Source organism: Symphalangus syndactylus, chromosome 2, assembly GCF_028878055.3.
Source record: "Symphalangus syndactylus isolate Jambi chromosome 2, NHGRI_mSymSyn1-v2.1_pri, whole genome shotgun sequence".
Lineage (NCBI taxonomy): Eukaryota > Metazoa > Chordata > Mammalia > Primates > Hylobatidae > Symphalangus > Symphalangus syndactylus.
In genome coordinates this window covers 93,499,403-93,787,760 of record NC_072424.2, presented here as the reverse complement: position 1 = coordinate 93,787,760, position 288,358 = coordinate 93,499,403, and positions in this window count along the sequence as shown.

Sequence of the window (288,358 nt, the reverse complement as noted above, 5' to 3'; positions counted from 1 at the left end):
ACTGAGAACACGTAAGTTTGAGAATTGACTCCCTCTTCTCACCTTTGCCATGCTGATTAAATAACAGCAAGGTAGAGTGGTGTTTTAACCGGGGTGTGTGTGTGTGTGTGTGTGTAATTGTCCATCAAAATTTTATTTTCTTTACTCAGTGGCCCCTCAGCTAACATGACTGTTGAATTTAACTATGAGAAACATATTTAAGGAAATTAAATTCATTCATTTAGTGTATATTTGTTGAGCCATTGTTATGTGAAAATCCTACTTAAGAGCCATGGGGAGTAGAAGAATATGATATGCTTTTTTTCCCTAATGGAACTTTAGAACTTTGTTTTCCACCAGAGGGCAAAATGAAGCTTGTATAAGTTTACCTGGGAGGTTACTGGTGAGTACTGGAAGGAAGTATTAGAGGATCCCAGGCATCTAGGTGGGTAGAAACCACTTGTTAATTTATTCAGTACTTGGATTTCACTACTTTTGTAATGGAATTTGAATTTCTTTCTTTTTAGCCCAAAGTTGCTCTCTGGCTCAGCACTTAATCTTCAGTTATGCCTCTTAGCATTAAGGAACAGTCAATATTTGTCTGAAATTAATGATTGAGAAATCAATGTTTTTAAAAGTACATAGTAACCAGTGTCCTTGGGTATTTACTCACTTTCAGAATCACTTCTATTCCAATAAATGCAAAAACTGTAGAATTTATTGTTCTGCCTCAAGATCAAGCCCTCTTTCCCCAACACTACATGTTCCTGTGTCTGCATAATTCAGTCTAGAATAATGCCACAGGAGTTCCAGTAAGACAGTCTGTGATGTCCTTTTGCCACTCTCTGCATCTCAGGGTAGCCAAGGTATAGGAAGAAGGGATCTTGGTATTTCAGATCCCTTAAAACTCATTAAGGTGGCTATGTGCACTTCGATTTCAGTTCTCCTTGAAGGACTCCCCATTATATAAGTTGTGTATATGTCTCTTCGTTTTTCTCATTGTCTCAAAGATAATAACTATAGGAACACACACACATTTACACATGCACAAACCTCTCAAAGACCAACATCAACTGTAATTAACAATACAGCTTCAACTGGGAGATGCCGGATTCAGATGTGTGCAGAGGCCAGTCAAGAAACTCAAGTGAGTGCAGGGCACAGTATCATAGAGTGGGGTGGGGACGGTGGCAACCTCTACTTTCTCTGCCTTTTGGTTACTACATAGCAATGAGTCTCCCTTGCTGTAATATTTCAATTATGTCAAGAGGATCCAGAAATCCATATTTTAAAAATGAAAATAAATGAATTTTAAAAGCCTTAATGGTTAATTTCATGTGTCAACTTAACTGGGCCATGGAGTGCCCAGACATTTGGTCGAATATTATTCTGGGTGTGTCTTTGAGGGTATTTTTGGATGAGATTAGCATTTAAGTCAATAGATTGAGAAAAGCAGATCATCCACCTAATGTGGGTGGGCCTCATCCAATCAATTGAAGACTTGAACAAATAGGCTGAGTAAAAGGGAACTCCTCCTGCCTGACTACTTGAGCTGGAACATTAATCTTCTTTTATTATATATATGTATGTAATAAAAAATATATACAAGTATATATAGTTTTAATGTTCTTTGTTTTGGAACATTAATCTTTTTCTGCCTTTGAAATTAAAAAAAAATCCACTTTTGGGTTTTGAGCCTACTGGTTTTCAGACTGGAACTTATACCATCAGCTATTCTGACTCTCAGGCCTTCAGACCCATACTGAAACTATACCATTGGCTTTCCAGGGTCTCCTTCTTGCTGACTGCAGATGTTGGGACTTTTTAACCTTCATAATTGAGCAAGGAAATTCCTTATAATAAGTATATGGTTCATTACTAGATCATATGCTTGTCAGTGACTGCTCTCCTCACAACATGAAGGCTTACTGGAGCTAGTAAATTCTTAGACCAGGGGCCTCTTCCTCCCTGGCCCCCATTGAAGGTGGTATTGAGGAAATGGAATGGTGGGGATGGTAGTCTCATTATTCCAGTTAGGTAAGTAAAGAGACTCTATTTTTAAACAAACCAAATCAAATACATTCAAAGGGATGTTCACTTTTAAGGTAGTCTCCTTAAAAAAACTATACTTATTTTAATAAACATGCTGACATTATTCAGATAATATTTTTAATTTCTTTTTGCAGAATTGCCTTAAAACAGTTTCACAGGAAAATTAATCTACACTGCAAATTGCTCTCTGTTTTTTACTAAAAACATTAGTCAAATTAAACTTTTACTTTTTCAAATAACTTTTGGCTTAAATGTGAATTTAAATATACTCTTTAGTGAAAACATATTTTCTACCACTAAGATTACATAAAAGGATGCATTAGAGACAGATTTTTAAAATATTTTGAGCAATGGCCATACTCTGGAATAAATGCATATTATGCAAAGACAGTTGCTTTGAAGGGGTCATGTGGAGGTGGTTTTGGAGAATTTGTTTGGAACTCGGTCTTGTTTACCTTAAAGCAGGGGTCACAAAATCAAAAGCTCTCATTGAATGTATTGGTTTGGGAGGAAGGCAGCAGGAAGTATGCTAAGTCTTTCAAGATCAGGCATCCACTACTTAGCAACTATCAGAGGTTGTCTGCGAGGCATCTGGGCCTTGTGTTTCAAAATTGTTGATGTTTCAACATCCGTGGAGGAGCAGGGGAGACTTGTGAGTTGAGGGTGATTGGTACCATTGGTGGTCATGTGGTATCCAGAACAGGAGGGAAGGAAGTGGAAACCTTGAGTACAGACCTGCATTTGAGAAATTTTCCTGTGAAAGAAAGAAAATAAATTAAGAAGTTAGCAGAGTCCAGTGAAATTTAAGGTGGATGTAAAAGGAAAGGGAAGTATTCTGAGCATAGCATATGAGTGAAATGAATAGAGAGGGAAAGTGGAGGTATTGTGGAAAGCAGGACTAACTGAGGGAACATGCAACCAACAAACTTTGAAGGGATGAAATCAAGGGTATAAGAAGAAGGATCTCCTCCTCTGGGAAAGAGATTTATTCTGGCAGAAAAAGAAGATCAATTATTAGGATAAAAATGGAAAACATACTTATCAAATTTGTATATGCCACCAATCTGTGAGGAGCAGCTAATATGATTGATAATAGAGTCAAGATTCAAGAAGTCATGTTAGAATGTGAGAATGATGAATTGAAACAAACAAAAATGAAGTTTAGTGGTGATACGTGCAAAATTTCTCCTTTATACCAAAATCAATCATTTAAAGTAAAGAATGGAGGAGAAATAAATTCATACTATTTCATGTGGAAAAGAGTAGCATTTTCTTATAAAAGCTTGCATATTGATGCCAGCAGGGTAACACGATTGTTTTAAAGCTAATGCAACCCTACGTTTAATTGGGAGACTATAGGGCTGCAGCAATAGCCGGAAATTGGGATACTAATTTAATAAACTATGATACAACCTTATAATGAAATAACCTGCTGTTATTAAAAAATGAATGAGAAAGCTCTTTATGTACTAATTGGGAAAGATTTTCAAGCTATATTGTTAAGCACACAAAAAATGAAGGTGCACAATAGTATATACAGAAAGTTACTTTTCATTTATTTAAAATGGGGGAAATAAAATATATACATTTGTTAATTATTTGCATAAAGAAATCCCAAAATAATAAAAATGAGTTTAAAATATTAGGTTACCCATAGCAGACAGAGTGGAAATAATGTAGACAGGGCCAGGGAATGGAATAAGTTTTCTCAGTACATCCTGTTTAATTTTATTTTGACTATTTGAATGTATTATCAAATGTAATAAATATTTGTTTAAATGGGATGGATGAGGTGAGGGGTTGGAATTTATAAGTGAGAAGGGAAAACCGAGGAAAACTATCCAAAACTATAAAATTTTCAATGGCAAGGTTTATTCTTTTCTATAGTATCTACAATTACACTTTTCATTTAGGAGACTATTAATCAAATATTTGCTGATCAAATGACAAATGAATGAATTACTACATGAGATATTTGTCCTCAAATGCATGAATGACTTGCCAAAGAGGAAGAGCCTTGGTTTTAGTTCTATGCGATCAAAGTTGTACCAATGAATGATAGTTACAGGTGGAAAAAAATGAGTTTGTTCTTTCAGCAAGCGTTTTTGAGGGACTGTTTTGTAGCAGGCACTGCGAATGTCAAGTGGAATAAGACATGGCTTACGCTTTCAAGAAGGTTACAGTTTAGAATCGGGGTGTCAGGTGCATAGATGATCACAACAAACTGAAATGGGAGAGTAAAACACTAGGGATAGGCACAGAAAGTTTGGGGAGTGCTGAGCAAACCTTAGATAAGGGTGTAGGAGTGGGTTTGGGGTGATGGGTTTGCTGGCTAATCTTTGATTAGGCTTCTGAACCTTCACCTATGCTTACCTGTGGACTTCCTTGTAAAATGCAGGTTTGGCAAGGAACTCTGCTAAAGTAGTTTAGCAAGAACCTCCAACCCTTAATATCTGATCACCATCCATATCTGATTGAGTTCCTCATCTACCATCCACCAGGTGATGTCTGAGCACCCTGTCTTAGTTTTAGAATGTGGTTAAGTTGGTTTAGCCAGAATCCCCCTTACCCTTGGTGTTTCCTCTTAGTAATTTTCTATTACTGACCCCTATCCTGTTCCTTGGCTATGAATTCCCACTTACCCATGCTGTATTCGAAGTTGAGCCCAATCGCTCCCTCACTGCAAGACCCCTTTGCAGTGGTCTCTATACCTATAGCAGCGGCCCTGAGTAAAATCTTCCTTACTGTACTTTAACAAATACTATTGAACAATTTTTTTTGGGGTGGTCATGGTTGGCTTCCTGGAGAGTCCCATGCCTGAGATCAATCTTAAAATAAGCAAGGAAGGAAAGGGGAGACAGGAGGGATAAGCCAGAGGGAGGGACAGCAAGAGCACAGTCTTGGGGAGAAAAGAGGAGAGTGGGTTGTGAGGGGCATCGGGAAATTTGTCTTGGTGGAGCATTAGCAGGATATGTGACAAGAAAGGCACAAAACTAACCTTGAGCTCAGTATAAGGAAGAGGTTTGTAGCTGTCTGCCTGAGCTAAAGAGGGAATGGTGCTTAGTAGAAGTTTGCATGTTCAAGCCCAGGCGGGCTACATGACCACTTGTTAGTGGAAAAGAGAGCATGCCCTCAGAATTTTAAACAGAAACTGTCTTTTATAAGAACCATATTGTCGAAAAGAGAGCATGCCCTCAGAATTTTAAACAGAAACTGTCTTTTATAAGAACCATATTGCAGGAAGAAAGGAGGATGAGACCCTTACACCAGAGTTGTCTGACAGATGGAAATTGCAGGTTTTCTCTCTTGCAAGTGCTACTTGAGATGACCTCCCCCATTGCCTAGTGGTTGGCAGGGGAGGAGAGGCATTGTGACATTCAGGGAAAGGACAGGAGACCTCATGGTACTGAGCAGTGGTGGAAGCACTGAAGTGAATAAACTTGAAAAAGACTATTTGAAAAGGGTGCTGATAACATATATTTGAAAAGGGCCTTGTAACCAGTAATGCATTAAGCAGTAATCCTTTTGTGGAAGCTTGAAGTTTCTCTAAGGATGGTCATTTTGAGCTATCTTACTATAGAGGGGTTGATATTTTTTTCCTTTGGTAAGGGCAGTAAAGAGAAGGAACCTAAACAGTATAAAGAATTGCACCAGATGGTCATTTATGATACTCTGTAGCCCTACACTTAGTAATTGTGAAAGATTGTTGTCAAAACCTGCCTTAGGACTGTATAGTTTCATATCATCCCTAGAGAAAGAATTTCTTTGGGAAGAAGAAAGTTTTTTGTTTACCTTTTCTCCCTAGGATTAATACAGGGGCTTACTATCTAGTAGGCACATTCAATAAGTTCTTTTTATGAATGAATGTGGCAGAGGAGCACTCAGCTCTCCGGTGTCTGATCTGTGCACTCAGAGTTCTATGATTCAAGTACCTTCTATGAATCTTAATACACAACACACACACACACACACACACACACACACACACACACTTTTACAAATGCAAAAGCAGAGGAACAGCAAAGTTAGGTAACTTGCCTGAGATCACAGAGCTAGTCAGTGGTGAAACACACAAGTGTTTCTAACTCACAAATTCATGGTTTTAGACTACTGCATTGAGAGATTTGTATGGCTTGTTTTATTATTTGGTCTCTTTCTATATAAAATATAAAGAGATATAAATGAATTTAAAAATTTTCGTATGTCTATATTATATATATGTGTATATATAACATAGATATATATATACATATATATATATTCATATATATATGAATTTAAAAATTTCCAAAAGCTACCCAGAGAAAATAAGGTGGCATTTGTTTCTCTCCTTAAATTTAGCCACTAGGTCCTGATGCTTGTTAAGAAGAAATTTCAGGGTAGCAGCCTACATTTCCCATGGGAAGCCCATGTCTGCTTTAGAGATTTGTTCTATAATTTGGAGAACCGGTAGAGGCTGACAGTGTAGCGAGAAGGGTACAATCAGCTTCCTGACATGGGAAGAAAGCCCGTGAAGGGGTCATCTCCCTGGAGGCCCTGGGAGCCAACTATGACACAGAGCTAACAACTTCCGGAGGGAGTTGGGCCAGCCTTTCTTCTCCAGATGGCTCATTGCAGGATGGAAGGCCCCACAGTGGGGGGCCTGTGGAAGGGGCTGTCCTGGAGGCAGGAACAAGCGATAACAATGAGGAAGTCTTCTGATACCAACTGGGGCACGCTATCCCTGAAAAAGAAGGATCCAAACTACTGTCGCCTCACCATAGGGAGCTGCCTCTCACACTGCTCAGCTGGGCTCACCCTGGCACTCCTTTTGATGTGAATAATTATAAACACACTATGTACGATCTTGCATATGTTCCATTCTTTGGCAAAAACTATTATACTAATTACCAGCATTTTGAGGGTGTGTCAAACACTTGAAGTGAATTTTTTTTTTTTTTTATCTCATAAGACAAGCTGCAACACTGTACATATGGTTCTGTATTAATGAGTTACCAAGAATATAATTTAAAGTTTTTGGCTGTTTTCCTCTTATGTATGATATTTCCTCCCTACTTACCTGAGCATTTATGCTTGCAAATTCTGCAGTAAATGTAACCTTGTACCCATGATTTCTTGAACTTCTCTTGCAGACAAGCAAAAGCAAACATAAGAACCACAAAGTCGATTTGCCATCACATAGCTATGATTTTCTTTTAAAATAATTATTTATCTATTTCAAATCAGTGTACTTGGGATATCCATCACCTTATATATTTGTCTTTATGCTAGAAACATTTGAACTACTCTCTTCTAGCTATTTTGAGATACACAATAAATTATTGTGAACTATGGTCACCCTATTGGTCTTCAAACACTAGGTCTTATTTTTTCTATCAAACTGTATATTTGTACCCATTAATCAACCTTTCCACACAATTTTCTGTTTTTCTCTTATGTATCTTCCTTATACCAAGAAAACGTACGAGAACATTACTTTTCAAGAACAATTATTGTAGTTTTTCTAAAATTGTGATATGACTGCATTCAGGTTTGTGTGTGTGTGTATGCCACTAACCTCAAAGGCCGTATGCAATTGCTAAGGCATTGAAGTTAACCACATTTGGAAACCGCTATTTGACTCATCATTTCATTATTGCTAATTTGTTAAATTGCTATAACATTGCATACTTTTGAAACAGCTTTTAACACAGAAGTTATTTGTTCATTAAAATAATTAGTCCCCTTTTATAGCTAAATTTTACTTGAGGAGGTTAAGTGACTTGCAAGTGGGCAGGTGGTGGGTTAAGGATTATTAGCTGGCCTCTGATGTTTAGTCTAGGGTTTTGGCCGTTGTGTTAATTTGCCTTTCTAAAGGAAAAAAAAATTATCTCAGTTACTAGGAATCCCAACACAAGCCACCTTCCTCTCTCTCTACAGCTGCTTCATGTACTGCTGTTTAAAACAGCCAGCAGAAGAGCAATAGGGACATCCAGTGGGGAGGAGGGGTACATGGGTTCCTGGAGAGGTCAGTCCTTGACCGATATCGTTGCCCCCTAGTATTTGGTCACTGCTGTTCAGTTGGAAGCATAATTTCCTTCAAATATTGTTCATTTGGTTATTGTAGAAGAAGTGACAAGGATAAAGGGAAGCTGAAAGTTCAAACAACCTACCTCCTAGATGAATTGGGGATGTGTCAAGACAAGTTTACTCAACTGTTCCGGAATTTTCTGGGCCTCATATACCATCTTCTCTTTTACAATCTCTGCCTCCTCTCCACATTCTCTTCTCTTTTTCTCTTTCCCTTTAGTTCTCTCCTTCACCTGTTCAGTTCTCTCCTTCACCTGTTTCCCTTTAGTTCTCTCCTTCACCTGTTCAGTGAGTCTCACTTTTTCCCTTTCTTTCCAGTCCTTCTGTGGTACTCAAGGTATATGTCATTTGTTCTTGGTAGAACAAAGAATCTGGGTCCTTGTTTAAAATGTAGTGAAGTAGCCAAGAGCTTAGTGGCCACAATATGTCATATCATATTTGTCTGTGTCAAATCACGATGGCCATTAGTACCTCTTCCTTTTACCAACAGCCTGTTTAACTAGACTGGGCAATGTAGTCAACACTTATCTTATCTCTGTCTGCACTGGCCTCTCCACTTCTATTTCTGTATCTTCATCTCTGTGTCCGTATACCCATGTTTCTCTCTTTTTTTCTCCTTCAAAATGGAAAAGATAAAATTATCAGTTATATTTTGATTATACACATCCAAATAAAAGTTATTTTCTTAATTCTCCTAAGAGCTTGTAAAATAAGAGTCACACATAATGACACCAATAAGCAATATGTAAAAATTCAAAACATAATTTTAATAAGAAAATTGGAAACTGTTACAGCCAGGCTGGGGAGGCTGAGAGATGTCTGATTGCCATTAAAGAAAATTCATCTCAGTAGATCCTAATTACAAATGTCCAGATACCTGGTAGTCACTGAACTGGAAATTTTGCCCCCTTTTAACAAATTTCCTGTTCAAGTTTCTAGAAATTTTTCATAAAATATAAGTGATACTTGTTATTAAAATCAGTTATAAATTCTATAGATAGTAATATGACTTTTTTCTTTTTTCCTGTAGCACTGCTATGAACTAAATGTTTGTGTCCCCCCAAATTCATATGTAGAAGTTTAATCCCCAATGTGATGGTCCCACCTCCCATTAAGAGGTAATTAGGTCATGATGGTGGAGCATAAGTGGATTGAGTAAGGACTTGAAAAGTGCAGCTAAAGTGTGAGAGAGTTGGATGGCAAGGAGAACCTTGAAAAAATTAGAGTTGCTTAGTTTTGTCAGCCAAGCTGGAGGAGAAATAGTTAAAGGAAACATAAAGGAAAGAAATAAGTGTCATTCATGAAATTCCAATCCCAAGTACAAGGGACTGTCTATTTTAACCTGTTAGAGGTAAGTTTCATGTAAATGTAAGGATGTAATATAAAGATGTCAGTGGTATCTGTTTAGAACTTATTGCCCCAACAAGCACATGGGTGCTAACACCAAATCTGAGAAGTCTAGGACTGAACAGAGGAATCCTCTTGGCACAGCATTAGGGTGGTGTTCAGCAGGAGCTACGAGGTGAAATTATGTTATAGATGAATGAGTCTCGTATTACTTCAAGGAGCTACTGGCAGAGGCAATACAGAAAGAATTATGAGAACTAAGGTTGAGAAACAAGACTGTAGCGCCAAGACAGAACTGGGAAGGAGTGAGGGGAAAAATGGAGAGACAGGGAGGCAAGGAAAGGATGCTGGGAGGCCTATCCCAGGACCTTGGGCCTAAGCCAGTTACTTAACTGCTGCTAGAATATGATGTAAGAATAAAAGAGAGGATTGGCTGTCAATTCAAATATTGGTTTAATAGATGATCATATTATTCCTGCACTGGAGTCAAATTATTCTTAAGGCTTGGACAAGGCTGAACACATAGGTATGCAGTATATGGCCCCAACTCTAGTTCTTGGAGTGCCATTGTGTCATGGAAATGACATAGAAAACTGACTCCAGCGTGAAACACATAGCCTATCTGCATCTATAATTTGTGAACACTTCGGGTTACTTATGCTTATTAAAGCAGTGAGAAGATATGAAATATAAATAACTCCACAGAAAGTCTAAATAAGTCATTTTTTGAACCATAATAAGTAATTTAAGGAAGCTTAGGCTATTTGAAGTATATCAGTTACATTTTTTTAGTTGATTTCTATGGAAAATCACATCTCCCATGAACCAATCTTGGTGTCACTCTCAGAAAAAGGTACAAAAATGGAGGAACCATGAATCTAATCTAGTTTATCAATTTTAGTTACACGCGCTTATAAAAATTACAAGAAAAAATTTCACCGTAGGGTGTTAGCATTTAGAATCATAATAGTTTCTAACCTACTTATTTGTAATTTGACTTTCTCCTTTGGCTTACTTTTTATATAAGGAGAATTTGAAGAACCGCATTGCCCTGCTGCCAATTTTTATACCAATGTGGCAGAACATTTGTCTACAAAATTATCTCACCACATTTTGATGTTTATTTCTATGAATGCCCTGATTTTGCAAATTTTGTAGACAATATTCTAAAGAAAGATATTTTGACATTAATAAAACTTTTCTTTGAGAAAGTATGACAAGGCTGAGCTATATTTTAAAAATCCCAAATGCTGTGTATATATGTATAGATTGTTCGTATAGAAATGGGCCTAGGGGCCAATGGATTCACACTCAGAGCATTATGGTACGTTTACTGCAACAAATGTGTTCTCATTAAAGATGGGGACTTCTTGGAACTTCGGTGCCTACATCCAAAAAATGATTCCGGTTTCTGAATCTGGTGATTATTTGGTGGAGGACACATTCTGTGGCAGGTGGTCTTTTGTCAATATCTTTCATGATGGTCTACATGAAATTAAGGCTGGCCCTGCCTATAAACCAGTACTGAGAGAATTTTTTTTTTTTTGCTAGCTAAGGAAACTAACACTTTTTATCCTGTATCCTCTCTAGTCACAATGAATAAACACATTAATTCATTGTGTGCAAAGGACATGCAGCTCAATTATTTTCTAGGGGCATAAATTAAATGCTGAGCACAGTTTAGGTGGCGGGGTATCTTTCTTGAAAGAATATAGTGGAGAAAAGCCGTGGATGCTTCTAATCCTGCTTGTTCATAGTATAGTGAACAAATCAAGTTTAAACCATTTCAGTGTTGGGCTTTAAATTTTCATGTTTTCTTCCTGTTTTTCAGTGGAATCTGGCATGCAGACCAGCCATAGTGCTTGTTTGTTTTTATCTGAACAAATGTCTCCATTCTCACCAAAGGGCTTGTATATTTTTTACCCTTTCTTTTCCGAACGACCTGTCAAAACTCAGAAATGTCATGTTAATGTTTTATGGACAGGCCATCCCAGCTGCTTCAGGAAACGGCAGCACCACTTCAATAATTTACATTACATTTCTGCTTCACTTTTTCTGGTATCTGTAAAGTTTCAGCAGTGAGAAACCAAACAGCAATAGGGTTTCTAGGCAGCGTATCTGTCTCTAGAGCTTTGTCCACTGCTAATCCTGTTCCCTGCCCTCCTCCTTAAATGAAAGAGTCAAACAATTTCCATCTTCCAGTGCTAGTGGGACCATCAATCTATTCTCACACGGGACCTGTGTTTCATGTTGTGGTTGAACTTTCACATTTGTTTTTACCTGTTGTATTTATTGACTGTACTCCATAATTAGCAATCTATTTTATATTTACTTGTTCACTAAGAATTCTGTTTATAAATGTCTTGGCTTCTTACCTCAATGAAAATATTCTGGCTAAGAATTGAATTCATACTTCTTTTGTGTCACTTTGATATATGAAATCTGGCATAGACTTTATAAAATCTGACAAGACTCTTAAGTTCTTGTCAAGTTTTAAAAATGTTATAATGAACAAAGTTTGCCTTTTGTTTAATATATGGTGTGGCGGAAAGAGAGGCTTGGCAGTCAGAAGGCCTAGAATTGAGGCTCAGTTTTCCCTCAGCCTTTTTTTGGAATTATAGTCAAGGAATTCTTTTTTCTCATCTTGAGGCAGGATTTCTAGTACTTGTCTAGTACTTTATCTCACAGGGCCATTGTGAAGACAAAATGAGATATTGTATGCAGATGTTTCATCAATAGACAATCTTTAGCCTGATCCTCTCAGTCTTTTAAATGACTTCAACACATTTTGTTTGAGTTTTAACACATTTCATCTGTACATCAACGTTTTGAGGCTTTCGTGCTCTGAATCAGCAAAGGTCCAAGTGGCAGTGCCTACTCGAAGCAACCTCTTGTCTTCTGGAAGTGTTAAACAAAGGTGTTCAGCCAGGAAAAGTGCAGATTGGTACAATCCTATGTCAGAGAATGTGAAAGGGGTTTGTGTAACAGAAAATCATTTCTGGGCCGGGCACAGTGGCTCACGCATATAATCCTAGCAGATTGGGAGGCCAAGGCGGGTGGATTGCCTGAGCTCAAGAGTTCGAGACCACCCTGGGCAACTTGGTGAAACCCCATCTCTACTAAAATACGAAAGATTAGCTGGGCGTGGCAGTGTGTGCATGTAGTCCCAGCTACTCTGAGACGAATCACACCACTGCACTCCAGCCTGGGTAACAGAGTGAGACTCCATCTCAAAAAAAAAAAAAAAGATTATTTCTGTACTTCGGTTGGTTCTCATCTAATAAAAAGATGCCCTAAACAAAGGCCTGGTGTTTTTCTAAACTCTCATTGTGAGAATGTAAAATATACATAATTTATCAAAGAATCTTAAGCTTACAGATATTTTCATAAAAATGTTTTAAATAAAAGAGCATGTACTTCCTTTAGGGATCAATTTCTAGGACAAGTCCACTTTATGCATAATCTAGCACCTTGGAATTTATAAAACAATTATCCAGCACTCATCAAGAGGGGTATATTTTTCACCTTGAAAGTGGATATTTAGAATGTATGTGTAAATTATTTTTAGATACTGTACTAAGTCCCTGTAATGGAAATTGTTGAAGAATTTGAATACAATATAATATCTTGAGTCATGTTTAATTGACCTGAATCTAAATGGCTTGTATATGATAGAATCTCAGAGATTTCCCAAATTTATACCCCATATTCTATTGTTTCCTTTATCAGATGGGTTATTGCCTTGATATAAGAATGCTAAGTAGTGAGTTTTAACTTACATACATCTTGGGTTTATTGTCTGCCTTATATTATAGTTGTTTCCAGGCTTATCTCTCTTTTGATGCAAGGGACTCAATCATGTTTTCATAAGCCACATAATTACTTGAACATACTAGTTGCTCAAGAGATGCTAATAGAAGGAGTGAATAAGTATATTATATATTGTCTTGAGAGAACAATTTTTCCCAAATGATTTCATAAAGTTTTCATTTCAGCGATTGACTGTGACATAACTTAATGATCCAAACTCTTTGGCCTGTTCAGTGTGACTTCATGGAGCAACTGATGTTATGTCTGTGGGCATCAGTTTATCACCTGTGGAAAGTGAAGATGCTGACATGAACAACTCCCAAATTATCATAAGCTGATCTTTGTCCTTCTCATCACTCAACTCAATCCAAGCTCTCTGATTCTATATGCTTTTATTCCCACCTGGAATTTCTCATGTGCATCATCACACACACGCAATCATATGAAATTAATGACATTCTTATTCTGTGTCTAATTTCCCTAGAATTTCCTCTCTCTTTTGAAGCAGAAATTAGGTGGAAGCAAGTGTGTGTGTGTGTGTGTGTGTGTGTGTGTAAGTAGAAATGGAAAAAACATTTGTAAAAGTAGACATTCTTTATCTGTATGTGGACTGATTTCTTCTTCTTTAACCAGAGAAAAGGAAATTTAGTATATAGAACCAGAAATGGATGATTTGCAGAGCTCAGGAGAATTCTCCTACTGTTTGCAAATTGGGACATTGGGAGAGGGAGACTCAAAGCATCTGAGAGAAGAGAATAGAAGGGAAACTATATACAATTTCGGGGAGGATATTCTTAAATACCACATTCTTTATTCCAAGAAAATGACTTTTATCAGCCTAACCTAAATAATGTTAGTAAGTAGAAGCAAGTGCCTTGACTTGACTTAACATGTTTGTGTGGAAACTGTAATTATATATGAAGTTTATTATTTTTCACTGATGGTTATTCTTTACCCATATAGCCATGGTGATGTTTTACAGCACCACCCTCCTTCCCACATTATGGTGGAGAGGGACGCATCCCTGGCAGGCAACACAAGGATGTTTACCCTACAGTGTGTGGGTGCCAAGCCTCTTGTGCTGCAGAGTTCCAACTGTTCACTATCAATTTTGATCTTGGCTTAAAGAAGGACCACCCTCCGTCTGCTACTTGCAGACAAAAATGAACCGCTTACCACTGCTGCACGTCATCAGCCAGCAGATGCTAACACTCTCTGTAACAGGATAACAGGAATGCATCATCAAAATAATTTAATGTATTAAGTAGCTTTGGAAAATAGCCGATTATTTGATTTTCTATATTGTAATTTATTAAAGAAACAAGCAAACAAGACAATTCTCCTTTCCAGAGGGAAGTAAAATGGATAGTTACCACATTGAGTATCTGTTATACTTAAAAAAATCAAATCTGAAAGAATAATATTAAAGGTCACAATTACATACAGTTGGACATAAATCTTAGGTATTGAGGGCTTCTTGAATGCTAAAATATGTGGTATGACATCCCTCTTTTGGAGGAAGCTGGGCACTAAGAAATGTGCTATGTTTTTGGCAGGAAGTCACTGGCTCCATCAATGAGTGGTTCTTTGGTCCCAGCTGCAGGTTGATTGATGGCATCACATCGAAGAACACTCTGGGGGGAGCTGTTTATCCCCATCTTCCATCTGGAGCTGCTGGGATATAGTTCACTGTGATGATGGCTACTGAATGAGCTGCACTGGCAGGACCTCTGTGACAAGGAAGGATGTGGCTAGGGAGCCAGGCCCGAATCAAAGGATGTCAAGGAAATGAATGGAGCTAAGCAGAAAACAGCCAACTCTTCTCAAACATGATGGGGCAGCAATTCAAAAAGAAAGATGGTGCAGAGCTTTTAAAAGTACAAAATGGGAGAATATTATGTTCCTTTGTTCTTTCACTTACAGAGGTTACTTTATAGATATGTGTTTCAGATCAAATAAACATGCTACTAACAACTGAAGTATAGTGACTCTGTTGGCTGCTATGTATGGTTTAAAATATGTTTAACCACATTAGATTATAAGCCTCTTTTAGGGAAGGTATCCAATATTTATCTGGGCACATCAATAACCAGTACCAGAGAAGCATTGTTGATCCACAGGTCCTCTAGGAATCTGCAGTTACTATGTGTTTAGAAAGTGGCAGAACAGAAAAGTCACGCATACACGTGCAGACACACACACACACACACACACACACACACTCCCTTTTAATGGGGGATAGTACAGAAAAGTCCATAAACATAACACAGAAAAGCACCTGCAAAGAATGGACAAATGTAAGCACGCATCCCACCAACCACAGACATAGCTGGAATAAGTGCCAAGTACTGCAGGGGTGGGAGGCTTCAAGAGAAGTGAGGGCATGTCTGGGAACACAGCCAGTGAGAGAGTGTCTAGAAAACCTCTGTGGAAGAGGGCCGTAGGCAGATCTTGAAGGGAGACATGTAATTTTCTGGGATTTTTTTTTTTTTTTTTTTTTTTGGTTTTTACTCTGCTGCTTATGGTGACGAATTACCTCTTTGGCAGTGTAGTTTTGTGCAATGTTATTGTAAAGCTTTTATTCTTTATAATAAAATCCATTTCAAAAACTATGCTAATAGTTACAGAGCATGAGATGCAAAATATCCCAGAGATACAAATGGAAGAGTTCTAAGAAGGGTGACTACTCAGGCTAGTTTCTGAGTTGGGTTAGAACTGAGGCCGTTCTGGCTGGTGGGTTAAAATTTGTGAGCATTATTTGTAATTTGACAGAAAGGATAACTGCAGTGATGAGATAAAAGGACCATTGAGGAAGGTGAAATTAGCTGTTTTATTGCTTCAGGAGGTTTGACGGAGGGAAAAGTGAAATAGAACACACATCAGGCATCTACACACCTTGTTTCTAACATAAGCAAGGAAAAGACCAACCTGAGAGAATATATTCATTAGTCAACATAATTCTTTCATGAACGTCTTGTTTATTTTGCTATATGGAGTTCACAGATTGATTCTGTGACTCACTTTTCTGGTTATGGGTAGGTATTATTACTACGCTACCCTGTTTTTACACATAGTTAATGTAATGTTTTTATTTTTCGCAATTAAATCTATTTATTCAACTATGCTGACTAGATTAAAAAGGTGCTTTTTGGAATCAGAATTGCATTGTATATTCTTTTGCTTTATAGACAATATTTATTTAAGGTCTGAGCTGATAGACACTGAGATTCTTATTAACTGAGGCAAGTACAAAAAGGCTTGGAATGATTAACACTTGGATTCGGGAGAAAGCACTAACTAGGCACCTAATTTGTGCCCATTGCTTTATATTTGCTTTTTCTTTAATGTCCCCACAACAATAGGGATTAAAATGATATAAGGATCTAGGGACTAAAATAGATTAAACAACTTGCTCAAAGTTATATAGTTAATGAAAGAATGAACGGGGACTTGAACTCAGCTCTAAGTGGGATCCCACTGTCTTAGTTCATTTAGCATTGCTATAAAGAAATATCTGAGGCTGAGTAATTTATAAAGAAAAGTGGTTTATGTGACTCACGGTTCTGCAGGCTATACGTGAAGCATGGTGCTGACATCTGCTCAGCTTCCGGTGAGGGCCTCAGGCTTCTTCTCCTCATTGGGGAAAGCAAAGGGTGTGTGAAGATCACATGGCAAAAGAGGAAGCAAGAGAGAGAGGTGAGGTGCCAGGCTTTTTTTTCACCAACTAGCTCTTGCAGCAACTAGTAGAATGAAAGTCACTCTCCTGCCACACCCAGGGAGGACATTAATCTATTAATGAAGGATCTGCTTCCATGACCCAAACACCACCCACTAGGCCCCACCTCCAACATTAGGGATCCAATTTCAACATGAGATTTTGAAGGGACAAACACCGAAACAGTATCACCCATTCTTTTTTCATTACTCAGTTTTGCTTGGATTTTCACGGAGCTTGATTATCTAGATGTCAAGTTGCTCAATTTTTTGACGTCCTATCAGCTTTGTGGTAGCAACCCATCCCAGGGAAAATAAAAAAAATGTGAAGTATAAAATTTATCAATCTTGTTACTTAGTATAGCTCTTATAAAAAGTTTTGCTGAAGGGGAAATTGAATCAAATGCCAAAAATTAGAAGTCTCATTAATAACTATGATTTTAATTTTTAAAATTCTCTTGATGTAGAGCATTGTGACTCAAAAGCAGGTGTCATTGTGTAAAACCTATGCATCAAAAGTCAACATATTAAGGGAATGGCATTTTAAAAATTATTTCTTATGCCACTGTAAACTGTGATTGGCACAGTTTTATAAACTACTTATATTAATTTATTAAACATTCTAAAGTAGTTCACGTTACAATGTTTTTTTAAAAAGAAATTTTCTTTATTAAATGAGCTGCTGTCTCAGTTAACGATTAACTTCTGGGAAGTATTTTAAAATATAATTTTAAGTTGAGAAGACCACCGCCATTAATGGATAAGTTTAATTTGGGGTCTGTGTAGTCTTCTGGGGGTCAGGTATTTTGGGCTGAATTGTCACACCTCAAAATACATGTTCATGTTCTCAGCCCTGGCACCTGCTCATGCCTTTATTTGGAAATAGGGTTTCTACACATGTAATCAAATTAAGATGAGGCCACACTGGATTAGGGTGGGCCTTAATCTAATGACTGATGTTCTTATCAGGAAAGGGTAATTTGGACAAAGACACATGTAGAGGAGAATGCCATATGAAGATGATGACAGAAATTAGACGATGGGTCTACAGGCCAAGGGATGTCAAGAATTGACAGCAACCACCAGAAGCTATAAGAGAAGCATGGAACAGATTCTTCCTGAAAGCTTCAAGTAGAAACCAATCCTGTTGACATCATGATTTAAGACTTCTAGCCCCAGAAGTGTGAGAGAATACATTTCTGTTATTTCATGCCACCTAGCATGTGGTACTTTGTTCTGGCAGCCCCAGGAAGCAAATACCGATACAAAAAATAATCAACCACAGAAAGCGCATCTTTCTCTTCTAGTGGGAATTTCTTTTCTTCCAGGTTACAAGTTTTCCCTGTGGATACTGATAGACTCCTAATAGACAACAACTGAACAATATATGTATATTCCTTAAAAAATTTTTTTTTGAAGATAAAACATTTTCAAGTATAAAGTCACATCTAATTTCATGGTTCTGAGTCTAACTGGAATACATTTTTATTTAGTAATGGCAAAGAAAGATTTCTGGTTCAAGATCAAAGGATTTGAACAATTCCTATAGATTCTTGGGCTTCCAATGACATCTTCACAATAATATGCAGCAGATGTGCTGCTGTTATGAACCAATGTGTCATCATCCTATCTCTGAAAAAAAAAAAAAAAAAGAAAAACCACAGGACTGTGTTTGGGAAAGGGGGGATGGGCAAGGACTAGCAAGGAGACACACTCATTTTGAAAAGTTTCTGGGTGCCTGCACTAAACTAGCTTCATTCTCATTTTGTCACTAATAACTGGGAAAAAAAACCCTTTCACTTTAATATTTGTTAAAGAAAAAACTACTCGATAAAACTCAAGATACCTATTAAAAAGGAGAAACTCATCAAACATTAAAAAAATACTAATTGGGTACTATATACTTGGCACTTTTGCATAAGTAAGTGATCTTGTAAATCCTTTAGTACACTGAGGCATAACAATCATGGATTATTTCCCCTATATTTTTCAGCCAAGGAAACAGCATCAGGGATGATTTTTTTTACTCCATCAAGGCCCCACAACTTGTCATTTGCGGAGTTACGATCCAAACCTCTAAATCAAGTCTGACTCAAGAGGAATAACCAGTTGCCTCTCATGCTAAACTGTACTAACAGAACCTCTGCCCACTAATCTGGAATATGAAATATATTATGAAACACATCCAGGTTAAAATAAAACTCAGTAAAAGAGATGCAAAAATTGTTTCTTTCTTGGGAAACAGAAAATTGATACTGAAGAGTCAAATCCGGTTTTTGTAATTCAGACATCTATTTGTATTAAGTTGACCAATTTACAAAAAAAGTTTTTGAAAGCCTGAATCTATATTCGCTAAGAAAAGTAGAAATGATAACAGACATTTAAAATGAACAGACATGCAGTGGGTTTTGATATTAATCTGCAGTTTTTACTTGAGAAGGGGTTGCCGATAATGCTTCATTCATGCTGACAGCTTTGTCTGTAGCTGGTCCTGTGGGATCCTGCGCAGTGTGCCCCAGAGAAATCTCGTTCTGAGAGTGTGGTCTGCGCTGCTCCAGAATGCTTTGCTAAATCTCTGCGTTAAGTTTTTCAATGGCCCCGACTGTAGACAATTAAGTTCTGGGTCTTAACCCATTGACTCCCACAATGGTGGCATAATATTGGACTTGCTCATGGATCATGTCCCAAATTGTGTAGGAACATGTTCACAAATGGCCTTCAATCCTCTATCTGAGATAGAACTATTTATAGACCCTTATTTCTTTTTAGCTTGTTGGTGCATTCTCTAATCTACTGACCAAAGAAAACTCATCTGGAATTTTTGCTGCAGCAAAGATGTATTGACAAAGGAGAGATATCTTCCTTTTATTCTTTCTCTTTCTTATGCAGCCTTTTTGATTTAGTGGTGTTTATAACAAACTTTTCCTTGCTTTTACTTTAAATGTGTCTCTGCAGGAGGGATCCTTCTGGTCACGGCAGTCAAGTTGTATTGTCAAAACCATCTCTGGGGACTCTCAGTGGGTCATTAACAGCTGAGGAGGAGTCTTCTTTTGCCATTCTGAGGTCAGTTTGCTTTTGTATACTTTTTATGATTGTAAGTTCATCTTAGATACTCAATTTCTGTTTTTTAATTCAGTCTTCATTGAGAACATATTAACCATTAAGTCATGTTTTTCTTATGAAATGTGCAAATTCTCAAAATGCCATATATTATAACTGAGGATAAAGCGGAAACTAAGAGCAATTTTTTCCTCCTCAAAATTACAGCATGGAGACTACCCACTAGAGGGTGTCATTGAGCTATTATGGTATGAAATGACCTGCTCCCACAGAGGGTTTGTTTCCTGGCAATTTTGCATCTTGAGTGGATGATGCGGATTGTCTAGTGGGTAAGGAAGAAAGCAGTGATGCTTCACAGATTCCTAAGGTTCTATGTGTCCAAGTGGATAAAAAGAAAGAATATATATGTATATAAATTTGATAAACACAACATAAATCATTTCTCACAATCAGGCACACGCAAGTACACCTTAAAACAAAACTCCATAATGACCTAAAGATTACTACCTTTAGTAGAAATATTATTTTTTTCCAGCATTCAATAAACTGAAGACCTATAGTGCTGCTTTTGGTCACACAGATTAATGTGTTTTTTTAACCGGAAGATTAATGGGACAAAACATTTCCCTTAGCTTTACTGGGTTTTACTTGCCATTACCCCTGAATATGAGATTGGGCTAAACATTCCAATCTAGATGAACCACAGTGTAAAATCGGATCAATACCCACAGGACTCCAAGATACCTACAAGCATTACCATTTGCTCTTTAAATGTTCACATTTAAGTTGCTGGTTTGTTATTCTTTTGATCTCTGGGGGTTGTTAACTTTATAATATTTCAGCATGTCAATACAATTTTGTAGTTGCTAGCCTGAGCCCTTTAAAATATTTTAGCATGCTTCCTTTCATTAGGTTTTCAAATAAAATCAAATCAGTGGTGTCCTTCTTAATGTTGAAAGACTGTCATTAAAAAATAATCCAAGTTCTTTTACCTTTGTTTATAAAGGTTATTTTCAAATTCTTTATCAGTTAAATTTTCTAATGTTCCATTTCCATATTGTCCATTTCTCGGCTTGAGTTGTCATAGCAAATTAATTAATACCACAGTCTTTCTGATTGGTTATTGTACATTTTATTTAAGAAACTCAGAAGTATTTAATTGGCCTGGAATGTGGCCATTTGGATCAAGCTGTTCAGGTGCATGCCTTTGCTTGTTCCTACTTTGACCATGAAGAGACACCTATTAAATACCAAGTTTGACCTTAGAGAAAATAGTGAAATTGATGTCCCTCAATTATCCCTTCAGTTAGTTTCAAGTGTTTAGAATTTTCCTATCTTCCCTGGCTTTCAAGGAACTCTCTTTTATAATTCCTTTCTCTTAAATCCTCTTAACTATTACCACTCACAGGTTAGTAATAGTTTTAATTGTCTTCTTATTGAAGATTACTTAAAATAATGTTATCTCTTATTTATGGCTTTAGTTACCATATGTATTCTGATTAGTCTTATATATACCAGTTCGATATACCAGTTCAGTGGTTCTCAAATATTTTTTTCTTAGTAACTCTTTACACTTCTAGAAACTATTGAGAACACATCAAGAGTTTTTAATTATGTGGTCATATCTATTGATACTTATTGCATTAAATATAGAAAGGTTCTAGAACATTTACTAATTAATTTAAAAGATCCACTACTTCTCCATTAAAGTAATAGATCCATTACTTACCAATGTAAAAGTATTAATATTACCTACTAACATAAGTAATATATTTTTAATGAAAAATAACTATGTTCTCAAACTAAAAAAATTAGTGACAAAAATGACACTGCTTTGCATTTTTGCAACTCTCTTATGCCTGGCTTTATAGAAGACAGCTAGATTTTCATCTGCCTCTGCATTCAATCTGTTGTGATATTCTGTTTTGGTTGAAGTATGTAAAGACAATTTGGCCTCACATAGATATATAGCTGGTAAAAGAGATGTATTAGTCTTTTCATGTGACTATGAATGTTCTTCTTTGATACTATACCAAATATCAATGAGGTAGTTTCAAAAAAAGCAATTGCAAGGTAGAATCCAAAACTGTAGTAAATAACTTCTCATACTTTATTGCATTAAAATCCACTGGTCTACCTTGCACTTTGAATGGATCTTTTGCCCAGGCATGATATTACAACATCATGTATTTGTTATTTGGAAAAATATTGATTTCTTGGGTTACACATTTTCCAAATGTTGACGGCTTTTATTATACAACATCAAAATAAACCGACCAATCACATTTGAAACATCATTGCCTATCTTCTCAGAAAAGCTGCCAGGCTCCCAGTAGTAGATGCTACTGCCTATACGTGTGCTAAGGCACCAGTATTATTATCCACCATTGTTTTCACATTATCAGTGCAAATACCAACACAAGGAAAAAGGCAATATATGTTCACATTTTAGTGATGTTATTTAAGTAGTTTTGACCTCATGAGTTTCTCAAAAGGGTATCAGGGAATATCCCCGGTCTGTGCACCACACTTTAAAAAGTCCTGTACTAAAAACCTTTCTTGAACCCGAGATCAATATATTCAGTGGTCTACTAGGTGTGCTGTAGGCACTGTCAACTCAAGAATCTTGACTGGATAATAGTCACATTTCTTCCCTTCCTCCAAGCTGTTTCTCTTTCGTATTTCATCTCAGACACCTTCATTTTCTAAGCCACTCAAGTCAGAAACCTGTGAGTCACTCTTGAGTTTTATTTACCCTTGATCTCTTTTGACTAATTACTCACTAAGTTCAATCTCTTAAATACACTTCTTCCTGCCCAGCTTTGTCAAGATTGAGTTCAAGTTCAGTATCTCCAACAACTGCCTGTAACTAGTCTTCCCCATCACTCCCTTGCCCAAATCTCTCTCTTTTATTCACAATGCACATGCCTTCTAGATTTAGTTTATAAAGAGCAATTCTAGATAATGCAAAAGTAGAATTAGAGTCTCTATGTCATACAGCCCTGGCCTCATTTCCTTCCTCTGTCACTTCTCCAGCTGAGTGATCTTGGCAAGTCGCTCAGGCTGTCTGTGCTAGAGTATCTTCATTGTAAAATAATTTTTAATTAAAAAATATTTACTGCATTTGGCTGTAAATATAGATGGATCATGCAGCCTGGCATTTAGCAAGTTCTTAATATATGTTTATCATTGTTTTTGGTCAATTATCTCCCTGCAAACCCTCACCATTTTATTATAAGCATTAGCTGATGTGTTAGAATTATTGTCTTTAACTTATTCCTCATTTTATTCTCAGGGCATAGCACAATATCTGAAACATAGTTGATACTTAATGAAACATAGTTGAATACAGAAAAGATATAAATTATCTATAAATGCAGACTTTCTTAGTTTTATTACTGTTCACATTTCTAAGTCATGTGTCTTAATTCTTGAAGATTCTACTAATTATCAGGCAAAACTATGCTATAATAGTTTAACATATATTACCTTAAAAGAATTAGTTTGTGAACATGTTGCCCTCAGTTGGCAAAATATCTGACATTAGAAAAAAACACGTTTCTTCTGACGTCCTAAAAGAGCAGCACTTTTAACTTGCCTATGGGTAACATGAACAGTGAGGAAATTCCCCAAAATTCCTAAAAGTATTCACAATATTCTGTGAATGTCACCTATGAATTTTTTTGGTGGTGGGCTTATGGAGAGGATCTATTTCTCTTATCAGATTCTCAAAAGAGGTCTGTGACCCAGACAGGCAATAACCACCGTTATAGAAGATGTCAGTGAACATAGGACAAGGTTCCAGATTGCCTAGGGAACATAGTACCATAATACCAGATTGTCAGGTTCCATGACAGACTCAGTCAGATGTATTTTCCAGTGGGGAAGATTTTTAGAACATGCCAAATCACACAATGAAGGCAATTGTCCCAGACTTCGGATTGAACTTTCAAAATAAATTATCTAAAGTCCATGACCTTAAACCCAAGTATCTGACCCCTGCACAAAAGCCAATAAATAACATCATTAACTCACAGTGCTGACTATATTCCTGTTTCTTCCATGTCCCTTGGGCTTGTTGCCTGCACTGCTGTGGCTTACACAGAGCCCGTGATGATCACAGCTCTGGGTTTAGTTTCTTTGGTGTAAATCTCTTGAATTTTTCTTTCATTTTTTACATGTTCTCAATGTGGTGTCTTTTATTTTTTATTTTTAGAATAGAAATCCAAATAGCTCTAAAAAGAGAACATCGTGGCTTCTCCTTTATACAAAGCCCGAGCAGAGAAAAAAGCCATTCTTTGACCTTATGACATCTTTTGAAAACATGTTTGTTACTAGAATTTTTTATCATGCTCCCTTTGAACTTTAAATTGACTATACGGAGATTTTAACTAGAACTCAGTAAAATATTGGAAGATTCACTTGGATGAAATATAGTGTCTAAATATAAGATCATAGCCAGACAGTACAGGAATAGGTAAAGGAACAGGTAAAGAAAGGAAGTGAGGGGAATGCCAGACCTATCCAGAACAGAAGTTTTAACTGGCTTTTTTTGATCTGAAATTCTGCATGTTATTTTTGTAAGTACGAGACAATGTTAGGGTCTGGGATCCAGTCCCCTCTTTACAGGCCACCATACATCCCCAACTGTCCAGGAAAATCTCATTTTACACCCATTGCCCAAGAATCTTACTAGTTCCTCTTTCATTCTCAGAAGTATCTCAGTTTGGGCAACAAATTATATGGACCTGCTCTTTGCCACTAACAATGTTATACGTTGAGTCCATTAATGCCTCTAGAATTAGGTAAATACGCAGTACTGATTAAAATCAAAGAAGCAAAGTGAGATATTCAGATGGCCAGGCATTATGCTCTTTTTTATAGAAGGATAAACTCATAGCCTATGGGAAAAGGCCACATACTGTGTTGCCGGAAAGATTCAATATTGTATCCACAACATGAAGCATGCCTGTGTGGAATAATCTGACCTCACCATTCAGTGTATTCTTAGTGGACAGCCCTTAGCTCAGTGGTCTGTGCAAAGGATAATGATCAAGATCTTATCGGTAGAATATGGAGAAATGCCTCAAAGGATACTATGGTCGTTTTTTCACCCTGTGGTATTTTTTTATTACTGCATGTGTGCAAGTTTGCCTAATTAACCCACAAGGGCTGAACCTGTGATAAGTGCGTGGGACCACAGATGACACCTGATGCTTGGGGCCATCTGATTGATAAGAAATGTGTTTTAATCTGAATTCCTGACTAACTATTTTTTCCATTTTTAGCTTTTGCAATAAAAAGTAGACCTCTCTTTTTAAATATATCAAAATGGAAGTATAGCCAAACACTTTAAAGACAATATGCCTTTGAATAATGCTGTGAGAGAGGTTAATGAAAACAGCAGTCTTTGTATAGTTTGATACCTTCTCTCCAACCCTTACTGGTCCTTAATGAATTCTGGTCCTCTCCCTCTTCTCCATTTACGGTTTCAGAGAGACACATGTTGGGCTTTTCTCTCTCTCAATTGCTTACTTACTAAAATCTTCTGGTGTATGCGTGACCTATATTTGTGAATGTCCTTAGATCATGTCTCACTCTGATGACACTCATCCTTCAGCCACATGAGTCAGGCATATGGGTGAGTAAGAAGGTTGTAGTTACTGCTTTGCTGGAAACACTGTCTTAGACTCACTTTATTTTTTGCCATGAAACTAGAAACAAAATTGATACTTCATTTCAAAGAAACTCTACCTACCTCTCAGAAGTTTCACTGCAAGTTTTGTTTCTTTCTTCCTTTTTTGAAGAGAGAAATATCTTCCCACTCTTTATGTTTTCTTTTTTTCCTTCACTGTCTGTCGCTGGAGTTCACGTACATTGAAATTTAAGTTCTTTGCAATAATCTTAGTCACTGACTGTTTTCAGAAACAAACTGCTTTTTGACACAGAGCTTCTGGTTATAGGAACAAGATTTTTAAAATAAATAACTTTAAAAATTGCTTGACCTAAATGTGTGTTTTAAATAGATTTCATACTGTTTTCATGATAGATACTTTGTTTTCTTGAGTTATTCTGTCCATACTTCACATCTATGAATAGCTAGAATATATTCCTTTCCTTTCTTCTGCTTTTGTTCCACTTATTCATCTTAGTCCATAATGGCTATAAAACCTGTGATTTAGCATTTTTCACGTATCCAAAAGTGTTTCAGGAATAGAAGGAGTAGAAGAAAAGAATAAATAAACGTGGGAAATATGGAGTGATACTAATTAACATGTGTTGCTTTAATGAAGGGCTGGTTAATGCACACTGAGAAACTCTAAGAAGTGGGGATTATTGCACAGTATTCTCTAGTATATTTGCTCGTGGGAATAGTATCCATTGGACATTTCTTTGGCTTTAAATATTTCATGGGAGCAGTGGCCCATGGAACAGATTTGGGGAAGTGCTATTCTTGTCCTATTGAATGAAGACAGGTGTGGTTGCACATGTATGAATACCTCTGCAAGTATCAATATGTAGCAATGTGTATCCATGAATGTGTATGTCTATCTGCAATTAAGGCCTGCCTGCAGGAGGCACTATTCTATCAACACTCTATCTGTATGTATGGATTGATGCCTGCATGGGGGATGTGCTGTGTCCGGAATTGATGGGTTCTTGGTCTCACTGACTTCAAGAATGAAGCCGCGGACCCTCGCAGTGAGTGTTACAGTTCTTAAAGGCGACGTGTCCGGAGTTTGTTCCTTTTGATGCTCCGATGTGTTGGGAGTTTCTTCCTTCTGGTGGGTTCATGGTCTCGCTGGCTCAGGAGTGAAGCTCCAGAGCTTCGCGGTGAGTGTTACAGCTCTTAAGGCGGTGCGTCTGGAGTTGTTTCTTCCTCCCTGTGGGTTCGTGGTCTCGCTGGCTTCAGGAGTGAAGCTGCAGACCTTCGCGGTGAGTGTTACTGAGAGGTGACAGCGTGCTGGCAGTCCTCACAGCCCTCGCTTGCTCTCTGTGCCTTCTCTGCCTGGGCTCCCACTTTGGTGGCACTTGAGGAGCCCTTCAGCCCACCGCTGCACTGTGGGAGCCCCTTTCTGGGCTGGCCAAGGCGGGAGCTGGCTCCCTCAGCTTGCAGGGAGGTATGGAGGGAGAGGTGCCAGTGGGAACCGGGCTGTGCCTGGCGCTTGCGGGCCAGCTGGAGTTCCGGGTGGGCGTGGGCTTGGTAGGCCCTGCACTCGGAGCAGCCGGCTGGCCCTGCCGGCCTGGGGCAATGAGGGACTTAGCACCTGGGCCAGCAGTTGCAGAGGGTACACTGGGTCCCCCAGCAGTGCCAGCCCACTGGTGCTGTGCTCAATTTCTCACTGGACCTTACCTGCCTTCCCGAGGGGCAGGGCTCGGGACCTGCAGCCCACCATGCCTGAGCCTCCCACCCCCTCCATGGGCTCCCGTGTGGCCCGAGCCTCCCAGACGAGCGCCACCCCCTGCTCCACGGCACCCAGTCCCATCGACCACCCAAGGGCTGAGGAGTGCGAGCACACGGCGCGGGATTGGCAGGCAGCTCCACCTGCAGCCCCGGTGCAGGATCCACTGGGTGAAGCCAGCTGGGCTCCTGAGTCTGGTGGAGATGTGGAGAACCTTTATGTCTAGCTCAGGGATTGTAAACACACCAATTGGCACTCTGTATCTAGCTCAAGGTTTGTAAACACACCAGTCAGCACCCTGTGTCTAGCTCGAGGTTTGTGAATGCACCAATTGACACTCTGTATCTAGCTGCTCTGGTGGGGCCTTGGAGAACCTTTATGTCCATACTCTGTATCTAACTGATCTGATGGGGACATGGAGAACCTTTATGTCTAGCTCAGGGATTCTAAACGCACCAATCAGCGCCCTGTCAAAACAGACCACTCAGCTCTACCAATCAGCAGGACGTGGGTGGGGCCAGATAAGAGAATAAAAGGCTGCCCCAGCCAGCAGTGGCAACCCGCTCGGGTCCCCTTCCACACTGTGGAAGCTTTGTTCTTTTTTTTTTTTTTTTTTGAGACGGAGTCTCGCTCTGTCGCCCAGGCTGGAGTGCAGTGGCGCAATCTCGGCTCACTGCAAGCTCCGCCTCCCGGGTTCACGCCATTCTCCTGCCTCAGCCTCTCCGAGTAGCTGGGACTACAGGCGCCCGCCACCACGCCCGGCTAATTTTTTGTATTTTTAGTAGAGACGGGGTCTCACTGTGGTCTCGATCTCCTGACCTCGTGATCCGCCTGCCTCGGCCTCCCAAAGTGCTGGGATTACAAGCGTGAGCCACCGCGCCCGGCCGCTTTGTTCTTTTGCTCTTTGCAATAAATCTTGCTACTGCTCACTCTTTGGGTCCATGCGGCTTTTATGAGCTGTAACACTCACCGTGAAGGTCTGCAGCTTCACTCCTGAAACCAGAGAGACCACGAGCCCACCAGGAGGAACGAACAACTCCAGGTGCACTGCCTTAAGAGCTGTAACACTCACCGCGAAGGTCTGCAGCTTCACTCCTGAGCCAGCGAGACCACGAACCCACCAGAAGGAAGAAACTCTGAACACATCTGAACATCAGAAGGAACGAACAACTCCAGATGCGCCACCTTAAGAGCTGTAACACTCACCACGAGGGTCCGTGGCTTCATTCTTGAAGTTAGTGAGACCAAGAACCCACCAATTCCAGACACATTTCAGCTCATAAAGGCAGTGTGGACCCAAAGAGTGACCAGCAGCAAGATTTATTGCAAAGAGTGAAAGAACGAAGCTCCCACAGCGTGGAAGGGGAGGGGAGCAGGTTGCCACTGCTGGCTGGGGCAGCCTGCTTTTATTTTCTTATCTGGCGCACCCACATTCTGCTGATTGGTCCATTTTACAGAGAGCCGAGTGGTCTGTTTTGACAGGGTGCTGATTGGTGCATTTACAATCCCTGAGCTAAACACAAAAGTTCTTCACCTCCCCACTAGATTAGCTAGACGAAAAGAGTGTGGACACAAAGGTTCTCCAAGTCCTCACCAGAGTAGCTAGATACAGAGTGTCCATTGGTGCATTCATAAACCCTGAGCTAGACACAGGGTGCTGATTGGTGTGTTTACAAACCTTGAGCTAGATACAGAGTGCAGATTGGTGTATTTACAATCCCCTAGCTAGACATAAAGGTTCTCCAAGTTCCCACCAGAGTCAGGAACCCAGCTGGCTTCACCCAGTGGATCCCACACTGGGGCGGCAGGTGGAGCTGCCTGCCAGTCCGGCGCCGTGTGCCCGCAATCCTCAGCCCTTGGGTGGTCGATGGGACTGGGAGCAGAGGGCAGCGCTAGTTGGGGAGGCTCCGGCCACACAGGAGCCCACCCGGGGGAGGCTCAGGCATGGTGGGCTGCAGGTCTGGAGCCCTGCCCTGCGGGAAGGCAGCTAAGGCCCAGCGAGAAATTAAGCACAGCAGCTGCTGGCCCAGGTGCTAAGCCCCTCACTGCCCGGGCAGCAGGGCCTGCAGGCCGCTCGGAGTGCGGGCTGACCAAGCCCACGCCAACCCGGAACTCCAGCTGGCCCGCAAGCTCTGCGCACAGCCCCGGTTCCCAGTCGTGCCTCTCCCTCCACACCTCCCTGCAAGCTGAGGGAGCCAGCTCCGGCCTTGGCCAGCCCAGAAAGGGGCTACCACAGTGCAGCGGTGGGCTGAAGGGCTCCTCAAGTGCCGCCAAAGTGGGAGCCCAGGCAGAGGAGGTGCCGAGAGCGAGTGAGGGCTGTGAGGACGGCCAGCACGCTGTCACCTCTCAGGGCCACTCCATGGGTGAGTGTGCGGGTAGGTGTATATGAATATACTTTATGTGAGTAGTTCCTGTGTAAGACAAGGTGAGAATCAGTTTTCAGCATGATTGGTTTCAGGCCAGCACAAGATAGTGATTGGCTTTAAGCCAAGATTACTATATCCTTACCAAATTACATACATAGATCTGCTGGTATAAAGAACTTACATTTTAAAAATTGTGAAAAAGTTAACTGTGAGCTTGAAGTAAAAATTGGAGCTGCTGATGAACGAACCATGAGTAATTGAGGTGCCAGGGGCTCCAGTATCATGGGTAATTGTAGCTTCATTGCTTAATGTATGTGAAATTTGTGTAGAGTAGGGCAGAATTATTTCTGTTTGTGTATTCTCTTTTGCTTGTATTGGGCAATGACACACCAATTATCATCTTTCAAATCACTTAGTGCTCCAATTACCATTTACTCCAAAGTGTGTGCTTTTGATTTCAGCACCTAAGATCAGAGGGGATAACTCTGAAAATTGTGTTTGGCTAATGGCTAAGAGCTCCCCTACTCTCTTTTGATAACAATGCCGCCCTCATGGTATGCTTTTGTCCATGAATAAAAATACGGAATTTCTTCTAATAGAGAAGCAAGGAAGTTATTTGACATAAGGGCTTCCAATGCCTTATCCCTGGTGAAATCTCAGTGTCCGCCTGTATTTATAACTCCTTCGGGTCTGTGACAGATTATATAATCACAACTGAATCTCAAGAGGACTGCTTCTTAGATTATCACCATTTTAAAAGCAGATTCGTGTCACAAAGGAAGCAGAGTTAAAGTGACCTGAGTGGAAGCTGACAGGTCGTGAAGGTGAATTAGCCACTCCGGTGTCAGTGGGTGCAAATCACTGCAGGGGGCGGTGACCGTTGGCAGGAAAGGTCTCTTCTGGGTTAGCTCCTGGGCCAATTAGATATTAATGGCGGCAGAGAACTATTCTTTTGGTGGCCTAAGAGGCCCGCTGAGAACAGTGTCAGTAGAACTGCAAAGATGAGCATTTTGTCATGATATGGAAACAATAGTTACTTTATAAGCTTCTCCTTATACAGTACACTACAAAAGCACACATAAGCTAGCCCATTAGTGAAAGTTTTAGTTTCCTAAAGACTTTTGCCTTCATTAAATACAAAATGTTTCAGCTTTTTGTTGTATCTTTGTTTTCCTTCTTTTACCATTAGTGTATTCTGTAACATGCAATTCAGATATGCCCGTGAAAGAATGGCTTTATGGTAAGATTCTGGTTTTGAACTATATTTGTCCACTGAGCCACTCAGAAAATTGAAAATGCCTTCTTCTAGAAAATGAAGTGTGCTCAAATCATAAAGAAATAATGTAAATGTGATTAAAATGTACCTAATCCACTTAAAAATCATACATTTTAAAGGGAATAGCAATTATTTTATTTTAGTAAATTAATGTCTTATAGTATTATCCAAATAAAATAATAATTATGATAGCATAAACAAATTCCACAACAAAATACTATATTTAAATTAAAACTTGTGATATTTGCCATTCAGTAACATCAGTTAGAAACCCTTGGAAGTTTATTTGCAGGGACAGCAAGGGAATAAATATTTTGATCTCTGATTTCTGTTGAGTATCTTTTACTTTTGCATCATCTTGGCACTAAGTGTCCCACAAAAGGAATATGACAAGCACATTAATCTGACAAGGAGTAAGTAGATCAGTGTATAAAACTGAGATTATTTTGAACGTTAAATGGAACCAAAAAGAGGACGATGCTTAGGCCAGGGGAATGAATCAACACAAACACTATTGGGTAAATATATTCAATCTTTTTAGTAAGCTTTGGATATATTGTTTAAAAGGCATCTCTAAATCTTTGAAATTAACTATCCATCAATATAGGCACTCTTTTCTAATACAACTCAATTGTAGTAGTCCCAGGAAAGCTCAAGTTATTAAAAACTGCATTATAAAAAATAATTATTTCAATGAGAAAAAGAGGAAAAAGGCTGAGTTCTATAACGTGATAATATGAAGGTATTGTTTTCTGTTAGAAATGTCAATAAATTTCTGAAGTGTCTTTAAATAGTTGTAAGTGCAAAGCTTTGAGACTTAAACATCAAGGAGCAAATCCAGCTTTTGATCACATCAATTTCTGCTCAAGAGTTATAGTAACTGCTATTCATTTTTAGTACCTGTATCACTCATTGATGGGAGAAACAAAACATGTCAACTTAAATTCAGCAGCCCCATTGCAGGAGAACAATTTTTTAACTAGCCCCATTCTTAGTGGAATTGCATTCTAATATGTTGTGATTAGTATAATGCAAAACATCCCTAACTAATATCTTCTGTTATAGTCAGTTCTTGTTAAGAAAATTTAAGCTGACAGAGACATTATTATTATTTTTTTTTTTTTGAGGGAGAAGCATTCATGATAGACAACATGTGGTAAGTCAGATCATTCCAGAAGGTACATCAGGACTTGGCAAAGGCCATCAAAGAAATTCCCAGTTTGGGCTCAGAAAACTGAAAACTTATGTGTCCTGGAAGTGGGGTCACTATTTGTGTAAATTATACGATTATACTTCCTTTCACCTAGAAGCAGGAAAGGGAACAACAAAACTCCTTTTGTGTCTTCTAGAAAATGTTCTCATTGTGTTTTGTGCACTCATCTTATTCATTTCTGCTCTGGTTTGGTCTTTACCTTTGAGGGGAGGGCATGTGAAAGTCTACAGCTTGGTAAGAGGCATCCACAGACCATGAAGAGAAACATGAAAGCAAATACAGGAGAACTAAGACATTGAGAAGAGAAATAGAGAAGAATAGGTCTGGAAAGAGAGAAAACAAAAACAAAACATAACCAAGTTGTCATTTCCTTTACATATTGTGGTGAAGAAACTGGGGAACTCTTGTGTTGAATTCATTACTTGCTATGTATGAGTAACTATTCCTTTTTTTGTATGTTTGTCAATTTTATCCTGATCTTTCTGACTTACTTGTTGCTGGAGGCTGCCCAGCTCACTCTGTGCTGGTCAGCACACAGCCTGCTGCTGCTGTCACTTGCTTGTCATCTTCATACACAGTGCCATGAGCATTCACATCTTGTCAGTCATGTCATTACTCTATACCTGTCAGCATTAAAGGTGTCACCTTCTTGATAGACACTTTTAGAAATTGGTTAACATTTCACTTTTGCTTTAAACCAAATAAAAGCATCCCTTTGGACCAAGTAGAAAAAAATTAGTTAAGAGGAAACTGGGAAAATGAAGATGGCTGGAAACAAAATTTTGCTATTACATGTTGAGAGTTATTGAAACCAAACTGGATAGATAAAAAGTGACTCCAACATAATGGACCCAAATTAAGTCTCTGAAAAGTATTCAAATATATTTCCATAAAAATTACCATCTTGTGTATCTATATTCTACTCCATACAATCAGGTCATATGTTCCCTTAAAAAGCATTTATATTTTTTATTTATCCAGAATAAAAAGAATTAAGTATTAACAACCATTGCCTCGGGTTTGTAAAATTATGGGTAATTTTGTTGTTACTTTTATTTTCTTAAGTTTCTAATTTTCTACTCTATAAGCATTAAAAGAGTACTGTTCTATGATTATAGAAATAATCTTTGTAGTCATAGGAAATTTTACTAAGAAATGAAAGTGACATAGCAGCATATATACAGTCCACTGTCAGTGTCACATTCTTGTCATCCGCACATGCAGTACCATGGGCATTCATGTCTCCTCAGCAATGTCACTATCACTACTCTATGCTTTTGGCTGGGGTAGAGGGTGGCAGCAGTAAACTGTTTTGCAAATGGCTTGAATCTCTTGAATCTTTTTGTGAAAGATCGTGCATTATCCATCTCCATGATATTTGTAGAAGACTATCAGTTTTTCCACCTACATAATTTGCTATTCACTGGACTGTGATCTTCAGGCAATAATTATTTTATTTATCTTTACTTTCAATACCCTCAGCATCTAAGATATATGGAAAAATAGTTGTTAAATTATTGAGTGAATGAGTTTAACGTGCTTGAATTACTTTGTACTTACAGTATAGGATTTTGGCAGTCTGGTGTACTTTTACAGAAAGAATCTGTACTCTTGAACTAATAGAATTCACAGATTTTATAATATTGCCACAAAATTTATCACCACCTGGATATTATATGTTTTTCTTACGTATTATCTGTCTCTTTCTCTTCAACCCTCACTAGAAGTCAACTTCTAAGAAGGCAGAAACATAATCTGTTTATGTGATAATTCTGTAGTTCCTATGCCTCAAATGACACCTAGCCCAGCGTAGGTACTTACTCACTATATATATATATATATATATATATATATATTTTTTTTTTTTTTTTTTTCGAGACAGTCTTTCTCTGTCACCCAGGCTGGAGTGCAGTGGCGCGATCCTGGCTCACTGCAACCTCCGCCTCCTGGGCCCCAGCAATTTTCATGCCTCAGCCTCCTGAGTAGCTGGGAGTACAGGTGCACGCTACCATGCCCAGCTAATTTTTTTTATATTGTAGTAGAGATGGGGTTTCACCGTGTTGCCCAGGCTGGTCGTGAACTCCTGAGCTCAGACAATCCGCCTGCCTCAGCCTCCCAAAGTGCTGGGATTACAGGCATGAGCCTAAATAATTGTTAGATGAATGAATACAATATCTTTTTATAAATTTATAAATGTAAGGAATGTTTATGTGAAAATAATTAGCATATACAAATCACCTACAATTATTCAGAGATAATCATTGTTAAACAATTTATTATATTTTCTTCCAAGATGTTTCTATGCGTGCAATACAAAAATGCAATTATATGTATTTTAATGTAAGCTGATTTTCCCCATTTTTGGTGTGAGAAGAACATCATCAGTAGTAATGGCTTCTTAATATTTTTCTATTTTTTTTTTCAAAATTTGTGACATAAGCTTGTACTTTGTGGAAAGAGCAGAGACTTTGGAATCAGCCTAGGTTTGAATTCTGGCTCTTCTATTTATCACCTGTGTAATCTTGGATATGTCCCCAATATGTCTGTGCTTTTGAAGCAGTGTAGGAGAAGAAATGAGAAAAGAATAGCAAAGAAACCAAGAAGGGAAAGAAGACAGAGTCCTAAAAAGGAGGCGGAAGGAACCCGCATGCCACCCGCTGGGTTCTGATGCTACACTCAGCTCTCTCAGTGCAGAATGTCTTCCTCCTTTGAATTGAGCTGCCAAAGGTACCACACCATCACAAGGGAGATGGGAATGTTTTATCCTGTCTCAAAACCTTTTCTGCCCCCAGCTCTCATGGCCAATAATAAACACATCACAGATAAAAATTTAAACACAATAATCTTTCTTGATGGAGTGGTGTGTGCAGAGGCTTCGGCATCAATATCTCACTACACGAGCCTCGTGCTGAGATGAAGAAGTGTCAGTGTCAGCCAAGAGTGATTTACAGTATCCGCCAAAATGCCATTTCATTTTATACCAGTTCGTTTTTTGTCTTAATTATTTAGGTTTTTAAAGTACTTTATAAGGTTATTATAAGTTATTTCATTTATCAAGGGCTTAATCGCTTCCTACATATCTTCTCTTTTTCTCCTTTCTTTTATCATTTAGGACCCCATATGTTTTTAGAATCTATTTTTCTGGGGCATTTTTAGTAGGTCATTTATTAAGAAACTTGTGCAAACTTCCTAGTAGGCATAGTTATAGTGGTGACCTTCATGGTGAAATTTTTCTTTTTTTAGAAGTTCAACCCTTCACCCCTGCCCAATTCCCAAAATATCATTCTCCTACCTTTGCCATTCTGATTGATAGTCCTCTCTGAATTTTCATTCTTTGGGATAAACATTTTATTAATCAAATAAATATTTGCTATTACCTACTTGGTGCCAGTATATATTTTAAGGCTAATATGTGCATGATTCATCAGGAAACAGGTTATTAAAGTGGGGCCTCACTGAGGTTCTTTTGTGATTAAGGTGTTAGCTGATGACAGGTTCTCAAAATATTTTGTACAGAGGATCTTAGAGTAGAATCTCACTTGCCAATGTTTCGGAGAGATTCAAAGTTTTTTCCTTGAGAGAACCCTGGCTTTTCCCGGAGAGGCCAGCTGCTTAGGCCCAAAGAGATCACTATTTTATTTGAGAGAAAAAAGATCCAACTCTCAGACTTTCACAATGGAAACTTTCTCTCTCAGCCTCTTTGTTTTGGTTTTATTCTCAGGAAGGAAAGCTTCTTCCCAAGAGATGGCCAAATGGCAAATGGCCACCAGTAGCTCCTGGTTTATATCCTACCAGCTTGGTAATCTCAGTGGAAAGAAGACTTTTTCTCCAAAAGCTCTGAAAACAGTTTTGAACTTGAGTCCTTTTGGTCCAGCCTGAGTTACATTTCTATGGCATGAGTGGTGTGATACACACATATACACGTGCATATGCACACTCCTTACACACACACACACACACACACACAGAGAGATTTTCCCTGGTCAAAGAGAAGGCTCATGACTCAAACTGGGCCAACCAGTTTCTTTCCTGGGAATTTATATCTTCTGTGGGGACACACAACACAAATGTGCAAAATGATTGGGGATGATTCATTCTGGATAACGGTACCCTAAAAATGGCCCTTTTGTTTCTGTGCTGCTAAGAGCCAAGGGCTGCTTGGTTACAGCCTTCTGCTATCCTCTGTGCAATTATACTAAGAGAAAACAGAGCATTTTCGTATTTAGATACCTGGCAGCCTTCCTTCACAACAAAATAATTTGGAAAAATCAAACCATAGTACTTAAAGTGAGAGAGAAAAAGAGCTTCCTAAATTTCAGTAGACATGCTGACAGAATTTTTTCAAGCCTGATCGCTTTTAGGACTTCGGACCTAGACAGGATGGCCAGTATTACGTTTCAGGGTTGGATTTAGAACATTTATATCAAATTCAAACCAATATTTATTTGATTAAAAATTATGTAATTATTAAGAATTGTGAGAAAAAGCCCTATATTGATAAATTTAAAACATTTTCTCTGAAACTGAATTAAACCAATTATGTAAAAATAATGTGATAATGGGATATAGTATAATTCATTGCAATATAATTGTATTTCTGAATCTCTCATTTCAAACCGACTGATATGGAAGATAAATACCAACTCAGTTTGCTATCATAATATTAACGTACAACCAAACCCATCTGAGAGGTTTCTACAAAAAAGATGATGCATAAGAGAAAAATAGCCCTGAATGAGAGGTTGTTATATTCCTTGTTGCAGAAGAACAGTATGACACAAAATACAAAGTAAAGTCAAGACCACCAGTTCTCTTGCAAAGGAAATACCAAATTATTCTATGGCATTTCTAAATTTATTTTTCAGTTTGATTGCTTCTTTCTGGGTTATTCATGAACCATCAAACAGAGCACAGAAATCACTACATATACTAATTCAGGTATCTTATATTCTATTGTCAGCTAAGGAAGAGGGTTTGATATGCTTTCTCCAATGGCACTGGAAAAGGTGAAGCCAATACCATGATCTTTTTGTAGTCTCCTATGTTTGACACAGACAGATCTATTCAAACACTTTTATAAATTATTTCAATAACATAGCAAAAGTTACACATATAATAATATATTTATTATTCTGCATATAAAGCAGGACTGTGTTTTATTTTTAGTTTAGTTTAACATTATTTGAGCATCTGCTATGGGCTAGGCATTGTGCTAAAAGCTGGGATGGCAAGATATAGATGTCCCTGTATTTTGGTTCATAGTCTGGCAAGGAAGATAGACAAAGTAGGAGATAAATCTGGTGTAGTGGGATGAGGGTGGTAATGATAGTGGCAAAGTTTTTGAGTGCCTAGTGCCACAAAGCTGGTAGGTAATATGGCCAGGAGTCAAACGCAGTGTGACCAATTCTGCGGTCCATTCTCTGAGCTACTGTGATAATCAAGCAGGGAAGGTGCTATGGATATGTATGGGAGAACAGAGGAGTGGCACCTACCCAGCCTATGGGGTCAGGGAAGACTTTTTTGTACAGTTCCCCAAACTCAGGATAATTAGGAATTAGCCAAGCACAAGTGAGAGAAGGGCTTTTTAAGGCAGGTGAAAGAGCCTAAGGAGATAAAAAATATATGATGTGTCTGGTGTGAAGCACCAGCAAAAATTTAGTAAATTAGAAACCTAATATGTAATGGCCCTAATTTCTGCAAAAACAGAAAGCAGTGCCCCCAAAACAAACCAAAGCCAAAACTTAAAATTTGTGGGAAACACTGTTATAGGTTAAGAGGAGTATTGATAGTTTTAGAGCAAGGGGGTAATGCTTTCAGATGCCTATTTTAGAAGGTGTAGTGAGACAAATGGGTTTGAGGTAAATTTGAGGCAAATAAACCATTTAGAAAATGCCTGCAGTAGTCTAGATAGGAAGTGACGGTATAAAAATGTTGATGAGGGAATGGAAGAAGGAATCAAGAGATATTTCAGAGTTAGAACTGATAAGCTTTATAAAGGTGTCATATAATAGAGTCAGACAGACCAGGTTTAAAACTGATTCTGCCACCTGTTAGTAGGTGACCTTGGTCCAGTTGCTTAACCTCCCTGGTTTTCAGTATCTTAATCTGTCAAATGGGTGTAATAACAGACCCTACCTCATTGGGTTGCTGTGAGGATTAAATGCAAATGTGTGGAAAATATTTAGAAGAATGTCTGCCATGTATTATTATTTCTGATTAGATGTGAGTGATAGAGAGGTACTCATTGGAGATTTGGTGTATGGTGCTACAACTATTTGAGATAGAGAATACAGAAAAAGGAGCTGGCTGGGGAGGAAAATTTATGATTTTAGTATTATATTTATTGGACTTGATGCGCTTGACTTGCATTCTCAGGTTAAGATGTGTAGTAGGCAGTTGCAGGTATTGGTCGAGAACTCAGAAGTGGCTTGTGAGAAGCAGATGCAGATCTGGGAGTGGTTAGTATTTCTACATAGATGCCACTGGAAGCCATAGATATTGATGAGATTGTCCACAGAGAGCACTGAAGTCAGAAGAAAGGAGAACGAAGAGAAAGACCTAAGAAAATCAGCAATTAAACTGTAGGAAGAAAAGCTGGTGGAAGAATGGAGGCAGGGCCAGGAGAGATTGGTGTCTTCGTGTAGAACTAGAGACACCTGATGACCCTTAGATCACCTAAATCTCACTTTTCCTCTAGAGGGAACGAGGGGAAAAAAGCGTATCTCTGAGCAGATGTGGCTGATAGGACAGAAACGTTTCATTTTCAGCAAGTTCGACAGACATGAGGGTGAGCAAAATTCCCATTTTTTTCATCTACCCCATGATTTAACCCCACTTTCTGTTTGCCATTCTCTGCCTTGCTTCTCTTCTTTCTGGTAGTTAGTCTCTAGTTTCACTATGTACTTTTTTCATAGCGGCATTAAGAACTAACAAAACTGTTTAGATATAGATGAATCGCAGCTTTGTGTGAATAAAGATAATATTTTCTGTTTATTTCCAATGTTCAAGACTTTGTCAACCTCATTTAATGCAAAGACACATGGTCATTCTGATTCTGTAAGAATCTAGCTTTCTGCAGTGACTCGTGATTCCTTTACTAGGTGGTAAAAAAGCTCCCAACTCTTTATTTTATATGCCGTTTGCAGCATAGATAAAAAGCGAAAACAACAAACTTCTCCACTGCCTCTCAGGATAAATTCTTTCTCTTGCAGATCTTCCCTCCATGGTTTAGGATTGCAAACTTTCTTATCTATCTGAAAAGTTAGAACAATGACCAGTTTATCTCATCTTGATTTTTCATGTCTTGTGGATTACTTAGATAAAAGAACAAATGAAAGTGGTTTGCTCATGTACTCACAATTATACATAAAACATATAATGGAATGGGACATATTCCTATTAGTAAATACTCTCTCTTCAATAGAGTTTGAGTTCATTGTTTTATTTGTGTCACTAAACTGAATCTTTTGACTTCAACTCAAAAACGTTTGATTTAGTTTTCATATTGATTGAAATGCTATGAAAGCTGTCTGCAATCTCTGTGAAAAGAGCATTTTAATATAAGGTAAATGTCGTCTTTGAGTCTAAACTGTTTTTCTTCTTTGTGCGGTTTTATTTTTGAAAAGGAATAAGCCATAAAACAAGAAAATATCTGGGAAAAACTGTAACAGCACTTTCAGAAAAAGGATTCTTTTCACAATATAAAAACATTTTTCTTTTGTGAGAACTATTGAATCCCTGTGCTTTTCTCTTGATTATATATGCTTTCAACCTGTGATGTAAACTTCAAACTATAAGATTGTCAGATGATCTTTCTTGTTTACCATCACTGAGCAACTACCACAAATACTGCTTGTCATCTTTGAGAGACTAGTGTGTGTACTTACACTATAATTACTAAGAATTTGGCTCCTGCAGTTTTTCTAAAATGATGGTTTGTTTTTCCACAGTGAGAAAAATGAGCCCATAACAAAAGATTAAAGACTGAGCAATATTAAAAGTAGCTTCAACTTGTAAAATGCTGAAGTTGTCTATAACTTCAGATTCCTAAATGTTATGAAAAATCCATTATCTCAGATATATCTATTTTTACTTTATTTCTTTCACTTAATATAGTTCAATTATATGCTTTATTTGATATTATAAATAAATGTTTAAAAATATAAATAAGAGCTTTTTCCCCGTAGCTTTTTAAAATTCAGAGTTTAGATTTTTTGGAGCTTATTTGGATAATTTCTTTCTTCGACGAAACAAATTTTTTGAGTTAGATAAATAATTATAATACTGCTAAAGAAACCAGTTGGTAATCATGGTATCATTATAGTCAAATTATCGATAAAAAAGAACCATTTATATGTTCACATATAAATAGAGAAAATTATTAAAAATTACATGCTTATTTCTAGTTCAGTGGTAAACGCAGGCAGGGAGAGTGGAATACGTTTTCTTCAAGGACAATAAATATCTTGCTACATCTTCTTTACATAAAGGAGAAGACAAGAGCAGCTTATTAACCAAGTGCTAATTTAATTCTTTTGATAAATAAGATTCTTAAAATTTTTTGAGAAACAAAGTTTCTAAAAAAGAACGTTTTGTGGTCTGTTGGGTTTAAAGTAACTGGTGATACTTGTAAGTACAGTGAGTGCAAAAGGGCAAATGAAAGAGTTTCTGTCATTTTAAATCTTATTCTATCTGAATATGCTGTTTATTGCAAAGAAAGAGTTTTGGTACTGCCATGTTTCGCCTGTAACAGTGAGTAAATAGATCATGCTGTAAATAAATTACCCATAGGACCCTTGGTCCAGGAACTAATCAAGATGCTAAAATATTGTGAAAGCTAGGCACGCAGAAGACTTTGGCTGCCTTAACAACAATCAAAGGCACCAACAATTCCAAACATTAGTTCAATCGTATTATGCAAGTCTCATTAACAGCAACTGTAGTCCGATATTTCATCCAGGTTTCATCCTCAAGTGTACTACTATTAACTGTGGCATATTTCACTTTAGTATTACCATTACCTACTCTCACTATAGATGAAAAGTTATTCTTTCTTGAACATTCATTTAATACTATGATTTACCAGTTTTACTATTCTCAATCCATTTTTAAATGGTTATTTCACAAATATTTCTGTTGATTAAGGTCACTTTCCCCATGGATACATACTATACATCATAACTTGATAAGATCTGTATTATGAAGTTCCCTCCACTTAACAGCTCTTCAAATTTACTGGCTAAATGTAATGACCATTTTTAGGGCTATAAAGTAATTTCAATTTAATGTTCCCCATCTTTGTGCACTATTTTTAGGGTTAGATATTATGGAGTTGCTCAGGAAAGAGCACAAGTTTAGAAGATGTAAAAGAAATATATTTACCAATTCCTTCATCTGAATAGCTTGGCATTAAGATTTTTCCAAGATCTCACTGGTAACAGCTCAATAATCATCACTGATGAATTGGGCAGTAATTCCACCCCAGGATCTAGTCTCATCAGCTGTCATAGGTTAAACAGAATGGAACTGGCCACAGTCAATAAGGCCGGCAAACACCCTCAAGGTCCTAACTAAAATGCTGTTATTGATTCTGTAGGTGGCTCATCTTTCTACAGTTCAATATCTTTAACTAGCATTCCAGTCTAATAGTTTAAGATAACACATCTTTTCTTGGCTATTTTACTCAAGGTAAAAAGACAACCTATTAACATTATAATTTAATATGGCTGCATTGGTACAATCCTGAAACAATTAGATGTAAAAGGAAATATCCTAACGGTTTGAGTATGTGCCGGTATGCTTGTTTGATTCCCTTCTTCTTTTTTATTCCTTTATAGTGTGACTATAACTGGCATGATTATTTTCTTTTTGTTGACTTGACCATTTGATGGGATTCTCCTTCTCTTTGAATTTTGGCTGTACTTATGATTTCTAACATAAGTGGAATTCTAGAGAAGGTAGGAAATTTTTAGTTCACTTAGTCTGCAACTCCACACCCTAAGCAAGAATTCCCTCTATAACATTTTGGAAAATGTTATTTAGACTCTATTTAATCCTTTCAGTAAGGTGGTCTTCATTTCTTCACAGGGCAGCCAATTTTGTATGTATGCATCCTTTCTTATTATGAGCCAAGTTCCTCTCCTGTATTCTCCCCCTCTCCTACTGCCAACCCATTGCTCCTTGTTTGGTGCTCTACCACACATGCGAAATGTGTTTACTTCTTCTCCCATGTGACAGCTGTTTCAGTGATTTGGGATTAGCTTTATTGAAGACTCTTTTATAATCAAGACATCAACAAATCTTTTAACCATTCTTCTCACCTTCTGGTTATCAGTATTTAAGAATCCAGGTTATTTTCAAAATGACTACAGGGTAGCTCTCATACTTATTAATCTTGTTCATAAATAGTTTAAAAACACTCTACTTTTTAGTAAAGTTCTCAAGGGCAGTCTCCATGTCTTGTCTTTCTTGAAATTCGCCTGAGGGTCTAGCACAGTTTATCTTTTACACAGAAGTAAGTTCAAAATAAATAATTTTTTTTAAAAAATGATGTAAACAATATTACTAAAATAGAACTGATAACTTTTAAAATCAATGAGTTGTCTAAAGCAGGGGTCCACACCTCCCAGGCCATGGACCAGTTAAGAACCAGGCTGCACCAGCAGAAGGTGAGCAGCAGTCAAGAGAGCAAAGCTTCATCTGTATTTACAGCTACTCCCCATCACTCACCTTACAGCCTGAGTTCCACCTCCTGTCAGATTAGCGACAGCATTAGATTCTCACTGGAGTACACACCCTATTGTGAACTGTGCATGCAAGGGATCTAGGTTGCATGCTTCTTATGAGAATCTAATGCCTGATCATCTTTCACTGTTTCCCATCACCCCAGATGGGACCATCTAGTTGCAGGAAAACAAGGTCAGGGCTCCCACTGATTCTACATTGTGGTGAGTTGTATAATAATTTCATTACATGTTACAATGTAATAATATTAGAAATAAAGTGCACAATAAATGTAATACACTTGAATCATCCCAAAACCACCACCACCACCCCAAGGAAAAATTGTCTTTCACGAAATCAGTCCCTGATGCTAGAAAGGATGGGGATGGCTGGTCTAAAGCAACTGGTTGTTTTGACATCTACTCTGATGTATCCTCACAGTATATTCATAGGCTTAGAGAGTTGGAAGAGAACTTGGAAATGTATCTAGTCCAGGTCTGTTATAACTGGAACCTGACATTCACTGGAAGCCTTGTTTTCATAGAGGACCATTGAATCCCTATGGATTTAAGTGGATCTTTCTCTTTGCCCTTCTTCACTGGGTTTATAATTTTAGAAGAACAAGGATCGAACTGCATTGAAGTTGTTATGATTCTGTATCTTCTTACTGTTATTTTTATAGCTTGAAGTAATTTGTTTATATTATCGTGCCTTATCCTCCTTTTCTGATGCAGAAACTGAGGCACATGCAGGGTTACACTAAGTACCTAAGTTCAAACAACTATTAAGGGGCAAAGATGGGTCGCTCAGGATTTATTATCTTTGCATTCCTAGCATGACATAGCACTTGTTTTTCAATATATGTTTGTTATCTCATAAGGTAGTCTCCCAATAATTGAAGAAAAAATATATTTGTTTGTTTTTAAAATGAATTAAAGTTGTAGTTATATTACAGTTATTTATGTACTGAGCTTAAAGGCCAAATAGTTCTATAAAATATATAATGTAAAAGTAGTTTCTCACCTGTTCTTCTGTATCCTTAATCTATAATTTACAAGGACAACATGCTTATTTTGTTATATTTGAATTTTTGGTTTGACTTCTTATGGAAGATAAGGATTTAGCTTTCTCACTTTCTTTTCACCACATATGTGTATTCACTTCCCCTACCTCATCTCCCTTGTATAGGTGTATCTCAACTTTTATTAAGTCATACTCAGTGGAATTACATAATAAATTCATTACTGTATTGTGGCAATGTAAACTTTTTTTTTTTTTTTTTTTTTTTTTTTTTTTTTACAATTGAGCCACATATTACCCTAGGGTTATATTTACTAATTTACTATCCTACACAACATTTTTGTTTTTCCGGAAGTCGGTAATTGCCTTCCACATAAAAAATGCTCAGCTTGGTTTTCTGTGTACCACCATTTCATCCTCAAACTCTATGGTAGAACTGAAGGTCCCTACAAATACCACCAATTATCCAGATGATCATTTCTTTTTTTTCTAAGAAATATTCTATCAGAGTCTTGTTTACTCTTGTTCCAGTTTGGACTGGTTTCTGTCGAGGCTTGCAGCACAGATGCCATGTAGCAATGTCCGTCTGTCATCATGTGGGACTCTCATATCTTCTCTCTTGTGTTGAAACTCCTGATTCTTGCATCCCATGTTTTTTTTTTTTTTTTTTATTAGTTTACTCTTTCTTTTTGTTGGAGCAGTTCTTCCAGTAGATTCCTTAGAAAGGATGCATGGGAAGTACATTTTTCAAATTGATTATTTGAAAATTTTGTTCTCCCCTTTTCTACTTGATTATAGGTTATATATTACATTTTAAATTGGAAGAAATTTTAGAAATTAGATTTTTGAAGGTATTCCTCTATTGCTTATTAGCTTCTACAGTTGTCATTGAGAAACAGTATCCTTGTCTTGTAAACTCATTTCCTTCTCTCTGGAAATATTTAGAAGCTTCTTTTTGTCCCCATTGCTATGAAATTTTATGAAAATGTATTTTAGTGTTATCCCATTTCATCCATTATACTGGGAATTTGATAGGCATAGTACTCAATTCAGTAAAGTTAATTATTTGGATAATTTTCTTTATTAAGTTTTCTTTCATCTTTGTTTCTTGAACTCCTATTAATTGCGTGTTTGATTTCTTAACTTAATTCTCCAGTTTCTTATTTTTGTTCTTTCTTCTTTCTGTGAGATTTCCTTATCTTTAATTTATATAATTCATTTTAAAAAAATTGTTGTATTTTTAATTTTTAAGAGTTCTTTTGTGTCCTTTGAATGTTTATCTTTGATATACTTATGTTTTTGTTTTATGAATGAAATATTTTCTATTATCTCTCTGAGGATATTCTTATAGTTTTAAAAATAGTTTTATTTTCTTCCTTGGAATTTCTCCTATTTCTTTGAAATTTTTTCCTATTTTATTTATTTATTTTTTGAGATGGAGTCTTTCTCTTGTTGCCCGTGCTCTGGAGTGCAATGGCATGATCTCATGATCACCGCAACCTCTGCCTCCCGCGTTCAAGCTATTCTCCTGCCTCAGCCTCCAGAATAGCTGGGATTACAGGCATGCGCCACCACAGCCGGCTAATTCTGTACTTTTAGTAGAGAGGGGGTTTCTCCATGTTGGTCAGGCTGGTCTCGAACTCTCGACCTCAGGTGATCCACCCAACTTGGCCTCCCAAAGTGCTGGGATTACAGGCATGAGCCACCACACTCGGCCCTTATGTGTTTTTTTTTTTAAAACTTGTTCAACCTTAAGTTTCCCCAAATTGCTGATGATCTTGGCTATCGCTTTATTTTTAAGATTATAGTGCTGAGAAGCTGATTTGTACAATTATGTGGGTAGGGCTGCCCATTGGTAGACTTTCCTGTAAGATGAGTGATCCAAATGAGACTTTTTTGTGTGGTTTCCTAGAGGATCAGAATTTGTGTGACTTTTCTCCTGGGTTTGTTCTTTTCCTTAGAGAGAAATCCTCCATTCATCTGACAGGGTGTATGAGGCTTCTCACTGTTTGATGTCTCACTTTCCTTAATCCACCTGTGTTTAGTATAATATCTTCAGTATAGCTGAGGATGGTACCTTTAACACAAAAATCTCTCTCCAGAGAGAAAATGCAAATCATCAGGAAGGGTAGAAAGAGAGGCAGTCACATAAACATGAAAAGTGGAGGATTCTTGTGGTCTAATTGCTTCTTATTGTCGACTTCCAGTCAATTTGGTCTAGAACCCATTTTACAACCACTGTCTGAGGTAACTGCTGCTTTTCACTTTATCCGTTCTGGAGTTCTATGGTGTGAATCAAGTGGCCAGGTCACAATGCTTTGAGTGAGGAAAAATGGGGAGGAGTCTGTCTGAAGAATGTTCTAGGCCCAGAGAATTGCTTCTGTAATACAACGTCAAATATTCTTTTTATATATTTTATTGGCCTCATAATCTTCTCTATTATATAATTTAAGCAGATACTTGCTATTGAGTATTTACTTGGCTTCAAGTTTTTCTTCATTATAAACAGTTCTGTAATAAACATCTTTTTACATATAACTTTGAGCATTGTTTGATGGTTTTTTGAGCATAAGTTCCTAGAAGTGGAAAATCTAGGTTAATGGCTACAAAACATTTTAAAACCTGTGGTAATGAAATTAATGGGATGAAGTGAGTTTTTCTTCCTTCTAGGTGCCCTTTCACTTCTTATCTTGAACAGGGATCTGAGTTGTTCAGAGAGGAGAGAGAAAGTGAAGTAGGTAAAATTATATTCATAAATATTTTAAAGGGGACTTTTGGAAAATGGGAGTCTTCTTGCTGCGTCATTTCTTATGTTCCTCTAGAGAAGCTTTCAGGTGAGGCAAGAGTGAATTCTACTGAGGAATTTTGATACAACTAATGGTATCCTATTTTTTAATTGAAGTCTTTATTTGGAATTAGAAGCTCTGATAAATTTCTTTCAAATAACACAGATGAACCAGCACCAAAGTTTTTATTTCTTTAAAATTACTTGCTGATTTCAACTGAAAGTAGTGATAATTGTTGTTTATTGCCACAATTGGTATTCTCAACTAAACTGACTTTTATGAAGTGAAATGTTATTTGAACAAGTTTAGTTTTAAAAACTATATGGAAAAATTTTCCCTAATTTAAAAGTATTTTTTAGGTATAAGTACCTGGACAATAACTGTACCTGGCCAAGTAGTCTTGGGTACTGTTTGTGGAGGTATGTTCGACTGATCAAGTCTTTGATATACAGCATACCTGGAGCTTCTGCCTAGATTCAGAAATCACTTACTTTCATGAAGGAATATTTTAAAAATTCCCTAGGGTCAAAGGGCTTAGATTTAAACTTGTGGTGAAAAAGAAAAAAAAAATGAGTAGTTGCTGAGTTGGTAGAGATGGAGGTGTTTCATGTACATGAAAATATCATAACTGACTTCCTTGGTGAGGTTGAATTCTTGGAGACCTCTGGAAATATACACCAAAAAAGATAACATGTGATAAAAAATACAATTAAATAAAACAATAAATGTGGATTTAGTGTGCGTTGTATCATATCATGAAGTAATGCTGCAACTTAAGCAAAGTGACTGTAGCAGCATCGTTTACTTAGAATAAACTTGTTTAAAAGTGCATGTAGAGAATATGCTGGCATTTGTGATGCATAAATAGAATGCTCCCTACAACATCATAATATCACATATAAAAATGTTCTTTATCAGATGGCCTTCACTATTATAGAGTTTGCCTGTATTTTTCCCCCTTTTTATTCTAAATTAGTTTTGACATTCTGCCTCTCAGGGACAACTCTGGGTAGCTGTCAAAGTAGACAATTCCTTCTATGATAACCAAATCTAAATAGAGACAAAAACAAACCCTTCAATATCCTGATGGATTAATGCTTCTTGGAGATGGTTCCTTCAATAATTGATTATTTGCTACAGTTTGACCATATGTGTTGGGGACAGCATGTCTGTTGCCATAACAAACTAATTGAGCAATTCAGTTGACGTGGCTTCTGGTTCCTGCAGCGTGGTGAACTTCAGGCATGTCAGCTGAGCACAACTGTCCTCTTAGAACAATACGTCTGGGAATTTTGAGACTTTTCCAATTCCCTTCACCTGTGACCCACTTTATGGATTTTAGATGTGGGTGAATCTAATCCCAGAAGGGACAGCTCACTTCAGTACCCTGTCCCGTAGGCAAAGGGAATAGACCATCAATTACCCTCTCCTTCTCATTCTTAGGTTAATGACTACATTAAATATTAAACGGGTTTCCGTCTCCAGAGTGCCCATGTAAGTGATTTTACATTAGCTCATCCACTTTTGGCACTGTCCTTTCTTTGATTTCTGATAAAGCATGTTGCTTCTGTGTAACATAACTCAGAGGAAATCATGATTGATTTGACAACCATTAATGTGATGCTTAATATTAACCTTCATCTTTAGAAATGGAGTAGGATGGTGAAGGAGGAGCAGAGGGAAAAGAAAGAAGAGTCAGGGAGGAAAATGTGTCTTAGACGTTTTTAAGGTGACAGGGACCAAATTATCTCAATGACCTACTATAAAAAATTTAACACTTTTCCTCTCTTTTTTTCCCTTTTATTTTCTTTGAATCATCTCAGGATTTCTGATTGCTTAGATACTGGTTCTAACCTCCGTACCACAGCTCACAGAGCTGCACTGAGAGGGAAAGTTTCATTTCGAAGCAAAAATATCTTGGGAATAAAATCTGCTACAACTTTTCAAAAAGGGTTAGAGTTTCACCTTTAACTAGTTTATAGTTTAACATTTAAGGAGAACAGGTAATGTAGTGGAGGCTGCAAGAAGAGCAGAATTTAGATATAATCTCTAGCTATTGAGATTGTTACCAGAGTAGACAAACAGACAAGACCCACAGAAGGCAGGGAGCGGAGGTGGAGGAAGCATCAAGGAAGGTGGTTCCCAATGCGACTATAGCTGACGGAGTTTGAGGCATCTGTCAGCAGCTGTTTTCAGAGGCTTCAGCCAGTAAAAGAAAGGTTTCTCTGAGACTTTTATTCCAAGAGAAAGCTAATCTTAAAAAAAAAATCTAGCTTCTTTTTTATATGTATGCAAGCATAGTCATCCATACTTCTTTTGGCTATTCTTTTACGAATAGGACTAGATTTATATATATTTTTTGTTTCCTCTGGTGGACAGAGAAGAAATCCCTGGGTAACTGCAGAAGTCTGTGTTTTTTTTGCAGCTCATTCTCTGCAATGAGGCAGAAGTCCATTCTCACTCTAAGTTGTTAAAAAGAGAGTAACAGTGATTTGGTTCTTTATGACAAATTTATCCTTTCTCATTTCTCAGAGACCGTCTGATACATCTTTTAACAGGGTTGGGAAGATGCAGCAGGGGTCCAACAACATTCCATGCTATCTTTCTCTTTATTAGGGCTTGATTATTCAATGAACTAGGTGTGGATATAAACTTTTCTTGCATTTGTATAAATATTACTCCCTAAAGAGAGAATATATTAAAAATGTTACTTAAGTATTGTATATATATATATATATATATGTAATATATATATGTGATATATCCATATATAGTATATATGTAATATACATATACATGTGATATATACATATACATGTGATATATACATATATGTATAGTACATAGCTTTTAACTAACTCAACTTCCCCCATTTAGCCCATGAGGAAAGTGATATCTTTATTGGTAAAGTGATCATCAAAGGCTTCCCAGCTGGTAGTAGACAATTGAGGAGGATCCAACCTCAAGACCCCAGTTATTGCAACACAGTCCTGGAGATGAACACAGGTGATTTAACATAGCAGGGAAGAGAAAATGCAGTCAAGGGCCAGCTAGTCAACTTCCAGCTTGTTAAGGAAAATGTTATAGATATTCTAGTAGAACATATAGAACCAGACTGCATTTTGTAAAAAACTATGTTATGAAAAATCTAGCATTTGGTGCACAGGCTGGGAAAATCAAGCAATAGGATTTAAAAAGAAAACATTTAACACACAGATCCCTAGCTGAAAATTCAAGGTATCTAATTTACTTCCTTCTCTTCCCAGGAGTTTTAATTGTTTGCATATCAACAAATAAGTCTGTAGTGAAACTCAAGTTTATCTGAATGAATTAATTAGAATCGTGTACAGAAATTAATGACTATGGGCAAGACCTTAACAATGTGATCACCATCAACAGCTTTAAATCTTAAGAAATCTTTCTGTGACCTGTAGTAGTTCAAAAGCTACAGAAAGCATCCAGCAGTGTGAAAATGTTGGGTTTTATATCATTAGATCAGTTTCTCCAAAACAGTATTATTGACACTCTGGGCTGGATAATTCTTTTTTTGTAGGAGGACTATCTTATTCATTTGTAGGGTGTTTAGCAGCAACCCTGGCCTCTACTCACTAGATGCCAGTAACACCTCCGTCCCTCTTGTAACAATAAAAAATATCCCCACATATTGCCCCTAGAAGCAGGAGTGAGAAAAAATATTCCCCAGTTGAGAACAAACACATTGGATAATAAGTTCATTTCAGAATCAAACCACATGATCTATTTATTCTAGACCATAGAAATCTGAGTCTGTTTCTTTCAAACGGGAGATAGCACCTGAAGTGAATGAGTATGTACGTATGCATGAAATAAGGCAAGCTAATCAGGCACTTTCTAAATCAATCAAATGAAAGACAAGAAGATAAAGGGATAAAGAAGATCACTGGGCCAGTCAGGATCTGATTAGGAAATTAGAAACCACAGAGGAATAAGTGCAGTGAATTGCTACACTGGTGATGTGTTAAGCTGAGTTATATAAGAAACTTCAAGTAATCCCAGAAATTAGCAACAACTGTTACTTATGCTGAGTGACAAAGGAGGGGACATTATTACCTGGTATCCCAAGGCCAAGATCACTCCAAAAGAGGCTGGGAGTAGGATGGACCTCTCTGGTGGGAATTAGAACCATGTAGGAGGCATAAACATGCCCCAGGCAGAAGGAAGGGAAGAAATACCCTCGCTTTTCCCTTCAATTTGTTGCAGCATCTCTCCATTTCAAAAGCTAGTCTTCTACTTCCATGCCCCATGTTACATAGAGTTCTGCAAAGAAATCTGGAAACGGATCTATGTGCAAACAGTCCTAGGACTGGTAGTAGATGTGTTCTAACCTGTTCAGAAGAGTGTCCTATTTCCTAGAGAACTAGAACCTGGGGGCATAAAGTTATCTGGCTTTATGTCTAAAATGTGACACATTTTCTAGTTCTTCAATGATTTTCTCCTGTACACTCACAGTAAATGAAGCACAAATGCCTCAAGTGTCAGCTGGGTGACGGTGCTTATCTTAGGGCAATACCTAAGGACTTTTATACTGATACTGATTTAAGATCAAAAACCACAGTAGTGAATTGCTTACCACTCTGGAGCCCTTATCATGTGCCAGATTCTATGTTAATGTGTTAAAGCATAATTTAATTGTAACATTTCAAATAGTTTTATGATGCAAGCACCATTATTATCTCTATTATAGAGACAAGAAAACCAAAGTGGAGAAAAGTTAAGCAAACTGCTTAAGGTCATGTAACTAGTAAGTGGAGGAGCATGATTTGAATTCAGGTCTCTCAAAATCTTGGCCCTGTGCTACACTGCCATTTTTTGGGAAGAAGAATAAGAAGAAAAAGATGATGATGATAAATGATAATGACTATATCTACCCTTTGTTAGAAATCTACAGCGTGCCTAGATATGTTTTTAGTGCCTTTACGTTTATTACTGTTAACTCATTGAATTCATTCAATGGCCCATTTTACAGATAAGGAAACACAGGCACAGAGGTTCAGTAGTCCAGGATCACAGAGCTGTTAGGTGATAGAGCTGGGTTTTGAACGTAAGAAGTTTTGGCTTTAGTCCTGTGCTTTTAACCACCAAATGATACGTGGTATTGTGTGCACATGATTTATGTATCCATTATTCCATTTCGATCAGCCCCATTCAATGCCAGGCACTTTCCTAGGCCTTGAACCATGAAGATGACAATGACACAAGTGGGAAACTTATCATTCAGTGGAACTTATGATTTAGTGGAATGCTTACAAATGCATAAACAACTGATGATGATTTCATGTGACAGGTACTGTAAGATAAGGTCACCCTTGAAAAAAATGAAGACAGAAAGGAAGATTGGGAATTTTTCTCTGCATGAGATGGAAAATGGCAGCTCCATAAGAAAGCCAACTCATAAGATATATTTTCACTGCAGAAACTGTACAGTTGTAAAGTAGGAGACAAGAAAGAAAGTGGAAATGGAAAGAATATTCATTGGCTAGAGGATGGGGGTCTAGCATACAGAGGAAGGAGGGCAGAATAGACAAGATCCAGATCAAGAAAGGTCTTACATGATCTGGTAGGGAGCTGGGAGACTTTCCTTTTATAGTGCCTTTAAAATTCTTTAGGGAATGTGCTGATTTATTCTACGTTCCCATCTTCTACCAGCTATTAAATTACATTCTCTGAAGTCTTTAAGTGCACTGCACATTGTTGGAGAAAATAAGTGAAGTCTTTCTCTGACCATACTTTGTTGTAGCTGTTTTGGAAGTGACATGTGAAAGCTCAGAGCACAGTCCAGCTGGCACTTAGGAGGCTCTGGTGACCTGAATTTGGAGCAGGCCTGACCTACGGCAGTAAAAGCCCTTATGGAGAGATTGCTGCGAGTGAGCTGCTGAAATGTCACTCTAGCCTCACTCCCTACTTCATCGCTGTCCAGTTATTTCCCAAATGGCTTTCTTCGGTGATTGGTTTCAGATTGAATATTCAGGCCCAATAGACAAAGTGGAACCCTAAAATTTGTGATTGAAATGCATTGTTGGAATTTTAGCCTGAAGATGTCACAGTTTTCATTTTTAGAATATGCATAACATAGAAAGGTAATTAAATTCCCCCATCAGGAATGCTGCGCTTGGCTCAGCATTTGAGGAGGAGCTGCCCTGGGCAATGTAGCCTCTGCTTTGTCCACTGGGCATTTGTGTGACTTCTCTAGCTTTCCAAGCCCTGTGGGGACTTGGATAGATGGGAAAGTGGGGGAGGCAACCTCTGCTTGAATGAGATTTTAACTGGATGTCATTGGCTTATTTTTGACAAGTAGAACAATCTAATGAGCACTATTACTTCTTTTGCAAACTGTAATCCTTTTGTTCCTTGGTGACTGGTAACAATATCATGAATTAGAGGGAAATATTATTATTAAAACAGTAGAGAGTACCAGTGGAAGTCAGTCAGAATAACATGGATTTGAGTGTCTCAGCTCTCCTGCTTTTCTGTTATATTACCACTGGAAAATCATTTAATCTGTAATATCTGTAAATTTTAGTTTTCTAATCTGTACAATAATTCCTGTTTCTTGCCATTGGTTTGAGGAGTAAATGATTTTATGCATATGACAATGATTTGTGAACTATGAAACATGTATTTCTATTAACAAATTGGCAAGATCAATAGTCCATTAGCAGTATTTTCATCACATTGTGACTTGTAAGCATAATATTTTGAAAGTAGCAAATGCATTCATTAGCAGTGGGTCCTTTTTCGTAAGAAAAATTTTTCTATTAGCCTGCCCTTTGTTCTTTTGTTTGTAACCATGGTCCAGAGTTGGCCAAATCACAGAGAGTATAGAAACTGTTATTGAACTCCATTAATCTCACCCTGTCAGACAAATGATGTGGGAGTACCTTGTAAGACTCTGCATCTGAAAAAGGATAATATCTACTGCAGGGTAGTTTTCAAAATTAAGGAAATTAGTTCTTGCAAAACCTTTAGCATAATATATGAAACAAAATATTCAATGAATGTTAGCATCTATTTTTATTATCATTATTACAATGCCCACAATCTGCAGGCTAATATAAGAAATGTTTAATTTCTTCCTGGGCATAGTGGTAAACCACTAAGGGATTTTAAGGCACTTTTGAGTCAGTAGTTTGTATCTTGAAAAATCACCTTTATTTTGCGCAGCACGGGGTACAATTACTATCTGAACACCATGTCTCAAAAAACTGCTATACTTCATTTTTTGTAGAAAATAATGTGACTTTGTAAATCTAGTGTAAAAAATAACTTCATGAAGATAATTCATATGTTAAATAACGAATAGAAGCTGACAATTTATAAAAGTCCTATGAGCAATTTTTAGAAGCTGTTCATAAATTTTTTGATAAATAATCTTCTGCCAACTTATTTGAGCATGTTGAGCTTTTTATTGCAAAATCAATCCATATTTAATATAGAAAGATTAGAAAGAAAAATTAGCAAAGAGAAGGAAATTTAAAATCTCTATCTCACCACTCAGAGACAATCATTGCTGACATTTCAGCGAATAAAATTTTTTGGTTCAAATTTTCAAAATTGCACTTACATGAATTGGGCATATGTCCTTAGCATTTAACTATGAGAAGATAAAAGGCATGCCATGAGAACTTTATTTCAATATCAAAAGAAATATGATTAGAATTTTAAAAATCTGAATTGAATCCAGAATTCCTTTTGTAGCCCTATTTAAGTATGTAATTCAGATAAGAATGTTAGAAATCTTTTTTGGATTGCTTTTCAAACCTGGAATAACAACTTTTCTGTTTTACCTTCTTTGCATCATAAGCAATAAATCTCAAATTGCCACCTCTGTATATAGGGCTTTCTAAATTATCCTGAAGGGAGAGCTATTCAAAGAGTGATTTAAAAGAGGAGAGTGTATACGAGTTAAATACATTTCATAAAGTGATCCACAGAACACGTATTTGGGAATTCTTGAATATTATTTTGAATATATTTTGTCTCTATCTTGTTTGTTGGTTTTGTACCTGAACTCTTCCAAATTGCTGAGCATTAGTATTAACATGCCTGGTCTCATAACTTACTCTTTACTCTTTGTTTGATACTATAGACATTGGAAGAAAATGGGCTAGAGTATCTTAATGTAATGGTTGGGGAAATACATTTTAGGAATTATGGAAAGTCACACAACTATGCTGTCTTGTAAATTAATGGTGCCATTCTCTTCCCCTAAACTGTAAAACCCAGTTAAAAGTAAATCAAACATGCTTTCATCAAGCACCCAGATACAATCAATTATTACGGCATTAGTGTAAGAAAGAGATAGTTATATTTATATACAGATTCTATGAAAAATTAGAGGAGAGAAGTGGAATACAACTAATTCCTTCAGCACAAATTACCATTAGTATTTTTGAAACTATTTTTTCAATTGAATTTAATCCCCAGAAACAATAAGGTAGGAATCCTTTTTTTCCCACTTATCCTTTGCATATGGTCATAGGATCATAGGATCATAGAGGGGATGAACATTAACAACCTGTCATTCCAGTTTAACTCTTATCAAAGGATAATAGAGGGTGACACATTAAAACTCTTCTCACTTAACTCGGCAGCAGCAGAGCACTGGCTTGCTCAGCTTGTCATGTCAGAGAAAAATTGCACTGGACAAGTGAAACAAGCATGGAGGGCTTTGTTTAAGACTATTACAATAGGGTTCAAGACTTTCAAGAGGAAAGAGATTGAACTGAACTCCACTGAAACAAAAGTTCTGAGAGTTTCTAAGTGCTGGGGTGAGCCAGTGAAAAAGCACTGGAGGATACTACCAGAGAGGTTGGTCCATGTATTAGGCCATCTGTTTGCTAACTGGTGCTTATTGAAGTTAGGTTTCTACCCTTTTATCGAGATTAGGAGATAGGAATACTATGTTTCTTGATGATTACATTTCAAAGGATAGGCTGCCCGGTCCTTGAGAAAGACCTTTCTGGGTTGTAAACTGGCAAGAGGCTGGGAGATTTCATCTCAAAGGAGCAGAAAAATAATTTACAATAGCAAGTTTTCTCAAGTACATGCTCTAAAAGGGAGGTCAGGGACATGCAGTTAGGAAGAAACCTGTATAAAGTTTAGTCAAGCTGAGGGAAAAATTTTAAGACCCCCTTGGCCATCATCAGAGCCACATATTCAGGAAGGTTGCCTAGCAGTCACGTAATGTTCTTCCCATGCTCCTAGCTCTTGTTGGATTTCATTGATAAGTATGACATGAGGTGGGTGTGGGTTTTCCAGAGGCGATGACTTACGTGTCTTGGATCTGTATACATATACATATATGTTAATATGTATTATATATATAAATAAATATACATATAGATTTTGTGCTTGTATATGTGTGTCTCTATTTCTGTCTTTGTCTGTAAGGGGTATGCCTGGACTAAAAGTCTGTCTTAGGAGGAGGGCTTCCTGCCCTGGTATAAGAGCAACTCTGTGTAAATTAAATGCTAATTCTTATCTGAAACATTTAGTGTTGAAACATTTAATTTTCTGTTTTATTATAATTATTGCACAGTCTACTTTTTAAAACTTTTAGGATGATAAATGATCTTACTCACAATAAATTTATTTTAAAAGTAATGTTATTGAACACAAGACTTAACTGGAAAGAAGCTGGTGGTATAGCATGTAGACATTTTAAATTTTATTTATCAAGTAATGTAATACAAGGCCTGAAACATACATTTGAGAAGAGAAAGTGACAAAGCATTAGGAGCACACAGAAGGAGGAATGCTTAATTCTGATTGTGGTTGAAGAGAAAAGCATTAAGGAGTTGAAGAGGAGGGATGGCGTAGTGTTTGGGGTAGAAGGTCTTGAAGAATGACAAGATTTTAAGAGTGTGAAAAAGAAAAAATGGCCATCCAGGTAGAACTTGCTTATAGGCAAAAGTAAATGGAATGAATTTGAGTAATAGGGTATTCAAGGGATGGATTAAAACTGAGTTTGGCAGTGATACTTTTCAAGGCCTATTATAGACTGAATATTTTTGTCTCCCAAAATTCATATGGGGAAACCTAGTCTCTGATGTAATGGTATTTGTATGGGGAGCTTTTGTGAGGGGGAGGTTATTAGGTCATGAGGACAGAGTTCTCATGAATGGGATTAGTATCTGTCCGTTATCATGCTGCTATAAAGAACTGCCTGAGACTGAGTAATTTATAAAGGAAAGAGGTTTAATTGACTCACAGTTCAGCGTGGCTGGGGAGGACTCAGGAAACTTACAATCATGGCAGAAGTCAAAGGAGAAGCAGGCACCTCATTCACAGGGTGGCAGGCTGGAGTAAGTAAAAGCAGGGGAAATGCCAGACACTTACAAAACCATCAGATCTGGTGAGACTCACTCAGTATCACGAGGACAGCTTGGGGGAAACTGCCCCTATGATCTGATTACCTCCACCTGGTCCCTCCCTTGAAAATGGGGATTATGGGGATCACAATTCAAGATGAGATTTTGGGTGGGAACACAGCCAAGCCATATCAGAATCTTTGTAAAAGAGGCTCCAAAGAGGCCCCTTTCTCCTTCCACCATATGAGTCCACAGCTAGAAAACACCATCTATGAATTAGGAAACAGGCTCTCACCAGACACTGAATCAGCTGGCAACTTGATGTTGGATTTTCCAGCCTGTAGGACATTGAGAAATAAATTTATGTTGCTTATAAGCCAGGTAACTTATGGTATTCTGTTATAGGAGCTTAAATACAATAAGACAGGGTCAGATCAGAAATAGCCTTCTACGCTATGTTAAGTAATTCTAATTTCATCTCTTTAAAGAATAAGAAATAATTAAATTTTTTTGAGACAGTTTTGCTCTTGTCCAGGCTGGAGTGCAATGGTGCAATCTTGGCTCACTGCAACCGCTGCCTCCCGGTTTCAAGTGATTCTCCTGCCTCAGCTGCCTGAATAGCTGGGCTTACAGGCATGTGCCACGACACGCGGCTAATTTTGTATTTTTAGTAGAGATGGGGTATTTTCATGTTGGTCAGGCTGGTCTCAAAATACCGACCTCAGGTGATCCACCCGCCTCAGCCTCCCAAAGTGCTGGGATTACAGACTTGAGCCACTGTACCTGGCTTAAATTTTTTAAAAACTGAAAGTAACAGCAGTCCATTTTCAAAAAGTGATGGCTGGACTTGTGGATTCCTGGAAAGTGAGTGGAGAGTTTTGACAGTGGGGGCAATGAGGAAACTATGAGTGTATTCACTGTAAGAGGTGTGGTCTAACCTAGGGAAAAGGACAGCACAGATCTTGGAAGATCTAGACATGATAATCAACAAGTATTGACCTAATGCAGGAATGCAAGAAAAATTAAATTGGGTATAGGAAATTAATAAAACAGACAAGTGAGAAAAAAATAGCTCAGGTGTGTTTTGCCAGAACTACTGAGATGATGGTGATATAATCATTACACAAATTTAACCAACAGTTTGTAACATGCTATGGAACCTTGGAGGAAGTAGCAACTCCCTCTGCCTGAGGGAATCAAGGAGGATTCAGTATGGAAGAGGGCCCATGTGGCCAAGGCAAGTGAAGGAGTGGGCACAAAGGTAATAAAGCAGAATGAGAAGACAGGTGATAGGAGTACCGGGTTTGTTGTCAGAAGTGGTCAAAGATAGCCTGGAGCAGAGCTGTATTTCCATGCAAAAGAGCTTTGTTTTAATTCTTTAACAAGTTGTTATTATTATTTACTATTTGCTTAACTGAATTAAGCCTATTAATTTACTAAATGTCCTTAATAAAATCTCATAGTGAGGGAGAAATTCTCCAAATGGCTATGTTAGCACATAATAATCAACATTGCTACCTACTCCGCTACCCTATAACTCTAGTTGACAAGAAAGTAATTGACTTTTTTTCTTTTTTTTTAAAATTATACTTTAAGTTCTGGGATACACATGCAGAACGTGCATGTTTGTTACATAGGTATACACGTGCCATGGTGGTTTGCTGCACCCATCAAGCCATCATCTACATCAGGTATTTCTGCTAATGCTATTCCTACTCTAGCCTCCCACCTACCAACAAGCCCTGATGTGTGATGTTCCCCTCTGGGTGTCCATGTGTTCTCATTGTTCAACCCCTACTTGTGGTTTTCTGTTCCTGTGTTAGTTTGCTGAGAATGATGGTTTCCAGCTTCATCCAAATCCGTGCAAAGGACATGAACTCATCATTTTTCATGGCTGCATAGTATTCCATCGTGTATATGTGCCACATTTTCTTTATCCAGTCTATCATTGATGGGCATTTGGGTTGGTTCCAAGTGTTTGCTATTGTGAACGGAGGCGCAATAAACATACATGTGCATGTACCTTTATAGCAGAATGATTTCTGATCCTTTGGGTATATACCCAATAATGGGATTGCTGGGTCAAATGGTATTTCTGGTTCTAGATCCTTGAGGAATTACCACCCTGTCTTCCATGGTGGGTGAACTAATTTACACTTCCATCAATGTGTAAAAGCATTCCTATTTCTTCACATCCTCTCCAGCACCTGTTGTTTCCTGACTTTTTAATGATCGCCGTTCTAACTGGTGTGAGATGGTATCTCATTGTGGTTTTGATTTGCATTTCTCTAATGACCAGTGATGATGAGCTTTTTTTCATATGTTTTTTGGCTGCATAAATGTCTTCTTTTGCGAAGTGTCTGTTCATATACTTCACCCACTTTTCGATGGGGTTGTTTGTTTTTTTTCTTGTAAATTTGTTTAAGTCCTTTGTTGATTCTGGATATTAGTCCTTTGTCAGATGGATAGATTGCAAAAATTTTCTCCCGTTCTTTAGGTTGCCTGTTCACTCAGATGATAGTTTCTTTTGCTGTGCAGAAGTTCTTTAGTTTAATTAGTTCCCATTTGTCAATCTTGGCTTTTGTTGCAATTGCTTTTGGTGTTTTAGTCATGAAGTCTTTGCCCATGCCTATGTCCTGAATGGTATTGCCTAGGTTTTCTTCTAGGGTTTTTATGGTTTTAGGTCTTATGTTTAAATCTTTAATCCATCTTAAGTTAATATTTGTAGAAGGTGTAAGGAAGGCGTCCAGTTTCAGTTTTCTGCATATGGCTAGCCAGTTTTTCCAACACCATTTATTAAATAGGGAATCCTTTTCCCATTGCTTGCTTGTGTCAGGTTTGTCAAAGATCAGATGGCTGTAGATGTGTGGCATTATTTCTGAGGCCTCTGTTCTGTTCCATTGATCTATATATCTGTTTTGTTACCAGTACCATGCTATTTTGGTTACTGAAGCCTTGTAGTATAGTTTGAAGTCAGGTAGCATGATGCCTCCAGCTTTGTTCTTTTTGCTTAGGGTTGTCTTGGCTGTATGGGCTCTTTTTTGGTTCCATATGAAATTTAAAGTAGTTTTTTCTGATTCTGTGAAGAAAGTCAATGGTAGCTTAATGGGGATAGCATTGAATCTATAAATTACTTTGGGCAGTATGGCCATTTTCACGATATTGATTCTTCCTATCCATGAGCATGGAATGTTTTTCCATTTGTTTGTGTCCTCTCTTATTTCCTTGAGCAGTGGTTTATAGTTCTCCTTGAAGACATCCTTCACATCCCTTGTAGGGTGTATTCCCAGGCATTTTATTTTCTTTGTAGCAATTGTGAATGGGAGTTCACTCATTATTTGGCTCTCTATTTGTCTCTTATTGTTGTATAGGAATGCTTGTGAGGTTTGCCCATTGATTTTTTATCCTGAGACTTTGCTGAAGTGGCTTATCAGATAAGGAGATTTTGGGTTGGGATGATGGGGTTTCCTGAGTATACAATCATGTCATCTGCAAACAGAGACAATTTGACTTCCTCTCTTCCTATTTGAATACGCTTTATTTCTTTTTGTTGCCTGGTTGCCCTGGCAGGAACTTCCAATACTATGTTGAATAGGAGTGGTGAGAGAGGTCATCTTTTTCTCGTGCCAGTTTTCAAAGGGAATGCTTCCAGCTTTTGCCCATTCAGTATGATTTTGGCTGTGGGTTTGTCATAAATAGCTCTTATTATTTTGAGATACATTCTATCAATACCTAGTTTGAGCAGCATGAAGGGGTATTGAATTGTATCGAAGGCCTTTTCAGCATCTACTGAGATAATCATGTGGTTTTTGTCATTGGTTCTGTTTATGTGAAGGATTATGTTTATTGATTTGCATATGTTGAACCAGCCTTGCATACCAGGGATGAAGCCAACTTGATCATGGTGGATAAGCTTTTTGATACGCTGCTGGACTCGGTTTGGCAGTATTTTACTGAGGATTTTTGCTTCGGTGTTCATCAGGGATATGGGCTTGAAATTTTCTTTTCTTGTTGTGTCTTTGCCAGGTTTTGGTCTCAGGATGATGCTGGCCTCATAAAATGAGTTAGGGGGGAGTCCCTCTTTTTCTATGTTTGGAATAGTTTCAGATAGAATGGTACCAGCTCCTCTTTCTACATCTGGTAGAATTCAGCTGTGAATGTGTCTGGTGCTAGGCTTTTGTTTGGATTGGTAGGCTATTAATTACTGTCTCAATTTCAGAACTTGTTATTGGTCTATTCTCAGGGATTTGACTTCTTCCTGATTTCGTCTTGGTGTGTATGTATCCAGGGATTTGTCCATTTCTTCTAGATTTCCTAGTTTATTTGCATAGAGGTGTTTGTAGTATTCTCTGATGGTAGTTCATATTTCTGTGGGATCAGTTGTGATATCCCCCTTATCATTTTTTACTGTGTCTATTTGATTCTTCTCTCTTTTCTTCTTTATTAGTCTGGCTAGCGGTCTATTTTGTTAATCTTTTCAAAAAACCAGCTCCTGGTTTCATTGATATTTTGAAGGGTTTTTTTGTTTCTCTATCTCCTTCAGTTATGCTCTGATCTTAGTTATTTCTTATCTTCTGCTAGCTTTTGAATTTGTTTGCTCTTAGTCCTCTAGTTCTTTTAATTGTGATGTTAGGGTGTTGATTTTAGATCTTTCCTGCTTTCTCCTGTGGGCATTCAGTTGTATAAATTTCCTTCTAAACACTGTTTTAGCTGTGTCCCAGAGATTCTGGTACACTGTGTCTTTGTTCTCATTGGATTCAAAGAACTTATTTATTTCTGCCTTCATTTCGTTATTTACCCAGTTGTCATTCAGGAGCAGGTTGTTCAGTTTCCATGTAGTGGTGTGGTTTTGAGTGAGTTTCTTAATCCTGTGTTCTAATTTGATTACACTGTGGTCTGAGAGACTGTTTGTTATGATTTCTGTTCTTTTGCATTTGCTGAGGAGTGTTTTACTTCCAATTATGTGGTCACTTATAGAATAAGTGTTATGAGGTGCTGAGAAGAATGTACATTCTGTTGATTTGGTGTGGAGAGTTCTGTAGATGTCTATTAGTGTGTCTGAAATTGGTGGGTTCTTGGTCTCACTGACTTCAAGAATGAAGCCGTGGACCCTTGTGGTGAGTGTTACAGGTCTTAAAGATGGTGTGTCCAGAGTTGGTTCCTTCTGCTGTTTGGACATGTTTGGAGTTTCTTCCTTCTGGTGGGTTCATGGTCTCGCTGGCTTTAGGAGTGAAGCTGTAGACCTTCGCAGTGAGTGTTACAGCTCCTAAGGCAGTGCATCTGGAGTTGTTCGTTCCTCCCATCTGGAGTTGTTCGTTCCTCCCATCTGGAGTTGTTCATTCCTGTCAGTGCGTTTGTGGTCTTGCTGGCCTCACGAGTAAAGCTGCAGCCCTTGGCAGTGAGTGTTACAGCTCATAAAGGTGGTGCAGACCCAAAGAGTGAGTAGCAGCAAGATTTATTGCAAAGAGCAAAAGAACAAAACTTCCACAGTGTGGAAGGGGACCTGAGTGGGCTGCTGCTGCTGGCTCGGGCAGCCTGCTTTTATTCTCTTATCTGACCCCACCCACATCCTGCTGATTGGTCCATTTTAGAGAGAGCTGATTGGTCCGTTTTACAGGGAGCTGATTGGTCTGTTTTGACAGGGTGCTGATTTGTGCGTTTACAAACCTTGAGCTAGACACAGGGTGCTGATTGGTGCATTTACAATCCTTTAGCTAGACACAAAATTCTTCAAGTCCCCACTAGTTAGCTAGACACAGAGCAGTGATTGGTGTATTTACAAACCTTGAGCTAGACACAGGGTGCTGATTGGTGCATTTACAATCCTCCAGCTAGACATAAAAGTTCTCCACGTCCCCACTAGATTAGCTAGACACAGAGCACTGATTGGTGCATTTACAAATCTTGAGCTAGACACAGGGTGCTGATTGGTGCATTTACAATCCTTTTGCGACATACAAGTTCTCCAAGTCCCCACCCAATTCTGGAGCCCGGCTGGCTTCACCTAGCAGATCCCGCACCGGAGCCACAGGTGGAGCTGCCCGCCAGTCCTGCGCCCGCATTCCTCAGTCCTTGGGAGGTCAATGGGACCGGGCACCGCAGAGCAGTGGGCGGTGCCAGTCAGGGAGGTTCGGGCCACGTAGGAGCCCACGGCAGGGGTGAGGGGGAGGCTCAGGCACGGTGGGCTGCAGGTCCTGAGCCCTGCCCCACAGGGAGGCAGCTAAGGTCTGGCAAGAATTCGAGCACGGTGCCGGCGGGTCGGCACTGCTGGGGGACCTGGCGCACCCTCTGCAGCTGCTGGCCCAGGTGATAAGCCCCTCACTGCCCAGGGTGGCAGCGCCGGCTGGTCGCTCCGACGGCAGGGCCCACCAAGCCTGTGCCCACCCAGAACTTGCGCTGGCCCGTGAACCTGCACACAGCCTGGGTTCCTGCCTGCGCCTCTCCCTCCACACCTCCCCACAAGCAGAGGGAGCCGGCTCCAGCCTCGCCAGCCCAGAGAGGGGCTCCTGCAGTGCAGCGGTAGGCTGAAGGGCTACTCAAGTGCAGCCAGAGTGGACGCCGAGGCCAAGGAGGTGCCAAGAGTGAGAGAGGGCTGCTAGCACATTGTCACCTCTCATTACGTCTACTTGGTCCACAGCTGAGTTCAAGTCCTGAGTATCCTTGTAAATTTTCTTTGTCATTGATCTGTCTAATGTTGACAGTGGGGTGTTAAAATCCCCTGCTATTATTATGTGAGAGTCTAAGTCCCTTTGTAGTCTCTATGCATGACAGTAGGGTGTTAAAGTCTCCCACTATTATTGTGTGGGAGTCTAAGTCTCTTTGTAGTCTCTATGCACTTGCTTTATGAATCTTGGTGCTCCTGTATTGGGTACACATATATTTAGGATAGTTAGCTCTTCTTGTTGCATTGATCCCTTTACCATTACATAATTCCCTTCTTTGTTTTTTTGATCTTTGTTGATTTAAAGTCTGTTTTATCAGAGACTAGGATTGCAGCCATTGCTTTTATTTGCTTTCCATTTGCTTGGTAAATATTCCTCCATCCCTTTATTTTGAACCTATGTGTGTCTTTGCAAGTGAGATGGTCTCTTGAATAGAGCACACTGATGGGTCTTGACTCTTTATCCAATTTATCAGTCTGTGACTTTTAATTAGGGTATTTAGCCTGTTTACATTTAAGGTTAATGTTATGTGTGAATTTGATCCTGTTATTATGATGCTAGCTGGTTATTCTGCCCATTAGTTGATGCAGTTTCTTCATAGTGTCAATGGTCTTTACAAGTTGGTGTGCTTTTGCAGTGACTGGTACCCTTTATTCCTTTCCATATTTAGTGCTTCCTTCAGGAGCTTTTATTAGGCAGGTCTGGTCGTGACAAAATCTCTCAGCATTTGCTTGTCTGTAAAGGATTTTATTTCTCCTTTGCTTATGAATCTTAGTTTGGCTGGAGATGAAATTCTGGGTTGAAAATTCTTTTCTTTAAGAATGTTGAATATTGGACCTCACTCTCTTCTGGCTTTTACGGTTCCTGCAGAGAGAGCCACTGTTAGTCTGATGGGCTTCTCTTTGTGGGTAACCCAACCTCTCTCTGGCTGCCCTTAACATTTTTTCCTTCATTTCAACCTTTGTGACTCTGACAATTATGTGTCTTGAGGTTGCTCTTCTTTAGGAGTATCTTTCTGGTGTTCTCTGTATTTCCTGAATTTGAATGCTGGCCTGTCTTCCTAGGTTGGGGAAGTTCTCTTGGATAAACACTCTGAAGAGTGTTTTCCAATATGGTTCCATTCTCCTCATCACTTTCAGGTTCACCAATCAAATGTAGGTTTTGTCTTTTCACATAGTCCCATATTTCTTGGAGGCTTTGTTCCTTCCTTTTCATCCTTTTTTCTCTAATCTTGTCTTCATGCTATATTTCATTAAGTTGATCTTTAGTCTCTGATAGCCTTTCTTCCCATTGACTGATTCAGCTATTGATAATTGTGTGTGCTTCATGAAGTTCTCATGCTGTGTTTTTCAGCTCCATCAGGTCATTTATGTGCTTCTCTATACTGGTTATTCTAGTTAGCAATTCCTCTAACCTTTTTACAAGGTTCTTAGCTTCCTTGCATCGGGTTAGAACATGCTCCTTTAGCTCAAAGGAGTTTGTTATTACCCACCTTCTGAAGCCTATGTCTGTCAATTCGTCAAACTCATTTTTCTTCCAGTTTTGTTTCCTTGTTGGTGAAGAGTTGTGATCCTTTGGAGGAGAAGAGGTGTTCTGGTTTTTGGAATTTTTGGCCTTTTTGTGCTGGTTTTTCCTCATCTATGTAGATTTATCCACCTTGGTCTTTGGTCTTTGATGTTGGTGACCTTCAGATGGAGTTTCTGTGTTGACGACCTTTGTGTTGATGCTGATGCTATTCCTTTTTGTTTGTTAGTTTTCCTTCTAACTGTCATGGCCCTCTGCTGCAGGTCTGCTGGAGTTTGCTGAAGGTCCACTCCAGACCTCATTGCCTAGGTATCACCAGCAGAAACTGCAGAACAGCAAAGACTACTGCCTGTTCCTTCCTCTGGAAGCTTCGTCCCAGAGGAGCACCCACCAGATGCCAGCTGAAGCTCTCCTGTATGAGGTGTCTGTCAACCCCTGCTGGGAGGTGTCTACCAGTCAGGAGGCACAGGGGTCAGGGACCCACTTGAGGAGGCAGTTTGTCCCTTACCAGAGCTCGAGCGCTGTCCTGGGAGATCTGCTGCTCTCTTCAGGGCCTGCAGGCAGGAACGTTTAAGTCTGCCGAAGCTGTGCCCACAGCTGCCCCTTCCCCCAGGTGCTCTGTCCCAGGGAGATGGGAGTTTTATCTATAAGCCCCTGACTGGGGCTGCTGCCTTTCTTTCAGAGATACCCTGCCCAGAGAGGAGGAATCTAGAGAGGCAGTCTGGCTACAGTGGTTCTGTGGATCTGTGGCGGGTTCCACCCAGTCTGAACTTCCTGGAGGCTTTGTTTACATTGTGAGGGGAAAACTGCCTACTTGAGCCTCAGTAATGGTGGACGCCCCTCCCCAAGCTAAGCTTGAGCATCCCAGGTCGACTTCAGACTCCTTTGCTGGCAGCGAGAATTTCAAGCCAGTGAATCTTAGCTCGCTGGGCTCCATGGGGGTGGGATCCATTGAGCTAGACCACTTGGCTCCCTCACTTCAGCCCCCTTTCCAGGGGAGTGAATGGTTCTGTCTCGCTGGAATTCCAGATGCCACTGGGGTATTAAAAAAAAGTCTTGCAGGTAGCTTGGTGTCTCCCCAAATGGCTTCCCAGTTTTGTGCTTGAAACCCAGGGCCCTGGTGGTTTAGGGATCTGAGGGAATCCCCTGTTCTGCAGGTTGTGAAGACCATGGGAAAAGCGTAGTATCTGGGACAGAAGGCACAGTCATTCCTGGCAAGGTCCTTCAAGGCTTCCCTTGGCTGGGGGGACGTTTCCTGACCTTTTGTGCTTCCCTGTTGAGGCAACGCCTCACCCTGCTTTGGCTCACCCCCTGTGGGCTGCACCTAATTTCTAACCAGTCCCAGTGAGATGCGCTGTGTACCTCAGTTGGAAATGCAGAAATCACCTGCCTTCTGCATTGATCTCTCTGGGAGCTACAGACCAGAGTTGTTCCTGTTTGGCTATCTTGCCAGCCTCTGTTGAAACTTTCTGACTTCTTCTTCTTCTTCTTTTTTTTTTTTTTTTTTAAGGCATCATTGTGCATAGTTTTCATTGTAGAGTTATTGGTCTCTCAATCATTTGTGAACCTTATGATGCTGTCTCATTTGACATATGAATAATAACACTTTTTACTACTTTGGTTTCTCTAAACCACTTTCTTCTACCTTCTTTCTAGAAACAAATGTCATGACTCTGAAGACAGCTTTGCAAAATTACTATACTGATACTCTTACCCTATTTCTAGTATTACTTATGCAAGAAATGAGCACACTGAACTTCTCAATCTCCATAGAATCTTTTGGCATTGGCCAAATATCTCACATTATGAATTTAGAAGAAACAGGTGGGAACTTTTACTCAAAAAGTGCTCTTCCAGATTGATTTTTTGGGGTGTGTGAATGAACAGTTACTTTTGTTCAGGTAAAACTTCTTAAAGGGCCGCATGGTAGGGGATTCACCACGAGGCTGTTAAAAGTATTTTATGTTAGCCTGCCTCTAGAATAAAACTAATCAAATTGATTTACATTGCTCTACTAATTCAAAACTTGACTGTATTTGTTTTTGGGTGTTCTCCTCTCCTTAGTCATTTGTTTCTCAAGAAAAATAGAAAAAATGTCTAAAGTTTAAATTATGCCCAACATGTTATTTTGGATGGAGGTAAATGTAAAAAGGCAGACCACATGAACCACAGGGAATCCTTATGGTTGCAGGGTTGGTATCCCATCTGGACATACCCTGGCTCCTTGGCAGGAGTCTCTTGAGTATGTGGACTCTGAAGGGGAAGCCCTCCTATAGTTGTATGAACACCTTCCTAAGGAAGAATAAGAGGCTTTCACATGCGGTTAACATCTGCAAGTTAATTTTAACATGACTTCTTGCAACTTCAGGGCATCTTCACTAACCAATATTATTAAATAATCTGTTTCTAAATCTAATGTTCAATCCAGGACTTACACCTTTGAAAACACTGAGACATTTCTGCCACTGCAACTGCTTGATACTGCTGTGTACCATCTAGCTTTTCAGTGTTACTGCTTCCTCATCCCTCCTCCAATTACCTACGCTCTTCCCTCTTCTCTGATGTTCCAGACCTTCAAGATGATCTTGATAATCTTCACCCCATCTAGTCTTATTCTCTACAGCCACTAGTTCTTGTGATTCTTTGTCATGGACTGATTCCTCATGTAATCCATTCTTTCATCAGATAGCCTGATATAGAAATCCCGTATGTTCTTTAAGAAGAACTTGTTTAGATAAATTACTTTTGTTCAACAATGATAGTATTGAAAGCCAGCAATTATGAAATGATTTAACCTGGAGTCCTTGAAATCATATGATTGTATTTAACTGGATGCTGAGAATATTCTGGGACATACCTCCTAATGACTAATTCTTTTTCTTGGATGAGGGATTTAAAATCACCCATTTGCTATAGCTCTGACTTTTAAAAAAGAAATTTTGTTACTTCCAAAACTTCTAATTACTTCCGATTCTTAGGAAAATTTAGTCTCACAAGAAACAAACGTGGATATGCTTTTCTGATTGCAGATAATATCGGAGAAATAAGTTCTAAACTATACATCATATGTGATAAAATGTTTTTCTCCTGATCTTAATCTTGCTTCATAATTAATTCACACACACAGATGGAGAAATGTCTAGATATCTACTTTCATGACACACATATGGACACATTTTTTTCTTCTTAAACTCTTATTTTAAGTTCAGGGATACCTGTGCAGGATGTGGAAGTTTGTTACATAGGTAAATGTGTGCCATGGTGGTTTGCTGCGCAGATCATCCCATCACCTAGGTATTAAGCCCAGAATCCATTAGCTATTCTTCCTGACACTCTCCCTCCCCCTGCCCCACCCCACAATAGGACCCGGTGTGTGCTGTTTCCTCCAGTGGGTCCGTGTGTTCTCATAATTCGGCTCTTAGTTATAAATGAGAACATGCAATGTTTAGCTTTCTGTTTCTGTATTAGTTTGCTGAGGATAATATCTTCCAGCTTCATTCATGTCCCTGCAAAGACATGACCTCATTCCTTTTGGACACTTGTAAAGTAGCTTAGTTGAATTTTTTCTGTAATTTCTATATGAGATGTTCTATGGTTTTTCTGGACACTCAGACTTTGCAGACTTCTATTGAAATAAAAGATTTAATATTAATTCACCTTTATTTGGCAATATCTTCTTAGTAACCTGTCTTCTATTGCTTTAGGTACAGTCATTGAAAATGGTTTATGCTAGTTTACATAGTTAAATGGTTTCAGAGTATGTAGACAAGCGCTTATTCTCTGGGAATACATGCAAATACTCTATGCAAAGCAGCATTATTATCTAGTGTCAAAATTATGGCTTCATGAATTTTTAAGACTTTTAAACATCTTTTCACTATCCTATGTTTGTTCTTTTTTATTTTGTTCCATTAGTTTCCTTGAAGCAATTATTAATAACTCCTAGAAAGAGAATATGTGTTCTTAGAACACAAGAAGGAAAAACAGGCTTGGAAGACAGTCTCCCTCTTCCCAGGTAGTCTATGAATGGGACAAAAAGAACTCTGAAACTCTGACAGTGGATTTGGTGTGCATAGCTTTAAAAGGTGCAAAGAAGCAGCTTGGGCTCATAACTGTGTCTTTCCACAGTGGCTGAACTAATTGACATTCCCACCACCAACAAGTGTCCCCTTTTCTCTGCAAATTCATCAGCATCTGTTATTTTTTGACTTTTTTTTTTTCTTTTGATGGCGTCTCGCTCTGTCACCCAGGCTGGAGTGCAGTGGCACGATCTTGGCTGCAACCTTTGCCTCCCGGGTTCACACCATTCCCCTGCCTCAGCCTCCCGAGTAGCTGGGACTACAGGTACCTGCCACCATGCCCAGCTAATTTCTTTCCTTTTTTTTTGTATTTTTTAGTAAAGACTGGATTTCACCGTGTTGCCCAGGCTGGTCTTGAACTCCCAACATCAGGTGATCCACCCACCTTGGCCTCCCAAAGTGCTGGGATTACAGGCATGAGCCACCGCGCGTGGCTTTTTTTTTTTTTTTTTTTTTTAACTTTTTAATAGTAGCCATTCTGACTGGTGTGAGATGGTATCTTCATTGTGGTTTTGATTTGCATTTTCCCAATGATTAATTATATTGAGCATTTTTTTGTGTGCTTATTGACTGCATGTATGTCTTCTTTTGAGAAGTGTCTGATCATGTACTTTGCCCACTTTGGGTGTTGTTCGTTTTTTGCTTGTTGATTTATTTATGTTCCTTATAGATGCTGGATATTAGACCTTTGTCTGATGGATAGATTGCAAACATTTTTCCCCTTTCTGTCGGTTGTGTCTTCACCCTGATGAAAGTTTCTTTTGCTGTACGGAAGTTGTTTAGTTTAATTAGGTCTCACTTGTCAATTTCTGGGTTTGTTGCAATTGCTTTTAGAGTCTTTGTTATGAAGTCTTTGCCAGAATGGTATTTCCTAGGATATGTATGCACGTCCAGAATGGTATTTCCTAGGCTTTCCTTTAGGGTTTTTATAGTTTTATATTTTACATTTCAGTCCTTAATTAATCTTGAGCTGATTTTTGTATGTGGTGAAAATTAGGGGTCACATTTCAGTCTTCTGCATATGGCTAGCCAGTCTTCCCAGCACCATTTATTGAATAGGGAGTCCTTTCCTCACTGCTTGTTATTGTTACTTTAGACACCATTTTTTGTGTGTGTGCATCAGAGAGACCCACAGGTAGCAAATAGAATATCATCCAAACATGAAACAGTACAAAACATGAGTCTCCATGCAAATGGGAACTAAACATCTACCCAGGCCAGTAGAGATGTCCATGTGCAGGTGTCAGGTATTAGCAGACTCTAGAGCAGAATTTGGATAGAAAAGACTGAGGAAGGCAGCACCATTACAAACACATTTAAATCTTCTTAAGATACAAGGAAGGTTACTATTACAAGTTTAGAGGCACAAAGGATGAAATATGGTTTAAATCCCTAAATTTGGCTTATGATGGTTCACTTCTCAGAGTTAGGGAGAAGGTGCAGTTAATCTGTGAGGGTTATCAGAGCAGAACGAAAGTAGCTCTAGGTGGAACTGAAAGTGAATTTTAGATCTTTTCACATTCTCACACAAAGTGGTATTTCTTAGTTGCAAAATCTTAAGTTTTCCTAGGAGCCAAGAATGAATGTAAACTTGAAATTAGGGAAACATAATTTATTTTGATGAACATATGAGTCATTTCTTCAGACATAATAGATGTTGGTTTTTTCTCATTACACCTATAAACCTCTAATTCCTTATAAGGTTTTCCACTTTGGAGTGTCTTGTCCACCTCCTCCCAGCTCTCTGCCTTCGTTAGGCTGACTCAGAGGCAGGTCCTCCTCTGTTTTTCTCCTCTCTGCTCTCATGAAATTTTCTGCTTTATGGGACTTTTTAATGCTATTTGACCACTTTCTAAAGTATACTTGCTGAAGCTGTATATTAATAGGTGCTATACAAAGAACATTTTTCATCAAATACATTTGGGGATTTGTAGGTTAATGATAGTTCCTTGCTGCATATTGTTTCAGAAACTTTAATTTGCTATTGTCATTGTGAATCTCTAAGATACAGTATTGATCATTTTCAACTTTCATTCTCAGGATGGGATCACATTTTGTGAGCGGGAGTATCTGAAACACTGGTGTTCTCTAGAACAAACATTAAAAATTGTTCCATATTGCAAGCATCTGTTATTTCCCTTAGTAGTTCATGTGAGTTATTTTGAAGATGAAGAGCATCTCTTACTCATTTTTTTCCCCAAACTGAATACAACTACTTAATTATAGAACAACTTAGTATTTTTTGATTGAATTATTGAAAATTAATTCACAGTGAAAGAGGATACCTGAGAGGAACTTTGGGGATGAAAAATATTAATACTTTAATTTGAAAAATAAATATTTATACATATGGTATAGTTACCTTCACTTCACTTTCTTTATTTATGGACTCAGTGAACATTCATTAAGCCCTTCATAAGTTCCATGTATCTAGATCAACCCTGACTTTTAAAGATAAATAAGATAAAACATCTGTTTCTGAGGAATAGTTGCAAAAAATAGCTTATTACTTTTCTAGAAAGGATATTTTCTTGCCAAAAGTTAATGACAAAAATTTTATTATTTGTTTAGAGTTTTTTTTTTAGTTTGCAAAAATGAGTCTCTCAATCTCATATCTTTCATGAAGAGTAAGAAAGTTTTAAGTACATCAGTTCTCCTGTTGATCATTGTTATATCACTTTATCGTTCTGTGAAGTCAATTAAAATCAAAGGAAGACTTTTTCTCCATTGATCTGATATGTACTGCTGATTCCACAGAAAGTATCTATGCTCTAAATCCTATACTCTTGTATGGAATAATGTATAAATTTATTTCAACTCCTGTTCTCAATTATTGATAGAATCTGTATGGATGGGAATAGTCTTCAATTTTAAGTGCAGCAAATGATTACTTTATTCCAGTTTGTTACGTTTTAAACACATATATAAATGACTTGGTTGCATTTTAGATGAATTGGATCCATGCCCTTCTGCTAGGGAAAGTTGAAGAAAATAAGTTTGTTTTATAATGATGATATTATTTATGTGTTTATTTTACAAGTGTTTATTTTTTATTTTTATTTTTTTGAAATCAGTCTCACTCTGGAGAGTCCATTTATTGTTATTGCACTTTACTACTCTACTTGCTTTCTCTACTCTGATATCCCACAAATAACTCCATATGATGATGTGACAATTGAACCATCCCCAAAACTGAATTATTCCCAAAATGTACTTCTCTAGTATTTTTAGCAGAACGTATGAAAATTCTGAAAATTATACAAAATTTTCCATCTCCCTCTCCTTCCCCAAACAGTAAGTCCTAGCAATCCCCTACTCTGCCTATCTATCTCGTGCTCCATCACTGTTCTCCTACTACCATTTTTTTTTCTTTTTTTAAATTATTATTATTATACTTTAGGTTTTAGGGTACATGTGCACAATGTGCAGGTTTGTTACATATGTATACATGTGTCATGTTGGTGTGCTGCACCCATTAACTCGTCATTTAGCATTAGGTATATCTCCTAATGCTGTCCCTCCCCGCTCCCCCCACCCCACAACAGTCCCTGGAGTGTGATGTTCCCCTTCCTGTGTCCATGAGTTCTCATTGTTCAATTCCCACCTATGAGTGAGAACATGTGGTGTTTGGTTTTTTGTCCTTGCGATAGTTTACTGAGAATGATGGTTTCCAGTTTCATCTATGTCCCTACAAAGGACATGAACTCATCATTTTTTATGGCTGCATAGTATTCTATGGTTTATATGTGCCACCTTTTCTTAATCCAGTCTATCGTTGTTGGACATTTGGGTTGTTTCCAAGTCTTTGCTATTGTGAACAGTGCCTCAATAAACATACGTGTGCATGTGTCTTTATAGCAGCATGATTTATAGTCCTTTGGGTATATACCCAGTAATGGGATGGCTGGGTCAAATGGTATTTCTGGTTCAAGATCCCTGAGGAATCGCCACACTGACTTCCACAATGGTTGAACTAGTTTACAGTCCCACCAACAGTGTAAAAGTGTTCCTATTTCTCCACATCCTCTCCAGCACCTATTGTCTCCTGACTTTTTAATGATGGCCATTCTAACTGGTGTGAGATGGTATCTCATTGTGGTTTTGATTTGCATTTCTCTGATGGCCAGTGATGATGAGCATAAACTATCATCAGAGTCAACAGGCAACCTACAAAATTGGAGAAAATTTTCACAACCTACTCATCTGACAAAGGGCTAATATCCAGAATCTAGAATGAACTCAAACAAACTTACAAGAAAAAACAAACAACCCCATCAAAAAGTGGGTGAAGGACATGAACAGACACTTCTCAAAAGAAGACATTTATGCAGCCAAAAAACACATGAAAAAATACAAGTGTTTATTGAGTAAGTAATATTACAAGGTACTGCAGAAAAATTCATGGTTAAAAAATATATAACTTTCAAGCACCTCACATTTTATTGGGAGATAGCAATCAGTAAAATAAAATGACGTTACTTTGAAATACAAAGCAATAAAGGAGGTGTGGGCAGAGTGTGGTGAAAACACAAAGGAGGAGTAATGAAGACTTTGTAAGGAAAAGAAGACTTCATAGAGTTGTTAGCTTTTAGTATTTTTAAAGATATGAAAACTTACTACATGGCCTATGGTGGTCTTGAACTCCTGGCCTTATGTAATCCTCTTGCCTCAGCCTTTAGAATTGTTGGGATTTCAGGTGTGAGCCACTGTGCCAGCTTAGGTTTTAAACTAAAAGTAGAAATTTTCAGTGACAACGAAGTGTATGAAAAGGTGCTCAACCTTACTGAGCATCAGAAAGATGCAAATTAAAACTACAACGAGATATCATCTTACCCTAGTTAAAGTGGCTTTTATCTGAAAATACAGGCAATAACAAATGCTAGTGAGAATGTGGAGAGAACGGAACCCTTGTAAACTGTTGGTGGGAATGTAAATGAGTACAACCCTACTATGGAGAACGGTTTCCTTAAAAAACTAAAAATAGTACTAACGTGATCCAGCAATCCCACTGCAAGGTATTTGCACAAAGAAAGGAAATCAGTATATTGGAGAGATATTTGCACTCCCATGTATACTGCAGCAGTATTCACAATAGCCAAGGATTTTTCTTTTATTATTATACTTTAAGTTTTAGGGTATATGTGCCCAAAGTGCAGGTTTGTTAGATATGTATACATGTACCATGTTGGTGTGCTGTACCCATTAACTCATCATTTAGCATTAGGTATATCTCCTAATGCTCTCCTTTCCCCCCCGCCCCACCCCACAACAGTCCCCGGTGTGTGATGTTCCACTTTCTGTGTCCATGTGTTCTCATTGTTCAATTCCCACCTATGAGTGAGAACATGCAGTGTTTGTTTTTTTTGTCCTTGTGATAGTGTGCTGAGAATGATGGTTTCCAGTCTCATCCGTGTCCCGACAAAGGACATGAACTCATCATTTTTTATGGCTGCATAGTATTCCATGGTGTATATGTGCCACATTTTCTTAATCCAGTCTATCGTTGTTGGACATTTAGGTTGGTTCCAAGTCTTTGCTATTGTGAATAGTGCTGCTGTAAACATATGTGTTCATGTGTCTTTATAGGAGCATGATTTATAATCCTTTGGGTATATACCCAGTAATGGGATGGCTGGGTCAAATGGTATTTCTAGTTCTAGATCCCTGAGGAATCGCCACACTGACTTCCACAATGATTGAACTAGTTTACAGTCCCACCAACAGTGTAAAAGTGTTCCTATTTCTCCACATCCTCTCCAGCACCTGTTATTTCCTGACTTTTTAATGATGGCCATTCTAACTGGTGTGAGATGGTATCTCATTGTGGTTTTGATTTGCATTTCTCTGATGGCCAGTGATGATGAGCTTTTTTTTCATATGTTTTTTGGCTGCGTAAATGTCTTCTTTTGAGAAGTGTCTGTTCATATCCTTTGCCCACTTTTTGATGGGGTTGTTTTTTTCTTGTAAGTTTGTTTGAGTTCATTGTAGATTCTGGATATTAGCCCTTTGTCAGATGAGTAGGTTGCAAAAATTTTCTCCCATTCTGTAGGTTGCCTGTTCACTCTGATGGTAGTTTCTTTTGCTGTGCAGAAGCTCTTTAGTTTATTTAGATCCCATTTGTCCATTTTGGCTTTTGTTGCCATTGCTTTTGGTGTTTTAGACATGAAGTCCTTGCCCACGCCTATGTCCTGAATGGTATTGCCTAGGTTTTCTTCTAGGGTTTTTATGGTTTTAGGTCTAACATGTAAGTCTTTAATCCATCTTGCATTAATTTTTGTATAAGGTGTAAGGAAGGGATCCAGTTTCAGCTTTCTACATATGGTTAGCCAGTTTTCCCAGCACCATTTATTAAATAGGGAATCCTTTCCCCATTTCTTGTTTTTGTCAGGTTTGTCAAAGATCAGATAGTTGTAGATATGCGGCATTATTTCTGAGGGCTCTGTTCTGATCCATTGATCTATGTATCTGTTGTGGTACCAGTACCATGCTGTTTTGGTTACTGTAGCCTTGTAGTATAGTTTGAAGTCAGGTAGCATGATGCCTCCGGCTTTGTTCTTTTTGCTTAGCATTGACTTGGCGATGCAGGCTCTTTTTTGGTTCCATATGAACTTTAAAGTATTTTTTTCCAATTCTGTGAAGAAAGTCATTGGTAGCTTGATGGGGATGGCATTGAATCTATAAATTACCTTGGGCAGTATGGCCATTTTCACGATATTGATTCTTCCAACCCATGAGCATGGAATGTTCTTCCATTTGTTTGTATCCTCTTTTATTTCATTGAGCAGTGGTTTGTAGTTCTCCTTGAAGAGGTCCTTCACATCCCTTGTAAGTTGGATTCCTAGGTATTTTATTCTCTTTGAAGCAATTGTGAATGGGAGTTCACTCATGATTTGGCTCTCTGTTTGTCTGTGATTGGTGTACAAGAATGCTTGTCATTTTTGTACATTGATTTTGTATCCTGAGACTTTGCTGAAGTTGCTTATCAGCTTAAGGAGATTTTGGGCTGAGACAATGGGGTTTTCTAGATATACAATCATGTCATCTGCAAACAGGGACAATTTGACTTCCTCTTTTCCTAATTGAATACCCTTTATTTCCTTCTCCTCCCTGATTGCCCTGGCCAAAACTTCCAACACTATGTTGAATAGGAGTGGTGAGAGAGGGCATCCCTGTCTTGTGCCAGTTTTCAAAGGGAATGCTTCCAGTTTTTGCCCATTCAGTGTGATATTGGCTGTGGGTTTGTCATAGATAGCTCTTATTATTTTGAGATACGTCCCATCAATACCTAATTTATTGAGAGTTTTTAGCATGAAGGGTTGTTGAATTTTGTCAAAGGCCTTTTCTGCATCTATTGAGATAATCATGTGGTTTTTGTCTTTGGTTCTGTTTATATGCTGGATTACAGTTATTGATTTGTGTATGTTGAACCAGCTTTGCATCCCAGGGATGAAGCCCACCTGATCATGGTGGATAAGCCTTTTGGTGTGCTGCCGGGTTCGGTTTGCCTGTATTTTATTGAGGATTTTTGCATCGATGTTCATCAAGGATATTAGTCTAAAATTCTCTTTTTTGGTTGTGTCTCTCCCAGGCTTTGGTATCAGGATGATGCTGGCCTCATAAAATGAGTTAGGGAGGATTCCCTCTTTTTCTGTTGATTGGAATAGTTTCAGAAGGAATGGTACCAGTTCCTCCTTGTACCTCTGGTAGAATTCGGCTGTGAATCCATCTGGTCCTGGACTCTTTTTGGTTGGTAAGCTATTGATTATTGCCTCAATTTCAGAATCTATTACTGGTCTATTCAGAGATTCAACTTCTTCCTGGTTTAGTCTTGGGAGGATGTATGTGTCGAGGAATTTATCCATTTCTTCTAGATTTTCTAGTTTATTTGCGTAGAGGTGTTTGTAGTATTCTCTGATGGTAGTTTGTATTTCTGTGGGATTGGTGGTGATATCCCCTTTATCATTTTTTATTGCATCTATTTGATTCTTCTCTCTTTTCTTCTTTATTAGTCTTGCTAGTGTTCTACTAATTTTGTTGATCTTTTCAAAAAACCAGCTCCTGGATTCATTAATTTTTTGAAGGGTTTTTTGTGTCTCTATTTCCTTAAGTTCCGCTCTGATCTTAGGTATTTCTTGCCTTCTGCTAGCTTTTGAATGTGTTTGCTCTTGCTTTTCTAGTACTTTTAATTGTGATGTTAGGGTGTCAATTTTGGATCTTTTCTGCTTTCTCTTGTGGGCATTTAGTGCTATAAATTTCCCTCTACACACTGCTTTGAATGTGTCCCAGAGATTCTGGTATGTTGTGTCTTTGTTCTCAGTGGTTTCAAAGAACATCTTTATTTCTGCCTTCATTTCATTATTTACCCAGTAGTCATTCAGGAGCAGGTTGTTCAGTTTCCATGTAGTTGAGTGGTTCTGAATTTCTTAATCCTGAGTTCTAGTTTGATTGCACTGTGGTCTGAGAGACAGTTTGTTACAATTTCTGTTCTTTTGCAAAGGAGTGCTTTCCTTCCAACTATGTGGTCAATTTTGGAGTAGGTGTGGTGTGGTGCTGAAAGGAATGTATATTCTGTTGATTTGGGGTGGAGAGTTATGTAGATGTCTTTTAGGTCTGCTTGATGCAGAGCTGAGTTCAATTCCTGGGTATCCTTGTTAACTTTCTGTCTCATTGATCTGTGTAATGTTGACAGTGGGGTGTTAAAGTCTCCCATTATTATTGTGTGGGAGTCTGTCTCTTTGTAGGTCACTAAGGACTTGCTTTATGAATCTGGGTGCTCCTGTATTGGGTGCATATATATTTAGGATAGTTAGCTCTTCTTGTTGAATTGATCCCTTTAGCATTATGTAATGGCCTTCTTTGTCTCTTTTGATCTCTGTTGGTTTAAAGTCTGTTTTATCAGAGACTAGGATTGCAACCCCTGCCTTTTTTTGTTTTCCATTTGCTTGGTAGATCTTCCTCCATCCCTTTATTTTGAGCCTATGTGTGTCTCTGCATGTGAGATGGGTCTCCTGAATACAGCACACTGATGGGTCTTGACTCTTTATCCAATTTGCCAGTCTGTGTCTTTTAATTGGAGCATTTAGTCCATTTACATTTAAAGTTAATATTGTTATGTGTGAATTTGATCTTGTCATTATGATGTTAGCTGGTTATTTTGCTCGTTAGATGATGCAGTTTCTTCCTAGCATCGATAGTCTTTACAATTTGGCATGTTTCTGCAGGGGCTGGTACCGGTTGTTCCTTTCCGTGTTTAGTGCTTCCTTCAGGAGCTCTTGTAGGGCAGGCTTGGTGGTGACAATATCTCTCAGCATTTGCTTGTCTGTAAAGGATTTTATTTCTCCTTCACTTATGAAGCTTAGTTTGGCTGGATATGAAATTCTGGGTTGAAAATTCTTTTCTTTAAGAATGTTGAATATTGGTCCCCACTCTCTTCTGGCTTGTAGAGTTTCTGCCAAGAGATCAGCTGTTAGTCTGATGGGCTTCCCTTTGTGGGTAACCTGACTTTTCTCTCTGGCTGCCCTTAACATTTTTTCCTTCATTTCAACTTTGGTGAATCTGACAATTATGTGTCTTGGAGTTGCTCTTCTTGAGGAGTATCTTTGTGGCATTCTCTGTATTTCCTGAATTTGAATGTTGGCCTGCCTTGCTAGTTTGGGGTAGTTCTCCTGGACAATATCCTGCAGAGTGTTTTCCAACTTGGTTCCATTCTCCCTGTCACTTTCAGTTACACCAGTCAGACGTAGATCTTGTCTTTTCACATAGTCCCATATTTCTTGGAGGCTTTGTTTGTTTCTTTTTATTCTTTTTTCTGCAAACTTCTCTTCTTGCTTCATTTCATTCATTTCATCTTCCATCACTGATACCCTGTCTTCCAGTTGATCGCATCAGCTACCGAGGCTTCTGCATTCATCATGTAGCTCTCGTGCCTTGGTTTTCAGCTCCATCAGGTCCTTTAAGGACTTCCCTGCATTTGTTATTCTAGTTATCCATTCGTCTAATTTTTTTTCAAAGCTTTTAACTTCTTTGCCATTAGTTTGAATTTCCTTCTGAAGCTCGGAGTAGTTTGATTGTCTGAAGCCTTCTTCTCTCAACTCATCAAAGTCATTCTCTGTCTAGCTTTGTTCCCTTGCTGGTGAGGAGCTGCGTTCCTTTAGAGGAGGAGAGGCGCTCTGATTTTTAGAGTTTCTAGTTTTTCTGCTCTGTTTTTTTCCCATCTTTGTGGTTTTATCTACCTTTGGTCTTTGATGATGGTGACGTACAGATGGGTTTTTGGTGTGGATGTCCTTTCTGTTTGTTAGTTTTCCTTCTAACAGACAGGACCCTCAGCTGCAGGTCTGTTGGAGTTTGCTAGAGGTCCACTCCAGACCCTGTTTGCCTGGGTTTCAGCAGCGGTGGCTGCAGAAGAGCGTATATTGGTGAACTGCAAATGCTGCTGACTGATTGTTCCTCTGTAAGTTTTGTCTCAGAGGAGTACCCAGCCGTGTGAGGTGTCAGTCCACCCTTACTTGGGGGTGCCTCCCAGTTAGGCTACTTGGGGGTCAGGGACCCACTTGAGGAGGCAGTCTGCCTGTTCTCAGATCTCAAGCTGCGTGCTGGGAGAACCACTACTCTCTTCAAAGCTCAGTTGGAAATGCAGAAATCACCCGTCTTCTGCGTCGCTCACATTGGGAGCTGTAGACTGGAGCTGTTCCTATTCGGCCATCTTGGCTCCTCTAGCCAAGGATTTTAACCAATCTCACTGTCCATCAACAAATACATGGATAAAGAAAATGTGGCAAATATACACAATGGAGTATCATTCAGCCATAAAAAAGAATGAGATCCTTTCATTTGCAACAATATGTATGGAACTAGGGGTCATTATGTTAAGTGAACTAAGCCTGGAACAGAAGTACAAACTTCACATGTTCTCTCTCTTTCTTTTTTTTTCTTTGAGCCATAGTGTCACTCTGTCACCTAGGCTGGAGTACAGTGGTGCTATCTCGGCTCACTGCAAGCTCGGCCTCCTGGGTTCACACCATTCTCCTGCCTCAGCCTCCTGAGTAGCTGGGACTACAGATGCCCACCACCACTCCCAGCTAATTTTTTGTATTTTTAGTAGAGACGGGGTTTCATCGTGTTAGCCAGGATGGTCTCAATCTCCTGACCTCGTGATCTGCCAGCCTCGGCCTCCCAAAATGCTGGGATTACAGGCGTGAGCCACCATGTCTGGCCCACATGTTTTCATTTATTTATGGGAGCTAAAAAATTAAAACAGTTGAGCTCATGGATATAGAGACTAGAATGATGATTATCAGAAGCTGAGATGGGTAGGTGGGGTGAACTGGTGGGGCAAAATGGGGATGATTAATGGATACAAAAATAGAATGAATAATATCTAGTATTTGATAGCACAACAGGGTGACTACAGCCAACAATAATTTATTCTATATTTAAAAATAACTAAAAGAGTATATATAATTGGATTGTTTGTAACCTAAAGATAAATGCTTCAGGTGATGGATACCCCACTTACCCTTATGTGATTGTTGTGTATTGCATACCTGTATCAAAATATCTCATGTACCTTATAAATATATACACTTACTATGCACCCACAAAAATTTTTAATAAAAAGTAGAAATTTTCCTACAAAGGAAAGAAAAGGAAAGACATTTGAAATAGAGGGACTGGAATATGACCAAAACCTGAGTTATATGGCAGGGAAAACTGTGCTATGAGATTGAAGAGGCATGTCAAAAACTGATTGTGAAAACCCATATGTAGCATGATAATGCATTTTGGACAGAGTAAAAAGAAGTCAAAGGAGGATGATATGCAGGAAATTAACAAGATCATATTTATATTTAGAAAGATCTTCTGATGGTTGAGTCGCAGTATTGTTACCACAGTAAGAGATAGTAGAGATCTGAGTCAAGGCAATGAAAGTGAAAAGGAAAGAATAAGAAATTTTGAGATAGGATCTAAAGGTTGATTGAGTGTGATGGTTGTGGAAAGGTAAGAATAAAAGAAAACTAATGCATTTCCACTTTGGGCAAAGGTGATAACATTAACCCACATTGTAAATGCAGAAATGAGAAGAAGGAACAGAGATTTTTTTTCTTTGTGTATTCATTAATTGGTTTTGAAGGTGGGTGGAATGAATAAACTTGATGTTGGTCAAGTGTATGAGATAACTGGAATGATCATGTAAATTAAAAGCAAAGCAACAAAGTGTGGAAAACTGATGGTCAGAGTTTAAGACATGTGCAGAGAAATAGGAATCAAAGAAGGAACTGAAACATGAATATTTGTGGAAATAGGAAAAAGAAGACAATAGTATTCCAGAAGCTGAAAAAGGGAGAAAGTTTCAAAGATGACAGGAAGATGTAGTAGCAGATGTTGAATAGTGTGAAGTCTGAAAATACGTCATTGTAGTTTTTAGTCAAGTGATCACTGGGGATATTTGTGGGGCAATTTCAGTGAATTGAAGGAAATGAAAGATAAAATGGGATGGGTCATAAATGGAATTGAGAAGGTAGACACACTGAAGTAGCCTACTTCTTCAAGAGGGGTTTTAGTAAATAAAAGGGAAAGAAATAAAAATAAAAACAGGGTTCTCAACTGATGCTGATTTTGCCCAATAAGGGAAATTTGGCAATGTCTGGAGACAGTTCCACTTGTCACACCTTGAGTAGGAGGCTGCTCCTGGTATCAAGTTGGTAGAGGATAGGGATACTGCTAAATACACACGGGACAGCCTCTTTCACCCTGCTCCAAACAATGAATTATTAGGCCCAAAATGTCAATAGTGCTGAATTGATCATCGGTATTGTTCTTCTAGGTTCTGTAACTTTTTTTCTTGTATCAAGTTAGATTATGATAAAGTACTTACTCTAAGTAAGCTTAGCCATTAATGAGTTTTTAAAAATTAGTATACTTTTTTAGGTTTACAGAAAAATTGAGTGGAAAGTACAGAGATTCTCATATCTCTCCTCAGTTCCCTCTACCTCTCACCCCCAACTAATTTCCCCTACGATCAACATTTGGCATTACTGTGGTCTATTTGTTACAATTGATGAACTACAAACAATACACTATTATTAACTAAAGTCTATAGTTTATATTATAGTTCACTTTTTGTGTTGTACATTGTATTGGTTTTGACAAATGTATAATGACTTGTATTCACTATTAGGGTATCATACACAATAGTTTCACTGGCTTTAAAATCCCCTGTGCTCTACCTATTTATTCCTCCTCTCTCCCACTCCCCTTGTGAAACCCTGATCTTTTTATTGTTTCCATAATTTTGCTTTTCACAGAAGTCATGTAGTTGAAACCATAAACTAGCTTTTTAAGATGGGCTTCCTTCACTTTATACTATACATATAAGGTTCTTTGGTGTCTTTTTGTGGCTTGATAGCTATTTTATTTTTATTGATAAACAATATTCCTTTATATGAATGCACTACAGTTTATTCATTCAAACAGGTGTATTGAAGGACATTTTGGTTGCTTCTAAGTCTTGGCAGTCATAAATAAAGCTGTTACAGATATTTGTGTTCATGCTCTTGTGTGGAAGTTCTCAGCTTATTTGGGTAAATATCAAAGAACATGATTGCTGGATCATACGGTAATAGTATGTTTAGTTTTGTAAGAAACTACCAAACTGTTTTCCAAAGTGGGCATACCATTTTGCATTCCCACCAGCAATGAATGAGAGTTCCTATTGCTTTCCATCCTAATCAGCATTTGGTGATATCAGTGTTTTGAATTTTAGCCATTCTAACAGATGTGTAGTGGTATCACATTATTTTAATTTGCAGTTTCCTGGTGTCATATGATGTTGAGTATCTTTTGAAATGCTTATTTCCTTTCCTATCCTGTCCTATCCTATCCTACGTTATTTCCTATATCTTCTTTGATGAGCTGTCTATTCAGATCTTTTGCCTATTTTAAAAACTGAGTTGTTCATTTCCTTATTCAGTTTTAAGAGTTCTTTCTATATTTTAGATCCTAGGGTTTTTTTTTTTTATAAATTAGTTGGTGTTTTGGAAATATTTTCTCTTCAGTGTGTGGCTTGTTTTTTCATTCTTTTAATAGAAGTTTGTAATTTTAATGAAGTCAAACTTTTTTTTCTTTCCTGGGCAGAGCAGAAGTTTGTAATTTTTTTCTTTCATGGATAGAGCAGAAGTTTGTAATTTTAATGAAGTCAAACATGTTTTTATTTCATGGGTTGTGCTTTTGGTTTTTACCTAAGAAGTCATTGCAAAACCTGAGGTTTTTAATCTAGTGGATTTTGTTGTCTTTTGTCAAAAGCCAATACATAGAATTACTGTTTGAAATATGTTTCTTCAACTTCTGCAAGCCAGGTGTTGAAACAATGTCTTAATATTTTATTCATTTTTAAAAATAAGAAATCACCCTGTAGATTCCTCTTATAATTTGATTCTGGGGAAATATTTGCTTCTCAGGTGTCTGTTTAGGCTTTCCTTTATTTATTAATATAATTTAGGTTATTCGTTACTGAGAAATTCTAAATCTATAACTTTTTGTTTTGACTTCCCAATGACAGTAATTATTTCATTCTTATTTTCATATACAACCTTTTCTTCATTTCTCTATATTTACTCTTGGCTCCTTTTTTTCATTGTTTTAATGTCGCCATCTATAAGAAATGTTTTTAAGTTATTTAAATTATTTCTGGAAGAATGGGAGCATAATATTACTTACACATAAATAGAATAGTATTAATAGCATAGCATCCCCAAATATAAAACTTACTATTTTTCTCTAACTGTATGATACCCTGGAAATGACTGCATAAGTCAGTTTAATTGTTTTAACCAGAATACCCAATTTTAGTTCAGAAAAAATGGTTGAACAATAGATTTTAAAACAGTGTAGCTCTATTTTAATCAATAGCTTACTGCAAATGCCTGACTGGAGACCTAGGTCATATTTGCCTGTCAGAATGTGTGATAGATGAGTGCTGTTGTGATGGATCTGAAGCTGAGAAATCCTACCCTGTGATGAAGGGATTTGAGACTCCTTTTGAGGACTCACTAAAGGAAGCAATTTATGTTATTCATCTGTTATATACGCTACAAATAGAAAGTATTCTCTAAGAGCTTCAAACTATGTATGTTTTTGGTTGAATATACTTATTTCTTTCCCTTGCTCGGACAGCTCTGAATGGGGAAGATAGTGTCAGACAGAAAATAGGTAAGGAATTTTAACCAATATCCTAAGTTCTGTAATAGGGCTAAGCAAGGGTGCTAGCACACCTTTTGCTAGAAGCTTGAGATGTAAGAAAAGATCTATGAAAAGATCTAATTCCTATACAGAACTAACAATCTGCTAAGGAGATGGAAAATTATAATAAAATGTGAAGATTACTATTATGTAAGAAAAAGAGAGAACAGGAAATGCTGAAAACCATAAAATAAAAGAGTACATGTGATTTCATAACAATGTACTGAAAAGGAAGCATCAAGGCTTTAGGTTAAAGGCAAAAGAAAATTTCCTGAGACTGAAAGCTGTTAACATTTCACGTGCATGGAGGGAATTTGTTAAAGCATCCTGGCTGTAAAGTCTTCTAAAATCAGAAGGATTGTCACATGTCTGAGAGGGTAAGTGTAGACCTGCCTGCAAGCTGAGGGATGGATTGCATGACCTCTTAAGAGCCCTACAGGGCCGAGAGTCTCTGATTCTATTAGAGAATTTAAAAGTGGAAGATTCATCTTGTGTATTAGAAGTTACATTAAAAATGTTAAATCTGCCACCGAGCGATAATCAGTGAAATATTTCATGCTCTATGAGGCAAGAGCAACCTTGAGGCTCTTTGTGAGCCTGAAGACATGGAATGATAGCTTACTCAAGAGTCGGATGCACAGCTCCGGGGTCGTTCAGACTAGTTAGAGAGATAATAGTTTCTGCCTTGGAAGCTGAAAATTTGACATTCAAATGGCAATTTGCTATTTGTGCTGTTCTGGGTCATTCATCAACATCAGTGGCATTGATATTTCTGCATAATAGCCTTACGTGATATAGCATCACTTTGTCTTCCATGATGATTTTTTTGTTTGGATCGTAGCTCATGAGTTCCACATGGTATTTTGATCTGGAGGCTAACTTAACAATGTACTGGATATGTGGCCTTTCACTTATTTAGGTGTTTCTGCCCTGGACAGTATGAATACTTAAATAGCAAAAAAGGTGTTAAAGTACTTTCATATAACGTCACCCCATTATGGAATATAGGCAACATTGGATAGGCAGGGTTATTTACCAGGGGCAAGGCAGGAACTTGGACAGTCAAGAAAGGCCTGCCAGGAACTCCGTTTGAAGAACCAGAAGTTATATCCTGAAGAATGATCAGTACTGGAATGTGGTGGCCACTACAGGCTCACATAGGTAGGTTTATTCTGAGGAAACCAGTCAAGGCAGGAGAGGTTGCAGGCAGATGTAGAGTGGTTGTCTGGGAGAGTTCAGGCACAGGAAGGTAGCTGCCAGGGGATAAGTCACAGAACAGCAAACTTTGAGGCAGAAAAAGGGCCACTTTCTCTCTCCTTGGCTGAGGCAGCCCAGAGTTTAAACTTAGTGATAGGCCGATGGGGGCCAGAGCCTACAGGTAATTGAAGGAATATATGCTCTCAGGGTCAGGCTGTGATAACGAGTGACCACTGGGAGCAGCAAACTTGGGCAAAAAGCCAGCTCTGTTGTTTGCTACCTATGTGACCTCAGCCAAATAAACTGACCTCTTAGACTTACAGTTTTCACGTCTGCAAAGTAGGGAGAATACAACTCACTTCATTTGGTTGCTGTGATAAAACAAAAGTATAGCGCATATCATATTTTAATTGCTCAACGAGTGGTAACTGTACATATACACACAGACACATATACACACATTTAATAACATACTACATCAGTAAAAGCATAAAATGTAAAGTCAATGAGTTATAGTTTGAGACCAATGTATGGCATATCTTGTCCTGGCAGGTTACTTTAGAATCTGAATTTCAGCTCTGTTTTATGTTAGATAAGATAATTTAAATTGCAGAGTTGGCATAAGGTTTGGGCCAATATGAGTAAAGGGACTGGTATAGTGCCTGATAAGTAGTAGGTGCTCAATAAAAGACACTGTTGCTTCTGGTGTTATTGTTATTATTGTTAAGTGACCGTGAGAGGAACTGTTAGACTCTGTCCATTGGAATCATGGAGTTGACTGAGTGCCAGAGTTACCATTTTTGAATATGCAGTATTGTAGCAAAGCAATGCTAAACTACAGACCTGATGAATTTGGTCAGAAAGAGTTTGTCCTGTGAGGCCACAGAAGCTTCATTTGTTTTATCACCACTTAGGAAAAGCAGGACACTTATGCCCAAAGTGGCTTTATAGCAAAGCCCCCTCATAGTGTGCAACTATGGCAAATTGCACTGGTCTTTCTAGGCTTCTTCTAAGAGTTTTAATGAAAATGTTTTTTCTGGTGACATATATATTTTTATATATATATATTTCTAGTGACATATACATATATACATATTTATATATATATGTAGTATGCTTGATAAAAAGCATAGAGAAATCATACATAATCTCCAGTCATCCCACACCAACAAAAAATTATCACCATTTAGATTCATGTATCCTTACAATTTTTCTAATCATATATACCAGAAATATCATAAAGTTCTATATTCTACATGAATTTTCAATTTCTAATAAATCATGAATATTTTCCATTTTAACAAATAATCTTTTATAATTTTTAATAATTGTGCAATATTTCATTGTATGCTTATAATAGAATTTACTTAAATTCTTCATGTTTGGAATATTAGTATTTTCTAATTGTTCACACTTTTCACTTGTAGATGTATCCTTTTTTCAAATCTGTTATCAGTACTGTAAAATGCAAAATTATTCTGAGGTGAAATTCTATTTAATCACATGCAGATAATCACCAGTAAAATATTTTTACTCTCTTTATTCACACACACGCACACTCACACACTGAAAAATATTGCAAGAAACGAGCTTAGAAAAGCTCTGTAAGCAGAATGCCATTTGTTTGATGGTCCCTGAATTCCATGCTGGGTGAGCAAAATTCCCTTGGATCACCTTGCGCTGCAGAAACCAGAACACATCACAATGTCACAATTTGATGAATATAGCACATTCAAATCCTAAAAAAGCAGATTCGTTCCAGCACAGTGTTTTTATTATTGTTCTCCAGTTGGAACAGACTGCATGGTAGATCTTGCCCGCTGAAAAAAACAAACTGAGAAGTCGTGATTAGGGGCAGGCCATCCCCTGACTTATTCATGGTTGCCTTTGGCCAAAGAATCAGAGGTTTTCCCTACAAAGATTAGATACCCAGAATCCCTGTTTTTTAGAACCTTCTTTATCAGTTTGTTACTGCTGCTGTCACAAATTACCACAAGCTTAGTGTCTAAAAATGATCCATATTTATTATCTTACATTTCTGGAGGCCAGAAAACCAAAATCTGTCTCACTGGGCTAAAGCCAAGGTGTCAACCTGGCTGGTTCTTTCTGGGGGCCCTGGGGAGAATCCATTTTTCACCTTTCCCGCTTCTAGAAGTGGCCTGCATTCTTGGTCATAGCCCTTTCTGCATTTTCAAAGCCAGCAGCATGGCATCATCACATCTTTAACCTCTGACACTCCTCTTTCCTTCTTAAAAGGACTCTTACGGTTACACTGAGCGTACCTGAATAATCCAGGATACTCACAAGATCCTGTCCTTAGCCATATTGGCACCGTTTCTTAACATATTCCCGAGTTCTGGGGATTTGAACCTGGACATCGTTGTGGGGCCGGTACTCTGCCTAGCACACTTCTTCTCCTTTGTACCCATCTTGTGAACACATGCTCAATGGACATTTAAATTTTTCCAGCAAGGTGAGAACATCTTTAATTGAAGAACAAATAGAAATTATGTGATTAAAGCACAGTTTAAACTGAGAGTCATTTTACCCTCTATGATACTTCTTAAGTAAAAGAGAACACGTTCTCACAGCTCTCCTGTCCTCTTAGGAATGAAGGTGCTTTCTGTCTGAGCCTGAAGTATATCCTTTGACTGTAGGCCAAAGTGTTTTTTTTGCATGCAGATGAACCCCAACTCAGTAGCTTCTTTGTCATCTGAACACAGTAATTTCCAATCTTTGGGCTCCTCCCCTCTCACAGCTCCTGTGTTTGTGGACACTCAGATGTCAACATCTCCTTTGCTTTAAGTTGCTGCTGCTTTTAAAACTCTGTCAACATTCTGTGGCACACCAGCTATATTAATTAACTGGTTTCTTCTTGTTTCTTAACCTGAAATTGTCTCTAAAATCTTCTAGCATGCCCAAAATGACCATAGCTTTTCTACATTGCTGAGGATTTTGCTAGTCTGAGGTTTCTTCGTGGGTTTTGATGTGGTTTTTGGTGAGAGCATTTACAAGAAGTCTCCCAAATGTTATAATGGCCACTATTGACAGAACACCTGCTCTGGGACGAACAGTTTACATGGCTGTTAGGTGATGGAATTCTCATCATCTCACTGCAGGAGCAATATCATTTTACATTGATATCATTTTATAAATGAGTCAACTGAGGCCCAGAGAGATTAAAATGAGCTTGAAAGTCTTGAAGGTCACGCAGACTCTGTCAGGAGTGGGCTCGCTGTGCTTCTGAACGCCATGCTCTTTTCACTAAACCACAACTCTTCTGTTATCCACACAGATGTTTGTCCCCTCCAAACCCTCATGTTACTTCTAGGCTGTAGCACATTTTGGCCCTTTGATCTCAAATTTGCATATTATCTGTTCACTTTTCATTCTGTGTTAAACTGTAAGTCTGTGGTGGTCAGGAGCCTGTTTTATGCTTCTTTTGTACAGACTGTACTGGATGCTTTACTATAAAGACTGTGTACTCCGTAAACACTGAGTGGTTATTAAAACTGTAACTTCTGAGAAAACTCCAATACTCTAAGAAATAAGCATTTTCCTGCTCTTGGGTATACTATGGAGATATTTCAACATACATTAAAACATCTGGGACAAATTTATGCCAGCCCTCTCTTCCCTTTATGTGTTGGCTGTATAGCCAAACCACACAGAGTAAACATTATCTTACTCAACCTTCACTTGGCTGCTGTGAGTGAGCAGATGTAGAAATTTGCTGTGAACTGTCAATGCTCTCATAGTGCACTCCGTAAATTCTAGTGCTCAAGATAATAACAATGTTTTATTATTAAAGAAGTTTGGGGTGAGTTAATTTTAAGAAACAACACAGAAGTGCAAAAAGGCTGCATTACAAATAAGAGGATTTTGGATAAGTCTGTCTCATTTCCCAAGAGATTTTAAGGCAAGACATTTATTTAGTCTTTGTAATTTCAGAGTGCTCATTGATAACACAGATATTCTCTGTTTATTAGGGAGGTAAAAATAAGTAAGAATACCTGAAACTACATATGGGCTTCTTAGTAGAAAAGTGTTATAAATTTCAAAGTCTTATTATTATTATTAAAGTGATACCCAAAACTGCCATAATATGAGGAAAATGTTAAACTTGATCTTATTTCTGGGAATACTACATTAAATCTTCCTAGAATTTGCAGGGAATAGTTTAGGGAAGCTGATGGATAAGATGTAAAAGGAATGAACTGGACCCTCAGCCCAGACCTCCATCAACCCCGTGAGGTGTCTGCACCACAAATAGAGCTGTCACTAACAGGGTCCTACCGTTAAATCTTTACAACCTGCAAATTTATAGCTCTGTCAGTGAGGTGCAGGCTTAGCCACATACACCAATTGAATATGGAAGGAAAATAATTGGTACTGTTGTCAGTAGTTGGCAGAAAATGTGAACTTGGCAAACAATTCTTTCTTAGGGTGACTAGGAAAGGCCTGAAGACTTGCTTCTATCTGCTGGTTTACTGTCAAATTGAAAATTCTAGCATAAAGTATCTTATATGGATGTGCAATGGTCATTTCAGAGCTTAAGTCTAGGTTGGTTGGCTTTAAAATCGACATCAGATTTTATAGTTCTTTTTGCAATTTTGAGCTGAATATTTGAGAAAGCTAGTAAAATGATGCAAATATGTGCTTCCTGGTTTTTTCCATGACTTACATTGTTCCTATGCTTACACACATATGCGAATTTAACAGTTTCAGTGGAAACAAACATGTAAACAAATATTCCTGGGTTGTCAGCTTGCCAGACAGAGTGTTAAAATCCTTTGGGTTCTGGTTATAAAGAAGTTGTGGACCTGAATTTTGGGATCTTACCTTTGATTGTTTCTATTCTAAGATTAGGCAAACTCCCAGCCGTCTCAGCAAATTGACCCTTATCAGAGTAATTGACAGACATTTTTAAGACTTGTTTTGTCTTTACAATTTTCAAATTGCTTAAGTTTGTTAGTGGTAGCAGGCTGGATAAACTGGGTACATGAGATTTCTTACTAGGAAAAGTATTAGGTAGGGTTTGATAAAAGAGGCAAAAGCTCTCTGAGTGATATAGAAAAGAATTTATCATAGGGAGTAGACATTAAGCAATTGCGTGAGTAGGTAAAGAATTTCACGAAAGGAAGGCTATTGTCTCTGCATGTGATGCGGCCTAAAGTGACTGTGGGCCTGCAGGGCTGATAGTCAGATGGAAAAGCTGAGTGTGAAGATGAGGAGGGCAAGGACATGCTGGAAGCCCATGAGGAGGGTAAGGACAGACTTGAAACTTAGTGATGCAGGTGACCACTAAGAAAAGCTGGCATCCTTCACCTGATACATAGAACTTGGAGAAGTTGATGAGATCTGGCAGGAGCTGGAGGAGCTGCCCCATGCCATCAGGGTGAACCATCAGATCATAACCATGTGAGGGTGTTGCAGTGGGACCTCACACCCTCCACAAACTGCAGAACATAATGGCTATTGCTCCCCCCCTCACATTTCTCTTGTTACCAAGCTACCACACAAGGAGTGAGATTCTAGGTAATATACCTCCAGCTTATCTCAGTTGACACAGTCAAAAACACCACGGAGAATTTCCAAGATATCATGGGCTGATGACTAAGATCATCAAATAGTCAGAATGCGTTACATGCTAGACACCGTATTAGGTCTCTCAGAGACAGCAGTGAACAAACAGACCTGATCTCTGCCATTAGGGAACTGAAAATCTTGTGGAGGAGACAGATAATGCATGAACCATAAGCAAAAACACCAAATGTTATGTGCACCAAGGGAACTAAAAGAGTGCTGTGATAGAGAATAATAGAGGGGTGATTATTCTGGAGGATAAATTAGGTGGGGCAAGAGTCAAAATTTGGGGAACAGAAAGGAGGCTATTGCTGGGACTATGTCAGAAAAGGTGATGACTTGGATTAAATCAGTGTCATTGAAAATAGGAGGAAGTGGAAAGCTCTGTGTGTATTTCAGAAGAAGAAACAACAGCATTTTCTATTGGATGCGGAAGGCAAGGGGAATAAAAATTCAAGGACGATCTCCAGGTCTTTGGCCTGAGGTTATTATGTGGGAAGTTCAGAAGAAGATTGGTTTGGAGAGGTGGAATTAAGCTTTAAGTTTTGTACATGATAGGTTAAAGACATTTAAGTGGAAATGTGATATATGATTGTCTACAAATTCTGAAGCTCAGAGATAAAAATTTGGGGGTTAACCTTACAGAGGTAGAATTTAAGGCCCTAGTAGTAAATATGATTGTGTAGGAAGGCAGATATAGAAAAATAGAGGATCTTGCATAGAGCTCCAGGTAACTCTGCTATTTAGAGAATGAACAAACAAGGAGGATCCAGTGTGTAAAAAAAAAAAAAAAAAAAAAGGTTAGTGAAGTAGAAAATAAGTAGAGTGTAGTGTTATAAAAGAAAAAAAAAAGGGTGAGTTAGACCAGAGGTAAGTTTCCAACCATTTCGAACTGAATAATTTTTTACACTCCCAGAAATTATGGAAATACTAAGAAGCCTTTGTTTATATGGGTTATATCTAATCAACATTTATCATATGATAAATTAAAAGTGATAACAATTTATGTATTTATTAATTTAGAAATAGCAAAAATTTTACATCAACATAAAGACATACTTTTATAAAAATAACTTTATTCATCAACACAAAATATTGAAAATAGTGACATTGTTTTATATTTTTGCAAGTCTCCTTAATTTCTGACTTAATAGAAGACATCCAGATTCTCATGTCTTTCTGCATTCAATCTGGTGTGCTCCATTGTTTTTGGTTGAAGCATAAGAAGAAAATCTGGCAAGCCTCTTTGAAAATAAGGTTAGAAAAGGGAGTAATATTTTAGTAGGCTTTTAAGATAATTGTGGATATTCTTTTATACTGTACCCAAACTTGGTAAGTGACAATTTCTTAACAATTAATTGCAATACGGTATCTGAAACCATAGCCATAAGCTTTTAATACTCAAATACTAAAAACAGACTTTATTTCATGAACACATAGAAAGGTTGTGGGTACCTCAGGGACTCCTGGACCACATTTTGAGACTAGCTGCTTAGACAATGATAGAAAAATATTCACTGGATTTGGCAACTTGGTGGCTATTTGGTGACTTTGGTAAGAGCAGTATTGATGAAATGATAGAGACAAAATAAAGACTGGAATGAATGAAATGAGGTAAGGAAGTATAGATTTCATTAGAGATTATTCTCCAGAGACATTTATTTGTTAAGAGAAACAGAATATTAGGACATTAGCTCAAAAAGAGGTGTGACTAAAAATTTTCGCTTTGCTGCGTTTTGTTTTTAAAATACAACCACATATTTGCATGTTGATGGAAATGTTTGAGAATACTGGAAGAGATAGCTGGTGTAGGAGAAAGAGATAATTCCAGAGACAAAGCCCTTATGAAGGCATAAGGGGATCATATTTGATAACGTGGATTTGCCTTTAATAAAAGGACCTAAGAAGAAGAGAGTGGGTTCAGATGCAGGTAGACTTGTGGTTGTGGTTTTAGATGGCTCTTCTTTTCTCAGTGAAGTATGAAGTGATAGTACCAGTTAGCTGGAACTTACCAACTAGAATTGCTTGTCTTCTGTGTCTTACTATCTGAAGCTTAATGCCTTAAATTAGTAATAAAGACGAAGAAAACAAATTCAACTGGCAAATCACTTCACATTTCTGGCTTCCAATTTCCACATCTTAAAAAGGTTAGAATAGATGATTTGAAGTTTTCAGTCAACTATTAAGTCCTTTGAATTTAAGGAAAAAACATTGGAAAAAGATAGAGTGGAAGGTCAAATTTAGAAAAAAATAGCTCAACAAACATTTATCCTGCTTATGTATCACATTATAAAGATGTTTAGAAATCGATAATACACATCACTAGCAAGCATACACTGACATTTTAAATGTGCCACTGAGAATGGTTCAGTGCTTATGGAAATATGTTAATAGCTATTAAAAACTGTAAAATTACTCACTATCTTTGACTCTGTTCTGGAAATTTATACTAAGAAAGTAATTTTAAATATGGACAATGCATTATTCAGCACTGTGTTAGGATATTTAGTGTACTATTTTGAAAAACTTAGAAACAGACTAAGTTTATTTCTGATGGAAACTATGGTATCCCTGGAAATTGAAAGCAATGTCTACAAACAATATTGTTTATTATAGTATAGCTCATGCAAATAAGACCATTACAGAAAATATTTGAGATAGTAAATTGAAAAGGCAAGATGAAAAATTGGACAATAAGATTTCAACCACATATAAAGCAAGACCAATGTATACATAGAAAACAAAAGACCAAATAAAACCTCAGAATATCCAGAGTGCTTATATTTGTTAAGGGGAGCTACCGATTATCTTTCTACTTTTCTGCACGTCTAAATTTTCCTTGATGAGATGATGGCTGTAAAAGCAAATATTAAATGGTATTTAAAACAAAAGAAAATGGAAGCTCTTTTAAAAAACTGTGTCTGTTCTGCAGTCAGAAGCAGAGGGTCTTCTAGGTAGGAAAAGGCCTTTATTCTTTGCCAGGGATTTAAGGTGATTCACCCTAGTTGACAGGTGGCAATTACATATTATTTCTCTTTGAGAGTTCAGATAAATACTCCTCCTTCCATTTAAAAGCAATTCATTGCAAACTCAATACGTCCTGTGTAATTGAGCAGGTATAATTAATAAAAAGCAGAGGGGACTTGGGAAATTGGAATGTGTGCTCCATTTAAAGACCTTCAAACAGATTTCCTTTTTTTCCCCAAAACACAACACAGTTCACATGAAATAAATCTGACATGCAAGCGGCTTTTGACTTGCCAGTTTACAGTCATAGATCTAGAATTCCCTATTTCTGTTGTTGGCTATTTAATTGGTTCCAGGATCTTTTATAGAAGATGAAAACTCTGATAAGCCCACATAGTCAGCCCACGTATATGTCGGAAGGTTATCAAATGTTTCTGTTCTTTGGGACGAGTTAATGGGTGCAGCACACCAACATGGCACATGTATACATATGTAACACACTTGCACGTTGTGCACACGTACCCTAAAACTTAAAGTATAATAATAAAATTAAAAAAAAGAAAAAAGTTAAACCCATGTTACATTGAGTTCCTTGTTATGTCTCTCCACTGGAATTCAGGTTGGGGTCAAATAGAAAGGGCTAGCAACAGGATTCTGATTCAAAATTGTGCTTTTCTTCAAGGAACCCAGATTTTATGCTTGGGGAGTTAAATTTGCTTTATTATTTGGAATCAAACTCTGCTGTGTGCCCCTGGGCTGGATAATTATTCTTTTAGAGAGAATTAGTCTTCTGATGACACATTAAGGGGTTCTTTTAGAAAAAAATACATTTTAAACATTGGACTAAGTCCCAGGATATTTGAAATTAGTGTAAGTAATGGTTGGAATGTCCCCAAATGATGGCTGTAAATGACACCCAGGGTGACAGGCTCAATGGAGGCAGAGACTTAATGGGCACAGAGACTGATACCCTCTAGAAGCAGAATGCCATGCTGAAGGATTAAACAGCCAGTGACTAACTGGCTGGATGCTACCATTTGAGATTTATTTTGGATTCCTAAGATGATTTCCTCAAAATCAACATTGGCATTTCAAAAAGTGCTTCCAGGGGGTTGACTTACAATGATATTACACTCTGATTGACCAAAACATTTTAGATTAATGCTGGTTAGAAATACACTTACTTAATATTATTCCTTGTGTGTGTGTGTACGTGTGTGTGTACGTGTGTGTGTGTTTGTGTGTGTGTACTTTCTTCCCTGAGGGGTAGATGCTGTGATACTAAGTAAGTATTATTGCTAGATCTATGAGCATGAGTTCTATAATGGAATCCTTGATGGATTGCGAGACTGCTTGTGAAGAATGTAGATAAGAAAAGTCCTAAACTATTCTTATGTTGAGGGGTGTTTTACGAACATTAGGAAGTGTTGTATTATTATATAATATTTTTTAGCATTTCATATTAAGTGCCACGTATTAACTTATGAGCTATCAAGTGATGACTGGGTAAAACCATGATAAATATATTCTGCTAAAAATATGATGTCAAAATAGGACCCCAAAGGAAGCAATAATTCATACAAACATTGTATAACCCCTTTTATTCTTAGGTTTGCTAAAAAACTATCCTTCTCTGTTCCTCAGAATAACTCCTTTCTTCCCATTTACTCATTGTGAATATTCATTCCCCAAGGCGTTAGCCATCATTCTGCTCTATTTCCTTCTCTGTCTATCTGCTCAGTTAATGCTGCTAACTTTCCATTATAAAAGGGTAAATAGTCATAACCTAATGTTCTGAGACTCTGGTGCCATACCTAAGGGAAAAATGGAGAGGTGATGGATTTTCTGTGAAAGTCATAACCTTTGTGCACTTGCTTATATTCTCTGAAAGATTTTTTTCTCTAATATGCATGTAGTTCAAACAAGTGCATAAATATATATTTATAAATTCTAAATTGATCTAAGGGTACATATTAGGATATAGGGAAGGGACCTGAGAGATTGCTGATTCTAGATTTACTTGAATCTCTTATGCTAGTCTTATAAATTTTTTGTAATAGTTCTTCATTCATATTTATTTTATAGGATAATTTGGCTCAATAAATATTTTTTACATCCAGCAAAAATTTAAATGGCCTTAGAGAGTCATATTTTCTACCTCTTCATGTCTTTGGTGCTATATTGAGAATATTGTGAGTTTTAAGAAATGAGGGTATAATTAGTAAATCAATACTTCCTGAACATTTCACTAGGTGCTAACTGGGAGGAGTGATAAGGGAGAAAGACAGGAAAGAATGGCAATGATATCTGTGGTATCCTTTGAGTAATTCAAAGCTAAAAACTTACAAAGTTGCATCTATGAATGCAGATGAAATTCAGAATTGAGGGGTCAGTGAGATCTTTTGGAGATGAAAATTTGATCATGTTATTCCCTTTGTATAAATCACAGGAATATGTTCCCATAAGTGATCAGGAATATCCCAATTTTTTATTTGACTTATGAGGGCCTTAATAATCAGCTATTTCCTTATGTATGCAGTCTAATCATGTCATCCAATTCTTAATTTGCTCTAAGGTGAGTGAATTAAAAGCCATAGGAGAAATGAAAGTTATTGGCTCAACAGATCACAGAAGGCTTCCTCTTTGGTAGCGTTTATTTATAACCTCTTTCTTTCTCTTTCTTTCTTTCTTTCTTTCTTTCTTTCTTTCTTTCTTTCTTTCTCTCTCTCTCTCTCTCTTTCTTTTCTTTCTTTCCTTTCTTTCTTTCTCTCTTTCTCTCTCTCTCTCCCTCCCTCCCTCCTTTCTCCCTTCCTTCCTTTCTTTCTTTCTTTCTTTCTCTTTCTTTCTTTCTTTCTTTCTTTCTTTCTTTCTTTCTTTCTTTCTTTCTTTCTTTCTCTTTCTTTCTTTCTTTCTTTCTTTCTTTCTTTCTTTCTTTCTTTCTTTCTTTCTTTCTTTCGTCTTTTTCTTTCTCTCTTTCACTCTTTCTCCCTTTCTTTTCTTTTCTTTCTTCTTTCACAGGGTCTTGCTCTGTCACCTAGGGTGCAGTGCAGTGCTGTGATCATAACTCACTGGAGCCTTGACCTGCTGAGTTCAAGCTCATCCTCCTGCCTCAGCCTCCTGAGTAACTGGGACTACAGGCATGTGCCACCAGACTCAGCTAATTTTTAAAATTTTTGTAGAGATGAGGTCTCTTTATTTTGCCCAGGCTGGTCTCAAACTCCTGGGATGAAGTGATCACTCTTCCAAAGTGTTGAGATTACAGGTGTGACCATGCCCAGCCCATTTATAACTTTTCCACTTAAGGAAAAAGGAAAAGCATACATACCAAATAAATTTTCTTAATGAGTGTATGACTTCAAAATTCAGTTACTAGAAGTAGATAAGTTCACACTTGGCATTTAAACACACTTGTAGTTTTAACTATACCAAACAATTCTCTCAGCTGTCTAGGATCATAAAACAACATCATTCTATCCTGTCCTAAGGAGAACTGGGTTGCTAAGTTCGAATTGAGATAGTGGATAAGCTTCTGTTAATAGGATTTTTGTCTGTGTCTGAGTCTGATTAAATTTCCAGGGTCGTTGGTCAACTGAGTCCTGGAGAGGGGATTGGAACTGGGGAAGAGGTATTTGAAAAAGGAGCCTCAAAAGGACTGTGTGACTGAGGCCTGACATGAATAGACCTGAGAAATTGCTGGAGAGAACATAGAGAACACCAATAATGGGTTAGGTTTGTTTGTCTGCATAAACAGTCTAGACTTAGAGTCAGAAATTAAATTTTGTTCTAAGAATATTAAAGCTTTTCTGCCCCTGCAGTAAATAAAATTTTAAAACTATGTAAATACTTAACGCTACATGCTACATAACTTTTTACTTAATGTTTTCTAATAGTGATAATAATAATAGCTAATATTGAATGCTTACTATGTGTCAGGCCCTGTTCTACATTCTTTATGTGGATTAACACATTATGCACCACAACTCTGTGATGTGGTTATTATTCTACCTTTACAGTTGAAGAAACTTAGACAGGTGAAGTAACTTATTTAAGCAGCAAGGAGGGAAATAGGATTTCAACCCAGATGGGCTAGCAAAAGACTATACCCTTAGCTATGACACCAAACCCCTTTAGTACAACAAATGCTGTCTTTCATTATAAATCAGTGTTCATTTGCTTATTTATATTAGAATTAGAGAGCATTTAGAATGGAAGTAAATTCAAAGAAAATCTAATTCAGTTCTTTATTTTACAGACGAGGGAACTGAAGTCTTGAGAATGGAAGGGTGTTTGTTTGACATTACACTGAACTGGTAGAAGTGAGCTGGAATTCACTACTTTAAGCCTTTGCTGTTTTACTGTATCTAAATACTGTATACTGAATATTGTTTTGCTAGAGCTAAAAGAAAAAATCTCAAAGTCCTGATTCTAGTGACTATTTTATTTTATGAATGTGTGTGTGTGTTTGCACATATATGTACAACTGACCCTTGAATAACATGGATTTGAACTGTGCAGGTCAATTTGTATGCATAGTTTCTTCTCCTTTGCCATCCCCAAGAGCAAGACCAACCCCTCTTCTTCCTCCTCCTCTTACTCAGCGTGAAGATAAAAGGATGAAGGCATTTATGATGATCCATTTCCACTTAGCAAATAGTATACTTTCTCTTCCCTATGATTTTCTTTTTTTAATTATTATTATTATTTTTTATTGTTATACTTTAGGTTTTAGGGTACATGTGCACAATGCGCAGGTTTGTTACATATGTATCCATGTGCCATGTTGGTTTGCTGCACCCATTAACTCGTCATTTAGCATCAGGTATATCTCCTAATGCTGTCCCTCCCCACTCCCCCCAACCCACAGCAGTCCCCGGAGTGTGATGTTCCCCTTCCTGTGTCCAAATAGTATACTTTCTCTTCCCTATGATTTTCATAACATTTTATTTTCTCTAATTCACTTTATTATAAGAATACAGTGTATGATACATACAACATGAAATATGTGTTAATCTGCTGTTATGTTATCTGTAAGGCCTCTGGTCAACAGTAGCCTATTAGTAGTTAAGTTTATGGGGAGTCAAAAGTTATATGTGGATTTTTGGCTGTGTAGGGGTTGGGGACTGGCACTAACTCCCAAGGTGTTCGAGGGTCAAATGTATATGTACACACACATATGTGTATATGAAAATTCATGTATGCACACACATGCAATAAATATTATATATTCATTAAGACATGTAGGTACACATACATTAAAATATGGATTTTTTTCTAGAAGTCATTATACAAGAAAAATACTTGCACATGCATGTTTATAGCAGCACAATTAGCAACTGCAAAAATATGGAACCTGCCAAATGCCCATCAATCAACGAGTAGATAAAGAACATGTGGCATATATATGCCATGGAATACTACTTAGCCATATAAAGGAATGAAATAATGGCATTTGCAGCAACCTGGACGGAATTAGAGACAATTATTCTAAGTGAAGTAACATGGAAAACCAAACATCGTATGTTCTAACTCACAAGTGGGAGCTAAGCTATGAGGATGCAAAGGCATAAGAATGATGCTATGGACTTTGGGGACTCAGGGGAAAGGGTGGGAAGAGGGTGAGGGATAAAAGACTACACATTGGGTACAGTGTACACTTCTTGGATGATAGGTGCACCACAATCTCAGAAACCACCACTAAAGAACTTATTCAGGTAACCAAACACCACTTGTTCTCCAAAAACCTATTGAAATAAAAAAATTAATAAAATATATCTATTTTTCTTAAGGCACGTGTTTTTAAGATAGAAGAATGCCTTAGCACTTTCTAATCCCTCCACACAGCCCTCTCTCCAGAAGCCCAAGCATTCATGCTGTTACCAGGCTTCTGGGTGTCCTTGACGACCATTTTGAGACTCTATATCTTCAGTAAAGGGACTCTATATCTTCAGTAGCCTTAGGGCTATTCAATCATGTGTGTTTCCTTGGAACTGATGGAACTAAAAAACTGAATGACACATTATTTTCCTTTTATTTTAGTGGTTTGTACCCTGCTTTGCTGCCTAGCACGTTTTTGGTGAAACATAAATGATCAATGAGTATATATGGGATTATCTGCTTTTAGATCTTTCTTTCACATATTAGAAGACAAAATAAAAACATATTTTTGTTTTCATTCTGGCAATGGAAAATCTATTTGTTTTTTTTGGGCACTATTATTCTTTCTCCAGCCTACTGCAAAGATCTTTACCTTTTTAGTGATATCTTTATATGATAGCAGATCCCCACTTCTCTCTGTATTTAGGTTGTCAATCCCTTGAAAACTACTTTACTCCCTTGTCTCTCTGTCCTACTATCTGACTAGTTTAGTCAAACTTTGACCATGGTTAAACTCACTAACTAATCTGCAACCAGGAGAAGAACTACCAATCCTGCTGATTGTTTTTTTATCTAAGATCATGAGTGCAAACCTCAAAGGGCACTGAAATTCACCTGTATCTGCAGTTTGCTTGCCTAACACACTTTGGCTCTTCTATTCCCCACGAAGTCCACATTACACATCCATTCAAAGGTCTTATATGCCTTGTGTCTCACATCTGTGAAAAAATAGAAGCAATCAGACTTGAACAAACTTTCTCGTCTTCTCACTGACAGATTTACCAGTCAGCCTACACCTGAACCTTCAACTTCTGCCTTTTTATTATTACAATGCTCCCACCAAAGGCTAATCCCTTTGTGTTCTGCCTTCCCATTCTCTTTTATTTTATTTTTTATTTTTTCAAATTTCAATGGCTTTTGGGGTACAAGTGGTTTTTGGTTACATGGATAAATTATATTTTGGTGAATTCTGAGAGTTTAGTGTACCTGTTACCCAAGTAGTGTACATTGTACTTAATGTGTAGCTTCTTATCCCTGGCCCTTCTCCCACCCTTCTGCTTCTGAGTCTCTAAAGTTCATAATATCACTCTGTATGCTTTGTCTACTCACCGCCTAGCTCCCACTTAGAAATGGGAATACAGTTTTTGGTTTTTCACTCCCGTGTTACTTAGAATAATGGCCTCCAGCCATTCAAGTTGCTGCAAAAGACAGTATTTTGTTCCTTTTAATGGCTGAGTAGTATTCCATGATGTATATAGACAACATTTTCTTTATCCACTCAGTAAATGGGCATTTAGATTGGTTTCCACGTCTTTGCAATTGTGAATTGTGCTGCTATAAACATACGTGTGAAAGTGTCTTTTTCATATAATGACATCTTTTCCTTCGGGTAGACACCTAGTAGTGGGATTTCTTGATCTAATGGTAGATCTACTTTTCGTGCTTTAAAATGTCACCATACTATATAAAATAAAAATGAAGCAGGCTGAAAAAGAAAAAAGAAATACCCATATTGTTTTCCATAGGGGTTGTACTAATTTACATTTCACCAGTAGCGAATAAGTGTTCCCTTTTCCCCGCATCCACATCAAAATGTATTTTTTTTTGACTTTTTAATAATGGCCATTCTTGCAGGAGTAAGGTAATATCTCATTATGGTTTTAATTTGCATTTCCCTGATTAATGATGTTGAGTATTTTTTCATAAGTTTGTTGGCCATTTATATATCTTCTTTTGAGAAGTGCCTATTCATGTCCTTTGCCCATTTTGTAATGGAATTATTTGTTTTTTTCCTGGTAATTTCTTTGCATTTCTTATAGATTCTGGATACTAGTCCTTTGTCAGATGCATAGTTTGCAAATATTTTTTCCCATTCCGTGCGTTGTCTGTTTACTTTGTTGGTTATTTATTTTTCTGTGCAGAAGCTTTTTAGTTTAATTAGGTCCCATTTATTTTTGTTTTTTACTCATGAATTCTTTGCCCAGGCTGATGCCTAGAAGAGTTTTTCCAATGTTATCTTCTAGAATTTGTGTGGTTTCAGGTCTTAGATTTACATCTTTGATCCATCTTGAGTTGATTTTTGTATATAGTGAGCGATAGGGATCCAGTTTCATTCTTCTACATGTGGCTTGCCAGTTTTCCCAGCACCATTTAGTAAGTAGGGTGTCCTTTCCCCAATTTATGCTTCTGTATGCTTTGTCAAAGATCAGTTGGCAGTACGTATTTGACTTTATTTCTGGGTTCTCTGTTTTCCATTGGTCTATGTGCCTATTTTTATAGTACTATCATGCTGTTTTGGTAACTACAGCCTTCTAGTATAATTTGAAGTTCGCTAATGTGATGCCTCCAGATTTGTACTTTTTGCTTAGGATTGCTTTGACTATTCAGGCTGTTTTATGGTTCCATATAAATTTTAGGGTGGTTTTTCTAATTCCACGAAAAATGATGTGTATTTTGATGGGAATTGCATTGAGTCTGTAGATTGCTTTGGGCAGTATGGTTATTTTCATAATATTGATTCTTCCAATCCAGGATAATGGATGTATTTTCATTTGTTTGTGTCATCTATGATTTATTTCAGCAGTGTTTTGTAGCTTTTATAGAGATCTTTCTGCCTTCCCATTCGACGTCATCTTCTCAAGGACTTTACTCCTGTAATTATTGTATAGTTCTTTAGTATCATCAATTGCTAGATAATTCCCATTGGCTTGTGTACTAGTTAGCAGTTCTACAGGAAGAAGATGGCACATTTAATGGGCTCATTTGAGAAAAGTTTAATAAAGGAGCTATTTACCCAGGGTGGATAAAGTGTAGTCAGGACATCATGAGAAACAGTCCAGTACCAGGGAAGGAAGGCTCCTCCACCCATCCATACCCACTTTTTTAAAATTTTTATTTTTTTAACCTCCTAAGCCTGAAAGGTGAAGGGAATGAGTGATTTCCTGCTGGAGTCAGGGATATCTGTGTGGAGAAAGCTCCTGAAAGCAGTCCTGCCCTCTGGTTGAGGAGAGGGGCAAGCCAACCCTCTGCAGTCTCATAGGGAGGTACTGAAGTGGGGAGATAAAAATCCTCTTTTTGCCTTGCCTCCGGGATCTCTTGCTCATGTTCCCCACTAGGTGAACTCAAGGAACAGAAAAGACAAGAAAACACATCAAGTAGGTAGAGGATGTGGAGAGCACATCAGGAGGGCCAATCAATGTCAAAGCAAGAACTGTACTGGACCAAGTTAAACAGGCAAGGAAGACTTTACTCAATGCTGCTGCAACTGGCGAGTGAGGCCAGAATTCAATATCACCAAAACAAAGAGTAGTGGGATTTCTTTTTTCTTTTTTTTTTTGTTTTGAGATGGAGTCTTGCTCTGTCGCCCAGGCTGGAGTGCAGAGGTGTGATCTCGGCTTACTGCAAGCTCGGCCTCCTGGGTTCACACCATTCTCCTGCCACAGCCTCCCAAGCAGCTGGGACTATAGGCACCTGCCACCACGCCCAGCTAATTTTTTTGTATTTTTAGTAGAGACGGGGTTTCACTGTGTTAGCCAGGATGGTCTCGATCTCCTGACCTCGTGATCAGCCCGCCTCAGCCTCCCAAAGTGCTGGGATTACAGGCGTGAGCCACCGCGCTCTGCCAGAGCAGTGGGATTTCTAAAGGCTGGGGTGTGCTAGTGGAAAAGTACTGGAAGATGTTAGGGGGATGCTATAGGCCATCTGTGTTTGCTAATAAACTTCACTTACCTTCATGACAAGAGGTAGCTTTGCAACTTGGAGCAAGGGGCCTGCTGAAGCTCAGCTACTACCCTCCCACTGAAACTGGGAGACAAGCGGTGCTATCTTCCCTGATGATTACATTTTAAAGAGATGGCTTCTGGGTTCTTCAGAAAGACACTCCTGGGTTGGGAAAGTGGCAAGAGGCCTTTAAAAAGATTTACATTTCAAAAAGACAGAGAAAGAATTTATAATTAAGTGTTGTTTAAAATAAATGCTTTAAGAAAAGAAATGTCAGGGGTCTAGCATCAGGAAGAAGCCTGTCTGAAATTTAATTAAGCTGAGGGCATTTAGCATCTTGGTCACCAGGTAACATCAGCATAGTGTATGCTAAAACAAATGAAACAAAACAAAAATGTCTTTCCTGAAGCTACTCTTCTAAGCTCTGCTTACCTATGAAGCAAAATTTGTTGAATAAATTACCTCTCCTTCTTTCTCCAATCCTTTGCAATCATTACTCTACCTCCAATATTCTCCTATGACTGATCACTATGTTGCCAAATTCTAGTGGTCAATTTCCTTGTCCTTGTCTTACTTGATCTCAGCGGCATTTCGTAGAGTTAAACATTTCCTTCTTGAAACTCTTTCCTTGGTTTCTGTTTTTTTTTTCTTTCTTTTTTTTTTTTGTGCATGTCATTACATGCTCCTTCTCAGATACTATTGGCTCCTCCTCCCTGATATCTAATACGGAGTGACCCGGGGCTTGGTCTTGGCCCCTTTCCTTCTTATTTATTTATTTTTAATGAAAATAATAATAATTATTATTTTTTGAGATGGAGCTTCTCTTTTGTTGCCCAGGCTGGAGTGCAATGGCACGACCTTGGCTCACTGCAACCTCTGCCTCCCTGGTTCAAGCGATTCTCCTACCTCAGCCTCCAGAGTAGCTGGGATTACAGGGGCCTGCCACCACACCCAGCTAATTTTTTTGTATGTTTAGTAGAGATGGGATTTCACCATGTTGACCAGGCTGGTCTCAAACTCCTGACCTCAGGTGATCCATCCGCCTCAGCCTCCCAAAGTGCTGGGATTATAGGCGTGAGCCACTGTGCCTGGCCTTCTTTTTTATTTTTAAACCACACATTTAAAAAAAAATCATCCTGCTCCATTATTTTACCATCCTTATGCTGACTCCCTTACTAGTTTTAACATCTTTCTACAAATACAGAATTCTATATTCAACTTCCTGCTTCTTACTGAATGTCTAAAAGTCACTAGAAGCTAACTTGTTCTAAAACAGAACTCTATTTCCCTTCCCTTAACCCACACTTGTTTCTCCCCAATTCTTCCATCTCAGTAAATAGCAGTATTACCTAATTTCTTAAGTCAAAAATCTATGAAGTCTGCACTTCTTTTTCCCTTACTTCCCACATTCAAGTTATTAGTATGTAAAACTGATTCTACCTGCGAAAGATATCCCCTCTACTTCTACCACATCATCCAACCCATCAGTACCCTTCCCTGCAATACTTAATCTCTGTTTGCATTTCTGCCTCTGCATAATTTATTCTCCACAAAGTCAGGAGGGGGATCTTTTAAAAACAGATGTCACTGTACTTAGAGTAAATACAAACTCCTTCATGCCCTATAAAGCCCCACAGGAACTGATCTCTGCCTGTCTTGGATTTCGTGTCTCCGTAACCTACCTTTGCCCACTGACCCTTGCCACGTTGGCCTCCTCTCTGTTCTTGAAATTCTCTTTCTCTTGATCTATTCATGGTGAAGTATTTTTTTTTTTTTTTGGTAATTCAAGTTTTAACTTATATATCCTTAGAGAAGATTTTCCTGATCTCAATCTAAGGTGGCCCCTGCAGCTCTATTACGTGCCTCTAATTGTTTGCAGAACATTTATTATTCTCTAACACGGCCTCGTTTATTTTTTGATATCTGCCTCATCCTGCCAGAATAATAAAATTGGATCCTTCCCGTTTTGAACTGCACTTGGAACATGGGCTAGCTTATAATAGTTACTATATAAAAATGTGTTGAATTAGTGTTAATTGAGTAGTGAAGGCTACATATTCAAGAAGACTCAATTTTCTGACAGTGTCTAGATTTGATACTAAGTCTGTTTCTGTAATCTGTCATCACTTTTTTTTGATTGGCAGCAAATCAGACTATGTTATGGTTAATTGTATGGGTCAACCTGAATAGGTGAAAGGGTACACAGCTGGTAAAACTTTGTATCTGGGCGTGTCTGTGAGGATGTTTCCAGAATAGATTAGGACTTGCAATGAAAGACTAGGGAAGGAAGATCACCCTTACCAATTTGAGTAGGTAACATCTAATCCACTGAGGACCTGAATAGAACAAAAAGGCAGAAAAGGGGCAAATGTACTCTCTTCCTTGACCTAGAACATGATCTTCCCCTGTTTCAGAACATCAGTGCTCCTGATTTGCAGGCTTTTGGATTTGGACTGAGACTTAATACCATTAGCTTCCTTGGTTCTCTGGCCTTCAGACTGAAATTACACCATTGGCTTTCCTGGGTCTTCAGTTTGCAGACAGCAGATCCTGGGACTTCCTAGCCTCCAAAATTACATGAGCCAATCCATGATAGCAAATTCTCTCTCTCTCTCTCTGTCTCTCATCTGTCCATTTGTCCAATCTATCTATCTATTTCCTATTGGTTTTGTTTCTCTAGAGAACCCTAATAGCAATACATGTATTTCAATTAAATCAGAGAAAAGAATTAAATGATTAACCAACAAGAAGAATTGCCAGATTGATGGACTGTTTCATGTGACACAGAATTTCCTATTTGTAAGGTTTTATGGTGATGGTCTTTTCTTTAATGATACGTTACATAGATACAAATATGTATAAAGGGTTAGGCCATGAGATTTATGTGAGTACTATGTTAATTCATTATCTGTAGTGTTTCAAACATAGAAATAAATAGTTATAAAACCACTGAATGGTAAGCATCTATTTTAAGTGACTAGGATACAATAAGCTAATATTGGTAAGATTTTTTTTTTTTTTGAGACGGAATCTTGCTCTGTCACCTGGGCTGGAGTGCAGTGGCGTGATCTCGGCTCACTGCAAGCTGTGCCTGGGTTCACATCATTCTCCTGCCTCGGCCTCCAGAGTAGCTGGGACTACAGGCGCCCGCCACCATGCCCGGCTAATTTTTTTGTATTTGTAGTAGAGATGGGATTTCACCATGTTAGCCAGGATGGTCTCGATCTCCTGACCTCATGATCTGCCCGCCTCAGCCTCCCAAATTGCTGGGATTACAGACGTGATCCACAGCACCCGGCCTAATATTGGTAAGATTTAATTACATTGAATAAATAAAAATTATTTTACCTATTTTGAGATCATTGAGGAGGAATATCCCAGAGACTTATTTATTCTTTCTGACTTGATTTTTGATTACATAAAATTGTCTAGTAAATATTATCAATATGAGGGTGTTATCATAATAACATATCCTCTTCCATATTGGTGAATAAAATTTTATATTTATTTTGTAACATTTTCTGATTACAAATATATGTTTCCAGTAGTAATATTAACCTTGATTCTTGATAAGCAACAATAATTCACATAGTGATAAATATCAAAATATTTTACAACTATAAATTGACCATATGAACAGTTAGTTTCTACCAAGTAGAAGACAGGGTTTGTGAAAATCTGAGTGGGCAAACAATTGGTATGGCAAGTGTAAGTGTGCAGGAATAAAGTACATTTGAAATACTCAAATCTAGCATTGATTAGGACAATTCAGTCTAGAGGCTGCAAATGGGTATTCCATAAATTATACTATGTCAGCATAATTGTTTTTACTTGATTTATACAATACTTTTAAAACCTATAGATCTCAACTGAAAATCCTGATTTTTATCTTCTCTCAAAAACTGTCCTTCAGTATGAGCCTTCACTGCCACATGGTGATAATCAGCTGAACAGAATAGTTTCTGGTTCACTCTCCAACACTCCCTAATGTTCAATACTTTCTCAGCCTTTTGCTTCACATGTTTATATTTCCTGCATGGGCCCTGTACTTACTATATTGCCAAATTTGTCAGTTCTGGTTGATAGTCAGTCAAGTAATACCTAATATGTATGGGGGATATATCAAATTGTTTTACCTGTCTTCATTTAACAAAAATTATATATATTTTGCATGAAATGTACAGTTGGTGGATTAAATCAAAAGTTAATAAAAAATTTGAGGTACTGAAGTATAAAATAGTATTATTAATTTTGTATTTTTTCTGGAATCAGCATATTTTTATGTTAAATGGTATTCACTTAATGAATTCTTTTACATAAAATTGTCTAGCAAATATCAATATGAGAGTGTTATAGTAACACATCCTCTTCCATATTGGTGAATAAAATTTTATATTTATTTTGTAACATTTTCTGATTACAAATATATGTTTACAGTAGAAAAAAAATTATACATAGAAAAATTACCCAAGAAAAAATTACCCATAATCCAATTATATTATGATCATCAGTGGTATATGTGTGTGTATGTGTATAGCCAAGTATGTATAGGAATTATGTATTTATATTGTATAGATTTTTTAAAGCAAAACTAAAATTTGAAATTTAGACTGAAAATTAATGTAAAACAAAATTTAAAGTTAACATTTTGAATAGTAGTTTTTCTACTTTATAACATATTGTCAACAATTTTCCATGTCACTAAATTGAATGGACATTTCTGAGAGTGGAAATAGGCTTTTATTTTTTATTTATTTATTTTTTTGAGACAGGGTTTTGCTCGTTACCCAGGCTGAAGTGCAGTGGTGTGATATCGGCTCACTGCAACCTCTGCCTCCCGGGTTCAAGCAATTCTCCTGCCTCAGCCTCCTGAGTAGCTGGGATTACAGGTTTGCGCCACCATGCCAGGCTAATTTTGTATTTTTAGTAGAGACGGGGTTTCACCACGTTGGTCAGGCTGGTCTCAAACTCCTGACCTCAGATGATCTGCCCGCCTTGGCCTCCCAAAGTGCTGGTATTACAGGTGTGAGCCACCATGCCCAGCCAGGTTTTCATTTTAATACAGATTAAAAAAAAGGATTTTTCATTGAATTTTAAAACTAATCTGGTTAGAACGAACTAGTTTTGCTCAGTTAATTTGAAAGGGGAAAGATCTATAAACAAAGCAAAAAGTAAAAATTAATAAATGTTTATTATAAAAAGAAAGATTTATTTTCTTCAATTTTATATTCTTTACTAAGTTTCTGATTTGATTTGGCCTCGTATTTCAGACTTAGAGATATTTTTACCATATGAAAGGCAAGACATGCTATTCTAAGGAAACTGCTTCTAAGATCTGAAAAACCCTTATTTTTTAGTATTCTATTTTGATAAAAATAGAACAGTAATTGAAAATGAATAATTCAAAGAAATAATGTTATCTTTTGCTAAATGGGAATTTCTTTCTTCTTTCATTTGATTAAGCATAAGAACAAGTCAGTGGGATTTGAAGGAACGTTTAATTATTTTGTGCATGTTTGGAACTAAATATGGGCCCATTTATATTTCACAGGACTGAAATTCACAGCTCCACTTTGTTTATTATGAATAATGGTGCCAACTATGAAATTAGTGACTTTTATTCAGTATATCCAATAAAACCTATGTGAAATTCCATTTCTGACCAAACTTAATAAGCTTTTTATTTTTTATAATTTTACTTCACAGATGAGAAAACGGATTCAGAGAAGCAAATAACTTGACCCAGTATAGTAATATGATAAGTTAGCAAGAGGTTGAGCCTCAGAACTTATTGCTGTTTATTTTCCTTAACCTCTGAATTCATCATGTTCCCAGAAGCTCATCTTGCCTGCTTTACTAAATTCAAAGAATGGACAGGCCATGTATTTTCCAAATTGGCATTCTATGAGCTTTTTATTCTATTAAACTCTGTTTCATTTTTCCATTCATTTTCTTCAAGTGCTATGGTTTTGACCTGACTTTACATACCTGTAAAGCATAATATCATCAGAATCCAATATTTTGGATTATTTTCTTGGTTAACTATACAAAGATTGGGCTATTAAAAATAAAAATAAAGATAAATTTATTTATATACTAAGAAACAGTCATCTACTTTAAAAGCGGAAAAATAACTTCTTATCCTTGCTTCTTTTTTATTTTCCATTTTTAATGCAAATAATTTAAAAATACTGAATATTACAACTAACAATACCTATTTAAAGCAAATAGGATGGAGAGTATACAACAATAATTTTTTCTTTGCAAATCAGTGGTTCTAAGTACATTATACTTAGGAAAAGTATTGTACGATAACAAGCATAAATTACCATCTCAGATATATGATAATTTAAGTGCACGTTTCAGTCTATTTACACCCCAAACAATATGTCAGGCAATGCAGACATTTCTCTATTTAAAAATGGTCATTTTTCACGATCATATCATTTATTATCTGAGATCATAGTAAAACATATTTTAACAGAATAGGTTAAATTGCTGCCATCAGACTATTAGTGATTTTCTAAAAGTCATTCTTCACAGCTCCCTTTCCCTGTTCCACATCCCCCTTTCCTGCTCTTGTCCCTATTTTCAGCAGCTGTGTTATTTACTTGTTTATTATGTTTATATCAAAAGTTCAGTGATCCCAATTGAGCATTAGAAAGTAAATCACGGCTGAGGTCCAGAAGGGCTACCTATAAAGTGCAAGGTACCATTTTAACTTTGCCACACAATAGGTTATTTTGTCATTGGCATTACCGTGCTCCCAAGCCTTAGCAACAAAGCTAAAATAACTCCATTTATTTTAGCCACCTTCTGACTGTTGAACTGTAGCACAATTTTCCTTTTGTTTCCTTCTAACGCTTAAAAAAAATAAAGTTATTTAAGTATAGCTCTGTGATTCTTCTTATCTCTAAAGGTCATCTGCTCTGGCCAGAAAGGTTTCTAGGCGATGAGAAATTGATTTAGCCAGAAACAGGGAACCTCGTTTTTAACTTTTCCTAATGGCCTTCACGAGGGAATTAGAACATCCTCCACAGAAAGATTGACATGCTCTGGCATAGATGGGGGTGAGCTGCACTATAAACATGTTAGTGTCTTGACTATGAATTGCTTGCCACCTAGATGAATGCTCATTACACCGTCCGGGAGACACTTGTCACAGCATTGCGAAGACCTGCTTATCATTCATGTGGTCACTTCCATTACCTCTGCTCAGACTGTGCTGACCTGCTATTAGTGACTCTAATTTAATTTCCCTCACCAGTGTCATGGGTTATTTCTTCCATTACTTGAAAGATTTAATTTACAGGGTAAACTCCATCACATAAGAGAAGAAATTTTTCATGACAGTAGGAACAAGTACCTTTTGAAGATTAAGATGATGCTGGCTATTTATCTTGGTCATCTCAGTAGCTGGCAGTTGAAACTTCATCAAATGGTAATATATTCATATATTGATGGTGTCTCTGACAGGTATTAAGCATTGTATGTTTTACTGATTTTATGGGGTCACTTTTTGGTGCTGTTCATTCAGAGAATCTTGACAGGTACAGTATGATGTCTGGAAACAAGAGAAAGAATAAAAGAATATTCTTTCCCTCTTCTTCCCCTATGGACTTCAGAATTCAACTTCCCTAGATTTTATTAAATTAGAATATTTCAAAAGAACAATAGTGGGAAAAATGTCTCAATTGTTGAAGATTAGACTAAAGGCATAAAAGGTGTTGTTTTCCTGGTTCTTAGTTTTGATTTGTAGAAATTCCTGACAAAGAGCTCCCTTTGAAGTAGAAGTAATGAAGGCAGAGCTGTGGCACAGCATTGTGGACTATGAAAAAGTTAAAGTATATTTATTATTTGTTTTTCTGTTTTTGATCACTAATTGCCAGAATGTTTAAATATTTTGACTCACTTTTTTTTTTTTTTTTTTTTTTGAGACTGAGTCTTGCTCTGTCACCCAGGCTGGAGCGCAGTGGCGCGATCTCGGATCACTGCAAGCTCTGCCTGGGTTCACACAATTCTCCTACCTCAGCCTCCCGAGTAGCTGGGACTACAGGTGCCCACCACCATGCCTGGCTAATTTTTTGTATTTTTAGTAGAGATGTGGTTTCACCATGTTAGCCAGGATGATCTCAATCTCCTGACCTTGTGATCTGCCCTCCTTGGCCTCCCAAAGTGCTGGGATTACAGGTGTGAGCCACCACGCCCGGCCTTCACTCACTTCTTTCCTCAATTATCAATTTTAAGATTTAATTATCAATTAAGACCTTGTCTAAATGATGTATTCTTTTGTCTTACTTGGCTTATAAACACTCAACAATATTTACAAATGATCATCACTGTCCTTGGTTTTAGTTTAGCCCCCGAATGGCTGGTGCCCTGTGAACTTTAATAAAGAAAAAAAATCAAACAAACCAATCTTCATGCTTCTGTTTCTGTGAGTATAGATGTTGAGAGAGAAATGAATGTCTACACATCTAATTTTTCCCATATTGGTTGTTGGCTTTATTGTCCAGGCCCCAAACTTGGGCTTATCCTCAACTCTTCTCTTTTGCTCATACCCTAGATCTAATCCTTCAGGAAATTATCTGCCTTTAAAATTTATGCAGAATTTGAGCACCTCTCTCAAACATGATTTCTCCAAGGGCCAGTATGCTGGACTTCACTGGATAACAAGAGATGAGTGTGGGGAGGGAGGCAATAAGAAGGGTGAAGATGCTAAAGTCTGTTTTAAAATTTTAGTTTTAAGAAAGGAGAAAGGAATTCTCTTTATGTCCTTTTATTTTTCAATCCTGATCTCAACTCTTCCATGTTCTCCTCTAAGGGATGAATAATGACTAGTTTAAATCAGTTATGGTAATTTCAGTCCCCTTTTTTAGTTGTTGCTGTGACGTGGCCATGCATCTTCATTCTGACCAATGAGACAAACAAACTGTGTTGGGGGAACATCATCCTCAAATTACAAAGAGAAAGCCTTCCCCCATCACTTCCTTCCTGCTTGGAACTAACATGGTATTTGAAGCTAGGACCAACACACTGTGGCAAGGTAAAAGCACGGAATGTCAAGCCAATATGAGAGAGGCAGAAAGAGATGGAGTGTTGCTGATATTATTGAGTGACTGAATCCGCAGACTGCCTGCTTCTGGAATCTATCTAGTTAAATAGATAATAAAAGAAACCACAGTTCATTTGGCCTAGTCTGCTATCTGTTGCCAAAACCATTTCAAATTGATGTATGCCCATGTAATTTTGCCATGGATTTCCTAGCATCATGCTCCACCCATAGGTAAATGAGTCCATTCTTTTTACTTGGAATCTCGTGCACTCAATTTGTCTAAACCATGACTGAAAAGTGCATCATTGGTTACTGTGTCTTGTCCCCTAGATGAACTTAGACCAGATCTTTTAGACTTAGTGCTTTTCACTTTTCCTGAATCACAGGTTAGGGTTTTGTTTAGTGTGTTACAAGACCAGGTCTTCAGCTGTTTTCTGTCTCTGATTCAACAGCATGTACTGTTATGACCCACCTGAATGTCTGAAGTAGTTCTTTGATTTATGGTTATATTTTATTTCTCCTAAATGAGATAATATATGTGAATATTTTTAGTCAATTATTAAGAACTAAATGTATGTAGTACTACTATTGCTGTTGTTACTATCCTCATTTTTATTATTACTATTTGTTATTTTGTTTCTTCTTCTACACAATGGCCTCTGAAACCAAGGATGCAGAATTCTGACTAGTATTTTAGTGTCCTGGTCAATGTGGGGGTTCCAATGAGGTGTTTCTCATATGTTAGAAATATGAAAAACATGACTGCCTTCTGCCAGTTTATTTGAAAAAATAATGCTGGATAGACCAGAACATGGAAGCATAAAGAATAACCAAGACTATAAGATGTAACCTGACTGTATTATTAACATATATAAAGAAAAAGTTATCCATGGAAGTCATGAGAGGGCTTGCTCTTCCAAGGAAACACAGATACAAGAGAGTTACAGAGTAAAACCTTGCCAGGGCTCTTTGGACCATCCAAGGAAGAGTAAATTAACTCTTAGACATTTAATATTTAAGCACATCAAACTTTCTTGGAGTCTGTAGTTCCCTTTTCTTCAGAGAGTCCCCAACTCTCATAAAAGGATTTTTCAAGCTACTTTGACAAAACCAGTTACTTCCTTAGGAAGCATTCTAAATGGGTTTTATGATTATACAGATCTAACTTCTTCTTGGTGATCCAGTTGTTTCTTAGCGTGTGATTCCTTAACAACTTTCAGGAACAATACACTTTTTATTCTTCTACTTGGGGAGAAAGAGAGTTGATCTTTGGGATGATAGAGTGGACCGTACCTTGAGAGAACTGGATTTCACTCTGAAATTGGGCACGTAGAGTCACTGACCCTCAAACATTTGAGAAATTGTGGAACTTCTGAATAGCAGCAATTTTAGACAATTTTAATAAACCCATCACTTAGTTATATACCTATAGCTAGAATTTGTAGACGTTTAAGATGTTTAATATTGTTGCAACATGTAATTTTTCCTAATTCTTTTCTATTAATGTGTGTACAATATATTATTTAAAATGAATAATTCATTGTGGGTTTGTTTGATTAATTCTTCTGTGCACTCCTTTGTCCTTGGAAACCCAGAGGAGTAAAATATTACATCTGCTCTTGGGCTTGTCCATGAATGAATAGATCTAAATGCCTAGGTGGGCAGTGATTAATCAGATCCAGCCTGCCTTGGAACAGCTGTGTCCAGCATGTGTCCCCCTGGAGTTAGTCAGAAGTGTAATTTACCTCTAGGGATGGCATATGTCTCAATTTATTTTACAATTTAGCCCAGTGATTTTTTAAAGCTTTCAAATGCAGGTGACATTTTGGTAAAAAACCAGACTTGTGGTCAAAGATCAAGGTTCTAGGTCTGTCTTTCCCCACTGATTAACAGACTGACCTTTGGGAAATCACTTGTTAGCCCCACATTATACTCTAGGATACAGTTTAATACTTTCTTCCTTAATTATCTTGCCATATTGTCAGGAACAGCAAATAAAACTGTGTGTGTGTGTGTGTGTGTGTGTGTATACACACATATACATATATACACACATATATAGAAAGAGAGGAAGCTTTGGAATAGTTAAAATGTTTTACTTTTCGAATAATAAGATTCACTATTATCATCATATAAGCACTGGGCTACAATTTTCACAGCGTATCCTCATGTACAAATTATAAATTTTTGTTTTCCTATGCCTAAACAATGTTACTGTGAGTTCTCATTTCATATGATGGAGTAACACTTGATCTATGTTCGCCTGAGGAAATTCCAACATTTTAAAATTTGTCTGAGTAATTTCTAATTTAACTCAGACAATTAGAATTTCTTCTTTCCTTTTTCCCTCCCTTAAACATTCTGCCATGCGAAAACTGTGTTGATGGATAAGGATAGGGCATCCGGTTTATGGGTACCCTTTGCCTGCTCTGGTCATATACCAAGATATTTAATCATCTTATCTTATTCTTCTTTTTCTAGTGGTTTGCACAGGGGCCCTGTACCTATCGGTGCTTACACTGACAGTTGACACCAAGTTCCACTGCAATGTCTCTTTGTACCTACTATGAGACCTTTGTTTTTGTCAGTGCTCAGTGTCACTTCTCTGCTATTCTTGTCATGTAGGGGGCAGGACTGCTCCCTAGGTAGCCCTCTCTTTCCTTCCATCCACACTGGGGACTCTGAGGAGATTGCCATCCTATAAGAAATTAAGATAGAAAGGAGAAAATTGTTTTTTTGTACTGTTGATTCCTCAAACTCACCTGAGGGTTCAGCCGCCTCCCTGTGCTTCTACCTCCACATTTTGTCCTGGGGGACCTGTCAAGGTACAGCTCTGTCCCTTCTCTTATTAACCAACTCCATTTTTTAAAATCTTCTTTCTCTTCTGCTATTAATAAATATCTAGTAGAGTAACAAATTGGGAAGGGAAGTGGCTACTGATTATGACAGATCATATACCATTCAAATCTTCCTATCTTACGCCTGGACTGCGGCATTTTGAACTCAACAGTCAAGAATTTGTAGTCTCCCTATGTTAGTTTTTCCACTGTGATTTCTCTATTAGTGCTGGGCAAGTGGGCACTTGGTAAAAGTGAAGAAACTCAATGAACAAGGTAAGCAGGGGTGCAAAACACACTCATTATAATCTATCATACAAATTCATGTTTTCCCAATTTCCTTCTGACAAAAAAATCTCATAACATTCCACAAAAATAATGATTTCCAAAAAAGATGGAAGCTTTAATGTGAACATTTGGCATTTGGATCTCCAAAATACTTTAAAAATATTCCTGGAAGTATAAATTATACATATGACATATACCATGGTAATTTAATTCTATCTTAATAGATTTTAATGAGCTGTATTTTTCTAGTATCCTTTCAAAACTGTTTGTTGGGTGACTGCTATTCTTTAAGGAAGTATGCATCCTTACAAAATAAAGTGGCATATCATTTAGTGGTGGATGAAAGATCCCTGAAAAGTGCTTATGGACCTCATTGAGGTATTGTGGGTTTCAATTAATGCCAATCACTTGCTTGCATACTACAGGGGCTTAATGAACAGTAAATAATTACCTTCACTTATTTGAGGAAATATGAAATGAGGTGAGGATGTAAATTAATTTTAAAAATTCTTATAATTAATAGATTATGTTTTTACTTGATGCCATATTTGTAGAAAAAGAAAGATCTTGAAAAAGAAGGATCTAAATTATTTCTCTGTCCCTTTGAAATGTGTGTAAATCTTCTTCCAGCCTTTTTTCAGTTTTACAGCTAAAGGATGTCTTTCTCAAGGAGCTGGGAACCATCCCTTTGAAATATAAACATGGGAGGAGACAGTACCCCTTTCTACCAGGATCCTACTTGATATCGTATTTGTAGAAAAAGAAAGATCGTGAGGAATAAGAAATAAAAAGAGGAAATAGGTCAAAGAGATTTCAAGAAATACTAAATATCAAACAATTTTTAATTGGAACACCATTTTTATGATTTGGTCTTTATATATATGCATATTTTTTTCTTCAATTTTTATTTTAAGTTCAGGGGCACATGTGCAGGATGTGCAGGTTTGTTACATAGGTAAACATGTGCCATGGTGGTTTGCTGCAAAGATCAAACCATCACCTAGGTATTAAGCCAGCATCCATTAGCTATTCTTTCTGATGCTCTCCCTCCCCCATTCCCACCCAACAGGCCCCAGTGTGTGTTGTCCCCCAACCATCTGTCCACATGTTCTCATCATTCAGCTTCCACTTATAAGTGAGAACATGTGGTGTTTGGTTTTCTGTTCCTGCATTAGTTTACTGAGGATAATGGCTTCCAGCTCCATCTGTGTCCTTGCAAAGGACACAATCTCGTATCTTATTATGACTGCATAGTATTCCATAGTGTGTATGTACCACATTTTCTTTATCCAGTCAATCTTGATGAGCATTTAGGTTGATTCCATGTCTTTGCTATTGTGAATAGTGCTGCAATGAATGTATCTTTATAATACAATAATTTATATTCCTTTGGGTATGTATACTGTAATGGAATTGCTGGGTCAAATGGCATTTCTGCTTCTAGATCTTTGAGGAATCACCACACTGTCTTCCACAAGGGTCAAAATAACTTACATTCCAACCAGCAGTAAAGTGTTTCTTTTTCTCTGCAACCTCTCCAGCATCTGTTGTTTCTTCACTTTTTAATAATGACCCTTCTGACTTGTGTGAGATGGTATCTCATTGTGGTTTTGATTTGCATTTCTCTAATCAGTGATGTTAAGCTTTTTTTCATATATTTGTTGGCAGCATGAATGTCTTCTTTTGAGAAGTGACTGTTTATGTCCTTTGCCCGCTTTTTAATGAGTTTGTTTTTATTTTCTTGTAAATTTGTTTAAGTTTTTTGTAGACTCTGGATATTAGACCTTTGTCAGATGGATGGATTGCGAAAATTTTCTCCCATTCTGTAGGTTGTCTGTTCACTCTGATGATAGCTTCTTTTGCTGTGCAGAAGCTCTTTAATTTAACTAGAACCCATTTGACAAGTTTTGCTTTTGTTGCTACTGATTTTGGCATTTCTTTCATAAAATTTTCCCCCTTGCATGTTTACTCAATGGTATTGCCTAGCCTTTCTTCTAGGGTTTTTATAGTTTTGGGTTTTACATTTAAGTCTTTAATCCATCTAGAGTTAATTTTTGTATAAGATGTAAGGAAGAGGTTCAGTTTCAATTTTCCCCATATGGCTAGCCAGTTCTCCCAGCATCATTTATTAAATAGACAATTATTTCCCCACTGCTTGCAACAGATATATTTACAAATATATTTTGATTTTGTATAGCAGTTATTTTGTGAATGAAACAGTGGCCTTTATCCTTGAAGTCAGTCTATTCAGAGCAGGAGGCAAGAAATTAAAAGTAAACAAAAGAAAACAAAGAAAAACCCTCCCACAAAATATAATGGTGTAAGTGCTGTAATCAAATTATGACCATGTAGTATCAGAATTCTATAGGGGTAACACTAAAAGATCAATCTGTTTACAAAATTGCATTATATCCTTATTAATTTTTAGACTCCAGTAATAATATGAAAATATATCACAATGTCTTCATACTGACAAAATTTAACTCACTAACACTTTGCAATTACCATCATCCAAACCCCCTTCAATTAAGAGCATCAAAGTTTCACATTATGCTGTCAGCAATGTACCCATGAGAGATGATGGTAGCATAATAACTCTTTCAAAATACTAGTTTATGTGTATACCATTTCTTAGAAGAGGAATTCTGACAGGTAAGATGTGCTGTTACTTTGAAAAACAAAACAAAACTGCTCTGAAAAATTTAGCTGATGTGGCCCGTCTGTCTATGTTGGCCTTTTCCCATGATTAGTAGGTTACTAAATCAGAAGCTCAGAGGCCTAGCCCAGTCTTATCCAGACTATCCTAGCCCAGACTAGGTATTTTATGCAAATACCTATTAAAGACATTATTATCAGTTGCATGCCATGTTTTTCTTAGCTTTCTCCTAGTATAAACATGGCTGGCTACTAGAAACACAACCATCTAACAGCATAACATAGCATCTCTCCAGTAGCCCTTAGTTAGTCTTACTTGAGCTTCCTAAATCTCAATCTTTGCCTTTCCTGAAGCTGAAGCTGCTGGTATCGCTTTTGCATCAACATGGGTGGTATCCTTGGTATAGGTCCCTGGATTTCTGTCCTTAAGTCAGGGTGAATGGTAAAGCAGCATATGGACAATAAAACTCTGGTTTGCCGATACTTGACCCCAATATTTAACAAACTAAAATTCGACTGACACCCTTCTTAGGATGGTTTATCTCTTAGTGATCACTGAAAACAAGGCTTCACCAATTCTTCACATAGTCTTCCTTCTCTGAGCAACGGTTTCCTTTCAGAGCTCCTGCTTGTAAAACAATGATGACGACTGCCTGTCACATTTAGAAAAACCCAGATTGTTGTATTATGTGGCTACTATAGTTATAATTGCCATAAAACAAATGTATTATTTAAACAATAAAAAAATCAGATCCAGAGGCCCAGAACAAGAAAGAGCTGTTATTTTGTAATAAATTTTTAATTTTAGATTGTCTCAGAATTACAGAATAATAGTGAAGACTGTAGAAAGAGTTTCCATAACCCTATAGTCATTTCATCTGTTGTTATCAGCTTATGTTACTCTACATTTGTTATAAATAATGAGCCAATCTTGATAAATCATTATTAATTAAAATCTGTACTTTATTCAGTAGATTTTACCCAAGTTTCTTGATATCCATTTTCTTAAATAATTAACTTCAGAAAACTTTCAATTGTAGATTATTTCTCTCTCCCGTTGAAATGTGCGTAAATCTTCTTCCAGCCTTTTGCCAGTTTTACAGCTCAGGGATGTCTTTCTCAAGGAGCTGGGAACCATCTCTTTGAAATATAAACATGGGAGGAGATAGCACCCCTTTCTGGCAGTCTCCATGGAAGGGTAGGAGCCTAGTTTCAGTGGGCTTCAATTAGTAAACACAGATGGCTTAATAACAGAGAAAAGCATTTGCAAACTCAGAAATGTCTCAATGTGCACAGTTCATCCCAGTCATTAACCTCACCCTAATGTCTTCCCTTACTCTTCCACTAGCTCATCCAGTGCTTAAAAACCCAACAGACTTTTATTTCAATGGAGGTAAGTTTAATCTTTCTCTCTTATTGCAATAGAGTTGAATAGAGTCTTTCCTGCCTGTTTTAACTTTGTCTAAGGTAGTTTTCACTTTGAAAACATTTTCTCAGATGGATATTCCTTTTTTTGGATGCCCTTGAAACTTTTGAGAAGTTCTAGTCAGGTATTTTGTAGACTGTCTCTCAATTGGGATTTGTCTGATGTTTTTCTTATAACTCAACTAGTGTTGCACATTTTTGGGAAAATGCCACAGACATCAAGTACCATTTTTATCACATCATATCAAAGGTAGATAATATCAACATGACTTATCACCGACGGTGTTTAGTTGATTACCTGGCTGAGGTCACTCTTTTCAGGTCTCCTGCCTCATTTTATACTAGACCCACTATGTGCAGCTCACACGTAGCAGGAGTAATGTACCCCCCTTCTTTGGGAGTGGAGTATCTACATACATTATGTGGAGTCCTCCTGCATGAGAAAAATGCATTTATTCTCTCCTCCACTTATTAACTTAGTCAATCTGTGTTATATTTGTATGGATATATGGATACTTCTTTTATATTTTGTGTTATCTAATGCTACTTTATCTATTTTGTTGCTCAGCCACTGGGAGTTTCTTCAGTTAGCTTCTGTATCACTTTGAGATACCCCTATCTTTGTAATTTATTTATTCACTTTTGAGTACTTACTTTCTGACAGCACAAGATGCTCTGGGCTCCTTGTGTATATTTCCTGCCTCTGTCCTGGATTCAGCTCTTTCTGTAAGGAACACTAATTCCTTTTATTTGAGAATGGTATCAGAAATAAGTATCTGGGCATTTGGTGTGCTAGTTTCTATTGGAGTAGCCTTGGTTCCTCTCAACCCACAGGGTAAGAAAATATATGTATATACTAACATTTGTATACACATATCTATATTTTTATATGCAATCATCTATGCCTGTAATAAACTAAAAAAAAGCTATCATAAACTAAATCAGTTCATACTGATATCTCAAACTCTAATTGGTTAGCACATTGATTTTTCTAGCTTCCTCCTTCAGCTTATCTATAAATTCTCACTCCAACAGTGAAAAACCTGGCTCCAACCATTTGCCTTCTATTTACTTAGTTGTTCAGTTTTAATATAGATGTATAGCAGTATCAGAAGTTTTAGTTATTAATTGCCAATTCCTATGGGAAATAAATTGATCATCTAGAGTTCAGTGCTTATGCACACTTTCTTTTGTCTTTAGTTTTACAGAACCCACTCATTTCCAAAGTTACTTAAGTCAGCACTCTCCTCCATTTGCTTTTCATTGAAGATGTTTCAAACATTTGTAATAGAGTCAGATTGTTTTTATACATTATACATTCTACCCTGGAATTCCCTTGCCTTCTAAATGATTTTTTTTTAAAATTGCATGCATTGTTTCACTCTTTGGGACTATTGATTTTACATCTTTATCCTTTTTAAATATATGTTTTCAATGCTATAAACTTCCATCTAAGCATTGCCTTTTTTGCATCCCACTAATTTTGATAAGTTGTGTTCTCATGTTAATTTAATTCAACATATTTTAAATTTTTATGGAGATTTCTTCTTTTACCCTTGGGTTATTTGAAAGTGTGTTGTTTAATTTCCTGATATGTGAGAATTGCCTAGTTACATAACTGTTATTGATTTATAGTTTAATTTCAGTAAGAATGAGCATGCTTTATATAATTTCTATTCCTTTAAATTTGTTAAGGAGTGTTCTCTGGCCCAGAATCTGGTCTACCTTGATGAAAACTCCATGTGAGCTTGAGAAGATATGTATTCTACAGGTGTTGATGGAGTAGTATATAAATGTCAATTAAATCAAATTGATTGGTAGTACTGTTCAGTATCGTAGTGATCTTCTGCCTGCTATATATATCAATTACTAAAAAACAGGTGCTGAATTCCACAACAGTAATAGTGTATTTGTCTATTTTTCCTTTTGATTCTATCACTTTTTGCCTCAGGTTTATGACGCTCTGTTGTTAGGTGCATACACATTTAGGATTATTATGTTTTCTTGGAGACTTCACTCCTTTATCATTATCTAATGTGCCTCTTTACAGCTTATAACTTTTCTTGTTCTGAAGTCTGCTTTATGTGAAATTAAAATAGCTACTCCAGCTTTTATTTGATTAGTGTCAGTATGGCATTTCTTTCTCTGTATCTTAACTTTTAACTTAACCGTCTCTCTCTATAGTGTCGGTTTCTTGTAAATAACATATATTTGGTGTGTTTTTGTTAACCACTCTGGCACGGTCTGCCTTTTAGTTGGTTTGCTTAGATCATTCACATTTAAAGTGATTTACTGATACAGTTGGATTAATACTTACCATGTTTGTAACTTTTCTATTCATTGCATTTTTTCTTTTTTTCTTTCTCCTCTAGATTTAATCGAGAATTTTATGTGATTACTTTTTCTATCTTTCTTAACGTATCTATTATGCTTTTTTATTTTTTATTTTTAGTAGTTGCCCTAGAATTTACAATATACATTGTTAAGTATTCTAGGTCCATCTTCAAATAACAATATACCACTTAATTAATAGTGTAGGTGTCTTATGACAGATTATTCCAAATTCCTTTCTCCTACCTATATGAGATTGTTGTCATCACCCAATACATTGTTACTATTATTATTTTTTAAATTGTCTTAATTTATTAAAATACTAAAAATCAGAGAATTTTTACCTCTTTAATTCCTTTTCCAATGCTCTTCTTTTCCTTATGTAGATAGATGTTTCTCATTTGTATCATTTTGTTTCTGCCTGAAGAAGTTCTTTAACATTTCTGGCAGAACAAGTCTGTTGGCAATAAATTCTCAGTTTCGGTTTGTCTGGTTGTTTCTTTGTTTCTTCTTCATTTTTGATGAATAATTTATCTGGATATATGATTCTAGGTCAGTGGGTTTTTTTTCCTCTTATTTTTACACTTAAATAGTTCACTCCCTTCTTAGTTGCATGGTTTCTGGAAAAAAAAAAAAAAAAAAGTGCTCCAAAATTTCTACTCTTGTTCCTCTATAGGTAAGATATTTTTCTCTTCTGACATTTTCCAAGATTTTTTGTGTTTGGTTTTCTGAACTCTAAAGATTATACCCCTATGTGCAATTCTTTTTGGTATTTATACTACTTGTTTTTCTCTGAGTTTTCTGTATTTGTGGTTTGATATTTTTATTAACTTTAGAAATCTCTTGGCAATTACCATCACAAGTCTTTCTTCTGCTTTTTTCTCTTTTCTCATCTGGCATTCCAATTACGCATATCTTACACCTTTTGAAATTATACCTGAGTTTTTAGATGTTTTCTTCTGTTTATTATTATTTTTTCTTTGCATTTCAGTAAAAGATGATGGATCCTTAAGTTGACTGACTCTTTCCTGTGTTGAATCTACCAATGAGTCCATTGAAGACATTGTTTTTTCATTTCTGTTACAGTAATATTGATTTCTTGTCTTTATTTTTATTTTTTTCTGAGAGTTTTCATCTCTCTGCTTATATTATCCATCTATTTTTACATGTTTTCTATTATGTTTCTGATTAGATTTTTAACATATTAATCACAGTTATTTTAAGTTCCCTGTTTAATAATTATATTGCATTATATATCTGAGTTATGACTGCTTCGTCTCTTCAGGCTGTGTATTTTCCTGCTTTTTGGCATCCCTTGGAATTTTTTGTTGAATGCTGAATATGTTGTATCAAGAATAAAAACTGCTATAAGTAGTTCTTTAGTGTGAGGATTTATGCTAATCTGTTAGGAGTTGGGCTATTTTAAATATGTACTGAAGCTTAGGTGCCAAAGTCTTCAAATTTCTTTAGCGTCCTTGTTTTTGTCTCTCTTCTTGACTTTGGACTTCCCTAAATATTCCTGCTCAGAGAGAGTCTGGGTCTTGCAGATCTTTCAGCTATACACAGTTATTATTCTCAAACCTCGTTGGTGTGGGGGTAAGGTGTGGCCAGCGTGGTGAGGAGACATTCTATCATCTTTTGACTAAATCTCCCTATTTTAGTGGGCCTGTGTCTCAGGGATGTGACCTTTCACTGTTGAATCTCCAATGGTATCACTTTTCCCCCTCTGTCCCTTATTCCCTTAATTGGTTGCAGCATTCTGTATCTATTTTCTTGAAGCGTTGACCCCTGTTGGGTATGTTTTTCTCCCTTTAGGTGAGACAAGAAAGAGAAGGCTGCAGTAGGAGGTATGCCTTTCCCTAACATGGGATAAATCTCTGGTCAATTCTTTTCCCTTGGAGACTAGGCCTTTGTTATGGAGAACATGCTGGGTGTGTTTCATCATGATTACTTTTTCATTCCTCCTGCTAGAGTTATGAGGTTGATTTTTTGGATGTTTACTATAAGAACCTGTTGGAATTCTTGAAGGTAATAGCCTTGAAAAGTATAGAGGTTTCCACTGAGACTGTGACATCCAGGAGTTCAGCCTCCGGCAATTGACCAAACTTACCATTTAAGTGTTTGGACCAGTTTATGGCTGCAGCAGTTTTGGCTCCATGTAACAGATCTGAGATGTGACTCTGTAGATGTCCCCATTCCTACAGATTTGGGGGTGGCAATTGTTCTGCAGTCTTAATTCTCTAATGTGTCCAAGAAAAGTAATTGATTTTTAGTTTATCCAGCTGCTGCTGCGTGTAACCATGGGAGTGATGACTTCCAAACTCTTTACATGTCAGAACTGAAACTGGGAGTCCAAGGATTATTTTTGTGTAAATGTCTTGACCAGTAATGTTCAAGGTGAGACAGATAACTCATTCTTTCAGATGTTTCTTATATCTGTAGCTCCAAAAGTTTATTAAGTGGCATCTTTCTCCTTCTACACTTACTCCAAGAAGTAGAGTTAAGAAAAAAGTCTTAGCTCTGCAACAGGGAAGATTTGGGGAACAAAGAAGCTAAATCACTTGCCAAAGGTGATATAAAAGCATCACAGCAAACATAGGTACAGTACTTAACAAATATGTCAAGTGTTCCAGTTTTTTTTACCCAGTTTTGAGCTCTTTCTTTACTCCGACTAGGAGGGAAAAAAATGGCTCTATATTTCACTCTAAGTGAGAGGTAGGAACTTCTGGGCTAAGTGATCCTCCAACACCTGTGATAACTTTGACACACATAGCATCACTCATTCTAGCACATCATTTTTGCTCATATTCAAAGCACAAATGACCCAGTGCTTCTCAACTACTCCAGAAAAGCACAACAGTGAGATCTTTTAAAGCAAGGTCTTTATACATCAGGGATTTGATGAACATGTCTGTATGAAAACAGAGCTAGAAGCTTTACAATATGTATGCAGTAATACACTCTGTGCATCTTACACATCATCTAATTTCTGGAGATAGCACTTACGCATTGATTTAGGAAATTCAGTGTACAAAGTGAAGGACAACAACCAAGCAACTTGTTTGAGGGGCAGGACAGTGTGTCTGTAGCACTGTTTTGCCATTGAAAGAGGCCACGTCAAGGCAATTTGCAGCTCACAAGCCAAACCTGGTTTCCTAAGTCACACAGCGTTCTCCACTTAGCAAGGCTCAGCCCACTGGTCCCAAAAGTAAGATAGGGAAAGTGATTTCTATTGTGATGCTGACCCAGCAGGGTGAAAAATTGCTGACAGCATACAGCCTTGGAGCCTTAGGCAGAAGAGCAGCTTACTTGACAAGGTTCAGCAATCTACAGTGATATGCAGGACTTGTCCTGTCTCAGCTGCTACCAGCCACAGTACAGAATGTCAGCAAAAACAAAGGCAGATGAATCTCTTTATTTTCTATTGCTATCTTGGAAGATCCTATTAACTGCAGTCAGCTGTTATGTTGTACTAATTCTTTTAAACAGTAAGTAAAGAATATCATTAATTTATTAAAAAACCATTCCCAGTAGGCAAAAAGGTGAAACAGGAGTGTGATGAGTGACATCTTTTGATTAAGAATGATTATCCAGGGAGAAAAAGGCCTTGAGTCATACATGTTATAAGTTTTGGAAAAAGTTTTTTCAAAGAAGGCTAAATTATTAAATAAAGAGCAAATATATATGCAAAGAAAATAAACTACTGAGAAAAAGTCATAGAAGCTGAAAATTATAGAGTGCTTTTATATTGGATATGAGAAAAATCCATGATATAGTGACTGAAATAAAAATATAGGAGAATGCCAGGGGTAAATAATTTAAAGTATAGAGGGTGTATACACACACACACACACACACACACACACACACACTTAGAAAAATAAAACTCATGCCCATGATTTGCTTGTTTTTTTCCCCCAGTATTCTCTGGGCAGGATGAATCTGAAGATTCATTACTCTTATAAAAAAATTATTGAATTCCTACTATGGAAAAGGCCCTGGGGAAAGAAGTTTTATGAGTCAGTGTAAAATATCCTCTCTGCCATAAAGATAATCCTGTCTATTTGGGATGCCATGGCTACCAAATCTGCAAATCAGAAAGCATTCAGGTTGAAATTTGTTGCCAGATGTGCAGCAGAGGCACATGCAACAGGTAGCAGAAATTTGGTGGTGTGCAGGAAAAGATTTGACAAGTGGCTATTTTTTTTTTTTTAGATGGAGTCTCGCTGTGTCGCCCAGGCTGCAGTGCAATGGCACGATCTTGTAGGTTAGTCTTTATTTGTAGTATTTGCTTATTTCGGTGGTATAAATACTCCCACTGTGGCTAATTTCAAGCTGCTAATGTGACGTTGACTATCTATAAAAATCCCCAAAAATATGCAATCAGCTATGCAAATCTGTACAGGATTACTCTAGCAGACCACTGGATCAGACATTTGAGCAGTTCTAGCTAAGAAATGCATTTTAAAGAAAATGGAAATTAGGTTGTATGTTAACGGGAAGATAATATAAAAGTAGGTTTTGAGGTGGGGTGAAGGCCTATTAATTCCAGATAGAGAACTGGTCATGAGCCCAGACCAGACTTGGAAATGAATGTGAACAGAACACAATGACAGGTCTGAAGAAAGGGATGTAATATAGGTGTACAGAGTGGGAAAGAAATAACCACACTCCAGATAGTGTCTTAAGTGATACAAGACAAAGGTAGTGTTTTTGCTCTATTAATGGGAGACTATTGAAAGTTTTAGTTGGGTCTAAGACAAGATTATAAGGTAGCAAATTATAAAGATTAGGCTAAAAGAGAGTTAATTGAAGGAGTGAATTGAGACCATAAGCAGGCTCCCCAGGAAGCATATTCTGAGATAGATCATGCAGGTCACTTATTGGGAAGTGCTCTCAGAATCAATACCTGTTGGGAGAATGAAGAAAACAGGTTTGGGCAAGAACAGCAGTTGAACTGTAAGGCAGTCACAACAAAGACCTCAGTCAATCCTCTGGGAACTTGAGCTGGGATGACCCTGTTACCAAATGTCTCAAATTGGGGTGAGGACAGTTGATCTTTTTATTCTGACAGCCACAGGTTATTAGATGTGAGCTGCTCCCAGAAGGATGTGACCTTCGGAGGCATTGTTCTTTAGTCAAGTACAAGTCCCAGAGAGGGACTAGCTGAGACCTGCAGACTACCGACACCCCAGGCAGCTGGGGGAATTAATTCTGCAGTCTTGAAACAGGGGATCTGGATTGCACATCCTAGCACTATATATCTTTTTCTTAAAATACAGGTAAATTAATGAGAAACTTGTACAAGGTAGAAATGGAATTGGAAAGAAAGATATACCAGTGAGATACATTTCTAGGGCAGATTTTTATTACAATATTAATTTTTCACTTTACAAGTTCTATTTAGTTCAAAGTAATTTTCACAGTCTGTTGGTTGCTCATTTTATGATTCTGTTTTTATTTCTATTCATTATATTTTTAAACATTATGTTCCCTATCTGATATGTCAAATATCCAAAGTACTTAGTGCATTAATCTGTTGTTTATTGTTTCCCTATAGTCTAACTAATGATGGGTTATTTCATTGTGTGTTTGGTGATATTTGATGATGAGGCCATGTTTACTTGAATATAATCAGTGGGAACCTGGGGGCTGTTACAGAGATACCTTCCTCAGAGAGGATTTGCAGTTGATCTCATCTGGCTGCCAGGTGCTCTCTGAATCTGAGGTTCTTTCCAGGAATTGAGATCAGTGCAGGTCTCTCAGGTTCAGCTACCTTTACTTGTACTTTTTGACAGTGCTAGTCTTCTGTTTTGTCCAGTGTTCACTGCTGTCTGGTCTCCAATCTCTTCTATGATTCAGATTAGTGTGATTTTGTTTTGCTTTCTTTTTTTTTCTTTTGAAGTGAGTAGGGATAGGAGTTTTGCTCACGTTTGGGGAATCCACTGATACCCTAAAGAATGTACTGTATAGAGGAAGTACTTGTTCTAAAGTATGAGGGTATAGTGAAATATCTAGTCTATCATCCTCCTGGAAGCCAACATGTTTGGACACATTGTCTGAGGAAGATGAAGCCTTGAAACAGGAGTTTCCAATTTCTGGATTAGAGTACTGAAATCATGATGAACTGAAATGGAAGTCGGGAGAGAAGGTCTTTTTTGAATTGTTTCAGAGGAATGTAATGAGCTCTAATATCTTCCACTATATTCTATATATGCTATATAAAAGTTTAAATACTCCAGTGTGAACCAATGCTAAATTTATATGCAAAAACATTTCAAATGAAAGCTAGCACAGCTTTCAGGGCGATTTGGTAACCTACAAATAGTGCAAATAGATTTAATTTTAGCGTTTTTAATCATTATTTGGGGTAAGATAACATTATATTTAATAAGAAACACTTGAAAGAAATTTATTTCAGCGCATTGGATGTTAAAAATGTGATCAGCTGTGGATAGAAGTGGCTTAAATTAGCCAACATTAGCTACTTACATGAAGAAAGATATAAATAAAATTTCAAAATGAGACACGTGTCACAAATATTTTGTATCTTACATAGGGTACTCCCAAATGAAGCAAGTTGACTTAATTTACATGAGGTGAAAGTTTAATTTTATAAACCAATTATTTGTTTAGTTATATATTAATTTGGGTCACTTTATAATATGTTTTAATATTTTTTAGGATAAAGTCTCCTCTTTCCCGTTTGACTTTATTTTCCAGATTGTTTTTCTTGGCTGTTATTTTTTAATTTCACATAAACTTTAGAATAAATGTGTTTATGTTTTCCCCTCTGAAATCTTATATTTTTGTTATTGTATTAAATTTATGAATTAACTTGGGGTGATTTATATCTTTATTATGTCTTCCTACCTGGGAACATGACATGACATGAGTTTCTCATTGATTAAATATTAGTTTATGTGTTTCAGGAGGGCTTACTATTTTGTCGTTGTTGTGTAATGGGTCTTCTTGCCAGTATAAGGCTAAATTATTGTGATGGTAGTGGGTGTCTTACTTTATTCCCAATTTTTCAATTTTTATAGGGAATGCATCTGAGGAGCATAACTATTGTGACTGGGCTGGAATTTTTATTTGCAGTTTCCTTAATACAAAGTCTAAGTTATTTTGGCTATGACACATCAACTCAGTAAAGTTTTATCCTTAGATGAACATGACATATTTACATAATTTTATAAAAACATATGTATCTGTAAAATATTTTATAAAATAACAATAGAAATGGTAAAATAATAAAAATAATGGAATGCAACTTAAAATTTACCTGGGATATTCAAATTGTCTTTAAAAACTTTGTTGAGGCCGGGCGCGGTGGCTCACGCTTGTAATCCCAGCACTTTGGGAGGCCGAGGCGGGCGGATCACGAGGTCAGGAGATCGAGACCAAGGTGAAACCCCGTCTCTACTAAAAATACAAAAAATTAGCCGGGCGTGGTGGCGGACGCCTGTAGTCCCAGCTACTCGGAGAGGCTGAGGCAGGAGAATGGCGTGAACCCAGGAGGCGGAGCTTGCAGTGAGCGGAGATGGCGCCACTACACTCCAGCCTGGGTGAAAGAGCGAGACTCCGTCTCAAAAAAAAAAAAAAAAAAAAAAAAAAAAAAAAAAAAAAAACTTTGTTGAGTCTAAGGTAAAAGACATTGCATTTTGCAATGGTCCTTATTTCCCCAAATTCACTTAACATGCCACTTGCATATTTTAACCATAAGTATCCCCATGATGCATATATAATAGAGATTTGAAGAATGTGGCAGATCATATTTTCTAGAAAGGTAACAATAAAATCTCCCTTTCTCATGCTATTACACAATGTGCCCCCACCCCTCCCTCATCAAAAGGTGGCGAATTTGTTTCCCATTGAATCTGGGTGGGCTTGTATTTGCTTTGATCAATAGCTACTGGAAAAGTAACACCCTGTGACTTCTGAGGTTAGGTCATAAAAGGCATTGCAGCTCCTGTCTTACTAATTTGAACGCTTGTGCTTGGAGTCCCTAGCCACCACGTAAGGAGTCTGACTACTTTGAGGTTGCCATCATGTGAAGAAGTCAAGCCACACAGAAAGGCCATAGAGAGGTGCTCCACTTGGCAGTCTTAGTCTTCAAGTCACCCGACCCAAGCACCAGACATCTTAAGATGATTGCAGGTCCCAGCCACCAAGCTGTTTCTAGGCTTTGAACCTTTCTACCTAGGCCTCAGGGATCATGGTGCACAGACAAGCCATTCCCCACTGTGTCTTGCCTGAATTCCTGACCCACTGGAGTCCATGAACATGGAGAATGTTGAACTTTACTGAGACCTGTTTTTCTGGAAAACGATGGCAAACAAATATTTCCATGCCTTTATGTTCTGAGAAATAGCTTACTGCAAATAACCATCCTTCCCCATGTGATGCAGCTATGACTTATGGATGCTTCTCTTGTTGACCTATGACCAGGCTGGACATAGCCTCCAAATTCCCATTCTTTGTTTCATAAATGATTAACTGAACTGTTCTGTCAGTGTTAACTCAGAAATTAAACGCTACAGGTGGGATTATTTCATCATAAAATTATCAAAAATGTCTTCACTCAGATGTTTACTGGATGATGTTTTGAATAAGGTCTTTTTAGAAATTCATTAGAGTAAGGGGAGTATTTCATGTTATATTCAAAATTACTTAGTTTCACTGTAGTTGAGAATGGTATTGATTAATTTTATCTAGGTTCATCTAAAGTGTTATCAATTAAATAAGGATAACATGAAATTGTGTAATTAGTATGTAACAGAAACTTGACTTCTAACACTATTGATACACATTAAGCTAAAGAAGAAATACACTAATTAAGCATCAATTGTGCACCAGGTCTTCCATATCCATTACCTCATTTAACCCACAGAGCAATCCTGAGAAAATGTTTTTAATTACATTTTTATAGGTGATAAGATGCTCTTTCTCATTATAATTTAATTTGTCCTTTGAAACTTTAATTCTCTGTAAAATGAAACCCAATCCTTCACATAATAGATGAAGACAAAATCAATACTATGGAAATGAGAAAACATTTCCTTAATGTTTTCAGGGCAGAGATAAGACATGACTTGATCTCATCTGTCTACATTTCTCTGGGTAACAACTAAAATTTTAGGAAGAGACAGGATTGTGTTACACACATACTTAGCTAGGTAGAGAAGCAGCGATAAGGAGTTCTAATCTGCTTTGTGCACTCATTAGTGTGATGGTCTTTGGCAAATTTTCTGTCCTCTTTGAGTTTCAGTTAGGCTGAGAGCTACCAGTTGAGTATTTGTCCCCCACAAAACTAATGCTGAAATTTAATTCCCACTGTGGCAGTATTGAGACATGGGGCCTTTAAGAGGAAATTGGATCATGACATGATTCGTTTATCCATTCATGGATTAACAGGTTATCAGGGGAGGGGAGCTGGTGGCTTTGTAGGAGGAAGAGAGACCTGAGCTACCACCTTGGCATGCTCAGCCTCCTTGCCACGTGATGCCCTGCGCCCCTACCAGGAAAAAGTTTCTCACCAGTTGTGTCCCCTTGACCTGGGACTTCTCAACCTCCATAAATACAAGAAATGAATTCCTTTTCTTTATAAATTACCCAGTTTCAGAGATTCTTTTATAAGCAATGGAAAACTGACTAAGATATTGTGTCCAGCTAGAAAATGGAAATGCGAATCCCCGACTACATACAATTCCTGAATATTGTAAGATTAAAATTAGACATGAGCTAAGTAGTTCTTGGAAATTAAAGTTTCCAAGTGCTCTATGAAAGCAATGCACTTAAAATTAGAACATTGCAAAACCAATGCATGTAGAATCAGAACATGTTCATGTATATTGTCTCACTTGACCCTCACTTCCAAACCAAATTTGCTGTTATGATCCATCTGCTTGCAATGTTTCTCAGCTATGAATACAGAAATCTTACCCAGAATTTAAGACTCCTCAAATACCATTTAACCCAAACTTTCCCTAATCCTAATAATTGCGTGCAATTATTCCTTCCTTAAAAACACAAACAAAGAAAAACTTCCATGGTACTCTGCACCTTTGTTTATGACACTGTTAACATTTAGAGTTTTCTTTTCTACAAGTCATTTCCCACTTCCAGGCTGCAAGCTCCTGGGTAGTAAAGACTGTTTATTTACAGAAGTTCCTGTACCCTGTCTTTTGCAGAGAGTGGGAAGCTCAATACATATTTTTTGTCAATTGAATTCTATAAAATTGTATTAATATTAATAATCTTTCTCTGAGATATTGCGATAAAAACAACTTTTGATTTTGCACATAAAAATGTAAGGTAAATAATGAAATGAAGGTTAGTAAGCTTCTATGTCTAATTTATCACTGTTGTGAATAATCTCAATTAATTTGATTACATCCATAGTCCTTGACGTGTTATAGTTTTTCACGTCCTTGTTAGTGAAGTTTCATCTATGCAAAGTAATTTTTTTTTTTTTTTTTTTTTTTTTTTTTTTTTTTTTTTTTTTTTTTTTTTTTTGAGACGGAGTCTCACTCTGTTGCCCAGGCTGGAGTGCAGTGGCGCAATCTCGGCTCACTGCAAGCTCTGCCTCCCGGGTTCACGCCATTCTCCTGCCTCAGCCTCTCCAAGTAGCTGGGACTACAGGCGCCCGCCACCACGCCCGGCTAATTTTTTGTATTTTTTTTTTTTTTAGTAGAGAGGGGGTTTCACTGTGGTCTCGATCTCCTGACCTCGTGATCCGCCCACCTCGGACTCCCAAAGTGTTGGGATTACAAGTGTGAGCCACCGCGCCCGGCCTATGCAAAGTAATTTTAAGGGTGTCCTATAATCTCAGGGTATATGAGTAATATTACTCTTTAAAGAAGATCTAAATTAAATAGATTCCTTGATATCAGTAGTATATTTTGTGCAGTTTATATTATAGTATCTTCAGGATTATTCTCATCAAAAGAAGTGGTTAAATTCTTTTTTTTCTTGGAGGGTCTTGGCAGCCTTTGGTGCCACTGGTGGATACTCTGTGGTGTGTTCTCAAACAATGTTAATTTCTTCAGCATCCAGTCAGTGTGAATTACCTGAGGACTGAATACACAACTTAGCTCTTTTTTTTTTTTTTTTTTTTTCTGAGGTGGAGTTTCTCTCTGTGGCCAGGCTGGAGTGCAGTGGCGCGATCTTGGCTCACTGCAGCCTTTGCCTCCCGGGTTCTAGCTATTCTTCTGCCCAAACCTCCTGAGTAGCTAAAACCTAGATCTTTTGATACGACTCTCATTCTTTTTATCTTTTATTTTCAGATAGAAAACTTGGAAGAAAATTAAATACATTACAATTTTAGTTGCTAATTAGCTGCTGATAATAATAGAGCTTTTTTTTTTTTTTTAAATGATTGAAACTTTTTCCTCCACTGATGGCCGAGGTCTGAGGTCTCTTAACCTGTATTTAACCTAACTGATTTGTGCAGGACATGACTGACTTGTTGGCATGATGTGTCACATAACATTTTTTGTGAAACTGATATAACTACAGTCCACCCACCCTGTGGTATGTGATATTTATATATGATATTATATATATGTTTATATGATATTAGGAACTCAGAAGAAATTCAATATTAAATATATTTTTTTCCTAAAAATGTATGTATGAGAATTATCAGGTAAAAAATAAAGAGGGATTGGTTATTTTATTATTCTATGTGAGTTCCTCTATGGCAATAAAAGTAGAAGTTATTTTGTAACCTGTGGAAGGATGCAAAAGCGCACATGTTACAGAGTATAGTAACACATTCTACTGTTAGGTAAGACAATTTAGATGTTTCATTTATCCAACAAACGTATGTTGAGTCCCCATCATGTTCCAGATACTATGCAGTTTTCTGGGGACACAACACTGAACAAAACAGATGTAGTTCTTCCCCTCATGGAGCCTATAATGTACTTGGGCATTAGTTTCTTCATGAAAGTGATAATTTTTGCAATTTAAGAAGAAATAAACTATAATCTTTCATCTCTTATGATAGTATGTAAGTTCCATGAGGGCAGAATCTTTGCTTTTTGATCACTGACTTATCCCAAGTGCCTAGAACAGTGTTTGACACACGTTAGTTTCTCAATAAATATTTGTTGAATGATAGATAAATAAGTACTACCAACAAATGCTTCATTTGTTTAAATTTCTCTTATGTGTTCAGCATCTTATGGGACCACACAGATGTCACTGGGTGGAGGTGGGAGGTTGGTACAATTTTATCACATGAACAGTAGGAAATTATATTTTCTTGACTTGTGCTCTCATCTGCATAAGCCAGACCTTCCAGTGTCCCTCAAAATTTTCCTCATCTTTTGGAAATTCCTCAGAGTATTTCTCAGCATAGACAAGTGTACAGTTACCACCCACATCTGGCTGATTTTTCCCTTCAGGTCCCAGTTCTGCTCATCAGCATCTTCCAGCAATGAAGCTGCTGGAGGTGCTCATCATTGACCTCATTGCTGGGCAACGGGTCTCCATCAGGACAGTGATGTGGTTTGTGCCAAGCACACCATCTCTTTCTGTTTCTGAAATGCATTCTCATTTTCTCCAATCTGTTTCACCCCAGGAACTCTGAAGTGATGCTGCTCATGCTCTGTGTCTCTGAACCCCCTTTTAAGAAGAACATCTGCCAGCAGTTCTCTCTCCACAGAGCTCTAACATAAGTTGCTAAGTCTGGGAGAAGGCACAGGTAGTCCTTGCTGCTCTCTCGCATTCATTTTCTTCCTTATGTAGACTGATACTCAGAAATGGTGGACTCAGCATGGCCCAAGCTTAAGCCTCCACTATAGAACTAATTTGGTAGCAACATGAGGTTCAAAGACTAAATAAATTGTCCAGTATTGCAAAACTAGAACATGACAGGGGACTCTGTTGTTCCCATCATAGAGATAGCGGCTTCTACTCTAAATCCTGTTATTAGATCTGAACATCTCAAAACAAGTTTTTTTTTTCCTAACTTTAGAAAACTAAGCATTCATATCCTCAAATAAGCAACCTACCTTCATGGATGAAGAGAATGTAAACAGGAGCATACATTTGTAGATTCTAGCTGCATGTTATTCTATTAAAAGTTAGGTTGAATAAAACTGGTAAGAATTTATTAGGCATTTACTTGTGCCTGGCACTGTTGATCATCAAGGTAGAAGATAAAGTTTTTGTTAAGCTGAAAATTTGGAGAACTCCCAAATTAGAAGCAGCTATTAGTAGATTGTACAGCTACATATGTGGTATGATTTTTGAGTTTTTAAGAAGATTCTCCGAACCTCTCAATTCCTTACTCTGTATGCTTATCCAGGAAACTGTATTAGGAGAGATGCATTTTTTATTTTTCAGTCAGTTCAATGCAAGGAATGATCACATTCAACTTTTCCTTAAGGGAGGTTTTCATGGGTTTGTCACAAAGAGGGCTGGAGCAATTACCATCAGCACACAGGTTTTCTGAAGAGATGAAGGGGAGGAGAAGGGTAAAGTTGAGTAGATTGATGGCAAGCTGTGGTTACCACACAAATTCAGTAAAAATTATTTCAATAAGGATTATATCTAAACCATACAAACATTAAATCAAGAATTAACATCATGAAATAGAGGCCCTACTGAACCAGAAACCAAAAGACCTTAGAATAAAAATATTTTATTTCTGACTTTGATCCTTATTGGCTGTGTGATCTTGGACAAGCGGTTGAAACTCTGTGGGCTTTCTCATTCTTATGTGTAAAATGAGGAGGCCTCCTAGTCTAGTTCTAAATCCTTGTGATTCAAATGGCTTGGTTGTGTGGACAGACCTGGAGAAAAAGCAGTGTTGGTTGGAACTGTAAGTTTTGTGGGGAAGATAAGTCTAGAGTTGGACCATCAATTTAGTTAGGAACTAAATTGTTGGAAAGAGAAGGGGAAGGAATTCTAGTAAGAAGGACATGAAGGCTAGAACAAAATGCAAATTGTGGATCTCAAAAAAAGTGAGCCAACTGACAGAAGGTCAGATTGGTTTTAAGAACCTCATGTACTAAATTTCCTAGAATGATATTTGTAGTTCCAATCACAATTAGTCTTCTGCAGTTGTGTCGTGAAATATTAAATCCCTATTTTCTTTGCTATTGCTCCTATGTGCCAGCTCTTTAATTCCTTTAAAATGCTCAGCCTACCTGTAAATTTGTTTCAATTACAAATATCTTGATTATTATTATTCTGGTTTCAGTGACTGAGGCATTCTTTCTACCATACAAAGCCAAGGATCTTTAATAGCTTCTCACTTTTTTGCAGCAAGGAATCTTAACTTGGGAAGGGACTTTGGGTCACATATTGTATTCTGTGCATGTGTATTTTTCTCCCCTTTCCTAGGTCAGGCTACGTTTTTCTCGTCTCTTCTCTCATAATATCCTTCCATACCTCTATTGTTTCGCTGATATTTATATATCTACCTATGTGTCTTCTCACCAAACTCTTGAGTTTCTTCAGAACAGATTTGTTTGTTTAAATCTGTAGATTTAATATAGTGAACAGCACATTGACACATGTGGGTGAATGAATAAGTTACCTATTGCTGGGCCGGGCGCGGTGGCTCACGCTTGTAATCCCAGCACTTTGGGAGGCCGAGGCGGGCGGATCACGAGGTCAGGAGATTGAGACCACGGTGAAACCCCGTCTCTACTAAAAATACAAAAAAAAAAAAAAATTAGCCGGGCGTGGTGGTGGGCGCCTGTAGTCCCAGCTACTCGGAGAGGCTGAGGCAAGAGAATGACGTGACCCCGGGAGGTGGAGCTTGCAGTGAGCCAAGATTGCGCCACTGCACTCCAGCCTGGGCGACAGAGCGAGACTCCGTCTCAAAAAAAAAAAAAAAAAAGTTACCTATTGCTAAACTATATGCCCCACGTTTGAATACAAAATGTGATCTTGATGTTGGGAATTGAAGGAACTTTTGAACCCAGGTATGTTTTAATACAATCCTGCCTTCTAGTTATTTCCTTAATATTCTTTGGAATCCAGCTAAATCTCTTAGTGACTGAGAAAAATGTGAAGCTCTATTAGTAAAGAGAAAATATTCAGACCTAAAAGACCTCAAATAGAAGATCAATAGGCTATGAAGGCAATTATCTAATTCATCTGGGTCACCCTCACCTTTATTGCTAGAACTGGCTTTATTTCAATGCAGTCATAAAACCGGTGGGTTATTAGCAAGAAAACAGGCAAGCAGTTCTTCCACTATAGCTACAGTTAAGAACAATTATGGTATTAAATTCATGGATACCAAAGAGATTAATAGACTTTTCAAGGAGTTTTATGGACGATTATATATGAATGATAACTGCACTATGTGTTAAGGAAAAAGCCCATATATCTGCATTTCCTTAAATGTGAACAAATTTTGGAAGGAAAAGGAACCTTCTTGAATAAAGCTATTCTTCCTACTTAAAACTGCCAAAGTCCTAAAAAAGATTAGGTAAGGTCAGAATGTAGCCAGCTCCATTAATGCTTTGCATTAAAGGTTTCATTAATCTTTTATAGATTGTATGATAATAAGACTATTTTATCTCAAATGATCCTGGCCTGGATTTTGCTTGACACGTGTTTTATTAAGTGCTCTTATCTGCCATCTTCATAATATAGAGCTAGTATTTATTAAAATTTTTTGTTAAATCACATTTTTCCATGCAATTCCCCATTTGCTGAAGTTCAAAGTGTTTTATTGTTACTTTATTAATATGTGCTGTCTTTCTCTGCTGGAGATGTGTAGATAGTATTTCTCTTTCTACTATCCTAGCATGTCTTCCTACTGTGCATCATTTCTGCTTGTTTCTTCCCAAGACAGTGTCTAGTAGAGGTAGGTTGAAGACTTTTTTTGTTGGGTGTAGGGAACTACTCAATGCTGATTACTCACCTAAAGGAAAATTAAGGGAATCATAGAATCCACAGAGAATCGTCTAAAAAAGAAATATACTGTTACCCATTTTACAAAGTGATAAAAGATTTTAAATTTTTCATGTATAGGCTTTATGTTTTTGAAAACAAATTGGACTTTTGTTTTGAAAGGCACATTTTGTAAACTATAAATAGGGTAAAAGTATTAATACAGTCAGTGGGATGGTTTGAGTGGTTTTGAGTGATTGTTGTATTTAAGACTTCACCTCCCTATAGGGTGGAATCATCAGCTTTTAAGGGAGTGTTTAGGTCCCAAGGAACTGATTCACTTTTCAAATTCAAAAGATTGATCTCATAAACCATTATGACTATTTATTAATTTGTAATATGTGATATAACATTACTGAGCGGAATATGAAGATATGTAATAATGCACATTGTCTAGAATATTGCATGAAATAATATATATAAAACGCCTTAGTAGAATCCTTGACATTTAAAGAGTACATAAGAAATGTTAGCTGCTTCTGAAGTAACAAGGTGCCTAGGGAAAGGACTTTAATATCCTGAGGTTGTATTTGAAGTGAGTACCTATTTTGAGGAATCTATGAAGGACCCTGTTCTAATTCAGGTCACAAATCACCACAATATGAAGGACAATTAAAAACACTGTTGATATAGTGCCTTTAAAATTACGGAATATTTTCATGTATATTAACACTGTTCTGATGATAAGAATATCATGTAAATTAGCTACTCAATGTCTCTCTTTTGGGCAGTGTTATATAAACATTGATAAAATTTTTGCTCCCAATTCTCATCATCGCAACACACAAGGAAATATTTCTCTATTTTTTTCTTCTTTTTTATTTCTTTCTGTGAAATTGTTAGAGTGTTGGAAATTTTATTCTCAGTAGTAAATTATTTTCAATTTCAAATAATGTGTTACTTTTGGGAACTTTTCTATTGATGGCTAAACATATTCATGGGCCATGCATTCTTTTTTTGCTTCAGTCATATGTAGAAACACCACCTAATTGTCCCAGCCCCTTTCCTTTCTCCCGACCTTCTCTTTAGATTGGGGATAAAAATTTGCTTTTGGTTCAGAACTCTTTCATCATTCCTCCAGCAAACACTTATTTACCACCTATCTGCCTCTGGACAATCCAGAAGCAAGAAAAATAAAACATTTATACCTTACAGGTACGGCCATGTCCAATCTCTGCACCAGAGGAAAACAACAGTGCCTGATTTTATAATAGGAGCTCCATCTTCATTAGCAAAGTGAGTTTTGAAGAAGTCAGTTGTTGTATGTCACTACCCCTTGCTCTCTTCTGAAAATAGGTGGGATCTACCTGTTTAATCTTCCCCTCATATAATAGACCATCTGCTCAGGCTTCTTATTCCATTTGGATGTGAGGATGTATACTGACTACCTTTCATCCAATTCCTGCTATCAATTTTATTTCTTTAAGGAAATGGGTCTGGAACTTTCCTGACTCATATGTTGGCCACCTGCCTGAAGCTGATAATTGACTCCAAAAGCTCTACTGCACAACCCTATTTCACATCAGATCCAGCAACCATTGGTGCCAGCCCACATCGGGACAAGGTTCACCTAGCATTTTTTAAACTTATCAATATGAACTGCTGCTCCTTTATAAAGAGGATCTATCCTATTCCATTTTCCTAAATCCTATCTAACCTGGCCCATGCAAGCTTTAGACTCTACATTGCTAGGGTCCTGGGGAAGCTTTGTTCTATACTGTCTGCTGACCTGGGACAATAGCACTCATGTTCTCCGAGTTTTTCTTTTCATTTATGCATAACTCTCTACCTCACTGTCACACAGAATCTGTGCTATCGATTAACTGGAAGACACCATATTTTCTTCAACATCAGCTTGCTTTCTTCTATTAACTAAAATTTTTGTGCTAGCTCTGCTAGCTCTGGTATGTGATTTTACTCTAAGAAATGAAATTTCAATTCAATCTGGTGTAATGCCTATTGTCATGTTTTAAACACAGACTCTTAGGAAATTTTCCCTTATACCACTTTCTCTAAGCAATGTGACAGAAACATAATCAGAGTAGATAATCATTATAAAATTATGTTTCCCTATGAGTGCAAATAAAGCCGTTTCAAATTTCAAGATCTTTTCTGGTTAACCCTATTTAAGACTAGATAGTTTAAGGAAACTGCTGCAATTATATATCTAAGTCTCAAATTTTAAAAGATTAATTGCTCATTTAATCTCAAAGCTTCTAAGTGAAATAAAACCCTTGGGTAGAACAAGCTAATCATGCAATTCTAAAAGATTGTAAATTGTAGAGCGCATAATAATTACCCAAGCTGCTTTTTCATGAGCCAAATTCCAAGGCCCAGCCGGGGATTCTGAGCCAGCAGCTCAGAGTGGGACCCTAGAGTTTGCCTATTTTACAAGTACCTCTAAAGACCTGATGCAGAAGGTTCTGGAAACCTCACTTATAGAAACTGTGCCCAAGAGTGTGTGGATGGTAAAGGAAGACAAAGCAAGACAATCTTTGCTCTGGGGCAGACTGTTTGAGAGGGAGTGGAATGTTTTCAGAGGTCAGTTCTCTGTCCAGCTCTCACTTTCTCTGGTCTGAGTCTCAGGGAAAGTGGAAATGAAAGAAGGCTTTCACATTTGGTATTTGGAGAAAATTTTGCCCTGCAGCTTAACATTTGGGATAATTGTGACAGAGTGTGGCATAAAGTCATTTGAAGGGTGAGGAGGGAGTGTTTCTCCCCTTATCAGTGGGCCAGCTTCTGTGTCTTAGGATACTGGCACAGTGTGACATCAGCACCAGCAGCAGGTGGGCCGCTGCGAAGTGACCTTGCTGAGGCGTGTTCTTTTTTTCTGATTGTCAGAGCAGGGGTAGAAATAGTCCAACACTATGTTGAGGATTGAAAGTATTTAATGACTTCCAGAAGTTTTGTGAAGATTTCCTTGACAGGGAAGGGAGGAGCATGAGTTTCGGGTTCCCACAACTGGATGAGTTAGAGTTGGACAAACGTTATGCACATCTTAGACTATTGAGCATTGTGTTTTCTAAGACTATATATGTCACTTCCACAATGGCATGCCTTTACACGAACTTAAAATAGGGCAGCATGCATTTGAAGCTGTGAGAATGTTAGCATTTTTTAGCACATTTGTGAGAACAATTTCTATATACGAAGTGATTTTCTCACCTAGCTTAGGTGATTCCTACAGATGCCGTATAATAGATGTGACATAAATGTTAGGAAAATTCAAATCCTTTACACCTTTACCTAATTCATTCAGATATTTATATGATTTTAACATTGAATAAACCCAAAGCTATGTGTATTAGTCTGTTTTCACACTGCCGATAAAGACATACCCAAGACTGGGAAGAAAAAGAGGTTTAATGGACTTACAGTTCCACTTGGCTAGGGAGGGCTCACAATCATGGCAGAAGACGAAAGGTACTTCTTACGTGGCGGTGGCAAGAGAAAGAATGAAAGCCAAGTGAAACAGGATTCCCCTTATCAACCATCAGATCTCGTGAGACTTATTCACTACCACAAGAACACTAGGGGAGAAACTGCCCCCATGATTCAATTATCTCCCTCTGGGTCCCTCCTACAACATATGGGAATTATGGGAGTACAATTCAAGATGAGATTTGGGTGGGGCCACAGAGCCAAACCATATTACTATGTATATGGAGTTTGTCTTTTTACAAGTAACTGACTTAGGTCTATGTGTGGACATGGGTTCCTTGCCGTCTCTTGTCATTCGGTGGCTGTACGTCTCTTCTGCTAGAATGTGGTGGGGAAGCGGTTGTCATATCATTTCCCTTAAATCTGTGCTTCTCAAAGTGCACTCTGTAGACCACCTCATCACAATTCCTGAGGAAGCTTCTTAAGTATGTGAATTCTTGGGATCTATCACATTTCTGAATGAGAATCTCTGGGGATAAGGGAGGGAATTTATGCTTTTAATATTCTCCTAACTGAATCATGCATCCTAAAGTTGAGAAAAATGATCTCAAATGAAAATTAGGTGGAAATAAAATAATAATCTCTAATGCTTATATATCATCTTATGCTTCCTAAAGTACTTTCACATGTACAAATGCATTTAATCTTCATGATATACAAGTGTGGTAGGTAGTATCATCTCCATTTCACTGATGATGAAACTTATCAGTGATGGTGGACTGCCTAGCCCACAGTAGTAACCAAAATCTTTCTCAAATTTTCTCTGAATCTTAGCGAAAAACAATTTCTATATTCATTGTTTCATTATTTATTTTTAAATTCATCCATCCATTTATCCACTCACCCATCCATCCTTTCCTTTATCTGTCTACCTATCGACTTCTTCAATAAGTATTCATTGAAGATGTACCATGTACCATGTGTCAGGTAATCTGTCATGTGCTACAGGTACAAAGATAAATATGATTCAATCTCATCTTCAAGGAGTTTATAGTCTAGATAATGATGGAGTATAGTGATAAAGGTGGAGCTGAAAACAAATAAGGACAAAAAAATAAAGTCTAATTGCTTGCTTCATTGATTGTGTTACTGGGGGACACTGTATGGTCTAATGGAGTCTGTTTTTCACCACTCACTCTTCTTGTCCCTGCCCCCATCGTGTGTAAGTACTGGGATCTTCCCCTTTTGTATCACTGTCACCTCTTTAGATATGGAAGGACATCCTCATTACAAGGACCTGAGGAGTATATCCTGGGCTTCAATTTATCAGATGTGGCCAGACATAAATGAAGCTTACTATTGCTGGACAATCCTCAGGCAACTTGCTATTGGCTGCCCTTCCTGGATGACGATGACAAGAGAAGCAATCATTGCTTCTTAGCACAGGTGACATCTGGCTACTGTATGTACTGCAGGTCCTGAATCAGCTATTGCATGATTCCCTGTTGCTAGTAGTAGCTAGTTTCACCAGGCAGAGAACCTGTAGCCTCTCCATGCCAACCCTTCTGCCTCCTTCATGTGCTCTCTGTTCTCTCTATCACCTGCATCTGGTGAAGTCAATTATTTCCTTTAGATGCAGATCATCTTCTCTTTTCCCCAATCTATTAAACTAGGTCAGGCCATGGAGTCTTGCTGGCATTTGTAGATGGGCAAGAATATTGTCTTGTTCTTGAAGTAGCAAGGAAGCAAGCTGATTTTACATTTATAATTCAACCTTATTAGTTAAATTAAGAAAGTAAACTTTGTACTATTTATTTTTAACCTTAAAATATATAAAAAACAAGTTCCCCTAGGCTTTTTTTCTTTTTGTCAAAAAGCATACATCTTTTCTGAATGTGGCAGAAGTGCTAGACAGAATGATGATGATGGAAGTAGTTTCAAAGAAATTAAGACCACACAAATTTGTACTATGTCTATGTGGAAGTATAATCTTTCATATCGAATTAGTTTTGTAATTAAATTTGGTAGCAAGTGATAAACCACTAAGTATTATATGCGGAGTGGTACTGGCTGATAAAGAAATGAAACTTCCAGAACTGAAATGGCGTTTACATATAAAATAAGTTGAAAAGCAGAATTCCTTGAAAAAGAAGAGATTGAATAAAAAGCCAACAGAATCAAATGTCACGTGTAAACAGTTTCATATATCACATGTAAGTGGTGATTTGTGGGCTTCTTTTAAAGTATACTCTTATATTTGGAAGAATACAAGACCAGTGAGGGATGTTTGCTTGCAGATGTTGGCACATCTATAGCAAAGAAGGTAGTTCAAGTACTACTTTCCAATGACACCATAAATCAATATATTCAGGACCTTGCTAATAATATGGAAAGCCAACACATAGAACAAATAAAGCTGTCAAATATGTTATCAAAACTTGACTATTTCACAGTATTGCTAATATGGCAATTCTTTTACTATATATGCAATGTAAACATTATGGTGATATGAAGAAATAATTCTTTTTTCTACTTATCGCTAATAAATCAACTAGCTCTGAATTGTATAAAACAAAGTTGAATTGCATTGTTAACAAATATATTTTGAAGTTTAAGTTTTATGGGGAAATATATTCTGATAGAAGAGCTGAAATGTCATGAAAACATCCTGGAGTAGTTACTCACACTAAAGAGCTTTGCTGGAATATAAATCAATGTGATGCTTCCTTTATCAAGAAAGTCTTACTATAAACAAGAAAAAGTCTGTACTATAAACAGGATTGCCAGGTGCACCTATAATCCCAGCACTTTGGGAGGTCAAGGTAGGTGGACGGCTTGAGCCCAGGAGTTTGAGACAAGCCTGGGCGATATAGGGAGGCCCCATCTCTACAAAAAAATTTTAAAATTAGCCACGTGTGGTGGAGTGCACCCGAAGCCTCGCTACTTGGGAGGCTAAAGTGGGAGGATCACTTGAGCCTGGGAGGTGGAGGTTGCAGTGAGCTGAGGTTGTGTCACTGCACTCCAGCCTGGGCAACAGAGCCAGACCCTGTTTAAAATAGACAAAAACAAAAACAAAAAACCAACAGCTGAACTAAATAGTTTGCTTAGTGACATAATAAAAAGTACACTAAATTAGATACCATTTCTTTATTATGTGATAATATGAAAGTCAGTCATAGCCAACTGTTATTGAATGCTGAGATGCTATGGTTATCAAGGGGAAAAGTTAGTTCAAGAATGCACAACTACAAAGTAAACTTCTAGTGATTCTGCTAAGTTAAAAAACTGTGTTCTCAACTTTAAAATAATTTTAATTTGGTATTTGGACTTGCTTGTTTTTCTGATGTTTCTGGTAATTTTAATGATTTTGATACTTGTATGCAAGGAAAGAAGGCAACTTTTTAAAATGGCAGATAAGATTGAAAAGCAAATATGAAAATTTAGAAACAGGAACAGTTTCTACAGATCATTATGACATATTCCAGCTTTCAATGGTATAAATAATGATCTTGATATTGCACATCTATGAAAAGTTATAACTAAAAGCCTTACAAATTTGATAAGACAATTTGAATTATCTTTTTCTTTTTTCTATTTTTTTTTGAGATGGAGTCTCACTCAGTCTGTTTCCCAGGCTGGACTACAGTGGCACAATCTTGGCTCACTGCAACCTCTGCCTCCTGGGTTCAAGTGGTTCTGCCTCAGCCTCCCGAGTAGATGAAATTATAGGTGTGCACCAACATGCCAGGTGGTGGCATGGTGTATTTTTAGTAGAGAAGGGGTTTCACCATGTTGGCCAGGCTGGTCTCGAACTCCTGACCTCAATTGTTCTGCCCATCTTGGCCTCCCAAAGTACTGGAATTACAGGACTGAGCCACTGCACCTGGGCTGAATTTTATTTTTCATCAAAAGAAGAACAATACATAAAAATTACAAACCCAGAATCCAATTTTTTCACTAAAAGATAATTCAAATTAAACCTTGCTGCTATAAAGACACATGCACACGTATGTTTATTGCGGCACTATTCACGATAGCAAAGACTTGGAACCAAGCCAAATGTCCAACAATGATAGTCTGGATTAAGAAAATGTGGCACATATACACCATGGAATACTGTACAGCCATAAAAAATGATGAGTTCATGTCCTTTGTAGGGACATGGATGAAGCTGGAAACCATCATTCTCAGCAAACTTTCACAAGGACAAAAAACCAAACACTGCATGTTCTCATTCACAGGTGGGAATTGAACAGTGAGAACACATGGACACAGGAAGGGGAACATCACACACCGGGGCCTGTTGTGGGGTTGGGGGAGTGGGGAGGGATAGCATTAGGAGATATACCTAATGTTAAATGACGAGTTAATGGGTGCAGCCCACCAACATGGCACATGGATACATATGTAACAAACCTGCATGTTGTGCACATGTACCCTAAAACTTAAAGTATAATAAAAAAAATTAAACCTTAACTTTATAGGATAAATTATTGGAACTGGCTACAAGGAAGGATCGATGATGAATTTAGTAAACACAATACTTCTTTATTTTGAATAAGAGTTAAAAATAAACACTTGCCTTATTCAGACTTGCTTTAAAATCTCTTCCAAATATTTTTATTAATATTCCTCTATAATGCTGGTTTCTCTACTCTGAGAGCTATTAAAACAAATCATAGGAACCATTTAGAAATACATTAGCCCCTACAGTAGCACTGATGTTAATCCAACTTAGGTTAGGTAAACATTCAAGGATCAAACTCATTCACATTTGAAACTTTAAAGATTGATTAGCAAAGCGTTTATTTGAATTGTGCATATAGGCATTTAATATGAGGAATCACTGTTTCACATGTGACTTTTTGTGTAGTTACAACTGGGAAGTACAACATTTTCTGAGTGTGATAGTGAGCTACATTATTTGCCTATATGATTACTTTCAATCAGTGCATCAGTTTTATTTTCTCTATGTTGTATTTCTTCTTATTATATTTATTGAAATGTAATGTCTGTTGAGTTTAATGATAAAAATACATGTGGATTTTGTTCTGTATATATTTTAAATTTTATTTTTCTAATAAGTTATGTATATTTATTTATAAAATTATTGGTATGTGATGGATTTTAAAACTCATTAGAGTGAGTTATTCACATCAGATAGTTGGAGAAGCACAGAGAAGGCAAAGAAAACTACCACAGAAAAGGATAATAGAAAAATGAGCAAATAGGCAATTTACAGAAAAAGAAACCAAAATTCTAACCCACATAGAAAGAGACACTCCAACTCACTAATAATCAGTGGAATGCAAATTAAAATAATCATGGAATATACTTTATATGTATTATAGTGGCAGAAGTCAGAAAGCTAAATGATACCAGTTGATGGCAGTGATATGAGGATACAGGAACCTTTATATATTGCCAGTGGAAATATGGACTGGGTACAGCTATTCTAGAAAGCAATTTCCTACCACTTAGTAAAGTGTTTACATAAACATTGACTCTGCAGTTCTGTTCCTGAATAAAAATCCCAAAGAAATTGCCACATTGGTTTATAATGAAGACATTTCCTATATTTTATCTCAGATTCTATTGGCCTCATGGGTGTCCAGGGCCTCTGGTCACTGTCCTGCACCAACAGCTTCCCTTGCAACTTATCTTATGTGGGATTTATACCCATGACTGCACTAAATGATTCTGTAGGCCTGCTCAGTTCAGCCATCAGAGGTCACTAGGATTTCCGAGTCTTCTCACTACTGCAGGGCGCAGAGGGAGGTTCATTTCCAATTAACTGATTTAGTGGATTGGTTGCCTTTTACCCCAGTACCTACTCTTTCCCCTTTCCCCATAGGCAACATTTCCCATGTACTTAATATCCATTTATTGTCTGTATTTATGTTCCTATACAATTTGTATTGTTTTAAATATCTATAATTAAGTAGCAAATTACCAATCCAGCGGATCTCAAGGCTCTGTCCTGAATCTCAGGAAGCTTCTTAGGCTGTAATGGAAATCCTGAATCCTTCATCCTTTGACAAGTCATCTCCTCTATTTAGCCTCTAAAATTATTCTCCAATCTCTGATCTTAATTAAGCAATTTAATCTTTGGTAATTTAATCCCCACTTTCCCCTAATTTGTTAACATATTTCTGTTTCTTAACCTCTCCTTTCATGTTTATATGAACTTCTAAAACTATGTGTTGATACTGACAAAACTACCATTCTTAAGGATCTTTGTAACATGTAACATATATAAAATGCACAGAAAGACAAATCCCACATGATCTCACTCATACGTAGAATCTAAAAGTTTGATCTCACAAAAGTCGAGAGTAGAATTGTGGTTACTGGAGTCTGGGGTAAGAAAGAGGATATGGGGAGATTTTGGTCAAAGGATATATAACTACAGTTATATAGGAGGACTATTAAAACAAATGTTTGGAATAGGCAAATAGACACAGAAAGTAGAGAAGTGATTGCCTGGGGCCAGAGAAGGAAGGGAAGAATGCGTGAGTTGAGAGTCATAGGGAATGACTACTAATGGTTATGAAGTTTCCTTTTTGGGTGATCAAGATGTTCTAAATTCGATTGTGGTGATGGATGCAGAATTCTGTGAATACCATTGGATTGTACATGGTAAATGTCTTTATTACATGATATGGGAATTATGTCAATAAAGTTGTTAAAAATAATAATATAGTAAATATGTTAGTAATTGCCAACAAAAACTGAAAATTAAAAAAAAACTAAAATAGGAAAAAGGGTGGTTTCAAGTTCAATATACAAAAATCATCTGCCTTCCATATACCAGCAAATAAGGAAAAATTTAAACAATATCATTTTTAAAAGGATTAAAAAAGACAAAAAATATGAATACATTTAACATTCTATTCTCTGGGGGAATATATAGTATACATAATATATATTTATTATTTATATTTATATATTTATTATTTATACATATATAATAGCGATTTGCTCTATGGCAAAATAGTAGCATAGTTAAGGCATGTCTAACTGGAGAGAAGATTATGTTAAAACATTCTGTAGTCAATATACATACATGAAATACTTGGAGTAATACTTGCAAAGGCAAAACTGACCTTACTAGTTGTTCCAATTCTGCCATAGGAATTCAGCATCCTCTTAGCTTTTCCTTTCCTTCAGTGCCATCTGTGCTCTGTGCTACTCATCCTCTGGTCTTCTTATTTTTCATTGATATTTCCTCTTATATGGCTCAGAACACACAAAAGAAGATTAGTGGCTTTTTAAGGTCCCTCTCTGCCCTAAGATTCTATGAGTCTGTGATTGCTATGTGTTGGTGAATAACAACTGGAATAAAGTTGGTTTACAAGAAAAAACAACTCAGAAAAACACAACAGATAAAAAAAGCTTTTTCATGCTGAAATGACTCCAAGTCACCAGAGACTGTAGCAAATCATTTTGGAGAAAATGACTTAGAGAATAAGTCAAAGGAATTGTATTGTTCAGTTCAAAAAAATATTGTTCAATTTTTTCAGTGTTTAGTTAGCAAAATTGGTATGGGAAAAAACATCAAGAAAAATTAGTAAATGCCTTGTCCACTTCTCTTTTTTGAAAACTCTTTTTCTTTTTTTTCAATGTGAATTTTTCTTTTTCATCAACAGACTCCATGAAATTATGCTGCAAATTTATGTAAATAGGTCTTATATCTAATGAAAAATATTCCAATGCTTTGTGCTAGTAGATGCTATCACAGAAAAACCACTAGCACCCAGGTTGAGTCATATAATGTGATGTGTTAAAATGCAAGTAAATGTCTTTCTCCAATACCTTGTTTCTCTGCTATTTTTTCCTTTTAGTTTTTGTTTTTATTTTCAAAAAGCATCTTTTCCCTAAATGGACTCTGATATCACATCAATGTAAAGAAATAGTGCATATCCTGGTGATGGAAGGCTATTCTTATCCCAGCCTGTTGGGAAATACCCTCTGACCTGTCACTCTTCTCTGTAAAACTGAGACTAATTTAAAGATAAATTGTCCAGAGTTACTGTGAAGCAGAAGCAAAGATAAAGTTAATGGGAATGTGATTCGATTTATAAAAATCTGATTTACCCACAACTTTTCAGTAGCACATTTATAACATCAAATGAGGAACATCTGTACTAAGGAAACAACAAATTCTTTTGAGCTTTCATTATGAAAAGAAATCAAATTGTGAGGAAAGACAAGATATATAGGCAATTACTCAATATCAACATGGCTGACATGTTCAACTATAGCTGGTTAGAAAAAAATAATTAAATTCCTTGAACCATAAGCTTGTTCTCTTTTTTTATCTCAATACTGACTGAGGGAAATAGAATAGTGATTGGTATATTGTGAAGTAAGACAGGAACATCATACATTTTAGAAGAGCTATGATGGTGAGTGTTCTACTTGACTATTTGATAACAGCCTCTTAAACAGAGACAGTTTATAAGCATCCTGTGCTCTCTTGCAATTTGCAGATTCCCTCCAGTTACTTGTAATCATTTGACTTTCTTGCAAATAGGTTGAGATAGAAGTGACTTCTGGGCCAACACATTTACAAACAGGTGTAAACTCTCTACTCTCTACCTTTCTCTGTCACGTGGAATCTTCATCTGCCAGCATTGCTGAAAGAGTACATGAACCCGAAGCTTCACTGACCTGCACTGATGTGTAGATAAATCAGAAATAAACCCTTTTTTGGTATTAAGCCACTTAAGTTTGGGGGTTAATTTGCTACTGTAGCATAAACCAATGTGTATTGATGAATATGACTTCATAGATGTTGCTAATTTAGTTTTCAGACTAATTTTCTTGCTCTATCATCTTTTCAAGCATTTCATTTTACTCTTTGAAAACAGAAATGTCTTAGGGAGGTAAAGTGAGTAGAAGACAAATTCTCATTGTTCCTAACTTTTCACTCCATTTTAAAGCTTTCCTTTTTGTTCTAGAAATGGTTTAATAAGATCATATTCAATACCACTAGATATAGGTAAAAATATGAAGGCTTGTGCTAGGGCACTACTTTTACCAGTAATTTTATCAACTGACTATTTTATATCTATAGGTAGAAACATTTTTCAATCAAATCAGTCCATGAGCTCCAGGGTTGATATTAAATTTATAAAACAGATATATACACAAATGCTTAAAACGATCTGACAGTTTATAAACCAGGCACTAGGTTGTTAACTTCAAGCCAAGTGAGAGAATATATAGTTCTGCTAAGTTTTTTTTTTTCAAATGCTCTAGAAAGCATACGTACTGTTCAAATGTGAATTTTTATTCTGCTCTTGATAGGTGCTAGAATTAGGAAGTGATCGTAAACACAACATTTATTATGAAAGCCAAATTTTTACACAATAATTTCAAATGCAGATGCAATGTGCTTGCATTTGCTAATGTTAGGTTGCAAATTGTGCATTTAATTCATTAATTAACAAATACTTAATGAAATTATCAAGATTATTATTGTTTGAAATTATCATTAAATTATTATCAGGGATTTATGTGCAATGATTCTTTCAATTCCACAACAGCCATATGAGAGATTTACTGTTGTTATCTCTAATATCAAATGAACTTGAGAAGCAGTAGAAGGAGTAGTAACTTGCTTGAGGCCACGTGGCTCGGGAGAGATGTAATCAGGCTCTAAATACAGGATACCTAGTTCCAGAGTCTTCCCTCTTAAGCCGTACATTTTACTAAATCTGTTACTACTTGTGCTAAATCTATTACTACTTGTTAGTATTGTGTTAAGCACTTCATGGATGATATTTCAATTATATCACTGTAACTATAAGGTATGTATGAATATCCTAATTTTTAAAGGTAAGAATACAGGAAAGAAAATAAGTGTTGAGTAACTGGACCAAAATCCCACTGCAAATCAGTGGTGCTGGGATTTGACTCCAGACCATGCTTAAAGAGAAATAAGTTTGATTTCCAAATGATGGGGTAAACAAAACAATGGTTCTAAAAAATATACACATGATACAGTGCAAGATCCTGTACAAATGATAAAAGTGGCAAAGCCTCCATGGCCCTCTAATATACAACAGAATAGTTTTCATTCACTTTTTTAGTAGGGTTGTTAGATTTAGGAAACACAAACAAACACATACACACACACGGGACTCTCAGTTACATTTGAATTTTGGATAAACAATTAATTTTTAAAATATTGATAGAGACAGGAGGCAGAGAAACTTTGGACAGACAGGGGTGGGTCACTGGCAAAACCTCACCTTCAAACTGAAAAGCCTGAAAACAGCGGCCCAAAGTGAGAACTTCTATCCTTGTGTGCCTGCTGCCACCTGATTGGTTCTTTCTGAATGATGTCATTTTACCAATTGATTTTTGCCTTTTCCAAAACTACCTATGACCCACCCTTATCCCATCCTGTGCCTATAAAGACCCCAGACTCAGCCAGTAGAGAGAAGTGGCTGGACATCAGGGAGAGGTGACTTGACTTCAGAGACAGCAGCTGGACATTGGAAAGTGGCAACTTGACTTTAGAAGAGAGAGACAGAAAGGTGGCTCGACTTCAGGAAAGAGTGACCTGCCCTTTCTATCTCATCTCCAGCTCTCCTCTCTGCTGAGAGCCACTTTCATTGCCCAATAAAATTATCTGCACTCGCCATCTTTCAATTCATCCGTGTTACCTCATTCCTCTTGGGCACTGGACAAGAATTTGGGATGTACAAAGTGCAGGTACCCAGAACAACTGTTACACTGGCCCTTTGCCCTCTCTGGTGGAGGACAGCTGCCCACATGATGAGGAGGCAAAGGGCCCACTGAGCTGATAACACACGCTGTCTGTGGATGGTGGAACTAAGAGAGCATTGTAACACACCCTCTGGGGTCATGGGGTTGCAGGCACCCCCGTTGGCATGCTGCTGTGAGGCCAGCACGGAGTTTGCTCCTGCCAGCACCAAAGTGGCCATCCGGTTCCTGTACTCACTCACTCAAGTTCCCAGGCTCGTTTGCTTGTGTGCTCCCTCTCATGAGGGGTTGAGCAGGGCAGGCTGAGTAAACTGGGCACCCCTATCACAAGTCCCACGAAGGGGTCAAGAAAATGTCCTGCATCAGTATAATTATGTCCTATGCAATATTTGAGACATAATTACACTAAAAAAATCATTGTTTATCTGAAATTTATATGTAACTGAGTCTACTGTATTTTATTTAGCAATCCTATTTTCTAGATGGTTCCTCATGTGTACTTTTATTTCATACATATTTACCACACTCAAGGCACAACTCCTTTTTGTTGTATCTTTGGAGTAAAGGCAGTATAAAAATCTACGGTCCATTATTGCTATTTATTTACCTAGAATTGGCTGGGAAGACGGGATGAGATAGTTTCTAATCCTTCTTCCAGAATATGGGATACATAAACATGGGCAGTCATAGAAATTGAAATTTTTTTTGCATCAATCTCTAGTAACAATATGTCAGCTTCTCCTGCTTATAAATGTAGGCACATATGGTCATAGAGCAAAAAGTCACGTTTACCACTATTTCACACACGTGAACTTGAAAGATAATATTAACCTTCTTAAAGTCACACACATACTAACAATAGATATTGCTGGATTAGGCTTCTGATAATTGAATTGTTTTGTTAACATCACTCAAGAATTTATATATTAGATTCTAAGAACATCTCTCAGTTTGAATATAAATTACTGTGTAAATCTTAACTGCGTCATCGTATGTTCATCCCTTCATCCATAACAAATCACAAAGTAGTTTGAATATGAAAATACTTCAAAGATTTGATTAAAAGTAGTACATTATCATTGTTTTATCATTTTTCTCCATTTAAAAACCTTCTCTACTTATTCTCTTCTCTACTTATTCTCTATTTCTTCCTCTCTTGGGTTGGGGGCTATAGAGAGCAGTAATTGCTATGTAACAAACAACAACCTCTAGTAACAAAATGTCTGTTCTAGGGTGAAATGTCTGCTAAATGAACATTAAATATAATTAGAGACTTGTAGTTGCTTTGGAAAAATTTTCTAAGATGTACTTTACCCCTCTCTGTTGAGTATTAAAATCATCTGAATGACCCTTAGACTTAGTTCAGTCATTTCCAATTTCCATTCGTTCTGTCTCATCTCTGAAGTTCCTTGCTAAAGTGTGAAAATAACTTGTAGTGTTTTTCATTTTCGGTGGAATGATTAAACTCATGTATATTGACACAAAATTTGTAAAAAGGAGTACATTATACTGTGTAAATGTGAATTTTTAAATAATAACAATACATAAAGAAAAAAGGACCAAGCATTTTTCATTGCAGAAATAGGATAGGGAAGGACTGAAGTAATCATCTGATTTCAAGAAATCACATCTCACTCTGTTTGTCATCTTGGCTCCATCCAAGAGGTCTGAGGGCTGGGAGGGACTAATAGTAGAGTTCCTACTTATCTGTATAATATCAAAAATTCATAAATTTTAAGTTTGTGATCTTTCCCCTATCTTTTATTTTTTTTCTGGAGTTTTCTTGAATTGTGAAATGGACTGAGTTGAAATCAGAACCATGGAAAGTTGATTATTTACTTATTAAAAAAACTGAAAATAAGATTTCTTTTAAAATAAAATGCAGGATAAAATGTATCTAATGAAATACATTTTTGTTTGAATATTGCAATGGTATACTTTTTCTGTACATTGTTTGTATTTCCTTATAGCAGTGACTGAGTTTGTTAAGAAAGAGTTTAATGTTACTGTCTGGCTTGTTTAATTCAAAGAAAAAGCCCCCAGGACAGTGTTTGAAAACATTTCCCAATAAAAAGGCAGACATTCCTAGTAGATACAGTGTTTAGTCATCTTCAATAGGAAAGAGTGTCCTACATTCCTCACTTTACTAATTCTAGGAAAGTTATCCTGGAAGGAGGTTAAATTGCATGGCTATACATCTCCATCAATATCTTTATCATCTGTATATACATTTTGCCATACTCATGTAGGTTTATGTACAACTTTCAAACTCTGAAGATATTCTTAACATTAAGGAAGGAGTGCAATAAGTCATCCTCGTTATTACTTAGGAGATCTTCTTTTCTACTTGTATGACCCAGTTAGTGGGCTTCATCGTAGCACTCCAGAGAATGACAGAATTCAGGAAATTCAATTCCAGATGCATGGATTCAGAGTAATCTTTTCAAGTCAGAGTACATTGGTACCTGGGGAAACATCACATGAAATCATGTGCACTGGATAGCTTTTATGGAGCTCATTATCAAATGGGAACATTAGGCAGGAATCTGGCAGAGAAAATGTAATCAGGATTTATAATTAAGTGAGAACAGAATTTATAAACTTGATTATAATTGTAGGGCTTCTAGGCCCTTTTCCAAATATCAACCACATGCACTGCAAATATAAAATAAGAATTTGTATACCAAGAATTATTTATTATGATTTCAGTAGCAGTCCTGGAAGCTTTGAGAGATTTAATCTCAGACTAAAAAAAATTTGCAATCCTTCCAAAGAAAGTTTGGTTAAAGGATATTTCTGGTAGATCCAGTCTAGAAGTATTTAAAATAATTGACATAATTCAAAATAACTACTGAAGCTGAAATTCACTGCTTCTTTTTTAAAATTGAAACTGTTAGTACTGCCATCTTTAGATGAAAGAATCTTTGACAGATAGTACCAGAGCAAAAGTTCGCATATTTTACAGGCACCTCTTTTCCTGGTAGAACTAAAAATAGTTTTTTCATGCCCTTTAATTTGTTTCACTGCTGATTCTCTTAGGAGTTTGCAAACAATACAGTTTTCTGGAACTGGCAGCCAAGGGGCTGTAGGCATTTCAGCTGCTGAGAACAACAGTTAAGTGTAGTAGTCACTGGCTGCTGTAGAAGCAAAGGCCTAGAATTAGGGTGACTCAATGCTCAATGATAAAATATATATAACCTCTAGCCAACAAGATGAAGGAGAGTATAATGCATAATAGTTCAGAGTTGGGTTTTATACCTAGACTAATTTGGATGTATAACCTGGCTATGTTACTTACTAGCTAAGAGAACATGGCATTGTTATACTAAACCTGACTCAGAGTCCTCATGTTTTAAAGGGGGTTAATAGAGCCGAATTTTTGTGAGGTTCAAAAGTAATATGTAAAATATATTCCTGATACATAGAGGATGCTCAAATAATGTAACCTATTTTCATTTTTATTATTTTACTGAAAAGTTCGTAGCTGAGTTTTTAGTCATCTATATAACCGTGCATTCTTCTAAAGGATATTACAATTATTCTCTGACTTCATATAGTATATATGTGTACCTGCTTGTTAAGATATGTAACTAGGGACTAGGGTTTTATAATGGGGATAGAAAAATAAGTACAGATATTAATTATAGTACTATTTTAAGGTTAAATATAGCAAACACTTTAAAGACTTGAGATCCCTGATTTTGGTTGTAAATAAAAATCAAAGTTATTGACCACCTCAAAGTACCTTGATTTTATGGGCCTTAAAATCTGTTGAATGAGGTGGAAGCTACTCACTCATGGAAAGCTGGGCCAGGAAAAGACAGTGCATTACTGATGGCCAAAAGGGTAACCCAGAATGAGAGCTGCATGACCAAAGATGAAGCAACCTGGACTAGAGGAACCTGGAGGCATGCACACAGCAGCTGTGTGGTGAGCCTTCCTGAACTTAGGTCTCTTTTGGGAAATGTGGGTAATCATGTGGAAATTAGGCCTCACAGAGCTCTCACAGTGAACCACCTACCCACAACAGTGAACTAAGTAGCACATTCATTGTAGGAACCAATAATATAACTGATCATGAAAATCTAAATAAACTTAGTGGAGAATGAACAAAAACTGATCCACCTTCCCTCCAAAAAGGAATGGGCAATTATTCATCAAAGAAGATTCTTTATGGCTTCTCTTGGTAATCTGATAGAATAATTTTTGAAAAAGAGCTCTGGCTGCTCCTATTGCAGCTGGCAGGGCAGAGCCAATAGGGATCCCTGTGCAGGGCTGCAGGAGCTGTGATCCCAGCAGGAAGACGCTGGCAGGGATAGTGCTGTGGGTTTTGCTATCTGTTACAGTTTACCGATAGGATTCTTTTTATCAAACAGATAAAATTTCATGGTGTATGAGTTTTTTGTTTGGTTTTGTGCAGTTCCTAGGAATTTAATGTTAAACATATAAAACACATTGTTGCGTTTTTGGTTTTCCCTTCTTATACTTCTAGGATTGTAATGATCCCTATCTATTATAATGGTAACACATACATACACACATATATGGAAGATACATACTAAGAATAATTTATTAGACAGACATGTGAATGTGAGGATGGCAGCAGTAATAAAAAAAGAGCTGCTGAAGTTTTGTTTAATCTGTGTTGGAGCCGGAAGAATCTGTCCTTAGGTTCTTTCTGGAAAATTCTGTCTTATTTAATGCTATATTTTGGCATCTAACATAGGTCTTGAAACATGGCAAGTACTCAGTAACATAGTGACAATAATGAAAATGCATTCTGACATGGTGAGCCACACATAAATGAATAATAAAATAAATTAACATTCACTGAATGCTGACTGTAGATTGGGTACTATTTCAAATAACATGCATATATTATTTCATTTTATCCTGAGAAAACCTTTATAAGGTAGTCAGATTTTGACCACACTTAAATTATTAAGTAACTGAGTCACAGAGTGGTTAATTAACTTGGTTATAGAAATGTAATTAAGTCATGACAGAGAAAGATGGGAATTCAGCCGGATCTACCAGAAAGCTCTGGATTTAACCAGGCAAGCCTTGCCACTCTCAGAGAGTAAAGGGATTGGATTAGTGAATCTGTTGATGCTGAGAAAGGGCTTATTCCTATAGCTGTAATTCTCTGAACTAAATCCAGGTAAGAGTCCAAATATAAAAAGGACAATTTTTAAAATTATCATATATGTTTCTTTTATAAAACAGAGTTATGCTTACTATTGTTACTGAAGAGTCAAATTTTGAAATATTTTGTTTAGCATCGGACAAAATACACTTCAATACACTATGTAGGGTATTTATTGTTTGAAATAAAATGCTTTTTACTTTGCCGGAAATTTGTGTTGCTTATATTAATAATATTTTTTCCTCAGTGTGTATATGGCATGAGTATGAGTGTGAGTGAGTATATTAGTGTATTTGTATTAATACCTTTTCTAAAAGAAATACAGAACCACAGATTCCTCTTTAGATGGCATTAAACTTCAAAGAACAATAAAATAGGAAAAGTGGAAGTAGGAATTTGTGCATGTTATTCTGCTTTGGTTGCTAACTTTTTAATTGACTCTTTAGAGATGGATAGTTATAACATGACAGGCTTGTCGTTATTCTTTTCTCTGTGTTTTCTGATGTAAACAGAAGTGAAATTGCAAGACAGTCTATTTCAGGCTTCAAACAGAAGAACCAGTACAGCAGTAAAAGGTATATGATTCTTCCGTCAATCAGATGAGTATGTATAGCATTTTCTCTTCCATGCAGTCCCACCGCTAAACTGGTCGAAGGCCAGTTTAATGACCACTCACCCTACGTGGCCCAATGGCTTGAAATTGATGCCAGATTTTCTTTCTCCACTGGATTAGCATGGCATCTTATTCATATTTTGTATGCCACGAAGTAATTCTACTCTGTATGATACACACCCTTGTGTTTCTTGCTTATTCCCTCTGCTTTTGCTCACTGTGCTTTTGTCACACTGGTCTTCTTTCTATTCCTTAAACATGCCAGGTCTGTGCCTGACTTAGGGCCTTTATTTTGCCTATTTCTTACGCCTGGTATGCTTTCACCCTTACCTTTGCTTGCTCAGGTTCTTCTTGTCATTCAGATGCCACCTTAAATGTAATTGGTTCTGAGAGGCCTTCCCTGACCATCTGTATTAGGGCACTCCAAAGAGACAGAACCAATACAATATATAGATAGGCAGATATATGAGATGGGGTTTATTAGGGGAATTGGCTCATATGATTATGAAGGCTGAGAAGTTCCAAGGTAGGCCATCTACAAGCTGGAGAACCACAGAGGCCGGTAGTGTGACTCAGTCCAAGTCCAAAGGCCTCAGAACCAGAGAAGCCAGGGCTGAAAACTTGAGACCTGGGGCAAGTCACATAATCCAGAGGCTGAAGATCCTACAGTTCTGATATTCAAGGCCAAGAGAAGGATGTCCCTACAGTTCTGATATTCAAGGCCAAGAGAAGGATGTCCCAGATCCAGGAAAGAGAAAGGGAATTCACCTTTCCCCTGCTTTTTTGTTCCATCTGGGCCCTTGCACAATTGGATCGTGACCACCCACATTAAAGGCAGATTTTCCCTACTCAGTCCACCAACTCACATGCCAATCTCATGTGGACACAATAAAAAATAATGCTTTACCAGCTATCTACGTATCTCTTAATCTAGTCACATTGACACTTAAAATTAACCAGAACACCATCCAAACTCAAGTATGCACCCACTAACTCCCATCTTACCTTAAGTTATCTTCACAAGTAACACTTTCTGATATTTTAAAATTTATATTATTTATATGTGTATTTGTTCATTTATCCTTCATTGCCTCCACTAGAATGTAAATGAACAAATACTCATATAAATAATATAAATTTTAAAATATGAGAAAGTGTTACCCGTGAAGATAATTTAAACAAGGTAAGGTGAACCTTATCTATCTTGTTCACCGTAGTACTACAGGCCCAGCACATGTCACAGAGTTGGCCCTTGATACCCACATATTAAATGTTGATAGAATGAAGAATGAATGTGTATTGAATTGAGTTATTTTGGAAGGCATCCTTTGCAGCTCCAACCCTTTAAACTATGGATCTTGGCTTATAAAGGAATATGTGGATTTGGGTGCTTCTTTTGGCAAGTACTGATCATCCTACTGAGTGATGCCACAGCTAGAGGGTAATAGTTTGCCTTATGCCAGATTGAAGTGTTTCATATAATCCTCACCTGATCCACCTATAATTCTTGGCATGTGGAGTGTAGAATGAGAAAGTAATGATACCAGAATTTATATTTACCAACTAAATATTCTATGGAAATTATACTGATAAACAGCCTGATTCAAAATTCTCTTAATCCACCTTTCTAGAACTATAAACACAAACAAGCAAGCAAGAAAAATAAAAACAACAACAACAACATAAACCTCACTACCAAATTCCTGATATTGAAAAGTCTATAGTCATAATTTTCTAGTTGTAAATGTTATTCAACCAATAATGTGATCTAAAAGCTATCCTCAGTAAAAGTTGATTAAAATGAAGCTCTGTGGCAGGTAGAATTTGAAGTAGACTTTGCCACTGCTATTAGTCCTGTGATCATGTTGTTTTACATACCAAAAGGAATTTTGCAGATATATAGTCAGTGGACCTTAAGAAAGAGGGATTATTGAGGTGGGCCTAATCTGATCACATGAGCCCTTTAATGGCATAGTGGTGGTAGCAGAAGTTAGAGAGATCCAAAGTGTATGTAGGACTTGCCCCATTGTGGCTTTGAAGATAAGAGTGTAAGAAGGAATTTTGGTGACCTCTGAAAAGAGAGAGCAGTCCTCAGCAAGAAAATGGGATCTCAGTCCTACAGCCACAAGGAACTGGATGCCAATTATCTGTTCCTCATGTCATACTGATTGCAATTCCTTTGGATATATATCCAGTAATGGAATGGCTGGATAATATGATAGGTATAATTTTTGAGGAACCTCCATACTGTGACACCACACAATGGCTGTACCAATCTAGATTCTTACTAACAATGTGTAAGTGTTCTCTTTTCTCCATATCATTGACAACACTTATCTTTTGTCTTTTTGATAATAGCCATCCTAACAGCTGTGAGGTGATATCTCATGGTGGTTTTAATTTGCATTTTTCTGATAGTGATATTGAACATCTTTTCATATACCTGTTGATCATTTGTATGTCTTCTTTTGAGAAATGTTTATTCAGGTCCTTTGCCTGTTTTAAATTGGATTATTTGTTTTCTTGTTATTGAGTTGCTTTTGTTTCTGATGTATGTAGGATAATAACCCCTTATCAGATGTATGGCTTACAATTTTTTCTCCCATTCTGTAGGTTGTCTCTTCAGTTTTCTGGCTATGCAAAAGCTTTTTAGTTTGACATATTCTCACTTCTCTATTTTTGCTTTTGTTGCTTATGGTTTGGGGTTCATATAAAAAATCATTTCCCAGACTGTTGTCATAGGCTTTTTCCCCTTCATTTTATTCTAGTAGTTTTATAGTTCCAGCTCTCATGTTTAAGTCCTCAGTCTATTTTGATTTGGTTAATTTATGGTGTGAGATAAGGGTTTAATTTCATTTTTCTTCATGTAGATTTCCAGTTTCCCCAACATAATTTATTGAAAAGGCAGTTCTTTATCATTGTATGTTCTTGGCATTTCTGTCAAAAATCAGTTGACTGTAAATGAATGGTTTATTTCTGGGTTCTCTATTCTGTTCCGTTGGTCTATGTGTGTAAGCCAGGCACAGAAAGACAATCATCAGCCAAGCTGTTTTGAATATTATATGTCTGTAGTATATTTTTTAGTCAAGTAGTTAGTTCTTTTTGCTCAGGATCACTTTAGCTTTTTGAGCTCATTTGTAGGTCCATACAAATTTTAAGATTGTTTTTCTATCTTTGTGAAAAATTTCCTGGAGTTTTGATAAGGATAGCATTGAATCTGTAGATTGCTTTGGCCAGTATGGACACTTTAACTATATGAATTATTTCAATATATAACATGGAATATCTTTCCATTTATTTGTATCTTCTTCAATTTCTTTCATCAATGTTTTGTAATTTTTGGTGTACAGGTTTTTCACTTCCTTGGTTAAGTTTATTTCTAAGAATTTTATACATTTTTTGTAGCTATTGTTAATGGAATTTAAAAATTTTCTTTTTTGAATAGTTACTTGTTAGTATATAGAAATGCTACTGATTTTTGTATGTTGATTTTGTATCCTGCAACTTTACTGAATTTCTTTTATTAGTCCTGACAGTTTTTTGGTGGAGTGTTTAGGATTTTCTCTCCATAAGATTATGTCATCTGCAAGCAGGGACAATTTAACCTTTCTCTTTGGAATTCATAAGCCTTTTATTTCTTTCTGTTGCCTAGGTTCTCTGCCTGGGACTTTCAGTGCTATGTTGAATAGAAATGGTGAGATTGGGCATCCTTGTCTTGTTTCTTAGAGGAAAATCTTTCCATTTTTCACTATTGAGTATCATGCTAGCTGTGGGTTTGCCACATATGACCTTTACTATGTTGAGATACAGTCCTACTATACCTGATTTGTTAAGGTTTTTTTTTTAATCATGGAAGGATGGCAAATTTTGTCAAATGCTTTTTTTTCCTGCATCTATTGAGATAATCACATCTTTTTATCTTTTATTCTGTTAATGTGGCATATCACATTTATAGATTGTCATATGTTAATCCATCCTTTCATTCTGGGATAAATCCAACTTGATCATGATGAATGATCTCCCAGTAACAATTTTTACATCATCCCTTTTCTCCTGTTCTATCTGTTGCCCATGTCTACTTCTACTTCCAACCTCTCCTCAAAGTGTCCTAGCTCTTTATCAGTGTTTGCCTCATGTTCTCCTTTCCTCTGTATTTCTTCCTGATTCTCCATTCAAGCAACAGATAACCATAGTGGAGCATGGGAAGGGAGAAGAGACTTGAAGCGGGGCAAATCAGAATCCTCTTTAGTAGCAGAAATTTACTCTAAGGCTGGGAGATTTTATTTGTTCTTAATTTTTAATTCCATCACAGATGTTTACCAATAGTACCCAATCCAATAAAGGAAAACCAAAAAGTAACTTTCAGACTCTTTGTGTAAAATTTTAGAGCAAGGAGGCATAATATTTCTAAACCTGTGGCCACAGGTAGTGTTCCCTGGGAGCAGGACGTTTATTAAAGATTGCTATGGGGCTGTGAAAGTGAGGAAAAGGAAGAAGAATTGGCTGGGGAGAAGTCGTACCATGATCACTCCCTATAACTGCATTAGCTGAGGAGCTCTGGAGCTTACCATGATGGCCTTTTAGAGCTTTCTGTAGGGCTAAAGGAGCAGTATTTCTGCATTCCTACATTGATGTGTGAATGTCAGCCATTGCTGGAAGAAGGTGTAACTTTAAGCAAGGCAGCTTTCTCCAGCTAAGGCAATCTTTAAAGAGAACTGATGATTGAATATCATCTTCTGTTAGCATTCCCAGTAGCTGGGAGAACAAGTTCTTCTTTCCTAAAGAGGGATCTAGGCTGTGCATCAGTGCATCCACTACATGCTATGTCATTTGTCTGCCAGAGATGTACTCAGAAAATATGTTATTAACTGCCACTTGCGGGGAATCTCAACAGAGCTTTATTATGGGATACTCTAGAGAACTCAGATTGTCAAGGGAAATTTGTAGAACAGCTTACCTCTGCTGATATAGAGTAGCATACGAGAGGCTACTTCAAGGTTGGAATGGGGAAATTAGCAAGTTAGCGATGTAAATAAATGTGGCCTGGGTCTGAAGTTCAGGGATGTTAGGTAACTAGAGCACCCTAATGGCGCTGGTTCCGGGTTCTTCCTCCCCAACACAGGCCCGCCAAAAGGAGCCAATCAGAGGTCACGCCTTCCCGCCTCAGCCTAGACCCAGGCCCTCAGCCAACCAGCGACCCCCACGTAAGGTCCCTAGGCATAAAAGACGGAGGCTGCAGAGCCCTCGCTCTCTTTCTTCTTCCGCTTTGGCTCTCCCTCGGACTCCTCCAATAAAGATCTCTTGACTGCAACCGGTGTGGCGTGGTCTGAGTCTGAGCCTACAGAGTCACCCTTTCAAGGGACTTAAAAGCCATTAAGGAGCACTACTTCTGCAGCTGGAAAGGTCACAGAAGATAGAGGGTAATGGCTCTAATATTGGAGAATGTTCTTTCTTTCATGGCTTCTCAGGTGATTCCTGTGTTTTCACAGCAATTTCCCTTAAAATAAGCAAGGATTTGTGTTCAGGTGAGGTGTCTATTTGTCATCACCATTAACTGGAGTAGTGGGTGCTGAATAATAAATATATCCTCCTCTGCCTTATCCCACTTCCCTGAAAGATTTGTTTAGAAGATAGAATGACTTTCATTGTTTGAAAAATTGTGTGCCCTAGAATATTGAGTGAAAGAGGTCTAAATATTTTCTCACAGAGCTATCAGAACACACGCCATAATTAATGATTCTGTTAACTGATTTCCTTGTTCAATTATGAGCTGCATTGGGGCAGAGAGCAGGCCTCTGTTCTTCTCCATCTGTACTGACCACCATTCCAAGCAGAAAATAAATTCTTGCCAATGTTTGTTGAATGATTACATGAGTTAATGAGTGAATAAACAGATATTCTATAGTGTTGCTATGGTCTAATTGTTTTTTTCATGAAAATTTAAAATTATTTTACTAGCTGGATCCCAGCTTCCTGCACAGCAGACACACCTATATTAGAGCTTAATACCATAACAGACCATGTCTGTTGTGTATATAATTTAGTTGGGAGTGGAGTATCTTTCCTTAAAGACCATCTGCATATTTTAAGAGCAGGGGTAGCTTGTGTAGTTTAAGCCTCCAGATTCTAATTCAATTAGGTTCCAGAGTGAAAGGTGCTGTAAAGGGAATCTAATCAGGCCATCAATATTGGTAAAAGTGGTAATCAGTCAGCACAGCCACACCAGCCTGAGGAGCAGAAAGTGCGTGTGTTCGACATTTATTTAACAGGAAGGCAATCATGTTGCAGTAGCACATGAAGGCCATAGCTCTGGGGACCACAGTAAAAGAGGAAGATTTGAATGTGAAAATAGAAAGACCAAATTCTTCAGGAAAGGACTGGCAGCAAATATAAACTAGATAAAAATGAATAACCATATGTCAGTAGTATTGGAATTCTTGAGACTAGAGGGATGGTAGTGGGTGGTTCTGTAACCTCTTGAGAAAAGATTGATAGGTCTTTAGTAAAGGATGTAGACACATGACTATAACACGTAGAGAAGTTCCCTCTGCTGAGAAGGTGGTCCTTCCTTTAGAAACTATTTTCCAAGGAATATAAAATATGTTAGGGGCTTATGTCTTTCTCTCCCACTTTATACTACACTGATGAGATGCTGTTGGTATTTGTCTATATATTTCTAAATAACATGCTTATTGTATTAGCCCATTTCACACTGCAATAAAGGACTACCTGAGACTGGGTAATTTATAAAGAAAAGAGATTTAATTGAGTTACAGTTCTACATGGCTGGGGAGGCCTCATAAAACTTAGAATCATGGCAGAAGGTGAAGAGGAAGCAAGGAATGTCTTACATTGCAGCAGTAGAGAGAGAGAGCCCGGGGGAACTGCCAAACAGTTTTAAACCATCAGACCTCGTGAGAACTCACTCACTATCATGAGAACAGCATGATGGAAACAGCCCCATGATCCAATCACCTCCTACCAAGTCCCTCCCTCGGCACATGGGGATTACATTTTGAGATGAGATTTGGGTGGGGACACAGAGCCATGCCATATCACTTATATTCCTCCCCTCTGGCCCCCCACCTGCTGTTAAAGTTTTAGTTCCTATCTACTTACTTTCAGCTATAGAAGATGAGGAGTTAACCCTTTTTCACTTTTCTGGCCCATCACACACAAGCATACATGTATACACACTTATTGTAATTTTGGTTAGAATAATACACAATGTTTATGTTATTTCAATTATGTTACAAAATTCACAATTAAGCCAAAAGTAACTACTCAATGGCAAAAACTGTAATTGCTTTTGCACCAACCTAATAGTACACGATGAAAACTTCCTTTCCTGCCCGTATTATGGCCCCACCATCTCCTCACCGTGATAATATTTGTTAAGTTTTTCTTTCATCTACCAGTTTTCTTTGCAACTGTTAAAAATCTCCTGCCAACATATTCAAACACATTAAGTATCCTATCAATTGCATTTTCTTGAAAGTGTTTTCACCTGGGACTTGTGACCTGCTGCAAATTGGCCAATTCGTTCCCAGTCTGCTGAAGAGTTATCTTGCAATTTTTCTTAATATTTTGCCTTCCTTCTTGGCTTAATCTCCATTTCCTGGATTTCATGTCTTACTCTTCCTAGGTTCACTTTCTCAGTTCACTTCCTCATTTTGATAGATCACGTCCTCTAGTAACTTTCTAAGAACAGATATATGGGAGATGAATTTTTAGAGAACTTGAATATTTGAAAATGTCTTTATTTTAACCTTGGTGTTAATTGTTGATTTGGTTGGATTTGTATATTGGAAATAATTTTTATTCAGATTGCTGTTGAAAAGTCTCATAATAATCTGATTTTTCATTCTTTGTATAAAACCTGTGTTACTTTCTCTAGAAGCATGCCATCTGATCTTTTCCGTAAAGTTATGAAATATCATGATGATGTGCATTGGTATAAATTGCTTTTTGTTTTTTAGACGGGGTCTTGCTCTGTTGTTTAGGCTGGTGTGCAGTGGCACAATCTTGGCTCACTGTAGACTCAACCTCCTGGGCTCAAGTGATCCTCCCACCTCTGCCTCCCAAGTAACGAGGAATACAGGTGTGTGCCACAACACCTGGCTATGTGGTTTTTTTGTTTTGTTTTGTTTTGTTTTGTTTTGTTGTTTTGTTTTTAGTTATTGTAGAGACAGGGTCTTGCTATGTTGCCCAGGCTGGTCTTGAACTCTTGGGCTCAAGTGAGCCACCCACTTAGGCCTCCCAAAGTGCTCGGATTAAAGGTATGAGCCATTGCACCTGGCCTGAATCCATTTCTAACCAAGGTGCTGGGCTCTTGGCAGGCCTTTCCAATAAGGCAACTTGGATCCTCATTTCTGAGAAAATTTCTTGAAATGGTTATTTGAAGACTTCCTTCCTGTCATTTTCTTTGTTCTTTCCTTTTGAAACTCTTTGTATCTGGATGTTGGTCTTCCTGGAGTGATCCATTAATTTTATTGTGTCTTCTCTATTTCTATCTTTTTGTTATACATTCTTTATCTTCTAAATGTTCTGTTAAGATTTTATTTTCATTTTTGCTGTCATATTTTGCATTTCCAAGAGCTCTTTTTTTCTCTAAGTACCATTTCCCCTTTCTAAAATAGCTTTCACTTCTTTCTTCACAAGTGTAATACCTTTTCTTATTCCTTTCTAGCTAACATGGATAATATTTTCAAATATTTTTTTAATCTGTATAGTTTCTGTTTCCTTGATGTTGCTGTGTCTGTTCTTTTATTCTTTTGGTTATCGTCATTCATATTAGATGTTTCCTCATGTATGTGGTGGTTTCTGCTTCATATTTAAAAATCGGACAATAACAAGTGGATTGAAGCCCTGTGCATGTGAATGGGCCTCCTTAATTGTGGTCCTCACTTTATCGTGATCAGGCTGACCCTTGCCTTAAGTAAATCAGCAACCCCAAATGTTAATTTCTTTCAGTGTTTTCTCTTGGACTGCTCAGATTTCCAAACCAAGTCTTTTCCAGCTTCTTGACTGGAGAGTTTATATCTGGTTGCAGCATTCTGAGAGCCTTAGACAGAACCTTCCTCCTTCCCCAAATAGAACTGTATCTATGGTTGGTGTTCGGCCAAACTAAGACTTTCTTTTACCTTTCCAGAAAATACAACTCCAATCTTCTGCCAGGGTTAGAGAGTGACAGTGGCTTGCATTTGTGTGGAGGCTTGTTTTTCAGACTTTCAACCAGACCTTGTTTTAGCTTCATCTTTATTTTGGCATCCCAGGATACCTGGAACCACCAGTTACTGAGACTTCATGGGTTCTGAAATAGTTTTTCTCCGTAGCTTTTCTGACTAGTGACTTGGGATTTTTGTTTTTTAATCTCAGGTTTTCAATGCCAGTTACCACTCATCCATCTGCTTTTCAGTTTTCAAAACTCTTTGGCTCTTATGTCTTCTTCCTTTCACTTTGCCCTAGTAGGTTTATGCCTTTTAAAAAAATTCACTTGCAGTCATTTTAGAGCTAAATCCCTGGGGTCAATACACATATTTAGCAATAAATTTTCAGTTATTTTACTACATCTTGTTATAAGTTGTTTGTAAAACTACAACTAAGGTAACTTATGAACCAAATTTATAATCCGTGATGATGTTAGAGATCACTGAGGAAATAAATAAATTCCTCTTTGATTTTATTACTCTACAGACAGGGGAAAGAGAATAAAAATGACTTTATATTTATCCTATGATACACCATACTTGTATTTCTGTTGCTGATACATTCTTTTTTTAGTAAAATAAAATATCTAAGTCTCACCTCCTAGCCACATTAGAACCAAGACTATCTTGGATGGGGTCCATGTCAGGGGAGTTGGTGCTTGGAATTGAGTCTTAGAGGCTGCAAATTAAGGTGAAGTATTTTAATTTAGGTAGCTAGCATCAAAGGAAAATAAGAGAAAGGGTGAACATGGGAGCTAAAATTCTTATTAAACATTAAGGGTCAAAATCAGTTAAGCTAAAAGCTAACTTTAAGTCCATGGGTAGAAAACTAGTCTAGGAATATATCAGAAATGCTTTAAGTCATATTATAAAGTTTAAATGTTAAATATAGACAAAGGGGGCATTTTAAAAATAAGGTCAGTTTTTAATGACAGTTAGAATATGGAACTAAATTTCCAAGGGTCTTTCAGAAAACCGTGGCCAAAAAGCTTAGTATCAGGAATCAGGCAGATCTCAAGCCTTATAGAAACAAAAGGATTGTTGCGGATGAATTTGCAGAGTTTGAGATTCTCTTAGTATTGGCTCTTGGATGCACAGGAGGGTTTGCTTTAAAAGCATACAGGAAGACATATTATCACTTCTCAGTTGCTTCTCAATGCTTATCTGAATGAGAACAGGTTCATAATGTCTCTTTAGGGCACTCTTGAACATAAAATATATTTAGACTTGAGCACCACAGTTGGTAGAGATAGAAAAGGAACACAAGGCTGGTAGAACAGGGGCAGGAGAAACCTATCCTGACTCTGAAGAGTAGCCTTTGAGGGACTGTTGAGCTATATCATGCACAATTCATTTATGTATTTACTCATTAATTATTTCAGTGAATACTTATTTATTCATCTCTATCTGCCAGACACTATACAACATACTGGAGATGCAGTAGTGAGCAAGATGTACTCTTCTTTCTTTGAAGGCCTTATACTCTTTCAAAGAACTCAGATGCAGATCAAGCAAGGATTACATTGGAGATTCAATCAGCAGATAGGAGAGTAATAAAGTCCAGGGAGGAAGTGATATTTAAAATGATACAAGCTGGTAGCAGCATCATGGACTAGGAGATCATTCCATTCACATCAGAATGGATGCTCAGAAAGTAGGCTCATTTACTCATTTCTTCATCCCTTCACATTTACTTACTGAACATCTTACAGTGTACCAGGCACTATGCTAGGGATCAGCGTATCAAAGATAGGCTGTTTAGTAAGGTATACATGAGATAATATGGTTCTGCCACCAAAGAGCATGCAGGAACATAAATAAACAATTATAATATAGTGCGAGAAGTGCTCCAATAGAGTTACTACAGGCTGCATGTGAATATTTAGGAGTGACACTTAAAATAAACCTTGGAAGTCAGGGAAGATTTCTTGAAGGAAATGGCATTTATGCTGATACCTGAATGATGCAAAGTTCTGAAGAATGTTTCCCTCCACCCAAGATGGAGTGCTACCAGAGTCAGAAGGGAATACAAATTCTGGCCAGAAAATGGTAGGTGTTCACGTGCAGTTTCAATCGTGAAAACTGAAGTCAATGCAGGAAAATTGATGCAAATAGGTGACATCAGGCATGTTACTTTTCCTTTTTGTGCCTCAGTTTCCTCATTTACAAAATGAGAACTATAATGGGATCTCTTCTGTGTGGTTGTGGTGAGGTCAAAGAAATGATATATGTAAAACACTTAGAACAGTAGCTGAGTCTTATAAGTACTCAATAAATTTTAGTTAATTATTATCACTAGTAATATCAACTGGCTCCAAAACATGTGAGGTAAGGAAAACCTATGCCTCAAAGAGTCTGTGGATGCCCAGAGGTTGTTCCTGGGATGCTGGGTGCCAGAGCCAGGGTGGTAAGAGTAATACTAGATCTTCTAAGGTTGCAAGCTAACATGACTCATATTTTGTTTCCTTCAGGATTGGCTTAGAACAGAAAATGGAGGCTCAGTGTGACAACATTAACCAAGAAAAACATACCAGTGTGTCTTAGTCAGCTCAGGATTCTATAACAAAGTATTATAGGCTGGGTGGCTTAACAACAAGTATTTATTTTTCACAGTTTTAGAGGCTGAGAAGTCCAAGGTCAAAGAGTCAGCAGATGTATTATTCTTTTCTCACACTGCTAATAAAGATACACCCAAGAATGGGTAATTTATAAAGGGAACAGACTTAAATGACTCATAGTTCCACAAGGCTGGGGAGGCCTCACAATCATGGTGGAAGGCAAAGGAGGAGCAAAGGGATGTCTTACATGGTGGCAGGCAAGAGAGCTTGTGCAGGGGAACTCTCATTTATAAAACCATCATATACCGTGAGACTTATTCACTTCCATGAGAACATTATGGGGGAAAACACCCCCATGATACAATTATCTCCACCTGATCCCTCCCTTGACACGTGGGGATTATTACAATTCAAGGTAAGATTTGGGTGGGGACATAGCCAAACCATATGAGCAGAGTTTGTTCTTGGTAAGGGCCCTCTTTTGGCTTGCAAACAGCTACCTTCTTGCTGTGTCCTCACCTGGTGTCTCTTCTTATAGGGGCATTAATCTTCTCTTGGGGGCTCCACTCTAATGATGTCATCTAAAAACCTAATTACATTCCAAAGGCTCCACCACCTAATACAATCATATTGAGGATTTGAGCTTCAATATATGAATTTGGGGTGACAAAAATATTTAGCCCATAACAGAATACCATTGTGGGCCAGGTACCATTTTTGTTGTTGGCATACATTGAAAAAAAAGTTGTGCAGAGCTATCCCTGAGAAAGCCAAATTATATTGCCAGGTAAGGGCATGGGGCTGATGAAATACTCATTGACAAATAAATATATAAAAGGGAACATAGGTATCTTAATGTGGAGTAATGGGAAAGGGAACTCTGCTCAGCTAGAGTGCTCTATGCCAGGGAAAAAGAGCATTGCAGATGGAAGAAGGAATGATTGTGCCAAAGATCCTCAAATGGTTAGTGGTTATTCATGATAGTAGGAGGCGAGGAAGGAAGACCCGGGCCTTAGAAATTTAGTTTTTGTAGCATTGTTCAAAGGTTGATTGGATGTCCCTTTTAGAAGATAAATTAAATGCTGATGTAGACTACCTTTGCAAACCATAACACATATTCTGCTCTACTGGGACTCCACAGAATACACCTGTCTCATGCCTCAGAACTTTGACAAGTGGTGCTCTCTCTGGGATACTCCTTTCTTGTCTGCCATACAGTCTGATATTTTGTCCAAGACTTAATACATATATTTCTTTACAATTTTTTTTTTTTTTACCTAGACCTATACTAGATAATTTAGGATGGTAAAAATACAAGTAACACCAATTCTCTGCTTCCAAAAGCATACAATCTAGTTAGAGAACAATATAGGGCACATTACTAAAAAGAGCAATGGAAGTTTAGGCAAGAGGATTCTGAAATTTGCCTTCTTCTGCTCCTTTTCCTAACAGTAATGTAGCCACTTGGTTAATGTGGCCCTGGCAATGTAGTATAGTTCCCCCAAAGAAAATGAAACTGATGTTACCCAAGATACATTTTAATTTACACCTTTCAAACTTTCATAAACAGAACATGAGGCTTTATAGATTTCTTAGGCAGTACAGTGCAAATAAATCTGTTATATGCTCTATCATTTCAATATAATGACTAAAAGACCAGATCCAGCCAGGAGTGGTGGCTCATCCCTATAATCCCAGCATTTTGGAACATCAAGGGAGGAGGAATACTTGAGGCCAGGAGTTCAAGACTAGCCTGGGCAACGCAACAAGTCTCCATCTCTGCAAAAAGAAAATTATAAAAAGTAAAATAAAAGACCAGGTCCAGAAAAGGTAACATTGAGTAAGGGTACTTTGTGAAAATTCTAAGTGTTTAAACAGGCATTTGATGAGACTTTTGGAAAACAACTACAACAGAGGAAAATTCTATGTAAATGATGTTAGCCCGGCCTGTTTGAAAACTATAAAAACAAGTCTGGTCTGTATCAAAGTGATGTCAAAGGAGTTGCTTGGGGGACTTTGATAAACTCTGCTTTCCCCATAACCTTAACCCTAACCCTAACCCAATTCCGAAATATACATTTGCAGTAATGTGCTTATTAGAGTAAGTCCTGCTTCAAATCAAATCCCCAGCTTCCAACTAAATAGCTATTCATAAACTTTTTAAATAGAAATTCCGGAGGTGACACTGAGTCTGCATAGCATAAAACTTATGAAAGAATTTGTCTCAGCAGAAAACTCTGCAGCGTTTCCTGATGGAGAGCATTCAAAAACCTACTTACCTACCAAAGCAGGTTTTGATGGATAAATCTAGTTTGGTTTGGAAACAAATGTCTTCTAGAAAGTCTGCTTACTGCTTGAAAGTTGTATTTATTTCCATTTTATAGTTTTTTTGTTAACCCCATACTTTATGTAAGACCTTTGTTTTGCCAAACAAGTTTTGATGACCGTGGTACTTTTTAGTCATAAACTTTGACGATAGAGGAACAATTACTAAATTTCCAACTTTGTCCAAATAATTTGGGAAGTAGGTAGGGGCAGATTTACAAGTATAGAGTGGCCATTTAGAACAGCTTGTGCATAATTGATATGGTGGTTGACCCCCAGCCCTCTTCTTTGAGTCTTACTCAATAATTCTATCCTCCTGTCAAAGCATTAGTAAACAATATAGAATAATTTAAAATGGAGGACAAAGACATGAGTTTACCTTGTACCCAACACAGCAAATAACTTGAAAAAATGTCTTAGGTATTTTGGTTTTCATGAAGAACCTCTGAAGCTGTGTGGCTCACTAGGGATTCTCCCTCTCAATCACTGACCACCCCTTCATCTCTTCCACACCCCTCCGGGTTCAGTACAGTTATTTCTCTGTTTTCCTTCTTATGGATAGACTCTTCTATCCTAGGAAATCCAGGCAAATCCTGTAGTGGCAGACACTTATCCTACCTTTGTAGTGTGACACCTCCCCTACCTGGTTACCTAAGGGTGTATGGTAGCTACTTGAACTCTGAAGGCCTGGTGGTGAGTCAAGGCCATGGTACCCAACTAGGGAACAGACGTTCCTTTGACATCACTTTGATATAGCCCATGCTGCTTTTTATAGTTTTCAAACAGGCCAGGCTAACATCATTTACACAGCTTCCCAGAGAATATGAAACTATCAAGGGAAACAATCCCATGGCACACACACAATAGACAAAGAGCCAGAAAATTGGCTCAAAAGCAGCCTAGAGATGGGAGGCAGCATGGATCTCTAGAGTCATCCTGCTGCCACCCAGGAGTGCCCCCATATGTAAGTCTTCATAAATTCATCCACTTGTCTAGCTGGACTTGTCTGCATTATTCTTCGGACTCTCGGAAACTTTCTATTTGGGAGTTGGGAAGGATATTACAGTCCCAAGGTTTTCGTGTTACAACCCGGAGTGTAGAAAATTTTTTCCATAAAGCTCTTCTCTTTGCAATGGAATTAAGTCAAACCAGATGCTAGGATGGTTATTGATGAGCTGTTCATAGGTAGAATTTGAACTAGAGAGAAACCTAGAGAGAAGTTGGAACTCTCATCAGACAGGCAAGTAGTGTGTTTGCAAATCTTACTTTGGTATCTTTATAGAACATCCAGAGCAATGGAGACTATCTGATCTTACTGAGAGTCCCTATTTATTACTCTAGCCAAACTTTATAGCCTTTTTTTGCATGCTTTTGGCTTTGCATTGTAATAAAACTGTTCATATGAACTTTTGAGCTGAATGCAGTTTCCTAAGGAATGAAGTGAGTGTTTCTTCACCTCATTAGGAGTATCAAGTTTGAGCCCAGTATGGAACATCAGAAAATTGAAGCCGAAGAAAAGAACCCAAGGGGTACATAAGGGGGCGAGGGGTGAATTTTATCCCTTTTCCATTATGATCCAACTTCTCAGATCCAAAAGAGTGGAAGTGTTAAATAATATTTCAAGAAACAAAATAAGACTCACTTTTAAAGATTCTAAATTTGGCTTTTTTTTTTCCCCACAAGACTTTCCTTTTTGATTGTCCTGCTTTAACTGTTATTTATTGAATTACTTTTAGCAATTTCCATTTATCTACTCTCTGTGCTTTTTTTTGGTGCATTACTTAAATAGCTGTGAAATTATAACATATTGTGCTGAAAGAAAATGGCAATTTACATTTGCCCACAAAATGACCATAAATTCCAAGGACAATAAATCGCTGTAATTATCTGACATTCAGGAATGTAGCAGTTCAACAATGGAGACTTTTCTGTAACATAGATAGTTTTTTATTATACAGATATCCTTAATGCTAACATCAATTTGGAGATGAAGCTATCTATGAGAATATAGTGTTTGCATGCTTTTACTATCTTTAAGCCTATGGCATTAATTTATAAGAAGACGGAGTAGTTTCATCTGCTTAAGGAATGGGCAAGGAAGGAAATACTAATAAGTTCCATGAGTCATATTACTAATTTCATATTATCTTTATTAGTTTTTGTGTTTAAGAAGTTTTGCCTAATGACATTTTAGAATTCAAAATTATTGAAGAAACTTTATCTGACCTTTCTTTTTTAAGTCAATATTAGCAGTTCAATAAAAGAAATCAACATATGTCGGGGTTCTGGCAATATTACCATTTTCCTATTTCATTTTCTTTATTATTAACAAATACCTAACAAGTTTATGTCACTTGTGACATTGAAATAGTTTTAGGTGCAGCACTTGGAATTCACAGTCTATCAGCTAGAATCTATGGAAGTGTATTGCTTTGTTGCTTCTTCAATTTCCATTTCTAATAAAGGACAAGTAGCCACTCTAATACTAGGAAATTGAAGCATTTTCCAAATGTTCACAGACAGTGTTAACTGGTTGGATATCCTAAGTGAAGTGGTGACCAAATTATGGCTCAGAGGTAAAAAAGAAAAAAAAATCCTCATTACTTTGCATGTTTGACCTTGACAGGCTATTTTTACTCCGTGATCTATGAAAAGAATAATAGTATTTCACTTATGTTTCCTCAGATTCTCACAGCGAGGTTAGTGGAAATTTTAAACAATTTGAAGTCAGCAGATACAGGTTACACTCTTGACAGCAAACTTTTCTAAATGATCATTGAATAGATAAATCCCAGCGATTTCATTTTTAGATTGGAAATAAAACATGGAAATCCTTGTAGCTTTAGTGAAAATCTAAGGCCATAGAAATATTTTAAATCTCCAGAGTATTATGATACACAAAGGGTGCTTGATGTGGTTTGGCTCTGTGTCCCCACCCAAATCTCACCTTGAATTGTAATAATCCCCATGTGTCAAGGGTGGGACCAGGTGGAGGTAATTGGATCATGGGAGTTTCCCCCATGCTGTTCTTGTGTTAATGAGTAAGTCTCATGGGATCTGATTATTTTATAAGCATCTGGCATTTCCCTTGTTGGCACTTCTCCTTCCTGCCACCTTGTGAAGAAGGTGCCTTGCTTCTCCTTCCCCTTCCACCATGATTGCAAGTTTCCTGAGGCCTCCCAAGCCATACTGAACTGTGAGTCAATTAAACCTCTTTCCTTTATAAATTAACCAGTCTTGGACAGTTGTTTATAGCAGCATGAAAAAGGATTAATACATTGCTATTCTGTATATGTACTGACTGTATAAGCATTTCTATTAAATGTTTACTCAATTCAAACAAGTCATTAAATTTTAAAGTATGATAAAGCACTATCATTTCTTGAGCATAAAAGGCACTATACTAAGCACATGGCATGCAAGCTTTGTCTTTAAAATAATATGATTATACATATTACAATTAAAAATCTAAAGACAAAAGTATGTAGAGAGATAACTAGAAGGTCTTTGTTACAAAAAGCTATTTATAGAAAGGTATGACTATTCTATTTTTGTGATAAACTCTAATGTTTTTTTTTTTTTTTTTTTTTTTTTTTTTTGAGATGGAGTCTTGCTCCAGCCAGGCTGGAGTGCAATGGTGCCATCTTGGCTCACTGTAACCTCTGCCTCCCAAGTTGAAACAATTCTCCCACCTCAGCCTCCCAAGTAGTGGGGACTACAGGCATGCACCACCACGCCCAGCTAATTTTTGTATATTTAGTAGAGATGGGGTTTCACCACGTTGGCCAGACTGCTCTCAAACTCCTTACCTCAAGGAATCTGCCCATCTCGGCCTGCCAAAGTGCTGGGATTACAGGCTTGAACCACCACGCCCAGCCACTAATGTATTTTTAATTGAGGTAAAAATAAATATTGTAAAGCTCACAAATCAGTATATAACTTGAAATTTTACATATATGCATACACCATGTAAACACCAAAAATCGCTTTTCAGAATGGTGCCTTATATTTTTCCTAAGTTCCTGTTCTCACCTCCTTCCGCAAAATCCGATACAGTGACTCCTTCACCACTGATTTGTTTTGCTTATTTTTGACTCAAAAATGTGATATGAACCCCTTTGTATCTGACTTCTTTTTTTTTTTTTAATTATCCTTTAAGTTCTAGGGTACATGTGCACAATGTGCAGGTTTGTTACATATATATACATGTGCCATGTTGGTGTGCTGCACCCATTAACTCGTCATTTACATTAGGTATATCTCCTAATGCTATCCCTACCTGCCCCCCCTGCCAACCAACCGCACGAAAGGCCTCAGTGTGTGATATTCACCTTCCTGTGTCCAAGTGTTCTCATTGTTCAATTCCTACCTATGAGTGAGAACATAGGTTTGGTTTGGTTTTTTGTCCTTAGGATAGTTTGCTGAGAATGGTGGTTTCCAGCTTCATCCATGTCCCTACAAAGGACATGAACTCCTCCTTTTTTATGGCTGCATAGTATTCCATGGTGTATATGTGCCACATTTTCTTAATCCAGTCTATCATTGATGGACATTTCGTTCAGTTCCAAGTCTTTGCTATTGTGAATAGTGCCACAATAAACAAACATGTGCATGTGTCTTTATAGCAGCATGATTTATAATCCTTTAGGTGTATACCCAGTAATGGGATGGCTGGGTCAAATGGTATTTCTAGTTCTAGATCCTTGAGGAATCGCCACACTGTCTTCCACAATGGTTGAACTAGTTTACAGTCCCACCAACAGTGTAAAAGTGTTGCTATTTCTCCACATCCTCTCCAGCACCTGTTGTTTCCTGACTTTTTAATGATGGCCATTCTAACTGGTGTGAGATGGTATCTCATTGTGGTTTTGATTTGCATTTCTCTGATGGCCAGTGATGATGAGCATTTTTTCATGTGTCTGTTGGCTGCATAAATGTCTTCTTTTGAGAAGTGTCTGTTCATATCATTTGCCCACTTGTTGATGGGGTTGTTTGTTTTTTTCTTGTGAATTTGTTTGAGTTCTTTGTAGATTCTGGATATTAGCCCTTTGTCAGATGAGTAGACTGCAAAAATTTTCTCCCATTCTGTAGGTTGCCTCTTCACTCTGATGGTAGTTTCTTTTGCTGTGCAGAAGCTCTTTAGTTTACTTAGATCCCATTTGTCAATTTTGGCTTTTGTTGCCATTGCTTTTGGTGTTTTAGACATGAAGTGCTTGCCCATGCCTATGTCCTGAATAGTATTGCCTAGGTTTTCTTCTAGGGTTTTTATGGATTTAGGTCTAACATTTAAGTCTTTAATCCATCTTGAATTAATTTTTGTATAAGGTGTCAGTAAGGGATGCAGTTTCAGCTTTCTACATATGGCTAGCCAGTTTTCATGGCACCATTTATCAAATAGGGAATCCTTTCTCTATTTCTTGTTTTTGTCAGGTTTGTCAAAGATCAGATGTTTGTAGAGATGTGGTATTATTTCTGAGAGTTCTATTCTGTTCCATTGGTCTATAACTGTTTTGGTACCAGTACCATGCTGTTTTGGTTACTGTAGACTTGTAGTATAGTTTGAAGTCAGGTTGTTTGATGCCTCCAGCTTTGTTCTTTTGGCTTAGGATTGACTTGGCAATGTGGGCTCTTTTTTCGTTCCATATGAACTTTAAAGTAATTTTTTCCAATTCTGTGAAGAAAGTCATTGGTAGCTTGATGGGGATGGCATTGAATCTATAAATTACCTTGGGCAGTATGGCCATTTTCATGATATTGATTCTTCCTATCCATGAGCATGGAATGTTCTTCCATTTGTTTGTATCCTCTTTTATTTCATTGAGCAGTGGTTTGTAGTTCTCCTTGAAGAGGTCCTTCACATCCCTTATAAGTTGAATTCCTAGGTATTTTATTCTCTTTGAAGCAATTGTGAATGGGAGTTCACTCATGATTTGGCTCTCTGTCTATTATTGGTGTATAAGAATGCTTGTGATTTTTGCACATTGATTTTGTATCCTGAGACTTTGCTGAAGTTGCTTATCAGCTTAAGGAGATTTTGGGCTGAGACAATGGGGTTTTCTAAATAAACAATCATGTCATCTGCAAACAGGGACAATTTGACTTCCTCTTTTCCTAATTGAATACCCTTTATTTCCTTCTCCTGCCTGATTGCCCTGGCCAGAACTTCCAGCACTATGTTGAATAGGAGTGGTGAGAGAGGGCATCCCTGTCTTGTGCCAGTTTTCAAAGGGAATGCTTCCGGTTTTTGCCCATTCAGTATGATATTGGCTGTGGGTTTGTCATAAATAGCTCTTATTATTTTGAGATATGTCCAATCAATACCTAATTTATTGAGAGTTTTTAGCATGAAGTGTTGTTGAATTTTGTCAAAGGCCTTTTCTGCATCTATTGAGATAATCATGTGGTTTTTGTCTTTGGTTCTATTTATAGGTGCTGGATTACGTTTATTGATTTGCGTAAGTTGAACCAGCCTTGCATCCCAGGGATGAAGCCCACTTGATCATGGTGGATAAGCTTTTTGATGTGCTGCTGGATTTTGTTTGCCACTATTTTATTGAGGATTTTTGCATCGATGTTCATCAAGGATATTGGTCTAAAATTCTCTTTTTACGTTGTGTCTCTGCCAGGCTTTGGTATCAGGATGATGCTGGCCTCATAAAATGAGTTAGAGAAGATTCCCTCCTTTTCTATTGATTGGAGTAGCTTCAGAAGGAATGGTACCAGCTCCTCCTTGTACCTCTGGTAGAATTTGGCTGTGAATCCATCTGGTCCTGGACTCTTTTTGCTTGGTAGGCTCTTAATTATTGCCTCAATTTCAGAGCCTGTTATTGGTCTATTCAGAGATTCAACTTCTTCCTGGATTAGTCTTGGGAGGGTGTATGTGTCCAGGAATTTATCCATTTCTTCTAGATTTTCTAGTTTATTTGTGTAGAGGTGTTTATAGTATTCTCTGATGGTAGTTTGTATTTCTGTGGGATGGGTGGTGATATCTCCTTTATCATTTTTTTATTGCATCTGTTGGATTCTTCTCCCTTTTCTTCTTTATTAGTCTTGCTAGCGGTCTATCTATTTTGTTGATCATTTCAAAAAACCAGCTCCTGGAATCATTGATTTTTGAAGGGTTTTTTATGTCTCTATCTCCTTCAATTCTGCTCTGATCTTAGTTATTTCTTGCTGTCTGCTAGCATTTGAATGTGTTTGCTCTTGTTTCTCTAGTTCTTTTAATTGTGGTGTTAGAATGTCAATTTTAGATCTTTCCTGCTTTCTTGTGGGCATTTAGTGCTATAAATTTATCTCTACACACTGTCCCAGAGATTCTGGTATGTTGTGTCTTTGTTCTCGTTGGTTTCAAAGAACATCTTTATTTCTGCCTTCATTTTGTTATGTACCCAGTAGTCATTCAGGAGCAGGTTGTTCAGTTTCCATGTAGTTGAGCGGTTTTGAGTGAGATTCTGAATCCTGAGTTCCAGTTTGATTGCACTGTGGTCTAAGAGACAGTTTGTTATAATTTCTGTTCTTTTGCATTTGCTGAGGAGTGCTTTACTTCTAACTATGTGGTCAATTTGGAATAAGTGTGGTGTGATGCTGAAAAGAATGTATATTCTGTTGATTTGGGGTGTAGAGTTCTGTAGATGTCCATTAGGTCTGCTTGGTGCAGAGCTGAGTTCAATTCCTGGATATCCTTGTTAACTTTCTGTCTCATTGATATGTCTAATGTTGACAGTGGTGTGTTAAAGTCTCCCATTATTATGTGTGGGAGTCTAAGTGTCTTTCTAGGTCTCTAAGGACTTGCTTTATGAATCTGGGTGCTCCTGTATTGGGTGCATATATATTTAGGATAGTTAGCTCTTGTTGTTGAATTGATCCCTTTACCATTATGTAATGGCCTTCCTTGTCTCTTTTGATCTTTGTTGGTTTAAAGTCTATTTTATCAGAGACTAGGATTGCAACCCCTGCCTTTTTTTGTTTTCCATTTGCTTGGTAGATCTTCCTCCATCCCTTTATTTTGAGCCTATGTGTTTCTCTGCATGTGAGATGGGTCTCCTGAATACAGCACACTGACAGGTCTTGACTCTTTATCCAATTTGCCAGTCTGTGTCTTTTAATTGGAACATTTAGCCCATTTACATTTAAGGTTAATATTGTTATGTGTGAATTTGATCCTGTCATTATGATGTTAGCTGGTTATTTTGCTTGTTAGTTGATGCGGTTTCTTCCTAGCGTCAATGGTCTTTACAATATGGCATGTTTTTGCAATGACTGGTACTGGTTGTTCCTTTCCATGTTTAGTGCTTCCTTCAGGAGCTCTTGTAGGGCAGGCCTGGTGATGACAAAATCTCTCAGCGTTCGCTTGTTTGTAAAGGATTTTATTTCTCCTTCATTTATGAAACTTTGTTTGGTTGGATATGAAATTCTGGGTTGAAAATTCTTTTCTTTAAGAATGTTGAATATTGGTCCCCACTCTCTTCTGGCTTGTAGAGTTTCTGCTGAGAGTTCTGCTGTTAGTCTGTTGGGCTTCCTTTTGTGGGTAACCCGATCTTTCTCTCTGGCTGCCCTTAATATTTTTTCCTTCATTTCAACTTCGGTGAATCTGATAATTATGTGTCTTGGAGTTGCTCTTCTTGAGGAGTATCTTTGTGGTGTTGTCTATATTTCCTGAATTTGAATGTTTGCCTGCCTTGCTAGGTTGGGGAAGTTCTCCTGGATAATATCTTCCAGAGTGTTTTCCAACTTGGTTCCATTCTCCCTGTCACTTTCAGGTACACCAGTCAGACGTAGATTTGGTTTTTTCACATAGTCCCATATTTCTTGGAGGCTTTCTTTGTTTCTTTATACTATTTTTTTCTCTAAACTTCTCTTCTTACTTCATTTCATTCATTTGATCTTTACTCACTGATACCCTTTCTTCCAATTGATTGAATCAGCTACTGAAGCTTGTGCATTCGTCATGTAGTTCTTGTGCCATGGTTTTCAGCTCCATCAGATCATTCATTAGTTTGTGTTTTTTTAAATACTATATAGTGTACCATTTTATAAGGACAGCAGGATTTGTTTATATTCTCTCTTGTTTATGGACTTCTAGGTTGTTTCCAGGTTTTGGTTGTTATGAATAAAGCTTCTATAAACATCCTGGTGCTCACATTTTGATGGATATATGCATTCATTTTTTCTAGAGAATTATGCTTTTTAATCTAAACAAATTTTGGAAAATTCTATCTTAAATTCTGTTTAATATTATTACCCTTGCCTATTTCTCATCCTACTTGTTTTCTTCTTCTGGAGCTTCTACAGTCACACTGGAATACTGCCTTTATCCCCACATCCTTTTCTTTTTCTCTTATGTTTTTCATTTCTTTGTCCTTCTGCATATCTTTTCTGAGAGAATTCCCTGATTTAAATTTTCAGATCTCTAATTAAATCTTCAACTGTGTAAAATCTACTGTTTAGCCTATATCTATTAAATTCTTATATCAGTAATTATGTTATAAGTTTTTAAGTACTCTTCTATTTTTTTCCAATGCAGCTTTTTCTTCTGTTTTTTTTTTTTTTTTTTTTTTTTCAATGATTGTTCCATCTTCTTAAATACCTCTGAAACTGTTTTTCTGGTCTTAATATTTCCTTTTTTTCTGTATTAATATTTTGCTTAAGATTTCATTTTTCTATTTAAGATTTATTTGTCTGTTTCATGTTACATATCTTCAAATGTCTATTGATTCTTGATTATTTGCATTTATAGATGAGGATCTTTGCTGATCACAATTATTGGCCAGGATGCCTTTTCTCTATCCAATTGAACAATGATTTCTCTTGGCAGTAAATGTGAATATAGAATTGGATTATAGTAGCTATAGCTCAAGTAGTTGAATGTGTGTTGTGTGTGCGTGTGTGTGTTTATGTGTGTATTGGGTAAAGAAGGGGCACATGACCAGATTATGAAACTTCTTTGACTTCTGAGCTGGCGTCCTTGTCTTTGGGGATAATTACAAGCTACCTGGGAGCACTTTCATTTCTTCCTAGCACCACTGCCTACTTTACTAATATTCGATTGCAGAATTTCCAGTTTGAAAGCTATTGCATGATTATATCCTCAGGGGAGAACCAATAGTGAACTGCTCTGTTCTTCAACTAATTACCTGGCAAAAGGCCCATTGACCATTCCTTTTCATAATCACTCTGCTTTAATCATGCTGCAGGTTATTCTTGGGTTCTGTTATCAGGATTCATTTGTAAGAGGTTCTGTTCTTTTACTGTATGGCTTTGCTTTTTTCTTGCCTCACTTGGGTTTTCTTGTCCTGCTGTCATTTGCTTTATATTTTCTACAAAGTTGACTATTCTGATCAATTGGTGACATCCTCCCAGACATTCAGCATTGCCAGAAATTTATTTGCGTTTGTGTGTACCATTTGAATGGAATTTGAGATTGAGGAGAAATACTTGACCTTACTTACTTATTTTGAACCAGATATCTCTTGTAGGTTATTTCCAATATTTTCACCCATCATACAACCTCAGAAATATTAAATAGCATACCAAAATTTATGTAGCTGTTATATACAGAAGTCTGATTGATTTTAAAATCCAAGTTATTTTCAGTACCTCCACCTTATTTTAAACTAGAAAAACAAATGCCCAAAGGATCAGGTCCGTGTGCTATTAATTTAGGATTTTAAATAATATTTATCTCTTCTTTTCAGTAACTTTGTGTTTAATGCTAGACTTATTAAAATAAAAAATAATTATAGATAATGGGTCTGACAGCATAAGTGGATTAGTGTATTCAATAGTGGTTTGATCATTAGGGGGAAAATACTAATTTAAAACTCTACATTCTATTTTTTAAGCCCACTTTTCATTTTTGTAATAATATAAAGTTTATTTCCCATTGTGTATAATTTAAAGATGTAATTCTATCTTTGGATAGAAAAAGGAGAGAGGAATATTATTGTGCTAATAGTTTTTCATGAAGTTTTCCATTTAAAATTGTAATGTTAGAATATTGAAAATAGGACTTATTAATATTTAAGTATAAGAAGAAATTAGTTGTTTATATAAAATAGCACTGCTTTTGATTAATAATTTTTTTAAAAAAATTACAGTAATTGGAATGCTAATTGGTAGTTTTATTTAAGCTTTGAATATTCCTCACATTTTTCTTTGAGCAGAAGACCCTATAGTTGAAAGAACTAATCACATCAAATATAAGTTTATTTTAGTATAGTTATTCAAATAATAAAATTTTGATTTTAAGTTAGAATATTAAAGTTATATTAGACTTATATTACCTGGTGCACCAATATTGTAATAAAAACATAACATTGGTTAACTTAATTTAACTTGAGAAAAGAACAAAGAAGCAGAAGGGCTTTACATTAGGAAAGCTAAACTCTGGCTTTTCAAAGGACATAGATTACAAGAGGGTAATGTCACTGTAGTGCATTGGAGTTTCCTTTTTAAAGTAATACTGTTCACAGTGTCAGTTTCTGGTGATCACCAGTGGTAGCAGTAATTACAGTGAGACAATGAGACAAAGATGTGTAAGACTACAGCTTTTTTTTTTTTTAATACTAAACCTGGATTCTGAGTTAAATCTTTTTTCTCCCTCCTGAATTTGATATGATGACACTATTGAACAGGACATTTTTCCATGACAATTTGAGCCGTTATTAATAAAACATCTGTTACACAATAGCTGAATACATTTAATTAAAGTTGATGCAATGAAAATAATAGAAAAAGGTAAGACTTTTCCCCTGGTGAGTCATTAATGGGTGATGGTAATCAGCATGGATTAAGCCAAAAAGAAAATAATTCCAGGAGATGAGTTTGATGGCCCTTCCTCAGTACGTCTTGGTTTCCTTATAATAAAATTTTAGTAGGAAATGCTAAATTATGAATCTTTCTCTTAATAACCAGTGACATTAACTCAGTATATCATAATCTTCTCCATTGTCTGACACATCTTGATGCAGATTAGCATATCTCTGACCTCCTTTCATCTCTCTATTGGCTCTACTAGGAAAACTCTGAAAATATTTCTTTCTGCATCTGTAACAACCAACTATGGATTCTCAAGCCCTCCCCTTTTTAATCTCCACAGTTAATATATCTACAAGGGATTATTTTCACTCAAAGGTCAAGAAAGTATATATAGAACAATTAATGAGTACATATTATTAAATTATCTGTTCCTAATGATTATTCTATTAGCTGGAAAATGATTGTGGTAATTATAAGCAGAGCAGATATATGAGCTCATAACAATTGTGTGGATTTAAATTTTCACTCATGGTCTGTCTCATAAAAAATTCCAAATGATGATTGAGTATATTTCATTTTCTATGTTATTAGCATTTAGCAACTGTTTTGCATAGATATTGAGAAATCAGAATTGACTCACAGTTCAGGAAGGTTGAATTCTCCAAAGCATAAAATGATGACCCATATAATGAGTTCTTGGAGATTTGATGTTAAACGGACATTGCTATTAACTCTGAAGCAAAGAGAATGAACTTAGAATAAAAGGAAAATGCTGTGTTGGGATATAAATAAAAAGGCAAGGAATTAGTCCACATTTTAAAAGACATCTTAAATATTATAAAATGATTTACATTTAACTTTCTTATTTTTTTCTATCATGCACACACATGACAAACTACTATGGAACCACTATAGAACTCTACTGGATGTAAACAGAAAGTAGGGTGTTACACTGTTACTCCTTGTATACTCTTGAGGGACATAATCATTAAAATAATTAAAAAGCACCATTTTATGAGACTAAACCATGCTCTACTAGTGAATAAAGCTCGGGTCACTCCACCAGGTAAAGAACCATGACCAACTGAGGTACTTACTGAAGACAAAGGGTATACAAAATGGAATCACAGAAGAAGGCAGTTGTAAATACCAGCTAGCACCATGTGGCCATTTACAGAAACGACTGTAACTTATTTCTCCTTTATTTTATTATGAATATTGTGTGTGCATGAGTATGTATGCATATAGCAAATTGCTTTGTTATCTTCTTCCTCTTATTCCTTTATCATGTAACATAAAATGTATTGACTTGATATCATAGTATTTAAGTATTGTTAATTTTACATCATAGTATTTAAGCTGCAGAATATCAAGGAGAAGAGTAACCATCATTTAAGAACTTCACCTCCTCTTCTGAGAAGAAATTAGTGTATTTCTGGTTGTATGTAGAATAGTTGTATTATGTTAGGTTGAATTATTATCTTCTTATTGTCCTTTTTTTGGAGATTAAGTATGATTTAAGGAAATGTGTGAGTGCCAATTTGACAAGGGGTGGTAAATTTGTGATGTGTCAATTTGACTGGGGTACAGGGTGACGAGATATTTGGTTAAATGCTATTCTGGGTGTGTCTATTAGGGTGTTCCTGGATGGCATTAACACCTGAATCAGTAGACTGAGTAAGGCAGATTGCCCTTGTCAATATGGGTGGGCCTCATCAGTCCATTGGAGGCCCAAATAGAACAAAAGATGGAGTAAGAGAGAATTTTCTGTCTACCTGACTTTTCTTTTAAGCTAGGATATCCATCTTCTCGTATACTTGGACTGAACTTATACCACTGGTTCTCAAGGTCTCAGTCTCAAACTTGAACTACACCCTTGGTTCTTCCAGGTCTCCAGCTTACTGACTGCAGATCCTGGGACTTCTCGGCCTTTATAACTTTCAATATTGCTCCTCTAGGCTTGTGTGAGTCAATTCCTTAAAATAAATCTCGTGTGTGTGTGTGTGTGTGTGTGTGTGTGTGTCTTCTATTCCTTTTGTTTATTTGGAGAAACCAGACTGATAGTGGGTGAAAAAAATTTTACTTGTCTCTTGATTATGCTAGCCAGAGAACAGTTATGATTTCTTTCATTTCATGGCTTTCATTTTTTAAAGGAACGCAGTCTTCAAATATATTAAACAATATCAATTGGACAGGAGATGCTTCTAATATTTTGTGGTTGGTAAGTCTATTTTTTGTGCTTTCCATGGCAATATCACATTTGTCTGCATGTACCTTGCATGACTTAGATATCAAATGGCCAATTGCAGCAGTTCCACTTTGGCCCATCATGATAAATATTAGCAAAGAAGAATTTAGTGGTATAAATGTGTGAAGTGCAGCATGGATATGTGTATTAGTCTGTTCTCATGCTGCTATAAACAAATAGCTAAGACTAGGTAATTTATAAAGGAAAGAGGTGTAATTGACTTACAGTTCTACATGGCTGGGTAGGCCACAGAAAACTTACAATCATAGTGGAAGGCAAAAGAAAAGCAGGTACCTTTTACACAGGGTGGCAGGACAGAGTGAGTGCAAGCAGGGGAAATGCCAGACACTTATAAAACCAGACCTCATGAGACTCATTCACTATTATGAGAACAGCATGGGGAAAACTGCCTCCTGATCATTCACTATTATGAGAACAGCATGGGGAAAATTACCTCTCCCTGGTCCCACCCTTGACACATGGGGATTATGGGGATTATAGTTCAAGAAGAGATTTTGGGTGGGGTCACAGCCAGACCATATAATTCTGCCCCTGGCCCCTCCCAAATCTCATGCCCCTTTCACATTTCAAAACCAATCACATCTTCCCAACAGTCTCCCAAAGTCTTAACTCATTCCAGCATTAACTCTAACGTCCAATTTCAAAGTCTCACCTGAGTCAAGGTAAGTCCCTTCTGCCTATGAGCCTGTAAAATCAAAAGCAAGTTAGTTACTTCCTAGATACAATGGGGGTACAGGAATCAGGGAAATACACCCATTCCAAATGGGAGAAATTGGCCAAAAGAAAGGGGTTACAGGCCCCATGCAAGCCTGAAATCCAGCAAGGCAGTCAGCTCTTAAAGCTGTAAAATGACCTCCTGTAACTCCATGACTCACATCTGGGTCACACTGATGTAAGAGATGGGCTCCAACAGCCCTGGGCTCCTCTACCCCTGTAGCTTCAAAGGATACAGTCCCCCTTCTGGCTGTTTTCATGGGCTGGCATTGAATGTCTGTGGCTTTTTCAAGCTCATGGTGCAAGCTGCAGTGGATCTACCACTGTGGGGTCTGGAGAACGTAGGTCCTTTTTGCACAGTTCCATTAGGCAGTGCAAAGGCTCTGTGTAGGGCTCCAACACCACATTTCCCTTCCACACTGCACTAGTGGAGGTTCTCCATGAGGTCTCCACCCCTGCAGCAAACTTCTGCCTGAACATCCAGGCAGAATCATATATACATATATCCAGGCAAAGGCATACATATGCATTTCCATACCTCCTCTGAAATCTAGGCAGAGGTTCCAAAACCTCAGTCCTTGACCTCTGTGTACCCACAGTCTTAACACCACATGGAAGCTGCCAAGGCTTGAGGCTTGCACACTCTGAAGCCATGGCCTGAGCTGTACCTTGGCCCCTTTTAGCCATGGCTGGAACTGGAGCAGCTGGGGCACAGGGCACCATGTCCCCAGGCTGCACAGAGCAGAGAGGCCCTGGACACTGCCCATGAAACCATTTTTCCCTCCTAGGCCTCTGGGCCTGTGATGAGTAGGGCTGCCCTGAAGGGCTGCCTTGAAGACATTTTCCCCATTGTCTTAGTGATTATTTCGTTCCTTGTTACATATGCAAATTTTTGTAGTTGGCTTAAATTTCTCTTCAGAAAATGGATTTTTTGTTTCTATCACATCATCAGTCTGCAAATTTTTAAAACTTTTATGTTCTGATTTCTCTTGAATGCTTTGCCATTTAAAAATTTCTTCCACCAGATACCCTAAATCTTCTATCTCAATTTCAATATTCCACAGATCTCTAGGGCAGGGGCAAAATGTTTCCAGTCTCTTTGATAAAACATAGCAAGAGTCACCTTTGCTCCAATTCCCAAGAAGTTTATTATCTCCATCTGAGACCACCTCAGCTGGGACTTCATTGTTCATATCACTATCAGCATTTTGGTCAAAACCATTCAACAAGTCTCTTGGAAGTTCCAAACTTTCCCACATCATTCTATCTTCTTCTGAGCCCTCCAAACTGTTCCAACCTCTTCCTATTGCCCAGTTCCAAAGTTGCTTCCATGTTTTCAGGTATCTTTACAGCAGCCCCCCAACTACCTAGGTATCAATTTACTATATTAGCTCATTCTCATGCTGCTATGAAGAAATACTAGAGACTGGGTAATTTATAAAGGAAAGAGGTTTAATTGACTCACAGTTCCACACGGCTGGAGAGACCTCAGCAAACTTACCATCGTGGCAGAAGGCAAAGGAGAAGCAGGCACCGTCTTCACAGGGTGACAGGACAGAGTGAGTACAAGCAAAGGAGATGCCGGATGCTTATAAAACTGTCATATCTCATGAGACTCACTCACTATCACAAGAAAAGCATGGGAAAACTGCCTCCATGATTCAGTTACCTCCACCTGGTCCCACCCTTGACCTGTGGGGATTATGGGAATTATAACTCATGATGAGATTTTGGGCAGGGACACAGCCAAACCATATCAATATGTTAACATCCACAATATGTTTGGGTTGTCTTAGTTAAGTCTGAATGGAGATATTAACACATATTTCTTCATTATAAACTCAGCAGGATTGAGTCAATTTGTTTAACATGAAAAGATAAGTTGAAGGTTAGTCTGGCTGACTGTACAAAGAGCTGGACTGAAAAGATGTGAATTCACCATATGGCTCTGTCTATTACTGTTTTAGCCTCTTCTTTTTTCTTTGTCAAAATACTTAACTCCTGAGGTTCAGTTTAATCCTCTCAGATGTCTCATTCCCAAATTTGTTTGGCACATTTATGGTCATATTTTATAGTATAAGTGAATCATGTATAAGATAAAAAAGATCATAATTATAATACTTTAATATATGGGAAATTTAGAAAATTTTCACAATACTTTCTCCGAAAACAAGCCCCTATGTTTCAGGGGCTTTTGAATAGCCCCTTTCATCTGCTCTGCCACAATCCTCCACCTGTGCTGACCCAGTAGGAAGGACTAGTGTCAGGCTCTTTTCCTTCTCATTCAGTGTCTTGTTCTGCTATTACTTAGATTAGGCACCACTGACAAATTGAGGTCACCTGAGATAACACTGAATCACTGTCGGTAGAACAAAACTATAATTATTGCAGTAGTGGTTTGATATAAAATTAGAAAGCCTTTGAATTTTGAAATATAGTCAATACATTTCTGTTCAGTATGGTTCTTGATTAAAGTTTTGCATCCACTTTCTATAGGAACATAAAAAATTTGGTGAGTTATGGGGAGTTGCTTAGAATTTGATGAATCTTTCAAATACTTTCTGAATAAAAATGAATTCTAGTTTTTTCCTGTTATGTTCCTGCAAGAAAAAGATTCTAGCTAATGCTTTGATGGGACCAATTCTGCAAAGAACAATGTGTTCATTGGTCATGATACTGCAATAGCTACTTTCTAGAGGAACAATAAGATTTTCCTTATTTTATTTATTATTAACTCATATTGATAGCTTGTTATTAGCATGAAACCCTTAGTCACTGTCTTCTATTATCAGCTGTCTACCATAAGGTGCAAGTCACTTTGTATGATCTGATCAACCAGAGAGTTTGGTCAGGGAGATCTTGTAACACATCAACTTCTAATGGAAAGAGTACAGCATAATATGGAATCTGCAATAACAGACGGCCCAAGGCATCAGCCTTCAACATTGCTCTTCTAGTCTTGTAGATAAGCTTATAGTTGAGTGCACTGAACTAATCAAGACCCAAGAGCAGCATATGTGCTGTCATAATTAACTGGAAAAAGGTAGTACATTATTTCAGACCTTTGCACATGCTATAAAGCTTTGCTTCTCGTAGTGTGGCCCTCAGACCAGCAGTATGCAACCCCGGAGAGCTTGCTGAGAATGCTGACTCTTAGGCTTGACCCCAGATACTAAATCAAAATCTGCATTTTATCAAGGTCCCCAGGTAATTTGTGTAATCACTAAAGTTTGAAAACACTGCTCTAAATTTGTGGCAGATGGTGCCATCAAAATAGGATTTTTAGCCTTCCTTGTATGTCATTTTAATTTATTGTTCTATTTTCTTCTCTAGCTCAATTTTTGTTTCAATAACGATGGATCTGCAGACCTTCCTCCCACAATATATAGATGGCTTAATTTATTTGACGTTAAAGCTTGCTTCCTAAAAACCTTTCTTATCAAGATTTTCACAGCACTTAAGTCATATTGTGGTAGAGTCTAAACCAGCTCTTAACAGAATCTTCGGTCTTTAGAAAAGTCAGAGTAACTAGTGTCCAACACTTTGATGCCATTGTTCTACTAATCCACTTCAACATTTGGCATTGACCTCTGCAGCTTAGACAAATTGGGGACTCTTTTGTGGAGCTTTACATAGATTCTGCACACCTGAGAAGACATGTACTAATTGGGACAAATTCCCACCTATGTCACACGTTATACTTTTTATATTGGCAATGTGCAGTTAAGTGGTATCTGCCCAAACTACATATATCCACCCTGTGCACTAATGTATACAGTCAAATATAAGCCAGGAGATCCAGAAGAACTTCCTAATATATTTTCACTTGCAGGTTGTATGTGGAGGGAAGGAATGGATGTGAAATATCAGCAGTTTTGACATGGGTGACTTTCTGACACTTGAAGAATGGAGAGAGCTAGAGAAGGAGCTGTGAGGTGGGGGTGGGGATTGCATTTTTTATTCTTGAGTAGACTCTGGGCTGCCTGAAAGGGGAGCAGCACCATACAGATAGAGTTCTATGGCCTTGGGGGAAGGAATTTTGGAGCATCACCCTGTCATAGATCAATGACTTAATGCATCAGGATGGATGACTGTTAACTAATGGATTGTAGCTCAGTCATTGCTGATTGTGGTGGTTTGAAGAAATTTGCCATAATTGCAATATTTGTATATTTCTAAAGGCTGAAGAGAATTATTGATGTCTGAAGACAACATGATATTCCAAGTTGAAGGTGTCTTTGCCTGTTAGGTAGAAAGCCAGTGATTCTCTGTTTTATTTAATGTATTTCTATTCAGAGAGGGAAAAGGAAGAACAAATCTCCTTTAAGACTAATTTTTCCATTTGGAGGTGCTTCCACATGTCACTGATGTCCCCACCCACTATCCCCCATCAGGAAGCACAAACTGTTTGCAAGTACTGGCTAATTTGGATGAGGTAATTAATTGTAGATGGCAATTGTGTGTTGGCAAGTCTTCTAATAACATGAGAACTCTTAATTACCTCAAAGGCTAATGTCTATGCTGTCACTGGTCAAATTTTTTTCTAATATTCTTAAAGGGTATGGAACAAAATATCACAGAACAAGATGTGGACACAAATCTAGTAAAGACTTGTTGTCCCCCTGTATTAATTTCTTGTGGCTGCTGTAAGAAATCATAAAAACTTAGTGCCTTAAAACAACAGAAATTTATTGTCTCACAGTTCCGGAGGCCAGAGTCTGAAGTCAAGGTTTTGGCAAGACTGTGCAACCTCCAAGGCTCTAGGAGAGAATTGGCTCCTTTTCTCTTCCAGTGTCTCGTGGCTGCCTCAGTGTTCCTGAACTATGGCCTCATCACTCCAATCTCTGCCTCCATGGTCACATTGCTTCCTGCTCTTCTCTGTCAAAACTACCCCCATCTGTCTTTTATAAGGATACATGTGATTGCACTTAAGTCCTACTTACATACTTCAAGGTGGATGATACCTCCTCTCAAAATCTATACCTCAATTGCATCTTTTGCCTTAGAAGTTAATATTCACTCTTTTGCTTTATATGGTAATATGTAAAGATTGCATGGTTACGGCATGGATATATCTTTTTGAGGGCCATTATTTAGCCCCATACATCCCACTCCCAGTTCTGCTAAGAAACCTTAGATAATTACAAACATTTTTTTTTGGAGGTGGGGGTGGGGGGTGCATCAGTTTCCATAAGTAGAGAATAAACAATCAGACATATCACCAAACCTCTCACTGTTTTGACTTAAAGTTTATGTCCTGGCACCAAGATCCTTTGAAAGACAAAAAATCACTAGGAACGGCCTCTACCTTAGGAAGACAGAAGTTGCACTGACCTATTGACCTGGGAGAAGTCATCATTCAGAGAAATCTAGTATCCCAAGAAGTTATTACTAGCATGTAGACACTCATGTGGAGCTATACTAGGAGTTTTCTGAGGAAACAAGTCTAGCCACCAGTTATAGCCTGCTTGATAATGTAGTTTGATATTTTACTTATAAACTTAATATTTACCACTGAAGTGATATATTATGTATAAGTTAAAGGACTCTGTCTAGAGGTTTTCTTGCAGGTGAGGTCTTATATGCCCTTCCCAAATGTCTTTGGCTAATTTGGATATTATGAGTTAGGGTGAGTGGCTTTCTTAGTGGATTATATTTTCCATATGGATCCCAGATGGGTGAAGTGTTAGAGCTGTGCATGCGCTGTCCAACAGACCACCCTTGTGTGCACTGAAACCATAGCTGGTGGAGAGATATATGCCCTCTGGGATAGCAAAAGTGCTATCTATGGGAAGGAGAAAGTGTGGCTAGGAGCTTTGAGCTGTCTCTTGAGTTGTCATCAAAATGCTACTGACTCATGCTTCCTTACTGCTTGTGTCATTGCTCCATATGGTGAAGGAGAGAATGGAGAGGGGGTGTTGGAGAACACTGTGGGATAATTCACAGCTGCATGGTAGGAATACATCACAAGAGATGTCTCCAACATCCGGAGAACTCTGAATTCTAAATGCATGAAATTATCACAATTTAAAAGTGAATGACGTGTGGTAGTGCTGTGGAATGCTTCTGCCTTAGGAAAAACATGCGGCGGGAACTGTATTAGATTTTGAACTTTTGGAGAAGAAACAGAAGCCAGAGTAAATAAGAGATACATTTTCCTCTGATCCAAGAAAGTGAAGCAGGTTCAAGCAAAATATATTGCCTGTACCTAATGCATTCAGCTACATTATTAGCCCCAAAGCAGCATCCTTAGAAATGACTCACCCAAATTTCATTTCTTTCTGTCAAAGTAGACATTCATAATATGAGTATCACTAGTAAGAGGTCACTTTACATGTTACATTAGAGCATTTTCCATCCAGAACAGAAAGCACCATTGTAGGTGTTCTGGGAAAACTCAGTTATGAACAACTTGCTCACATCCAGATTTATAAAATTTTCTCTTCAAGTCTATGCTAAACAAATAATGAAATTGGAGAGTATGTTGTTACAGTAAATTATTTCAGTTAACAAAAATGACCACCAAAGCATCTGAGAGATTTGCCAGAACTGTTAAACTTGAGAGGGTTTGCAAAGTGTAATGATTATCCAGTAGATGAACTAAGTATATGCATGTGCTATTAGCCATGTGGAAATGCCAAAGTAATTTTTGGAAAAAAATCATATTTTGTATTTTAAAAAGGTCAAAATAATAATGAAATATAAGATTGAATTGAACTATATAGTGTGCTTATCACTTTTATTTTGACTTATAAATGGGTACTCCCATAATCTTTGTAGTACTTAGGTCTTTTAAAGATCTAATTATAAGCCATTTCTGGATACTATGTTCAGAAGTCAAGATGCAATTGAGAATGGGCTATGGTGGGGGTGTCTTGAGTCATGCCTACGGTACTACTATACTATATTACTAGTTCCCTTTTTGTTTATTGATCTTCAAGATGGATCCAAAGACACTCATTGGACAATAGAAGAAAGCTAGAATGGATAGTTTTAACAGTTATTTAGTTAAAATAAGATGCAAAGTAAAAATGGTGGATAGGAGGCAGGACTAACTTGCAGCTCCTACTTGGATGGACAGAGCACTAAGTAGAGACCCATATTGTGAACTTCTGCTCCAGGCATTACTGCAGGAAAATACCAGGAAAGCCAAGAGAATCCACAGACCCTCTGAAGCAGATAGATTACCACTCCAGGCTCTGTGGGATAGCGAGGAATTGTGAGTCAGCTTGCTGTCTCAGCTGGGAGGCTGGTAGCCAGGGGCAAGTTCTCAGCCCTGCTAACCAGCTGCCTGGAAATAAACTCGATGCTGTTGGTGGGGCATGGTGGTAGTGGCTGGGGGATAGCATGGGGGTTGGGTGAGGTCTGCAGCTGCTGGCTTTCTCCCACTTCCCTGGTGACCTGGATGACACAGCAGAGGCAGCCATAATCCCCCTGGGAACATAACTCCATTGGCCTGGGAACCACACTCCCATCCCCCACGGCAGCCATAGCAAGCCTCGCCCAAAGAGAGTCTGAGCTCAGACATCCCTAACCCTGCCCGACCTGATGGTCTTCATCTACCCTATCTGGTAGCCAAAGACAAAGCCCCACCTACCATCTGATCCTCCCTATGCTACTGCAGGCGATGCACTCTTGAAGGTGCCACCTCCTGGCGGAGAACAACCAACACAAAACTAGTGCACTTAACAAAAATACAACCAAGTGAAACAAGAAACGTTCCCTTGTCCCCCTCACAGAGTGTGCGGCAGGGGGAGTAACTTGCTTCTTCAGTGTCCTGCTGCTCAAACCTCTAGGGGAGCATATAGACAGGCAGGCTGTGGGGCTCTGTACCCATGGCAGTTTCTAGGGGTGGATGTTTACAGCTCCTGAAGCCTTAGTGGGCATGTGTTACAGGGTGCTCTTTTAGTTTTGCTGTCTATAGGCAGCTTGTGTTAACCAGCTCAATTAGACCTTCTACCTTATTGAAGGACAGAGGGCTTTCTATATCCCAGGTTCTTGCCTTGGCGTACCAGAAGAATTGGATCACACCTGGGCTTGGAGAATGAGTCCAAGGTTTTGTTGAGTGGAGGTAGCTCTTAGCAGATGGGGGAAGCCAAACGGGGGATGGAGTGGGAAAATTTTCCCCTGGAGTCAGGCTGCTCAGCAGCCTGGGCTCTCCTCCAACTGCTCCAACCAACCTCTGCATCATTCTGCCGGTCTGTGGCCTGCTGGTGTGCCAGTGCCTGCTCTGCTGATATGCTTCTCTAGATGTCCAGCTACCATATGTTCCTCCTCTCATGTGCTTCTCTTGATGTCCAGCTACTTCTGTCTCTGCCTTGCTAGGGTCTTGGGTATTTATAGGCACAGGATGGGAGCATGGAAGGCCAGGATGGTCTTGGGAAATGCAACATTTGGGCAGGAAATGCCTGCCCTCACCTAGGTCCATGGAGATACAGCCCTAGCCAGGGACCATGCCCTCCTTTACCCAGCACTTCTCTTCCCCATTTCCATATCATTTAAAGGGACCACACTCTTCCCTTCCCAGCACTTCTGTATCACAAGGACCCTCACAGAGTCCACTTCATTTTCTTGCTATTTCCACCAGAGAAGGTGCTGTTATTCACTGCTGAGAGATCTGAAGATGGATCACATCACAAGACTCTTGGCAGACACTCCCCAGTAAAAGCCTAGAGCCTGGTACCTTTACTGGGTGGCTAGATCCAGAAGAGAAATAACAATCACTGTAGTTCAGCTCTCAGGAAGCCCTATCCCTAGGGAAAAGGGGAGAGCACTACATTATGAGAGCACCCTGTGGGACAAAATAATCTGAACAGCAGCCCTTGAGTCCTGGATCTTCACTCTGATGTAGTTTACCCAAATGAGAAGGAACCAGAAAAACAATTCTGGTAATATGATGGAACAGAGTTCTTTAACACCCCCAAAAGATCACACTAGCTCATCAGCAATGGATCCACACCAAGAAAAAGTCTCTGAATTGCCAGAAAAAGAATTCAGAAGGTCAATTATTAAGCCAATCAAGGAGGTACCAGAGAAAGGTGAAGTCCAACTTAAAGAAATCAAACAAATGATACAGGATATGAATTGAAAAATCTCCAGTGAAATAGATACCATAAATAAAAACAATGACAACCTCTGAAAATCAAGTACACACTTAGAGAATTGCAAAATGCACTGGAAAGTCTCAGCAATAGAATCAAGTTGAAGTAAGTAGAAGAAAAGACTTCAGAGCTCAATGATAAGGCTTTCAAATTAATCCAATCTGACAAAGACAAAAAAAAATTTAAAAAATGAACCAAGCCTCCAAGAAGTTTGGGATTACATTTAACACCCAAACCTAAGAATAATTGGTGTTCCCAAGGAAGAAGAAAAATTAAAAAGTTTGGAAAACCTCTTTGAGAAAAGAATTGAAGAAAACTTCCCTGGCCTTGCTAATGATCTAGACATCCAAATACAAAAAGTTCAAAGAACACCTGGGAAATTCATCACAAAACGATTACCGCCTAGGCACATAGTCATCAGATTATCTAAAGACAAGATGAAGGGAAGAAATTTAAGAGCTGCGAGAGAAAAGCATCAGGTAATCTATAAAGGAAAATCTATAAGATTAACAGCAGATTTCTCAGCAGAAATCCTACAAGCTAGAAGGAATTGGGGTCCTATCTTTAGCCTCCTTAAATGAAACAATTATCAGCCAGGAATTTTGGATCCAGTGAAAGTAAGCTTCATAAATCAATGAAAGATACAGTTTTTTTTTTCAGGCAAACAAATGCTGAGAGAATTCACCACTACCAAGCCAGCACTACAAGAACTGCTAAAAGGAACTCTAAATTTTGAAACAAATCCTTGAAATACACCAAAATAGAATCTCCTTAAAACGTAACCTCATAGGACCTATAAAACAGCAACATGATAAAAAAAAATCCCAAGGTATTCAGGCAACAAATAGGATGATGAATAAAAGAGTACCTCACATCTCAATACTAACATTGAATGTAAATGGCCTAAATGCACCACTTAAAAGATACAGAATGGCAGAATGGTTAAGAATTCACCAACCAAGTTCTGCTGTCTTCAGGAGACTCACCTTACGCATAAGGACTCACATAAACTTAAGGTAAAGGGGTGGAAAAAGATATCCCATGCAAATGGACACCAAAAGCGAGCAGGAGTAGCTATTCTTATATCAGACAAAACAAACTTTAAAGCAATAGCTGTTAAAAAAGACAAAGAGAAACGTTGTATAATGATAAAAGGACTAGTCCAACAGGAAAATATCACAATCCTAAATATATATGCATCTAACACTGAAACTCCCAAATTTATAAAATAATTACTACTAGACCTAAGAAATGAGACAGCAACACAATAATAGTGGGGAAACTTCAATATTCCCCCCGACAGCACTAGACAGGTAATCAAGATGGGAAGTCAACAAAGAAACAATGGACTTAAACTATACCCTAGAACAAATGGACTTAATAAATATTTACAAAACATTCTACCCCATAACTGCAGAATATACATTCTATTCATCAGCACTTGGAACATTCTCCAAAATAGACCATCTGATAGGCCACAAAACCAGCCTTAACAAATTTAAGAAAATGAAATTTATATCAAGTATTTTTCTAAGACCACAGTGGAACAAAATTGGAAATCAACTTCAAAAGGAACCCTCAAAACCATGGATATGGAAATTAAATAACCTGCTCCTGGTCGGGCGCTGTGGCTCACACCTGTAATCCCAGCACTTTGGGAGGCCGAGGCGGGCAGATCACGAGGTCAGGAGATCGAGACCATCCTGGCTAACACGGTGAAACCCCGTTTCTACTAAAAATGCAAAAAAAATTATCTGGGTGTGGTGGCGGGCGCCTGTAGTCCCAGCTACTTGGGAGGCTGAGGCAGGAGAATAGCATGAACCCGGGAGGTGGAGCTTGCAGTGAGCCGAGATCGCACCACTGCACTCCAGCCTGGGTGACAGAGCAAGACTCCGTCTAAAAAAACAAAAAACAAAAAACAAAAAAACCTGCTCCTGAATAATTGTTATGTCAACAATGAAATCAACATGGAAATTAAAAAATTCCTTGAACTGAACAATAGTAGTGACACAATCTATCAAAACCTCTGGGATATAGCAAAGATGGTGCTAAAAGGTGCTAAAAGGAGAGTTGACAGCATTAAATGCCTACATCAAAAAGTCTGGAAGAGCACAAATAGACAATCTAAGGTCACACCTCAAGGAGCTAGAGAAACAAGAACAAACCACACCCAAACCCAGTGGATGGAAATAAATAATCAAGATCAGAGAAGAACTAAATGAAATCGAAACAAAAAAATACAAAAGATAAATAAAATCTGTTTTCTTGAAAAGATAAAAAAATTGATAGACCATTAGTAAAATTAACCAAGAAAAGAAGAGAGAAGATCCAAATAAGCTCAATTAGAAACAAAATGGGAGATACTACAACCAATACTACAGAAATACAAAAGATCATTCAAGGCTAATATGAACACCTTTATGCACATTAACTAGAAAACCTAGAGTAGAGAGATAAATCCTGGAAATATACAACCCTCCTAGATTAAACCAGGAAGAAACAGAGGCTCTGAGCAGACCAATAACAGGCAGTGAGACTGAAATGGTAATTTAAAAGTTACATACAAAAGAAGTCAAGGACCAGGCACATTCACAGATGAATTCTATCAGACACTCAAAGAAGAACTGTTATCAATCTTACTGACATTATTCCAAAAGATAGAGTGAATCCTCCATAAATCATTTTATGAAGCCAGTATTACCCTAATTCCAAAACCAAGAAAGGACATAATGGAAAAAGAAAACTACAGACCAATATCCCTGATGAAAATACATGCAAAAATCCTCCACAAAATATTACCTAACTGAATCCAACAGCATATCAAAAAAGATAATCCACCATGATCAAGTGGGTTTTATACCAGGGATGCAGAGATGGGTTAACATCCTCAAGTCAATAAATGTGATATACCACATAAACAGAATTAAAAACAAAAATCACATGATCATCTCAATAGATGCAGAGAAATCATTTGACAAAATCCAGCATCACTATATGATTAAAAACCCCATCAAACTCAACATAGAAGGGACATAACTTAAGATAATAAAAGCCATCTATGACAAACCCACCGCCAACATCATACTGAATGGGGAAAAGTTAAACTGGAACAAGACATAAATGCCCACTTTTACCACTTCTATTCAACATAATACTGGAAGTCCTAGCCTGAGCAATCAGACAAGAGAAAGAAATAAAGGGCATCCAAATCAGTAAAAAGGAAGTCAAACTGTCACTGTTTGCAGATGACATAATCATATGTCTAGAAAACCCTAAATACTCATTCAGAAAGCTCCTAGAACTGGTAAATGAATTCAGCAAAGTTTCAGGATACAAAATTAATGTACACAAATCAGTAGCCCTGCTATACACCAGCAGCAACCAAGCTGAGAATCAAATCAAGAACTCAACTCCTTTTACAACAGATGCAAAAAAAAAAAAAAAAAAAAAATACATAGGAATACACTTAACCTAGGAGGTGAAAGACGTTTACAAGGAAAAATACAAAACACTGCTGAAAGACATCACAGATGACACAAATAAATGGAAACACATCACATGCTCATGAATGGGTAGAAACAATATTGTGAAAATGCTCATGCTGCCAAAAGTAATCTACAAATTCTATGCGATTCCCATCAAAATTCCACCGTCATTCTTCACAGAACTGGAAAAAACAATCCTAAAATTCATATGGAACCAAAAAAGAGCCTGCATAGCCAAAGCAATACTAAGCAAAAAGAACAAATCTGGAGGCTTTACATTACCTGACTTCAAACTATATTATGAGGCCATAGTCACCAAAACTGCATGGTAGTATTAAAAAGAAAACAAAACAAAACAAAAAAACAAGCATATAGGCCAATGGAACAGAGTAGAGAACCCAGAAATAACGCTGAATACTTACAATCAACTTATCTTCGACAAAGCAAACAAAAGCATACAGTGGGGAAAGAACACCGAATTCAATAAATGGTGCTGGGATAATTGGTAAGCCACATGTGGAAGAATGAAACTGGATGCTCACCTCTCACCTTATACAAAAATCAACTCAACATTGATCAAAGACTTAAATCTAAGACCTGAAACCATAAAAATTCTAGAAGATGACATTGAAAAAATGCTTCTAGACATTGGCTTAGACAAAGAGTTTATGACCAGGAACCCAAAAGCAAACATAACAAAAACAAAGATAAATAGATGTGACTTAATTAAACTAAAAAGCTTCTGCACAGCAAAAGAAATAATCAACAAATAGACAACCCACAGAGTGAGAGAAAATCTTGCAATCTATACATCCAATAAAGGACTAATATCAAGAATCTACAAAGAACTCAAACAAATTAGTGAGAAAATAAAAAGAATCCCATCAAAAAGTGGACTAAGGACATGAATGGACAATTCTCAAAAGCAGACATACAAATGACCAACAAACATAAGAAAAAATGCTCAACATCACTAATTATCAGGCAAATGCAAATCAAAACCACAATGTGATACCACTTCACTCTCGCAAGAAAGGTCATAATCAGAAAATAAAAAATAAAAAAAAATAATGTTGGGGTGAATGTGGTGAAAAGGGAACACTTTTACACTGTTGGTGGAAATGTAAACGGGTACAACCACTGTGTAAAACAGTGTGTAGATTCCTTATAGAACTAAAAGTAGATCTACCATTTGATCCAGGAACCCAATCCTAGGTATCTACCCAGAGGAAAAGAAATCATTATATGAAAAATATACTTCCACATGTATGTTTATAGCAGCACAAATTGCAATAGCAAAAATATGGAACCAGCCCAAATGCCCATCTATCAAAAAGTGGATAAAGAAATTGTGCTACACACACACACACACACACACACACACATGTATATCATGGAATGCTACTCAGGCATAAAGAGAAATGAAATAGTGGCATTTGCAGCAACCTGGATAGAATTGGAGACCATTATTCTAAGTGAAGTAACTCAGGAATGGAAAACCAAACATCACATGCTCTCATTCATAAGGGGGAGCTAAGCTATGAGGATGCAAAGGCATAAGAATGATACAATGAACTTTGGGGACTTGGGGGAAAGGGTGAAAGGGGGTGAGGGATAAAAAACTACACACTGGGTATAGTGTACATTGGGTAATGGGTGCACCAATATCTCAGAAATCACTACTACATAACTTATTCATGTAACCAAACACAATCTGTTTCCCAAAAACCTATTGAAACAAACAAAAAAAATTTAAATACATTTTGTAACAGAGGAGTCTGTAGACGTAATTTTTAAATCTGGAAGATTTGAGAATTGTCGTATGACAAACAGTGTTTTACAGATTCAATTTCCCCTAAATACACTTTTCAAAAGTGATTAACTTTTGGACTAGCCCAATTATTAAAGGCTAACAAACCCCGATGATGTTAGAAGTTTGGAGTAGTGCGTGCACTGGTGCAGCCTGGAGGTAAGCAAAGGGCAGTCAGACTCCACGTACTTGGCTAATACATTAACTAGAGAAAGCAGCCCCATTGTTTCAAGTGCCACTATGTCTCAGCCGGTAATAAACAAAACTAAAAAAAAAGAAAAAGCAATATCCAAGTCACTCAATAATACCTTTGGATGCTTAGCACAGAAAGGTCAGCCTAATGCTACCTACATACCGGCGAAGGCACCTTAACTCCAGTAACAGACAAGGAGCTGCAGCTCAGAGATGAGTGCTTAGTGCAAAATTAGGGTTTTTTTGGTAGATATAAACTAGTGGACCAGAGTAGAGGACTCTAGTGGTGAAATAGTTAAGATCCTTACTAGTTAATAATGTGAAGTAGGTTTTCAGAACTGAAGCTGTTGAGGTAATAGATCTCAAACACTGTTCATAAATTACAGAGCTGGTGGTGGAGGTGGTCGTGATGGTGGAGGTAACAGTGGGAGCAGTAGTCCTCTGTCTCAGCTAATGCATTGTTGCCTCCTCATAGTGATAGCCATGATTGGATGAGCCGCCACACATAATGGAGAGTGTCAGGAGTGAGTGTTATCTGGAGGACGTAGCAAGGTCTAACAACGCAATGAGGTGGAGAGCCAATAAAGCTATAATTTTGAATACTTTACAAAGATGGATGAATGTTTCTTTAAAAAAGAACACATTTGTTGTCAAAGATGGTACAAATGGGGCAACTCTCCCCAAAGGACGCAAGGAATTCCACCCATTATTAAGGCTGACAACATGCCAGAGAAGATGCTTTCCATGTAGTTAATACTTCCCAGGGTGTGAATTGCTGTAGTACTCTCTAGGGTGGGCAATCTTCATGGAGAATGGGTCCAGGGTGATTGTATAAAAAGGACTGATTTTCATGAAAAGCTGAGATAAGTGTTGAGCAATGTCTCAGAGTTCTTTAGCAGCAAGTAACAAAAAACAACTCGTTTTTCTGTTAAAGGAATTAATTTTATTAAAATTAGCTTCCATTTCTGAAGGAAAAGCTTAAAATCCAGGCCACAGAAGGATCAGGAATCAGGAAGCTCTGGAGATCTAGGGAGGAGAAACTGATGAACATTCTTTTTAGGGTTCTTCCAGTAAAATGAATGAAGTTCAGCTGTTTTCCAGCTTGTGACATTATATGACAAATGCTCAAAGTGTTCCATGTCTGATTGCTCCACCTGGGGCATATGTGTTCTGTTTGTTTAGGAGAGGGAAGGGCACTGTACTGAGAGATCAGTAGACATCTTGCAAGAGGAGAGGAGTTTCTCCCCAATGGAAAACAGTGAAGTAATGTTGCCAATACCAGAGGTAATACTGAAGAGCAAAAACAATGGACATGCCCTGTAGCCCAGACCTCATCCATGCCTATTCATAACATCCATAAAAAACATCAAGAATGCCCCATCAATAGAACTATTTTATCTGAAATAAAAACATATCTATCTTGCCTTTTCCAACTGCCTAGAGTGTTTATTTAACTTCAGTTTCACAATTTACAAATGACGAAAATTTGGTTCTGGCCAGATCACTTTCCTGTCTTGATGTCGTGCAACCTATGGATGTTAGATAAACCCACCACTAACAAGGATTTGTGCAATAAGAAAGAAAAGTTACACACACACACACACACACACACACACACTGCATAACAAAGCAAGCAAAAAAATAGAGGCCTTCTTTTTGCAAGAAGTCATAAAGCTGCTGCTGAATCTGTGGCTTTCCTCCTTCATTGCATGCTCAAAATTCTTGCTTTCTCATATCTTTAGGATTCTTTACCCCATGCTGTCACAATGTATGTCTTCAACCCTGAGGGTTCCGGACCATTGGTTATCTTACCTTGTAAGATTACTGTGTCTTCTATGATAGTTATATAAAGAAATGCCAAGGGACTGCAAATTTCCATTCAGTTTCCCTCTGTCTGCAGTAGAAGTCCTGTTTTCTTTTTAAAATTAGGGTGATTACCCTAGGAAACATCGTAATTCATATTCTTCCTCCTCTCTGTTTTTTCTATTTGTCTAGTGGCATGAAAAAAATGGCAGTTGGCCAAATGGCATTTTGAAGAATGCAAGTGAGTGGAATGATGATGAATCTCGGGTGAAAGCAATTTTCTATTTGGTACCAAAACTTCTACACACCAGTTAAACTTTGAGTAACTGGCATGGAAAGAAAAACAAATGTGAGGGTTATTATGTAACAACTTGAAAAGGGTCTTTTCCACCTCTTCCCTTTGCTTCTTAGCCCCATACAATCTGGTTATGAGACAAACGGCAACATTTATTGATCACAGATTCTCACATTATCCTAAGAGTCTCCCTGCTGGCCTCATTGCTATAGCTTATGGTAATAACGCTAATAAACTAAAAAAGCAACAACAGGGGATTCTTGGGGAATGAACTAATTGCCTTAATTTTTATTATAAATAAGTTTCTTGGTTAAAGGCCATGATGTTTAAGATACCTTGAGGGTTTGTAAGATGTTGAGGAAGCCCACAGATGAGAAGTCAAGAGTACAGGTTCCATTGTTCCATTACAGAATATGTATGTTCCAGTGAAGACAAATTGCTACTCTTTTAATTACAGAAAAGGTACAGTATAATAAGTTAATGGACACTGTGTGGACTTCTCAAAATATACTGTGTGGAGGCTGGCTCATGGCCGCTTACTGCTTCTGGAATATTTGTTTGTCAGAAGTAAAGTCAGGTCAGCCTCACTAAAGTCAATGTTGCTAAGCCCGTGCCAAGCTACTATCACACACATAGCCACTGTTTTTATGAGACCCTTGAGAAAATCCTACATCACCTGGAAACAGGGATGGGATAAAATCCGGAGACAGGCTGTCTCTGGGTCCATTGCAAACTCTGGGTCCATTGCAAGAGGCTCACCTATAAATTCATTCTTCAGGTATTATCATCAACCCTGCAATCATGCTGCTTTGTCTACTTATTTTTCAAAGAATCTCCAGAGTGAGAAATTTACCCTGCCAAATTGAACTTCTGCTTGGTTCCAGCATTTTGTTGAGGATCACCTTTCCCTGTTAATTCCTGTAGAGTACCTTCCCTGAGGCCACAGATATTGTTAAGAGGAATGAAAGTGTGTCTGGAGTACAGTTGCTAAGAGTGGGAACCACTTGCTCTTGCATTTTTGTTAGGCCTTCAGAGCCTCCTCAGACATGCCTCATATGTATCTGGACTTGTCCAACTGAATGATAAGGCAGAACTGATAGCACTTCGTTTATGGACAACTCAAATGCATGATCACCGAGCAATCCATGGTGGCCTGTGTTCAGTACCCATCAGACTCTAGGGAGAGTCAAGAACTGTTTTCCAGAAGAAATAGGTGTTTGCCAAGGGGGACATTGTTTCATTCTAAAACTCAAGAGGACTATGCTGTAATTCTTTTCTCAGAGCTTAATGTAAGTGCCATAAATAATTCCATTCTACATGGCATTTTAAGCACCATAATATCTGCTATGTTAAAAAAGGTGGCAGCATAGACAAATAGGCTGTGTTTCTACACAGGGTGTAAATGGGTCATAGCAGAACTTCCAAATGTGATTTACATTCCTTTCAAATTCTGAATGAGCATGGTCTTCTGATTTATTATTTATTTGTTTCAAGTAGGAAGTGAATGGTGAATGGTGCTGGGACTTGATTTTATTTTAAAGACATTCTTCTGGAGCTGATTGTATTCATTTTCTATTGCTGCTATAATACATTAACACACATTTAATGGCTTAAAACAACACAAATATACTATTTTACAGCTGTGTACGTCAGAAATCCAACACAGGTCTCACTGAGCTAAAACCAAGATATCAGCAGGGCTGTATTCCTTTTTGGAGACCCTAGGTGAGAATTTTCTTCCTTGCCCATTCTCGCTTCTACAGGCTGCCTGCATTTCTTGGCTCTTGACCCACTTCTTCGTCTTCAAAGCCAACAACATCAAATCCTTGGGAAGCTTTTCTATCATCACTTCTCTCTCTCTCTAACATAGCCAGAAAAGTTCACTGCTTTTAAGGACTCTTGTGATTACATGGGACCTGCTAAGATATCCTGGAGTATCTTTCTATCTAAAGGTTCATACTCTTAATGACATCTGCAAAATCCCTTTTGCCATAGAAAATAACATATTCACAGGTTCCAGGAATTAGATTATAGCTATTCTGAGGGGTTGGGAGTATTATTCTGCCTATGTTATTGATTAATCCTGACAGTGGTGCCTTGAAGAGATAATCCATAACATCCAGAAGTCAGATACCCAGAAGCTCTCTGGTTCCTGTTTATTTGAAAGCTATTGTTCAGCTATTCCTTCAGTTTTTTGAGTTACCATCCAGCATTCAATAAATTTTTTACATATTAATAAGACTTAGTTTTGCTTGCCTACCTGATATGGTTTGGCTCTGTGTCCCCACCCCAAATCTCATCTTGAATTGTAATCCCCACGTGTCAAGGGAGGGAGGTGATTGAATCATGGAGGTGGTCTCCCAATGCTGTTCTTGTGAGAGTGACTTCTCATGAGATCTGATGGTTTTATAAGTGTTTAGAAGTTCCTCCATTGTTCTTCTTTTTCTCCTGCTGCTTTGTAAAGAAAGTGCCTGCTTCCCCTTTCACCATGATTGTAAGTTTCCTGAGGCTTCCCCAGCCGTGCAAAATGGTGAGTCAATTAAACCTCTTTCCTTTATAAATTACCCAGTCTTAGGCATTTCTTTGTAGAAGTGTGAAAATGGGGTAATATACTACCTAAGAAATATATGTCATGAATTGGAAAGGGATGTTGCACTTGAAGAAAGGGAAGCTCTCCATTAAGACAAATTGGCAAAGTTTATAAAGCAGGCCAGAGCAGATGAGGAGCTGGGATTCACTATAGTTGTTAACATGTTAACAAACAGAGTGAGACTGAATTATGTGCTATTGGGAGTTAATGACCTTTGACTTAGCTGGGAGGTGGCTATAACCAGAGACTGACTCAAAGCAGGAGTACAGCAGTTTCAGTTTAGTATACATGGATAATTGAGAATCAAGATGGCATCTTCTGGAACAATAAGCTTTATGGCAGCTTTAAAGATGTAAAAATGGAGGTTATAGATTTGTCTGATGCAAAAATAAAGTTGTTCATAAATTCCTGTCAAAGACAAAGGGCAGAGCAAGACCTCAAGGGAAATGAGAGCTAACATAAAGCAAATAAGGAGCAAATTTCAGACCAATTGTCAGGTCAGGGTATAGGGCTGGACTTTGACTACAGAGGGCAGAAATTGCCCCACAGGGCATAGCAGTGACAGGTAGAACATCTCCTTACTCTACACATATACACAGAAGTGTATACAATCCCTGAGACACAAACCTTCAACTTTAGGCTGAAAATCTATATATCGTTGCAAAATATGCTGCTATTTGGCTGGGCCCAGTGGCTCACACCGCTAATCTCAGCACTTTGGGAGGCCGAGATGGACGGATCACTTAAGGTAAGGAATTTGAGACCAGCCTGTCCAATATGGTGAAACCCTGTCTCTACTAAAAATATAAAAATTAGCTGGGCATAGTGGTGGGTGCCTGTAATTCCATCTACTCAGAAGACTGAGGCAAAAACATCACTTGAACCTGGAAGGCAGAGATTGCAGTGAGCTGAGATTGCGCCACTGTACGCCAGCCTGGGAGACAGTGAGACTCCATCTCCAAAAAAAAAAAAAAAGTCGAATATCTGGGGGAAAGATTCTTATCAAATTGACCTGATATTTTCTCATGCACTGAAGGAAAGGATTGGGTGGATGGCTTGCAAATAACTGGGCTCTTATTAGGAATACATTAAGGATAAGTAAGATAGGTTAGAGAGGAGACAAAGGCTGTCTTCTGGAAGATATTGAGAGGTGATAATGTGCTAGCAGCCCTCGCTTGCTCTCAGCACCTCCTCAGCCTCCGTGTCTCCGTCCACTCTGGTCACATTTGAGGAGCCCTTCAGCCCACCCCTGCACTGTGGGAGCCCCTCTCTGGGCTGGCCGAGGCTGGAGCTGGCTCCCTCTGCTTGTGGGGAGGTGTGGAGGGAGAGGCTCAGGTGGGAACCAGGGCTGCGCGGGCCCTGCACTCCAAGTAGCTGGCCAGCACCACCAGTCCTGGGCAGTGAGGGGCTTAGCACCCAGGCCAGCAGCTGTGGAGGGGCGCCGGGTCCCCCAGCACTGCTGGCCCGCCTGTGCCATGCTCGAATTTTCGCCGGGCCTCAGCCGCCTCCCCGTGGGGCAGGGCTCGGGACCCGCAGCCTGCCATGCCCAAGCACCCCCACGGTGGGCTCCTGCGTGGCCCAAGCATCCCCGACAGGCGCCGCCCCCTGCTCCATGGCGCCCGGTCCCATCCACTGCCCAAGGGCTGAGGAGTGCGGGCGTGCAGCGCAGGACTGGCAGGCAGCTCTGCCTGCGGCCCCTGTGAGGGATCCACTAGGCAAAGCCAGCTGGGCTCCTGAGTCGGGTGGGGACTTGGAGAACTTTGATGTCGGGCTAGAGGATTGTAAATGCACCAATCAGCACTCTGTGTCTAGCTGGGGGTTTGTGGATGCAGCAATCAGCACTCTGTATCTAGCTAATCTTGTAGGGACTTGGAGAACTTTTATGTCTAGCTGGAGGATTGTAAATGCACCAGTCAGCACTCTGTGTCTACCTCAAGGTTTCTAAATGCACCAATCAGCACCCTGTGTCTAGCTCAAGGTTTGTAAATGCACCAATCAGTACTCTGTGCCTAGCTAATCTGGTGGGGACCTGGAGAACTTTTATGTCTAGCTAGAGGATTGTAAATGCACCAGTCATCACTCTGTGTCTAGCTGAGGGATTGTAAACTCACCAATCAGCAGTCTGTGTCTAGCTAAAAGGTTTGTAAACACACCAATCAGTGCTCTGTGTCTACCTAATGTAGTGGAGACTTGGAGAACTTTTATGTCTAGCTAGAGGATTGTAAATGCACCAATCAGCACTCTGTGTCTAGCTCAGGGGTTGTAAATGCACCAATCAGCATCCTGTCAAAACAGACCAATCAGCTCTCTGTAAAACAGAACAATTAGCTCTCTGTAAAATGGACCAATCAGCTCTCTGTAAAATGGACCCATTGGCTCTCTGTAAAATGGACCAATCAGCAGGATGTGGGTGGGGCCAGATAAGGGAATAAAAGCAGGCTGCCCGCGCTGGCAATGGCAACCTGCTCAGGTCCTCTTGTACACTGTGGAAGGTCTGTTCTTTTGCTCTTTGCAATAACTCTTGCTGCTGCTCACTCTTTGGGCCTGCACTGTGTTTATGAGCTGTAACACTCACTGGGAAGGTCTGTAGCTTCACTCCTGAGGCCAGTGAGACCACGAACCCACTGGGAGGAATGAACAACTCCAGACGCGCCACCTTAAGAGCTGTAACACTCAACGCGAACGTCTGCAGCTTCACCCCTGAAGCTAGCGAGACCACGAAGCCACCAGAAGGAAGAAATTCCAAACAGGTCCGAACATCAAAAGGAACAAACTCCAGACACACTACCTTTAAGAACTGTAGCATTCACGGTGAGGGTCCACGGCTTCATTCTTGAAGTCAGTGAGACCAAGAACCCACCAATTCCGGACATAATATCACATTCCCCTAGCACTCTGGTAGGTGCTTTTTATCAAAGTAGTTAATGAGAATGATATCCATAAGTATTTGGTTTATTTGAGTAGCATCTTTTACTACATAGCTACATAATTTTAGCTGGCAGAGCAATTCATTCTGTACACAACAAAATGACATCCTGGAGATATACTTTTTTCTAAGTTGTTGATTTTATCATGTTTTAGCTTCTAGATTAGTCTGCCTCTACTCTTAACTATCTGCTTGATCTGAGTAGGTCCCATAGCTTTTTGGGGTCTTATTCTTTACATCTGTAAACATAAATGCTGATTAAATGTGCTCAGCAAATCATTTCCTCAATAGATATTTATCTAGCATCATGGTGAGAGATGCAAAGACAAAAACACTTTCTCCACCCCCATGATTCAGACAAATAAGAATTTAAAAAGTGTGATGAATTTCTACATAAAAGCATATGAAGGGAGCTACAGAGGTATGGGTAGAGGATGGAGGAGTGAAAAGGATGGAAAAGATGGGCTGTCGCTAGAGGTCTTCAGCATGTATGGCACCGTATCAGTCCAGTGGATGCAGGAGTGAGTAGGGTGGAGTTGGCAACCTATTGGGAAGCCTAGGGGCCAGCAAGAGCTTGGTGCCGTCTGGGAAGAGTAAGTGATCCGGTGTGGGTGCAGCCTAACCATGAGAAAGTGAGAGTTGCTGCTGGATGAGAACTTGAAAACTAGCCTAGAAAAGCTGTTCCTTTAACCATCCCTGCTTACCCAAAATGCACAGCATAAACATACACAAGTTCTAACCTCTGGAAGCAAACAAACTCCACAAATCTATGCAGAGATGTCTCCGTGGCTTCACCTGTTTGGTTCTGTTCAAAGGTTCACTCTTCATGGAGGCCTACACACCTTTGCATATAATTAAATTATTTAATTGATAGTCAAAACTGTCATCTTGCCTTCCTAACATTGTCAATTCCTGTTATTCACCTGTGTTTCTTTCCTTTTTTCCCCAATAGTACCTGTCATATTCTAAAATTGCCATAGAATTTACCTCTTTATCATGTCACCTGTTTGCTCAGTCTCTCCCCAGCTGGAATAAAATCTCTGTAAAGACATGATCTCTTTCTTCTGATTTTCTCTATAGTAGTACCTGACACATAGCAGGTGCTCAATAAATATTTATTAAATGAACGAACTACACAAGAGTTCAAACTTAAAGGCCATGAAGTATTTATAGAACCGATATATGAGAACAGCAGGATGAGAGATGTGGAAGTAGATACACACTGAATTTGGAACTGTGATTGATCAGGGAAATGTAGAAGAATAATGGGAGATGGAAAGGGCTTGGTGCCTAAGAATTGGGACTTCACCTAAGTCCTTGTGGTTATGGGTAAGAAAGAATCTAAGTAAACATTTAAAATTAGGCTTCCAGTAAAAATAATTACAGAACTGTGTGCTTAATCTGAATTCTCAGGTAGCAACACCAATGGTGAGACCCTTCCACAATGCTGGATATAATATAATCTTCTTGCAATGTTAGAGCAAAAGAAAAGAGACATACAGGAGATGATAAAAATGTGACCCAGTTGATGCTAGAAAAACAAAACAGGGTATTTTGGAGGAAAGAAGATCTAGACATATAAAATCATCTTAGGAAAAAAAGTAAAAAAAATGCAAAAAAAGAGAACATAATTGAACAAAGAAGAAAAAGGTTTTAGGGAATGCAGACATTGATGGACAGTGTAACAGTAAATGAGAAATTTAGGGAAAAGGTTGGAAAATGTTTGACATTCACAGTATGACAAAACCTATCAGGCAAATTTGATTAAAATATTTTGAAGGCCATTTTATTATCTTTTGTCCATATTTTTTCTACTATACTTACTAGAAAAAAATTTCACTTTCTTTGTATGTTATTGGAATTATAAAACCCTCGGGTGACAAAACTCATTACCCCCAACCCTTTCACTTATTCAGCACAACACAAGCTTAACATTGGCAACATGTGCAGAAGATTCCCTTATTAATTATAACAACGCTGTGAGCTGGAAAGACCTGGGACGATAATCCAGTAGATTGGTTATTAACCCAGAATTCATAAACTAAATGGAACAATGACCTTCTAAAATGTTGTGGAACATTTTGTATATGTGTATTTTTCTGAAGGGAGGGTCCACACTTTCCATTACTGTCTTAAGAATCCATGACACCCAATACATTAGTCACTTCAAGAATGACCAACTGTCCTTGCTTTCCTGGGACTAAGGGGTTTCCTCAGAGGCTTTCAGTTTTAAAACTGGGAACGTCCTGGGCACACCAGGACAAGTAGGTCATCCTAATCACTGCTGTAACGCTTTTATATATGTGGAAAGTTAAACCCAGAGGGTTGGCACAAATGTTCAGGTATTCAAAAGTTACTGAAAAAGCTGAGGCCTAATTTCAGAATTCCTCTCTTTTCCATATAAATAGATAATTCACAGGTTATAGTCTTTGCCTCTCTATAGCTATGCCATTTCTTCCTCTAAACTATCGAATGTGAAGCAGCTACCATCGAAAAAAAATATAAGTTCTACTTTTCTTTATATAATTTCTCTCTATAAGAACATATATGTGCTGTATATGCTCTCTATATAAATACAGAACTACAGGTATGTAAGGAGAAAACTGGTGTAAATTGATAGACATCGGGAAATACGGTCTGAAAAGAAAGTTTTAGCAAGGTTTTGATCATGTTTCTCTTTCAAATTCAGCTGCCTCAATGCTGGTTTATTGCAATGTTAGTCACAGATGAACTAGGAAATGGATCCTGCACTTTGCTATTAGAGTTAAATGCCTACTTTGACTAGATTTCTTTGCAGAAATGTACTTTCAACTAACATGTAAGTTTTAGAGCAAGTTTGAGCACTGTGTAATTTATTGCTATTGATGGACTCATCTACGATGGCATCCTCTAAATCATATTTAATGGGATATAGTCTACGTTTTTCAACATGTTTTTTTTTTATTAATAGAGAGGCTGTATCATGATAAATATTATCTTAGAGTAGTAGTTTGGTTGTTAGGCTGACATGCATGTGACAGTACTGAGGTTTCAATTATCCACTTGCATCAATCAATCTTTTAGTTTTCAGCACTGTTGCCTGCAGTAATGTCACAGCTTTTCTGTCAGACAGAAGAACTTTGCGGGAAATGTTATTCATTACAGCTGCAAAGCTGTCACTGTGCCTGGCATGGCTTGTTAATGACAACGTTTATTTCAAAAGAACCATGTTTTGCTTTGTTGCAGGAGAGTTGACTTTGAGATCCTAAAGTATAATGAAATGCCAAGAAGATGAAGTGAACAAAGTTTTCCAAAAATATACTAAAGTGATCCAAATCTGTTTTTAAAAAAGAAGAATATATTTGCATTCCTATTTTTATGCCCTTACTTGCGTTTGCAAATGAGCACCCTTGGAAACTGAAGAACTGTGTTTGGGTGGTTACAGAGAGATCCAAAGATTTTTCTTCAGCTCTGTTGGAAATCAGATTGCAGGTGTACAATAAATTAATTGACCAGGCTTGGATGAAACACAGAAAATGTTTAGTAACATATTTTCTTCCGAAAACCTTTGTGAAAGCTGCACAATGATTAATAGCAGTGCATAATGATTCATGAAAACAAAGATTCTTACTAATTTATGTGTGCTATTTTTAAAAATGTGTGAGAAAAGGGATATGAAGAGCTATGTGAGGGACAGAAAAAATAGAGGGATATAACTCAGTTTAAACTAAGAAAGTTAATTTTTAGTTTTATCAATGGATAGACTGACAAATAAGTTGCTTAGAAGTAAAAATGGCACTGCTGGTCATAAAGCTTCTGTTTGGCAGGCAGATTGACAAAAAGTCATAGTTCTTTGTATATCCTCCTATCCAGGGATGGGAGGCGAAGGCTATTTCTTCAGCCCTTGAATCTGAGCTGGCCTTGTCACTTGTTTGACCAATGGAATAGGAGAAGCAAGGTTGCACTGGTTTCAGGTCTGGGACCCAGAAGGCCTTGCACGTTTTCTCTGTCTTTCATGAAGCCCAGCCACAAATCTAAGGGCTGACCTGCTGGAGATCCCATGTGTATTTGAGATAAGCTGTAGTGCCAGCTGCTGGTCTTAGACCCACAGCCCCATCATCCTGACACCTGACCATAGAGGCATGAGTGAACCAGCCTAGATCAACATTCAGAGCAGAAGTGCCAACCCACAAATTCATGAGTTAAACAAATGCTGATTGTTGAAAGCCACTAAATTTTGGAATGATTTGTTATTTTAGCTTCTTTATTTGGGAGATGAGTGTATTAAAACAAATGATCTTTCAGTTTGTTTCAAGATCTATCTTTCATCAGTCACGTGAATCAAGGTGAAAGACTATAAAAGAAGATCAAGTATGACATAAACATTCATTATGTTTTTGTAAAAAGTTAAAATATCAATATGCACGTAAGTGCTATTGTCTATCCCATCTATTTTTCCTGATTTTTCTATGTATACTTCTCCATCATACCTAGTTTCCGAAAACCTTTATTGGCTTCTCTATACTTATAGCATAAATTCTAAGCTCTTTAGAGGACATATTTGGACCCACCAGAATACTAGTTTCTGAATAGGCCAAGGTTTGCCATTTCTTACTGGCTTCGTAGGCTTTTACCTTGTTTTTAGGTATGCCTTTTTCCTCTTCTCTACCTGGTGAACAGCTCTTCATTCTTTAAAGCTCACTTGAAATATCTTGTTCTCTGTGAAGTCCCTCCTAACTGTCCCAGTCAGAGATATTGTAACATTAACATTTTTATTATAACTTCTACTGCATTGGATCATAATTTTTTTAATAAATATGGTTGTGTTTTCTCTTAGAACATGAGATCTTGGGAACCTTGAAATATTACAGAAAACAGATAATAAACAACTACACTATCCTAGCATAAAGATACACATCTTAATCACATGAAAAAAAGAAGCAATAATTGATTTCTAAGCTCAGTATAGACAAAATTCATTCACCACTTTTTTTTTTTCCCAATGATCTCACTGGTCTGCCTAAAGTACATTAGTGAAGTTGAATGCTAGGAAAAAAATAAGAATATCTTAAAGAAACACCTCATCCAGCATAAATAGGTGATTCCCCAGGTTCTTAAACACCAGATATTCTTCCTATTAATAGAAAAATACAAAAGACTAAAGGAAATTTAAGGTAGCAGCCTCATTGGTAGTAATGACTTTGTACCCACATATAGGCTACCTTGAAGCTGTTTAAAGCCAGAAAATTTGTCATCTTCTAAAAGCTTGAGCTACTGAAACTCTGGAAGCTTCCCTTGCAAAAAAAATAAAATGGACAAGCTGCATAATTGTTGTTTGCTAATTTTCCTGGGAGAAAAACATGAACTCACTTTGTCTAGACATGCTGATTATAATCCATCAAGCAATGATTAAAGAGTAATACTCTTCTTCATTATACAGAATGTTAAAGAGACCCTTGAATAACAATCAGAATTCTTGAAACACAGAACATAAGGGGTCACAGCCCCTAATATAGTTTTTGTGAAACAAAGGATTTATAAGCACATCTAGGCAGAAGAACAGTGATGAGAAATTCTCCATTCTTGATAAAAAGATAATGAAGCAACAGTCATGAACAATCATGTAAAAACCTGGTTCCAATAATTTAAAATTGGATAACATACAATCCAATCTTGAGAATAATTTAAATGTAACTATTTCAAGTAAAACCTCAATATATAAAGTATAACTTTACCTGTGTTAACTGTGACAGTAAGTCCAGCACTGATATTATGGGTTCCATACTAACACACAGATTTTTATGTAATCATTATTTCATCTTTGATTCTATTCGTGCGTCTTTTACATATATATTTCTTTGCTCTTTTCTGTGGGCTTTTACTCTCTTTAGAGGACAGAGTATTTCTTCTTGGCTTTTTTGTTGTTACCACAGCTGAGTAAATGTCTGTTCAATTCTAGTCAATAATTTATTGATTGATGAAGGAATGAATGTTGGAGAAAATAAATGATCAGTTTCTATTAGTCCTCACTCACATAATTTATAATTTCATGAAGTTAATCTGCTCCCTAAAACTTGCTCAAATAATTTTTCTCCTATAAAAATCTTCTCATATGTCCTGCCATATTGATCAAACTCAGTCTCCTCAGCTCATAACATTAACCCTCTATGAGTCTTCTTTGGCCATTAATTTTGTGCCAAAGATCATGTATTCCCATATTGATTGTATTTTCTTTCACCATTAACTTTCCGAGTATTTATCTCTTCTTTCTTTTCATAGTTTGGGAACTTTTGGAGTGTAGGGAATGTTTTGTTTATTATTTATAGTGCCTTCCTCAAGTTCTCTTATATGCTGTAAGTTGTGCTCAAAAATTTATTGATTCTTAAAATAATTACTAATAACGGATGTATCAATTTTTCACTAACATTTTATAAACTTGGCCATGTATACCTCTGCCAACCCCTTCAGAATTGTCACCCTCTCCTCATCCTTGTGAGAGTAGGTTTAAAATGATTATTACAGGATGAAAAATGCTTTCTCCCACTAGATTAGATGGTATATGTTTAGGGGATCTAAAAAAAGTCAAAGTAATGAACATATGGGTAATTATTAATAGAAAGCAGGATTTTCAAAATATTTAACATATTTTAGTGAATGATACATCAGATTAATACTCTCAGTGATATCAGGAGTAACACTCAGGTTAAATGATCTATTCATTATCTGGATACATCCAAGAGTCTTTTGCCCAATTCCATTGCCTCATTTTTGAGCTTGTCTCATTGTAAGACAAGGGATGCAGTCAGGGTCTGACTAAATGACAGTTATCAGCTGTCATCAGACCATTTGAAAGTGCAGTACACTGTCTGCCAACTGTCGGTGCCAGATGCAATAGAAAATCACTTTACAGATTGCTCACAAATTGCATTAATATAGCTACTGAAGAGCTTCGATAAGTTACACTAATTGGGTGGGGGCCAGTCTAAAAAGTCAGACACTTAAGGCCCTTAGGAATTCTTTATAAGAAATGCAATTTCTTAACTTTTAGGTTTCTAGAGTTGCACAAACTTGATTAAAGAAAGGTTTTAGCAGGCATCAGCTGTGATGAGAAAATGAATGATTTATTAGCATATTCATTGTGTGTTTGTAAACAAATGGAGAAATGAAGCTGGAGGAATGACCAATATGATAGAATCAGAAATTTAAATGACCTTCAACAGGCTGAAATAGTGAGTTAGTATAGTAAAATAAAATTATTTCAGGTAAATCTGTAGTTCTCTATATAAGCTTCTTGAAAAAGGCCCCAGATAATTGACATGTAGAGGTTGGGTAAGTCACAGCTGAACAGTAACATTATTAAAAAATAAATAGAAACACAGACCAAAGACAAGAAAAAAAAGATAACACACACATACCTTAAGGGTTTTTAATAAACCAGAAGCTTAATATGAATGAATAATATCCTTCAAAATAAAATAATAAGTTGTGTTAATGTAATACTATCTTCTTTAATGCAGAAGTAATAGACTTCTCAGCACTGGTAAGACCTTGAAACTACAGTATTGTCTCAAGTTTTGAATAGCACAGAGTAGAAAAGATACATTGGCAGATGAGTTCAGGCCCAGAGGAAAATGACTGGACAGTGAGAAAGCCAGAAATCATGGCTTACAATGCGGAAAATGGGGACATTTTAGTCTAGGTCAGAATCAATTTAGGACCGACTTTAATATCTTGAACACTCAAATTAAAGAGTTGATCAGATATCTTATCTTTGTCTCCACAGAACAGTACAAATGAGTAAACGAAATGAGAGCCAGATACCAGTGCAATGTAAATAACTTTCTAACACTTTGTGCCATTTGAAATTGCAACAGAATGCCTTGGGGTGCGGGTGGTGGGTAGCGAATTGTCAGTGACTGGAGTAATTATATAGCATGGATTCTCAAAATAATATAGAAGACTTTTAGATATGAACTTAGATCTTTTCCAACCATGAGTTGCAGTTGTTATCACATTCCCTTAAGTTTTATTTATTAATAAAACTGTATTTATCTATCAGACATCTCTCCATCATTTTATGTTTACACTGATCTTAAAAAAAAGAACTTCCATCTTTCCCTTCTTACTCTGTCCTGATTTTCCTGTTTGCAGACGCTCTGCATCTTCACTCCCTCCTGGTCTGAGGGTGAGCCCCGTAAGCCATTTAGAACAGGCCTTACTAATAGCACCTCTTTCTGAGCATGATACAGGTTAATTTACCAAAGAGTAGAAAGCCCATTTCAGACTTCAGTGGCAAGCTGTTTTTCAATCCAGCTTTACTCATAATCTCCTTATTTTATTATTCAGCTACTATTGAGTAGGAGAATGGCAGAATGACTGAGTGTGGACTTTGGATCTACAATGGCTGGATTTAAACTCCTGTGACCTTGGACAAGTGACTTAACGTCTGTGTACTTCTGGTTTTATTTTTGTTCTTTTCACCTGTAAACTGGGCATAATAGAAGTACTTCTCTCATAAGTTGTGATTATGAAATGACTTAATTTATGTAAATTATATTGAATCATCTTGTCACATGCTAAGTGTTAACTATTATTAGTATTATTTTGAACTCAAAAATTCAGATTTCAGTAGGAGAAACAGTTACAGATAGAAATAAAAGAGCTGTAGCTCTGTTTTGGGTATGGTGTGGGAGGCCAGAGTTAGTTCACAGAGAAGGTAATACATCATTTTAAATTCTGAGTAGGAGTTTTTCAGACAAAGTGGGGTTAGGGAATGTGCATTCCTCCTACATAGGGTGGAAAGTATGGGCAAAGGCATGGAATGCAAAAGAATAGGACAAACTCAAGGTAAGAGCACAGGGCAGGAGTTGACAGGGGCAGGAGATGACACTGCAGGCCCAGCAGTGCCAGGCCCTGGAGGGCTTGCTGTACTTGCTTTTAGGGAAATTGGTCCCTCACTGCCCCAGCGGTGCAGAGCAAAGTAAGATAGAACAGAAGTTGGCAAGCCTTTTCCGTAAAAAAACAAAAACAAAAAAAACAAAAGCAAAAAAAAAAACCCAAAACAAACAAAAAAACAGATAGTATTACTTTAGGCTGTTCAGACCCCTTAGGGCTTTTCTGTGAATTTTAAAAAAGTCCATTAAAATGTAAAAATTATTCTTAGTTCAAAGGCTACACATAAAAAGGTAGTGGGGTGCAGGAGGATTGCTTGAGTCCTTAAGTCTGAGTCCAGCCTGAGCAACACATTGTTGAGAACCTGTATCTTTTTTTTTTTTTTTTTTTTGGCAGTGGGCCAGATTTACTGACCCCTAATCTAGACCTTAGATTCTACACAACATCTCCACCCTTAAAAAACTCAGCTGGAGCAAAATGTGCATGTCAGGAAATGCCTTGAACTGGACCACAGGTCAGGCAATATTGACACTAGCAATCAAGTCACTGAAGGATTTTATGCAGGGAGAACAATGCTGTAGTTCTGTTTGAGAAAGAACACTCTGATTGCAGCATCAAAGATGGAATAGATGACAAATGACTAGAGTGGCCTATTAAAGGTTTTGGATGATGCCACCAAGCAGTTCAAGAGAGTCAGTACCCTCAGCATTTTGATGAATGAAGACCGGGAAGTGTGAGGAGCTACGCAGATAAATCCTCTTTCTTCTGTGTATTATTCTGAGGAAAATTTTTAATGTGTCTGTAGAGAAAACTGATGTCTGTCTTCCCTGCTAATAAGGCCTTCTGTTTCTTAATTTAGCAGTACTTTAATCCTTGCTCAGCTCTGCTATCTAAAAAGCCCAGGGTATGGCACTAGTGGATGAAGAATCTGTAAAGAAATGTGAGAAAACAGGTCAGCAGGGATGGAGAAGTAAGAGAATATGTATGGGAGTCATAAGAGAGAATTTCAGTGGGGAGTGATCAGTGGTGACAAGAACCACAGAGCTCTTGTCAGGCAGTCAGGCCTTGGGAGGCCAGTGATAATCTTGCTGGAGCAGTTTACTTGGTGAGATGGGGATAATCACATTGCAAGAGGGAATGGGAAGTGAGGAAATAGACATGGACTATATGCGGATTTGTATTTATAAAATCTGACATTGAAGGAAAGGAGAGACAATGTGCCATAAGCCCAAGGAAATGGAGCTTAGAGATAGGTTTTTCTTCAGAGTGTTTAATGTAGAAGAGCAAATATGTTTATATATAAGGAGCAAAACTAGGGAAATCATCCAACCATTTTTTTGACCTATCAGTGATCATTGTATCTCAAAATATAACATTTTGTTCTCACTCTACCCCTGAGTTTTGGCATTTCTTGTCACCTATAACTTGTTTTATTTTTCACTTTTTTATATTCAGTCTATATATTTGCAAGTACATTATTTATTTCATGTCCCTTACCTCTCAAATGTAAGGTACCTTGGGGCAAGGACTCTTACTTGTTTGTTGATTTTGTTTATTCTCAACACCTGGAAGAGTACCTCGCTCACAAGAGTACACAATATTATTTTTGTGGAGTGAGTAAATCTGACACATGTAAGATGCACTATTCTGGCACTTTCACTGACTTTCGAAAAAGTTTAACATGTTAAAAAGATATAAGGTAAACCAATTCTATTTTTTAGATAGAAATAACTAGTACCAAAGGCTAAGATTTTAAATAGATATAAGATTTTTTCAGCTAACCCTGACCCTCAGAATTATAAAAAAATGAAGGCCAGGCTGTAGTGACATCAGCAAAATGGCAGAATAGGACTTTCCATTCGCTGGTCCCCTCACAGAACCATCAATTTTAACAACTATCCATGCACAAAAATACCTTCACAAGAGCTGAGGCATCCAGGTGAGAGATTGTAGCACTTAGGTGTATTATAGGAATTTTTTAAAAGATATATTGAGGATGGAAAGGATAGTTTCACATTGCTCCTCCCCCAAACCCAGTTAGCACAGTACAGAGAGATAGACACTCTGAGTAGGGGAAGGAGAGAGAAGCGAGCATCTGATTTTGCTGTGAACCCCAGAACCAGGCCTACCCTTTGAAACCTGGTTCCAGACTGGCCCCCACAACCCCAAGCTCCAGACTGGCACCTTCAGATGCAGGCCTGTTCTGATGCCACATCTCATGGTGGGTCCTGTGTACTTCAAGCCTGCCCCAGGCTCGAGGGAGGCCCTGCAGTCTGAGTCCCCAGTTGGGCACCCTTGGTTCCAGGCTCCAGATCAGCTTCAGCACCAGGTAAGCCCCTACAGTGTCAAGATCTAATCTGACCCCCACAAAGACCTAGGCTCTAGCTGAGCTTGTCCAACCAGCCTTATTTTGTTGTTGTTGTTCTGTTTTGTTTTGTTTTAAGCTTTTAGCAGCACGAAGCCATAGTTTTTAGTTTGTCTCTAGTGATAAACAGAAAACAGACATGAGGAAAGGGCTTTGCTGGCCCAACCAGTAACAGAAACTAAGAACTCATGACTGTATTCTCTCCCTTGGACACCCCTGCTAGGCCTTCCCCTGCAGATGCAGTAGAAAGCTACACCCCTCAAAACCCCTGGAGTTTGAGGTTTTGACTCAGGATCCAAGAGTTTGGGATTCCGGAGTTTGGACCTAGGACTCAGGCTCACCCAAGGCTCCAGACTGAACCTAGAATCCAGGACAGCCTCTGTGACAACATACTCTGAGTCTATCCTAACACCAGCCCAGAGCCCAGCCCCAGCTGCCAAAGTCTTCAGGCCCACTTCAGGCTCCAGACCAGCTCAGCACCATGTGAGTTCCTCTATCCCCAAACTCCAGCTGTAATCTGGCCCCTGTGGATGCACACTCTAGGCCCACCTAGTGCTAGGTTGGTGCCTGTAGCCCTAGGCCCCAGGCAAGTTCCTGTGGTTCCATGCTCCAGCAGATCCAGGTTTCAGGCCTGTATCAATAGACCCTGGCATTAAGCCAGCCCCTAAAAACCCAGACTCCAGTATCTCCCCCATGGTCCTGAGCTCCAGGTTAACACCTACAGAGCCAGCCTCTAGTCTGGCCTTCATGAATTCAGGATCAAGGCCTACTCCAGTGCTAGTTTGGCCCCTATGGATCTGGGCTCTAAGACCATTCCTGCAGACCCAGTGGACAGATCCACACCAGCGGACTCTGGATCCAGGGAGGCTCCTGTGGAGACAGAATCCAGGGCCATCTTGGCAGACTCAAACGCTAAGACTCCAGGAGTGTCTGGTGGAAATAGTCTATAGGCCCAACCCTGAAGACCCAGGCATCAGGCAAGACCCAGTGGAATCAGGCACTAGGCCTGCCCATTTGCTGATTCAGACACCAGGTCAACCTACCCAAGGACTCCAGTAGCAAGCCTGTCTGCAGGTTCTGCCAAATTGTCCACCCAGAATCTCTGGATAAGCTGACTTTTCATGCTGAAGCAAGTCTGTTAAGACTTGAATAGGTGGCTATGTCAAATGTGCAGACATCAACACATGACTATACGGATCATTAAAAATCAGGGAAACATGACACCACCAAAGGAACACAATAAAGCATGGATAACTATATTCGGCCATTCTGACAATGGCTGCATAAGAAGCATAGTGGCTTCTGCTTTTGGGGAGGCCTCAGGAAGCTTCCAATCACTGTAGAAGGCAAAGGGAGAATGAGACATCTCACATGGCAGAAGCAGGATCAGGAGAGAGAGAGAGAGGGTGGAGGTGTCACACACTTTTAAGTGACCAGATCTCATGAGAACTTACTAACTATGGCGAGGACAGTACCAAGAGGGATGGTGCTAAATGATTCATGAGAAACTGCCCCCGTGATCCAATCACCTCCCACCAGGCCTAACTTCCAACATTGAGAATTACAACTGGACATGAGATTTGGGCAGGGACACAGGTCTAAACCATATCAATGACCAATTCTAAAAAAATGAAGATCTATGAGCTGCCTGATAAAAATTCAAAATAATCATCTTTAAAAAGCTAAAGCAAGGCTGGGCGCAGTGGCTCATGCTTGTAATCCCAGAACTTTGGGAGGCCAAGGCAGGTGGATCACCTGAGGTCAGGAGTTCAAGACCAGCCTGGCCAACATGGCAAAATTCCGTCTCTACTAAAAATACAAAAATTAGCCAGGTGTAGTGGTGGGTGCCTGTAATCCCAGCTTCTTGGGAGGCTGAGGCAAGATAATCACTTGAATCCAGGAGGTGGAGGTTGCAGTGAGCTGAGATTGTGCCACTGCACTGCACTCCAGCCTGGGTGACAGAGGGAGACTGTCTGAAAAATAAAATAAAATAAAATAAAAAATTGATAAAAATAAAATAAAAATAAAGAGCTAAAGCAGCTGCAGGAGAACACAGATAGATACTACATGATATCAGGAAAACAATGCACAAACAAGATGCAAAGTTGAACGAAGAAATAGAAACCATAAAAAAAGAAGTGAAAAGAAATTCTGGAGCTAAAAAACTCAATGGCTAAACTGAAACATTCCATAGAAAGCTTCAACAACAGGCTCAATGAAGCAGAAATAAAAAGAATCAATGAACTTGAAGAGAGGTTATTTGAATTTTTTCAATTAGAGGAGCATAAAAAAGTAAATAAAAAAGGGTGAAGAAAGCTTATTGGACTTATGGGGCACCATCAAGCAACCAATAGGCACATCATGGGAGCCACTGAGGGAGCAAAGAGAAAAATAAAAAGAAGGAAATATTTTTGTCATTAAATAAACAATGACAGAAAAATTTTCACATCTGAAGAGGGAAATGAATACCAATATTCCTGAATCCCAAGGACCCCAAAAAGATTAAATATAACGAGATCTTTTCTGAGACACATTATAATGGAATTCTTTAAAATCAAAGACAAAAAGAGAATTTTGAAAGCAGCAAGAGAACAGCAGTTCACCACATACAAGGGAATTATCATAGGATTGTATAAATGGATTTCCCAGCAGAAATTTTTTTACAGGTCAGGAGAGTGTAGTATGATGACTTTAAATTACTAAAGAAAATTTTGCCAACTCGTAAGTGGGAGCTAAATAACATGTATATGTGGATATAGAGGGTGGAATGATAGACAATGGAGACTTGGAAGGGTGACAAAGTAGGATGAAGGCTCATGATAAGAGGTTACTTAATGGGTACCACGTACACTAACAAAATTGCACTGATATCTCATGAATTTATATATATTTAAAAAGAAAAAAACATGCCAATCAAGAATACTATGCCCAACGAGACTGTCTTTCAGAAATGAAGGAATGGTAAAAACTTTCTAAGATTAAAAGAACCTGTGAAAATTCATCACCAATATACCTGCATTACAAGAAATGCTAAAGGGAGTTCTTCAAGTTTAAATGAAAGGATGCTAACTAACAACATGAGAATAAATGAAAGTAAAAAACTTGGTGGTCCATAAACCATTTTTAACTCTAGTAAGAATGTTAAGCTATTAAATATAATTTTAACTATAGTAATTTGTTAATGGATATGCTTAATATATACAGACATAAATTGTGACAGCTATAAGAGAAAAATAGGGAGAAGGAGAATTTAAAGTGTACAGTTTTTGTATGTGGTTGAAGTTAAAATGTTACCAGCTTAAAATATACTGTCATAAACTATAAGATCTTTCATGTAAGCCTTATAGTAACCACAAAGAAAAAATATGTGGCAGATATATAAAAGGTTAAGAGAAAGAAATCAAAACACACAGTTACAAAAAATTCCCTATAGAGGCTAACAAAAGAATTTAGTAAAATTGTAGGATACAAAATCAATATACCAAGTCAGTAGTGTTTGAATACATTAACAATAACCTATTTGAAAAAGAAATAAAGAGAATCATCCAATTTATAATACTATAAAAACACTTAAGAATAAATTTAAGGAGATGAAAGATTTGTTCACTGAACTATAAGATACTGATAAAAAAATTAAAGACAACTCAACAAATGGAAGATATCCCATGTTCATTGACTGGAAAAATTAATATTGTTAAAATGTCCGTGCCACCCAAAGTGATCTGCAGATTCAATGCAGTTCCTATCAAAATTGCAAGAACCTTTTACATAGAAATAGGAAAAAAAATCTAAAATTAGTATGAGACTACAAAAGACCCCAAATAGCTAAAGCAGTCTTAAGCAAAAAGAACAAAGGTGGAGGCATCACACTATATGATTCAAATATACTACAGAGATATAATAGTCAAAATAACATGGAACTGGTATAAAAACAGACACACAGATCATTAGAAGAAAACAGAGACCCTGGAAATAAATTCATGCATTTTTGTCCTATTGATCTTCAACAAAGGAGCTAAGAATGCACAATGAGTAAATAAATCTTTTAAATAAATGGTGTTAGAAAACTAGATATTCACAGGCAGAAGAATGAAATGAGAAGCTCATCTCTCACCATATATAAGAATAAAGTCAAAATGGATTGAAGATTTAAATTTAAGCCTTACACAGTACATATACTAGAAGAAAACATAGAAGAACATGTTCTTCATACTGGTCTGGACAATGATTACTTTTGGAGATGACCTCAAAGCACAGCAACAAAAGTAAAAATAGAGAAATGGGATTACATCAAACTAAAATGCTTCTACATAGCAAAGGTAACAATCAACAAAGTAATGACAAAACCTTCAAAAGGGGAACATACATTTGTAAACCATATATTTGATAAGGGGTCAATATTCACACTATAATATGAGAACAAAAACAACCCAGTAGCAAGAAAACAACCTGATTTAAAAATGGATAAAGGTCTTGAATCAACATTTTTTAAAAGAAGACATACAAATGGCCAACAGGCATATTCAAAAAATGCTCAACATCACTAATCATCAGTGAAATGCAAGTTAAAACCACAGTGAAATATCACCTCACACCTTTCAGAATGGCTGTCAAAATGACAAAAGATAATAAAGGTTGATAAGGATGTAGAGAAAAGCGAATTCTTCTACGTTGTTGATGGGAATGTAAATTAGTACCACCATTATGAGAAACATACGGAGTTTGGTTAGAAAATTTAAAATAGAATTACCATATGATTCAGGAATTCCACTTCTGTGTATATTTATGAAGAAAATGAAACCACTATGTCCAAAAGATATTTGTAATCCTATGTTCATTGCAGCATTATTCACAATTGCCAAGATATGGAATCAACCTGTTTTCATCAACAGACAAAATGGATAAAGAAAATGTGATATATATATATATACAATGAAATACTATTTAGCCGTATAAAACAAGGAAATCCTGTCACTTGCTAAAAATGGATGAAGCTGGAGGACATTATGCTAAGTAAAGTAAGTTTGGCACAGAGAGACAAATACTGCTATGATCTCACTTACATGTGGAATGTAAAAAAGTTGAACTCATAGAATAATAGAACAGAATGGTGGTATCCAGGAGCTGGAAGGGGATGGGTGATGGTAATGAAATAGGGAGAAGTTGATCAAAGTGTACAAAGTTTTAGTTAGACAGGATGTGTAAGTTTGGGAGATCTGTTGTACAGCATATGACTACAGCTAATAACACATGCACACCTTAGAGGTATTGTGGGTTTGGTTCTAGACCACTGCAATAAAGCAAATAGCACAAGTGAGTCCCACAAAGTCTGGTTTCCCAGTGCATATAAAAGTTCTATTTATACTATAGTCTATTATGTGTGCAATAGCATTATGTTTAAAAAACAATGTACGTACCTTAATTAAAACAAACTTTATTGCTGAAAAATGCTATCATCTGATCCTCAGCAAATCATAATTTTTTTTGCTGGTGGAGGTTCTTGCCTCAATGTTGATGGCTATCAACTGATCAGGGTGGTGGCTGTTGAAGGTTGGGGTAGTTGTGGCAATTTCTTAAAATAAGACAACAAAGAAGTTCCCCACATCAATTGACTCTTCCCTTTCACAAAAGATTTCTCCATAGCGTGTGATGAAGTTGGATACCATTTTCTCTACAGTGGAACTCTTTTAAAACTGGAGTCAACCCTCTCAAACCCTGACAATACATTATCAACTAACTTTATGTAATGTCCTAATTGCTTTGTTGTCATTTCAACAATGTTCACAGTATCTTCACCAAGAGTAGATTCCATTCCAAGAAACCACTTCTTTGCTCATCCATAATAGGAAGCTCCCTCATCTGTTTAAGTTTGATGATGAGATTGCAGCAATTCAGGCATATCTTCAGGCTCCACTTCTAATTCTGTTTATCTTGCTATTCCAACACATCTGCGGTGACTTGGTGACTTCCTCCACTGAAGCCTTGAACCCCTCAAAGCCATCTCTGAGGATTAAAATCAACCTCCAAACTGACTTTAATGTCGATATTTTGATATCTCCCCATGAATCACAAATGTTCTTAATGGCAGCTGCTTTTCAAAAAGTTTTCAGTTTACTTTGCCCAGATCACTCTCTATGGTAGATATAGCCCTATGAAATATATGTCTTAAATAATAAGGCTTGAAAGTTGAAATTATGCCTTTATTCATAGGCTGCAGAATGAATGCTGTGTTAGCAGGCAAGAAAACAATATTAATCTTCTTGGGTATCTCTATTGGAGCCCTTGAGTGACTACATGCATTGTCAATGAAATGAACAGTAATATTTTGAAAGATTTTTTTTTTCTAAGGAGTAGGTTTCAACAGCAGGCTTAAAATATTCAATAAGCCATTTGTAAACAGATGTACTGTCATCCAGGCCTTGTTGTTCCATTTAATAGAGCACAGGCAGAATAGATTTAGCATGTTTCTTTTTTTAATGTTTATTTTTTTATTATGCTTTAAGTTCTGGGATACGTGTGCAGAACGTTCAGGTTTGTTACATAGGTATACACATGCCATGGTGGTTTGCTGCACTCATCAACCCTTCATCTACATTAAATATTTCTCCTAATGCTATCCCTACCCTAGCCCCGGACACCCGACAGGCCCCACTGTGTTATATTCCCCTCCCTCTGTCCATGTATTCTCATTGTTCAACTCCAACTTATTAGTTAAACATGAGGTGTTTGGTTTTCTGTTCCTGTGTTAGTTTGTGGAGAATTATGGCTTCCAGCTTCCTCCATGTCCCTGCAAAGGACATGAATTCATACTTTCTTGTGTTTGCTTAGTATTTCATGGCATATATGTGCCACATTTTCTTTATCCAGTCTTTCATTGATGGGCATTTGGGTTGGTTCCAAGTCTTTGCTATTGTGAACAATGCTGCAATAAACATATGTGTACATGTGTCTTTATAGTAGAATGATTTATAATCCTTTGGGTATATACCCAGTAATGGGTTTGCTAGGTCAAATGGTATTTCTGGTTCTAGATCATTGAGGAATTGCCACACTGTCTTCCACAATGGTTGAACTAATTTACACTCACACCAACAGTGTACAAGGGTTCCTGTTTCTCTACATCCACTTCAGCACCTGTTGTTTCCTGACTTTTTAATGATCGCCATTCTGACTGACATGAGATGGTATCACATTGTGGTTTTGATTTCCATCTCTCTAATGACAGTGATTATGAGCTTTTTTCATGTATTTGTTGGCTGCATAAATGTCTTCTTTTGAGAATTATCTGTTCATATTCTTCCTCCCCATTTTTGATGGGGTTGTTTTTTTTTTCCTTGTAAATTTGTTTAAGTTCCTTGTAGATTCTTTTTCAGATGGATAGATTGCAAAATTTTTCTCCAATTCTGTAGGTTGCCTGTTCACTCTGATGGTAGTTTCTTTTGCTGTGCAAAAGGTCTTTAGCTTGATTAGATCCCATTTGTCAATTTTGGCTTTTGTTGCCATTGCTTTTGGTGTTTTAATCATGAAGTCGTTGCCCATGCCTGTGTCCTGAATGGTACTTTATAGTATACTTTGAAGTCAGGTGGGTTTATAGTATACTTTGAAGTCGGGTAGCATGATGCCTCTAGCTTTGTTCTTTTTGCTTAGGATTGTCTTGGCTATACATGCTCTTTTTTGGTTCCATATGAAATTTAAAGTAGTTTTTTTCTAATTCTGTGAAGAAAGTCAGTGGTAGCTTGATTGGGATAGCATTGATTTATAAATTACTTTGGGCAGTATGGCCATTTTCACAATATTGATTCTTCCTATCCATGAGCATGGAATGATTTTCCATTTGTTTGTGTCCTCTCTGATTTCCTTGAGCAGTAGTTGGTAGCTCTCCTTGAAGAGGTCCTTCACATCCCTTCTACGTTTTATTCCTTTGTAGCAATTGTGAATGGGAGTTCACTCATGATTTGGCTCTCTGTTTGTCTATTATTGGTGCATAGGAATGGTTGTGATTTTTGCACATTGATTTCGTATCCTGAGAGTTTGCTGAATTTGCTTTTCAGCTTAAGGAGATTTGGGGCTGAGACAATGAGATTTTCTAAATATAGGGCCCTAGGATTTTTGGAATGGTAAGTAAGCATTGGTTTCAACTTAAAATCACCAGCTGCATTAGTTCCTAATAATAAAGTCAGCTTGTCTATTGAAGCTTTGAATTTTGAGCACTTACTTCTCTCTGGCTATGAAAGTCCTAGATGGCATATTTTTTCAATAGATGGCTGTTTCATCTACATTGAAAATCTGTTTAGTCTAGCCACCTTCTTTAATGATCTTAGCTAGATTATCTGGATAATTTCTATAGCATCTATATCAGCATTTACTACTTTACCTTGCACTATTATGTTATGGAGAAAGCTTTCTTCCTTAAACCCCATGAATCAACTTTTGCTCACTTCCAACTTTTCTTCTGCAGCTTCCTCACCCCTTTGAAGAGAGTTAGGGCCTTACTCTGGATTAGGCTTTGGCTTCAGGGAGTAGTGTGGCTGGTTTGAGCTTCCATTCCAACCATTCAAACTGTCTCCATATCAGCAGTAAGATGTTTTGCTTTCTTATCATTTGTGTGTTCACTGGAGTAGCACTGTCAAATTTCTTTCAAGAATCTTTTCCTTGCATTTGCAGCTTGGTTAACTCTTTGGCACAAGAGGTTTTGTTTTTGGCCTATCTCAGTTTTCAACATGCCTTTCTCACTAAGCTTAATAATTTTTAGCTTTTGATTTAAAATGAGAGATTTGTGACCCTTCCTTTCACTGGAACACTTAGAAGCCACTGTAGGGCTATTAATGTGCATAATATCAATTTTTGTTGTGTCTCAGGGAACAGGAAGATCCACAGAAAGGAAGAGAGAAGGGTAAGTGGCAGGTTGGCAGAGTATTCAGAAGCCACATAACATGTATTGATTAAGTTCTCTGTTTTATATGGGCACGGTTTGTGGTGCCACTTATAACAGATATAATAACAATGAAAATATTTGAAATATGTGAGAATTACCAAAATGTGACATAGAGAACTGAAGTGAGGACATGCTGTTGAAAAAATGGTGCTGATAGATTTGCTTAATGCAAGGTTGCCACAAGCCTTCAATTTGTAAAATGTGCAATATCTGCAAAGTCCAATAAAGTTAAGTGCAATAAAATAAGGTGTGCCTTTATATTGTATACTTGAAAATTGCTAAAAGAGTAGATCTTATATGTCTCACAACAAAAACTGGTAAGTATATTAGGTGATGGATATATCAATTAGCTTATTTTAATCATTTCACTATGAATATGTGTGTATGACATTATTACATTGTATACTATAAATACATACAATTTTTATTTGTCAGTTATAGCTTATTAAAGCTGGGGAAAAACTGGAGGTCAGTTTGCTAAGAATATTCTTATAACCACATTTCAGTGACAATAAATGTCACCCATTTGTAGTCTATTATAACCGAATTTTCTTGCCCAAATATGCATACTATTCTGATATCTTTCCATAAAATCTTTAAAATGCAAAAGCCTACATGCCTAACTTCTATCTATAAAAATAAGGAATGTCTGGAAATGCTCTATACTTGGGACAAAGGGTTAAGAAGCATTTATGCATACATATTGTGTTTTCAAAATTATTTTGCAGACTCTGCATTAAAACCTCTATTAAACATTGGTAAGTGCCATGCTTCAGGTGCCAGGTGGCAGTTACGGTTGCTGTAAAATAAAGGATTAATGTCAAGAAATTGAAGGTGGGGGGGAAGTGGATACATAAAATAAAGAATAGACGCACAATCCCTAGCTCCACAACTTCAAATTAAATGAGCAGGCAGACATTAGTCAATGAGGAGAGAAAAATAAATGAGGTACAGTCTTCCTCAGAAAGCGAGTGAGGCAAAATGGACTCTGTTCCCTCTATTTTTGGTGCTGTTGGAGTCCTGTTGATCTGCTGATGATAATTTTATCAGCTTTCAACATAGATTGATTTTTTTAATTAGGGTCTGTGTTTCTCACATGCCTGAGGATATCGTCAAGTGCACAAAATAGGCAAGAAGCATGAATGATCCTGATCAGAGGAAAAAATATGTATTATAATAGGGAGTTATTGATATTTATATTAATTAATATTTTGGCAAATGCACCTTCTAGGTGGTTTTGTAGGTGGTGATACATACTAGGAAATATACTGTTTTAAATTTCATATTTTGTTGTGAGAACCCGGAGGGGTTGAATCAGTAGAATCAAAGAAAACATAAATTAGTCATTAAAAAGAGTTTATTTTTGGTTATCAAACTGGAAACATAGATATGGTAAAGGAGGAAAGAATGGGCAGACTTGAAATTCTTGAGACTATAAGAGGGAGAGGAGTTAGAGGACAGTCTGTGCAGAGGACAATGACTGAGGTCTTGTGGGGAAGAATTTAGTTCAAAGGTGTCAGGCTGGTGACATTCAGAGTATTGATATGCTTGCTGTTTCCACTTGGCATTTTCACTGGGCATAAAGCAAACATTTCCTTACCTGTCCTTCCTATTGACCTATCTGGAGGAAATCCAGGAGTGGGAGATGGTAGAGTTCACATTATATTGCACTTTATCACATAAATCTTTTTATATTATCATTTTATGTCATAAGCATTTTTGTTTTTAATGGTTGCTAAGAATTTCATTATAAGATGATACCTTGTTTATTAAGTCAAGCCATTCTTGATAGTCTAAAAGGCCTGCAGTGGGCAGAATAATGGCTTTCCAAAGATATCTATCCTAATCTCAAGGAACCTGTGAATATGTTAGGCTACATTGCAAAGGGGAACTAAGGTTGAATATGGAATTAAAGTTGTTAATCATCTGACCTTAGAGAGATTACCATGTATTATCTGGGAGGGCCTAACGTAAACACAAGCGTTATTAAACATGAAAGAGAGAATCTGAGAAGTACTAGGGACCTTGATGGCTTCAAAGATGGAGGAAGGGGGCCATGAGCCAAGGGAAGCAGGCAGCCTCTACAAAATAGAAACATCCAAGAAATTGTTCTTTCCTAGAGCTTCCAGAACAAAAGCCCATAACTTCATCTTAGACCATTGAGATCTGTGTTTGATGCTGAACTGTGAAGTTTTAAATCTGTTATTTAAGCACTAAATTTTGCCTAATTTCTCACAGAAACAATAGAGAACTCACACAAAGTATCTTTTTAGCTAATATAGAGGCTTCCCAGATTTCAATCTAGACCTAATCTAATTTTCCCAGGACAGTATTATTGTAAAGTGTAAATCATTTCACTTCACAGCTCTTCTTAAAACACTTAAGTGGCTTCAAATTGCATTTCAGGATAAAATTTAAACCCTTTATAAGGCATATAAGGCCCTGCAAGATCTAGTCTCTGCTTATCTACTCTCTAAGGCCCCTCTCTTATTCCATACTATTCTTCTTTAAGTTCCTTAAACAAGTTGAGTCCTTCATATCTGTAGGTAGTAGGCTTAGTGGCTAAGCACACAGACTCTAGAACCAAAGTGGGTGAGTTTGAATCTTTGCTCTCCTACTTACTAGCTGTGTGACCTTAGACAAGTCATTTCACTGCAATATCTCTTTCCTTATCTATAAAATGCTATTAAATATATATCTATATTTGAAGAATGTAGAATAGCTTCTGGCACACAAGCACTATGTAAGTATTGATATTGGCCAGGCACGGTGGCTCATGCCTGTAATCCCAGCACTTTGGGAGGCTGAAGCGGGTGGATCACCTGAGGTCAGGAGTTTGAGACCAGCCTGACCAACATGGTGAAACCCTGTCTCTACTAAAAATAGAAAAATTAGCCGGGCGTGGTGGTGAGTGCCTGTAATCCCAGCTATTCAGGAGGCTGAGGCAGGAGAATCACTTGAACCCAGGACACGGTGGTTGCAGTGAGCTGAGATCGCGCCATTGCACTCTAGCCTGGGTGGCAAGAGTGAAACTCCATCTAAAAAAAAAATGTATTGATATTATAACATAAAAAGGTGTATTCTTGGAGGATTCTGCTTTCTGCCCTTTGCATAGCTGGCTCTTCCTCATGCATCAAGTCTCATCTTGAAAGTCTCGCCAGATAGCTGTGTGGGGTATATCCCTTCTGCTCTGCTATTCATTATCAAGTGCACTGTTACTTTCTTTCAAGGCACTTGTCACCATTTGAATTGTTTCTGCATTTGAAAAAATCTGTGTTAACGATTCATTTACTTATTGATACCATTATTATTTGCCTGTATTTGTGTTATGTATCAGTTGTGCCTCCTCCTTTATATCATACTTCCTGTAAGGGTAAGGATTCTATCTGCTTTTTTAACTTTTATGTCCATAGTACTAAGCATGTAGCTATTTTACAATGGGTGTTGTTAGTTGTCCTGCCCTTCTTGGACATAGGATGCTTATCTTTACCAGCCCTCTTGAAGTGAGAAAAGGCATGGTCTAGCTGATAGCAGAAATGACACTTATTTTCCAGGGTGAGGCTCTTCAGGGCTGTCTTCTCATGAAGAGAAAATGGAAAATCTTAAAGCAGTGTGTTGGCATGGAGGTGCCACTAGACAGATGTACCCTAAAATGCTGAGTCACTGCAAAGAGGACAGCTGCCTCACAGTTCTGGAGACTAGAAGTCTGAGATGAAGGTGTGGGTAAGCTTGGTTCCTTCTGATGGTTGTAAGGGAAGAATCTGTTTCAGGTCTCTCTCCTTGGCTTGTAGACAGCCATCTTCTCCCTGTGTATGTGTTTCTTTACCTAATTTTCCCTTCATGCTTGTCTGTCTCCAAATTTGTCCTTTGTAAAAGGATACTAGTCATATCGGATTAGAAATCCACCCTACTCCATTATGATCTTATCTTAATTAATTACATTTAAAACAATCCTATTTCTGAATAAAGTCACATTCTGAGGTACCAGGGGTTAGGGCTTTAAACTATGGGTTTTGGGAGCCACAGCTCAACCTATAATGGTAATCACTATATACACACATTGAAGGGATAAATAGATGAAGATTTTTTTTAAAAAAATGATTTTTATAACTCTTTGCCTACTATCTTTTACCGCATATTCTCCCTCATAACTGAAATTTCCAAAGAACTGAAGTATGCCTTTTCAGGAGTCAAAAACAAAACCGAAAACATTTATGAGAGAAGCCTGCCCAGCATCTAGGGTTATTTGTCTCTAAAGGCTTAACCATTATGTTTACCACCCTCTGCATCTCTGTGCCCGGTGTTTAGGTGCTATCTCTTCCTCCATGTTTAATTGTTGTTAACTTACTGAGTCTGAACTAAGGATGAGGACTTTTGAATTCATTTACTAAGACTTTGGGCAAGTTTACTATGATATTTATTAACTATGGGCAGGTAATTTATCTTCTGGAATCTCAGGTTTTACATCTATAACAATGTAAAAACAGTAATATTTACATCATAGGATTTCTGCAAAGGTTTAAAAAAAAGATAGCAAATCTAACATGTCTAGCACAGAGGCAGGCACATGATGGATGCCAGAATGTTGGCTATTAATATTAACAACTAACATTTATTGAGTACTTATTATGTGCTAGGAACTACTCTAAGTGCTTAATAAATATTAGCCGATTTAATCTTTACAACTAGCATAATGATGTTGGCACCGTTATTTCTCCTAAATCTAAAAGTTTTTCTGAGGCACAGAAAATTTGAGGAATCAACCCAATGACACACAAATAGTAAGTGGCACAGCCAGGATTTGAACTCATATGGTCTTTCTCTAAAGAAGAAAAAAACAACCTAAGCTTATGAAAAATAATATTTTCTAAAACCCAAAAATAACCAACAAAAACCTAAAGAACTCCTGAAACAGCCATGGAAACCTTGGGAGGTGAAACACTTTTAGAATGCCAAGGTTTTGGCCTCAGAGTAACTTTTTGTTTTCATCCAAGTAGAGTTTTATGCTTTTGAAGTTAGAAATAACCTGCTCTCTGACCTCAAGGAACATGGACTTTTACTCTCTATTAAAAATTTAAATCCAGGTCCCACCTTCCAGGTAACTGCAGAAAGAGAGAAGAGAGAACAAATGGAGAGTCATTAAATTAAAATCACAGGAATTAACCATCTGAGAAAGGTCTCACTGTGGCAGAGCTAGCCTCAGGCAAAACTTTGAGAAGGTGATACCTACTGGTGGGTCCTGAAGGTCAGGGCTGTGAGGTTCCTTCCTACAGCTCCTGAGCATAGCCCAGAGCCTGGTTGCACTTGGTGAATGTTTGTTGAGCTGATTTAAGCTGAAGTTTGTCTCTGTGACCTCCAGGCAGTCCTCTCTGTGCTGACATTTCTCATCTTCACCAAATTAAGCTGGACGCAATTTTTCCTTGTGACTGGGTTTAAATACCTGTTATTGGGTAAAGCTTATCACCTCCTAAGAAGTATGAACATCTTCACAAGGAAATCAGTGATTCTCAACATCAGACAGTTTTGTCCCTAGGGCACATTTGGCAGTATCTGAAGACACTTTTAGTTTTCACTACTGGGTATAGTGGTGTGCTCTATTTAGTGGATACAGGATAGGGGTGCTGCTTAGTATCCTGCAATACACAGGACAACTTCTCCCAGCTCACCCCCCAGCAAAGTATGAGTTAAATGTCAAAGAGTAGGACTGATATTTTGAGGATAAGTGACTTTTGAAAACAGCACCATAATAATCAGTTTCTTCTTTTGTTAGACCAGACTCCAGACAAGAGAAAGAATATGAGGTCCTCTAGGACCCATTAATTTGATCCATGTGTCAATTGCGATTGAACTGAAAAACTGACAAATCCTAGTGTGGTTGTAACAGAATAGGAGACAGTAGCAAGAATAGTTAAGAATTTATGCTTTTTAGGCAACATGATGTGTGTTCAAATCCCTGCTCGACTTATCCTAAGTTGTATAATTTTGATAAATGTATTTAGCTTTTCTGGGCTTCAGTCATTTCATTAATAAAATGCAGATAAGTTTACCTCATCTGATAGTAGCAAGAAGTAAGTGTACTAACGTGTGGAAGGTTTAGCTCTCTGCTAGACACATTTTAGTACTAAAAGAATATTAACTGTATTAGTAATAATAGTAATAATTGCTAGTATTAACAGCATGGTGTATCAGAACACAAAACACACAATTAGAAAATTTCAGTTTTCTCATCTGTTATACTGGGATAATAATCTTGTATGGGAGTATAAAAACAGCTAATAATAATGGCAGCAATAATATTATCGTGTGTAATACTTACATAATAATACTGGATGTATCAAGCAGTGTTCCAGGTTTTTTACAAGTTTTAACTGATTTAATTTAACTGTAACTCTATTGTGTAGGTAACATTATTATCACCGTTTTGCAGAAGAGGAAGGGTAAATGCATTCTAAGCTATAAAAAAATCTCACAGAAATGTTGATTGCTATTACTATTCATGCATGTCAAAGTTTTCTCCCAACATTACGTCATTAGTTCCATGTGACATCTCATGATGCTCTTAGGGGCTATTTGATGTCCCTGCTTCAAAGGTATTTACATCATTCCTGCAATATCTTTGTCCACTGAAAAATACACATAGTAATTATTTAATGAGAGCAGAGATACTGCCAAATATTTCTCACCATTAGCTTTCTTCCTAATGTCAGAACCAGAGCCAGCTCCTTGCTGTGTTTCCCCATGTCCAGGTCCTGGCTCACCCTGAGACTTCAGACCCAAAGGGGTCTTCCTGAGAGAAAGCACATAGAGGCCTCAATTGATCATTGCCAAATCAGGGATTCTGAGGAAAGGAGTATGGATAACCTGGATTTTGTGATGCTTTTGTTATTGCAGTCAGAAGGATCAGTACCCACCAGAGCCCCACTTCCAACTTGATTTCAGTTCTAAGATTTTTGGAGGAGAAGGGGAAAATAAATCTATCCTCCTCTACTCAGATGATGTCTTCCAAGGTGGTTCTCTTATGTTGTGGGTGGCTACCTGACAGAGATAGTTAATGACCAGAACCCAGGTTCCTTGGTTTCCATGCTGGTGACATATTACACAGCTGCCAGACCACAACTTTTTTTTTTTAATTTTATTTTAGAAATGGGGTCTTGCCGTTGCCCAGGCTGGAGTGCAGTGACACCATGATAGCTCACTGTAGCCTTGAACTATGAAACTCAGGTGATTTTCCTGCCTCAGCCTCCTGAATAGCTGCGACTACAGGCATGAGCCATGGAGCCTGGCCTATAACTTCTGATTTGACACATTGATGCACTGATTTTCTGGAATTTGTTTTGTGGGTGAATTCTGTGACTTGGCAAGAAATTATCTGCCAGATCTGAGCAAATGTGGCCTAGATCTTGGTGGAAGTGGAAATAGATTTTTTTTTTTTTCCACTCTGTAGGTCCAGGAGAAAGTGTTGTTTATACTTCCTTTGAAAGCTGAGAGAAAAGTTGTACTGATGTTATTTAAAAAGTATTGTGAATAAAGTGAGTGATGCTTGACTCAAGACAGAGAAAAAATTTTACTATGCCAACTTTTAACATTCTTTGGACACTCTAATTTGATATTTCCTTAATTGCTTAATGTGGCAATAATGCATCTTCCTCTCTCATTTTCTTATTCAAGAAGCAGCCATAGATTAGAAGACACTTCTGGGAATCTACCTTCATTACCATATATTGTCCTTGATTATAGTTTTTTTTAGCAGGATTTCTATTAGGAAAGAAAATATATTGAGATGAAAAGAAAATATAAAGCCATATAATTCTAAATCTAGAAAGGTATATATGCTTTATTCTTCTAGTAATGTCTATGTTTTTGCTCTTCCTCTGACATAGATTATTACATATTTTTCTGATGTATATTCTAATGCTGAATCTCTTCTTTTCTTTTAATCTGGAATGATGCTGTCTTCACAAGCAAGGTCAAAATGTTGTTAAAGGGGCATACCTAGTTTTAAATAAGTATATTTTAAAGACTTTGTGAAGATTCTCCTTGTTACTGGCTTTCCTTCAATTTCAGAAAACATGTTGATTTTCCAAATATAACTTACAATTTTGTGTCAATGTTTAAATAAGAGAGTTGGTTACTTTTTTCTTCTGAATTAATAGTGTCTAATGTCAGTTCAGGGTTTGTTGGTTTAATGGTAATTTTTAAATTCTACTTTTGGTATATGGCTATTGTGCAAACAATTGTTTTGCCTATAATTTGTTCCAGATAATAATCCCTGGTATCACACCGGGAAACTTCTGTGTAATGTAAATTTCAATGTTAAATTATTTATGGCATATAAATTTTCTATCTGAAGGGGATCAACACACTGAATCCACTAATGCTAGTCTAATAGAAAGTTAATGGCTTATTCCGACTGATTTTGCAAGAACAAAGGGACATGCTAACCTTGATAACAGTGTTCAATTAGCCCGATGCCTAGGGAATAGATTTTCTATAGTCCACATTAAGTCTGCAGAACTACAAAGGTGGCAGCTTCTTTCTAAACCATATTTCTTATTGGATTTTCACCATTAAACCTGCAGAGATATGGAGCTGAAAATAAGTAACACACTTGAGTGAATAGTGGTCTTCTGAGACAGGTTGTCTATTCAGAAGTGAATGCCTAATACTAACGTGTTGTTCAGGCTCAGGAAGTGTACACAGTACAATGCTTTAGAGAGATCATTGCTCTACTTTTCTAGTTTGAAAAGTAACTCTGAGAGGGAAGTGTGATGCCTAGTGATGCAGATTCAAGTTTTAGCAGTGACTCCACTACCTTCTGGTAAATCAAAAAGCAAACAACTACCCAGCCAGGCAAAATTCTCCACAGCTTCTTCAGTGTTTAAGCCATGACTCTTGTTTCATAAAAATTAAAAACTCCTGCTCATGAAAAGACACTGTTAAGAGAATGAAAAGCAAATAAAACCAATTGTACATTTTGTAAATCATCTGTCTAATAAAAGACTTGTTTCCCAAATATCTAAAGAACTCTCAAAACTCGATAAGAAATAAAAATAATGAAAAAGGGAGAAAAATATTTGAAGAAATTCTTCACCAAAAATTTATGGATGGGAATACGCACATGAAAAGACACCCAACATCATTAGTTAGTAGGAAAATGCAAATTAAAGCCATGAGATACCACTGTATACCTATCATGTGTACAGTTCAAGAAACTGATCACACGAAGTCTTTTGAGGATGTGGAGCAACTGGAACTGTCACAAATTGTTATTGGAAATGTAAAATGAGAAGACTTTTAATAAACTTTCTCAAATATTTATACAAATATATAATCCATATTTATATATACACACATGTGTGTACATATACACGTATGTTTATGTATACATACATATGTATGTATATACATATATGTATATACTAATATTCAGCCATTCTATTTTTGAGTTTTTTATGCAAAAGAAATGAAAGCATATATCCACACATGACCTACATACAGTTGTTCATAGCAACTTGATTGGTAATAGCTAAAAATTGGAAACAGCCTAAATATCCATCAACAGGTAAATGTAAGTCAATTGTGATGTAGCCATATAATGTAATACCACTCAGTAATACAAAGGAATAAATTATTAATATAGGCAACAACAGTAATTTTTTAAATAATTATGCTGCATGAGAAAAGCCAGACAAAAAAGTACATGCTGTGCGATTCCATTCATATAACATTCTAGAAAATGCAAACTAATCCAGAGTTACGGAAAAGAAATCAGTGATTGTCTGGAGACTAGAACCCAGGGAAAGACAGGAGGAAGAAATTACAAAGAGGCACAAGGACAATTGTTTGAGATAATGAATATCTTGATTATACCTGTGGCTTCATTGGTATACACAGATTTCAAAACTTATTAAATTGTACACGTTAAACATATGCAGTTTATTATATGTCCATTATACCTCAATAAGAATATTCTAAACAATAAAGAAAGATCTTTAAGAAATCCCTATCCAGGAGCTGAGGGGAGGGGATATTGGGAAGTTTGTTGCTCAGTGGGTGTCAAGTTTCAATTATGCAAACAAAATAAGATCTAGAGATCTGCCGATCAACACAGTACTTATCAATAATACTATATTGTTGGTATTATAGTAATAGGGATAATACACTTAAAATTTTGAGGGAATATCTTGATATTAACTGTTCTTATCACACACACACACACACACACACACACGAACACAGGGAACTTGGAGGTGATGGATATATTTATTACCTTAACTGAGGTGATGGTATCATGGGTGCATGCATAAGTTCAAAGCTCATCAAATGGTATATATTAAACATATATATTTTAAATCAGTTATACATCAATCAAGCTGTTTAAAAATAACTCATTACCCTTTTTAAAGACACAATTTATCAATATGTGATTCTGAAAAAAAGAAACCTTTCCACTCCATGAATATTTCCCTTTCCAATTAGACGTACAGCCATCTTTCTGGTTTCTTACTTTATCTCTCTTGCATGGCTCATTATTTTCTTTGTTTCTTACCTTTTTTTCTTTTTTTTAAGACAGAGTCTGACTCTGTCACCCAGGGGTAGAGTGCAATGGCACAATCGTAGCTCACTGCAGCCTTGACCTCCCAAGCTCAAGCGATTCTCCCACCCTAGCCTCCCAAGTATCTGGGACTATGTGCATGCCACCATACCCATTTTTTTTTCTTTTTTACTTTTAGTAGAGATGAGGTCTCACTACACTGCCGTCTGGTCTTGAACTCGTGACCTGAAGTGATAGTCATGCCTCAGCCTCTCAAAGTGCTGGACTGCAGGTGTGAGCCACCATCTATTCTCTTTTATTGATATTTGCTTAGTCATTCTATACATAATTATTGAGCATGTTCTCTGTGCCAGGCACTGCTGGAACTTCTGAGGATTCATTAGTGAACAAAATACAGTGACCTCCCTGATGAAGCTAATGTTCTTGAAGAAGATAGGTATTGATTGATTATACAACAAATTACTTGGAGGCGTCTTTACAAAGTTATGTAAAAGAGAAGAACAGGGTGCTGTAAGGGAGAGATAGAAGAACCTAATCTGGTCTGCAGGGTATTAAAGTCTTGCTTGAGGAAATGACACTTGATATAAACTTCTTGAGAGAACACATGAGTTCTGTTACTGAGTCAAAGCCCATCCCCAGGTAGTTGCCTGATATATGTGCTTTTGGTCTGTTTATTTTTTTGTTTGTTATCAAGTGTTTTCTTTTTTAGTTGACACATAAAACATGTATATATTTATGGGATACAGAGTGGTATCTTGACACATGCATACAATGTATAAATGATCAAATCAGGTAATTAGAATATCCATCACTTTGAAGACAGAGCGAATTTTGAATGCTCATATATATTTTTTGAGTTAAACAGACCATTTCCTTGTACTGAGTTAAATATTTTGTTAATAGTTTTTTTCCTGCTTTTCAAGTTAACCTTTGAATTCTTAAAGCACTATTTAACAACAACAACAACAACAAAACCAGTCTAATAAGATTAAAGTCGCATTTTTTTAACATTTTATCCTGCCTTTAAAAAGAAAATCTACCAGAAACCCATAACAAAAGGTACTAATTGAAGAAAGATAATTGTAGAAGAAATTTTCACCCTATTTTAAAAGAAGAGTGCTTAAATTGCTTGTTCACTTCTGATGGTTGCATTAATTGGTTTTTATTTTTCTTTGTGGATTGATATTTTCATTTAACATAAAATATTTCCCGCTAGACCTCCAGAAAGGTGGTACTTGAGAATCAAAGTGATCATAGTAGCTTAGACACTGAATACAGTGAGTTTTCTCAAACTCAAGCTTTTTTGACCAGCTGGCCATCTTCCTTGAGCCAATGCTCCTGCATTTGGAGGCTTGATAAAGCAGTTCCTGGATATATTTTTTCCTCATTTAATCTGCTTGGATCCATGTCAGATGTTTTTCAAATAAATTTCAATTAATATTTACTTGAGATCAATGCTCTAGTCACAAAAGTAAGTTGTTTCTTGCCTAACACAGACAAGTAAATAAATTTAAGAGGCTATATTTAAACATGGTGTTAACCTGTTTAAAAATCAGAGCTAAAGCTATTTTAGATATGACAATGTAATACATATAATAATGTATTTTTAGAATTGCCTCTAAAATATTATTTTTCTCTTTTTAGCATTCTTAGGTACACACTCTCAAGCTGTAATTCATCAGAAAGATAAGGTTAGAGAACACTTTTGCTGCGTAAGTTCTGCAACAGATTTTGGCCAAAAACAATAAAACCAGACTTGATCTGAAGATGGGCATCAAGGAAAGCAAGGACCCTTATTTAACACAGAATGATGTGATGTGGAATTAGACGTTACTTCTGTATTACCACGGAGAAAGGAAAAATCTTGATAAAAGTCTGTGACCATCAAGGGGTTTGGAGATGAGAAATAGCTGCAGGGATTTTTCAACCCACACAAGTTTTCTTAGCTTTTCCCTCCCAGTGAGATTCTGATATGCTTTCCTAGAAGATATCTACTTCATTGCCCCATGAAGTACTCCCTTGCCCCCTTAAATGCTTTAATGAGCCTCTGTTACTAAAAGAGGTAACTTTCCTAGTACCCAGGCATGTTGGATGGTGAAAAAAAGTATGTGAACAGCTGAACTAGGGCATGAACATAGAGGGATGACCAAGGTGCAATTTAGCAATCTCAGCTCTGGCAGCATAGTTCTTCACTTGGGGAGCTTTGAAATGTTGTAATGCCTATTCCAAGCCTCCTGAAATTCTGATTTAAATGGTCTGGAGTGGGCCCAGGTATTGGTAATTTTAGCAGTTCCCTTTTGATTTCCACTCTGCGGTCAGGGTTGAGAATCAATGTTATAAATTAATCATTATCCTGTTGTTCAGATTTTAAATGGAGGTTTTCCTAGTTTTTGTGTTCAACTGTGTTCCAAACAAGACATTCTTCTAAGCATCCTCCCCTTTCAGTTCTCCTCAAGTATAAAATCCCTCCTAGACCAAAGGAAAGAACTTAGCAAACCTCTTGCCACCACTATGGACACTGGCACAAGTACCCTGTTGGTAATTGCTGTGAGGCTGAACAAGCGCTAAGTCCACACACCACTGAAGGGCTGCAGCTTGAATAATGCCAAGCAGAGTGGCCCAGTCAGAGACGTTTTTCTGAATGGCTAGTCTTTATCAAGGACCTTTGTTTACGAAGACAGATGACATTTCTTTTGTCACAGCCTTAAGATGCTTGGAAATTTGGGGGTGAAGATGTCTATGATTTTACCTTACAATGCATGCTGATGGGACATTAGTGGGAAAGAAATATCACCAATTTTATGTACATTTATAAGTTAGGAATCCAAGAAACCGAGCTAAGTACAGCATGATGGAGAGAGTTATGGCAACCAGCTCAGAAGGATCACAGCACAGTGAGTGTGCAGAGCATGGCTGGGAACGATGAGACCGGGGTTTCATTATGGCTGTGCCATAAAACCATTTACCTTGAAAAGTTCCTTCGGCTTTTGGTACTTTCTTTTCCTTCACCAAAAGGGTCCTGGGATAGGATTAGATGATACCTAAGGCTTTTATAACTCTAATATTATATAACCCTTCAAAAGCTACTGGTGGATATTTATTGTAAATATGTGAAAGACGTTGGAAGAAACAGGAATATTTTTATTTGTTTAAAATGGTCATAAAATGTTAAAGCTATAATTTAGTCAGTCACACATTTAGTGACTGTAAACAAAGGGCTACATGAAGGTTGGAGGTTGAGCATCAAAATAAATCAGTTATGATCTTTGCCTTTCCCAGGCTGACACATCATGAAAGGGCAAAGAAAATCACAGTAATGACAGATAAAATAATTCAAAAGAATAATTTAATAGAGGTGTGAGGCTCAACAGGAAAATCAGAGGGAGAGGTAAAGGTCATTTGGATCATTTTAACATCATTGCTAAGAATGGGTTTACAAAATCTGGTTTTCTTCTTTGGACTTGTTGAGAAGACATTTTGGTTGTGGTGGTATACTTTTTTGTCTTCTTTGGTTGTAAGCCTCATGGTGTTAGCTGGGCACCTGTACTGGCTGGTTGCACAGCGCATGCTGCATTTGACAAATTGTAGAATAGAAGTTATTGTTGGTATTGTTTTCAAATGCACTCCATTGAAGAGCAGCATTAGCAGTGGCCTGATGCCCGCTGTATAGATTTGTCATCTTATTATGAGGAGCGAAGCCATCTGGCTGTGCCTCACTCTAGGGCTTTTTGCCACTCTACAGTGGATTCTCAAATTAGGAGTGCATAATCCTGCCAACGTGTTCAGATGGCACTTTCACAAGTTGCTCGGGCTGTAATCAGGATGTGGTGATAATCAGACTGGAGTCTGGATGGACATCCTGCTGCACCTCATACAGCTTCTCTCTCATGGTGACAGCCACGGAACACTGGGGCAATGAGCTCCATCACTGGGGCATGATGACAGTGCCAGGAAGGATAACAAACAGACTATACCTACAGAACCTGGTGGTGCTTGTGAGTGCCAAGAGGAACAGATTGTACTACAGAGGGTGTTTAGGAAGGCCATTAGGGCAACTTAAGTCATCAGAAGACTGTGACAGGAGACTTGTGATGCACAACAGTGATAGGCTTAGGTAGTGAAAAGACAAAGAAATGAAGTTGGCCACAAAGTTAAGATGAAGATAGCAAATGACATATTCTGTATTTGAACTGTGTGTCAATGTGAAGAACTCATAGAAATGATATACATTGCTGAAAAACCCCTCTGAGGCAAGAAGGAATATAATGTCTGTATAGGAAGTCCCTTCCCCTGGCAGGGCTATTCAGGGTTATTCCAGCTAATGGGGATACCTAGGTGTGGCACGCAGGAGCAAACATTGCACACAGGGAGGTGGTTATGACACAGGTTTGTGGTAAATAAGAAGCTGTCAAAGGCCTTATCCAGAGCTTGTGGTTGTAGCCAGCTGAGACCCGGTGTATGCTCACTTCTCAGCTGATGCCTGAGGCTCAGACATGAGAGCAGAATGTCCATACACTTGTATGGTATTAGCGCCAAAAGGGTGGAATCTGAATCTTGTTGAGATTATAAGCCAGAAGATGCAAATAAATTCTGGAGGAATCAGAATTAGTACTCCTACTTCATAAGGCTTTAGTTCATCTCTTAGCTCTGGATCTGAGAAACCCTCCGTGTGCATCCGAGAGTGAACTCTGAGCAGATGGCTTCACAGCGAAGATACTGATCCAGGTAACTGCATGAGTATTTTTATTAAGAGATGACAGAATTTACCATGATGCTAACTTTAAACTTAAGGAGTCATAGAATGTTCGAGCTGGAGGTTAATCAGACACACATTCAGTGAACAGTTATTGTGAGTAAAGGGCTGTGTGAAGGGTGGGGGTTGAACATAAAAATTACCCAAATATGGTCCCTGCCTCTTGATGATGGAAAAACTGACTGGAAACCAGGTTTTTTTCAGGGGAGTCTGTGAACATGACCATCACATGACCACTAATTGGGCACTGGAGTTTCAGAAGTCAGTCATTCACTATATTATACCTTAAGTTTATATTGAATGCAGTCATTTTATTTTATTATTTTATTTTTTGAGACAGAGTCTCACTCTGTCACCCAGGCTGGAGTACAATGGTGCGATCTCGGCTCACTGCAAACTCCACCTCCCAAGTTCAAGTGATTCTCCTGCTCAGCCTCTTGAGTAGCTGAGATTATAGGTGTGCACCACCATGCCTGACTATTTTTTTTTATTTTTAGTAGAGACGGGGTTTCACTGTGTTGGCCAGGCTAGTCTCGAACTCCTGACGTCAAGTGATCCACCTGCCTGAACCTCCCAAAGTATTGGGATTAGAGGCGTGAGCCACCAAACTCGGCCTCAATGCAGTAATTTTAAATGGAATTATTTTGTTTGTGATTGGTTACGCTTAGATATCCCTCACTGAGTCACCATCCAGATGACGCAAAACAAAATGAAGCTGTATTAGGTGATATACTATATTTTTCAGTGTAAGGACCACCCTAGCTTGTCTGTATCTGAGGCTTATTTCCTCACTTGTTAGGAACCCTTTTTGAACAGGTTACTCTTCATGTTAGTTAGAGCCTTGCTGTTAAAAGTATCATCCCTGGACAAGCAACATTGGCGTCACTAGAGAGCTAGTAAGAAAGGTGGAAACTTTTGTCTCAACACAAACCTACTGAATCACAATTTGCATTTTAACAAGATTCCCTAATGATTTCTATGCCCATGAAAGTCTCAGAAGCTCTCCCTTAGAGTCCTCCCTAACTCTAGATTTGTAGTTCCAGATACCAACTTTATACATCTGGATAAATCATAGGCACCTCAAACTTATCCCACTGGAAATGGAATTTATAATTGTTCACCTAAATGGCTCTTTCTCTCTATGTATATTTTTCTCAACCATTCTCCAAAAACAATCTTCCTATATTTTGAACTCAGTCGATGGCATCACTCCTCTACCTAATCCTAAGCTCCAAACACCAGGGTCATTCAACTCTGTCCTTTCTTTGCACCTTCCACATCCAGCAAATCCAATGGGCATGAGTCTGTCAGAAATACCTCTCTAGCATGCCTGGAACTCCGTTTCCACCTTATTCTTTTGATTCAGCAACAGTCTTGTTTTTCAATGTTTCCACTATTCTCTCCCTCCACTTCCAACCCACTCAATATCTCTTTGAAAAATATTTTCGTTTTTCCAACTGTGAGTAATTAGCCAAAACTTCTATAGATGTTTTGTGAAAGCAGTAGTCAGTATGTGTTTTTTTCTCGCAAGACCTATCTTTATACACTTTCCACCACCCCAACTCCCTTCCATATATACACACACTTTTTCATCTGTTTAAGATTCAAGTTAGAGTAGAAAAGCAATTGCCAAGTCAATTACACTGGAAATTGCAAATTTGTCTCTTTTGCTCTAAAATAATCAGAATATTTCAATCATGGTTGTACCATCATATTAATAGAAATAAGTTTGGTTTACCTCTGAATGTAGAAGTTTTAATAAAACAGAATGATATTTTCTGACCAAAAGAAAACCCCAAATAGTAACTTTTCTGTGTCCTCATTTTGAAAGAGAGGTTATTGAAAAATCACCTGGGCTTAATAACACTTTAAAAATGTAGTTATTCATTTAATAAATTTTAATATGTGAATGATGAGCTATTACTAAGGGCAATACATTTAGAATTTTTTTCTGAAGAAGTTGTGTAATGTGTTACATGTATGTCCTTGATTTTAATTTTAATGTGATTTTTCAAATTCTTATAAGGCAAAAACAATATAGTGCTCACTGGGATATCTTGAGGGGGTTCTTACATAAATTATGCTACCTTTCTAGCTGTGACTTACCTACAGTTTTCAGCTGAACCTCCTTTTTGTATGAAACATGTACTGGAGGAATTATGTTTATTGAATTACAGGTTTCAGAGGAGAAAAAAGCAGAAATGGTTTTCTTTGCTTGGCATGTCAAGGATTTTATCCACTCCCTCTGACCTTTTCACCTTCTTTGTATAAGTCATGTCTATAATTCTTACCTGTAATGACAACATTGGTTTATTTTCTTTGCTATATGATATCTGATTTTAAATGGTTCTTTTCTTGCTCAAGTTTGGTGTGTATTTATTTATTTAATGAAAAACTGCACCCTTTATTGTGGCATTCACATATTAATGTTTAATGCAGTGAACATGAAAAATATATCAAAGGTATTACTTGCGATAAAACCTGAATCAGAGCCTGATCTGCTCAATATGGACACTAATGACTCCACGGTGGTTTCGAGAGGCCAGAGTGCTTGCTCCACAAGATTTTTAGCCTCAAGCTGAAAACCTTGGCCAAATGAGTTCAGCACATCCCTCAGGATTTATTATATTAGGCTGGCTGACAACGGGTAAGGGACAGATTTGTTCAGACCAAAAAGGGCACACTGTTCCAATGCAGTTAAAAGTAGCTAAACACTCCCTACTTCAAATCTCTGTTTCCACTTGGCAGGGCTTTTTCTGCTTTAAAACTAAGTGAAATTCCAATTTCTGTCATACATTTATCATTTTCTAACTGAGAAAATACTTTTGTGTTCTTTCCCTATAATAATACCTTTTATTTGTATAGCAATTTGCCATCTGCACAGTTTTCACTTCCGTTATTCCGTTTAACCTTCATAATAACCCTGGTAGTTATTGTCTTGTTGTTCTCATTTTGATAGATAATGGAGTTGGGGCTCTGAGAGCATAAGTGATTGTCCAAGGCCACACAGGTGGTACTTAAAGTCAGAACTCAAATCCAGGTTTTTTGACTCCAAGTATAGCTAAGACTCTTGACTATAGACCATTTTACAATAGTGTGGTATGTCTTAACCATACACATTGTAAAAGGTTTTCAGAATTTCTTTAGAAAGTGGATTGAAACACGGGAACATTTGTAATGAGTGTTCTTCTTTCAACTAGACCCAACAGTGAGTCATTTCACTGTTTTCCCTCAGAGCATTCTCATTTTTCATTCTATATACAAAATGCAGTGTTCATTACACTTGACAGTATTTTGGGAAAACTTGTTTTTAATATTAAATATTTCACTAGTGAATATTCAAGTGGCTTATGCCTGGCTCTGTTGATAGCCTGCTGTGTGACCTTGATAAGGTTATTTAACCTTTTTTATGTCTTTGTAAATTTAGGGTAAAATCTTTCTCTCACTTGGCAATGTTAATGCATAATTAATTAGTGCTACTAGAACGAAATCAAAGGCTTTGCCATTGAAATCAAGGGAAATACACCAGACAATATTACCCTAGATAATCACTGAGGCTCACTGCCCTGAGTCTGTGACTACAAATTTGGAGCTGAGATCCATTTGCTGTCATTGATGACAGTAGGTAGCACAATGCAGAACCAGAACTATTTTTACCATCTTGTGCCCCTCCCAATACATCCCAACACATAAAAACACTCCAAGGGTGAAACTAAGAGTTTTCTTTGTGCCCAGTCTATCTCTCAATCTTTTCTATATGTTGGTATTTTATATATGGTATATATTTTGAAAAATGTCAGTCTCCTCAGAGGGACATAATTACAGTTTTTGCTATTGTTATTTCTTCATTTTCGGTCAGGTAGTTGATGGTTTTATAGAGGTGTTGTTGGTAGTATTATTTATTTTTAGTGAAATACCTTAATTAAAGAATTCTCTGCAGACAGACCCTGTTCCAACATGGAAATGGTTTGGAAATACCTTTTCCCAAAGTGTTGTTCTAGCTTCTTGTTGGGTAGGAAGATATTGCAGAAATAGTAGTAATGAAGATAGGGACCGAGACAGTATGAATTATTGTCTTGATTTTAATTGATAAAGAAACTAAGAAACTAAGGTTAAGGAATATTTTTACATATACAGAGATAATAAATCTCAGAGTCAGAATTTACATTGAGTTTTGTCTGATGACAAAGCCCTTTAGAAAGATAAAACAAAAACAAAGCAAAACAAAAAATAGAGATACAGGTTCTATGGAAGGTCAGAGGACAGGTTGGCTTATCTGTGTACATTGCTGGCAGATGTTCACAGTACACCACATTTTTATCTAAGCTGAGTCTAAAATGATGAGTAAGCATGAATAGGCCATGAGAAGAGAAAACATTTGGCATTGTCTGTCTTTTCATTTTGGCCATTTTGGTTGGTGTATAGTGGCATCACATTGTTGCTTTAATTTGCATTTCTTGGAGGAAAAGGTTGAATGCCATTTCATATGTTTATTTGGCTTTTTTTTGAAATGTCTAATGTCTTTTGTCCATTTTTTCAATTGAGTTGTCTTTCTCTTATGGCTTTGTAGGTATTTTTCATATATTCAGTATACAAATTCTTTGTTGATTATGTTATATTGCAAATGTCTTCTGCTTTCTCAGTTGCTTTCACTCTATTAACAGTGTCTTTGGATGAATAGACATTCTTCATTTTAATACAGATCAATTTATCTTTTTTTCCTCTTTGGCTACTGATTTTTGCGTTCTGTTTAAGAAAATCGGCCAGGCGTGGTGGCTCACACCTGTAATCCCAGCACTTTGGGAGGCCGAGGCGGGTGGATCACTTGAGGTCAGGAGTTTGAGACAAGCCTGGCTAACACAGTGAAACCCCATCTCTACTGAAAATACAAAAAATTAGCTGGGCGTGGTGGCAGCGCCTGTAGTCCCAGCTACTCAGGAGGCTGAGGCAGGAGAATGGTGTGAACCCAGGAGGCGGAGCTTGCAGTGAGCCAAGATGGTGCCACTGCACTCCAGCCTGGGCAACAGAGCGAGACTCTGTCTCAAAAAAAAGAAAAAAAAGAAAATCTAGCTTACATTAAGGGCATAACGATGTCTTTCTCGGGAAATGTCACTGTTTTAGCATTTACGCTTATATATGTGATCCTTCTGAAAATAAATGTTGTGTGTGGTGGCAAGTTGTAATATGGATACATTTTGGATATACATTATGTATACAGATACACAATTAGATCCAACATCATTTATTGAAAAGATAATTCATTCCACATTTTCACTGCACAACCAGCTTTTAAATAAAGCAGTCAACTGTATCTGTGCCGCTGTGTTTCTGGACTCTACTCTGTTTCATTTGTTAGTTTATCTATCATTGCTCCAACGTGTACTTTTTAATACACGTTGTTACCATGCAGTTTTATTCTTCCTTAAGTTTGCTTTGTCTTTCTAAATTACTTTCATTTCTGTATGAATTGTTACAACTTCTTCTACTCACACACAAACATTTATAGACTCACGTACAGAGATTTGCTGGTATTTTGACTGGAATTAGTTTGAACTTTTAGCTTAGTTTTGAGGGAATTAATGTCCTTACAATATTGAATCTTCCAATGCATGTTCATGGCATATTCCTCCATTTATATAGATCTTCAATATTTCTTAATAATGTTTTATAGTTTTCAGTATATTTTTTGCACTTTTTTTGGTTAAATTACCTCTTATGTGCAGTCTTATGCCACTTTCTTTTGATTCCCCTCTTACTTGTGCTTTGATCTGCTAACTGTCTGAGAAGTTCTCAATATTTTCCTGCTTAGAGTGGGCTCACTTTTTCTAGGGGTTATTTTATGTGTATTCTTCTGTGTTCGACCCCTCCTCTCTTTTGTTTTCTGTGAAGTCTCTGCCCTTCTCTGAATTACCTTGGCTTCTGAAGCTGATTCTACTTATTAGATGTTAACTACCATACTTAGATGTAAGTTGAAGTCTGTAGTATTATCTTTATCCTAGATACTCTGTAGTTATGCGTTGTGGGTGGTTTTATTTGCTCTCTCTTTTTGATCTGTAGAGTGTTTTGGAGGAAGTATGGAAATACAGATGTTTGCATTCACTATTGCCCTATTGAAAACCAGTGTCTCCCTTCCATTTCTTCTCTCTTTGCAAACTTCCAGTACTTCCTCTAACCTCTTTCCTCTCAAATAGTAATCCTTAATGTTTCATCATTAACAAAATGTAATTCATCAGAAGAGAATTACTACATATTTCTCCACCAGTCTTCTTATTAGTACTGACATATTCTCATTTCCTTCCTGTTACAAAGGATGAACAGTTCGTGCTTCTATCTAAGAGCAAACCGTACAATTATGCATTTCACCCACTTTCTAGTCAATTAGTTTGCAAAATCTCTTAGCTAATGCTTCTTTTCTTATCTTCAGTATCATTTGCTTTTATTTATTGGAAATTAACTTTTAGAATACAAACATGCTTCTCTTTTATAAATAAACAACAAAAAAGAAACAAAACCAGAAAAACTCTTTTGCTCTCACTTTCCTCTCCACTTACAGCCTCTTTATCTTTATTGCTAAACTATGAATATTCTTTTATTCTATTTCTTCTCTCGTTCTATCATAAACTCACTCTGCATAAGATTTTTATTTTCATCACACCTCCAAAATTACTTTCTTCATAGCCTCAGCTGCCATCCAGTTGCAAAATCCAATGGGTATTGTTTCAGTACTCATCTCACCCAACCCATCAGCAGGATTCAGCACAGCTGGTCACTTCCCACTTCTTGAAGCAAGTTCAATCACTCTTTAGAACCACTGTCTCTCGGTTCTCCCTCCACCTCAATGCATGCACCATCAGAATCTCATTATTTTCTTTTTCCTTTTTATCTTTTTAAATTCTAAGTAATGGAATGTCATAGGGCTCAGTGCTTTGGGTCCTCTTTTATTTTATATCAACATTTATTGCTTAGTTTTTCATCTACTCCCATGGTTTCAAATGACACATAAATGCTACAACTCTCAGAGTTATAGACTCATGAAGCCTAGACTCACATAAACAATTATCTTCTGACATCTACCCATGGAGATTTATTAAGCATTTCAAACTTAAGATGTCCAAGATAAATTTTTCTTCTGCCCCAGATCCTACCGTAGTCTTCCTTGATTTAGAAAGTAGCAACTCCCGTCTACTTGGTGGTGCTCAGGTCAAAACTCTGGAGGCATTACTGACTCCTGCATTCAATCCATCAGCAACTTCTGTTTGTTCTACCTTTGAAATATATCCATATTTACTACTTCCACTACTACAGCACTATTCCAAACAACTGTTATTTTGCTTTGAAATTATTGCAGTAGCCTCTAACTGACCTGACTTCTTCACTTTTGCCTCCTACAATCTATTATCCTCACAGTAGCCTGATTGATATTTTAATATAAAAGTTATACTATGTAACTCCTCAGTTCAAGATCCTCTAAAGGCTTTTCATTCCATTTATTATAAAATTCAAGACCATCCCCCAGTCTACCCATTTTGGCTCCTGCTGTCTCTCTGAGTTCATCTTCTACCTCATTTCCCCTTGATCACTGAGCTGCAGTCACACTGGCCTTCATTCTGCCCTTCAGTCACACCAGGCATACTTGGCTTCAGAACTTTTGCATTTTACATTCTCTTGGTTTATCACGTTTTTCTAGAGAAATCATCATGAATCATAACTTCATTCTGGTCCCTGATCTAATGTCTCATCAGAGAGGTCAAAGAGGCCTTCCTTGACCATCTACATCTACCTAATTAACACTCCTCACAACTGTTCCTATCTATGCTTTTACATGCACAGAATTTATTACCACTTGGTTTGTGTGTGTGTGCGAGTGCTGTGTGTGTCTGTGTATCTGTGTGTGTGTGTGTATAAGCAAGAACAGTGCTGTCAAAGAGTAAGAACTTAGTAAATATTTGTTGGATGAAAAAAATTGCTTCATTAAATGCATATATTTTCATTAAATTTTAAAATGTTGTAATTCGAAAATACACATTTGCCAATCTATGTGTGGTGTTTTATGAGCTAGATTCATTTTTATTTGGGCTGGACTGAGTAAAACCACTAAGATCCAATAGAAACTGCATTTGTTTCCTCATAACACTGTTCATCTCTTATCCAGATGCCACATTAGGTTAATATGAAAACCTGGGTCTGTACTGAGAAAGCTAATCTTACTACTTAAATAAGAATACCTAGGAGCATTGAGCTCACTCCAGTAGTAATGACAAGATTTTCAAAACAGCAGCTTGCTCTGAGAAAATAAAATTTATACTAAGAGACTGTCAATTTTGAATTTAAGATAACAAGTGGAGTCAGATTCTTCTTAATAACTATTGTTTAGTTTTGAATATTACAGAGATACTATGCTTTGGAAATGTATTTAATTTCTTGCCTTTTCAATAAAATATTGTAGTTCATTTTTACTTTAACTTCATTTTCTGTAGCTGTTTTTTGTATTTCCTTAATTTGAATTTCTTTTTGATCATCCTACATTATGGTTGTTGTCCTGGTAAATATAGATGAGAATTGTTATATATTTTGCAGGAATGCTGATAGCAAGTCAGGCTGATTGCAGTCTGAGTCATATAAGTGATAATGCTGCCTAAGTCTAAATGTGCTATATCAGTATTGTTAAGCTTGTTATGATGACAAATATTGTTATTATGGATATGAATTTTACTCAATAAATTCAAGAGTACAAGAAATAATATTTCTTATTTAAAAATCAATTTACACTTAACTCAGAGGTCCCATCTTTCTTAGCTAGCTGAAAATTCAATTTTGTCATTATTATTCAACCCCTTCCCTTACCCAGACTTGTGCGAAAGTTCTCAGATCCTCTACAGCATCAGCACATTGAGCTGCGCCCTCTGGTCAAGGGCAGTTAGCAAAAAAACTAAAACCAAAACCCAAAACAAAACAAAACAAAACAAAGCAAAACAAAACAAAACACCATTGGTTAGTGATGGAGTGCTTGTCCCAGTCCACAGACTGTTTTTCCTGTTTTGGTTGTTTTTCTGCTTCCATGCCATTCTTGGAGGAGGGTACTGTTCAGTGAGGCTGGGAGTGCAACATTCCTGTCTTGTAAAACATAAGAAAATTCCATCCCTCTGAGATTCTGGTTTTTTATATCAGTTAGGGCTCAGATTTTCTTCAGCAGAACTGGCTCTAGCCAGTTTAAGCAAAATGGGCAACTTATATGGAAATAAGTAGCTATAGAATTTCCAGAAGTCAGGAAAATAAATTTGGATGCTTTGCAACTTGATAAATGCTTAACCACCTCATGAGACCATTCTATAATAACAGGAAAGAATAACACTACTAGGCTATAGAAATTGATATTTTGTTTTACTGTTTCCTGGTGGTATAATAACACATTAGGACACAGGCATAGGTTGGTTTAATAAGGAAGTTTTCAATAGTTTATTTTGTATTTTTGAGCAGAATTGAGGCTGTCTTCCTACTGGTTTTCAGGGTACCCTCATCCACACCATCGTAAGTTTCTACCTATTTGGGAGGGGAATAGAAAAATCTCTGAGAAATATAGCCATATTAGGTTTACTTAGTAATTTGCTTCAAGTCAAGCAGACTAAAACCTTTACTGTTGCCTTTAGTGATAGAAACACAATGATTATTTTATGCAGATGCTCTTTATCACTTACATGGGCAATGGCAAATAACTCCATTTCATGGTTCGATTCATAGAGTCATCTGAGGGAGCATTGTGCAGCTAGTGTGATCTTGGTTGGTCAATCAGCATAAAGTCTGCTCAAGAACAAACGTGCTTAGTAGCCATACTAAGGCCTTTTAAAGGTTGAAGCCACTGATTTGTAGCTACTATCTTCAGGAATTCCCAGACCAAAATGTTTTTCTCTGTGGGAAACTGTGGCCTTCATGAGGCACATTTTCATATTCTTTAAGCAGACCTAAAGCTGATTCGTTGGGAAGTCTTGGCCTTATCTTCAGGTAATACTATAGTTTTCAGCCAATGAAGGTAAACTGGAAAGATTTTTCTTTAGCCAGTTAATTTTTTATGAGAAAATACCAGCTTTTATTACTGAGTACTTATCAGTATAATTTAAATCTCTTTTTAAATACACAAAGTATTTATGTTTCAGACATTTGTCATTCAGCTATAATTATGGTTATTTTATTTTGTTTTCTTGTTGTTTCTCTTTCTGCATAACATTTTAAACAAATTTGAATTAGCCACTAAAACTTAAGCATTGAGACATTTTACAAAAAAATCTAGACTTGAGTTTTCTCTTGAAAAATGGAAGCTTTGGCAACAGCACTGAAGCCACACTGAAACATTGAAAATAGAAGGCAGGAACTGAATAGCTGCTGAACAGCTTCTCTGCTTAGATGCAGTTCTGGTCCAGGCCTCCCACCTTCTCATGCCTCCCACCTTCTCATCATATTCCTCCCAGCCCACTTCACTCTGTTACCTGCCTGGTCTCCTAAGCAGTTGAGTTTGCAACCTCTGGCTTGGAATGTATTCTCTTTAATCTGGAATTTTGAGGAGTTTTTCAGTGTTTGTGATTTTTTTTAAACCTTGTATGTCAAAATGTTCAATCTGTATTTTTTTTGAGGTGAAGAAGATTCATAGCTTTTATTAAACTATCATAAAAGCTTAAAAAACTATCCTTTTGGGTGAGTCTCTATTCTAAATCTTTATTCCCCCCAAATGTTGATAGTCTATGTACGTGTTTTAATGTACTGTAAATGTTTTGAAATTAGGTATACTATAAATAATGTAATAGAAATAATGTTAATAATCAATAACGAATAAAAGAATACTGTCTAGCAGCTAGCTTGATCTTAAAGCATATTCCAGTCTTGTTCTACTTCTGTAAGTTACAGAGGTCTTGGATTGCTCTAGGACAGTGGTAAAGAATTGCAGAACCTGAAGTTTAGCAATATCAGATTGTGCTCACAGTAACTTGGGGAGTCCCTAATAGTTTAGCATGTTTACCTAAGTGTCACCATAACAAAGTGTCATAGAATTGATTGTTGAAGAGAGAAACATTCTCTCATGGAGGGGCCTATCTGCAGCTGACCAGCCAGGAATAAAGCACGGACTTAAGAATAGAGATTTGGGGTGTATAGCAATGAATACACCTTTCATAGAACACCTGGCAGGAAAACCCTATAGGAAATAAAAGTCTGGTGAAGAATACCACCACTCATTGTCTGACAGCACTTGTGATTTGTCTTTCTTAGGTATTCCATTATCTTCATCAGTTTTCCTTTTCAGAACACTTTAGTGGGCCATAAGGATTCTTCATTTAGAATTTCTAAGAGGAAGATAAATTAGAGCATTATAAATTAAGTGCTTATATAATGATATACAGAACCTTGAAAATATTTTCAGAAAAGGGCATTGGTATATCTAGAGAAAAAACACTGAGTTGTATGTGCTCTGTTCCCTGTGGGTATATTAGAAGCATTAGAATCACTTATTTTTTCACATGAATGAACACTTGGGGGTCTATGGTAAATGATCTGGAATTTTGCCAAACTCCTGATATGACTGTAGCCCGATACATCACCATGACAGCTTTTAGTATTGTGCTTATGGGTTGGAAATCTATACAGTTGTACAAAGAAAGAATGATCTGGTAAGATGCTCTCTGGTTTATTTCTGATTAAAAAAAAAGCTACCCTAGAAAAAAAGAATTTTGGGAAATTGCTTTAAATGAAAGAGCAGGAATAAGAAAAAGGACGACATATTGTTGTTTTTCCATAAATCATCATGCAAGTTTGATAGTTTTTATTTTTGAAGTTTTGTTGAATGCTGTTTTATTTTTGTGAGGCTATGTTATAAATACAGTGATAACTGGGGCAGTAGTAAGCACCTGTAAATGGTGTTTCTTCAGTGGTGGTTTATACCTGAAGGTGTCATTCTGCTTCAAATTATCCGCACCCTGTGAACAGACTTGGCTCGGGAAGGGAGGGAATGGTTAAGCGCGCCATAAGCAGAGGGTTTTGCTGTTCAGCATGGATGAAGAACAGTTAGGCAGGGTAGTGAGGCAAGCATCTGGGGTGAACAGAGGGCTGCTACAGGTTGAGGTGGGGGCAAATGGGGCTCCCAGTAGGGGAGCCAGCACAGTGCCTGGCTCGACTTTGTGTGGAGTTGGAGAGAAGGCTTAGCGGATGCATCCCTTCCAATCTCCTCTGTCACTGCTGCTTCCTTACCTGGCCCTGTGCCTGGTACCAGGGAGCAGGAGGAAAAGCCCTTTTCCTCATCTATGAAAGCAGCTGAGCAACTGCTCTCAAACTCCAGATCAATACTAGGGTATAATGCAATGTTCCGGACTAGGTTCAATATTACTAGTGACAGCACTCACATTTAGATAAACATAAACTTTTTCTTGTCATCTTGAAAAATATTTGTTATAGAATTCAAAAAGGATTCATATAAGGTGGTCTTTTAGTCCATTTTATAATAAGCAGGATATGAATGTATATATATAATGTAAAAATGAGGCATAGGGCATAGAAAGGAACTAAACTAGAAACTATATTTGCTTTTCAGTCTTACTGAGCTACTAAGTTACTACACTATTAGGCCTTTTCGATCATTAATGTGTACAGAAATCCCCTGCAGATATTATGAAAATACAGATTCTGATTCAGGAGTTCTGGGGTGGGGCCTGAAATTCTGTATCTCTAACAAGCTACTGTTTGATTCTTCTGTCCATGGTCCCCAGACCACATTTAGAGTTAGCAAGGCTCTCTATGACCTATGTGAAACACTTGACTGATCTCTGTTACTTCCCACTTTACTTGCTTCAGGTTTCATGTCAAATGTCACCTTCTCCCTTTGGTCTTGACTATGTTAGCTAAAATGGCAATTCCCACTGTCCCTCTGTCCCCTTAACTGGCCTCGTTTTCTTCATTGCATTTACACTATAAATTCTAACTTAAATACTTATGTATCTGTAGTTTGTTTCTTCCTAGTAGAATGTAGGCTCCAGGAGAAAAATGGGTTTATTTGCCTATTTATTTTGTTTTAGTATTGTGCCCTCAGTATATAGAGGAGTATGTGGCATATAGAGGAGAACGGCATTGAATGAATGAATGGATGGATGGGTGGATGGATGAATATATGAATTTTCTTTGCCTTCATGGAATATGTGACACTTTCTCTGGAGGCAAGGGTCTTTGGAGAGACTGAAAAATCCTCGCTTCAGACTGAGTATGGGCAAGAGTAGTGTGAGTAATACCTAGATTCAACTTGTCACAGACTTGGATGTAGGCTAAAGGGAGTTTGAAACTTTTTAACTGGTCTGGCTCTCGGTTTGCAATTTCCATATCTTTGCAATAAAAATAACCAGAGTACAATCTTGCCCAGAGAAATGAGGCATTCTTAATTTTTCTAGGCTTTGAAAGATATAGTTACTCAGGATTACATGGGTAATTAAAGCTACTTCAGGGATCCTTCTTCCAAATTATTTCAGCTATTACCAGACATAGGAAACCCTTCTGCTCTCTTCCTGCTTATATTTATCTTGTCTCAACACAGAATACATATTGTGGGGACAAATTGAGTTTCAGGTCTAAATGAGGAAAGCACCTGAGGACACACTCATAATTGCAGCTCTCAGGAGTGGAAGCCATAGGAAGCAGAGGTCAATTCCAATTGTAAGGTGTGATTTGTAAAACACCAGAACAGGCAACACAATTGTAATAGCAAATCAAGAAAGTATTGTTTTATTCTGGGTAGAAAGGAGGCAGAGGGCGCTATGGGAGTCTCTTCTGCTACATCACACTGAACAATAGTAATGTTCATCAAAATAGTCATCTTTACATTGTATTTATGTATAAAATAATTTATCTGAATAAAATATTAAAATAAAAATTTCATTTTCAGGGCTAAAACTCATATTTTAAAGCAACTCCTAAATAAGTGTTCTGTCTTCTATTTGTATCATAGAGCAGAAGGCCGTATATGCACAAAAGCCATAGATCCCTAAGAGACTGTTTCCCTAATCGAGGCTTCCTGCAATATTCTAACCCCAGATTTAAAACAAATTATTTCAATTAAGTTAACTAAGTTGCAGACCGTTAAGAAAGGAAAAATGTGATTTGAATTGGTCTTTGTTCTTATGCCTTGTCAACGGTAAAAAAGAGAATAATTTTGATTCAGCTAAAAACTGATTTAGGTAAATTAGTAAAACAATACTTTGAGCCAAAAGCTTTGTTTTCTCTCTTTAATTTTATAACCTACCTGCTAATTTTCTCACTTGTGGTGAAGCAAATCATGAGATTTGTGGATGATTGTTTCTATAACAGAAGACCCTAAACCATTTCTGACAAGAAGCTGTCCCTCATTTCCAATTATTTCAGGAACACTGCAGGGAAGTAAAAAGAGCATCACAATGAGATAGCATGCTGACGATAGGACAGCTGGGGAGGGAGGACTTTCTCTCTGTTGAGAATCTCTTTAAACCACAAGGTCTGGAGAGCTCTACCAGGCAACACTTCTGGATTTACTTGCTGTAGAAACCTAGTCTACCTGCCAGATTGAAAAATTCCCATACAGAGAGCTTTGTTGCCTACAAATCCGAGTTAGAGATGACATAGTACTGACATTTTCTTTGGATGTGCATTTGCTGAGAAATAGAGAAATAGATACTGGATTCTCATAAAATGACCACCAACCACAGTCATTTTTCACATTTGTGAAACATGTAATTAATGGGAGAAATTAAATATGTCAAAAATAATAAAATGATTAATAAGTTAATAAGATCTTCCCACTGTGAAAGCCATCAGCATTATAGATTTGTGTGAGGTGAGTCCCCTTCAGTGAATGAGGTATAAAATTAAGGCCAAGGCATGGTCAATGAAGAAGAAAGTGATGTTGCCTACATACATACATATAGACATGCCAAAGCATTTTTCATGATTAATAATGACAACTTTTTTTTCTGTTTGATTTAGTTTACAGAAAACTATTTTCTTAGATTCAAAGTATTATTGTTAAGAACATAGCTGTTAGGCTTTACCAGGGGTTACACCTTTCACCATACAATAAGTATTACAGAAAATAAAATTAAGAACTTACAAAAATATTTAAGGCTCATTTATCTATCTTTCTAGCTCACTTCATGCAGTTAATCAGACTTGACAAGAATGTTTATTTCCTTGAGATATTTGGTTAATAAAGCTTTCCTTCAGTAGTGGTGGTTATATAATCATGTGCAGTAGGCATAAATCTTACTGTGCATACCAGGAATAAATAACTGTTGGAAATTTAAAGGTATGGTGCTAGGTCATTATCATATCACCTACATTTGTAGGTCACAAGGAATTCTACTGGTGAAACAAATAATTTCACAATATTGGAATAACTATTAGCTAATAAATAACCACTAGCCAGCAATAGAGGAAAATATTATTGTGTAATTTAGTTTTTGCCATTAACTGAAAGGACTATGCTATTTCATTTTGTTTTTTAATATCAACTTTTATTTTAGATACAGAGGGTACATGTGCAAGTTTATTACAGGGGACATATTGCGTGATGCTGAGATTTGGGTTATGGACCCCATCACCCAGGTAGTGAGCATAGTACCCAACAAGCAGTTTTTCCACCCACAACCCTCTCCTTCTCTCCCTCCTCTGCTAGCCTGCAGTGTCTGTTATTCCCATATTTATGTCCATGTGTGCTTACTGTTTGGTTCAGGATGTGAGTAGCCTGTTCCCAACGATAGTGCCCTCTCAGAGCAGAACAAAGATGGTTAAATATTTTTCAATATAGCAACAGTGTTACTGGATTAATATGCCATCTTGCACTGAGTATACAAAAAGCATGGCCAATATTTGGTTATACAGAATGGTAAAATGAATAAAAATTCCCTTTTAATCAGAAGGGAAGACACCCTGATAGAGTCTTTTTATTAAATGGTCAAAAAGCAAATGTCATATCTGCCTATTGTTCAGTCACTTTCCAGTCAGCGTTCTTAAGTGATTCCATAGTGTCATCAAATGCATGTTGAGTGAGGTCCTTTCCACTCTGCTGTGGCCTCTCCTCTCGAACTGACATTAAACAGTGCACATCACTGTCACTGTCACAGCATGAGCTGCATATTTTGGGCAAAACTGATCTCACACGGATATCAGATACTACAGCCAGTACTACATGTTCAGAATTTAGAGCTCCTATTTTAGAAATAATATTTTTCACTTGTTTGTATTGTTTCTTTAAATTTTGATATTAAACAGTCTTCAGTGGGCCCTATAATTGACCCGTGGAGAAGTTTAATATAAATATTTGTATTTATAGCAAATGAACTAATGATGGTGTGGCTGAGAAATAGGCATTATTTTAACATCTTCATTTATACACTGTGTGTGTTTACATACATACATATGTATACATATGCATAAATATTTTTGACCCCCATTTTCTACATAAGCATCTTTTGTTCTCTTCTTTCTTATAGAGCAAATACCACTTTTATGCTAGTATCTTGTACACAGACTAGAAAAATATCAGATACCTATGGGATACATAATCAGCTGTGTATAATCAGTTAGATTCATTGAGGATAATTTTTAACATCTATCTGTTAATGTTCTGCCCCACAAGTAATAGGACTCAGAAATTTTTGTGAATACGTTAACTGGATTTTTCTGCCAGGTTTGATATTTTAGCACACCAATCAGTCTTAGGAGTAAGAAAAAATATACCATTGTTAACACTAACTAGCAGTATGTGACCTTGGAAAAGTCATTTGAATTCTTTGAGCTTTCCTTTTCCACATTTATGAAATGTTAGCTTTGGAAAAGTTGAAGGTAATATTTTGAAAAATAAGCATTAACTATTATTTAGACCAATTATGAAACAAATTAATGGAAGAAAAAGGTTAACTGGGGTTTCTGACTTTTTATTTAGATTCAGAATAGAATTTTATTCTGGGTAGAATTTCCTTCTTTGAAGAAAATGACTAAATGAGAGATATTTCTTTCCCCCACCCAAACTGCCCTGAAAAGGATGGACCAACAGAGGATGTCACATCAAAAATGATCAAAAAGTGGTTGTATTCCAGGAGAAGGCATGCTGGAGTGGTCAGTTTGTTGATGCATGCTATCTTGAAACATAAGTGGTGGGTACCAGAGGGAAGTGTGGACAAACAGTGGTTATCAATGATGTCCAGCTTGGTGTGTCAGTGATAGAAAGATGCTCCACAAGGCATATGAAGCAGTTTCTAAGATGAGGCCATGTTCTGTAATGTAGACAGGGTGACACATCATGAATATCAGGAAAGTTACTCAATAGGCAGTAGGGATGAACATGTGGCAATATTCTAGACTGTGGTGGCAGAAATGTATTAGACAGAATTACAGACTTGGAGCTGGTACAACCTAGGCAGATTATGAAGGTTGCAACTGAGGAAGGGAAAAATAAAATCCTCTTCACAATTCTGGGAACACAGATTAGTCCATGAATGTCATCTTTGGATCCCTGGCTCCTACTCCAGAGCCTGACACACAATAAATGCCTAACAAACACTTGTCATTAAAATAAACATCAAGTTATGGATTAAGATGAGTGGTGTGAATTTTATCTTGATAAATAAGAGTTATAGAGATAGGCCAGTTTTTGTATTCTAATTTTTTTGTTTGATTTATGAAAGCAGTCAAATGAAAAAAATGTATATTTTAATATAAAAATAAACATGAATATTATTTATTAGACAGGAAAATAATAAAACTTTAAATACTTTGTTTATGACTTGTATTACCTAAGAGGAAGTTTTATATTGTATTTATAGCAATTTGTGAGCTTGTTGCAATTAAGGGCTGGTTTTGATGCCTGGCACAATGTAACCACATAATAAATGTTGATAAAATAAAAAATGCAATTTATAATATGCTTTTTTGTAAACATCAGTTTAATTTATAAGTATGTGAAATAATTATATTAATGAAATCATTGTGGAAGAGATGGAACACATAATTGACAATGTCTGAAAAAAATACACTATTATCTTAATTATAGGGTTAATAACATACTTTGAAAATCATTTTGTATTTTGTTCATTTCATCAATTTTAGGCAAAGCTTAGATGTTTATGGTTTCTTTCTAAGAAAGTATGCAACTTTTTATAGTGTAATTTTTGTAAGTGGTACTCATAAGTTTTGGTCAAACATAACAGATTTTAATTAAAATTATATCCTAAAATAATGGGGTATAAAACAAATTTTTATGTTAAATTTGGCCTCTGAATATAATAATATTTATAGATAACATGAAACAATACACTAAGAATGGAAAATTTAAGGATAAAAGTATTTTCTAATAGAATATGGATAATAATGGGCACAAAGTTCAAATATTCTATTGACATTAGAATACTATAGATGAAGTTTGTATTCCTTTGGGACTGAGTCCTTGGAAGAAAGATATGTAATCTATGTATAGCCTGATTCTATTTTGTGTCTCTTTTATTCACAGCACTTAAAACTTTTTGCCCTTTCTTCTAATTGGGTTTGTTTATCTGGTGTGATATATTTTCATGGTTTACTTAGTAGCTCTTATGTAGCCTGGTAGAGATTTTTGATTTGTTTGTTTAGCATACTTTTGGGAAGAGAAAAGCAGCTATATTCCAACATAGAACACAGGTACCATTAAAAGGATAGTTACTACAATATATTTTTTTCTGAAAATATGGGTTTTCTTTTAGTAATTTTGCTTTTTAAAAAGCATAACTATAAACTAGAAGGATAAGGAAATTTTTGTCTATAGATTTCTATTTTTAATGTCTAATATGAATTATGCATACTAGGCACAGGGATTAGAGATTTTGCTCTTCTGCCTATTCTTATATTTGCAGCATGGTTACATTAATCCCTTTAGTGCATAGATACCAAAATGAACTGACTGATTCATATTTCTGATTACTTCATGCAATATAACAAAGCAATATACTAGGCATGGGAGAAGTAGTACAAGACAATACTCTCCGAATTAAAGATATTGATAAAACCCAAAGACGTTTGCATGTGTCTATTTGGCTGTGGTTAACTCATTTTCATATTATTTCTTTTTCACACATCCTTTTCATTTCCATTTTCTCCTTAAGTACAATTTTCTAATCTGTAAAAGTTTGAGTTTAATATAGAGTTCTAGTTTCTAGCTAGAACATTCTGCAATTCCATAAATCCGAGATTTCAATGCTTTTTCTCTTCACTGACTTAAATTTTTAAATTATTATTATTATTTTACTGAGGGCTTTGCCATTCTCTATTATTTATGCTACCCCAGGTTGTTTCTTCCCCAAGAAAGCAGAGGTGATATTGACCCCTTCAAGGTAACCAGGCTCAATCTTGTTCAACTTGTCACTCAACAAACACATACCAAATAACTACTGATTTAAAGCTTTGTACTCCATCCAGGGTAGGGTATGGAGGAGCGAGAGTTTATACTGCCATTCCAGTCCTGTGAATTCCATCCTTTTAAAGATGCGAATCCCTTTACTTTAAGTGTATGTGAGTCCTTATGTGTTAGGTGAGTCTCCTGAAGGCAGCAGATAGTTGGTTGGTGAGTTTTTATCCATTCTGCAGTTCTGTATCTTTTAAGTGGAGCATTTAGGCTATTTATGTTCAATATTAGTATTGAGATGTGAGGTACCATTGCATTCATCATGGTATTTGTTGCCTGTGTACCTTGTTTTGTTTTTGCTTTTTACCTTGTATTTTTGTTTCATAGGTCCTGTGTAATTTATACTTTAAAGTGGTTCTGTTTTTATGTGTTTCCAGGATTTGTTTCAAAATTTAGAGCTCCTTTTAGCAGTTCTTGTAGTGGTGGCTTGATAGGAAAAAGGCATTTCATGCAAATGGACACCAAAGGTAGCTATTCTTATAACAGACAAAACAAACTTTAAAGCAACAACTGTTCAAAGAGACAAAGAGGGACATTATATGATGGTAAAAGGCCTTGTCCAACAGGAAAATGTCACAGACCTAAACATATATGCACCTAACACTGGAGCTCCCAAATTTATAAAACAATTACTAATAGACCTAAGAAATGAAATAGACAGCAACACAACAATAATGGGGGACTTCAATACTCCACTGAAAGCACTATACCTTGGAACAAATGGACTTAACTGATATATACAGAACATTTCATCCACCAACCCCAGAAAACACATTCTATTCAACAGCTCATGGAACTTTGTCCAAGATGGACCATATGATAGGCCACAAAATGAGTCTCAATAAATTTAAGAAAATTGAAATTATATCAAGCACTCTCTCAGACCACAGTGGAAGAGAACTGGAAATCAACTCCAAAAGGAACCTTTAAAACCATGCAAATACATGAAAATTAAATAAGTGTTCCTCTATGAGCACTGGGTCAAAAACAAAATCAAGATAGAAATTAAAAAATTCTTCGAACTGAACAACAATAATGACAAAACCTGTCAGAAGTTCGGGGATACAGCAAAGGCGGTACTAAGGAGAAAGCTCATGATCAAAAAGACTGAAAGAGAAAAAACTGACATTCTAAGGTCACAACTCAAGGAACTAGTGAAGCAAGAACAAACCAAACCCAAACCCAGCAGAAGAAAAGAAATAAGATGAGAGCAGAACTAAATGAAATTGAAACAAAAAAATGCAAAAGATAAGTGAAACAAAAAGCTGTTTCTTTGAAAAGATAAATAAAATTGATAGATCATTGGCAAGATTGACCAAGAAAAGAAGAGAGAAAATCCAAATAACCTCATTAAGAAACAAAGCAGAGGATACTACAACTGACACCAGTGAAATACAAAAGATCATTCAAGGCTACTATGAACACGTTTATGCACATAAACTAGAAAAACTAGAAGAGATGGATATATTCCTGAAAAAATACAACCCTCCTAGCTTAAATTAGGAAGAATTAGATACCCTGAACAGACCAATAACAAGCAATGAGATAGAAATGGTAATTCAAAAATTACCAGCAAAAAAAAAGAGTCCAGGACCAGAAGGTGTCACAGCAGAATTCTACCAGACATTCAAAGAACAATTGGTACCAATCCTTTTGACATTATTCCACAAGATACAGAAAGAAGGAACCCTCTCTAATTCATCCTATGAAGCCAAGATCTCCCTATTACCAAAATCAGGAAAGTTTTGGTATTAACCAAAACAACAACAACAACAACAAAAACAAAAACTACAGACAGAAATCCTTGATGAACATAGATGCCAGAATCCTTAACAAAATACTAGCTAATCGAATACAAAACATATCAAAAAGATAATTGACCATGATCAAGTGGGTTTTATACCAGGGATGCAGGGATGATTTAACATTTTCAAGTCAATAAATGTGATACATCACATAAACAGAATTAAAAGCAAAAACCACATGATCATCTTAATAGATGCAGAAAAAACATTAGACAAAAATCCAGGATCCCTTTATTATTAAAACTCTCAGCAAAATCGGCATACAAAAGACATACCACAATGTAATAAAAGCCATCTATGACAAACCCACAGCCAACATAATACTGAATGCAGAAAGGTTGAAAGCATTCCCTCTGAGAACTAGAACAAGACAAGGATGCCCACTCTCACCACTCCTCTTCAGCATAGTACTGGAAGTCGTAGCCAGAGCAATCAGACAAGAGAAAGAAATAATGGCATTCAAATTCATAAAGAGGAAGTCAAACTGTCACTGTTTGCTGACGATATGGTCATTTACCTTGAAAACCCTAAAGACTCCTCCAGTAAGCTCCTAGAACTCATGGAAGAATTCAGCAAAGTTTGTAGATACAAGATTAATGTACACAAATCAGTAGCTCTTCTATACACCAACAGCGACCAAGTGGGGAAGCAAATGAAGAACTCAACCACTTCTACAATACCTGCAAAAAAATTAAAATAATTAGGAATATACCTAACCAAGGAGGCTAAAGATCTTTACAAAGAAAACTACAAAACACTGCTGAAAGAAATCATAGATGACACGAACAAACGGAAACACATCCCATGCCCATGGGTGGATAGAATCAATATTGTGAAAATGACCATACTGCCGAAAGCAATCTGCAAATTCAATGCAATTCCAATCAAAATACCAGCATCATTCTTTACAGAATTAGAAAAAAACAATTCTAAAATTCATATGGAACCAAAAAAGAGCCCGCATAGCCAAAGCAAGACTAAGCAAAAATAACAAATCTGGAGGCATCACACTACCTGATTTCAAACTATACTATAAGGCCATAGTCACCAAAACAGCATGATATTTGTATAAAAATAGGCACATAGACCAATGGAAATGAACAGAGAACCCAGAAATAAACCCAAACACTTACAGTCAACTGATTTTTGACAAAGTAAACAAAAATATAAAGTGAGGAAATGACACCCTTTTCAACAAATGATGCTGGGATAATTGGCTAGCCACATGTAGGAGAATGCAACTTATCTCTCACCTTATACAAAAATCTACTCAAGATTGATTAAGGGTTTAAATCTAAGACCTGAAACTATAAAATTTCTAGAAAAGAACATCGGAAAAACCCTTCTAGACTTTGGCTTAGGCAATGATTTCATGACAAAGAACCCCAAAGCAAACACAATAAAAACAAAGATAAATAGTTGGGATCTAATTAAACTAAAGAGCTTTTGCACCGCCAAAGGAACTGTCAGTAAACAGACAACCCACAGAGTGGGAGAAAATCTTCACAATCTATACACCTGACAAAGGACTAATATCTTGAATCTGCAACAAACTCAAACAAATCGGTAAGAAAAAAAAAACACACACACAATCCCATCAAAAAGTGGACTAAGGACATGGATAGACATTTCTCAAAAGAAGATATACAAATGGCCAAAAACATATGAAAAAATGCTCAACATCACTAATGATCAGGAAAAAGCAAATCAAAATTACAATGAGATACCACCTTACTCCTACAAGAATGGCCATAATCAAAAAATCAAAAACGGTAGATGTTGGCGTGGATGTCGTGATCAGGGAACACTTCCATGCTGCTGATGGGAAGTAAAATAGTCCAGCCACTGTGGAAAACAGCATGGAGATTCCTTAAAGAGCTAAAATAAAGAGCTAAAAGTGGAACTGCTATTTGATCCAGCAATCCCACTACTGGGTATCTATCCAGAGGAAAATAAGTCATTATACGAAAATGATACTTGCACACACATGTTTATAGCTGCACAATTTGCAATTGCAAAATTGTGGAACCAACCCAAATGCCCATCAGTCAAGGAGAGGATAAAGAAACTGTGGTATACATATATATATATGATGGAATACTATTCAGCCATAAAAAGGAATGAATTAACGGCATTTGCAGTGACCTGGATAAGATTGGAGACTATTATTCTAAGTGAAGTAATACAGGAATGGAAAAGCAAACATGGTATGTTCTCAATGATATGTGGGAGCTAAGCTGTGAGGATGCAAAGGCATAAGAATGATACAATGGACTTTGGGGACTTGGGGGAAAGGGTGGGAGGAAGGCAAGGGATAAAAGACCACAAATAGGGTTCAGTGTGTACTATTCCAGTGATGGGTGAATCAAAATCTCACAAATCATCACTAAAGAACTTACTCATGTAACCAAATACCACTTGTACCCCAATAACTTACGGAAAAATAAAAAGTAAAAATAAATAAATCAAGATGAGAATCCTTCTTTTTCCCCTTTAAAAGCAACCCAGTGTTAGTTGAGTAGATGACACGTGCCAGATCCATTCGTTATTTCCATGCTAGGTGCTTAATATGCATTTTTTCCTGCTATTTTTGACCTATAGCCCCTTCCTCATCCCTGCCCACAGTATGTCCTTTTCTTATAAAATTCTGATCAAATACATATAAAATTTGTCATTTTAACCGTTTCAGTGTATTATTCAGTGGAATTACATTCTCAATGTTATAAAAACATCACCAATATCACAAATATTGTCTACCAATATTTTTCATTAACTCAAACAGAAACTCTGTACTCATTAACCAGCTACTCCTCATTCTTTCCTCCACAAAGTTCCTGTGAACCTCTAATTTGCTTTCTGTCTCTGTACATTTGCCTATTTTATACAGTTCAGGTAAGCAGAATCATATATTTTTCCTTCTGTATCTGGCTTATTTCACTTAGCATAAGGTTTTTACGGTTTTTCCTTGTTTGAGCATATATCAGAACTTTATTCCTTTTTATGTCTGAATATTTTTTCATTGTATGCATATACCACATTATGTTGATTTATTCATCTGATGATGGAAAGTTGGTTTTTTCCACTCTCTTCTAAGTTCGTCAAGATTCTAGCTTTTGTAATCATAGATCTAACTGGTATTTTCATTTCTTATCTATTTCTAGTGCTAAATGCTAAAATTAAAACATGCTCCCTCCATGTTTCCTTTGTCTTTATTCAATTCAGAATTAGTTTTTAAATGCCCCTTTCATTCCTTAGTTTATTTTCTCTTTCCACTAATGACTATCTTAGCATATGTGTGACTAATTTTTTCAGAGGTATAATTTCCTTGTGCCAGTGTGTTTACATAGGAGCCTAAATTATTACATAATAAGGACATATCAAAACCACAATTAATGTTCATTTGAGTTAAATTTCTCCTACTCCTTGCCCATGCCTATGTCTTGAATGGTATTGCCTAGGTTTTCTTCTAGGGTCTAAAACACCAAAAGCAATGGCAACAAAAGCCAAAATTGACAAATGGGATCTAATTAAACTAGGGTTTCTGCACAGCAAAAGACTACCATCAGAGTGAACAGGCAACCTACAGAATGGGAGAAAATTTTTGCAATCTACTCATCTGAGAAAGGGCTAATATCCAGAATCTACAATGAACTCAAACAAATTTACAAGAAAAAAACAACCCCATCAAAAAGTGGGCAAAGGATATGAACAGACACTTCTTAAAAGAAGACATTTATGCAGCCAACAGACACATGAAAAAATGCTCATCATCACTGGCCATCAGAGAAATGCAAATCAAAACCACAATGAGATACCATCTCACACCAGTTAGAATGGCGGTCATTAAAAAGTCAGGAAACAAGGTGCTGGAGAGGATGTGGAGAAATAGCAACACTTTTACACTGTTGGTGGGACTGTAAACTAGTTCAACCATTGTGGAAGTCAGTGTGGTGATTCCTCAGGGATCTAGAACTAGAAATACCATTTGACCGCAATCCCATTACTGGGTATATACCCAAGGATTATAAATCATGCTGCTATAAAGACACATGCACATGTATATTTATTGCGGCACTATTCACAATAGCAAAGAGTTGGAACCAACCCAAATGTCCAACAACGATAGGCTGGATTAAGAGAATGTGGTACATATACACCATGGAATACTATGCAGCCATAAAAAATGATGAGTTCATGTTCTTTGTGGTGACATGGATGAAGCTAGAAACCATCATTCTCAGTAAACTATCGTATGGACAAAAAACCAACCACCGCATGTTCTCACTCATAGGTGGAAATTGAACAATGAGAACACATGGACACAGGAAGGGGAACATCATACACCAGGGCCTGTTGTGGGGTGGGGGGAGAGGGGGAAGGATAGCATTAGGAGATATACCTAATGCTAAATGACGAGTTAATGGGTGCAGCACACTAACATGGCACATGTATACATATGTAACTAACCTGCATGTTGTGCACATGTACCCTAAAACTTAAAGTATAATAATAAAAAAAAAAAATTCTCCTAGTAACACTGTAGTGAAAATGAGTCTGTTTTTTTTTTTTCATTTCATTGATGTTTCGTGATTTCACCCTAAAATAATAAAGGGAAATTTAAGATATTTATTTTGTTTAGTGAAACACTGGCATCAACCCTCAAACAATTATTTAATCTCATTGCTAATTTAATTTTATTATAGATATATTTTAAATTTTTATAAGGTTATTTATTGTATCTTAATACAATGTACAGTTGACTCTTGAACAATTGGGGACTAGAAGCCCCAGTCCTTGTGCAGTTGAAAATTCATGTATAACTTTTGACCTTCGAAAAATTCAACTATTAATAGCCCACTGTTGACCAGAAGCCTTACCAATAACATAAACAGTCAATTAACATATATTTTATATATTATATGTATTATTTGCTGAGTTATTACAATAAAGTAAGGTAGAGAAAAGAAAATGTTATTGAGAAAATCATAAAGAAGAGAAAATATATATTTGCTGGTTTATTAAATGGAAGTAGATTATCCCAGAGTTCTTCATTCTCATCATCTTCAAGAAGGCTGAGGAGGAGGAGGAAGAAGAGAGGTTGTTCTTGCTGTCTTGGGGTGGCAGAAGCAGAAGAGGTGGAAGGTGAGGCTGGAGAGATTTATTGGAAATTATCCATGTATTAGTGGACCCATGCAGTTCAAACCCATGTTGTTCAAGGTCAACTGTATTTACAAAAGGCAAATTGAAGCAGAAACTACTAAGGCTGTGCCCATGTAGAAAATTCTTCCATAGTTGTTGAACTTCATATAAACACTTTCTACCTAACTAAGTTAAATTTTTTTTTACTGGTCAGATATTAGTAAATAGGAATTAGAAAATAAGTAATCTATATACTTTATTCTTAGGATAAAAAATAGTTTGGACCAGGCACATCAATGAATTAAATTTAACAAGAATGTTTGTGGCAATTATGATGGAGTGTAAATGTCTCTAGAATGTCACATGCTAGCTATTTTTCATTCCCTTTAATTTACACTCGAAGGCTTAAAGAGCTGTGGGCAAACTGCTTCAAAGAAAAGAAAATCACTGCTGAAACAAAGCTAATGCAAAATTATTTGAAAACTAAAGAGTATTTTTAAAACAATAATGGAAGAATGCAGAGCTTTTAGGTAACAAAATATAAGCCTTCATGAAAAGGATTTTTCCTTCTTTATTGTTCATATCTAGCACACCCCATTCATTTTTTATTCAGTCCTCAATTTTTTAAGGCTGCATGGATGAGTTGGTCATGTGAGGGTTTGGATGGAAAAAAATTAAAAACAATTTATGTTAACATAAACATGCTGAATTTAACACTTCTCGTATTTCCATTTATTTTAGTTAATGACATGCATGGAAACACATACAAATCATATCTTTAACAATCTTTGGATGAATAAAATAAGGAAAAAAGGACAGTTTATGCTACTATAAATTATAGTTGGAAATCTGATGATTGAGATTTTCCATACGTGGTAGGGAAGCCAGCACAAAGAGTTCATCTTTTAGTTTATCCTTTTGATTGTCTTCACAATCAATACTGATTTCTGTGGTTTCATTGATCTGGCCACCGTCCACATTTAGTCTCAGCTTGGAAAGACCCAACACTTTATCTCTGTCTCTTTCTAGCTGACTGGCCTTGAACCAAGGAGATGCTCCCTAATTGTTGTGAGAGAAAAAAGTGAAAGAAGGCCTTATTACCCAGTATTTCTCAGAAGAAAATATGGCCAAATAGCACTTTACAGTCCAATGCCATTTTGACTAAGTATTCTTTTTACTTCTTTAGAAAAAATGCAATAAAGCACAAAACAATATAATAATACTTCAGCACTCCTCTGTCTCACATTCTGTGGATGCTCAGCAAATATCAAACTAAAACTAGAAACATTGTGTGTTTATAAGTTTAATTCAACTTTTTAATGTACTGTTCATGATAAAATATGTAGCTCAGGAGTTATTAATTGGGGCTCATTGACCCCAGGAATACATGGGGGAATGGGAGTTTTTTGGTGTTTGTGAAAATTCTAACACTATACACACATTTTTGGGTGCATTTTTCTCAGATGATATTAGTTCATGATGAACAAACAGGTCCTATTTGTTTGGAACTATTCTAGGGTTTTTACTCATTTGATCATCATGGCAAACTAGAATGTAAATATTCACAGTATCCTTATATTACAGTGAAAAAAAAAGAGATGTATTATACAAATATTGTATGTAACTTGCCTAGGGCATCACAACCACTAAGGGGTCAAGCCAGCATTTTTTTCTTTTTGTTTTTTTGAGACGGAGTCTTGCTCTGTCACCCAGGCTGGAGTGCAATGGTGTGATCTCGGCTCACTGCAACCTCCGCCTCCCAGATTCAAGTGATTCCCCTGCCTCAGCCTCCCGAGTAGCTGGGATTACAGGCGCCTGCCACCATGCCTATTTTTTTTTTTTTTTTTAAGTAGAGACAGGGTTTCACCATGTTGGCCAGGCTGATCTCGAACTCCTGACCTCGTGATCCACCCACGTTGGCCTCCCAAAGTGCTAGGATTACAGGGGTGAGCCTCCACGCCCGGCCTTGTACTCTTAATCAGCACAAACACTGTGCTGTCTTTAGATAGGAAATAGGTTTTAGAACTTTTTTTCTCAAATTTTAGAGCAGTTTGTGACCAAAAGACAATAAATATCTACTGGAGTCAACTAGCCCACAGAAATGTAGTTTTCGTTAGATATGCTATTGCTTAAAGCGATACATCTTCCACATCTCAGAAAAATCCAATGAAGTCACCTGTGGTCATGTTATCAAGCAAAAGAGGCTTGCTGCCCCGTGCACTAGAAGCCAATACTATGACGCTGGGTTTTTGAGAAAAGAAAACATTTTACTGCAAATTGACTCACAAGGAGACAGTGGTCCACCTCAAATCTGTCTCCCTGTGCTGGCCTTAAGGTAGTCATTTTATTAGAAAACATTTAGGAAGTGGATTCTGGGATTAGTAGGTGATTGATGGAAGGAAAGAGAAGAGCTGGAAAGTCTTTGGGAATGCACAGTTATCCATTCATGCTACCTCATGGGTCCCACGTGCAACTTCGGGGAGTTATCATGAAAAGTATGGTGGAAATGTGAAGTCAGCAAGCTCATTCTGTGCAAACTCCAATCGGCCATATTGGTTCCAATGGATTTCAGCCAGTTTTGTTATCTTACAAACCTGGGAAAAGGGAGTTTCAGCATTTCAGCAAGTTGTTTTTCTGCCTTCCTGCAAGCTCAAGAATTTCTGTTAGTCTTGTTTCTTTAACTGTTAGGGGCATAATTTCAGTCACTTGGATGTTAGGTGTTTTTCAGGTTTGCTTTTTCATATAATCTGGCCATGCAGGGTGTCATATTGCATACAGCATACAAGAAAATGGATAAAAGATAAGAATCAAGATTCTGGCAAAGCAAGTAAATGAATTGATCAAAATCGAGGAGAAAGTTAAAATTTAAGTAGAGACTGTAGTGTTCTGTAAAACGCAGTTATTTAGTCAAGCTTCGGGTTCCTGGTGGCCAAAGCAAAATGTGAAACAACATTATTTACATGATTTGCACTATTTGAAAACCTATCACTCCATAAAGAGAACAATAAATTGTTTAGTTCAAAGTCAGTAGTACATCTCTTTCTATGATTATATGGTGAACACTTTTTAAAGTAGCATATCTTTAGTAAATGTAATAGCAGTCTTATGGACTTCATTGCATTCTCCCCCAGTTCCAAATTCATATGTTGAAGTCCTAACCCCCAGTAACTCAGAATATGACTGTATTTAGAGATAGGGTCTTTAAAGAGGTAATTAAGGTAAATGAGGACATATGGGTGAGCCCTAATGCAATAGGACTACTGTCCTTATAAAAAGAGGTTAGGACACAGACGTGTGTGTGTGTGTGTGTATACAAAGGAGAAACCTTGTGAAAACCCAAGAAGGTGATGAATTGCAGGCCAAGGACAGACGTCTCTGGAGAAAGCAAGGATACTGACACCTCAACCGTGGACTTTTAGCCTCCAGAACTATGATGAAATAAATTTCTATTGTTTAGGCCACCCAGTCTGTGGTATTTTATGTTAGCCCTAGCGAACTCATATAAACAGCTTCCTTATAATACTTTACCATAATTTATGCTATGACATCCTGATTTTACAATATCCATCATGATAGCTGAGGAAGCAGGGCAAGCTGATTGAGGACACCTCACTGCAATTCTGAGGACCCCGAAACAGTGTAATTCAAACATAGCACCTTCTCTCTCTGGGTAGCTTTATTCAGAGATGAGATACAGGCTCTTCAGAAGTATGAATGGAGTGTGTGTGTGTGTGTGTTTGGGCTGTTCATAAAAACCTTTGCTGCAAAGGGCACGTAAACTTCATGGTAAAGCATGAAATAAATTATTGTTTCTGTGTTGCTAATTAAGGATTAAAAACAGACTATTGGGCAAAAGACTTGACCTCTGATGATAGAGAAAAGGCCCTACCAAGAGTTGGCTCCTTCTAGTTCTTGGTCATCCTGGTTCCACACCAAGAGAAATCTTGTTCAGGAGCAAGAATTTTACTAGAGAGAATTATGGCTTAAATATGACAAGTGAAAAAAATGAATGGCATGATGTTAAAGCTGCACATCATAGGCTTGTACAGAGTATTTTCAAAGCATCCGTAGACAGAATCCCACTATAACCAAAGAAAATCTCATTAACATAGGCATATAAATGCAAATTTACAAAACAATTAAACTTAATGGTAATTAGCTGTACAATATGATTCACTATGAAAGTCTCATCGTAACTTATGAAAAATATAAAGAATTAAATATTTTGTACCTTTTTTGTAACATATGTCACCGGGATTATAATTATTTGTTGAATTTGTTGTGTTCTCACTACTCAGTCACATCTTTGAGATCATGAACTCACTTAATTTCTTACTGTTTTTTATCAATGAGGCTTAAGTGTGTGTTGAATGATAAAGTAAACAAATGAATAAGTAAAAAGTGAACACAAAAACATTTGAATTTGTATAGCAATTGGATTATCAAACTTTGCAAACATTATGCCCTCTTTAAAAATTTTTTTATATTATACTTTTTAAGTTCTGGGATACATATGCAGAACGTTCAGGTTTTTTACATAGGTATACATGTGCCATGGTGGTTTGCTGCACCCATCAACCTGTAATCTACATTAGGTATTTCTCCTAATGCTATACTTCCCCTAGTCCCCCACTCTGAGAGGCCCTGGTATGTGATGTTCCCCTCCCTGTGTCCATGTGTTCTCATTGTTCAACTCCCACTTATGAGTGAGAACATGTGGTGTTTGGTTTTCTGTTCTTGTGTTAGTTTGCTGAGAGTGATGGTTTCCAGCTTTATCCATGTCCCTGCAAAGGACATGAATTCATCCTTTTTTATGGCTGCCTAGTATTCCATGGTGTATATGTGTCACATTTTCTTTATCCAGTCTATCATTGATGGGTGTTTGGGTTGGTTCCAAGTCTTTGCTATTGTGAACAGTGCTGACATAAACATAAGTGTGCATGTATCTTTGTAGTAGAATGATTTATAATCCTTTGGGTATATACTCAGTAATGGGATTGCTGGGTCAAATGGTATTTCTGGTTCTAGATCCTTGAGGAGTCACCACACTGTCTTCCACAATGGTTGAACTAATTCACACTCCCACCAACAGTGTAAAAGTGTTCCTATTTCTCCACATCCTCTCCAGCACCTGTTGTTTCCTGACTTTTTAATGATCGCCATTCTTTTGTTTTTGTTGTTTTTGAAACAGTCTCACTCTGTCACCCAGGCTATGCAGTGTCACAATCTCGGCTCACTGCAAGCTCTGCCTCCCGGGTTCATGGCATTCTCCTGCCTCAGCCTCCCAAGTAGCTGAGACCTCAGGCACCCACCACCATGGCTGGCTAATTTTTTTGCATTTTTAGTAGAGACGGGATTGCTCTGGCCAGAACTTTCAATGCTATGTCGAATAGGAGTGGTGAGAGAGGGCATTCTTTTCTTATGCCCATTTTCAAAGGGAATGCTTCCAGTTTTTGCCCATTCAGTATGATATTGGCTGTGGGTTTGTCATAAATAGCTCTTAATATTTTGAGATACCTAGTTTATTGAGAGTTTTTAGCATGAAGGGCTGTTGAATTTTGTTGAAGGCCTTTTCTGCATCTATTGAGATAATCATGTCATTTTGTCATTGGTTCTGTTTATATAATGGATAACATTTATTGCTTTGTGTTTGTTTACCCATCCTTGCATCCCAGGGATGAAGCTGACTTGATTGTGGTGAATAAGCTTTTTGATTTGCTGCTGGATTTGGTTTGCCAGTATTTTATTGAGGATTTTTACATCAATATTCATCAGGGATATTGGCTTGAAATTTTCTTTTTTTGTTGTGTCTCTGCCAGGTTTTGGTATCCAGATTATCCTGGCCACATAAAATGACTTAGGGAGGAGTCCCTCTTTTTCTATTGTTTTGAATAGTTTCAGAAGGAATGGTACCAGCTCCTCTTTGTACCTCTGGTAGAATTTGGCTGTGAATCTGTCTGGTCCTGGACTTTTTTTGGTTGATAGGCTATTAATTACTGCCTCAATATCAGAACTTGTTATTGATCTATTCAGGGATTGGGCTTCTTCTTAGTTTAGACTTGAGAGGGTGTATGTGTCCAGGAATTTATCCGCTTCTTCTAGATTTTCTAGTTTATTTGCATAGAGGTGTTTATAGTATTCTCTGATGGTAGTTTGTATTTCTGTGGGACCAGTGGTGATATCCCCTTTATCATCTTTTATTGTGTCTACGGATTCTTCTCTCTTTTCTTCTTTTTTAGTCTGGCTAGTGTTCTATCTATTTTTATGATCTTTTAAAAAAACTACCTCCTGGATTCATTGATTTTTTGAAGGGTTTTTCGTGTTCCTCCTTCAGTTCTGCTCAGATCTTAGTTATCTCGTCTTCTGTTAGCTTTTGAATTTGTTTGCTGTTGCTTCTCCATTAGATATGAGGTGTCTATTTTACATCTTTCTTGCTTTCTCTTGTGGGCATTTAATGTTAGAAATTTCCCTCTAAACACTGCTTTAGCTGTGTCTCAGAGATTCTGATATGTTATGTCTTTGTTCTCATTGGTTTCACAGAATTTATTTATTTCTCTCTTAATTTCATTATTTATGCAGTAGTTGTTCAGGAGCAGATTGTTCTGTTTCCATGTAGTTGTGCAGTTTTGAGTGAGTTTCTTAATCCTGAGTTCTAATTTGATTGCACTGTGTTCTGAGAGACTGTTTATGATTTCTCTTCTTTTGCGTTTGTTTAGGAGTGTTTTATTTCTAGCAATGTGGTCAATTTTAGAATAAGTGTAATGTGGTGCTGAGAAGAATGTATATTCTGTTGATTTGGGGTGGACAGTTCTGTAGATGTCTATTAGTTCCACTTGGTCCAGAGGTGAGTTCAAATCCTGAATATCCTTGTTAATTTTCTGTCTGGTCTATCTGCCTAATATTGACAGTGGGGTGTTAAAGTCTTCCACTATTATTATGTGGGAGTCTAAGTCTCTTTGTAGGTATCTAAGAATTTACTTTATGAATCTGGGTTCTCCTGTATTGGGTGCATATATATTTAGGATAGTTAGCGCTCCTTGTTGCATTGATCCCTTTATCAATTTATTATTATTTGGTAATGCCCTTCTTTGTCTCTTTTGATCTTTGTTGGTTTAAAGTCTGTTTTGCCAGAGACTAGGATTGCAACCCCTGCTTTTCTTTTCTTGATTTGCTTGGTAAATATTTCTCCATCCCTTATTTTGAGCCTATGTGTGTCTTCGCACTTGAGATGGGTCTTCTGAATACAGCACATCGATGGTTCTTGACTCTTTATCCAATTTGCCAGTCTGTGTCTTTTAATTGGGGCATTTATCCTGTTTACATTTAAGGTTAACATTGTTATATGTGAGTTTGATCCTGTCATTATGATGCTAGCTGGTTAATTTGCCCATTAGTTGATATGGTTTCTTCATAATGTCGATGGTCTTTACAATTGGTTATGTTTTTGCAGTGGTTGGTACTGGTTGTTCCTTTCCATGTTTAGTGCTTCCTTCAGGAGCTCTTGTAAGGCAGACCTGGTGGTGACAGAATCTCTCAGCATTTGCTTGTCTGTAAAAGATTTTATTTCTCCTTCACTTACAAAGCTTACTTTGGCCGGATATGAAATTCTGGGTTGAAAATTCTTCTTTTTAAGAGTGTTGAATATCGGCCCCCACTCTCTTCTGACTTGTAGGGTTTCTGCCAAAAGATCCACTGTTAGTCTGATGGGCTTCCCTTTTTGGGTAACCCAACCTTTCTCTCTGGCTGCTCTTAACATTTTTTTTCTTCAGTTCACCCTCGTTGAATCTGATGATTATGTGTCTTGGGGTTGCTCTTCTCGAGGACTATCTTTTTGGTGTTCTCTGTATTTCCTGAATTTGAATATTGGCCTGTCTTGCTAGGCCAGTAGTTCTCCAGGATAATATCCTGAAGGGTGTTTTCCAGCTTGGTTCCATTCTCCCCATCACTTTCAGGTATACCAATTAAACGTAGGTTTGGTCTTTTCACATAGTCCTGTATTTCTTGGAGGCTTGGTTGTTTCTTTTTCATTCTTTTTCCTCTAATCTTGTCTTCACACTTTATTTCATTAAGTTGATCTTCAATCTCTGATATCATTTCTTCTGCTTGATGGATTTGGCTATTGATACTTGTGTATGCTTCATGAAGTTCTTGTGCTGTGTTTTTCAGCTCCATCAGGTCATGTATGTTCTTCTCTAAACTGGTTATTCTAGTTAGCAATTCCTCTAACCTTTTTTCAAGGTTCTTAGCTTTCTTGCATTGGGTTAGAACATGCTCCTTCTGAAGAACTATCTTCTGAAGCCACCTTCTGAAGCCTAACTTCTGCCAGTTTCTCAAAGTCATTCTCTGTCTAGTTTTGTTCCCTTGCTGGTGAGGAGTTGTGATCCTTTGGAGGAGAAGAGGTGTTCTGGTTTTTGCAATTTTTAGGCTTTTTGTGCTGGTTTCTCCCCATCTTTGTGGATTTATCTACGAACATTTATCAATTACCAAAATCTTTTATTTTGGTGGCTTTCGATTAGGGTTTTGGTGTAGAAGTCCTTTGTGTTGATGTTGATACTATTCCTTTCTGTTTGTTGGTTTTCCCTCTAACAATCAGGCCCCTCTGCTGCAGGTCTGCTGGAGTTTGCTGGAGGTCCACTCCAGACCCTGTTTGCCTGGCTATCACCAGTGGAGGCTGCAGAACAGCAAAGATTGCTGCCTGTTCCTTCCTCTGGAAGCTTCGTCCCAGGGGGCACCTGCCAGATGCCAGTGGGAGCTCTCCCGTATGAAGTGTCTGTCAACCCCTCCTGGGAGGTGTCTCCCAGTCAGGAGGCAGGGGGAACAGGGACCCACTTGAGGAGGCAGTCTGTCCCTTAGCAGAGCTTGAGCTCTGTGCTTGGAGATCCACTGCTCCCTACAGAGCTGGCAGGCAGGAATGTTTAAATCTGCTGAAGCTGCACTCATAGCCGCCCCTTCCCCCAGGTGCTCTGTCCCAGGGAGATGGAAGTTTTATCGATAAGCCCCTGCCTGAGGCTGCTGCCTTTCTTTCAGAGATGCTCTGCTCAGAGGGGAGGAATCTAGAGAAGCAGTCTGGCTACAGTGGTTTTGTCAAGCTGTGGTGGGCTGTGCCCAGTTTGAACTTCTTGGCGGCTTTGTTTATGCTGTGATGGGAAAACCACCTACTCAAACCTCAGTAATGGTGGACACCCCTCCCCCGACCAAGCTGGAGCATCCCAGGTCGACTTCAGACTGTTGTGCTGGTAGCGAGAATTTCAAGCCAGTGGAACTTAGCTTGCTAGGCTCCGTGGGGCTGGAATCCACTGAGCTAGACCACTTGGGTTCCTAACTTCAGCCGCTTCTCCAGGGGAGTAAAGGGTTCTGTCTCTCTGGTGTTCCAGGAGCCACTGGGGTATGAAAAGAAACTTCTGCAGCTAGTTCGGTGTCTGCCCAAATGGCCATCCAGTTTTGTGCTTGAAATCCAGGACCCTGGTGGCATAGACACCGGAGGGAATCTCCTGGTCTGCAGGTTGTGAAGACAGGGGGAAAAGTGTAGTATCTGGGGTGGAGTGCACAGTTCCTCATGGCACAGTCCCTGATGGCTTCCCTTGGCTAGGGGAGGGAGTTCCCCGACCCCTTGCACTTCCCAGGTGAGGCGACACCCCACCCTGCTTCTGCTCGCACTCCATGGGCTGCATCCACTGTCTAACCAGTCACAATGAGATGAACCAGGTACCTCAGTTGGAAATGCAGAAATCACCCACCTTCTGCATTGATCTCGCTGGGAGCTTCAGACTGGAGCTATTCCTATTCGGCCATCTTGCCAGCTGCCAACATTATAACTTTTAATAATAATTAACAAATACATTTTTGCACACTAGTTATTTTTCCATAAGATGAGATTTGATAATACTAAATTTTTTTAACATTACATTTTGGAAGATGAGTTAAAGATAAGAAAATGCTCTCAGTAGGTATTAAATGCAGGATAAAAATATGCATACATTATAATTGTTTATGTGTAAAACACACTCACTCAAAGTGCTTTTGCCTATTCTCTCAAGACAACAATTATCAACATGGAAGACTTCTGAGACCAAATGTAGGCAGGGGTTTTTCCCCATCACCAAGTGAGCGATGAATTCTGTAGTGAACACCAACTGAGTATTTTCCAATTCAACTCCAACATTATCTGGAGATAGAGTCAGATCTCAGAGCTTGGGGACTCAGTTTCCCAAGCTCCCCCATGCCCACTCCTCCAGACACATTTTGCATGTCCAGGCCATCCTGAACTTCTGATCAACTGGCTTCAAGTTGGGGTTCCCACAGTCCTCTCTTTGGGTTTGATTAGTTTGCTGGAGTGGCTCACAGAACTCATGAAAATTTACCATTTTATTATAAGGGATATTACAAAGAAGACAGATGAAGAGATGCATAGGGCAAGGCTTATACAAAGGAACATGGAGCTTTCATGTCCTCTCTGGGTGCAACACCCCCCAGGAACCTTGACATGTTCAGCTATCTGGAAACTCTTCAAACCCTGTTCTCTTGGGTCTTTTAATAGGGACTTTATTGGAAAGGCAGGATTGAAGCATGGACAACCATAGTGAAATGTGATTGGACAGAAATGATGTGATATAAACTCAGTAAGGCCTGTCTGTTCAGATTCTTCTTGTCCTCTGTGCAGCATGCTTTACTCCACGGTAGGGGGCAGGACCCTTTCTGAAATGATTGTTTTATGACTCACCATCAGATTAGAATCCTGCCATGGCCAGCTGAAAGGAGAGCAGGAGAAGTTCAGAGAAAGAGATTGATTCTGTTTACTGTAACAAGGGCTTTGGGAATTATTAGCCAGAAACCGTAGACCAAAACCTGTATGTATGTGTGTATATTTTATGCACACACACCCCCACACACAGAAACACACACATATATATGCAGATACATATATATACACACATATGTATGCACGTGTGTATATGTATATCACAGTGGTGCACACACATATAGAAATAAAAGAAAGTAAACTTAAATGTTAGCTATGGTTATGACCTGGGTGAAGAAATTCATTCTGGAATTCTTCCCAGTCAAGTTTATTGAAAAAAAATTAAATGTATAAAATTTATCATTTTAGTGTGTAGTTCTATGAGTTTTGACAAAGGCAGGCCTTCCTCTAAGTTTTTGGTGGAAATGTAATCACGACAGTCAAAATAAAAAAGAGTTCCATCACCTCAAAAAGTTTCTGCATGCTCCATTGTACTCCTTCCTCCTTGGTCACACACCAACACACGCAGCCCCTGGAAAACACCAAATTTTCTTTCTTTATAAATTCTCTCATCCAAAATACCATATTCGACAATCACGCAGTATGTAATTTTTGAGTCTGGCTTCTTTCATTTAGCATAATGCTTTTGACATACCTGTATGTTGTTACATGTACTAGTATGCATTTTTCCAGGTTTTGATGATAAGTATAAAGCTGCAATAAACATTTACATGCAGGTTTTTCTGTGAACATATGTTTGTTTTCTTTAGTACAAATATTGAGTGGAAATACTGGTTTGCATGGTAAGTGTATATTTAATTAAAAAAGAAACTGTCAAACTTTTTCCAAAGTGAGTGTAGCATATTGCATCCCAACTGGCAATATATGAGAGTTCCAGGTGTTTAGTCTTGTCAGCACATGGTATTGTCAAGTTTTTGTAGTCTTAGCCACAATAATGGGTATGTAATGCTATCTTATTTTGGTTTTAGTTTGTATATCATTAATGACAACAGATGTTGAGCACTTTTTGATGTGCTTAATTGCCATTTAGATATCATCCTCAATTAACATATCAATTCTTTCTCATTTAAAAATCAGATTGCTTGTTTTCTTATCATTAAGACCTTTTATATCATCAGATATGTGTTCTTCAAGTATTTTATTCCAATCAGTGGCTTGTCTTTTTATTTTAAGTTTTATTTGAAAAGTAGAGATTTCAATTTTGAGGAAGTCCAGTTTTCCAATTTTTACTTTTCAAGGTTATGCTTTTTGTGTCATATTTAAATTTCTTTTTGCCTAACTCAAGGTGACAGAGATTTTCTTCTATATTTTCTTCTAGTAGTCCTTGTGCCTTTATTAGGGGGAAGGGTATTTAAAGAGGTAATAAAGTTTGAATGAGTCATAAAAGTAGGGCCCTAATCCTATAAGACTGGTGTCCTTAAGAAAAAGAGATGCCGGAAGTGCTCAAACACAGAGAAAAAGCAATGTGAGGCCGCAGCTCACTAAAAATGACTATTTACAAGCCAAGCAGAGAGGCATCAGAAACCACCAAACGTGATAGCCCTTTGATCTTGAAATTCTGTCCTCCAGAACTGTGAGAAAATAAATTTCTGTTGCTTATGTCACCCAGTATGTAGTATTTTGTTATGGCAGTCCAAGCTGACTACCATGAACAGTATAAGTCCTTCAACTTTGTTCTATCTTTTCAAAATTGTTTGAGCTATTCTATTCCTTTGCTTTCCCACTCCTCCCACCCTACCAAATTAAAATTTGATGGCAAATTTCAACAAAAAAATTTGCTGACATTTTTGTTGTAATTGTATTGACTCCATAGATCTATTAGGATGGAATTGACATCTTAATATATTGAGTCTTCTGATCCATGAACCTAAAATATATTTTAATTTATTTAGGTCCTCTTTTATTTCCTTTATAAGTGTAGTTTTTAGTATATAAATCTTGAGTTGTACTTTAGTACATTTATATCTAAGTAGTTAATGTTTCTGAGGTTATAAATAATACTCTATTTGTTTCAATAGTCTGTTTATTCCAGCTACCCATTGTTCATTGTTAGCATGTAAAAATACAATGGATGTTTGTATATGGAGTTTGTATTCAGTAAAATTGTTAAATTTATTTATTAGTTATAATAGCTTCTTTGTAGATTGTTGAGATTCTGTATGTAGATAACCATGTCTTTCTTTCAAAACTATATGTCTTTAAATTTTTTGTTTTTATTTATTACACTGAATAAGACCTCCAATAAAATGTTAAATAGAAGTGATAAGAATGGACATTTTGTCTGTTCCTGATCACAGAGAAAAACACTAAGTCTGTCATTAAGAATGGCATTATATGAAGGCTTTTAGTAGATATGTCAGGTTGAGGAAATTTTCTTCTATTTGTTTGCTTATTTTAACATTAATACATACTGAATTTCATAAAGGCTTTCATTGAGATGCATATACTGAAATCATCATATGACTTCTCTTCTTGTAATATGGTGAATTACATTGATTTTCAGTTATTGAACCAAACCTGCCTTCCAAGTATGAAATCTATTTGGTCATGATGTATTAGCTTTTGCATATGATGCTAAATTTGATTTGCCAATATTTTCCTCAGGATTGTTCATCAGTGTTTATAAAAAATGTCAGTCTGTAGTTTTCTGCTGTCTTTTACTGGCTTTGGTATCAGTGTAATCTTGTAAAGTGTCTTGGATTGCATTTCTTTCTCCTCTATTCTCTGGAAATGATTTTTAAAAATTGGTATTATGTGTTACTTGAATTCTTGATAACATTTGCTCGTAAGCCGACTAGGACATAGACTGACATTTTAATTTAACAAAAATTATTCTTGGAAGTTTTGCAGTCATGAATTCAAATTCTTTATTGTTACAGAATAAATTATCTATTCCTTTTGAACATGCTTTAGTAGTTTGTTTCTTAAAGTTGTTTAATTTTATATAAATTATTGAATTCACAAGCATATAGAGTATTCCATTATTATTATTAAAGTGTTTGAGGAATTATTAATGAAATCTTCTCTTTTCTTTTTAATATTGACTTTTTAGTTTTCTATTTAAATTTATCATTTTTATTATTATTTTCAGTCATCTTTTAAAAAAATTTTTTTTCTCTTTCGGAATTTTCTTATTTCTGCATACTTTGGGTGTAATTTATTCTTACATTCTTTGTTTCCTCAAGAGGATACTTAGATAATTTTTTGAAATCTTCCTTCTTTAATAATTAAAATATTTAATAATATACATTGCTTTGTAAGCAGTTTTTTATTTGCCTATAACAAATTTTGATACCTTGTGTTCTCATTTTCATTCAATGAAAAATGATTTCTTCTAACTGGTGTGAGATGGTATCTCATTGTGGTTTTGATTTGCATTTCTCTGATGGCCAGTGATGATGAGCATTTTTTCATGTGTTTTTTGGCTGCATAAATGTCTTCTTTTGAGAAGTGTCTGGTCATGTCCTTCGCCCACTTTTTGATGGGGTTGTTTGTTTTTTTCTTGTAAATTTGTTTGACTTCATTGTAGATTCTGGATATTAACCCTTTGTCAGATGAGTAGGTTGTGAAAATTTTCTCCCATTGTGTAGGTTGCCTGTTCACTCTGATGGTAGTTTCTTTTGCTGTGCAGAAGCTCTTTAGTTTAATTAGATCCCATTTGTCCATTTTGGCTTTTGTTGCCATTGCTTTTGGTGTTTTAGACATGAAGTCCTTGCCCATGCCTATGTCCTGGATAGTATTGCCTAGGTTTTCTTTTAGGGTTTTTATGGTTTTAGGCCTAACATGTAAGTCTTTAATCCATCTTGAATTAATTTTTGTATAAGGTGTAAGGAAGGGATCCAGTTTCAGCTTTCTACATATGGCTAGCCAGTTTTCCCATCATCATTTATTACATAGGGAATCCTTATCCCATTGCTTGTTTTTGTCAGGTTTGTCAAAGATCAGATAGTTGTAGATATGTGGCATTATTTCTGAGGGCTCTGTTCTGTTCCATTGATCTATGTCTCTGTTTTGGTACCAGTACCATGCTGTTTTGGTTACTGTAGCCTTGTAGTATAGTTTGAAGTCAGGTAGCATGATGCCTCCAGCTTTGTTTTTTGGCTTAGGATTGACTTGGCGATGTGGGCTCTTTTTTGGTTCCATATGAACTTTAAAGTAATTTTTTCCAATTCTGTGAAGAAAGTCATTGGTAGCTTGATGGGGATGGCATTGAATCTATAAATTACCTTGGGCATTATGGCCATTTTCACGATATTGATTCTTCCAACCTATGAGCATGGAATGTTCTTCCATTTGTTTGTATCCTCTTTTATTTCATTGAGCAGTGATTTGCAGTTCTCCTTGAAGAGGTCCTTCACGTCCCTTGTAAGTTGGGTTCCTAGGTATTTTATTCTCTTTGTGGCAATTGTGAATGGGAGTTCACTCATGATTTGGCTCTCTGTTTGTCTGTGATTGGTGTACAAGAATGCTTGTGATTTTTGTATATTGATTTTGTATCCTGAGATTTTGCTTAAGTTGCTTATCAGCTTAAGGAGATTTTGGGCTGAGACAATGGGGTTTTCTAGATATACAATCATGTCATCTGCAAAGAGGGACAGTTTGACTTCCTCTTTTCCTAATTGAATACCCTTTATTTCCTTCTCCTGCCTAATTGCCCTGGCCAGAACTTCCAACACTATGTTGAATAAGAGTGGTGAGAGAGGGCATCCCTGTCTTGTGCCAGTTTTCAAAGGGAATGCTTCCAGTTTTTGCCCATTCAGTATGATATTGGCTGTGGATTTAAAAAGTCAGGAAATAACAGGTGCTGGAGAGGATGTGGAGAAATAGGAACACTTTTACACTGTTGGTGGGACTGTAAACTAGTTCAACCATTGTGGAAGTCAGTATAGCGATTCCTCAGAGATCTAGAACTAGAAATACCATTTGACCCAGCCATCCCATCACTGAGTATATACCCAAAGGACTATAAATCATGCTGCTATAAAGACACATGCACCACGTATGTTTATTGCAGCACTATTCACAATAGCAAAGACTTGGAACCAACCCAAATGTCCAACAACGATAGACTGGATTAAGAAAATGTGGCACATATACACCATAGAGTACTATGCAGCCATAAAAAATGATGAGTTCATGTCCTTTGTAGGGACATGGATGAAACTGGAATCCATCATTCTCAGTAAACTATCGCAAGGACAAAAAACCAAACACCGCATGTTCTCACTCATAGGTGGGAATTGAACAATGAAAACACATGGACACAGGAAGGGGAACATCACACTCCAGGGGCTGTTGTGGGGTTGGGGGAGGGGGGAGGGACAGCATTAGGAGATATACCTAATGCAAAATGATGAGTTAATGGGTGCAGCACACCAACATGGCACATGGATACATATGTAACAAACCTGCACGTTGTGTACAGGTACCCTAAAACTTAAAGTATAATAATAATAAAAAAAAAGAAAAATGATTTCTTAATTTTCTTTTAACTTTTTTCTAGACTCATAGGTTATGTGGAAGTATGGTGTATAATTTACAAATATTTAAAGATTTTCCTGGACAACCTTCTCTAATTTATTTCTTGTTTAATCCATTGTGTTGAGAAATTGTATCATTTCAATTCTTTTAAGTGTGTTGTGTTTTTACTAAAATTATTCCTAGGTATTTTATTTTAGAACATTTTTATAACTCTTGTACATGAAATTGCCATTTTTAAAATTTGTTTTAGATTGTTTTCTGTTGGCATTTGCAAATGTTACTGATTTTTGTATGTTGATTTTGTGTCCTGCAACTTTACCAAATGTGTGTATCAATTCTAAGTTTTTTGTTGAGTCTTCAGGTTTTTCTAAATATCATATCATGTTGTCTGTAAACAAGGATAATTGGACTTCTTCCTTTCCAGTTTGCATACCCTTAATTTTTTCTTTTGCTTAGTTGCTATCTCTAGGACTTCCATTGCCATACGGAATAAAAGTAGTGAAAGGAGGCATCCTTGTCTTGATTCAGATTTTAGTGGAAAGGCTTTCAATTTTTCCCCCTTCAGTATGATACTAGCTATGGGTTTGTCATATATGGCCTTTATTGTTTTGAGTTGTAATACTTCTATCCCCAATTTGTGGAACATTTTTATCATGAAGTGTTATTGAATTGTATCAAATGCTTTATCAGCATCTATTGAAATGATTATATGGTTTTTGTCCTTGATTCTGTTGATGTGATGTATTATGTTTATTGATTTGCATAGGTTGAAGCATTCTTGCATCCCTGAGATGAATCCCACTTGATCACGGAGTAATTTTTTAATGT